At 32.8% G+C, this 268,116-nt stretch overlaps 10 protein-coding genes across 20 annotated transcripts; 6 read left to right on the plus strand and 4 right to left on the minus strand.

Annotated features, from left to right (window-relative positions):
* Window positions 1–245: 245 nt before the first annotated feature.
* On the minus strand, window positions 246–8,323 carry LOC105319191 (uncharacterized). Its single transcript, XM_034455933.2, has 11 exons — window positions 8,190–8,323; window positions 7,835–7,935; window positions 6,443–6,589; window positions 5,503–5,655; window positions 5,166–5,260; window positions 4,752–4,875; window positions 4,405–4,506; window positions 1,627–1,695; window positions 1,053–1,193; window positions 751–826; window positions 246–563 (listed from the first exon to the last, which is right to left on the minus strand). The coding sequence occupies exons 1-11, from the start codon at window positions 8,230–8,232 to the stop codon at window positions 439–441; spliced, it is 1,176 nt and encodes a 391-aa protein (XP_034311824.2). The 5' UTR covers window positions 8,233–8,323; the 3' UTR covers window positions 246–438.
* A 179-nt stretch (window positions 8,324–8,502) lies between these two features.
* Window positions 8,503–9,431, plus strand: LOC105319190 (PRELI domain-containing protein 1, mitochondrial). The gene has a single exon (XM_011416606.4). It carries the CDS (start codon window positions 8,579–8,581, stop codon window positions 9,209–9,211), a length of 633 nt encoding a protein of 210 aa, XP_011414908.2. The 5' UTR covers window positions 8,503–8,578; the 3' UTR covers window positions 9,212–9,431.
* A 2,228-nt stretch (window positions 9,432–11,659) lies between these two features.
* On the plus strand, window positions 11,660–25,032 carry LOC105319192 (peptidylprolyl isomerase domain and WD repeat-containing protein 1). The gene is made up of 17 exons (XM_011416609.4): window positions 11,660–11,806; window positions 13,945–14,047; window positions 15,177–15,280; window positions 15,409–15,504; window positions 15,619–15,706; window positions 16,707–16,812; window positions 18,563–18,706; window positions 19,224–19,298; window positions 19,610–19,690; window positions 20,002–20,095; window positions 20,998–21,051; window positions 22,227–22,470; window positions 22,621–22,687; window positions 23,642–23,724; window positions 23,886–23,998; window positions 24,344–24,495; window positions 24,871–25,032. The coding sequence occupies exons 2-17, from the start codon at window positions 14,010–14,012 to the stop codon at window positions 25,012–25,014; spliced, it is 1,683 nt and encodes a 560-aa protein (XP_011414911.3). The 5' UTR covers window positions 11,660–11,806; window positions 13,945–14,009; the 3' UTR covers window positions 25,015–25,032.
* Window positions 25,033–30,028: 4,996 nt separating this feature from the next.
* Window positions 30,029–68,786, plus strand: LOC105319193 (microtubule-associated serine/threonine-protein kinase 4). 7 transcript variants are annotated; one of them, XM_011416610.4, is made up of 29 exons: window positions 30,029–31,614; window positions 31,817–31,934; window positions 43,073–43,283; window positions 45,029–45,114; window positions 46,048–46,076; window positions 46,702–46,778; window positions 55,397–55,472; window positions 55,897–55,978; window positions 56,178–56,311; window positions 56,860–56,880; window positions 58,706–58,778; window positions 59,423–59,626; window positions 59,918–60,016; window positions 60,395–60,521; window positions 60,755–60,819; window positions 60,928–61,007; window positions 61,181–61,355; window positions 61,534–61,625; window positions 61,817–61,897; window positions 61,987–62,057; window positions 62,173–62,289; window positions 62,467–62,577; window positions 63,054–63,281; window positions 63,865–63,992; window positions 64,222–64,466; window positions 64,655–64,917; window positions 65,131–65,247; window positions 65,737–65,948; window positions 66,436–68,786. In XM_011416610.4, the coding sequence occupies exons 1-29, from the start codon at window positions 30,635–30,637 to the stop codon at window positions 67,408–67,410; spliced, it is 5,277 nt and encodes a 1,758-aa protein (XP_011414912.2). In that variant the 5' UTR covers window positions 30,029–30,634; the 3' UTR covers window positions 67,411–68,786. The 7 variants fall into 7 exon arrangements, with proteins under 7 accessions (XP_011414912.2, XP_065923100.1, XP_011414913.2 ...); XM_066067028.1 differs by having other exon boundaries at window positions 65,770–65,948; XM_011416611.4 differs by lacking the exon at window positions 56,860–56,880 and having other exon boundaries at window positions 30,030–31,614.
* A 1,403-nt stretch (window positions 68,787–70,189) lies between these two features.
* On the minus strand, window positions 70,190–76,937 carry LOC105319194 (cadherin-related family member 2). The gene is made up of 11 exons (XM_066067440.1): window positions 76,818–76,937; window positions 75,930–76,008; window positions 75,687–75,808; window positions 75,118–75,306; window positions 74,112–74,279; window positions 73,746–73,907; window positions 73,209–73,273; window positions 71,884–72,143; window positions 70,906–71,147; window positions 70,723–70,813; window positions 70,190–70,639 (listed from the first exon to the last, which is right to left on the minus strand). The coding sequence occupies exons 3-11, from the start codon at window positions 75,798–75,800 to the stop codon at window positions 70,329–70,331; spliced, it is 1,602 nt and encodes a 533-aa protein (XP_065923512.1). The 5' UTR covers window positions 75,801–75,808; window positions 75,930–76,008; window positions 76,818–76,937; the 3' UTR covers window positions 70,190–70,328.
* A 3,615-nt stretch (window positions 76,938–80,552) lies between these two features.
* On the minus strand, window positions 80,553–90,009 carry LOC136276705 (protocadherin beta-3-like). The gene is made up of 10 exons (XM_066089326.1): window positions 89,942–90,009; window positions 86,793–86,864; window positions 86,612–86,689; window positions 85,087–85,250; window positions 84,289–84,348; window positions 84,107–84,196; window positions 82,302–82,391; window positions 82,179–82,190; window positions 81,877–81,999; window positions 80,553–80,678 (listed from the first exon to the last, which is right to left on the minus strand). Exons 1-10 carry the CDS (start codon window positions 89,949–89,951, stop codon window positions 80,553–80,555), a joined length of 825 nt encoding a protein of 274 aa, XP_065945398.1. The 5' UTR covers window positions 89,952–90,009.
* Window positions 90,010–95,613: 5,604 nt separating this feature from the next.
* On the plus strand, window positions 95,614–136,914 carry LOC117684316 (cadherin-23). 2 transcript variants are annotated; one of them, XM_066067442.1, is made up of 37 exons: window positions 95,614–95,761; window positions 100,584–100,655; window positions 100,752–100,829; window positions 102,438–102,601; window positions 103,337–103,396; window positions 103,486–103,575; window positions 108,177–108,266; window positions 108,376–108,387; window positions 108,563–108,679; window positions 117,976–118,107; window positions 118,239–118,314; window positions 118,606–118,742; window positions 118,836–119,027; window positions 119,404–119,547; window positions 122,097–122,258; window positions 122,425–122,486; window positions 122,737–123,031; window positions 123,218–123,442; window positions 123,568–123,640; window positions 124,024–124,463; window positions 124,579–124,711; window positions 125,705–125,914; window positions 126,121–126,425; window positions 126,585–127,106; window positions 131,257–131,457; window positions 131,699–131,912; window positions 132,078–132,382; window positions 132,639–132,893; window positions 132,992–133,080; window positions 133,216–133,302; window positions 133,857–133,925; window positions 134,168–134,237; window positions 134,379–134,506; window positions 134,858–134,898; window positions 135,006–135,066; window positions 135,780–135,866; window positions 135,993–136,914. In XM_066067442.1, the coding sequence occupies exons 2-37, from the start codon at window positions 100,613–100,615 to the stop codon at window positions 136,246–136,248; spliced, it is 5,625 nt and encodes a 1,874-aa protein (XP_065923514.1). In that variant the 5' UTR covers window positions 95,614–95,761; window positions 100,584–100,612; the 3' UTR covers window positions 136,249–136,914. The 2 variants fall into 2 exon arrangements, with proteins under 2 accessions (XP_065923514.1, XP_065923513.1); XM_066067441.1 differs by having other exon boundaries at window positions 132,075–132,382; window positions 135,993–136,912.
* Window positions 136,915–150,628: 13,714 nt separating this feature from the next.
* Window positions 150,629–178,156, plus strand: LOC105319201 (cadherin-23). Its single transcript, XM_066067443.1, has 36 exons — window positions 150,629–150,716; window positions 151,003–151,067; window positions 153,155–153,232; window positions 153,893–154,050; window positions 154,175–154,234; window positions 154,324–154,413; window positions 154,505–154,594; window positions 154,689–154,700; window positions 155,238–155,354; window positions 156,376–156,501; window positions 156,633–156,708; window positions 157,018–157,154; window positions 157,250–157,441; window positions 157,818–157,961; window positions 160,538–160,699; window positions 160,867–160,928; window positions 161,181–161,475; window positions 161,662–161,886; window positions 162,012–162,084; window positions 162,469–162,908; window positions 163,025–163,157; window positions 165,694–165,903; window positions 166,116–166,423; window positions 166,585–167,106; window positions 169,609–169,809; window positions 169,985–170,201; window positions 170,288–170,592; window positions 171,056–171,310; window positions 172,211–172,299; window positions 172,435–172,521; window positions 172,668–172,736; window positions 172,931–173,000; window positions 173,160–173,293; window positions 176,229–176,263; window positions 176,370–176,406; window positions 176,737–178,156. Exons 2-36 carry the CDS (start codon window positions 151,025–151,027, stop codon window positions 176,864–176,866), a joined length of 5,382 nt encoding a protein of 1,793 aa, XP_065923515.1. The 5' UTR covers window positions 150,629–150,716; window positions 151,003–151,024; the 3' UTR covers window positions 176,867–178,156.
* A 3,806-nt stretch (window positions 178,157–181,962) lies between these two features.
* On the plus strand, window positions 181,963–216,531 carry LOC105323962 (cadherin-23). Of its 4 annotated transcripts, none has more exons than XM_066067448.1 (33): window positions 181,963–182,114; window positions 182,774–182,959; window positions 184,272–184,361; window positions 185,008–185,189; window positions 189,412–189,471; window positions 190,028–190,117; window positions 191,656–191,748; window positions 191,976–191,987; window positions 192,117–192,233; window positions 196,109–196,240; window positions 196,551–196,623; window positions 197,173–197,297; window positions 199,284–199,469; window positions 199,599–199,757; window positions 200,253–200,414; window positions 200,877–200,941; window positions 201,248–201,536; window positions 205,304–205,561; window positions 205,656–205,725; window positions 205,930–206,375; window positions 206,649–206,787; window positions 206,979–207,097; window positions 207,315–207,542; window positions 208,048–208,136; window positions 208,266–208,352; window positions 208,498–208,566; window positions 208,799–208,865; window positions 208,974–209,104; window positions 210,606–210,646; window positions 211,670–211,730; window positions 213,483–213,563; window positions 215,177–215,488; window positions 215,641–216,531. In XM_066067448.1, exons 2-32 carry the CDS (start codon window positions 182,914–182,916, stop codon window positions 215,451–215,453), a joined length of 4,044 nt encoding a protein of 1,347 aa, XP_065923520.1. In that variant the 5' UTR covers window positions 181,963–182,114; window positions 182,774–182,913; the 3' UTR covers window positions 215,454–215,488; window positions 215,641–216,531. The 4 variants fall into 4 exon arrangements, with proteins under 4 accessions (XP_065923520.1, XP_065923519.1, XP_065923516.1 ...); XM_066067447.1 differs by having other exon boundaries at window positions 215,177–215,456; XM_066067444.1 differs by having other exon boundaries at window positions 215,177–216,531.
* On the minus strand, window positions 215,970–225,343 carry LOC105319198 (uncharacterized). The gene is made up of 6 exons (XM_066067449.1): window positions 225,216–225,343; window positions 225,042–225,122; window positions 220,679–220,714; window positions 219,921–220,030; window positions 219,337–219,450; window positions 215,970–217,260 (listed from the first exon to the last, which is right to left on the minus strand). Exons 2-6 carry the CDS (start codon window positions 225,082–225,084, stop codon window positions 217,033–217,035), a joined length of 531 nt encoding a protein of 176 aa, XP_065923521.1. The 5' UTR covers window positions 225,085–225,122; window positions 225,216–225,343; the 3' UTR covers window positions 215,970–217,032.
* Window positions 225,344–268,116: the final 42,773 nt, after the last annotated feature.

A 268,116-nucleotide genomic window follows, 5' to 3' on the forward strand; every position in this document is an offset into this window, starting at 1 on the left:
ATTGCATTTATGCAGTCTAACTATTATGCTCCTTACTAAGCAATTTTTTTTTTCAACCTTTGTTTAACATTTACAAATGATAACCAAAGTATCTAAAACATGGATGGATTAGCCTGGGTTAAACATGCTGCATCTAATAAACTTCAACATCTCATCTCAGTACACTGATCAACTTCAACCACTCATGAATACAAAACTTAACTAAACAGTTTACCAATATGAATTGTTAGAAAATTAAAACAACAGGCTTAAAATAACATTTTATTAATAATAACAATAAAGAACAAATATTGCATGCACTGTGTACATGTCTCACAAACTGTAAAATTCCATGACCAAATCCAGGAAAAATCTTATTGCAGTTATATAACAGTTTAGGCATCCAAAAGCTATGAAATCATGTTCCACAGATCCAGTCAACCATTTGAGACAATCATATCAATGTTCCATTTTGGTTTCACTGTCATTATTTGTGTTACTTTCACTTTCAGAGTCACTGTCAATTTCCAAGTCTTCAACATCATCACCATCTCCCTCAGCATCATCATCTTCATCATCATCACCTGTCAGCAATATCACAATACAATGAATGCAAAACTTACAACTTTTTCTCTTTATAATCATGTATCATGATAAAAAGCACTGAAAAAAATTGTCCAAAATTATCACACATGTTTGGTAACACCATTATATATCTGTCTGATATGTATATTATATAAATTTGAAAACTTCAAATAGTGTATGCCTTACCTGGACCAAGCTCTGCAAGCAGTTCTTCTGTGTGCTTCAATAACCCTTCATCCTCGTATTTTGTTTTCACGTATACCTTTGAATAAAGAATGTAAAATTTGGTTTCAATAAATCCAGTAGAACAAAAATTTCAAATGAAGCAAAAGAGGGAAGAACTTGTATTCAAATTAGTATCATAATTTTTCAATTAAAAACCTCTTGTATTTCAGTAAATTTTCCTGTACCTTTTACAAAAAACTTTTACAATTTAAATATAAATGATCTTCAAAGAAGAAAATCTTTTGTTAAATATTGTAACTTACCTCTTTACATTTCTTGAGATAAAATCTTGCATTTGATTTGTAATCCTCTCCTTGTAGATAATTAGCCCATCCAATCATATACCAAATCTGTGGGTCATCTTCATTTTCATCCAGTAAGCCTTCCAAAACAGTAACTGCAGTCTACAAATATGAATCAACAGGAAATATCTATAAATATGACCACTAAAAATGGTTCTAATATTCTTATAGAGATAAAAGTTCCATGTATGAATGTTGTCAGATACTGTAGGCCCTAAATTCAACAAATTATAAAGTTTATAGCTTTCAAAGTTATAATCATAAGGTGTCTAAAATTCTGAGTTTTCTCGGGTGATTCTAATTTGCTAAATCAAGATGTTGATTTAGATATATGCATGGAGAAGAGAAGTTATCAATAAAAATGTTCAAACAATTTCAAACCCGAATTTATATAATTGAGTTGAATTTGTTAATTTTATTTTTTAATTAAAAAAAAAAGTTAAGTATAAAATGTTTTCTTCTTTCACAGCTCTGACTCCCACAATCAAATATACAAAATTATTAAATGGCACCATTGGGCAAAATGGAATTGTACCTCAAATTCTTCTACTTCTATCAATATTTTGGCTGTTGTTACTCTGGCATCATAGGATAGAGGCACTACCTATTGAAATGCAATAAAAACGATAGATTTTAGCCTCAAACCTGAAAAGTTGACATGAAGTTCAGTTTACACAAACAAGAGGCCCATGGGCCACATCGCTCACCTGAGGAACAACAGGTATGATAAAGTCAGCTTAATGGAGTCATAATACAATCTGGACAATGTACATTAATACATGTAGATCCTGTATAAATAAAATCCATTTTTCCCCCTTGGAACTCGGATAGCCCTGATTGCTGCCAATATTTACAAGAGCAGACTTTAATCACCGCTCCTGCACATATATAGGGACTCAACGTTACGCAGGCAGGGATGACCGCACACTTGCGCCAACAGCTCAACCTAACGCAGGCGCCGCAATCACCACCAATACAAGCAGGTATGACCGCACACTTGTATTAATGCGATACAGGGCAGAAATGACCACACATTCTGTATCGTTGGTTAGAAAAACACGAAGATTAGATAGACCAGGGATGTTAACACCCTCAATCTCTCCGTACCTGTTCAAGTTTAACCCCAAACAGTCGCTCGGTACAAAATATTAGACACTGTTCCTATATATGTGCCGGCCTAAAATAATTCATAGTATCTAAAAATTGGAAATCAAAAATAAACAAACTAATCCAGCCTAACCCAAAACTACTTATGCAAAACAACTTATATACATTGAATATTTATTATTGTATAAAAATAATCATCACAATAATTGGTTAACAGTGGATGCATTAATTAAAATAATCAAGAATCAATAAATCAAGGGCAATAACCCAAAACAGTAATACAAAAAGATTCTAATGAAAAAATAGCTGCCTGCTTCAATTTTATAGTCATATCACATGTTGAGTATTGCAGTTCTCAAAAAGATCCTTTACAATTGTTTATATATGGGATATTTTGCTACATCAAACTCTGAACCTTCTTGTGAGGCCGAAGAATTGTCCTGGAGCCAAAGTCTTAACAATTATAAAGAATCATCTTGCTGATTAGTTTCTGAGAAGAAGATTTTTAAAGATTTACTCTTTATTCCTATGTAAAACTTTAACACCCCCCCCTATGTGGCCTCACCCTACCCCCAGGGGTCATGATTTTCACAACTTTGAATCTACACTACCTGAAGATACTTCCCACAAGTTTCAGCTTTCCTGGCTGATTAGTTTCTGAGAAGAAGATTTTTAAAGATTTACTCTATATATTCCTATGTAAAATTTTAACACCACCCCCCCCCCCCCCAATGTGGCCTCACCCTACCCCTAGGGATCATGATTTTCACAACTTTGAATCTACACTACCTGAGGATGCTTCCACACAAGTTTCAGCTTTCCTGGCTGATTAGTTTCTGAGAAGAAGATTTTTAAAGATTTACTCTATATATTCCTATGTAAAATTTTAACACCACCCCCCCCCCCCAATGTGGCCTCACCCTACCCCTAGGGATCATGATTTTCACAACTTTGAATCTACACTACCTGAGGATGCTTCCACACAAGTTTCAGCTTTCCTGGCTAATTAGTTTCTGAGAAGAAGATTTTTATAGATTTACTCTATATATTCCTATGTAAAACTTCGACACTCCATTGTGGCCCCAACCTAACCCCAGGGATCATGATTTTCACAACTTTGAATCTACACTACCTGAGGATGCTTCCACACAAGTTTCAGCTTTCCTGGCTGATTAGTTTCTGAGAAGAAGATTTTTAAAGATTTACTCTATATATTCCTATGTAAAACTTCGACCCCCCACTGTGGCCCCACCCTACCCCTGGGGGTCATGATTTTCACAACTTTGAATCTAAACTACCTGAGGATGCTTCCACACAAGTTTCAGCTTTCCTGGCTGTTTAGTTTCTGAGAAGAAGATTTTTAAAGATTTACTCTATATATTCCTATGTAAAACTTCGACCCCCCATTGTGGCCCCACCCTACCCCCGGGGGTCATGAATTTCACAACTTTGAATCTACACTACCTGAGGATGCTTCCACACAAGTTTCAGCTTTCCTGGCTTTCTGGTTCTTGAGAAGAAGATTTTTGAAAATTTCTCGAAATTTTTCATTAATTTCTAATTATCTCCCCTTGAAAACGGGTGTGACCCTTAATGTTCACAACTTTGAATCCCCTTTGCCTAAGGATGATTTGTGCCAAGTTTGGTTGAAATTGGCCTAGTAGTTCTTGAGAAGATGTTGAAAATGTGAAAAGTTTACGGACAGACGGACGGTAAGACAGACGGACGGACAGACGGACGGACGGACGGACGACAGACAAAATGTGATCAGAATAGCTCACTTGAGCTTTCAGCTCAGGTGAGCTAAAAATTACAAAATGTACATGTACATGTATATAAACATGCTTACAGAATATGATATGTTTGTCAAGTGTCATCTTAACATACTGATGAATAATTTCTTTTCCTATAGATGCAACACAACAATTTGGGGGGGGGGGGGGGGGGGGGTGAAATTGGCCAAGAAGTTTAAAAGAAGATGCTAATAACTTTTTTCCAAACTTAAGATTATATGACCAACAAACAACTAATGATACATCATAACAAATAAAAAATATATATATATACAAGTTGGTCATCAGGATTACTTAGGTGATGTACATGTAAGTATTAAAAGAATTATTTTCAACATTAGTTTCATACCAAAAACTGATACTAAAATACTCATTTTAGAGCAAATATGCAATTTTTCCTAAGTTTGACTTACCTCCACCGGGTCACTTTCTTCATCTGTAATTTTGTCCTGGTCAACAGCTTGATAATGTGGTAACCATAGTGATGCACTCTTTTTTATCATGGATAAAGCCTCCTAAAAAACTGAACAATTTTGAATATCCAGCACAAATACTATCTAATATTTCTTACCTGGTAGTAAGGAACAACAAATTTTCTTATCATTAGAGATGCCTTAAAAAAACATTCATTCTACAGAGTGACTTAATTTGGAAAATTAAATTTAGTTATAATGAAGCAGATGGTCCACACAATATCATTGAGATAAGATATCTACATTCATCTTGTCCATCAATCAATTATCACACTGTCACACACTACCTGTTTATTTTCCTTAGATAGATAGAAGCTGGCCTTGAGTTGGTAAGCCTCGGGATTTTCCCCATCAGCCTCTATAGCTTTGTTGATGGCGGTCTCACATTCTGATTCAGCATTAGGTTCATCACTACAAAAAATTTTTAATTCTGTTCATATAAAATATTATGTATTCGATTCATGTAACTTAAGCACTATCTAAGAATCATATGCGAAGGCTTTAAAGCATCATTATACTAAAATCAACACTTAAATCATTAACATCTGCATGATTTCTTTGGAAGCATTATTTTTCAACAGTGACTACCGGTACATGAAAAAGACTTTTTCCTTTGCATATGCGTATTTATTCAAAGCATCAACAGCCTATACATGAATGCAAAAAACCCCAGAAAGATGCTGCTTGTATGTTTTACTTACCAGCAGTCTGTCATGTAGATTTCGGCCAGAGAACAGTATGCAGTAGAGATGTCCCTCCCACTGATCTTTTCCTCTCCCCCACAGGCTGCTGCTAACTGTGTCAAGTAAATCATGTCACTACGATCACGTTTATCAGATAATTCTTCCAACTTATTTACAAATTACAATTGTATCTTCATTTACCGGTATTCAATCACAAAATATTCAAACATGTACGTAGCACAGGTACTGACTAGTTTAACTATGATTTTAATAAAGCTCCATTTATTTTCCATTTATGTTTTACAAACACATAGTATAATATTCTCCTTAAATCTAAAATAATGTAATTGTATACCTCTTGAGCACTCTGTGCTTCTCGCTCTTTAACCATCAACTCAATTCCTTTCTGAAAGAACTGAATGGCTTCTGCTCCTTCAAACAGCTGACCAAGATACATATATTTACTGTGTCCAGTGTCAGGATTAACTTCCACAGCTCGACCAAAGCACTACAAACAATCAGTTCTTTAAAATTAATGTACCAATAATGTCGAATCATCCAACTTTCATTCGGGGCAATCTTATTTTACATTTGCCTGAGAAGAACAGGTTCAATGACTAATTTTCGTGATCAAGGCTTTCCAAAAATAACTTCAACACCTTCCGCTATAACAAACCCCATGAAAATTTCTTAAATACGAATATAAGTGAGTTTACAGTACATATACTTTGTATATACACATGTTCATGAAAAGGGCACCATTTGGTTTTGTCCCCTGATTAATTGGATTTATTCAATATGCAAACTATGAATTTATTGAAAACACAACAAACTTCAGAATGATTAGTGAACTAAATGTAGACAGGTTTATTTTTGATTTGCCAAAACTTTTATTTGAAATCCTAATTCCTTTATTTATAGCGATTGTCAAAGTCGTAATACAATCATATCTGCCTCGATGTTGAAGGCGAATCTTAATATGGAGTAAAATAATGTGGCTCCATTTAATGTAAAATTTGTTTTTGTTAACAAATTTTGTATACCATTTTTCCATTGAAATATGGCTTATTTGACCAGGAAAACTAGTGCAATGGCTATTATTATACACATATTACTGGTAAATAAAACCGTTTAATAAAATCGTTTTAAAGCTAATATAGAAGGTAATACAAAATCGGTCAAAGCAGCTTTAATTTTGTTTGAAGTTTATAAAAATGTTAAGTACTAGGGTATAAAAAATGCAAATATAATTTTCAACACGAAAACCTCATTAAATGTAATGAGGGTAACTGGACCTGCTTTGCAGCTTCTGTGTCTCCCAGCTCTAGAAGTAAGCTTCCTGCTGTTTCCAAGGCCCGGATATTGTCAGGCTCCATTTCCAAAGCCCGCTGACAAAATTTCTGAGCCAGTTCATACTGGAAACTATCAATGTATTCATCAACCTGTGTAATACATAAAGATGGTATGCATATATCATTTCACTGTTAGATCAATGTATTCATCAACCTGTGTTATACATAAAGATGGTATGTATATATCATTTCACTGTTGGGATTTTAAATACAGAATTTGGATAAAAAAAAAAAAATTACCCCCCCCCCCCCCCCCAAACATTCCTTTAGAAAAGATTACCTGGGATCCCCAGCATTAAAATAAGTTCTAGCAATGTTGTGCACTATTTTGTAAATTCCTGACCTGTTACAGTAAATAATCTTTTTGGAAGAAATAACTGGGGTTAATTAAAAACGGCAATGCATGTGATTGCAAATCATGTATACCATTATCTTTTCCCGTAGTAAATTCAACAGAAAAGGTATTTCAATGATTAAGGCTAATTTCAATCTGATATCTGATTAAAGTGTGTTTTTTATCACTATTTTTTTTTCATTTACTTTTTCAAGCTTTAATTAATGAGTAGGAAAATTCATAAACTTAAAATAATGCTAACATTATCCCCTACCTCAAAATTGCAAAAAAACAAGAATAAACCCAGTTATTGATTTTAGCATGCATTCAACTGAGAGATTGAAATTTTAACCGTTCAAAAATGGTGAATATAGTATGAATAGATTTCTTTAAAAAAAATCTAATACTTATTCTCCCTTTTTACTAGCTTCAGAACTGTAGCTCAGTGGGAAATTCGGGTTGATGGACTGTGAAGCTACAGATCCATCCATACAAAAAACTGTATTTTAGGAACTAATCAAAGACTACATTCATGCAGTGAACATTTTGATACCAAAAATCCCTGACGCATTTTACTTTAGATTTCATTACTTTATTTGCCTTTCAATATCTTTTAAACACCCTCACCAGCCCAGTAATTAAAATGGTATGGTAAACTGGTAAAATTGGCGACTCTTGATCCTGATGTGAATTTAACATACTTCACTTTCCATTGGGTCAGTTAGTGTGTTTAGGAAAATTAATGTTTGAGGCCAAAAAAAAGATGAACCAGTAGTAAAACATCCTAGGGATTTTTTGGTATAAAACCATTTACAGAGTATATTCCTAAATTAGTTTAATTAGCAAATTCATACTAAACAGTGTGCTATAAATATACATAAATTAGTTTAGCAAGTTCAAAATAAACTGTGTGCAATAAATATACAGGTTTTTGCATGGATGGAACTGTATCTCCACATTCCGTCAACCCGCTTTGCAGTGGAGCTACAGTTTTTACACACCTTGTCCAGTATCTGGTCAGCGCTGTACTGCATCTTTGTCTTTGCAGATGAAGACTTTGCAAGTTCTTTTCTAGCCTCTTGCAAGTTCTTCTTTCTTTCAACTGAAAATGTACAGTTAACAGATCAATGGGTTATAAACAAATTTAACCGTTTAAATACACAAATTTACATCAAACCAAAGTCTTCCAAGCAAATGAACGTGTGTATAAGAGGATATATAGTTCCATGAAATGAAAAAATTGTTAACATAACACAGTCACTCACACGGCTCACATATTTGGTGCTTTGAAATTATCTGAGACTAACGGGGAAATTTTCATAATTGACAAATGTATTGTTTCTCTTTCATTCTTACCAAGTGAGGCACCTAACTTCTTTTTGAAGTTCTTTTTCCCCATGCTGTCAGTAAAAATAAACACGTGTGTGAGTTATCATTCCATGTTCAATGTTACGCAGGCGCTTGAAAATCTCTTTCACTGGAGAGCTTCGAAGGTTCGATCAGTTTACAAAAAATACACGATACTTATTTTTAACTATTAGAAAATAGAACAGTATCGTATTTTGAACCAAGGTAGATTTATATTCACTACAAATTGGTTTTGGTTTTTTCTATGATTAATTTATCATAAATTGGTTAAGATATTACATATTACGTTGAAATCATGTTCAATAATTAGAAATCGAACACGTCCTTTTCGAAGGTCGATTGCGAACCTGGGTGACGGACAGCGTGCTGAGTGGAAGATGAAGTTCTACAGTGATAGTTCTGTGTTGAACTTTTGTTGGGAACAGGTAGCGGTATCATTTTGGCAGCGATATCCGAATCCATTTGCTAAACATGTGTTGTCAGAGGATGTGATTTCGAGGAAAGTGGTCGACCAAGAACTATACTCGAAACGCCTTCTGAGGAAAACCAACAAAATGACAAATTGGGTGAAGAAATTTTCGGGTGGTGAAAGTTTCACGTACATCGTCGAAGAGTCAATTGTCGATCCCATACGAAAACTTATTACGACTTACACTAGAAACATTGCAATGCAACATATCGTATCTGTTGAGGAGAAAGTTGTTTACAAACAAGATCCGGAGAACAAGGATATGGTTGTTTGTGAAAGGAAGGCATGGATTTCTTCTCCTTTACGATTTGGAGCCAGTGGTCCAGTGTGTTCTTTCGTCCATAAGAGATTCAAGAAAAATTCATTGAAAGCAACAGAAGGATTCCGACATGTCTTAGAAAGTATGTTCTCTCGCAATGACCAATCACCATCCATGAATATTCCAGGACAAATGTACATGTCAAAGGAGATGATGACAGAAGGGGCCAAGAAAGCGACAGAATATGCCATGAAAATCAAGCCGCTTATTCCCAAAACATAGCTTCTCATATAAGCAATGATACGAAGCGAACAAGATGGAATCATTCCTTAGTTGTGCATATGTCTTAAATGCCTGGTACTCCTAATTGGTGAATATTTCATCATTATTCCATTGATTGATGTAAAGAAAGCAATATAACTCTTGTGAGCTGAATCATACTGGTGCATTTTTATACATTTCAGAGGCATATGTACATTTCATTAAAACAATGAAATTGTAATTAGTTTTCGCTTTTCATTTTACTAAAGCTGTATGTTTTACTATATGTGAGATCAATCTTCACTTTTGGTCAGTTTGTCTTAAAATGTTTTTTACACATTGGCCGGGGCATGGTCACAATTTTGGTCAAAAATTATTTTTTCAATTTAAGTGTTTACAATTCTTCAGTAAGGCATTTTAAAAAGGCAACCAAAATTTGAGTGTAATTTGTTGAGTTATAAGCGAGTTACAGAGCTTATAATTCTTTGCTATGTAAATAAAGCTTTTGTTTACATTTTGAATGTTGAAGTGAAAATTCTAGTTTTAAACTCAAAGTAAATGTGTTAATCGTTTGGAACTGTCAAATTGTTAATTCATGCTTAAAATGAATAAGAGGATAGACAAATCAGTTTAAAAAAAGATTTTTACTGGTATATTGAACCTATGTAAACAAAAACAGGGCACGAGCCCTGTTTACATGAAGAAGAATTGCGAGCCCTTTATCCTGCCTAAAACTCAACGACTGGCACCCAAATTTCATTTGATCATTAGAACTGCATTCATAAAGCACTGTAAATAATAAAATAAGAAAAATAAAATTTGACAAAAATCGTAACCATGCCCCTTTGAAGTTAAATTATATGTTCTCTTCCAATTTAACTTTCTAATACCACCAACTAACTCAGTTGAAAAGTGTTACAGTAAATCTTTTGGATATGGAAAAAGCACAGATATTAAGAAGGCCTCTCACAGCAATTTTAACAATTCCTTGTGATTGGATTTTTAAGTTTAAAAAAAAAAATCTGATGAAATGGATATACAGCAAATTGTTGATGTGACCCAGTTGTAATTCAAAACTATCAAATTGACCTGCCAAATTCATTTCTCTCTCTCTCTCTCTCTCTCTCTCTCTCTCTCTCTCTCTCTCTCTCTCTCTCTCTCTCTCTCTGTGTTCGTGAGAAAGTCTCTTCAGTTGTCTGTTTGAGTTAAAGTAAATTATTGTTGTTGTTGATCTGGAGGTGTACATGTGGCTCCTGCTTTAGTGAGCCATATTAATAAATTGGAACTATTTAGCAGATGAGGGACTATAGCTCCCAGATTGTCCATCCAAATATTTCAGAATGGGAGCTACATATACAGACACTTCTATAATGTGGTTCTGTCACCTATTTTAAAGAGTTGGTCATTATATACCGGTTTGTTCAGACTATGTAAACAATAATGCTTAATCCGTACAAAATACCGGTGGTAACATATTACATAACATTGCAGAAATTGATCAGAATACATGTGCAAGTATTTATCGTGTAACATTGAATATACATGTATATTTATTATTAATAATTAAGTAATCGAATAAACATTGTCACAGAAATGATTGAACTAAACACCGCTTATGGATGCATGCATTTAAAACAGCTCAAAGGATCTGACAGTGTCTATTCATGTGGTAGAGTCAGTTCCTGTGGTTTCATCAAGTTTATTAAAAAATTTGCATTTCAATGAACATTATTTAAATTTTATGGATCAACTCAACATTGAATAGTTTACCATGATAATTGGTATTCAAAGAAGTTTGATGAAACCATGATAGTATATATGGCTTTCTTACTAGCTGTGGTTTGTTGGTTAATATAGTCTTTGTTATCAGCCTTGGTACTCTCAGTCAGGTGAAAGATATTGTCTGTAAAACTTTGCCCCACAGGTTGGCACTCCTGTAAGACCCTTTCTTAGGAAGGGGAAATGAATGTTGCAGAGTAAGATTTATAGTTTTATCTACATCTTTGCTAGCCAAGGGTTATTAATACACTACATTATTGTATCGGAAATCCTTGGCTAGCAAAGATGCCTCTGCAAAATTTGTATGCCAATGGACCCAGTTTAACCCCAAACAGAGGCAAAATCACTGTGTGACAGTTCTATGCAGATATTTTGATTTAACTGCATGGTGATGTCATATAAATTGTTGTTACCTTACAGTATCATATGAACACAATCAGATTTAAAACATTATAATAACATACACTTGCAAGCCAAAAGTACATGTATGTACATTTTTTATTGTTTTTTCCCCCAATATATTTCACTGAAAACAAGACTTATTTATAAAAGGTTTTCCGTTGTTATTTTTGTCAGATTTTGAAGAAATTTATATTATTGGTTAAAGTAGATTCAATTCGCAATTGTTGACAATCTGAAATAGTTTATTGTCTTGAGAAGTTTATCATTTGAGTTCGAATTAGTTATTGATAGACTTACTTAAAATGGAATAACCGGAAGTTAAACAAATATGTCAACAGAAAGCGGCAAACGTGAACGGTGAAATCGGCGAAGTCGATGATGACGATTGCATTGGACCATTGCCAGAAGAAGCAGTGAAAACAAAGAAAAGGAAAAGTAAGGCGATTGTTTTTTAAATCTTTAATAGTTCAATCAAAGTGCTATTTCAGACATATAATGTAAAAGTAGAGAAAATTCGGATTTGAATAAAATTTTGTAAATAATAAATTATGTGTAAATAATAATCCCTCTTTAGTTCTGGTTCTGCCTTATACAGTCAGTAATCACCATGTTGAAGTTGTGATGAGCATGATACTTAAATTAATTATATATGAAATAGTGAGAGGTCAGGTCCAGTACAATATTGTTTTATTACTGAAGTAGTTGGATCGTGGATATCGGCCTGGGTAGCTCATTGGTAGAGCTCCTGACTTGAGTTGCAGGGGTTACTGGTTCGATTCCTGTCATTTCCCGGTACAGCCGTATATTTTCAATGTATTCATTCCTCCTTTCCTATTACAATACATATGCATAGGTATCTTACATATTCATGAGCAAATACTCAAGATCCTGTGAAATAGAACTTTATTTTATGCTGGTTAGGCATTGCAAAATGTTTGGTGGTTAGACCGCCATCATTATTCAAAATCCATACTAAAGAAAAATACAATTACAATTGCATCCAATGATAACAATGATCATTGAACTGAGCATTTGATGCATATATATGTATATCTGAATTTAAGATATTAAATGGAGTACCGTTCAGAAGTTCGACCTCTAAAATGAGAATAAAACCATTAAACAGTAGCTATACCCATACTGTACCAAGGTTGTTTCTAAGATATGAGGGCGGGGAATTCCCCTGCCTATAATGCCTTATTACCTGGCTTCTCTTGCATTTAAAACACAATCTAGCTATAAGCTTGACCCCCAGACCCCCTTCTACGGGCGCCTGTAAAGTGCGAAACGAAATCGAAACGAAACGAAATCAAACGAAACGAAACGAAACCAATCGAAACGAAACGAAATCAATCGAAACGAAACGAAATCAAACGAAACGAAACCAAAAATCGAAACGAAACGGAATTTAAACAAAACTAATATCAATTTTGACTACATAAAAGTGAAAATAAATTCATTGAAATAAAATTTTGAACCATACAATATAACTACCGGTATGTTTCAGATTGGCGCTGTAAATTTTTAAGCCGATTATCCGAAATTTGCAAAAATTATATAATTATGTAAATAAGTGATGTACATTCCTATACCTTTTAATGTTTCTAATTTGTTTCATTAAATGATTAAAAAGATATTCAGACGTTTTGAGAGAGAGAGAGAGAGAGAGAGAGAGAGAGAGAGATGCCTTAAAACTTATCAGCGACATCACATAGCAAAGTATATACGCAAGTTTGGGAGAGAGAGAAAGAAAGAAAAAGAGAGATAGAGATATGAGGATGATACTAAAGGGCACATTCTAACATCAATTTTCTTTCTGTCGATTTGAAATATTGTAAAAACTAAACGATCGAATACAATGTGATTTAGAGCATACTGGTTGGTTACCAGTTTCTAACATATAATAAGAATTGTTTTAATATGTATAGCATGCATTTGGACGTCGTAATTTGACAAAATTAACTTGCAATATAAAGATGATTATACTGTAAACGTATTCTAAAACTGTCTTTACCCCTTTTACCATAAAATATAACTACCTGTATGTTTCAGATTGGCGCTGTAAATTTTTAAGCCGATTATCCGAAATTTGCAAAAATTATATAATTATGTAAATAAGTGAAATTTCGGATAATCGGCTTAAAAATTTACAGCGCCAATCTGAAACATACAGGTAGTTATATTTTATGGTTCAAAAATTTATTTCAATGAATTTATTTTCACTTTTATGTAGTCAAAATTGATATTAGTTTTGTTTAAATTCCGTTTCGTTTCGTTTCGATTTTTGGTTTCATTTCGTTTCGTTTCGATTGATTTCGTTTCGTTTCGATTGGTTTCGTTTCGTTTCGTTTGATTTCGTTTCGTTTCGTTTCGTTTCGTTTCGATTTCGTTTCGCACTTTACAGGCGCCCCCCTTCTACTTGTTTATTTCTTCCTTCTATTTCAGTTTTTAGAGACAACCCTGCTGTACTTATAACTTTGTAAGGCTTTACAAAGCATTAATTTGTATGAATCTGTGTGAAAGGTCTTGTTTTCATAGAATTTTGTCATAAACAAACATTTTTATCATTACAGTTTTGGAATATGAACAAGTTTACCTCGACAATCTACCTAATGCAGAAGCTTATGAGAAAAGCTACATGCACAGAGATGTTGTTACTCACATAGCTGTCTCAAAGTAAGAGCAATTAATTAATCAATCAAAAAAAAATGTAGCAAGATGCATAAAGAATGTGAATAAAAATCCAAGATCGATCTAGTACCAAGTGTTCATTTTTGTCAAGCTTCATTCAAAGATTTGAATTGTTGATGGAAATTCAATTTCATAATCTTTTCTTGATAATTCATACGACCTTGACTTTATTGCTCCTCCTTATTTTGAGCTCAGTTTAAAGGGAAAAAAAGTTAAAGAAAATATTATCAAATGTCAAAAAAGATATATTTTTAAATAAATCATTATTTCAAAGGGACTTGGACACGATTTGAGATCAAAAATTTTATTTTTTATGTATAAAATGGTTAACTAGTGCATTTTAAATGATTGACCAAAATATTGAATGTTGAAGTCAAGTTACAAGCGAGATACAGAGGTAAGAATTGGTTGTTATGTAAACAAAGCTCGAGTCTTAAAGTTGTTTACAAAAATGTAATGTAGAGAATTACCATTTCGTAGACAAAATGACATGTAAAATACAATTTTAACTACCGGTAATTCAATATCTTCATGAATACTATTTTCAACAAAAGAAAGATACATTTGATTGAAACTTACACCAATTCAACACATTTGTAAAAAATGACATTTTCGAGGTTTGTTTACAAAACAAAGAATTATAAACTCTGTATCTTGCTTATAACTTGATATTTGACTTTCAAATTTTGACATAGCATTGTAAACTTCTATATTTATCAGTATAAACATTGAAAATGGAAAAATAAAATTTGAAAAATTTTAAGTCAAATCGTGTCCAAGTCCCTTTAAGACCTTGGCCTATCTATTGACCTTGACTTCATTATAACAATTTAGCTCAGTTTCATTAAGTGTTCATTACTTAAGTTTTAAAAATTGATAAGAGAAAAAAAAACAACCCAAAAGATATTTCCTTGCCTCTTTATATTCATAATTACTATTAATTACATTATGGATACAAAGTGCAATTTCAATGTTTAACTTAAATTTATACATCATGATATAAAGTGGAAAATTCATGGCATGGACATATTTTAGTATAATATTTGTTTTTATTTTTAGAAATGCAATGAAGAAATGTCATCAAATATTTTTTAAGTTTTTGTTGTTGTTATAGATTTGACTTCATTGTGACTGCAAGTTGTGATGGCCATGTCAAATTCTGGAAGAAAAATGAAGAGGAAGGAATTGAATTTGTCAAACATTTCAGAAGCCATTTGGGTATGTGTATATACCAGTGCATATAAAAGTGATCAATTTTGGATTGTTAATATTTTAAAGTATTAAAGAATTGATAAACACATATTAATAAATGGTTATCAATAAGTTTTATGTTTTGCGTTTGATAGGAAATGTTGAAGATCTAGGAATGAGTGATAATGGAGAGCTATGCTGTACCATATCCGATGACAGATCAGCCAAAATATTTGATGTAGTTAATTTTGGTATGTACAAAACCTGTAAACAAAAATCCCCTTAACTAGAAATACTGACAATTTCATCATGTTTATATACGCGAAGCACTTAATTTAATTGCTTTTTCTCAATGTTTTATTTAGACATGATAAACATGATCAAGCTGACATTTGCACCCCTGGCCTGTGGCTGGCTCTTCAGATCAGGGGACATTATCCAAGCACTTGCAATGTAAGTAGATATATCTTACCTCCTGCTAATTTGTAAGGAGATCATTGGCTAACAGCTGTCACATGGAGACTGTGTATATTCCATACGCAATCAGTACGAAATATTACTTAGTTTGAACATTATGACGTCATTCTTAGAGTATTGTGATGTCAGGTTTTGTTCCCAAATTGAAACTTGTAACTTTGTTATAAAACACTTGATTTTTCATAGTTTAATTAGCTTTATGTCATTTACACAAAGGCAGTCAGTAAGATATAATCATTACATAGTCATGTAGTGACAAGGTATGGGATGGTACCTGGTTAGTAAATTTCATACCTGGCTCGGTGAAATTCACTAACCAGGTATCATTCCGTACTCAGTCACCACATGACTACTCAGTCACCACATGACTATGTAACTGATAATACATGTACATTAGTAGATAGTACATTGCATATTTACCCGGTATAATGTAAACCAACTTTTATTAGAGACGATTTTATTTCGCGATTTATCGGATATGAACTGGTTTGCAACAACTTATTTTTGTAATCAAGATGTAGATTATCTAGAAGTTAAGATACAAGGGTCATCTTAGGACTCATTTGTAGCAATAAATATTCACGATGATGAGGCTCTCGTAAATTTTGTGGAAATTTCCCGCAAACGAAAAATAAGTTGGTGTACAGTAGTTTAATCCATTGTAGCCATTTTACCTGATTAGTCATCAATGGTCATCAGGTAAATGAACATCTTCAAAATGTCTAGGGCTTATTGTAACAAATGTATATTACTCATACATGTGTACTAACCCATGACAAATATAAGGTACATGCATTAGTCTGAGGAACCTATCAATATAAGCCCTGAGATTTTGTAGATAGTAAATCAAATGGGAATGAATTTATGTACATGTATCATGCACACACACAACTCATACCGGTCCCCTACCTTCAATTATTTTCTCTTTCTAATTTCTTTCTTTCTTATCAGAACTTAATTTTCCTTTTTTCAACAGCTCTGAAAAGGAGAATCCCACGATACATATCTTTGATGGAAGAGGGAGCCATGAAAGTATTCACAAAGTAGAGAAGCTCCACTCTAAACCTGTCACACTCATTAAGGTACTTATATACTTGTTATTTTAGTCCTTTTAAATTCATTATTGATTTAGCTTTATCCTACGGTATGATCACCTCAACATAAAAGACATTGTAACAATATTTGTTAATTTCGTGCCATGGTAATAATTTTACCAAAATACAATTTATTATTTATACTTCATACCGATATCAGTTGTTTGCATGTTTCTGTATTCATATTTATCCACAACATGGTTTAATTGTTCCCTAAATTTGTATAGGTGTATAATTATATAAACCATGATCAATTTCTTTGTAATTAGCTCTTTGGATGTAAAACACAAAAAGATGGAAAACATACATATATATATGAAAAGCATTTTATGTATCAGCATATACATGCTGAGGGCATAATAAATGCAAAATTTCTTATCGTGGCTCTCTCCATGGCATTGAATTGGACTTTTCTCCCATTGAGCTCTTAGTTCATCTCACTGCATCCATAAAAGATCACTCGATAAAGAAATCTCAAAAGCATTTCAACCTTGGTGGGTCATTAAATTGTGATATATTGATTTCACATTTCAAAATTTTGTAGTGTATCATGGAGCTGCTGTTTAATATGAAGTGAAATATGCATTTCATACTTTACTTTTAGTTCAGACTGAAAAAAAAAACAAGATACATACAGCTTACTCCACTTATATTGAAATCGCTTATTTTGAAATTCCGCTTATTTTGAAATAGAAATAAATCCACAGTTTTTGCCTCTCATTTTCTTTGCATTGATTTAACGGATATAATGAAATCGGCTATTTTGAAATTTCGCTTATATTGAAGCCACTGATCGGTCCCTATAGGTGATAATTAATTGTTTTTATAACGGTTATATTGAAGTACTCCCTGGCGACTGTCGTCACGGTTGGTGACAGTAATTATGCCAGACTGACCGGTCGATATACAAAGGTGTGAATTGATAAGTTCTCATCATGTGTGTTTTTATACTTCTTTTAAATAGTAAAATTTATTCACTGTTGACTACGTATACGGATGTATTGAGGCTAGACGCGACATGGAAACCCCGCAGAAAAAAAACCAACTTATCTACGGGCACTAAATACGAACTAGTTATGGCTATGGATAAAAGGACAAAGCCTGAATTGGAAATTGCTTAGGATTTTAAGATCATCGCAAGTACACTTACGATGATATACATATACAAGCAGCGTTCAGCAGTATTTGAAGCGTTTTGAGTCTGGTGATTTTTCTCTAAAACGTAAAGGAATGCGATCGGAGATGATGATGAGATTTAAGATAGTAACAAAATGAAATTTACAAAACTTACGGATATAATTTTAATCAAACTTTCAAGGACTAATATTCCATGTAATCTGTTCACTGTAATAGATAAATGATGACCAAATAATTTGTTCGGGTTTGGTTTTCTATGCTTACATCGGGATTGAACTTTCAAAAATGGCAGCTTCATGTCAGTCAATTTCACTTATATTGAAATACGGATATATTGAAATAATTTGCAAGGTCCCCTGAATTTCAATTTATCCGGAGTAGGCTGTATATATTTTCATTTTGTAATACAAATGTACCAGTGGACTGGCATTCATGTCCTGTTGAGATATTTGTCTAAAACAAAATGAATCCCTTTGGAGACAGTACCACTAGTGATAGAGGCAGTACTGCCCTCTTTATCTGATGTTAAATATATCAAGTTGACAGCAGTTCTCAGTGACTACATTACTCAGTCTTGAATCTGTTACGTCTATTGTTACAGTACAACGCTGTGTTTGAAGCTGCTGTTTCTGTGGACATGGGCGGTATGCTGGAGTACTGGACTGGACCAAAGACAGACTTTGCCTTCCCTAAGAAAGTATTATGGGAATATAAGACAGACACAGACCTGTATGAATTTGCAAAGGTGACAACTCTGATTTATTTAAACTGTTTGTTATTCAGATTAGACAAGTTTGTTATTAAATGATGTCTGCCATGCAGTTTTAGAAAATATTAAACAATTAAAAGGAACATTCAAGTTATTAGTTAAAGTTTACTCTCTACAATTTGTTTATTGGCTGATATATATCTGTAATTATTATGGTATATATGATATTTTCCCCTATTAATCCTCTTACCAGTAATTTTAGAGTTTGGCTTGTTATTTAGGCGTATTTTTTTTAAAAAGATATCAAAATACCAAATATAATCATATGTGTTTTATTTTCAACAAACACTTGAAAATTGAAGAAGATTTCAAACAAACATTCTGTTTAAAGGTTAAAAGGAAGAGTGTAGACTGTGTAGTTATTAATTTTTTTTGTAATGATGTACACTTGGAAAATATATTTTTAGATTAAAAAAAAAACATTTCAAAAATGCAAATGCTCAATTGAAAGTTGTAATGTACACAATACATATACCGTATTTTTGTATTTCAGTGTAAGACCATCCCAACAGGACTGTCATTCTCAAAAGATGGTAGACAAATGGCAACAATAGCCAAAGATAGAAAGGTAAAGTTGATGGTTTTTCATATATATGTATTCTGTTACAATAATTTTCATTCATAAATACATAAAAGCTGGATTGTTTTTCTATATCTATTGGTTTTGAATGTTGGACATGATACAAAACTTGTACTATATAAAACTGATCTTTAAAATCAACTAAACTGAATGATGTTATATATCTGTACAACTGTGAATACATTGCTTATTTTGTAATGCTACCAAAAAAACAAGATGTTCAATTGTCCCGTGAGAATATATCCAGTTCACATACATGTATGTACTGTCTGTGTATGAGCAGATTCTCTTCTTTGTAGGTACGAGTGTTTAAGTATTTGACAGGCAAACTGTCCAAGGTTTTAGATGAATCACTTCAACAGTTTACAGAACTTCAACAAGTGAGTGTCAATTAAATGATTGAAAAGTGGAGATATTCCTGTCCTATATCACATGATAGTGGTAAATGAACCATAAAATGGTTTTTCAAAAGTTGAATTGTTTTGGAAATATTGCTGGTACAATGTGCATACGGGTGATTAAAAGTATTGTGAGGGCAACTGAAATAGACTATATAAGTTTATTTTTTCTTTTAAAAGATTTGCTTAGTGTAAAATGTTAGGAATGTACTGTTGTTTGGAGTTGCTTTATTTCACTGATGAGACCCAAGATTGTTGAGATAACATTTGTTTATATATTTCATTCCTTTCAGATGAAGCAACAGCTTCCCAACATGGAGTTTGGTAGAAGATTAGCAGCAGAGAGGGACCTGGAAAAGTCAGATCAGTTCAATCGATGCAATATAAGTAGGTTTTCATTAACTATAGACAGAGACTATGTAGATACATAACAAACCTCAAGTAGTACATGTTCATGTAGATGCACAAGATAAATGTACATATAAAAACTGTAAATTTAATGAATGAAATATGTTTGAAGATATATATAAAGGAGAAAGAGAATTAAAATTTAACAAAGACTATATTTTTATTACTGGTGTATTCTGAACTTCTCAGTAATTGGTAAAGAGATCCTTACTGTAAACCAGTAGTTATGTGTATGTAATGAATATCGGTGAGATTGAGGCTTTGGAGATATATCCATAGGTCATAGGTCATACCCTTGCTGTACAAGTGATGCAAAATTACATGTAGATACATAATGGTAATATAAATAAACTGTATATGACCTGAAAATCTGCTTAATAAAACATATGAAGACATAACAGTAGAAGGATTAAAAAAAACAATTAAGAAATACTATAATGGTGTTCTCTTCAAATGGTTGCATGATTCATACTTTCAGCAACATGTTCAATAACAAATTAATAAGGACATGGATGACACTTTAAACCAAGTGTTATGTGGGTGTGATAAATATCTGTGAGACAGAGACTGTTTAAATGTAGGTCATACCGAAATATACATTATTTATTAACTGTTAATCTGTTTTATATTAAAATAGATTTTGACGTAGAAGGATTATAAAACCAATTTACTGTATAGTACTTCAACTACAAGTATATTCTATTCTGTGCTATTGATTATAAGATTAACACATGTAGTTTTGTCAATAATGACCAAGGACACTTATGGTATACTATATACATGTACTTATACATATCATTGAAATATTGTAATTTTAAAAATCAAATAATGATTTGAAAAAATTTTCAATAAATGATTCAAATAACATTTTCTGATTTCAGTCTTTGATGACAGTGGACATTTTGTTTTGTATGCTACTATGTTAGGAGTAAAAGGTGAGTTTTATTTATATGCTTACTACCTTGTTTTAAAAAGGAATCATGCTCATATATTAAAAAGTTCATGTTACATATATTATTATAATTTAATTCTGGTTGTAACGCGCTTTCTGATTGGCTAAAAAATTATTTTATATCGTATAAAGAATGTTGCCTACGTCATAGTAAGACTAACGTCAAAAACGTATCAATACGCCTGACGTTACGTTTGAATTTTGTACAATATTACGTCATTTTAAAGGTTAAATGATCGTTTTTATCTACAATGAAGTGTAAAAAAATTAAATTATAAGCAATTTATAATTTATATACGCGGTTTATAAAGCGTAAACTGCCCCAAACCATTTTATATCGTATAAAACAAATAAATATTGAATTCATTCCTTAAGTGTTAGTGCAAAGTGCAGTTGTCATGAATATCAGAATTAGACAAGTTTTTGATAAAGATGCATAATGTTAGGGATACGCTTGACACTACTTACAGTAAAGAGTATCTTTTGTAACATCTATATCACATTACTTTACCTTGCTTTGAGTGATAAATCTCTACATGAATTGATTTTTTACACTTCTTTCAGTAATCTCTACAATTGCTTTATTTTATTGCCATACTCTCAGTAACAAATCCCTACCCCATCACATTACCTTATTTTAGTAATAAATCTCTACTCCCATCATTTAACTTTATCTACTTACAGTAATGAATCTCTACACCCATCACTTTACTTTACCCTGCTTTAAGCTATAAATTTCTATACATGTCTTTGATCTCTATCTTCTTTTAGTAATAAATCTCTACACCATTAACTTTAGTTTATCTTACTTTCAGTAATAAAACTCTACACCATTTATATTACTTTCCTCTGTAATTTCAGTAATAAATCTCTACACCAATCGCATTAGTTTATCTTACTTTCAGTAATAAATCTCTTCATCAGTCACTTCACTTTATCTTACTTTCACTAATCTCTACACCAATCACTTTATTTGCTGTACTTTCAGTAATAAATCTCTCACCAATCAATTTATTGGCCGTACTTTCAATAATAAATCTCTCACCAATCAATTTATTGGTCATACTTTCAGTAATAAATTTCTCACCAATCACTTTATTTGCTGTACTTTCATTAATAAGTCTCTACACAAATCACTTTACTTAATCTTACTTTCAGTAATAAATCTCTACACCAATCGCTGTGTGAGGACATTAGGGAAGTCCGAGAATGCTCGCTTCCTCCAAGTGAGTTTGTTCCAGGGAACGGGGAAGAAGCAGAAGGCAGCTGTGGATGTGGAGATGGTGGCCTCAGACAACCCGATCCTACAGAATGTCCTGTTTGATCCCATCCTCTTCTGTACGGCGTTCAAAAAGAATCGCTTCTACATGTTCACTCGAAGGGAACCTGAGGACACAAAAAGGTAGGATCTTTTTACACTGATGTTGTTGTCTTAGCACAACCTTAGAGTAGATTTTCAAGTTCAAAGGTGCATGTGTACAAATGTTGCTGTTTGAGTTGAACAAAATTTAACTTGTATTGATGTACTTATCTCAGTATTTCTTGTAAACAGTGCTGATGCTGAGAGGGATGTCTTTAATGAAAAGCCGTCTAAAGAAGACATTGTTGCAGCAACACAGGTAAAACTTTCATTGTTTATTTTACCGTGACTACTTTGATACATTGCTGTTATATACTGAAGAAGCTGATATGAAAGAAGAATGCCTAGGTATTACAAATCTAGTGTAGAAGTATTTAATAGTATCTCGCCCAAAGGGCTTTATTTTCTGTCTAAGATTCTGAAGATATTTGGAGGTATTCAGCAGAAATATTGATATTTGTTTTTAAACTGGAATCCATTTGTTTTTCTTTTCATTGAATTTAATCCTTAAAAATAGTTTAATTATGAATATAATTTATAATTATGAATAATGTGTGCAAGTTAAAGGACTATATATGATAAGGGCCTAAAATGGCCCCCTAAAATGAACATCATCATTTTACTATCATTCTTTGTTTTCTTAGTACAGATATGTATGTGATGTGTTTACATAATAATCATTTTGGTTCAAGTGCCCACAATTTAGAAATATGACATTGTAAAGACAACTTTTCCTGCCATTTTTGCATTTTTAGCGTAAAACAGCTTGTTTTCAAGCAGTTTTTCCTTCCGAAAACATAGAGCGCATTCTTGAACAAATAAGATATTTTAATCAGAGATGTATCTAGCCAAGACTGATAAGTGACAAAAAAAATTTCTTGTTCAAGCATGCGCTCTATATTTCCCATTCGTTAATAGATAAGAAAAATGTCAATTTTTGGCTGATTTTGATTGAATTATAGAAATGGCGTCACTTCTGACGTCATATACTGCCAGTGAGTGCAAATAAATCAAATAAATAGATGAAAAATATATTTTATATCAACTCTTCTAAAAAATTAGTTAACATTTTTTTGTACCCGAAACACTTAAAAAATGGCGAATTATGGGGGCCAAATTTAACTCTTATCATATATAGTTCTTTCAGTGATGTGCTTGATTTTTCCATATACTTGTACTTTTTAACAAAGCCTTCCATTTCTGCCAATTTTAGGATGCGTCGTACACACGTGTCTCTGAGTCCTGTGTTATCCACACCACCATGGGAGACATCCATCTAAAGCTGTTTGCCAAGGAGTCAGTACATCTCTGTATTCTCTGTATTAATTAGTCTCTTTGATATTGGTGGTTTCAGTTCTCAATGTGATTACATTTCACAGTATTTTAAATAAAATTAGCTCCAGTAATTTAATATTCTAAAAAATATGACCTACTAAATCTCAGTTATGGTATTTTAGGTGTCCAAAAACTGTGGAAAACTTTTGTGTTCATTCTAAGAATGGTTATTACAATTCGCATGTGTTCCATCGTGTGATCAAAGGATTCATGATTCAGACAGGAGACCCACTAGGTATGAACACATCCATATAATCAATTTTGAATAAGCTAAAAGATCCTTTAACTGTTAAAAAAAAAATTAAAACATTCAAATCTGTAGCTAGGGCTATGCATATTTGTTAAATCATCATCTGTATGTAAATTTGCCTGCAGCATAAAAGTCTGGTTATTATTTAAATTTTTTTAAATATTAACTAACGTGCAATGTATTTACTTCTATGATAACACAGTTAAGCATTTGCTATATACATGTAATATAATTTATCTTTACTGCAGTTTTATTTTTACAGGAATCTTACAAATCTAACAACTCTGACATTAGAGTGATAGTGAAAAGTTCTCTGATATTTTATTTCAGGCAATGGAACTGGAGGAGAGTCAATATGGGGTGGAGAATTTGAGGATGAATTCCACCCAAACCTGAGACATGACCGTCCCTACACGGTCAGCATGGCTAACGCCGGGCCCAACACAAACGGCTCTCAGTTCTTTATAATCGTTGCCCCTACAGTAAGTAACTGCCGCAATATTGTCTTTATGAATTTGTCTCTCTGTCCATCTCCTCCAACATCCCAAAGAAGAAAAGCCCACATTTATTCTCTCTCTCTCTCTCTCTCTCAAATTTATATATTAAGTATATATCTGTAAAATAGCATCCATTCATAGATACTTTAAATTTATTTATATTTGTTTACACAAGTTTAGTCTCCTGTATACATGTACATCCTGTTTGAATAATTACAGTTGTTTAAATATAAATTGTAACAGTGTCTTTGACCTTCCTCTGTTCTGAAGGAATGCCATACATGTACGGGTAATTAACTTTAATGTGCGCAATTGTATACATGCTGTATTTAGTCTGTAATTTCTTGCGTTCTATTTCAGCCTTGGCTGGACAATAAACACACTGTGTTTGGTCGCGTCACCAAGGGAATGGAAGTGTGTCAGAGTATCAGCAATGTGAAGGTCAACCCAAAAACAGACAAGCCTTATGACGATGTGCGGATCATTAACATCTCATTGAAATAAAATTACATGTAAAAAATGTCTCCTTGTCAGTTATGGTAATTGGAATGTTTCGCAATGACAAAGAATAGGATGTTTTAGAGCAACAGGACACTATTTATGACGTATTTACCTATCCTTTTGTAGAATCATTTCTGGAATATCAATGATATTCAGAAGGTTTTGTTTCAATAGAATTAACTTCCTGTTTACCATAAATAGCACAGAGAAAGATAATGTAAAAAATAAAGAGGTAAAGACAGATAAATTTCACTGGTATCGTCAACAAAATTACAATTTTTTCCTGTGCGAACTTTTTCATGCAAATTTTTTTTTTATTATTAATTGTTCTATAATACATTTGTATTATATTTAAAAAACCAAGGTCATGATAGAAGTCATGGATAGACATGTATACTGTATGTCTATGGCTGAGTTACCTACCGCATACAGGGCTTTTGGACAAAAGATGGGCATACATAATATGATTTATGGGAAGGGAAATTGATACTACCCGTAATTGAAATCAAATCATGTCTGAAGCAGTACCACGTTTAATGTAACCATATAATGAAAAATGCCATTTGCATTCTCATTAAGTGTTAAAGATGCTTTCAATACGAGTGAGAAGTATGTTTTACAGTTTTTGCATTTGTTGAAATATATTTACATTATCTGAGTATTTCCTTCTCCGATTTTTTAGCAGTGCTATAGATGAAGACAGGGATGAAATCAAAATGAATCAGTTCTACCTAGTTCATCGATTGGTGGAATCCTATAGCAATTAATCTAAATATAAAATCACGGGCTGCACGTAATAATCGTGATATAAGACAACTTCCCTTACATAACGACTTGGCTGTTTCTTTTTTCTAACGTACTGATGTACATAAACAATTTAGTCACTTTTACCTACTTTTAATGAATACTTCGATAACTTATCACAAAAAAAAGATATAGAAATAAACAATTGTTATTTTTTGGTGATTCATGCGGGCTATGAAGGTAGCGATCATTACAGATATATTTTTTAAAACGCGGGCCATGTATTTTTCTGCAAAGTTGCTACCGTCATATCCTGCATGAATCATCAAAGAAAGCATTTTATTGTTTAAAAATAAATCAAACGCTCTGGTTAAGCAAAATACATATAAAAAGTTATGTTGTAGTGTAAAGCCTAACGGACTATTTAATACCTTCATCTGAATTGCTGTCCAAATGCGTATTAAATGGTAATTTCTCCATAAAATGTATTTAAATACACCTCAGTTTCAATTTATTCCCATTTAAAGTTTCTGGTTATATACATCTTAATTTAGTTGACAGATCGACAAACATTTCCGTGCTGTCCTAAAACCCGTTTAATATTCCTCAACTTATAAACATTCTCATAAAGGAATACGTAGATACGAGTTGCTACAATATGTACTGTGGGTTACCACATATTACGAGACACTGTTTTAAAATATAACACTTAACATTTACTTATTGCATGGCAAGCTTGAGGTTAAGTATCGTTTTATGGGCACGCAATTTCATCTTTATATATTTTAAAGCTTATTCATAGCTTCAAACTGGTTTGTTATTTTTACCGATATATCTCATTCTTTGTAATATGAGCACAATGAATATTTCATTAATAAACTCTTGTTTTGCTGTTCCACTGAGGTGAAAACAGCTGTGGGCATTGCTACATTTGTAAAAATACAATGACAGAATACGGTATAATGAACGAAACTGGAACCTTATGAATTAACAAAAGAACCATTTCATTATTAATATTTTTATTTCCATTATTCATATCAAGTGAGTAGACATTCAAAAATATATTGTATCCATTCAGGCATGAAGCATCGTTTTTGAACTCAATGATTAATATATGCACTTTTTGATATGCAAAACTAAGGAAAAACTTTGCTGCGCCAAAAAGTCGGTGGGAGGATGCAGCCCCCCCCCCCCCCCCCCCCCGCTACATGCTTGTAATTATTGCCACTTGTCTCGCAGATACAGCTATAGGTGTCGGCATTTCCAATTTGTAATGTATGATGTACCATTATAAGATATTAGTATTTTTTTTCCTTTAGATAAACGTGATTTTCTTTTCACTGTTTCAATATACACGTGCATAAATTTTATTTTTACACCAGTAGATAAATGTAGTATTGAATAGTCTGATAGCACCATGACTTTAAATATGATTAAGATACCAGTAGGTAAATGGAAGATAATTTTCTCATAACTAAGACGCATGTACCCATTTATTTAATTATATTGCTAACCTTATCTCGTCTTGATGACAACATTTCCACACATTTCAATGGTGATAATATGAAATGATTATCGATAAGAAATTAAAGACTTTTTGGTTCACAGTTTTCCAGTTATTTCATTATCACGTAAAATCATTGGTCAAAAACTAATATTTTACGTCGAGAAAATTGAACGATGTTCACTGTTTATATATTTACATTTTTCCAGTGTCTTTCAAATCGAATTTGTAACGGGCGCCGGCAGTCCAATAAATTTCAAATGACGTATTGTCGGGTGCAAGCGGTCTGCATAAATAAACGAAATAAAGGAAGGATCGATCGAGTCTTCTCGTTATCAGACAAATTTTAACATTTAGAAATTGATGAAATTTTCACACAGTCAAACAGACCATATTACCAAAAGAAAGTATCATTTTAATCAAATTTCACCGTCTTGTTTTTACATCAAGGTCAGGTCAAGGTCACTATCTTTTTCCTCAATTTAAAGGATGACGACAATAAATGTAGTTATCTGTAGTTATGTTTATACAGGACGAAATTTTGATTATATTTTATGCTTCAAATATTGAAATATGTTTTTATTTTACATATTATGAAGATCGGCTTCGTGTAAAGATATCAATGGACAGAAATCTAATATAGTAACCATTTAGTTACGTAAGACAAAAGCTCGTTTTTAGTTGTTTCTTTACACAAATCTATTTTTAGAATGAGAGTTTAAAAAAACGTTAAAAATGGTAATTTGATTGGAAAATCATATTCTACAAATCCTACTTCCAGTTCACATTTAACATGTAGGTTAAAAATACAGCATTAATTTGTTGTTTTAAAAAATGCTAAATAAGCTCATAATTCTACAGTAATTCTGAATTACAAAAACGGATTATATTTACCTACGCCAGTGTTCCGCCAAAAATATAGTTCATGTTAGATTCTAATCTTTGATTACTTTTACTATGTCAAGTTGTATAATACTTGCAGTTAGAAAGGGGGGGGGGTATGATCTTTTAATTAATTTTCTTTCATCTTGATTTAATGAACATTTAATCAAATATACTTGTGATATTTTGACAAATAGAAAATTGATTGAACAATTGGTGAAAATGTTATAAATATAAGTAATAAGGAATAGAATATTATGTAAGTAAAGTAAGTAAATAATTTATTATAGTGACGTGTATATAACATAATTACAAAATTCCTTTTACAAATATATATAGATACACCCGGCCCAACGGACCTATATTATACTGTTACAATGTGAATAAATTTTACATGTTTTAGGAGCTCGAGCAAGATGGCTTTGTCAAGTGTTTCTGTCTTAAATTGTATAATTCATTAATAAAATAAGCGATTTGGCGGGGGTAGTTACATTTTAGGTCAACGAACAGAGTACTATCATTTGTATTATTTTGACCAACAGTTAAACCATATCCAACTACTCTGTGGCGACCTGTTTCGATTCTTAGGGGGAGTACACCACATCTAAACATAGCCAATTTTGATCTGATTGGTTTTGGGAGATCTAGCGTAACGTATTTTTTGACTGTGTAGATGGATTTAAAAAGGATATACATGTATATGTACGAAGTTTTGGTATACTTTGGATATCGTTGTGCCATTCGGTTTAAAGATTTGTACGTAACTTTTCCTCTGCATAGTGTAAATTACAAGGTGTAAAATTGGTGTAAGTACTTTCTGTGTTTAACGATTCCATGGTATGTTTTACTTGGGAGCTCCAGTTAGAACTATTGTTTTGCTCACGGCCCCAAATAAATTAACATCCGCTTGGTGATGCGTTCATTTTCCATGTAAATCAGTCGATTCCAGAGACGCAACATATTCATTTTGTGGCGGCAATTACAGCTCAACCACCCGCTTTCCCCTTGGACTGCTCAGTAGCAACGGAGTAAACTGATGGACACCGAGAAAATATCGGAGGGCTCGATTTTGCACCATTTCAATATGAGGTGATCAAATCGGTCGGACGTGATCAAATCTATCATGTTGCATACGTTTGCGCCCGTCTCTGGATATAGCTTTTCCCTTAAAAAATATGACTTGCAGAGGTTTATATAAACCCCAATCATTTTGTCAACTCATTTTAGCAGTGAGATTACAATCCCACAATACAATTTTGCAGCCCTTATTGCTTTAACAAATTCAACGCAGTGCATGTACTACGTGTGTTGAAATAATGCGTATAAGGGTCTATATAAATACATACTCAGTACAGGACTGTGTGTTGGTAGACCTAAACAGCTAAACTACACCCATTGCGTCACTGAGATAGACACCGAATTTTGGCGATATACTGTTTCACAATGCATTAAAAACGCCGTGTTGTGATGCACTGTCATAAAAAGTAGAATTAGTCACGGGGCTTGAGGCTTCTTAATGAATTTCTACTATATTCTTGCTATAGATACAATAACCAAGATAAGAAAGAATTAACGAAGTTTTCAAAAGGTTTCAATCAAAATCAGTATATCCTTAGTTTATAATCAAAGGGATATTAAACGCAGATCGACGTGTGTGTGTGTGTGTGGGGGGGGGGGGGTCACAATGCACATGCCTGATGCGAGATACAAAATTTATGGCATGCATTTATATAATAAATATCAATGCATTTTTCATAAGTGTATGGCTTTATCACAACCAATAGCACTCCTCAATCGCTGGTGACAGCCTATAATTAATCGTTAAAATGACAGAAAGGCGCTTTGACGACATTGCACGTTCGTACTTTCGCGCGTTAAAAACCGGAAACTGAGTGAAATGCCAATATTTATCGAGCGGATAGAGAACAGGAAGCGACACGGGACGTTACCTCTGTGTGTTACGTTTATTTAGGGTTATTCTCCTCATGAGACACAGGACTAAGAAAATTACGGTGATGGACATTTGTACAGTTTTTGCATACTGATAAGTATGGAAATTTTGAAGCATACCAAATATGATTTGGCCATGTTGAAAGTGTGTCATGGCCGTCAAAACAATCCAATACACGAGGATAATGGATTAGCCGTCTGACTCACCAAGAGGAATCGGAGAGATGGTTGATAACATGTGTAGAGTTTTGTGTGAACTCTATCAGTAAACTTTGGCTTGGCTGAATCTTTTATTTAGTATATAGCAAGAGCGGACGTTTCAGTGAATATTTTGGGGATGTGTAAATCGCATATAGGATGGATTTATACGTGGGTTTCGGTTTGTAAGTGTAGTTATGGTGAACGAGGATGCGTGTTTGAGGTCAGTAACAGGAATTTAAGATAAGTTTACTTAACGTTAGATAAATGTGTTTATTAATAAGTGGTGCTTCTCTTGAAAATGCTGTCAACTGGGTCCCACTTTTCTGAAAACAGACTGTTGCAATGACTTCCAAAAGGTCTTTATTTTTCCTCGAGGGGAAAGGTAAGCGGCCCCTCCAGCCCAAAGGTGGGAAGCCACCCAGCGGGCTGGCGGGGGTGGTCAAGGAAAGGGAGTCCCCAGGAAAATCACCACTTGCTGAAAAACCAAACAGACGGCCAAAGCTGAGAGTAAAAATCATTGATAAATCTGCTGCTGGAGAACAGATGTCCTCTGATGAAGGGGCTTCTTCAGGTTCCAATCGCCATTCCTATAGATCAGAACTCAAAGTGGAGATTTCCAACCCCAAGGAAGAAACTGCTAGTGCAGTCAGTTCGAAAGATTTGAGGGTGGATGTTATAGAACGAAGGAAAAGAACAAGCATTGATTCTCCTGGCAGTGGGAATTCTGATACCTGTGACAGGCGGCCAGTTTTTAGGCTTGGAGGTGACAGTGAATCTGCAGATGAACATAATTCGGACAGCAATGGAAGCCCTTCTACCCTGACAAGACCAACAAGCAAAGGTGATTTTGTGTCACCAGCCATCAATGTATCAGTGGATTCCTCTCACAGACATGACAGAGGGGCTAGAAAACAGAGTCATATGGATGAAACCGAAGACGCATCGTTCTCCTCCTCTGGATTTTCACCATGTAGTACATCAGCAAGTTTTAAAAGTTTTGATGGGAGAAATCGAATTGATGATTTCAGTGATGATAGTGATTGTCCAAGGCTGCGGGAAAGCATTGATCTGAGTGACGATGCAGAGGTTGCAAGTATCACCGTGCCTCTAAATCGTCAACTAAGGGTGGTTACCTCTCTGGAACCAACTTACACACCTCAGCGAAAGAAATCGTCATCACCGGTCAGTTCCGAGGCCCAGACTGGAGGGGAGCTGATTCGGAGACTGTCCCACCATCTGATGTTTGTAGATTATCTCCGCAAAAGGGGGCTGTCTTCTTGTCTGAATCATTTTCCACCTGACATGACCATTGCCAATTTTCGGTATGTTTTTATATGTTAAGTTTAAATAAAATTAAACTCCTCTTTATTTCTTAAGCAACTGCCAGTAATTTTAAAGATAAATAATAGACAAAAATTTGAATGCAAAGATTATTTGTAAATTTTAATCTTAACAATTTAGGAGAACATTTTAATTGCAATAATTTTAAAAATAAGATGTAAAATATAATGTTTATGATTGCAGAAACCTTAACAATGAAGAGTTGAAAGAGACCTACAAGATAGAGAGTTCATCGCTGAGAGAGCGACTGATGCATGCAATAGTTCAAGCTACCAAAGAAGAACTGGAGGCTGAGACAGAGGTAGTCTTAATTAAACAGTATCATTTATGTTTGGTAGGCGTTTTTGTTCACATGTCAATGACATCATCTTTTTCACATTAAGTGGATGTTTTCTGCAGTGTGCAGTTAATGAGCTATTTTTTTGTATGGAAGGTTTGTAGGTCAGATTTATAAGTTAACATGATGACATAGAGATTGACACACCTATATATTGTCATTACTGTGGTCGTTAATGATTTATCAATACCATTAGTGAATATTGAATGATTTGGGTTTCTGGAGTATAAATGAGATTATGACGTACTATAATGAAGGAGGGATTTAGAGAGAGAGAGAGAAACCTTGGCTTAAACCACACAATGACAGAGTGTAAATATTTACCTAGGGCAAAATGTCAGACATCCATGAATGTAAGCAAACTCATTTTTTTTCTTCTGGTGGGTTTTGAGAAGTTTAAATATGTGGCTTCTTTACATATGGATGGAGGTCGGCAGAATAAAACATACGTCTCTGATTATACAGATGAAGGAACTCGCAGTTTCGTCGATTAATCTTATTGACGGCATGAATTGATTTTCCTAAACCTTACAATAGGGCTTTACATGAGTATTACAGTTCTGTGCTAGTATGACAGCATTTTATATGGCAGCTTTATGAGGGGAAAAAAAGAGAGAAGAAATAAACCACAAACATACACACTTTTGAGGCTGCACACTACAGAATTCATGAGGACCTAGCAGACAGATCAATAAAAAATGAATTGCATTTACACTCCCTGGTCTACAGAGGAATGGTTTTATCCTGACCAGTTAAGGAAGTCCATTGTCATATGAGATGAAGGCTTTTCAGATTAATCACTCAACATACTTTGAATGCGATTCGAAGCAAACAGGATTGCTCTGTATTTTTTACAGAGCACTGATTGTCATACCTGTATGAGCTACAAGCTACACATAAATAATCCTGACAGTCTGAAATTTTTTATCTGACCTTGAAGGAATTTTTAATACTCTATACAGGGAAATGTTCGCCCCCATTTTATTTTCGCCCTCCTTGTCAGCTGGCAAATTACTTTCTCATACATATACCGTATATATTATCTTTCTTTTTACACAACTGTCTTGGCCAATTCAAAACTGTTTGCAAGTGAAGAGGAGCTAATTTCAAAATTACACTGGATGAAAATAACCCTGTATACAATACATTTTCTGCTAGGCTTAAATACTTGAATTTTTCTTTGTAGTATTGTACAGTTCTATATTTATTTTTGAAAAACCCGTATGATTTTAGAAGAATTTTCATTTTAAAATTATTGAAGCAGCATGTTTTTCATCTTGGAAACCCGTTTTTTTTCTAAACTGTTATCTCAGATTCATGCGCCCTTCTCCCCTTTTTATCAGTCATTTCATAAAATGTAGCTCAAAAATTAATCATCATCAAAGTCTCTATCTTCCCATAAGATTAGATTCTCTAAATGCAAGAAAACTGTCAGTCGGATCACACAAATTTTACATTGCTGGAATAAACATGATAAAACTGGAAGAAAATTCAATTTAAATCTTGTTTGTAATAAAAGTCAATTCTTTTGTTATTCTTTTACTGTTGTATATTTGTAATTGAATTTGTTCAAATACCTTTAGATTAAAAATAATTAGATAAAGCCAATTGAAGAAAGTGAAAAAAATTAACAGTTTTAGAAAGCGATTTAAAGTTACCTTCTTAAGAATGTAGGATGAAAAAAGTTGTATATATATATATATATACATTTTATTTTGTGTTGAAAAATTTAATTTTGAATTGAATGTTTTTAAAATGCAAAATATCATGATTATAAAAATTGTTGGAAAACAAGCAAGCCCTCCTCAATTATGTCTCTTCAGACAAATTTCTAGTACACAATCAAGGACCCGCTTATGTTTTATTAGCCTCTAAAAAGGAAAATATCATTTGACATTCTTTAAGATGTAATCTAGCTAGGAGTTGTGTTTTTATATAATACATTGTGTTAAGGACAAAACAGTTACAAAGATTATAATACAGCCAACATTACATTCAACTGCTGCAATTTTTGTAGTACAATATGATGTTATTTACAACCTACATACTGAAAAAAGTTAATTTATGGTAATGTGTTGTGCCATAAGAAGTTTAATTTCATAATAACACCAGTTTCGTCTTACTTCTTTTATCCTGACTTAAAATTTACCCCAGAAACATTTGTATTGTCAGAACAAAAGGTGGATGAACATACTATAGCATTGAATCGTGATTTTTTGAAGTATACACTCTCATAACTGCAGCGGTGTGTGCATACAAATTGAGTAACGCGCGTTAGCGCGTTATGAAAATTTGTATGCACACACCGCTGCAGTTATGAGAGTGTATACTTCAAAAAATCATGATTTAATGCTTATATTTACATTTTTTTTAACTTCTTGCCTTGTCTGCAAATGAATCATACCTTAAAATTCCTATCTTATCCTAAGGGTAAGTTAATATTAATGGAAGAGCCACAGTAACAGCCACGAGCGTGAACTTTGATTTTCGCTTGTGACGTTGCAGTTTACAGCGTTCAACGTTTGTGACGTCATAATAAAATTCGTCAATTTGACCTTTGACTACTTGTTGCATTTAGAGGCATTTAAACATCACGGAATTTAATGGAAAAACACAGTAGAATGTAAATATAGCATTTTAGATGTGATTGTCCACTGATCAATCAAAAGTAGTTGATTTTGAGTACCATTTAAAAAAAATATTCTAAAACTATTTTTTCATTAATGGAAGGACAGAGCAGGGTGTATTAATATGAAAATTAAAAGAATAGATAATAAAGTGCATGCATATATTGATCTAAAAACCATGTACGGGATGTAAATCCAAGTGAATGAATAATACATTTGAAAGTTTTATTCCCCTGATGCAAAAACTTAAAAAATAAATGCATAGTAAAAGTTAAATGCTTTTGTTGTCAAAATATTTAAATTTGTGGGTAAACACTGCATATTTAATGAAACAATTTTTTATATATTAAGTTGATTTGATGTATGGAAGTAGTTTAACTCACCGTTTTTTGTTTGCTATTTTAAAGTCAGCAATAATAGATCTATTACTAAATTTCAATCGATTATTTAGGAATTAATTAGCTTAGAAATTGTCATTGATCGTTCTATGTGACAATTTGTTCTTAACAAATAAGTCGGCTTCTATGTCATGCTAGACAAAACATCAAAGTTCTGTTGTAATATACATGGATTGATGTTAAGTCTAACATCTTGTGCTCACCACATGTTGAAAATCTGATTAATTGTTAGAGTACTCCCAACCTGTACAATCTATGTATGCCTTGCGCATTCCCTGGCGATGTTGACTGTAGCATATATATACATATTTGTTTTACGAGTGTTCTCACACTTGCTATTCCGTAGGACTTGTACTTAGAGAATTTAAGTTCTCTTTGAGACTTTGTAATAATTTTCAGTCCAGGCTTAATTTCTTGAATTATCCTTTCAGAGATGAGATTTCAGTCTGGTTTTTATTAGATAGACGAAATATAATGAAAGCACTTAGGGTAGATAACACACAGTGCAAGATTTATTGTACACAATTTCTATCAAAGTTAAGTAATCTTGAATTATGTACTCAATGCATTATGCATAGAACAATTATTGTATGTAGCATAGGTCAATGAGGGACAAGCCTGTTCTATCTAGATTTCAGTGTGACAATGAACTCTTGATCATCCGGACATCCATGCATATTAAGAGTGTCTTTGTTTATGATTTAAACGTAATTCCACGTACACAATACAGCTCAAGAAAGGGGCTGTTTACCAAGTCCAGTGACCTTGACCTCAGTGTCTGTGAATGAATTCAATGAAGATCAGAGAGATAAAGCTTGAATTGCTAGATAAACAAAATTCTCTTGCCCTGAACTCAACAGTTCAGGTTGTCAATGACCTTAGATAACTTAATCAACAGGTGTGATGGAGTGTGCTCAGCCATAGCCCATTGTAATTTGTTAGTGGGCCCATCTTTTTTACTACTTTGCATCCTTGTAAACAGATGGTATTGCATCCAGTAGAGAAGTAAACATAGTTACATACATACATCTTAGGATGACAAGCTTCTCGGCAGTGCAGTGCATGTTCAGCCTTGGTTGCACTTTGATATAAAAAATGAATTCTGCATCAAGTTATGGTTACCCCCTGGCAATAACTTAAAGCATCTACAAGTGAACTCCCACGTACGTCTTGGTTGGTCATGATAAACTGACAGAGTGCATTTTTTAAAAAATTGCCTAAGGGTAATAGGAAACTTAACATAGAAATATGCTTTCTTTTCGATAATCACTTAATTTGGCTTTTGATTGGGTCAGGTTATGAGAGTAATCTGTTAAATATTCTAAGTCTTCTTAGTCATAAACTAGTTTTAAAACTGTACATGTACGTCATCCATTGGGTTTTATATTTAAATGCTTCTTATTTATTCACATGCTGTCTCCAATTTTAGAACTGGCCCATTATTTCCATATGTAGGTGTTTAAGAGTGTCGCTCTGTTTCTATTCTTTTCCATTATCCCAGCTTTGATAGTTCAATTTAAAACTTCTATTGAAGTTCAGGCACCATTTTCTCTTTGCATGATCAGTTGAAATAACCATCCTCCATTTAACTGATAGTTTTTCATCAGTTGTTCAATTCCATTTAACAGTGCATTAAGTGACAGTTCTGGTGAACAAATTTGGATGTGCTTGGTATCGATTCAAGGAGCGAGCATTCTCTAAATACTCTCTTAAAAAGACGCTACTCCACATTAGTATTGGAAATTGGCATCCATGTTGTGGTAAAGCCAGACAGATTATTAATGGATGGAGCATAGGAGGTCACAGGTAACGAATAAATCCTGTCATTACCATCATGCTGGAGTTCTTTAGTGGAGGAATGAACATCAGATTTGTATGCAGCACGCAATAATAAAAAAAAAATGTTGCATGTGTTGTCTTGGCTGCAGTTTGACGCAATTTTTGCCTTTACATTAACCTATTTTTCAAATGATCCATCTTGTGACAATAGCATAGTGTCTCATGAGATTCATCGCTTTAAGAAGGGTAGCCAACCCATTTAACATGTACATATATAGTTACCTACTGTCAACAAGGAAATTTTATTTCCTGGTACAAGTGTAATATTACCTGGACAACACATACTTCTGATGCTTGGTTTTAACTTGCCAGACGTTCTGTTGTTTTTGATCCAGTGATTATTTACCTATCTGCTTGTGCCAGCTGATCTTGGGTGTATTGGATTTTACCTCCGTTTATTGTCCCTCAGGAAGTACACAAGATCTTCAGCAGGTGAAAATATAAAGATAACCAGGCCAGCATAAAAACCATTCTAGAATTGGATATGGAGTATAGTTGATGGGTAGTGGTAGTCTGAACCATGACAAGATTTATGAAGTATGTACAGAGTTAGTACCAGCCATGATAGACAGGGCTTTGATGCTGACATTACACCGAGGAGACTGTCATTCTATCTTGATTTTTGATTCAGCTAATAAGTAACTATACATTGCTCTTCCTCAATTGTTTGACAACTGTGGACTTCTTGCAGGCTGTAGATTGTTTGTATTGTGTGACAATTCTGATTCACTCTGTTTATATAGATCGTTTATTTACTAACCAGTGTTGTATCATATCCCCAGGGAAATCTATATACCATCAGCTGTGACGTCAAGGAGATACACAAAGTGTTGAAAGTACAGAAATCTGCACACCTGGTCATTGGCCAATCTCTGTATATAGAGGGCAAGTGATTGAGTTTATAGCATTTAATGCTTTGTAACTGGACGGTAAAGAAGAGCATGTTGAACTGTTTATGTCCATATAGAGGCAGCCATACTGGACAGGAGAATTTATTGGAGAGAAATCTTAGTGGCTGGGCATATTGTTGTGTCCCAAGAAGATCTGATTCCATCTTTCTGGTTAATCAAAGCAGATCCCACTGATGCCCCCATTTTGGATATTGGAAAACTTTCCGACCTTCAATTTGATTTCGCTAATGGATCATCTACATCAATATTTGGCTGTCTGTTGGAAACTAAATTAAATCAATTAGTTTAAATGGGAACTTTTGTATGCATGTATTAACTCTACTGCATAGACTGAGATTTGGCTGCCATAGTAGGATATTTGTGTTTTTGTCGTGTACACATTGGAGTGGCTGTCGGAGGAAGAGACTTCACATCCTCCTTTTTTTCAAATTTGTTGTTTTTTTTCAAGCTGTTAACAGAAAGGAAATGACTTCAGAGATGTGATTGTGGCTGCACAAATCAATGCTTGTTGGGCTCTATATCTGTACATTTACATGTTCAGTAAGTTAAAATGTTTATTACGAACCAATTAGCACTTGTTCTGAGTCCAGGAATCTTGTGAGATCTGTTTAAGTGAATATTTGTGGTTCTTCGGAAAATATGAGGAAGGCATTTTATTGAGTGTTCAGTGGAGCAGATGGGATGCTTACAGCATATGTTTGAAACAAAACTAATTAAAATTGCCGATGAGGAAAAAATCTTGAATTTTTTACACAACTTGCAAGATATGTGTCTCTTTTTCTTCTATGATGGGAAACAATTGTAGGTAGGCAGATTTCTTACCTACGCCAACAAAAACAAAATGTTTACATATCAGCATCGGTTTATACCTCTTCTGATGAGGCGTGTAAAAAGTCAGTTGGCTACTTCAAGATGCATACAGAAGTAACGCAAAGGATTCTCTGAAAGTGTGTCATAAGGTGCCAGAATTTCATTACTTGTGTGGAGAGCTGCAGGAATTTGAAGACACTGTACTTAAAGGTGTATTGTTCTCTCCTGTAATCATCCTTTGTGAAACTGATCTTTAATATAAAATTTAGCTTTGATACGTTGTTCCTGGGAATGAAAAAGATGCAGCACTCAGTGACTCTTACTGTGACATTTGAAACAGATAATGAAATTCAGAGTCAAAGTGTGAAAACTTATTAGTTTTTATTTTCTGGAGGTTTGCTTATTGTACCTGAACACTTCAGACGTCAATAATCATCTGTGATAACTAAATGTAATACAATCATGGGGTATTTTATGTGGCTTTGGAAATAGGTAGAAGATGAAGCCTGCAATTAGTGATTTACCCCAAAACAGTAAGGAGGGTACACCATCAATGGATGGAAGTCCTTTGTCTGTGTCAAAGGGTGATATTCCTGGGGGTCAGACTGACATAGTGAGGATGAGGAGCGAGGTACCCGGGGTGATCACAAGGAGGCGGGGCTGTGTGCCTCTAAGAGTTCGGATTTATTCATCGTCAGATGTAGAATGTGACCTGAACCCTTCGAGATATGTATGTATAAAATGCTCTCCAGTAATTAGTTGCATTGTTTAACATGTATTCATTTCTGCATCCATTAAAGCATCCACAAACCAGAAATACAAATTTAATAACTATATGTATACAAAATATATATGCATTCATTTATCGTCGTATTTAAGATCGATTTTTGTTCATGTTTAAAATAAAAAGGTGTATGAATTTGAATTGTGACCGATAGATTTTGGATGTGGTTAATACCATGGATATCTCCCAAAATCAGTTTGAAAACCTAAGCAGTGTTTCTAAATGAATTTTTACTTCTTATACAATGTAACTTGAAACCTCACATCTCTATGTCTCTGATGTCTCTATAAAGATTAAAGTTCTTGGTCCCATCTAGCTAAGTGTATTATCCATGTAGTTCAAATTATTTATGAAAATATATTTGATAATGGTCTCTGGTTTCTTTCAACTTTTATGAAATATTGAAGCTTATTGACATATGACTCAGTTGAGCCTATAATCCTCATACTGAGCTTGCTTTTTCTACGTTACCTAATTTATTTGTGTGCTTTTCAATGAGAAGGCAGAAAAACTAGTATACTTTATGATCCCTAGATAATGATATGTAAACGAAGTCATTGTGAAGAAAGTGTGCTGGGGATAGGCTGTAAAGTCCAAACTGAATATGAGACGTTATTGATTTGTAGATTAAAAAACAATGTTTCTCTGCTCTTATTAAATTAAATGTGGATATGGTTACATTCTGAAGGTGGAGAAAATCTTAGCAATGTGTTAATATATTGGAGATAATCTGCGGGTACTTCAACCTGTCCTTGTGTAGATAAATGGTAGAGGAATTTAAGGATAAAAAAATCAATGATCGATAATAAACTGAACTCATAGAGTCAGAAAGAGTAGTTTTGGTCATCTGACATCAATATTCTATTGAAATGATGATTTATGTGAGTAAAGAATCAAAAGAAGTCTTAAATTATTTATTGTATTAGTGTAATAAGTAATGATTGCCTGATAATCAAATTTGGATTAACATACATAACATAATTTACGTTTTGATGGGGAAAGGGGGTGGGGTGGGGGAAGATTTTGGTCAAACATTGAACTTGCTCATTAGTTTGAGCTTTTTTCTCCTTTCTAGTGTGTGTCATCATGAGGTGGTGAAGTTGTATAATGCATTATGGAATGATTATTGTTTATGGTTGTCATAAGTATCTTTAAGTGCAGACGAAAGGCTTTTGAATTTCTGAGCACTGATTTTACCCAAGCTTCAAAAGCACATAGCTCTTGTGACATCTTTTGTAAGAAATGAAAGAGTTCAAGTAACCCTCTCATTACACTCCAAGGCTTTTCTTCTCCTTTTCTACTGTGTCATCTTCCTGAGAGGGGTCTTTAGAAACATCTTATTGTTGAAGGATAATATGGTATTATATAAAGTACAAAGAAACTAAGTCATCCAAGGTCAGAACTGTGATAATATCTCCATAAAGGTACTAGCTCTTCACATACCTGGTATACATGTATCAATAAGTTCAGAGAGAGAGAGAGAGAGAGAGAGTACTCAAAACCTAGAGTAGAGCAATCACCTCCATGATGATGAAGCAAAGGTTTATTTTTGTACATTTATAGATAGGAAATCTTCACAATTTGTTGTAAACATTTCCCTTTTGAAAACAATTATTAAGTGATCACTTATTGAAGAGGGGAAAACACACTCCCTAGTAAGGCCAGAAAGAAAAGTCAATGTACATACAGTGAATGTTCTCACAGGGAAGTAATAATATGGAACTGGATGTATTTGAAATAATTATCACAGATGTTTTAACAAAATATAAACTTTAATTGACAACAATGCAAGCCATGTAGTGAGCAGCTAACTTCATGTGCATGTTCATTGACTGCTGTATCCAGTGAAAACACTATGGTTTTTATCTCTGCTGTCAACATATGGATTAGTCAGCTGATATTAACCTTCAAAACAAAAACAAGAAAACAAGATTTCTATCTCCTTAATGATCACTAGGCATATACTATGTGTATATATGAATGTATGTGCATCTGATGAAAAATGAGTATTTGAGTATGAAGCATTTATTATATGGCAGATTGCAAGATTATACAAATGAAATACATTGGGAAAATCATGATACCATATAAGCCTTCTGAAAATAATGAACAAATTGTGTGCATCTCTCATTCATTTTTATGTGTCAAAGTTATGAGAGAAAGTAATTAAAACTTAATCAGTAACTGTTAGCGACTGTACATGCATTAGATCAGTCTTCATTGACAGTGAGGTGTTCTGTAATCAGTTTGATATGTGTATGGACACTGGCCAGCATCCTCACACCTGACAGAGTCCAGTAAGGACTAAACACAGGTGTAACTGTCCCACCACACACCCTCCTGTATACTCAGGGCTCAGTTCCTGGGGGTCTATTGTAAGTCGGATGTTTACTAGTACTAGTTGGGCTTGTTTACCTGGGGCTTATAATAACTCTCAGTGACTCACAGAGAGCTGACCTTGTGTTATTGAAGGAGGTTTAGGGTGATCTGTCAAATTATGGCAAAGTTATCTACAAGTTTTATCACCAGAGCATAATATGAAACAGAAGCTTGGAAGTGTTTTTCCCTTATCATAAATACATAAAGCCTTACATATTCTTAAAGTTTATTGTCTGTAAAATCAATACAGTATATTTAATGCAACATATTTTTGTATGTTGTTACTCGTGTTAATCATATTACTAAGCATTAGAGCTGGTCATTATTTATAAATAAGTCCTCCTGAGCACATGTTGATCTTGCGTGGATCTCCCATAATATCTCAGCACTCTTAGCTCTATGTCTTTCTGTCAATGTTTAAGATTTTGTGTAAAGACTTGGGAAAGGGCAATAAGCCAATTTGGCAAATATTGATCTGTATCAACATTGTAAACCTGAATATTAAATTCACAAATCCTTGAGTGTGGGATAAAATATTTTCATTTTGAGTGCCATTTCCTTTAGCTGGCCTTGAAAATTGTAATCCCCTTTGTAGGACAGATTTAAAGTTTTGAATTGACTGTAATTTCATGCCGTGGATTCCCAGTCCGCTTAATTTCCTTCTGTCAACTGAGTTGACCTCGAAGTGTCGCGAGGAAGTAGGCTAAATATATAGACTCCAGATTACGTCATTCGTATTATTTGTTAATTTAGATTATTCAAATTCATTATCAGTATATAATTAAAGGAACAAAGCAATTTAGACTATCTACATTATATTAAGATTCTTTGATCTTTCACAATGCGAATAAATTAATTTTAAACCTATTCAATCAAAGTACCGGTATTGATATACATATTCAATATAGTAGACGCCAAGATTCATTGATTAAAATTTGTCAGAATTTTATATGATCCTTTATATGCCTTAGTGTCTAAGCTTTTTCTGATATATATATAAATTTTAATGATTTTTCTTCAGCATCAATTGTTGACTCTTAGTTGGATTAGGGATCTCCAAACTTTGATTTTTTGACTTAAATTATAATCAAAGACATGCATGATTTACCAAAATTTTCTTTAATGAAAATTGTATTAATTTCATCTGCTTTATTTGTCCTCATGCAATTATGCAGAGAGCTGATAAATCAATAACAGTTTTTGCATAATTTATTGAATATTTTACCCCACATCATACATCACTTACTTTTTTAATTTAAATATTTTTACTGAAAAAAAAGAGTTGGATGGCGAAATCATTGATATTGCATTTTATAAGCAATTTTTAAATGTTCTCTCTACTGATTTTTTTCAGTCTGATGGCTGCCTCATATCACCAAGTCCTCTGTCACCAAGTGTTCGTCGGAGCCTGGATGAATTTCCCCTGGGTCGGCCGGGAAGCATCCGACGCCTACAGCGGACCTTGTCAGAAGATTCAAGGCGTCGGAGGGAGAGTCTCCCCAGCACCCCTATCAGTCTCCCTTCCAATATGAACAACATTACCAGTCACTCGGGGCTGGGACACAGTAAGTTATTAAGGTGGCTCACTACACCTTGAAATATTTTCACAAATCAGCAGAAAATTACTTGATTATGATAGATTGCATGATGCATAAGAATTTTATAAGTAAAATGGGGTAGGGGGGATATGCAATTTTTTATAAAAATATGATTTTTGAAAAATTGTATTCAGTAAATATGGACATAAGCCCCAGGCAGATTTGAACTTATGATCTGTGGTTTACAAGCTTCAGATACTTTAACCACTAAGCTATGATGATATACAACCAAAATCGATTGATACAAACAACCTTAACAAAACATTTAACTTGCCATCTTTTGACGTAGTGTCTTAAAAAAGTACAAGTCTTAATAAAGTGGGGTACTGAATGTTGCTGCAACAAGACCAGCGTACATGTACAAAAGAACCAAGTTTGTGTGGTTCCTTGCTTAAAGAATTTAATTGTCCAAAATACAAAGAGCTCAGTCCCTTAATATTTTAAAGTGAACAAGATGGATCAGATTTTGAAATTGATCCATATTGTGAGGTGAATTTTGTAGAACCTTTTGTAGAATGTTAATTTTTTAGGATTAGAAACTGCTGAGTTGAACCGTGAATTGTACAAGTATACCGGTACAGCATGTAATACTGAAGATACAAATGTCTACTGAAAAAATTTTGATTTATAGGTTTTTTTGCTTTTCTGAACTCGCAGTAAATTTTCCATTCATCTTTTCGTAGCATATTACGTCTGACTCCCAGGAAGCTCTCTTTTATAGCGCTTCTTAGCATGATTACAGTTCAGAAACATTCAGTTATGGAGGGATATATACCACCATCATATCACATGAAATATGTAAGATTTAATTACGATTGTATAGCTGCAGTAACCGAAGGTTTCAGCTTTCCAAGTTCTCATTGACGTACAGTCTGTGGTAATACAGGGAGAGGTATTGATTTAGATGGGGAACCTGAGAAGTCGGTGTGAGGACCTTGAGACGATTGATTAGATCTCGTATAAAATATTGTTTATCTGAGTTCTTCATCCAACACCACACTGATGTATTAACAATAAATAATGAAAAAGAAAGGAAATACAATTCTTTTCCCTGCAGTCAGAATCATGAAAATTAGCTCAAACGTACAAAGTTGGCATTGGACGATACCAAATCTATGTTGTATCTTTATTAGTTGATTTATGGTCTTTGCACTCAGCTGTTTTTGTGCATTGATAGCATTGGGTATTTTTTTTTTCTTTACATTATTCTCTTCTCTTTAGTTTTAAATTGATGTGCAAGCAAAACACAGGTTAAAGGCAATTTGATAATGAAAATCTAAACAAAATTGATTGAAACACTGCACTTATTTTGCTCAGTAGAATTTTTGCATATTCATTCAAAATTAGATGCAGTAAATAAAAAATTGACTGCAGGCTGTATTAATTATGGACTTTATATCAATATGACAAACTTTAATTAGATTAACTTAGGGGAGAAAAGCGAAACTGACATCTCACAAATTTTATGTTCTGTTACAATATGCAAGAGTAAGGTTTCTGGCAAAATTTCCACAGGGATATTGAATTTTTGCCCACATCTCTCTGTGGAAGCTAGACCAAAGAGTATGAGGTTTTGTGGAAGAATGCACCAGCATATAATATAACTTTTGGATGAAATAGTTGTGCTTTATGTAGGCTATAGATTTCCTGCATGCTACTGTTTAAGGTTGTGATAAAACTGTCCCTAGAATTCTGATCATTTATATTTGTAGGTGTTGGAGCACTCATTGAACCAAATCTGTTACGAATGAAGAATTCCATTTTAGGACAGTCTGCTCCATCCCTCACCGCAGGATTGGTAAGACTACAAGTTTTCAATTTTGTTTGTGTAAAATACCCTTTCTGATTTTTTGATATCACTATCTTCTTCATCATCATCATGGTATCATTTTCCTCCTCATTGTCCTCATCATCTTTCACCTTCACTTCCCATCATCAGTGCTATTCATGCCGTCGTCGTTGTTGTCGTCATCATCATCATTATCATCATCATCATCATCTATGTAATTACCATCATTAGTGTTATTTTTGCAGTTTAGATTATGAAGAGCTAACTAATGCTAAAGTTGTAGTGGATAGTTTGACTACGTGCCAGCATGGTATCTATTAAATTTGTAGGAATTACCAATTAATGTAGAAGACCTATTTTCTGTATCTTAAATCAACATAAAAATAAGATCTTGCTCCTCTGATCATTTGGGTGGCATGGGGGAGATGTTTTCTAGATGAAACAGGCTACTGTAGGAAGTGTATTATCTGATCATCTTTGGCACACGCTCCTCAGTGAATAGAACTCACCAGACTGACCCCTGCTACTTCCACTAAACACCCTGACCCAGTGAGTAGTGTTAATCATGGAAAGTCTTGAAGCAGTATTTGGTTATTTTTTGCTGGGTTAGGCACTGATCATTCGGCAGGGGGAGTCTGAACACTTCTCGCTTCCTTGAGCTGTTTCACCATTGTCCTTTGAGGTGTCTGGGAGATACCCTGGCACTGCTCCTGTTTATATTTTGATGTGATCAGGGATGTACATATTCAAGGATGTCTTACCAAAATAACTACATATTCCAGCATGTTAGTCCATGGAAGCATTTAACTAGGTCACAGGAAGAGGTACAGAGTCTGATCTCTTATTTAGAACCATGATCTGTGTATAGGAGTGTTTGTGTTAGATTAATATATCTCTTAATTACTGTAATGCAAACTTATCAGTTATGTTTTCATTTTACAGAAGGAGCCAGGATTTGGAAGAAGAGCAAGGTAATATAATTAATTATATTTTATCATAAGTTCAAGTAATTATTGCAAGCTAAAAATTGCCTTCCCTTCTTTTTTTTAATTTCACATTTTATGTATGTATATATTGGAAAAAATTGATCACTTTAACAAAGGTGATTTATTAATAGATTAACTTTTAAAGTCTGAAGCAATTTTAGCCTGGTTATGATGTATTAGTTATAGACTTCTTCTAATGAGGTGTGAGAAGAAGAGACTCCTGTGATGATCTGTAAGATAAGTCTCAGGTGACGCCATTTACCCTCTCCAAATCGATATAGCTATCTCTTAGCTGATAACTTAGTCTGGAATAGCAAGTTTTATGATGGTCACTGAGTATATTTATTTGGCTAATTTAGGAATGGTAAAAGTTGAGCGTTTTAGAAAATCATAAACCTCATTGGTCAATTTCATTTACACTCTTTGTTTTTGGTCCTGTCATGAAATGTCCAGGGAAATGTGAATGGTGTTGCCATTTCCCTGTCTAGACATTTAGGTGTAAGCAAAAACATCAATAGATTATTATTCATTTTTAGAGGTTATGATTGTGATTTAGAAGTACATTATAATACAATATGCAAGTCTGTAGAGTTTTTTTTTAAAATTTCAGTCGAGTTCGTAAATCCATCGTTGGTCCCAATACTTCCCCAGTACTTCCTCAGAGATGTCCATCCCCACAATTACATGGTAAGTCAAACTTAGGAAGTCCGTTATCATATCCATAACCTTAGATACTGCACAATTAGAAACTTACATATGAGTGACCACTGTTGATGCTGGCAAGAAGCTAACACAAAAGTAAGCTTGTTTTCCTGAATTTCAACTTGGAAAGCTTAACTAACTTCCAGGTTAGCCGTGTGTTCAATGTGTCTGCATGGTTAAAAGAACTTGTTTAATGAAAGCTGTTTCTGAAAGGTTGATTCCTTTTTAATGCCGAAGTAATATGGAAGTTATCACTAATTCTGATATGGGTGTTATTCCTAAAGGCTAAAGTTACAATCAAGTTATCACTAATATTGTTACTGGCAAATGTTACTATGTGAAGAATTTCACCCCTCCCTCTCATTTTGTGATAAGAATTAAATGTTGTAAAAGGGAAAATTTGATGAACTGGAATAAAATAACGATCATGAAAAATTATCTCAGTGATGCTATTTATAAAACCATGTTTTATGTTAATAACATTTGTTTGTAAATAGTTCAACATAAATATTCGAAGGAAATAATTGTCAACTACATGTGTTATGCAAATTTTCAGGAACTGGTCTTGGGGTATAAATAAAAAATATATAGCTGTTTGGACATTTTGATGTTTGGAGCTGGCTATCTAATGTCAAATGCTGGGGATAAAGCTGTACTTGGTGTAAAATTGTACAAGAAAAAATATATCCAATGCTCTTCATAGCTTCCTGTGATATCCATAAAGAGAATTGCTCTTTGGAAAGTCGGATACATGTACTTCAGGAAAACAAGATTGTTGTTATGTCATAATACTCAAGTTTTTGCTTTCATTCCATTACTGCTGACACATAGAATTTTGATTAACTGTATCAGTGTCTGAGATTTGACTAGATTGGGTTTGTGAGATTAAGTAGATGAACTACGGTACTCATTTTATGACAACATGTCAGGTAATACAGAATTTGATGTATTGAGACGCATCAGGTGATAGCATTAATTGGCCATTAGTTTCTACAGCCTTGGTTTCCAGGCCTTCTACATCATGAAGTGAAATGCGTAGTTTGCATGTCTTTCTCATCAGTTATTTAATAACCAGGGATTTTAGTATGCTTAGTAATGTCTTAATTTTAGTGGATTAGTTGTAAAAGGCCAAACAAAAAAGGATGGCCAGGTTATATATGGAATTTGTTACAAACAAAAACACGATTTTCTCAAGATATTTCAGATGATCTAAAAATTTTAAAGAATGATGTGAATAGATTCTTCAGAAGTTAACCTTGGTTTTTGGAAAAATATAATAATGTACACAAGATTTTTTCAGATATTTCCTTGTTATTAAAAACAAGATATCTGTAGGCTTTGCTTGTAGTGATAGTAGTGTTTTTAAGACATTGTGCAGGCTCTGAATAACATATCATTTATTTACAGCTGTTCTCAAGCAGGTGCTTGCAGTTCAATTTCAGTGTTTGCCTCCACTGCAGTTAGTGATTAAGTGAAGCAATTAATTTGCTCAACCTCTTTAATGGCTAAAATACAAGAGAAAAAAAAAGCCATCCAAAACTAAAGTAGACTCAATTTTCATGTAGGAAGAGGTTAATTAATTAGATTGGATGTATTTTCACGATGTTTTTTCTTCAGGGCTATAAATTTCCCTTTTTGATGGAGGAAAAGCACTTGTCACAACAGAGTGTAAACTTTGAGGGATAATGGAAAATCGTGTTAATTCTGAATTTCAACTGAAACTAAGTGTTGTTTACTGATAACTTGAATAGCAAATGTGGCCCAATCAATTGTAACTGAGCCCCATCTGTAGACTGTATAAGTTAATTAAGTGTGCAGAGTACTGTTGCATGGCCAGAGGCTTACGGAATCAGTAAGCAGAAGTTGTGCTATATGCTTGTCATCTTTCTATATCAAGTATGAGCACATATTTTAATTTGAAGTACGTCACCAGAAATTATGAATGGAATTAGAAATTCAGAAATGTAGGGTAAAGTGGGTTCACTTTAGACACACGTGTGGCATGTGGTTTTTACAACGAGAGTGACTTTCTGTAAGTGTATTGTGGCTAATGCTGTAGCAGAGTACAAAGAAAGGTTCAGGCATGTTTCAGAAAATGTGAATTATTTCAGGACTATATACATGTTGATTTTAATTCAGGAAAAAAAATCTAACCTCATACAGTGAATTTCCTCAAAAAGGCACATGATATTTCCTCACCATATTGTATGGTCACTGAGATGTCAATTCAACGGTTAAATGACAAGCCATAGCAAACTTCTAAGAAGGAATTGTTTAGTAATAATTATTGTAAGTTACTAACAGGAGAAATGTTTTCAAGACAAATCAAAGACTGCGTGCTCCCTGTAGTCTGATGCGTGTTTCTCTCTATGAACTATAATGTGTTGATGACAAATTTAACAATTCGGTAAGGCTTTATATTTCCCTGAATTTACTCTAGCATTCAGGAAAATTGATGCGATAATTCATCACGTGTCAGTTCATATTGCATGACTGTATCTGTAGCGGTGTTTCTGATTTTGTATTGATCCAGAACTGTTTCCTTTTTTCCCCCTTTTCCCAGACATTGTGTATGTAGTGAACAACTGCCATGGAAACTTTTCGGATTTTTAACTTTGTCAGTGTAGCGCGAGGACTCCTTTGAGAGGGTCTGTGATAAAGGTTGATATATCCTCTCGTAAGTTCACAGCAGGAGTAGTGGAGCAATCGGACATTTTTAAAAAAATATGATATCCAGGGTTAGGCATTCTACATGTATTGGAAGGTAATGTCTGCTGAAAAGCTACCATTATAAATTTATGCTGTTTCCTTTTTGCTAATGACTGAATATCAATGCTGCAAGAATATCCTTGCTACAGCTCACTGCATTATGCAGTCTACATTGATAAATTTGCAGGAAAATGCTATTGTGTTTTGAATTAGAGGAACTTTTTAAAAATTAAAGGAATTTTGTGACATTTGTCGGATAATGTGCAAGGAATCAACTGCTTTTATATCTGTGGAGTTTCTATTGATTGCCTTAGAAAAGTGAAAGCAATTGCTTATGTGTTGGTGACTCCTTGATCAGCACTACATCAGCTTTCTTGTCAAGATTCCAAGCGAGCACAGTTCAATCAAGCAAATGGACTGAAATGTTGACTTATTGTCCTGAGGTCTGAAAGGGTATCAGCCATAGCTTAGTCAAGCAGAGATGGATGATGATGCCTTGTTGTTCAAAAGACACCATATCAAGCCATGGATGTCCAGTTCTGTGGAGAGCTTATCGTTCGAGGAGCTAGAGGAATGTCTCCGACATAGAGGTCGGTCGCGATTCCGAAAACGAAGCATAATTCAAGGTATTCATGGTATGTGCTTTCGTTTGTCCTTATTCTTATTTCTATGCTATTTGTATCTCTTAAAAATGGATCAGATAAATGTATGGGTATCTGATGCAGAAATAAAAATATACTCATGTTTACACAAAGCATATGGTATTTATATCGATTACAGTCGTAATGGAATTCTTTGAAGTGATTTTGAATAATAGATAATGGAATTGGTATGATCGCTCTGTGAGGTGGTTTGTGATTTACAGAATCTGTTTTTCTAGGAGCTGTCTGGTAATATTTTTTTTTATTAAGGAATATATTTTTGCACAAAAATAATACGTACACTTCATCATTAGCATCATGCATATATGTTAAATGAAAGGAATTTATAGAAACTTTGTCAATTTGATTTTTATGTCTTGTCAGCTAAGAAATCATTTGGTTCAACGTCACAGTACTCTTCATTGGATCCCTCAACTAATATGCATAATTATAATGGATTTAAAATTTTTAAATAAAGTTTATAATAAAAAGAATTTAAGGTAAAGAAATAATTTTTTTTATCAGATTTTATATATACCGTGTTCTACCAAATTACCAATATATTTAGTGTCTGGGTACATAGGGTAAAATGAAGGATTGAATAATGTGTAATTTATCTAATTATCTGACATAGCTGTGATGGGGTAAGAATTGAATTGTCAGAGTCAGAGGCTGTTAATTAGTTGGGTGAACAATTGATGGAACAGGGAGACACCCCATTATTAGCCTCCAGCTGTGGGTGGAAATCGAATGGATCTGTCTGAAAAAAAACCTACACAACTAATACACAAAAAGGCTTGTCTGGAGCCTAACATTCTATTAATCTCTATGCTATTAGTAGCTGTCACAATCGTCAATTAATTGTTAGCATGTCACTGCTCATTTGACCATGCTTGGCTGATTAAGCCTTGTTCATGAAAAGGAAATGATATGACTGCACGTGTTTAACAGAGGTCAAAAGAAAACGGACAAAACAATTTAATATAACAGATGAGTGGTGCTGTTTGTTAGTCATTTAAACAATAAACTGCTGTGGTGATGAAGGTATCTTACTAAGTGACATTGCAGAAAAAATACAGAAACGCTGGCATGTTATATTTTTTTTGTTATGATCGCTTCCTTCATAGCCCACGTGAATCATCAAAGAAAACATTTTATTGTTTATATTTACATCTCTCTTTCAACAAATTAATAATGAATTGATCGTAAAGAGTAAATAAAAGTATCTAATTTATTGTATTTTATTAGTAGGTAAGATAAAAAAAAATAGCCTGTCATCTTATATGGGGAATTTTAGTCTGACATCATTATGATTATTTTGTGCAATCCGTGATTTTTCTTAGGTTGCTGTAGATTCCACTGATTGATAAACTGGTTAGAACTGGATTGTGTAGTTTTAAGCCCTGACAGTTTCTTAGAGCTATGAATCACAATCTGTTTTCTTGTAAATAGAGAAGAAAATACTCAGTAGATGTAATATTGCCTGTATATGGGAGTATAAGAGTGTATAAATGTTTAATAGACCTAGATGATAATAGCATACTGTGGTTTCATCAATATTCGTTGAATACCAATTTTCGCGGATTTCATTGTTAAGTTGATCCACGAAAATTAATGTTCATTGAAGTTCAATTTCAACTAACATTTTGTATTGACAGGATCATTGGCCACGAAATTACGTATCCTTGAAACTGTGGTTTCAGAAAATCCACGAAAATTGATACCCACGAAAATTAATGAAACCACAGTACTCCTTTTTTAAAATACAATTTAGTATTTTGTAATAAAACAAAATATATACGGTATATTAATAGTAAAAATAACTAGACTCTTGTTGCAAAAGCAACAAAAAGGTCTTCCGTTTTGATATACATATATCAATTTAACTGTAAGACATTGCTTATCTCACATAGAAAAAATAGTGGATGTGATAATTATTGTGAATGATATATCCAGACGTTACTTCTATGTAAAACAACCGGAATAAAAAAGAAATCAATTTTTGAAGTACTTTCTGTGACGACCGGAAGTAGCGACGAACTAAACAAAACATGTTAACCATTTTTACTATCATAAGTCAATCTTTCGTCAAAGTTTGGTTGTTCGCATCTCTGCCAAATTTGAGATATCTTTGAAACAATGTTTTCTGTCTTGGGACCGGAAACGGACGAACGGAAGTTGTTAAAAAAAGGCTCGTATTTCTCGTACATTTGCTTAGCGTGCATCACTGTTTATGAGGCTAGATAAAACACACAGGAAGGTTAGTTAAACTTGTTAAAAACATGATTTGTTTGAACCCTTACGGTGGGAACCGGAAGTGACAGTTGACAAAATAAAACCCGTAAAACACATTTTCAATTAAATGTCTATCATTCATGAAAGCTTCGTGTCTCAATCACTTACAGAGACAAAAATCTCGCGGGCATCACATTTGGAGAACGAAAAGCTACATAGAGATATTTGAGATATCTCAACGGAAGTAAAATTTATTTGCTAATTTAACATTATATATATGTAATAACTAAGATTATATACTGTTATATTCATTCCATGTCTTATATATAAATTAAGAAAAATTTTTTTTTTGATGTGCTTCCAATGACGACTGGAAGTTACGCCGAACAAAACAAAATAGTGTAAACACATGTACATACATAGGTATATTATCCCACAAAGTTTGATTGTTCAAGTCAATACCGTTTCTGAGATCTCGTCGAAATAAGGTTTTTTGTCTCGGGACAGGAAACGGACAAACGGAAGTGCTCAATGTAAATTGTATTAAATATTATTTGTATACTTGTCCTTTGTACTTTATTGTTCATCGAGCACACTACAAATATCAGAAGAATGATGTTAATTTGATTAACAGCTCGATTTGTTTGAACTCTTTCTGTGTGGACCGGAAGCGACGGAAAACAAAATGATACCAGTTAAACACATCTTCAATTAAATGCCTATCATCCATTGAAAGTTTTATGCTTTGATCACATTTAGTTTCTGAGATCTCGTTTGTACAAAATGTGTTTCAAAAAAGCTACCTGAGATATTTGAGATCTCTCACCAGAAGTAGAATTGTGTTGTTGATATAACATCGCATAGATAACTTATGCATAAAATTTATACTTATATATTTATTTTATGAAAAAGGAATTAAATGCATAAAAGTAGTTATTTTTTATGTGCTTCCGGTGACGACCGGAAGTTACGCCGAGCAAAACAAAATAGTGTGAACACATCTACATAGTGGTCTATCATCCCACTAAGTTTGATCGTTTAAGTCGTTACCGTTTTTGAGATCTCGTTGAAACAAGGTTTTTGGTCTCGGGACAGGAAACGGACGACCGGAAGTGCTCAATGTAAATTGTATTAAATATTTCTTGTATACTTGCCTTTTGTAGATAATTGTTCATTGAGCTAACAACAAATATCAAAGAAAAACAGTTAAACTGATAAACAGCTTGATTTGTTTGAACTCTTCCTGTGTGGACCGGAAGTGACGGAAGAAAAAATGAAACCGGTTAAACACATCTTCAATCAAATGTCTATCATCCATGAAAGTTTTTTGGTTTGATCATTAATAGTTTCCGAGATCTCGTGGGTACAAAATGTATTTCAAAAAAGCTACCTGAGATACTTGAGATATCTCACCGGAAGTAGAATTTTTTTGTTAATATAACATCGCATGCACAACCTAAGTATAGATTTATACTTATATATTTATTCTATGGAAAAGGAATTTAATGCGTAAAAGTTATTATTTTTGAGGTGCTTCCGGTGACGACCGGAAGTTACGACGAACAAAACAAAATAGTTTAAACACATCTACAACTATAGGTCTATTGTCCTACAAAGTTTGGATGCTCAAGTCTTTATCGATTCTGAGATCTCGAGGTGACAAGCTTTTTCAACGCGGGACAGGAAATGGACGACCGGAAATGATTTTTGACAAAATGAAAAAAACGCCTAGAGATATTGTTATTATCTTTCATTCCAGAAAATTTCACAAAAATCTGTCCAGCCATCTCTGAGAAATCTTGTGGACAAAAAAAAGGGGGAAAAAAATAATAAAAAACATTACAATCACTATAAGGTCTTCCGTTGGAAACGGAAGACCTTAATAACAATGCTTAAAAGAAAAGATCAAGACATTTAAAAAAATAAAATCTGACTAAGACATATAAAATCAACAGGAGTAGAACAAAAAGGGACTAGCTTTTGTGGAATTCAAACAGCAATGTCAAATTGCTTCCAGCATTCTGTGTGGCTTTTGTGGTCCAGAGTGAGTCAAATATTATACACTTTATCATCCATGATTATTATTAAATAAAAGCATGACAGAAATACCATTTTGATCAGCTGACCGAAAACTTTTTTGATATTGCTTACAGTTGGTTTTGAGAAATGATTAACTCTGTGAAGCGGTTGCCTTGTTGAAAAAATTGTGTAAAAGCCGTAAATGCATTTCTCTGATTTGAAACATTGGTGATAACTTGCAAAATGAATGATATTGTATAAGGATAAATCGAAAAGTCCTGAAAATGTACTTTTTGTGTTGATGAGGAATCTCTAGAAATGGGCTTTATTGATTGACCATGTGCTAAACGAAGGAAAGGGAACAGCTAGAGAGTGATTAGAAGTAATTTGTGTTGATTGACTAATAGGAATAAAATTGTGTTTTGAGAGAGAGAGGAGAGGGAGAGATCCCTTAAAGATTTTAACCCTACACGTTGAAGTACATGTTGAAGTTTAAGTGAATTTATTTTATATAACAATTTGATTTCCAATAATATTTGTATTGTATATTTCTGTAAAAAAAAAAACTGCGTAAATTGTCAAAAACTTCCATAATCTAAATTTAATTGGCGTTGTTTCGATTAGTCAAATAATGTACTCAAAATATGATAAAACAACGGATTATATGTACAGTAATAAGTGCTTTTCACAAGTTACAATTCCCTAGACATCCATTTTTAACCGATTCAACCAAAAAAATGTGGTGATTCAACTAGGTGACCATGCAGATGCATTGATGTACTTATAAAACAACAGTCAATTTATATACTATATATACATTAATTTATATTGATAGATGTAGTGTAAAATATTTGTATTGCAGTATATGTGTTGAATGGAATGGCATTGAAACTGTAATTATGTTTATTTGAATAAATGCTCATACAGAAAATTTGAATCAATTGAAGATTACAAATTATGTTAATTTTTTTTTCATTTGTTTTTTTTCTGTTTTGACAGGAAGTAGTCCCCATGACAGTCCCAGGAACATGTCACCCAGCCAGCACAGCAACTTCCTGTTCCAAAATGTCAGGAAGTAAGACGCTTAGCTATTACTCTTGTTTGTTAGACTCTCAGGTCCTCTAAGAGAGAATACAGGGTGTAGCCACTAATTAATTGTCTTTTCATAGTTTTATCCAACCTTTAAACACTGTATGAAAGGGGGAAAAAATTGCTGTATTTATTTTATAAGATATATTTCCTTTCCAAATACAATAAAGAAATCAAGCTACAAAGCCTATTAATATCCAATAGAGTAATAGATTAATTTTGGTATGATTCAGTTAAAAATAGTGGCATCTAGCACTTGTATGATGAATACAGTCACATCAGACAGACACACAAACAAAAATATAAAAAATCCAGTTTAGATAATTATATCTTCGTCCTTACCTAATCAAATTCTTTAGAGGAACTGCAGAAAGAGGACTTGATATATTTTATTTTTGTGGTTTTGTCAGGTGTGATGGGAGACGCTGGTCCTTTGCCTCCCTACCTTCCTCAGGATACGGAACAAATACACCTGGCAGCTCCAATGTTTCGGTAGCTGTGTTTTGATAGTCGATTTATTTCCAGTTTCAATCCATTTTAACTAATGACAAGAGTATTGATATTGTAATAAAAAAGCTGTTTTGAAAGTATCAAAGGAATGACAACAACACCTGAAAGCTCTTATGAAACAAGAATGATTGTTATTATTGTTATGAAAATGTTTTCCTAATAAGTTTCATTTTGTTTTCAGTCTCAATACTCATCCCAAGAACGTCTTCACCAGTACCAGCCAGCTCCTGAGGAATGTAGCAGCAACGAAGGAGAAGAAGAGGGACGCAAATCGCCCCTCTCCCCCCTCCTACGACCCAGATCTCGCAGTCTGAGGTGTGTGGGTCTATTAAATGTATCTGTTTATCATCTCTTCTTCATAAACTTTACTGACTGCTATTTTGTTGTTGTGGGGTTTTTAATGATTGCCTGCTAAAATTTTGATAACTTTTTCCGTATTTATGGTCTCAAAAAAATATGCTTCAGTTTTGGAAAATTTTAAGGTTTTTTTAGTGAGGAGAGGGCTCATGCATGGCTATCAATTATCAATAATATCAAGTTAATATCATAAAAGAATCTAAACCTTAGAGAATTTAAAAGGTAAAAAAAAATGAATAAATTTAGAATTTAAAAACAATTAGGATAAGTCTTGAATTTATTTCATAGAAAAACGGTTACAAATTGTTTAAGTCATATGTATATAAAAGTAGGGTAATTCAACAGTGAAACTTGACCACTTGTGAATTATTAAAGGTCCCTGCAAGATATGAAACTTGTGAATGTTTAATGAAAAAAAATGTTACCATATTTATAAGTGTATTTATTCCAGAGTTGTGACTATTTGGTTTACATGACTAATTATTATTTCCTGCTTTAATGAATAGCTTGTCCTGGCTTGCACTTGAGTAAGAGTTTCTTCCATCCTCTTGTTTGATTTTAATTTTGTGTATACTCGGCTGGTATCTAAGTCTTTGTATGTATAGAGCTGTACACTTGGTACATCCATCTAACGCTAAGTGTAAACACCTGTGCTAGAATGCTATAACTGTGTCCATCAAATGATGTCACACTACGTTTTGTGTTGCATTGCAGTCATCTTTCTTCATGCATGTGTGTTTAAGGTCAGGTGTTAATGTTTTGATTTTTTTATGCCAGTGGTAATGCCCAATTGGATAGGCAGGAAAAAATTTAGTTTTATATGACTGTTATATAAAATAGTTCTATTTATGAAAGTGAAATTTAGATCAAAACTAGAAATTAAGCATTTAAATTGCATACAATCTTTTTTCATCTAAATACTATTTTGATATGATGAAGTATTTGATATATATTGAAACACCCTGTTGTATATTTTCAATATTGCTTTATAACAATGATGTCTTGCCATAGGACATGTGGCCTGTTTATGATGTTAACTTCAGCCTCGTTGCTATTTTCATATGGATCGGAGTAACTACAAATGTTCTGTTGTGGTGCAAGATCATTTATTTTATGACCATTTATGTTATTCTGTCCTGTTCAAAACTCTTTCATAGAGTTTATTTCATACACTCTTAGAAATAACCATGGACATGAATCAGTACATTCAAACTGATGATTGCATAAGAAAGTGTTGCAATAGCTATGGTTGTCATACATTATTGAATCTTCAATACATTCTGAGTTGTCTAACCTTCTGGTCAGTCACCAAATGCTACACAGTGACTGTAGACTTTGGTTGGTACAGATGATGCATGTCATTCTACATGTAGTTTATGTGTTAGATGATTATTTATCTTTATTTCTGTGACGGATGTTAGTATTTCTAAAAGAGAATTGTATTAAAACAAGTTACCTGGTCCTCCATTGAAGGATTTATGTTAAATTAAAATGTTATTGCTCTAACTTTTTGGCCTTTGAGACATTCTTGACATAATTTTGTTACTCGATTTTCACACTTAGGAAGCACAAATCAGTTTGCTATATTTGGAAATTAAGCATTTTGTTCTGGATCCCACAGTTTTTGCTTTATCCATCATGTTTGCACTTTGCAAGTTTTATTATATGATGAAGTCTCCCTAAAAATAATCATCAATTTTCTCATATACTATACAAAAAGAATCTTGTGATTATAACACAAGTGTGCACATGCATATAAAATACTTAAACTTGAAATCAATGCTTCTTATAAACTTACCATATGAAACAGATTTTTATACTCTGTACAGCCTTTTTGTGCATGACCTAAAATACATGTATTTATATACTGTATTTATTTGATGTTGATTTTCCAGCTGTTTACAATGTAATCATACTTAGTGTAGTATAAATCTATACAAAAAAAATATACCATATACTATGTAAATACATTACAGTTTTTCATATATATACAAGTATATAGTTACAATATATGCATTTCTTCATACACAAATAAATCTCCGTCATTTCTCATTTTTTAACCTTGTAATGTTATCTTTAAATGTAGTGAAGCTTTTGCTTTTTGAGATTTACTTCAAATAAGATAAATATGTTGTAAATTTAATTGCTGAAATTTAAAAGCATCTTAAAATTCATTTTGCAACAATATATAAATATTTTAATTCAATAATGAACATACTGTAACGTGCTAATAAATGGAGCATTTACTCTCAAATTATACAAGTTATACATGTACCTAGTAATTCTTCATTTTTGAAGTGACATTTTTGCTGTATTAATATATTCATCATTTCTTTTCTGTCTGTTTAACAGCAGTCCCATGATTTCCCCATGTGGTGATGAAATTGTGATGATGAACAGTGTTTATAAAGAGAGATTCCCAAAGGTACGTATACAATAAATGGCCTCAGCAAATGCTTTACAAAATTTTTTTCATACAGGATTTTGGTGTTTTTATTTAAAATCTAAACAATCCTTAATAATGTTCATCCCTCTAATAATTTTTTACCAATTGTATAATGCTGAAGTTTTGTTTTTCAACTTTTCATAAGCCCATTTTTTAAAAGATAAAAAGTGAGGGTCTTACTGTCTTTATATCTTGCCATATTACACATCTTTTAAATCGCAAAAACATTCACAATATAACATTTAATTTGTATATTGTAAATTCCTTATTTAATGCAAGGAATTAATTTCCACCTAAAATCGAGAGAAGCAGCCCTTGCAGATTTTAAAATCTTGCTCTCATTTTTCAGTTTTGAGTTATATGAAATCATAACAAAAAATTGGTGCTCGCTATTATATATTCTCGAGATTTGATGCAAAACAGTGGAATTAAGCACTCGCGTAAAATAAGGAATTTACAGTATGTGAAACCTAATGAGTTTACATGAATTTAATTCATAGAGGTATAGTCTGTCTACACAAACTTTTTGCTTCTGCTATGCTGGTTCTTTGAGGCAGCATCATGTCTTAAACCAGACCACTGTGCTATCATAGTCCTTTATGGCAGCATTATGTCTTTATCAGGCCACAGCACAGATGGAGGAGAAACTGAAGAAATTCATAGAGCAGAACAAGTTGGAGGAGGTGGACTGTGACGCCATCACGCGGTTCCTGCACCACCAGGTGATGGAGCTGGCGCGAGACTGCCTGCAGAAGTCCCAGGACAAACAAATCACCGGCTCCTACTTCTTTGAGCTCTCGGAAAAATTGGAGAAATTGCTGATAGATGTAAGTGATGAATTCTATTCTCTATCTGCAGTGTGTTGATAATCAGGCAAATGGGATGAATTCTATTCTCTCTATATATAAATATAATAATAAAGTTTTTGATTTAGACTTTTATTTAGACTTATTTATCTTTATAATCAGGACTTTGTGGGCTTGCTAGACATGTTGGTTCAGATGTGCTATGCCTACTGGGTTTACCATTCACAGTCTTGACAAGTTCCCTGTCATATTTATGTATGAAATTCATGTTCTTTTTCTTTAAGCAGTAAGTACATTGATATTCAATTTTAGGCACAAGAAAGGGAAGATATTGCATACGAGTTTCTGTATCCCCTCATCAAGAACCTTTACCTAATTATATCCAGGCCATCCAGGCTATTGGAATGTTTGGTGAGAATATATATTACGTTTCTTTTTTTTTTTTTTGTTGGATAATGATACCATTTTCTAAAGTTTAAATGACAAAATCTCGATTCAAAATTTGGGTTTTTCTATTGCACTGTACTTTCTTCTCAGGAGAACTAATCATTCACTATGATTTTTTACAGTCAGATTCAAAATTAGTGCACTCTGTAAAATTAAAATTTTTTTAGCTGAAATTTATTTGAATATATTAATTTATATGCATGCATCAAATTTGAATGTATTCAAGTGATTTCGGAATTGTTTATAACAATTTTCATGCACATTTTTTGCTTAGAGTATTTTATATAAAACATTATTTATTAATATTCCTTCGTAATTAACAATTTAACTTTTTATGTTAAGGAATTTGACCCAGAGAAGTTCTACCAGTTACTGGAAGTGGCCGAAGGTCAGGCAAAGGAACACTTGAAGACAGACATTCCTCGCTACATCATCGGCAAACTAGGCCTGAACAGGGACCCACTGGAAGGTCAGTGTCTCTGTTTTATGGGGTTAAAATACACACTTCTGATATTAAGGGGAATTTGTTGTATTTATTGTCAGAAATGTGAGAAAATAAGACCCTTTGTTATAGGCGAAGTTAGTGAATTGAATGCAAAATCAAGAAATGTGTGTATTTTATGTTTTAAAAAATGATTCAGTGGTTGACAAGAATTTTTAAATATTTGAAAGTGTTTTTTAGATGTATTGTTTATTTTACAGATCTAGCTGATGGGGACACTGCTAGTTCTGAGCTTGATACTTCCATTACTGATGAAATTACACAGGTATAGAACAGAAATATAATGATCAGTTCACTCAGTTTAAAAAAGATTACTTTTTGCCAATCTTGTAATTGAAGTTTTTAGAAGTGTGATGAAATTGTTCTTTTCTAGAAACGACGTGTATACAAGTTTCATACTCCTGTGGAAGATGATTTTGAAATCATAAAGCTGATTAGCAATGGAGCATATGCGTAAGTAATTTACTTTAGTTTCATTTATATATTCCAAACTGTTCACTATCCTGCAAATGATAGAATATTATCAATTTGCTTATTGTGGTTAGCCAAAGGTTGATTAAACTTGTATACTGTATGACCTGAGAATATGTATTGATAAGTAATTTTTTCTGTCCATTTTCTGCCAGTGCTGTTTATCTTGTACGCCATAAAGAATCTCGGCAAAGATTTGCCATGAAGAAGATCTGCAAACAGAACTTGATTCTACGCAATCAGACAGAGCAGGTCTTCACGGAGAGGGACATCCTCAGCTTCACCGAAAATCCATTCGTTGTCAGCATGTACTGCAGCTTTGAAACCAAGGTATGTTGTCATTCACAGTATGGAAAATCAAAAAAATAAGAACAACTCTTCTATTCCTATTATCAAGAATAAGTGCAACATTTTTAAATGCATTATCAAGAGAAGTTTAAGACTAAGGCTGTTTATATTAGCATTGCGTAGTCATTTGACCAATGGATTACTTTTTTTCGCTCTATAGCGACATCTCTGCATGGTGATGGAATATGTGGAAGGAGGGGACTGTGCCACACTTGTTCATAAGGGCGGACCTCTGCCCTTTGATCTTGCCAGGTGAGTCTCAAGGTTTTCTCAATAAATGTACTAACAGAATATATTTTTGCAAGAGAATAAAATTAGTAAGGAAAAGTTTTATAATTGTTGGATGTGAACTACTATGGAAACATACATGTAGTTTCATAAATAAAGATTAAAATTGTACTTGTTAAAAAGATAATGTTTAATGCTCTGTATTTTATTCAAAGGATGTATTTTGCTGAGACGGTGCTTGCTCTGGAATACCTTCACAGCTATGGAGTAGTTCACCGTGATCTCAAACCTGATAAGTAAGTGTCACAGAGGTCACACGACTAATAAAATTTAACTGCATAAGTTTCGGTAAATGAGTTATTTTTAACATTTTTTTTTCTTTTAGTCTTCTCATAACAGCCACTGGCCACATTAAACTCACAGACTTTGGGCTTTCAAAAATTGGACTCATGAGCTGTAAGTACATTGTACAAGCAGCATTTAAATGCAACTTTTGTAGTGGGAGATGTCTAAATATAAATAAAGATGTGTTATTAAATCACAGTTCATTATTTTTTTTTTTTTTACATAGTGACCACCAATCTTTATGAGGGTTCTTTGGAACAGGACTGCACAGAATTCAGTGACAAACAAGTGATTGGCACCCCAGAGTACATTGCTCCAGAAGTTATCCTCAGAAAAGGATATGGTAGGACATTTTTAAAATCATAAATATGTGCAAAATAAACAAGGTTAAAAAATGAGATGACAGTTGCTTAACTTTATGTGTATTTGCACCATCAGATATGTGGATTTATAAAACTTAAAGATAAAAAGTCATATGAAAATGCTATCTCTATTATCAAATGTTCTTTTTTTTCCTCAGGAAAACCTGTGGATTGGTGGTCAATGGGAATTATTTTGTACGAGTTTCTTGTTGGATGTCCACCTTTTTTTGGAAACTCTCCTGAGGAGTTATTTTCACAAGTCATCAATGGTAATTAATAGCATATTTTTTGGCCATGTCTTCTCACCTTTACAAATGCTCACACATCATCCTACATCTTATTTTAAGATTGAGTGTAAGTGAATAAACATGATCAACAGCTTGCATATCTGCTCAAATGTAAGATACAGGTACTGTGGAATCATTTCATTTCATGGGGGCCAATTTTTGTGGATTGTGGGTTTTTTGCTTATTCATAGGAATGTAATTTCTTGGATGCATCGATTTCAGTTTCAGTAGGAAATCTTCATCTTTTATACGGTAATTAGTTTTCATCAAGGATGTAAAATCATGGGTGAGGGCCACCAATGAATACCACAAAAATTGAGCCACCACAAATTCTAATGATTCCACAGCATGCAGTCAATTCTGATATTTAAGAATAAAAACAAAGGTATACCTGGTCTAGGAGCTTATATCATGTTGATCAATAAGAATTTTAAAAATTTTATTCTTCCTTTTCACAGAGGACATTGAGTGGCCTGAGGAAGAGGAGTGGATGGTGCGGGACGATGCCCGCGACCTGATCACCCAGCTCCTCCAGCACAACCCCATCAACAGGCTGGGGACGGGTGGGGCCCAGGAGGTCAAGGACCACATCTTCTTCATGGACCTTGACTGGGCCGGGCTTCTCAGACAGAAGGCAGAGTTCATCCCAGACCTAGAGGGCGACGAGGACACTAGCTACTTTGACAGTAAGTCAACTGTTGATAATAAGTCGACTTTGTTAGTACATGCAAGTTGTTATCTTTAAGAGCTTGAAAGCAGTCTGCTGTTACAGTGATGCAGTCTTTCAGAGAAGATTTCATTGACTGATCTTCAACAAAATATCCATTCATTCAAACCAAATTCAATGTCTATTATTATATTTTTACTGGAATCAACTGAAATAATGAATAGTTTATGATTAATTTGTATTCTTTAATTTTGTTGTTATTTCTTTTATAAAACTATGCTTGGTGTTAATTCAACCCAAATTAAATGTTTGTTAAAAAAACAAGATCATAAGAATTCAGTTCATTACTTGGATTTGTAGTTTATTTATTTGATGGATAACATATTACAGTAAAACTCGCTTATAACAATGTGCCAAGGATGGGCAATTTTGCTTCACTATAAGCATAATTCATTATATCCGTCAAGTTTGCAGCATATTACAACGTAACAGAATAAAAAAAACTTCACTTCAAGCGTCAATTCATTATAAGCATGTTTGCTTTAACCGTGTTTTACTGTACTGTTATAGTACTGTTTGATGAATCTGTTTTTGTGTTGTAGGCAGGTCAGACAAATACAATCATGACATAGAGACGGAGGACACAGAGGATGATGCTGACGACTCTTTGTTCCAGAGTTTTGCCTCCTCCTCTCCCAGGTTCTACTACAAGATTGACGAGATGAATGAGGTAGGTACATGCAGTAGCAGACTAGGGCTTTCTTAAAGTGTACCTAGAGTATTTTTGCTTTGACGTGTTCATCTATTGAACCATTATTGAGTTTATTAGAAGAGACTTGGTAAATTCTTCTTAAGTTTTCTTGAATTCTTTTTGTGTTTGGATATCTTTAAATGTTTTGTCAAATAAGGTTTAAAATCATCTTAGATCTGTTTACCAGAATATTTAATATCCATTACAGATGCGTGACAGAGAAGATAGCAGAAGAAGACATTCCAGTGCTGATGAGATGAGGACCCAGTTACTGCAGAAGCAGGCTTTGGAGAGGAAGGACTCAAACCAGTCGGAGAGTTCTGATACCTCGCTTGAACTACAGCAGCTGATGAAGAAGGATATTAGTGGTGTAGACTCCACAGACACATGTAAGGCAGGAGATAGCAGCAGCTCAAAGTTTGATGAGGAAGTGTTTGCAGCAGCACCTGAGCAGTGAGTATCTAGTGAAATTATGCTGTTACCTTACTTACTACTGTACATGTACATTAAATTTTTGAAAATAATGTAAGAGTAGCAGTCAAGGCTATTATTTGCCTGAAAGACAGATTAGCATTTACAAACTAATTGGGTTTTGTGAGACTCATACTTATCTGGAAAATATCATCTTTCATTTGCTATAGAACACCACCCAGGAAAAGCACACTGGCAATAATGTTTAGTACGCCACCAAAGAGTCAGATTCCCAAAACAAGCACCCCAGAGACCCCCAAACCTACTCACCGTCACCCTACCACCAGCACCCCAGAGAGCTCAGACAACAACACCAGCGACGACTCTCCCAAGATCTCCAAGAGAGAACTTCGACCACCTCCCATCAAGAGTATCATCCCAAAGCTGGCCATTTCCTCTGATGAAGATAAGGACAAGGGTTCAGGGGTCAAAGGTGAGAGCCTTATCTCCTTTGACTTAGAGGGCATATCTTTTCATTTTGTGATGGGGTTTAAATAGGGTATTGTTTTTTTGCATCTTCACAGCACTTTACTTTTCTACTTTGATGTTCCCTATATCAGTGCAACCTTCTTTTGAAAGAATGATGCATGAGAAACTGTGTATTTTTCTTCTAGTTATGTAGCTAATTCGGTTTTTTTGTTTGCAGAATTATCTCCTGTTGATGAAAAGAAAGAGAGAGATATCGAGTCCAGCTCCTTAAGTAGGAAGCTTCTGCAGAAATCGGCCTCAACCACAGCCCTCACTCTGCTTATTCAGCCCACAGGTGAGTGTCATCTATATGTCGGCAAAATTGTTCAAAACGTTTACTTGATGCACTTATTGGTATTTATATCAATGTTAAAAGCATGGCATTTTTTGATTGACGCTTCGTATGATTCTCTTTACATTGAATATGGCTCTGATTATGTTTATATTTATTTATTATAACAGAAATATTTTTATTCCAAAGTCCAGTGTGTCTAAAGCATTAAACTTTAATCTTATGCAGAACCACATATCTTTAATTGCTTTACTGATTTTAGCTAACATTTAATCAAAATACATCATTTTTTATGAGCGTCACCTTTTGTTCACATTTCTTTACTGTATGTTTGAACTTTTTTAAAATTTCATTACATAAAATCACTTTATACTTCAACACATCAGTTAAAACCACACAGTTTTGGTTACTTCACTTTACTTTAATACACCAGTTATAACCACACAGTTTTGGTTGCTTCACTTGAGCCATTTTTCCTCCTCCTTCCAACAGATGAGTTTGTGGCTAAACCTATGTTATCTCCAGGAGGCTCCAGCACTAGTTCTCGGGACGCTTCCCCCTCCAGAGATGTGTCCCCCCTGGCCAAGTCTCTCAACCCGCCCATCATTATCAGAAAGGGCGCCCGTGGATTCGGCTTCACTCTGAAGACTATCCGTGTGTACCAGGGCGAGAGTGACAACTACAATCTACAGCATGTGGTGGTGGTAAGTTGTCATTGAGTTGTGAACCACAGTTCAGTCTCTTGGAATGATTATCAATATGCAAAATTCTTACAAACCATTAAGGCTTTATATTTCAGTTCCATTGAGATTGTTTTACTGGCATTAAGGAGTTGCAATGAATAATTAGCATTTTTTAGCAAGTTTGGGCTTTGTCTGATGTTCTTCATGAACTGTTTGCAGCCCTATTCTTAAGTTAGTCTTTTTAAAAATGGTTTTAATTTCACAGCATGCTTTGGTGGTACATTCCACCACACACTGAATGATAAGCTCAATAGCTATGAAGTAGCATACTATGAATACCTATTGATTAAAAAACATCATTTGATGATAACAAAATTAACTGTGAAAAGGCTTTAAAGGAAATAGTAAATGTGTATGCATACCGTAATTGGGAATCTTTGAAGAGCATGTACTTGTTGCATTTCATGTATGAAGGGGTTTGTAAAAAATTCTGTCCTCCATTTTTCAGGCAGTAGAACAGAATAGTCCAGCGTATGAGAGTGGATTACGCCCAGGCATGTTGATCACCCATATCAATGACGAGCCAGTGCAGAGTCTGCTATACACCAGAGTCATACAGAACATACTGAAAGGAGGAGATGTTGTGAGCATACGTTGTGTGCCAATGGAAAGTACCACCATCAAAAGAGGTGGAAAGCGTAGAGCACATCCAGGAAAAATGGTCCGAAAAACCAACAAGAAGAAGGGGGATGAAAAAATTAGGGAAAAAACTAAAGGGAGATCCATTCTCCGAAGGTTGAGTTCTAAATCTAAGAAAACAGATTGGTCCACTTCTCCCTTGATGGTGACAGGCCGATCTCTTGGCAGTGGAGCATTCAGCAAGTCCTGGACTTGTGGAGACAGTAGCAGTGGGCAGCTAAAGGCAACAAAGTCTTTCCCTGGTGCAATTCCTTGGTCTCCAGATTCCTCGCTCGGCAATTCCTCAAATAGTTCTGCCAATTCCAGCTCCCCCAACTCCCCTGCGAGTAATTCCACATTCGGCAGGCCAAGTTCGTTACACGGGTTACACCATAATAAGCGCACTCACAGCATAAAGTCACCACATCGTCGGAGGTCTGTTCACAATATTCCATTGTCTCCCTTGGCTCGAACCCCCTCCCCCTCACCCATGCCAACTTCTCCAAATCGCAGTCCCAGTCCTCTCGCATTTACGCAAGGTCAAACTTCTTCTGGTCATCAAATTGGAAGCTCCAACATGCCTCAGCAAACTTATCCAGCACAAATGAACTCTTCGCAATCCCCTAACACAAGCATTACAAGAAAGACTTCCTTTTCTCGACCCAAAAGTTGTGAGCCGGGGTCACCCCTTCTGAGAAGAGCCCTCTCTCCTGACCGTCTTCACCCTCACTCGGCCGAGAAAGCCGTTGTTCAGAGGAAGGGGTCTCTACAGGAGAAGAAGAGTCATTTATACGAGTCAGTGTGATGGATAGAGCTCCTCCAGCGGGACATTGTAAATCATTCAATGGCAACTGCTATTTAAACTTGCAGAACATAGTGAAGCAAAAACTACAAATCTGCTCCCCCAACCCTTTAATGTGATATAAAATACCTATATACATGTATATTGTTTTTTGTGTGAGTGCTTGTTAATTACTAGATCTTCCCCCCATTTATTGTTTTTTCATGCGTGACTAGCTTTTTTCTGTGATGATCATTGTAACAAACCTTCCCATGCTCAAAGCTTGTGCTAAACTAGAAAATTTATGTGATATGATAATACTGAAACCATTTGTTGATGTTTGTTTACATATTCATGTGCATGTACATTGAAAAACTTTACGTTGTTTATTCAGATAGCATTTTGAGTAGTGCTAAGGCTGGAAGACTCAATCCAGTTGAAGAATTTACTCAAATTACAAGATTATAAATGCTAGATAGGGGAAGAAAATCCTGTTCATTTTGAGTCAAATTCTGAACTGTGATGTTTTGTTGATTACTAGGTGCTTTCAGAAACCATTCACACATAATTTGTTGACTTGTTAATCTTCAGAGGTAATAGAAAATGTCTTTTTCATTTAGGTCTCTCAAGTTCCCAAGATTAAACACTTTTTACTATAAAAAGATATATTATATTGAATGAAATAATAAGCCTTGGATTAATCTTATCTTAAATTGGTAATAAAAGTTAAGCCTTTTCAACTTGAGAATTTATATTTCATCTCTTCTACACTTTATATTACACTGAAGATTAACAATACTTTGTTTCATAAATGTTGACGTAAATGGCAAAACAACCAATGACATTCACCCCATCATCATGTTTATGTCTCATTTTCATTGTATGGATTTCTATGTAATAGAATATTTCACTTGTACTCTGTAAATAAATGGACATCGCACAAATAGTAACACCAGTGGGAAAAAATTATTCTAACAGACTCGCCTCAAAATTTGACATTATGATGCTTTATGCTGGAGATTGCTTAAATTCCTTCTTTTCTTTTTTTATAAATTAAAATGTTTAAATGTTTGATTCTAACTCTGTGTGAATTTTTTTAAATGTATTTTTAACATCTTGACTGTACAGTAAATCTGAACGTGCTCATTTTTTTCTTGGAATTACTTAATCTTGTCTGTTTGGCTGGAGAAGGTTGTCAAAATTAGGTATGATATATCTACCGAGTCCATTGACACTGTGTGTAGTAGTCGTGCTTCTTCAATGTTTTAAAGTACTTAGTGTGTCGTCCACATTGATCTCATATAAGTGTAAACCCACTGCCTGTACAGATGTACCTTACTGACGTTTGATTGAGAATATATATATTGTCATGTTTGAATAAATGCTATAGTTATATTGTATTGTAATTATTTTGTTATATATTTCATTTTTTGCTACAATTTTCAAACATGTAGTATGTGTTATATATTTATCATTAAAAGTTGGAATTTTTCAAAATTTGCAATTTCATAGATATAATGTTCTGTTGTCCCATTTTCGATATGTTGTTAAAAACATATTTTGAAATAGAGAAAAAAAAACCATTTTTCACTTCTCTTTAGGTTTTATGGGAAACCTTTAGGTATATTTGAATGTGTTATCAAAATATCATTTTAAAATTTCTTAATTGACCACAAGATAAATTCTTAGGAAAGTTAAAAATTGTAAAACGCCTATCTTATTAAAATACAAAAAAAAACAGCAAACAATGAACAGTACTTCTATCGAGAGGAGGCATTAACATTTTGCTTTTCTAAACTTCTAGAACTAAACCGTCGTATCATATCAAAAATACGGATTGTTTTAACAAGAGGTCCACATGCGTTGACTAACATAGACCACAGACCAGCAGCAACCGATTACCCGCGTGAATCAAGTGGTTTTTAAAATATACATGTTTATGTTTACTTTGTGGCCATATTTATCACCCCCCCCCCCCCAAAAAAAAATAAATAAATAAAAAGGCAGAACCCCTGCCCCATGGGCAGTGAATTTCGCAATTCAAGAAGAGGACATTATGGACATGCATACACGATTAACAATACATTTAGTTTACCTCCCAGGACTGAATGTACAGAATAAAATATAAAATTTTATTCATTTTTACTATGTAGCCATTTTGCCTCCGCCCAAGTGTTTTAACCCTTGACACAGGAGCCACGAATTTCACAATTTAGGTATAGGGTTTTATGAATATGATATTATTTATTTAGTTTTTCTTACATTTTTAAGAGAGGTAGAGAAGAATGTTTTAGGTTCAATAGATGAAAACTACTGGCTCCCCTCTACGCTCTGAAATTGAATTTTTTCCCATATGTGCAAGTGTAAACAACAAGATTTTTTTGAAATTTTTGAAAATGGGGTTTTTTTTGTTGTTTTTTTTTGTTTGCATATTTGACCCTATCCATCAGGACTTGGAGATGGTTAGCTGCAGGTCTGTATAGCTCCCTGTCTGAAAAAATTCGGATGGACGACCTGGGAGCTACAGTGCCTCCCATTGTAACAATCTGCTATTTACGGCGCACTAAAAAATATATACTGACCTGCAGCTAGGAGATGGTTAGGTAATAAATTACATTTTAGATTCCTCTTATACTAAATATGCTTTTAAAATGTTAACAATTGACCTTTTAGTTTTCAAAAAGAATTTTAAAATGTAAAATTGGTAACTGACGACGGACGAACACTAATAGCAATTGATCACCAGAGTGACTCAGACCTAAAATGTTACTATACAAGTAATATATAAAGCTTTATACATTTAATCATTTACATTAGGCAACGAAATTCCTCCAACTAAAATAATACTTTCTTCAAATTTCTGCAATATTTTTAATAAACTCAAGTTCTGAAAACAGTACATTGAAGTTTAATGGCCGACTTATGCGCATTTATAAATGTAATTATCCGAATATATTATCCACGCTGCTCTGGTCGACACAGTGGAAGGATACCTCCAGATACTTGTTGACACCACTGCACGGCTCCCCAAACACGCTGCTGTCAGCAAACAGACTACAGCGTCTGTATCCGTTACACGACCACTTAGCATGGTCTGTGGACGAAGGAGCATGACACGTCAGCGACCCGACATGATGCGATGGACAAATCACATCGCTTAGTCTTCCATAAACTGCGGAGAGAATTCGAATGGCTTTTCCTGGTCCACATTGGATGTATCCCTCCTGTCCTTGACACAGTACGAAAGACTGGCCTGTATATACACACATAAAGAATATTTTTTGAATTGTTCCTAAAGAAACGGACACCTCATTTGTATCTAGATATTTTGCTAACCTGAAAAGGTGCTTTGAGAATCTGGATGAACTAATTGGGACGAAGGCGTTGAATTCACACAATTACACGGTGCTGCAAGATGAGTTTGTGTCTGTTTATGAAAGAAATGAAAACGGGAGTATATTCTATATATTCATACACGTATACCAATTAAATGAATTAAATAGTCTTTTATCAATATACCTTAAAGTAAGCTGTGATAGAAGCTGTAGAAGTCAAGCTTGGAGAACCGTGGTCGTAGGCGATGACGGCTAGTTCCAGTTTCCCACCCAAAGCAGACGACAATTGGTCAAAATGTAGTGTGGAGACAACCCGGATTGCTCCAGTGGCATTGTTGATGGCGAAATGTGTGTCCAAATCGTCGGGCCGAGGCAGGATGGCATACGACACGATGCTGTTAGGATTCAGTGGCTCATCATAGTCCACTGCCTGCAAATGTCTTATACAGTATTGATAATAATATCGTAATAGAAACGTGTTTTTTTGTTTTTTTTGTTTTTTTTTTTACAGTTTTAATAGGTTTGTTTATTAGATAGGATATTTTAAAATCTTTGGCTGGCATTAACCGACTAACCGACTTTGAAGCAGAAAATGAATTTGAGGTATATATATACATGAACTTGTATTCTGTTGTGCGACGTGTAATATTCGTGTAGGTTTTTATAGTCTGTCCCAAGATATTTTTGCTGCATATTTTTTTGAATTATTCGATATTTATAAATACCTCCTGATTCAGACGATGTTCATTCAATATAGTATGAAAAAAATTCCCCAAGATTTTCATTTTGAAACGGCCCCTCTAGCTTGTCAGGTTTCAATACACGGCTAAAAATAGAAAGTCTACAGGGGTTTTGCATTGCATCAGCCATAATACAGCCCGGATGATAACATGGAAAATTGTGCGAGGTATTCCGAGTGACTTCCGAATGGAGAAAAGATGCCAAAATTACCATTATAAATACGTAAGAAATCTGTTTTCGTTCCTGTGAATTTTTACGAGTGAAAATTGATAATGGATGAATGAAGTTATCTTTGAACTTTTCCCTTTCATTGATTCCAATTGCACTTCTTTCACAGGTATGTGTATTTTTATTAAAAATCGTCTAAATATGCAGCATAAATTTCTTGGGACAAACTTATAGAGAGACAGCATTCAAAAACTTGCATGCACTGAAATGTTGTCCGATCCTGATATTGATTTTGAATTTTCAGTAATTCCAAACTCATACTTTGAATGCATGAATATGGGAGCATTGTCATTTAGGTCAAAGAGGGTGATATTCACGGGAGCAGACGACACTTTACCCCCTCCATCGCGTGCTTCTACTGTAAAATGATACACACTCTGTCGCTCTCTATCCAAACATCTGGTGGTGTTACATGCGACAAATATTTGTCCATTTTGTGAGGTAATACTAAAGCTGTTTAAAAAAAAAAAACAAAGCCATTTTTTTCATTCAAAGTTCCAAAAATACATGCAAACCTACAAGGTTGGGTCATTTACTTTGAAATGTGATCACATACTTTTAAATACATTGATAATTTTACAATTACTTACAATTACAATTGCATTTATTTTTTCAAATGTAATTGATTACGCTTATTATGATAATTACCTATCAATAACTTTAGTTTTATTTTTCAAGTTCATTTATTTTCTCTCATATAATGTAACATGAGGTGCAGAAGAATTATATATACAAAAGTATAAGAAAAGCAGGATTTACAAAACAGAAACAGTAAAAGTAAACAATGAATTATATATATATATATTTAAAAAATTATGAGAACAAATACACGTTTTATGTACAATAACTTTGGTTCTGAGCAAGATTTTCTCTTTAGTGAATGTTTGTTCGCGTAAATTTGTTTATTCAAAAAGTACAACTTTTGGCAGTACAGCCCACCAGTATGCTTATATAAAATAACAATTACTATAATTCATACAAATGCGATATTTAGACTACCTTAAATAAAAAAATTTTGGGAGTTATTGGTTCATAACTGATCAAAATTAGACCTTTACCTACTGCCGAAGGCAAATAAGATAAAAATAAGATGAGAACTTTTGATTAGTTGACTTTCGATGAGTTTTCGTGTCCGGTACCGGAAGAGAAATAATATTAAAATCAACCACTGCTTTAAAGAATTTTAACAATTGCATACTGATCTCCCAACAGTTTAGCTAAAATGTTGTAAGCATCGTCTAATGATCTGAAGTTTGACAATGGGATTGGATAGGACTTTTACACTTTTTATCTATTATGAAACTTATAATGAATACTTGGCCCAAAAATCTGTATTTTAAACTATCTTTTAATAAAATTTAATTATAATTTGAATATGATGTAATTTAATCCATATTTATAGTCAAAGTGGCACACATACATGCACAACCTCGTTAAAAATACTCTGTGGGTTTTTTTGTTGTCTTTTTATAAAATAAACTAAAGCTACTAAAACATCATAACCATAGACAAACGTACATATCGGAGTTTCCTTTCAACGAATAGCTGATTTCTCCAAATCTTCCAGTGTCACTATCGATAGCCTTTGATTGATAAAGAAAATAAGATGAACGGATTGTCAATTGTAGGAAATTTATACAATGAAACACAAGCATAATATATTTTTCATCTGAGAGCATACATGCAAATTAAGTCGAACCAAGACATTCTGGTTAAATTATAGAAATTCATATGTAATGCGCGATCTTTACTGTATTTCAATCACCTTAATCAATTTCGCGAGACTTGTAATTTACCGAAATATGCGTTCCCTTTAATAGACTGTCTTTAAACTTTAGACCAATGATTCGAGAAAACTATGATTTGCAAAAAAAAAAATGAATAAAAGAAATATAAATGGTGCTTTGACGCAAAAATGATTTATCGCAAACGAAACTATTTAGTCCACAGCATTCAAACATACATGCATTTACAGGCATTTATTCGGGGGTGGGGGGTGGGGGGTGCACGTATTTCGTGTTATTTTTAATATTAATTTTGATTAACACATTTTACCCGTGTATCACCAATTACGGTGCCGGACGCCAGGTTTTCAACAACAGAGAATCGGTAGCTACTGTAGGTAAACTTGGGGTAAGAGATGTTTGTTTCATTGACGTGAACAATCACGTGACAATAGCTGGTCAGACTGGGAACACCTCTGTCTTCAGCTTTAAGCTGCAACACATTACAAAGTGAAATTAAAAAAAAAAAATCTTAAAAAATACATAGACTTGATGTATTTTGAATTTAAATGTTATTATACTTATAACTTAATTCTTTAAAATCTCTACGGAAATTCCAACTAAAAGAGCAAATCTTCATTTTTAGATATAAAGCATTATGAAAAAAGCAGACAAAGAATGTGATAAATGGCCATACCGTTAGATTAATCAAAGTCTGTACTCTATTATCAAATTTGAAACCATTGACGAGTTTCAGATGAACATGTCCAGTTGAATCAGCAACTGAAGGCGAAGCTGTTAATCCAGAAAAACGAGTTACGCCATCTCTTTCATACACTGTTAAGTCGATAATGCCATTTTCTCCCTACAATGCAAAAGACGCAACCGAAATCACTTGAGGTACAGTGTAGTATATAATAAATAATAATAAGAGCTAGGTTTCTGACGAATGTCGTTAATTCTTATCACTTGCATATAGAACCATTTTAACAAGGCCTTGGACTTTCAGTAGAATGTAACTTTTTTTTTTTTGCAAAACAAGTGAAATTACGCTGGTTTCAAGCGAAATATACCCCGACTGCGTAGTCTTAACTCAAAAGCCAAACAAATCGTTTTGATTTCAGAGAGCCATGGCTGAGTGGCTAACAATGAATTTGACAGGCCTACGTCAGAATGCTGTTTGGAACAACTACCCAAAGTCCAAGCTCTTGTTAAAATGGTTCTTAAACTTATGATGCATTGTATTTGTTTTGGTAATGAGATTGGGCCTATTTATACCCGTTAAACTAAAACAACAGAGGAATCTAAGTTGATACAAATAAAGTTGAACGGTAAAGTTTAAATATTTTTCCAAATTGCCATTGTGAAATGTAAAGTTGTGAAATGAATAATTCTTGTTTTATAACATAATTCACTCCAATCTTGTCGGTTTTCCTCCTTATCGAAATGTTGAGCGCATCCACTGAGAGTTGATGCATTTTCTTAATTATGTGCGGGTCGCGTGTTTGAATTAACATTCTCGTCATTCTGGCAATGATAATACTGAATAGTCTATATTTTCACATCAGTTAAATGCGAGCAGACTGTATTTATCAGTGGATAAATACAAATCTTAAAACAATTCGCATCAGGATTTTTATTCCTTAATAGCATTTGGCTTAAATTGACCATTGTCTTTGATTTTCTTTTCCTCTGTATTGTACCTGATCATGATCTTCAACCATCAAACCTCCCGGGATAGAAATGAGAGTGTCCGTCACGTCTTCTTGTATAAAGGCATTGACGTCAGATCTGGTGAATGTCGGGGGGTTGTCATTTACATCTACCACGACTAGAATCATGTAAGTTGTAGACTCGGTAAGGTTGCTTGGATTGGATGTCACCTCAGATGCCTAAAATCACATTTATGTAAAAGGTGGACTCTTTTTTTCTGTAAGAATTGCCCCTATTTGTGTATCCAGTCTCATTTTCATTAGTAATTATTGAACAATTTTGAAATTTTCCATATGATTTTTCATAATTTGTTTTGGTGTAGACAAAAATATATACAATATAATGCTATCTCTACGCGTAAAAATATACAAATCACTTTGATTCCCTTTTCAGAAGAATCAACGTTATATTGTATTGAAGCATAGAGGGTTTGTTGATAAGTAACGATATAAACTCGGAGTAACTCTCGGAAACCATTCATATTAGGAAGAAATATATGCTCTTCAGTGCACTAGAAACTTCGAGATTGTGAGGGAGAGATGTAAAACATTGAACACACTTTTATTGTTACGTTGCACCATCCATTGTGTCTTAGATTAAAATGGTCGTCTCTGTCAAGTATTGCTGATGTATACACATCTCCCGTTGTTCCGTTTATCATCAGAAATGGCATACAATCTCCTTCAGATATTGATAGATAAAACAAAAGATTAAATGGTGGCAATGTAGATTCCAAGTGGTACACAAACACAAATTCGTTTTTTACTCTTCATCCTAATTCATTATGATAAATTATGCTCACCCGCTATTAAACTGTAAGTAATATTGTTTTGGATCGAAATATCGCCATCCACTGCTAATACTCTGTAGAGCCATGTTCCCTAGTAAAGTTCGTTTTGATAATTAGAAACAAAAGGGTTATGTGCCGAAATGTTCACCCGAGTCCAAGAACATAGATTTGATTAATTAACCGAGAATTGCTATTAACTGAAAAAAAAATACCAACTTAATTTGCTTAGAAATTTAAAATTTCTAAGCAAATTAAGTTGGTGTTTTTTTTTTTTTATAGTTTCCCGTAATTTTTCTACAGAGTTCTTCTCCAGGAAATTAGTAAACTCTTAAAAAGCCCATAATTATCTAGCCCTCTTACGTCTAAATTTTAGAACAATAATTTCTTTAAATAATTTCACAAGTTATATGAAATTCGTTGATGGTCATGTATGGCTTTATTTAAAATTAAGGGGTGATTTTGGACCGTCAGTGATCAATTTGAATTTTTTAAGCCAAAGAATCCATATCAAGTTTGAATATAACTACATGTACCATTTACTAGCATTTCACATGCTATTTATAAAAAATTATGAAGAAATAAACTAAAATTAAAATGTTTAAAAATGCCTAAACTTCTAAACGTTTTATCATTGCAAATATACAAGTAAATAATTATACACTCAACATTTTTTCCTCACATTTCTTGTACAGATCAGACTTGAATTTTTAATTTTTAGTTTTTGCAGTATTCAACCTAACTCAAAAGAATAATTGACGCGTTTCAATTAACACGAAAATATGTGCAGTTTCTTTTTTATCAAAATCTCTTTAAATTTGATTTGTTACATCTATATAACAAAAAATTGCTATTAAAGTTAACGAAAAAGATAAAATAATTATATGATTAAGACCAGTGTACCAATGGTTGATTCTCCAATACATATGAAATATGAGGCAAGCCCAGGAAAAATGGTGGCGTATCGGAGACGTCCTTTACAGTGATCAACAGCTCTGCCGTGCTACTTAGTGAAGGATCACCAAGATCCTAGAAATATACCGTTTTATGACATTAAATAATAAAATAAAAATAAATAAAGAAAAAATCGTTCGGGATTAAAATATAGAAAGGTAATGCGGTAAGAGACATATAACTGTTAATTATATTCAGATGCAAACCAAACATTAGTATTAGTAATAATAATAAATGTATTCTTGCAACTGTCATGTTGTAAATTTTTAATTTACTGGGAGTGTGTACGGTATATTGAACCAATGTGAACAAAACATGACACGAGTTTTGTTTACCATTTATATAAGAATTAGGAGCTCTATATCTTGCTTTTAACTCTACAACTGACACTCTATTTGACTGATGGTAGAAATGAATTACTAAACCATTTTAAACAATAAAAGTTGATAAATCGAATTTGACCAAAATCGTGATCATGCCCTTTAAATACATTTCGTGTAGTGTGGTTTGTTAATTATTTATTTGTGACACGATGGCGGTGTTTTTCTTTGAAGTTTACCATTTTGTATTAGCAACACAGTATAAGGCTAATGGGGACGAAGCTATTTGCTGTACTGTATTAGCTGATAAAACGTTCTGTATTAGCCAACTGTTCTGTAACAATCTAAAAATCAATGCAACAATCAGTACAACAGATTTAATTCTAATGTCAATTTTAACAAAATCAATATGCAAATAATATTCAAAACTACTAAAATGCACGTAGCAAGAAAAGGAGTATGGTTCCTTCTCAATAAAAATTTCCCAAGAAAATACGTTTTTACATTCAGGAACACAGCACAAATTCCACTGACAGTTGTTTAGATCCAAACGAAAATGAAAACTGTTTTTCCGGGCAAGACGTTTTTGCGTCGTCATCTTCAGAATTATCCGATTTTACCGAAGATACGCCATTTTTCACATTCAAGGCCCATTCTGTATTATATTTTGTGTTTCGGTTTTCCTGACCTTCAATAAGATTTCTTCATTCCTTATCGTTTACGACTGGTCCAAATATAGAGACTGTGTTTTCTTTCACTTTGCTCTTATGAACATCAAAGTCCATAAATAGTCATAATATCCCCGCAATCAAAGTCGATTGAACAGTTATCTGCAGCGCCCGCATTCGAATCTGCGCAAAAACGAAGAATTTGAAACACTTCAAATACGTGATGCTCTGTCTCTATATCTCATCTACCTCGTCCGTTAGGAAATCAAGAGAGCTCATGTCCATCTTACCCTTGCTGTGGTAAAATCTAAACTGATACAGTCTCACGTACGAAAGCCGAATAGGGCCACATTAAAAAATATTTTTATCTCGTAATAACGAGTAAATTATCTCGTTATTACGAGAAAAGATCTCGTAATTACGAGAAAAGATCTCGTTATTACGAGTTATTTATCTCGTTATTACGAGAAAAGATCTTGTTATTACGAGTTAATTTTCTCGTTATTACGAGAAAAGATCTCGTTATTACGAGATAATTTTCTCGTTATTACGAGAAAAGATCTCGTTATTACGAGTTAATTTTCTCGTTATTACGAGAAAACATCTCGTTATTACGAGTTAATTTTCTCATTATTACGAGTTAATTTTCTCGTTATTACGAGATAATTTTCTCGTTTTTACGAGAAAAGATCTATATAAAGTGGTGCGTTTCTGAAAAGAATTTGACTGGCTCACCCTTTTAGTCTATCTTTTTCATTACAGGAACGTTGATTCAATTTTGATTGATATTTAAGAATAACAACGATCATTATTCATTAATTTCTACATATCAAAATGATTGGATTTGACATTTTATCTTATATGAATAAAAGGAAAGATCTTCATGTAATTTTACTATTCAACTTATATATATTATAATCCCACTCCGAAGTAAATACCAGGTAGTCCTATAGTCGTAAAAACACAAATCTATTAGTTACAGATAACTTTAATGACTATATAGTTTTAGTCATGGATAAGGATATACAGGATTTACCCGAATTTGTGTTTTATATGTTCATACACAACCTTCATGTACATTGAAAATAATTGATTAAATATATTAACATTCTGGAGTCTGAAAACAAATTACACGTATCCTTTTTAATTATTGATATATAGTTCAATGAATTTATTAATCAATCTGCTTTGCTACTTCTTCTGAAATTTCTTTAAAACTGCTTAGTCCGATTTAATATCTATTTATGCGTACGCTTTTAAACGATGATTATGCTAAGTATGTGTATATTAATAGACATTGCAGTAGTTCATACACTTTACATAAAAAGAATAGAATAATGAAACACGCCATTTTAAATAGATCTTTTCTCGTAATAACGAGATCTTTTCTCGTAATTACGAGAAAATTATTTCGTAATAACGAGATAATTAACTCGTTATAACGAGATAATTAACTCGTATTAACGAGATAATTAACTCGTAATAACGAGATCTTTTCTCGTAATTACGAGATCTTTTCTCGTTATAACGAGATAATTTACTCGTTATAACGAGATAATTAACTCGTAATAACGAGATTTTTTCTCGTAATTACGAGAAAAAAATATTTTTTTAAGTGGCCCTATTCGTCTTTCGTACTCACGCGATCTGCGGAAATTGTGTAATAATCATTTAATTCATATACACTTATTGACCCGGGAATGCACCTGTTTTTTTCCATATAGGAAGAAGTGAAATTTACATGACACTGCTATTCAGTTAGAAGTGTCAGATGCTCAATCGTGTCAGAAATATTTAGAGATCGAGACAGGTTCTCTATGTTTGATACTTGGTGGTGGACGAGTGCGTAGATTCTTGCCAATGTAATATCTTTATTAATATTTAATGATTTTACAATTTTGTTATCTTTTTGTTGAACTTTACAATATCTTACAAAATTTTCAGTTGAAAGTAAAAAAACCATATCGAATTCCTTTGCTTTTGCAAATGTTATTATTAAAATGGTGATACAATCTACGCTTCATACATATTAAAAATCAAAGTCTGCATTTTTGTTCTGATATTTTGATGTTGATACAATTATGAAAACATTTTTATAAAGTTTCAATGGTCATATGAGACGATAATCAATATTTTCAAAATGGATAAAGTACTCTGTTTACCCAAAAAAATACCACAATCACGAAATCAACAACTTCCTATTATAGAATGTGAGTTTTTTTGTAGTTGGTTTTTAATTATTTAAAAATATCGTTCTGCGCGTAAAGATCAATGTTCCTCTCCGTACTCCTAAAATGAATATTCTTCTAAAATGAGCACGCTTGCAGATCGAAGTGATTGAGAAATCTTATGCCTTTTCTCTACGTCTACCACTTCTTATCTTCTAATATCTACTTCAATATTCTGTTTCTTCTTGTCCTGTTCTTATTTGCCTTCCATCTTTTTATAGAAACACATTTGCGTGCTTGATTTTGGTTTTCAAAATGGGGTTTAATACTAGAATCTTTGATTTAATTTTGATGAATGGTAAAACTGTTGATTTTTTTATCCTTATGAGGACTTTTTCTATAATCATTTTGAAAAAAAAATAAAAATCTTGTTTATGGACGATTCTCACGCATCACGAGCAATTAATGTACGTGTAACGGTTTTTCAAGTTACAAATAAAATAATCAGTTTATAATTCATGAGTTCGCTTAGGTTTCCTTCCTAAGAATCAAGTAAGAATCAATAAATGCAACGAAGACTTCAACTGCCAAGAGAACACGCAGTAATAATAAGATTTTCCTAGGGTCTACCTTGGCTATTTGATTGTAGAACAACTAACAAGAATCAAAATACAAAATTAACCTATAATCAACTATCCGTAGACTATGGATTTAAACAAACAATTCTGTTTGCTACCACAGTCAACGACAGCCACCTATCAAATCACTATAGAAATATAATACCCGGTCAGCTGAAAGTCACCAAGACACTTATTAAGTCACAAAGACACTATGAAGTCACCAAGACACAAGCTACAGAAACAAGGTTAAGAACTGAGTGGTCTAGCTAACAATTCTGTTGCTTTCCGACACAGCTCAAATCCCTGTTATGTAGAACTCTAACCGAAGAGATTCACCAGAAGACCGTTCGAGTCGTTCACCGGCAGAAGACTGACTAAGAATGATAGGGTGGCTGTATATATACCCTGCAAGTTCTCATTGATTGGTCTAATCATGCATCATTTCTATTGGGTATACTGATTATCACTGATTGGTCAAAAATGGAGGCAAATGATTGGTTAAACACAGGATACATTTCAATCAGGAAGTAAAACCATTACATACGCATGACATAATTCTGACGTACGTTTACTGTGCGTATAATCTTTGTGTTGATGGTGAGCACATGCGACTTGTAGTCAACATACATATATCACAAGGGACAAGTGGGATCTCTTGATGTCGTTCGTGCTATTGAAATCGTACGGACATCTTACGGGTTCCTTTAGTTAAGTTCAAGTGCAGCGAACTTTTTCAGATCTCGCAAGGAAACCGTTGTGGTAGTTGTGCATGCCCAACAGCCACCTTGCTTATTTATGGGAAGCGTACGTCGTAAGATGCACGTTCGTGTCTCGCAAGATTTAAAATCCGCCCGTAAACAACCCGTCGAAGCACTTACGACCAGTTGTGACTAAGGCTTAAGGAATACTGATTCATTCTTTGAGTATTATTAGGGGAATAGATATGGTCGGGGGTGGTCAAATCCAATACAGCCCGAAGGACTTTGACCGAAATTGTCAGCTCATGATATTAAAAAAAAATGATTTTTTAATAAATTATATTTATGTAATTTTAAACAATTGTACTGTTAATTATTGAAGATTGACATATCTATGTGATTTTCATTTATGTTTTTAAATTATGCAAAACCCGCTTGTGCCCCAACAATACGTCATTTGAATTTATTAGACTGTATAGTACAAAATCGAATCCTTATCACACAAAGCACTGGAAAATTTCCTATCTTACTCACGGTTGCTATTACATGTATCTTATACTGGTAGAAAGTTAACTTCTCGTAATCGAGGGATTGTAACAATTTTATTTTTCCATGTGATTTATCCATGCCAAACGTATTACTATAGAGCCCAGAAGCCTGAAATATTCAATCAATAAATTATTTTCAAACATTACAATTTGTGCTGCAAAAAAATCCCATAACACTTTATCTTGGACTTTTACATACAGTATATATGTTTTTCCATAAAAGTGTTGCATTAGCTATATCAAAATATAATGATAATAAATGATGTTTTATGATATTTATTTAGTTACCTGACCAGCAGGCTGTAAAGAAAAATAATAATAATAATATTTATTTGTAAAAGCAAATATATACCGTACATACCAATAATGTAGTTGTTAAAACAAATTTCAGCACTTTAATTACGATATCACCTTTAAGGTGTAGGTCACCAGTCCTCCAAGTCCGTTATCAGGATCCGTGGCGGAAACATTGGCACCGATGTCATTTGATATAGTGTGATTCTGGTAAATCAAGTTACATTGTATATACAAATATACATTCATACAATAGAGAGGATGAGATTTCAAACGTGTACGGGTATGTGTACGTGTATTAGGGGAATCACCTAAATTCTTCGTGTACTAAGTCATCGGTTTTTGTGACGACATGGTTTCTACACGTTCTCTAAAATTATAAAGTGTCGTCAACACGTAAGAATGAACGTGTAGCTTTTTACAACTAAAAAAAATCTTATTGATGAGTGAATATATTCTTGTGATACATTATACAGATTTTTAAACTTTATTTGTATAAAAATTGATTAGAAATTTACCATTTATGTGGAATTAATTAACTAAATTCGTGTCAAAAAACTGCGTCGATTTACGTAAAAGGTTTTTATCTCATGCGTATGGTGTATACTTTCAGTATGATAAAGCTTTGCTTTATCAAACGGCTGACTTCGGATCGAACTATTTTTGACACAGCCCCACGCTTCAACGCGTCAGTGACCTAATTTCTAAGATTTGCGAGTTTGTCAACATAACTATATCAACAACTAAAAAATTGATATAAAATTGATTTTGTCAACGATTTAAATTACAGACATGAAGGAAAACACATAACCATGACGCAAAGGCGTCTGAACTGGGGGCTATAGGGGTATAGGTATAGCTAAGCCCCCTCCCCCCACTTTATTGACTTATTCATAACCGTAACCAAAGAATTTTGTTTTTGCTTTTCAAGATTTTTGATAAGTTTAGCCCCCCCCCAAACCCACCCTTCAATTTGCCTTCGACGCTACTGTGTAGTTTATAAAAATGCAAATCACGTTAGCTATCGAGGAGTTTATCCTGACAACGCGATGAAAACAGAACGCTTTGGTTGTGTTTAGATACAATAACTTACCGAAGTATTGTTTCTTAACACTTTTAATTTTCCACCACCAGCACGCTTACTAAATAGAAAGCAATATTTTCATTTTCAAAACATTAGGATAGTGTTTGTTTTATAAAACATCAACATTGAACAACTGTTCCTCGTTCGAGTCAATTCAGTCTAGCCTAGCATTCGAAACGTTGTGTATATCAACACACTTGATTATTCAAGTATTCTGATCAGTATTTCCAATTAATCATGTGATTAAGCTTTAAGAATAATTATTTAGAGGTTAAATAAATTAAATAATTAAAAAATTATTTCAAGGTTTATCACAGCGAAACTTTACATTTAAACAGTTAGATTTTTCTCCGTTATGACGTACTAAATTGTATTGCGCAAGGTCACAAAACAGCATAACACAATCTTGCATCATCTTTTTATTCTTTAAAAAATATAAACTCGGGTCAATTAAGGACTTCTCAAAAGCATCATAATATAAATCAAACTGTATGAGATATATAGAACATCTATATTTGTGTGATTGTATATTTGCTCTATCCAACTCGTTGAAATGGTTTTATTCGCTCGGCAAACCTCACGAATATATATACACCATTTCAACTCGTTTGATAAAGCAAATATAAAATTACACAATATAGATCTATATACTTGTACCCTACAAGTTAAGAAATATCAACTGATAACTTTCAAAAACGTGTACGTGTACATATAGTTTTAACACGCGCAAGATTACCCGTACACGTTTTAAACACCAACCTCTCTAATATCTCATTCTAAGAAAGGCATTAAATGTGAATATACTATCACATTAGTCAGCACAATATAATAGTTTTACCTCCAGAAGTTCTATCCTGTATGCAATTTGACTAAATTTAGGTGGTTCGTCATTGATGTCCAATACAAACAGACTCACTGACAATTGAGACTGGAATTAAGAGTTTAAGATACGTAAACATAATAAATAAATATATTTCGCTTCTTAAATGTTTCATTTTTAATTGTACATGTACCACTTACTGAGGGAAGACTTTGATCATTGCTTACAGCTGAAAAATTTAATGTAAAGCTCGACTTTGTCTGTAAAAAATAAGGATAAGCTAAGATTAGGAGCACATAAGTGTAGGTGCAAAACTTTTTAAATATAATATCCTTAATTAAAATTATAGATCAAATAAAAGGAAACTTAAATATCGTCCTCCAATTACTCAATTACTAATTTAATTGCATAAAGTATACATTTTGAGGATATTCCATTGAATTTTAAGATAGGGTACCTGTTATTTAAACCAATGATTTACTTTTAAATACTTCAAACCGCTGATCATGTTAAATGAGAATTGCCTTTAATTCCTTTAGCAAGGAAAATGTATGATGGTTAAAACAGTACGGAATATCCTACTCCATCTATAATGTTAAGTGTATTTCAATTTATAACTAAATGTTAGGACAAAAGTTCTTCGGCGTGAGCATCTGCGTTGTTTTGTTTGGTGTTTGTTTTGTTTCTGTTTGTTTTGTTTTCTAAGCTAAATAGGCATGCGCAAAATCAATTCTTATTTCAATGATTGTACTATAAACAAATCAACATTTTGATGCAAATTTCTGGGACAAAATTTTCTTTTTATTCTAGGTTTTTGTAAAGAATAACGTTTACTCAAGGTTATAATCTTCAAAAAATATTTTAAATAAGTTTTAAACCTGAAGTCAATTTTTTTTATAAAAAAACCCCAGAGGAAACAAATGTTATAACCATCTCTTAGTATTCTGAATTGACATACTCTAACAAATGTAGATATATATTGGTAAAAACTGCCAAACCTCTCTGTCAAGTGCCTTTTTCAGGAAAACTTTCATAGTAACAGTGGCTGTGTTGTTTGTTCCTATTATTTTCACAATATCATTTGTAAGCCCAGTCGGTATAACTTCTACATTTCCACCATTTAATTCTTTTGCAGTAATTGTAAAGAGTGCTTTATTAAGACCTAGTGAAGAAAAATATTATCAATTTGTGTAAACTATTACATGTATTTGTTGTACTGTTTCGTTAGGGTGAGGAAAGAGAAGTTAAACTTTAAGAAGTTATTCCATTCGGACAAAAGACCACCAATGCATGACATAAGATGTCTCTAATGTATTTTCGACCGTCTGTATTTCTTCATAGATAGATACAGGATACCTGGGCTACTTATAGCCCCAGTCACAACGAAACGCATGTCCTTCTAAAATCGTAAGATGCACTTGCGTGTCTTTCAAGATTTTCATTAAAATCCGCCCGTGGAGCACCGGTAGAAGCATGTACGACCAGTTGTGGCTTTAGGATTTAACAAGTTTTAAGGCTACGATGAGCCACGGGAGTCACGACTGACAAAACCCGTCGCACAGGCATGATAACAAAATACGTTCTGTCCGCTGTGACTGACGCTAATGATGGTATGTTATGTTAATGAGATATCAATGAGAACGAAAGAACATCATATTATCAGGAAATCACTGTTTAAAAAGGCAATGGATCCCATACTTTAAGTATGTCAACGGTCAACAATAAATTTTTATAAAATTATAATTATAAAATAAAATTATAAAATTTACGGTGAATTTCATTCTGCTCTTTGACCAGTTCATTTCATAATAGAAACGGAATAGAAAGGGTGGATCTTAATAATACAGTAGACGATACCTATATAAGGATGTTAGATCCGACACGATTTGTTACATACATCACTTAACAACCTTTACTGGCCCAATACTACCAGTTAAGAGAAACCTTAACGATTAGATATAACAAACGTTATAAATCTAACGTACATACAGTATTTTTGCATACATGAAGGAAAACAGCATATACAGTCATTTCAAACACGCTTACTAAAATATATGTCACGTGTCATGTAATAAGAAACAAGGATCAGTATGAAAGGTTAAGTGAATAATCACCAGGTTAACAACATCAGTGTATAATAGGGATGACCAATGGGTAAGTTTAATTTCCAGAGGTTAATGTTACTATGTTTCTCTTCAATATTTTATCTAAATAAAAGGGTATAATGAGGAGATTCTATAAGGGTACATTAAAGGTTAAATAAAGGCAACATAAAACAGAAATAGGAATATTCATGTTTTTTTTTTCCATTTTACTGGAAGGGTTTGCATGTATAACACATAATTCTTACAAAGTCAACAATATTTGAGCACAAACTCATTTACTTAAGTCTTATGAAGTGAAAAACAAATGCAGAAAAATATGTTGATGGAAGGCATAAATAAACGATACATTAATATTTGTTTGATATCATGACACACTTTACAACACGTTTTGCTACCATCATCAAAATCATGTTCTTACCTGAAGGTCCTTCCTCAACTTGTACAAATTGTTTGTCTGCGGATATACTCGGAGGCAACTTAGATGCAAGACTAGTATCTTAATGATTAAAAGAAAAAATAGTGTGGAAAAATAACTGAGAAAAGTATAAAAACTACATTTCTATAGATTTAAGGAAGCGTAAAAAAGTGTCCATACTCACAGATAAGCATGAAGAAACTTAATGCTAGTGTGTTGGTAATCATATTGTATCCACAAACGATCAAGTGATAGCCTAAAGAAAAATCAAAACACAGAAAGTACTGACGGGAGTTGATTTATTCCGAAGTAAATAAAAAACATTAGAAAAAAATGACCTGACAATATGAAGAATCTATGTTGGATATCTTTCATCATAAGACATGGAAGAGAGAAAGCAGTGAAGGTATATTTCTTTTTTTTTTTCATAGCAAACCAAGTTTTGGTTCAAGAATTTAGAAATGGATATTTAACTACTATACAGATAGTGTGTCTCGTGCCTAAAGATTAAATATCTTCAATGTAATATGGAACAACGTACTAAAAATATTTTTACCCAAACAAGAGAAGAGCAAATAAAAAATATAATATGTACGCCAACATATAATCGATAGCTCTAAATTTAATATGTGATTTTATTATAAACAAGAAACAGCATTGACACAATATTTAGCATGGACATGTACATATTTTTATTTATGAGAGAGAAGAAGGAGGGTCTTTTTGTTTATATGCGTATTATTTCACTCAATGTGTTCTGCCTTTCTCACTCTCACTAAAAAAAAAACAAATCACACCATCATGAATTATCATACATTTGTATATATGTGCTTCCATGTATATTGTATATAAAAAAATGTAGAGATTCCAAAAAGAAATGTAGGATGTAAGAATGCTGTGAAAGTCATGAACAAAAATATAAATTAAATAAAAATATATACCCTACAAACTAGAATTGTGTGATATTGTGTAGAGTTGTACGTGTATATTCAGGTAAAATCCTTTAACAAAGACCTTTACAAAAAGGCGTCGTTCTCCTCCATATGCGTTTTTATGCACATTAAGAAATTGTTTTCAAGAGATTGGTCCAACAGTATCATATAACCACGAATTCCAAATCAGTAATTTAGGAAAACTTTAAAATACCGTACCGTTGCAACAGGCAGTAAGTCAGATTTACATACAAGATAATATGGATAAAGATATTAAATAAATATGAAAACAGAAAATAAGCTGAAGGAGAAAATTCAAATCTATTTATTCATTTAGTGTATAATGAACCCCGCGAAATTCTGAAACCGGATTCTAATTATCGCTGCAAATTATTGAACGCTCCAATCCCCAAGATGAAAATTTCAACCCATCCAAAATATTATGGCTGCAAACTATTGACCCTCCTCCTACTTTTCAAATTATATTGGATAGGAAGTTAAAATGTTATTGCCACAATATATTGATACCCCTCATGATTTCATTTTTCAATTAGAGAGGGGATTTAAGATATAATGGCAATGGAACATTAAACCTTCTCCTATCGACAATTTCCATTGAAGAGGGGATTCAAAATATAATGGCCACGAAATATTAACACCACCACCGCCTTTTAACAGACAGAATAGCTTACAAACATTATAAATTAGAATGAACTCAACATATATAGACAAATGTACAACAAGAACCGAATATTACCGACTAGGAATATGGATATATAAACATTTTTAGAACAATGAGAATTCAATAAGATATGCAAATAGAGAATCCGACAAAAGCCATGACACCTTAATTTTTATGACGATTATATTTCTAAACATAATATGAAAATACTATCTTATGAAAAGCATGGTGTATGTAATATTTCTTCTTTCTCTCTCTCTTTCTCTCTTTTTTGAATAGCAATGTTCGAAGCATTAGACAGGAAGCTTTAAAAGAAATTATTGTTTATTTCAAAATATAATTAACGACATTTAATTGTACAATTGTGATGAAAAAAATAAGACATTACACAATTTTAATTCTAAACAACAAGCTTGCTAATTGCTTTCCAACTACTTGCTTCACTATTTCTTTTCAACGGTAATGATTTTGTGATTATGTACAAACACCGATTTACTTCCGGTTTGTCTAAGGGAGACTTGATTAAAACTCAACTCCCAAAAAGCATTCTAAAGTCATTTATAAATGTTTCTACATGTAAATAAATCAAAATCAGAATGATTTTGATGCTTTATCATACATAATACATTAAGTATCTTTCATCTTGATTGCGTAATAATGTACATAGTATAAAATCATTGCTGCTTTGTAGGTCAAAACAAATAATTAGCTACCCAAAAATACAATATTCATCGTGTTAAATTAAAAACTGTCAACCCATGAGTTTTTTTTTACACATTTTATTCCATATTTTTTTTGGAATAAAGTGGGTTAAAAAGTCAAATTTGTACATTTGTATGCCTCCCACTTAAGTCGTTAATTGTATTGAGACTACAAAACTCAGTACAGTACTTGGCCGGAAAGACTAAAAATATTGTTTTAATGATTGTCACTTTATTTCTGTAGACTACAGCATGGTGGCCGGTGCAATTTAAAAAAGATATTCTCTTAGAAAGACCTTTTGATTTACTTTCCCCCATCACGTTTATAATGAGTCAATTGATCTTATACAGCATATGAAAACTTCTAGAAATAAAAATGTTTAGCGTTGTATAACATAACAAACGGTTAGTCAGCAAAAAAGGAGGAGAGCAAAAAAGTGGTTTGTAATTTGTGAAAAAGCATAATTAAAAATTGAATGATTTTTGGTATAACTTGACTATAGTTTGCCCATTTTCCCATGTCGCATTTGGAAACTTGATGGTCCCCTTTTTCTGTTTAAAAATGAGTGGCTTATCCGTCTGTTATCGGTTTTTGACTCTGCAACTAAATAAGCAGTTCGGAGTAAGTCATTCCTTCTGCATATTGTTTGTAACAGGAACGGATCTCAGTTAGATAATACATACATTCATCGCAGAAGGCCACTTATAAATTCTTTAACAAAACTGTCAACGTATAAAATAAGTCCCGATCAATATAATCAATATTCTATAAGGACTATTTTCATATGCACTGCTAAACCTTATGCTTGTATGTTTAGTAGGTATATTCTTAAATAAGTATATTCATATACACTTTAACTCAATTGTTGAAAAATCAAATTTCGATAGATGAAGTAGAGGTTAAATGAAGTATATTTACTGTTATTTTATCTTTAGTTCAAGATATACCGGTAGTTGGATTGCATCGTTACTGTGCTTTATAATTAAACTACCAGCTTAAGTAAAAAAAAAAACCCACCACACTTCATCAATTTTTTCTGTGTGCAATCATTTTTGTTTAACTCCTCTCACGTTCTAATCTGAAATAAAAGATATGCTTGATTTACAGAATAGGGCGGATAAGTTTGTACATTATATAGTGCAAACATTCAAATCAGATAAGAAAACATAGGTAGACTTGATTTTATCATGCTTAAGGTTCACATTGAATGGCAAACTACAAAACGTAATACCTTACTACAGGAAACATTTCCACGATAATGTTTTTTTATCAAATGTATACAACAAGATTTGGGTAGAAACGGGTGTATTTGAGCTTCGTAATGAACAGATTTAACATATTTTTTTCAGAGGGGGTATCCAGCACAGGAAATGAAAATATTGAATTTGCTTTATAATATTATATGGTATTTCTAATATGTTTAATATTCTTAACGATAAAAAGGGATCTGTCATTTATAGTAAGTCGAAAAGGAGGCTCACTTGTATAGTATTATTGTTGTACCCGGCTCATTCTCTATTTAATTTACTTCACGGTTATATAATTTCAGGATAACTTAACACACATCGGACAGTCGCGTGCTTTAAATGAGTGCAAAAAATGGCCGCCGAAACATCTTTTTTCTGTAAGATAGATATCAAAAAAAGGAAATAAAGCCTATTTTCTATGATAAGCAGAATTAAAATTCATCTGATAATTCTCTGACTTTTTTCAGGTTTCGTTGATTTTATATTTTCAGTTTTTGCCCTATTGTAAACAATTATCGTCTTCAAACCAACATGGCACCGACTAGATGAAAAATTATGGGTAGGTAGAAACGGGTCGTCATACAGATGTAAAATGTTTGATTTTTTTCATGAATAAAACTGGAAGGATGATCGGAATAAACAGCAAAAATTGTTGGGCAAAATTTTGAAATACTTAAGAACGGAGGTATGCTGAAATCGTAACTCGAAGTGAAAGCTGTCGAAAAAAGGACATCGCAAAATAACTTAATACCAGTTAACAGTCCCCAGAAATAACAGAAAGACATTTTTTAGGAATCTTAAATCGATTTATTGCAAGAACGGAGTCTAATGTGTTGAATAAAACCATAAGTTGACTGTTTCTCACCAGTAATTGTTCGTCACTTGTTCGTACATATCGCCGATAGTTTGTTTAAAAATACTAAACACGCATTCTATATCCAATTAAACAGAGCAGGAAAAAGTGTCAACTCTTTTTATTTGGGGGGGGGGGGGGGGCACACACAACGTTCAGATATCAATATAATCAAAAACATAGGAAAGTATTTATTAGAAGGGTACAAATGTCCAAAAATGTCCAAAATTGAAATCCTCCTGAATTTTCCGTGAGGTAGGAAGAGATATTGTTGAAATTTTGAGTACCTTTATATTGAATACGGAGCCTGTAAATTGCTTAACGAAGAAACTTCAAAGATTTTTTATACCCAATGATTACGTTCAAAGGGCCATAATGTCTGCTTAGTCATTTTTACTCTGTCGTTAGAAATAGCTGGTCCAAAAGATTCAGGTGATGACGAGACCTGAGTAAACGTCGGCCATTTTGTGAACTCATTTATGGCAAACTACTGTATATTTACATTTATTTAATTATTCAGACCAGAAATCAAAACAATAAATATGTTCATGTACAAATGATGACAGAATACAAACATGGCCTATATGATAGTGTAATCAACACAAAATCTACTGTGCTGATGGATGAAAACAGTTTTATGTTTAATAAACATTTCCCTGAACGCATACTTACAGCTCTACTGCTAGTTTATGTAAAGTGCAATGTTAAAAGTAAACATTAACGGAAAACGTTAAAAGTAAACGATTGAAACGAACACAAATTGTCTATAAACGATGACGATTTCTCCGCTTGACTTGCCTCTGAGAGTATTTTAAACACCATCACCAGCCCCATAAAGGGAAGTGGTGCAGTTTGATTATAATGGCATGTGAAAAAGACGACTCTCGATCCCGATGTGAATTTAACCTACTTCTTTTTCCGAGGTCGGTAGCGTGTTCCGGAGAAAGTCTTGAGACAAGTAAAAATACGATATCAGTAGTAAATTGCAGTAAAAATTTAATGGTAATAGGTGGTATTTTAGCTCCTAGTTCGTCCATCACAAGTTTTCTGACCGGGAGCTACAGACATTCTTTTCGCCACTTTAGTGCGGCACAAAGAATGACTTATGGTTCTTCATTTCCATGTGTCCACTTCTATCACTAAATGTTTTCCAATTAGTATGGTATCAAAACTTTTAAAAAGTTAAGATACTGAATTTCTACAGTTCAAAGTTAGAGACTAATAAATATATAAAATATAATAAAACAAAAATACCTTTATGCACCCGTATTATGAATAAGGGGATGTAGTGAAAGTCACAAAACCACCATGCACTCATGCGTATACACACTTGTAAATAGTCATTTCTGTTATCGTAATTCATTGTGTATAATAAACACTAAAAAAATTATTTTTTTGTTTTTTTTTTAAATCTAAAATGAATAAATAAGCGAGGTATTCGAGATTGTCGTGTTCGACATACCTGTTTTTTTATAATCACTTATACAGTAAAAATGGCCGGGACCACAGATGTACCTCTAGATATCTGTGGTATTCTAGATATCGGTGTTCGAGATACCGAAGTTTAACTGTATTTTGTATATTTTGAATCTGTTAATAAATCAACTTTTAGCCTGAAACATATATATTTTCTACGAGTATGGTTCATATAGAGAAACTTTACTAGAGCCCCGCTCTGCAGGCACCCTAAAGTGATCATTCTGTCCGTACATCTGTCCGTCTTTCTGTCAATCCATCCTTTTGTCCGTCTGTTTGAAGCATATCTTCTTTCCCCTTGGTCCAATCTGGCTCTTAATTACTTTACTCACAGAGTGCCAACCTGTTTCAACCTGGCTCAAACTTTACTCACAGAATGTCTATTGGTCAAAGAACGTGCAGGTACCTTAAATGATGTTTGTAGTTCAAGTGTCAAGGTCATATCAGATCACACAAAAATCCCTTTTCCAAGAACATTATAATTGAGAGAGAGAGAGAGAGAGAGAGAGAGAGAGAGAGAGAGAGAGAGAGAGAGAGAGAGAGAGAGAGAGAGAGAGAGAGAGCTATAGTGTAAGTTATTCAAAGGGGTCCATTTTTCCAAATTTGTACGAATTACTACGAACTACGAATTTAGAAAACTAAAAAAAACCCACCCCAGTTTATTAGTGCAAAAAATAGCTAAAAGTAACTCGATAAACTACTGTGAAATTACACTATTATTAATTATTGTTTATACTGTGTGGGAACGATGTATTCAATTTTTTCAGGTGCTGATTTTTCACTGATTTTCTCATTTTTCATACACGACATTCATGAAAAAATGAATTTCAATTACATGATGTATTTATTAGAAAACCACCGTGTATTATCGTATCGTATGACCTCTAAGCAGTTGTTAAAGAGATCGTGTCACTTATTTGGATGGAAAAAAATTATCCTTATTTTATTGTTTATAATGCTTCAAATGTATATATAATGCTTAATCAAAGTTGGAAATCGGACGGATGTAGAGTTATTTGTGCTATAAAACTGGTATTTTCTGTAAAAAACTTGAAATGTAAAAAATTGCCCTTTTAATAGTAATCTCTCTGTATCTCGATTGTAGTTCGTCGTCAAACACTCAACTTTTTAATCGACCACTAGGAATACTATGCATTGAATGCTTTTTTTTGGATGTCGTCTGTCCTGTAACATACCACGCTGTGCAAACAAATTGTATACCGCGAGTTAGCGCAGTTTGATAATATGTCTGCACCGATTGGTGTGTTATAGGACCGACGTCATCCACAAATAACATTCAGTGCTTATATTTTATTCATACTGATGTCTGTGTCTATGTAATATATGTGTATCATCGCTGTAAAGCCATTATATACACTCTTAATCAGGGATAAGAAACAAATATGGAACAACCACATTAACACATATTTAGTTTGCTTCTTCCCTGACAAAAATTTAGTGCCAGCATTTTGTTTTGCTTGTACAATTTAGAATATTTAGACCATTGTCCCTACAATGTAGGAAACGTGGAAAGAGAGAAAATAATTTTGTTGGAATTAAAATTTGAATTTTGTTTAAAATCGATAAAGAAAAAATGTTTAAAAATAAATATTAAATTTTTATCTGTGAATAACATATTTAATATCCAGATATTAGTATTGCATTTTTTAACCGACAAATATCAATGAAGAAACAAGATCAAATATCTTGCATTTTAACTAGAGGTTAGAAATTATTTATAAATATTTTTATGATGGTAAAATGTTTTCTATATAGAGAAGAACATTAACTGCAAAAAAAATAAAATTAGACGTCAAAGGGTTAGCTTTAAGATAAGGAATCGAGGACTGGATTATAAGACAGACATCTTGTTGATTATACACGAATAACAATGTTGTGTATCAGTCAAACTTATTTGAACATTAGTTATAAAGTAGACTGTATTTTATATTAAAAAAATAATATCGTATATATTTTGTTTTTAACTATTTTACCAAATATATCAAAACTACAAATTACAATGTTGCTAATGTATGTTTTGTTTGATACTAGTAAGTTATCATTTTTGTGAGTAAGCGTCAATGAATTTCGTAATTTAAAGTTTTTATAATGAAAACAAAAATAACGAAAGAATAGCATTTCATGCATATTAATTACAAACTTATTCCGTATAATTTTTTCGATTTTCGATTGTAAAATGTATACTTTATAAGTGTATAAATTTTGACCCAAAATCTGTAAATAAAGTGAACCAATTAACAAGTTATCGTAGAATGATTTGAATGTCTAAACTTACCTGTGTCTTTCTGATTTACTTTAATGTGTAATATAGATGCACCTATTTATTTCAAAGATAAACTTGCCAAATATACGCCAGCATATCGGAAAGATAAACAAAGGACCCAGGTGACTGATAGCAAAAATTCTCAAAGAAGCATCGTCACCTGAGTGTCACGTTAAATATAAATAGCCATTTATTTAGTGCTAACTTACCTGTATTTTTTAAAAACCAAATTCTAATATTGGACCAAGAAAAAACCCCAAATAACAACTGTATTTTTTTAATTTAATAAACGGGAGTTAAAATATCAAAGTTGCCGTGAATTCGAGCATTTACTCTTTTGTTTTCTATTAACCATTTTTCAAATGAGCATATTTTTAAAAGAAAATATAAATAACTAACATTCAAATAAAAAAAACCTACCTAGATATAAGTTTTTAAAACAAATTTTCTGTCTTCCATAAGATAAAGAATATCGTACAAAAATCTTTAAATCTAATTCTAAATAAGGAAATTGGTCGATTTTGCTACTTAAGGTTCTTACTATTCAATCGCTTTACACAATCTTACATTTTAAAACATTGGCTGGGTAGCGAACGATAGATTCATATTACAGCTTGATATGTTATCAAGGGTGGTTACCGGGTAGGAAGGTTTCATTCTCTCTAGTTTTCGGAAAAGATTTAATAAGAATTGTTAATCTTTCTACAAGGACAATACGTGAAGTCTGATAACAATTTCATTGATATTAGATAAAAGGCCATCTTATTACCTGTGGTTAAATTCTTTTCTAAATTGATTTTATTTCAGGAGTCAACAGTGTCCCTTGGGGAATTTATGTTATCAGTCACGTGAGTTCGGTATCAATGTTATCGATTGGTTTACGTCCAAACGGGAAGTGCATGGCAGCGTTGGAAATAATTAAGAAAAGATACTAGACAAATTATGGAATACAATTAGAAATATAACGAACAACATAGGTGAGTTTAAGTGTTTAAAGAATAAGTTTGTTTCATTACAACGGCGAATTGCTATAATAGTTATATACATGTATACCATCGGTTTAATGGCGGGCAATGTAAATTTATCAAAAGGTAAACATTGTTGGCATACTATGACAGATCCCTTGTCATCGTTAAGAACATTGAATATATTAGAAATATAAAATATAATAGAGCAAATTCAATTATGTCATTGCCTATGCCGGATATCCTCTCTGAATAAAAATGTTAAATCCGTTCATTATAAAGCTCAAATACACCCGTTTAAACCCAAATCTTGTTGTATACGTTTGATAAAAACATTATTGCAGAAGTTTTTCCTGTGTAAGGTATTACGTTTTGTAGTTTGCCATTCAATGTGAACCTTAATCATGATAAAACCAAGTCTACCTATGTTTCCTTATCTGAATTGAATGTTTGCATTATATAATGTACACACCTCCCCATTCTTTAAACCAAGCATATCTTTTATTGAAGATTAGGACGTTAGAGGAGTTAGACAGAAATTATCGCACACAGAAAAAATTGATCAAGTGTGTGAAGGTTTTTTTTACTAACCTGATTAAATTTTATGTTTGAAAAGAGTAGTTTTATGTTATAAAGAACAGTGACGATGCATTCCAACTACCTGTGTATCTTGAACTAAAAATACAGTCAATATACTTCATTTAACCTGTAATTCATCTATACGAATTTGAATTTTCAACAAGTTAGCTTTGATATAAATATACTTATTCAAGAATATACCTATTAAACATACATACATGTCATTTAGGAATGCACTTGATTTACCAACAACTGCTTTTCGTAGAAACGTCTATAACAGACCATACAACCAACTGGAATACGTTAACAATCCGCGTTGAAATAATGAGAAAAAAATTGATTAAAATTGATTGGAAAAACATGACTTATTCTGATAAAATGAAGGTACTTAAATACTGAATTACTAAATCAGGGTTGCTAGTAATTGAATATTTTTTTCATGCGAGCTAAAATCTCAAACGATTATGACCAAAGCTTTTGTCAGTATTTTGTATTCATAATAAAATCTTCATATGCATATGAAAATTGTCCTTCTAGAATATTGATTACATTGATTGGGACTTATTTCTACGTTGACAGTTTTGATAAAGAAATGATATGTGGCCTCGTGCAATCTATGTATTATCTAACTGAGTCCCGTTTCTCTTGTGAAAACGCTATGTAGAAGTAATGATTTACTCCGAAACTGCTCCTTAAGGTCAAGATCTAGTAAATGAAAGGTGCCTACAGGTTTATGAAATTCAAGATATAAACTCTTTTAATGATGCTTCATAACAATATCTTTGTTTCTTAGGGTGTACCGGGGCTTAATTTTTTGGTAAGCACAATGAAAAATCATGTTTTAAACAATCATTTTCTATGAAATATGAAGGATAAAAGTAACAAATATCAGAGTTTTGTCCATTTTTGACTAATGAAATATATCTAGAATGCCTACAGTCTCTCCAAAAACGGCATTAAACAAGCTCTTGACCTCCCCTTTAAAATGTTGTCAAATAGAATATAGGTACCGGGATTACTTTTCCCCTGGTTAAATATTGAATGTCAAAATATTGTTTTATTTTCTACATAATTCCTTTAAAGATGTAAAATACGGGAAAAAATTCATCAAATCAATTATGACGTCATAATGGTTCTAGAACCAAAAAGACAATCTGAAATCATTTACTAGATCTTGACCTTAATGCACAGTCAATAAGAGACGAATGAGCCACACATTCTTAAACAGATAAAGGGGAACCACAAAGCTTCCAATTGCGAGAGAGAAAAATGGGCAAACTATAGTCAAGTTATACCAAAATCAATTCATTTTAAGTTATGCTTTTCCCCAAATTACAAACCACAAGTGTTGCACCCTTCCCTTTTGCTTACTAACGTTTGTACAAATGTAATGTTACAAAACGCTAATCATTGATATTTCTAGAAGTTTTCATATAGTATATAAGATCTATTGAATCATTATAAACGTAATGGAGGAAGTAGATCGACAGGATAGTATTTTTATATTATGTATAGAGATATAATAGTCATAAAATATAGTTTTCATGGCTTTTGTTGGAATATCGTTTTGCATATCTTATTCAATTATCATTGCTCTAAATATATTAATATACCCATATTCCTAGTCGGTAATACTTGGTTCTTAAGTACATTTGTCTATCTACAAGTGTTGAGTGTATTCTTATTTATAATGTTTGTAAGCTGTTATGTCTGTCAAAGGCGGTGGGGGTGTTAATATTTTGCAGCTAAAATATTTTGAATCCCCTTTTTAATAGGAATTGTCAATAGACGGAGGTTTAATGTTTCATTGCCATACTATCTTAAACTTCCTCTCCAATTGAAAATGAAAATTTTGTGACAATAACATTTAACACCCTCTCCAACATGAATTGAGAAGTAAAAGGGGGTCAATAGTTTGCAGGCATAATATTTTGAATGGGTTGAAATTTTCATTTGTGGGTGGGGGTGGGTGGGATTGGAGCGTTTAGTAATTTGCGGCGATATTAAGAATCCGGGTTCAGAATTTCGCAAGGTTTATAATACACTAAATGAATAAATAAATTGAATTTTCTCCTTCAGATTATTTTCTGTTTCCATATTTATTGAATGTCTTTATCCATAGAACCTTGTATGTAAATCTGAATTACTGCCTGTTGCAACTGTATGGTAACTGAAAGTTTTCCTAAATCACTATATGAGAGCGTTAGAGCAATCTCTTTGAAAAAAATTTCTTAATGCACATAAAAAAGCATATGGAGGAAAATGACGCCTTTTTGCAAAGGTCTTTGTTGCAAATTAAAGGATTTTACCTGGATATACATGTACAACTCTACACAATATCACAAAATTCTAGGTTGTAGTTTGTAGTTTCATGACTTTCACAGCTATCTTACAACTCCATTTCCTTTGGAATCTCTACATTTTTAACATATAATATACATGGAAGCATACATATATAATAATTCACGATGGTGTGATTTTTTTAGTGAAAAGGACAGAACACATTGAATGAAAAAATATGTATATAAACACAAAGACCCTCCTTCTTCTCTCTCAAAAATAAAAATACGTATATTACTCGCTAAATATTATGTCCATGCTGTTGCTTATGTATAATAAAAACCACATATTGGAAAATCTTTAAATTTAGAGCTATCAATTATAATTAAGTTGGTGTGCATGTTATTTTTTTATTCGCTTTTCTTCTTTTGTTTAGGCGTAAATATTTTAGTAAGTTGTTCCTTGATACATTGGAGGCATTTAATCCCTAGCGACGAGACACATTATCTGTAAAGTAGTTTAATATCTATTTTCGAATTCTTGAACAAAAACTCGGTTTGCTATGAAAAGGATACCTTCATTGCTTTTTCTACGTTATGTCTAATGATGAAAGAAATCGAAATCCAACATGGATTCCTCATGTTGTCAGGTCATTTTTTCTAATGTTTTTATTTACTTCTGAATAAATCAACTACCGTCAGTACAACTTTTTGGAATCATCATTTTTAAAAATGCTGAAACTTCCTGTTTTTTACGGAAATGTATTTTCAGCTTTTAACAGATGTAAAAAACAAAAAAATGTGAATACGCTAAATAGGGACGAATTCTTGAGTCAATTTATATGGAATAATAACCTTTTCCAGTATGAAAATAGACCACTATGTTGTGAAAATTGGATAAAAAGTGGAATTTTGAATGTAAAAGATATTTTTGATGAAAATGGAGATGTTTATGATATGATGTACTTTGCACAAAAACTGGTTAGAAAAAACAATATCTTATGTGAATATATCATGCTTAGAAAAGCATTTAAAGTTTATTAGGAAAAATTTGACTGCAGCTATTCAAAATACGTCAAAATCAAACCTTGTGTATCTTGTTTATTTCGAAACAATACCGTAAATTCAGTTAACAGTGTTAAAAGTAATTTTCATTATGCATTGCATATTGATAAAAAGTTTCAAAAACCAATATATGAATATAGATGGAGATAAGTTTTTAAAAATGTGTATGTTGCAAAAATCAAAGAAATGTATGAAAAAAGAATCTCAGAATTTAATTACAAACTCCTTCATGGTATATTAAACAATAATGTATGTGTCAGTAAATGAAACAAAACTGTCTCTTCATTGTGCGAAGTGTGCAATGTTAACGAGGATATAAAACATCTTTTGTATGATTGCAAAATTGTCAAACATATCTGGGAGAGAATAAGCATTTACTTAAAATTTGACGTCACATGGAAAATTGTTGTACTATGCTTGTACAATGTTATTAGCGAGAAAACTTCTTTTTTGAATAACTTTTTGTCTTTCATTACTTTTACAATATATAAATTTAAAATGAAATGTAGAATTCAGAGAGAAAGAATGTGTGAGCAAGATCTAAGTCACAAGCTTAAAATACTCTTTTCCTCCAGAATGTAATTATCACCAGTATTGGTAGAAATAAAAACGATTTTTATAAAAATGTTGTAAACTTTCTATGATTTCAAAACAGTATATAAAGGACCATATTTATTATATATGTTTTATGATATGTGATACAGTATGACGATGTATGTTCATGATGAATACTTATTATTATAATTATTACATAGTAGTAATATGAACAATAGTATTTTTGTTCATGTATGTAAAACTATGCTTATTACACATAAGATATATTTATACGATATGAGTATCAAACTATGTATGTTTTATGAAAAAAGAAAAAAAACTACCGTCAATACTTTCTGTGTTTTGATTTTCTTTAGGCTATCACTTGATCGTTTGTGGATACAATATGATTACCAACACACTAGCATTAAGTTTCTTCATGCTTATCTGTGAGTATCGACATTTTTTACGCTCCCGTAAATCTATAAAAATGTTATACTTTTCTCAATTTTTTTTCCACACTATTTTTTCTTTTGATCATTAAGATACCAGTCTTGCATCTAAGTTGCCTCCGAGTATTACCGCAGACAAACAATTTGTACAAGTTGAGGAAGGACCTTCAGGTAAGAACATGAATTTGATGATGGTAGCATAAAGTGTGTTAAAGTGTGTCATGATATCAAACAAATATTAATGTATCGTTTATTTATGCTTTCCATCAACATATTTTTCTGCATTTGTTTTTCACTTCATAAGACTTAAGTAAATGAGTTTGTGCTCAAATATTGTTGACTTTGTAAGAAATATGTGAGATAAACCCAAACCCTTCCAGTAAAATGAAGAAAACCCCATGAATATTCCTATTTCTGTTTTATGTTGCCTTCATTTAACCTTTAATGTACCCTTATAGAATCTCCTCATTATACCCTTTTATTTAGATAAAATATTAAAGCTCAAATATTGTTGACTTTGTAAGAAATATGTGAGATAAACCTAAAGCCTTCCATTAAAATGAAAAAAAAAACCCATGAATATTCCTATTTCTGTTTTATGTTGCCTTTATTTAACCTTTAATGTACCCTTATAGAATCTCCTCATTATACCCTTTTATTTAGATAAAATATTGAAGAGAAACATAATAACATTAACCTCTGTAGGGTGAACATACCCATTGGTCATCCCTATTATACACTGGTGTTGTTAACCTGGTGATTATTCGCTCAACGTTTCATACTGATCCTTGTTTTTTTTTATTACATCACGTGACATATATTTTAGTAAGGGTGTTTGAAATGACTGCATATGCTGTTATCCTTCATATATGCAAAAACACTATTTGTACGTTAGATTTATAACGTTTGTTATATCTGATCGTTAAGATTTCCCTTAACTGGTAGTATTGGGCCAGTAAAGGTTGTTACGTGATGTATGTAACAAATCGTGTCAGATCTAACTTCTTTATATAGGTATCGTCTACTGTATTAAGATTCACCCTTTCTATTCAGTTTTTATTATGAAATGAACTGGTCAAAGAGCAGAATGAAATTCATCGAAACAAAGTCTAAAAATAATTGATACAGATATGATCAATTTACGCTAATCAGACAGTCTCAAATTTATTTGCTTACGTTTGAACATTTTTAAAATAATAGTAATTTTATAAAAAATTATTGTTGACCGTTGACATACTTAAAGTATGGGATCCATTGCCTTTTTAAACAGTGATTTCCTGATAATATGATGTTCTTTCGTTCTCATTAATATCTCATTAACATAACATACCATCATTAGCGTCAGTCACAGCGGACAGAACGAATTTTGTTATCATGCCTGTGCGACGGGTTTCGCAAGTTGTGACTACCGTGGCTCATCGTAGCCTTAAAATCTTGTTAAATCCTAAAGTCACAACTGGGCGTACATGCTTCTACCGGTGCTCCACGGGCGGATTTTAATTAAAATCTTAAAAGACACGCAAGTACATCTTACGATTTTAGAAGGCCATGCGCTTCGTTGTGACTGGGGCTATAAGTAGCCCAGGTATCCTGTATCTGTCTATAAAGAGATACAGACGGTCGAAAATACATTAGAGACATCTTATGTCATGCATTGGTGGTCTTTTGTCCGATTGGAATAACTTCTTAAAGTTTAACTCCTCTTTCTTCACCCTAACGAAACAGTACAACAAATACATGTAATGGTTTTCACAAATTGATAATATTTTTCTTCATTAGGTCTTAATGAGACACTCTTTACAATTACCGCAAAAGAATTAAATGGTGGAAATGTAGAAGTTATACCGACTGGGCTTACAAATGATATTGTGAAAATAAACGGAACAAACAACACAGCCACTGTTACTGTGAAAGTTTTCCTGAAAAAGGCACTTGACAGAGAGGTTTGGCAGTTTTTACCAATATATATCTACATTTGTTAGAGTATGTTAATTCAGAGTACTAAGAGTTGGTCATAACATTTGTTTCCTGTGTTATTTTTTTTTTAAAGCTGACTTCAGGTTTTAAACTTTGTTAAACTATTTTTTGAACATTATAACCGTAAGTAAACGTTATCCTTTACAAAAACCCAGAACAAAATGTAAATCTTTTCCCCAGAAATGTGCATCAAAATTTTAATCTGTTTATTGTACAATCATTGAAATAAGAATTTCACTTGATGATTTTTCGCATGCGTATTTAGATGCGATTAGAAAAGCAAAACAAACACAAACACCAAACAATACAGCATAGATGCTCACGCCGAAGAACTTTTGTCCTAACATTTAGTTATAAAATGAACATTAGATAGAGTAGGATACTCCGTATTGTTTTAACCATCATACATTTTCCTTGCTAAAGGAATTAAAGGCAAAACTCACATAACATGATCAGCGGTTCGAAGCATTTTAAAGTCAATCATTGGTTTAAAAAACAGGTACCCTATCTTATAATGGAATTTAATGTCCGTAAAATGTATACTTAATGCAATTAAATTACAATGTAGTAAATGGAGGACGATATTTAAGTTTCCTTTAATTTAATCTATAATTTAGATAAATGATATTATATTTAACAAGTTTTGCATACACACACTTAAGTGCTCTTAATTTTAACTTACCCTTTAATATTTTTTACAGACAAAGTCGAGCTTTACATTAAAGTTTTCAGCTATAAGCAATGATCAAAGTCTTCCCTCAGTAAGTGTTACATGTACAATTAGAAATGAAAACATTTAAGAAGCGAAATGTATTTATTATGTTTACGTATATTAAACTCTTAATTCCAGTCTCAATTGTCAGTGAGTCTGTTTGTATTGGACATCAATGACGAACCTCCTAAATTTAGTCAAATTGCATACAGGAAAGAACTTCTGGAGGTAAAACTATTATATTGTGCTGACTTATGCGATAGTATATTCACATTAAATGCATTTCTTAAATGAGATATTAGATAATTTGATGTTTAAAACGTGTACGGGTACCCGTGCGTGTGTTAAAACTATACGTAGACGTACACGTTTTTGAAATTTATCAGATGATATTTCTTAACTTATAGGAAACATGTAGCTAGAGGATATCTATATTGTGTGATTTTATACTTGGTTTATCAAACGAGCTGGAATGGTGTATCTATCTATCTATCTATCTATCTATCTATCTATCTATCTATCTATCTATCTATCTATCTATCTATCTATCTATCTATCTATCGTATATATATATATATATATATATATATATATATATATATATATATATATATATATATATATATATATATATATATATATATATATATATATATATATATATATATTCGCGAGGCTTGCAAAGCAAATATAACCATTTCAACAAGTTGTAAAGCAAATATAAAATCACCCAATTATACGTGTTCTATTTATCTCATACAGTTTGATCTATATTATGACTCTTTTGAGAAGTCCCTTATTGACCCGAATTGATTTCACAGGATGAATGACCATCTTTAAGTCCTCCTTAAAGATAGCTTAAAGGTGTTTAAAGGTAGCTTAAAGACGATCTTTAAGCCACATTTAAGCTACCTTTAAGCTATAATTATTGCTTAAAGGTGGCTTAAAGAAAGCGTAAAGATGGCTTAAAGGCAGCTTAAAGACTATCTTTAAGCCACCTTTAAGCCACCTTTAAGGACAACTTATAGGTCCTTAATGTCCAAACTTCTTTAAGCCACCTTTAAGCCACCTTTAAGCTACCTTTAAGCCATTAAAAAAAATTAATTCAATATTGTGCTTAATTTCCAACAAAATGTATTAACTTTATGAAAGAAAAGGTATTAACACGGTTTTTGTTCTAGAAAGAAAAATGGGGGAAAAAAACACAAAAAAACCCCGGCCACGTCGAGAATTGAACCCGGGACCCTTAGTTTACTAGCATCACCACACATCCTCTGGGTCACGGCAACTTACATATATATCGGCGTTTTTATATCCTATATATCAGTGGATATTGAATCACTGTATTGAATGTGTTTACTTGAAAAGATTTTGATAAACCATTCAGTTTGTAACAATCAATTATATCTAATTTATAAATTACATGCATGCATGTATTTAGAATGAAATACGGAACTTGGTCTTCAGTGAACAAAAATATATTATACCTAAATGGAAACCGTTAGGTTCACTATAGTAGGCTTTCTTAGTTAATAAATTTAAACCGAGTAGATATACGTTCATCTAATTTATAGCTATAAAAATGTAAGAAAGAAAATGAAATCATTTCTTTTATTAAATGCATTGATACTATTAGGGTATTTGTTTAATTTCCCGCAATTTTCCGGTTTTCATGATCGCGGCGCCGTTCCAATATGTTTAAATATTTACATGTAATTGTATGTACATGTACATGATTTTTAAACTATCAATTCTATAACAAACAAAATTACCAATTACCGGTGATGTATTTACTGCATGTGGCAATTGCAAATGACTTGTACATACAATTGTATGATGTGCCAGGCCGGGTATATTTGACATATTTACCCTTATACATATATTTAAATAATCAACCCCTATTTATGATCACCGGTACATTAATTAATTAGCCTCAAGATTTTACTCTTACATACATGTATGTATCGTTAATTTGTAGACGTAACATCTTTGAAACCCAGAGCTAGGAAATAATACTTTGAAAATGAATTACAAATGTAAATTAACTTTTATTCACTAGACTTATCGTATACTCGTACATACTAAGATTCAACGCCTTTAGAAACCCTGACGTGCACCTGGGCACACGACACACCTGTTGTGTATATCTTGTATATTCTGTGTTAGTTCCAGGGGTTTTCTTAAGTTGGACAAACAATAGACTTAAATTAGATATACACAAACATGCACCTGGGCACACGACACAACTGCTGTGTATATCTTGTATATTCTGTGTTAGTTCCAGGGGTTTTCTTAAGTTGGACAAACAAAAGACTCTAATTAGATATACACAAACGAACAATACTATGTCTAGACAAACACAGCAGTAATATCCTGCCCGATATAACAAAGGCAGTTGAGAGTCTTTTCATCTTTAACATGTATCTAGCAGATCTAGAGTTAGAAATAATGAAAATTGAAAAAAAAATACAAACCTTCAACCGATTAACAAATTAAATCATGCATTTTTGGTTCATTATCTTTATTTTGTTTAATAACCGGATGAACTGAGAGAGAGAAAGAGAGAGAGAGAGAGAGAGAGAGAGAGAGAGAGAGAGAGAGAGAGAGATTTTTTTCACCGATTAATTTATAATAGGAAACAAACATACTTTATTTAGTTTTATGCACATATTAAGATACAGAGACTGCGCTCATACCTACAATAATTTTGAAACCCCCAAAAAATTATAAAGAATTTTATAACGGCAATCTGTGTCCATCAGAGCGGTGCTGATGATAGCGATCTGTGTTTAATGGAGCGACGATTAAAACCGCCTGGAACACCCGCCCCCCCCCCTCCTTGGAAATTATATTATCACTCGGATGACCCCCTCCCATCTCTATAAAAGAGCTTTTGCATTTAATATATGTTTTTATTGTTCAGCTTGATCAATATTGACTTAAAGGCCACTTAAAGACAGTGTAAAGGCAGTGTAAAGAGAGCGTAAATGCCACTTAAAGATGCTTAAAGGTGGCTTAAAGGTGGCTTAAAGGTAGCTTAAAGAAGTTTGGACATTAAGGACCTATAAGCACTTGCTTAAAGGTGACTTAAAGGCGGCTTAAAGGTTGTATAGCCTTTAAGCTCCTTTAAGTCACCTTTAAGCCACCTTTAAGGACTTGCTTAAAGATGGTTTTTCGCCCTGTGTTTTTTTAAAGAATGAAAACAATGATGCAACATTATGTTATGTGGTTTTTGTGACCTTGCGCAATATATATAAATAGTGCCTGTTTGGGAGGGTAACAGTCAAAATTGACACATAAGAAAACTCGCGAAGCGGAGGTTGACAATGGTATTTGAGGGGTGTCAATTTAAACTGTTATCCTCCCAAGCAGGCTCTATTTAATTTATCATACTGAATGTCTTAATTTAAATTTTTTTTTACTGCTTTTATATAAAAATATGTGAATTCTTCGGCGAACAGTACGCGCATAATTTACGCGCATGTAACAATTCATTGTGTTACACGTTGCCAAGTGTGTTGCTAACGCTGAGGGTAATAACGAATTATCAACTGCGTCTAAACCAATCAGATTTTAGTATTTAGCATAAAAGTACAAAATACAATTTAGTACGTCATTACGGAGATAAATCTTACTGTTTAAATGCAAAGTTTCGCTGAAATAAACCTTGAAATATTTTTTTAGCTCTGAATAATTTTTCTTAGAGCTTATGCACTTGATTAAGTGGAAATGCCGATCAGAAGACTTGAATAATCAAGTTTGTTGATATACACACAGTTTCGAATGCTAGACTTGATTGAATTGACTCGAACGAGAAACAGTTGTTCAATGTTGATGTTTTATAAAACAAACACTATCCTAATGATTTGAAAATGAAAATTTGCATTCTATTAAATTAGCTTACTGGTGGTGGAAAATTAAAAGTGTTAAGTAACATTATTCGGTAAGTTTTTGTATCTTAACACAACCAAACGTTCTGTTTCCATCGCGTTGTCAGGATAAACTCCACGATAGCTTACTTGATTTTCAGTTTTATAAACTACACAGTGGCGTCGGAAGGAAGTTGAAAGTGGGGGGGGGGGGGGCTAAACTTATCAAAAATCTTGAAAAGCAAAAAAAGGTCTTTGGTTTCGGTTATGTATAAGTTTGCAGAAAAAGTGGGAGGGGGCCTTAGTTATAGCTATACCCCTATTGCACCCGGTTCAGACGCCTTTGCTACACAGTTATGTGTTTTCCTTCATATTTGTAATTTAAATCTTTAACAAAATCAATTTTATATTAATATTTATATTTGATATTAGATATAGTTATGTTCAAAAACTAGTAAATCTTCGAAAATAGGTCACTGAAGCATTGAAGCGTGGGGCTGTGTCAAAAATAGTTCGGACCGGAAGTATTTGATAAAGCATCGGCCGTTTGATACAGCAAAGCTTTATCACACGGAAAGTACATGTATACACCACACGCATGAGATAAAAACCGTGTACGTAAATCGACGCAGTTTTGTGACATGAAATTATTTAATTTATTCCACATAAATGGTAAATTTCTTATCAATTTTCATACGAATGAAGTTTTAAAAATCTATATAATGTATAACAAGAATATATTCACTCATCAATAAGATTTATCTATTCTTACGTGAAGACGGCACTTTACAATTTTAGAAAACGTATAGAAACCATGTCGTCACAAAACCGATGACATAGTACACGAAGAGTTTAGATGATTCCCCTAATACACGTACACGTACCCGTACACGTTTGAAACATCATCCTCTCTATTGTATGAATGTATACTTGTATATACAATGTAACTTGATTTACCAGAATCACAATTTATCAAATGACATCGGTGCCAATGTTTCCGCCACGGATCCTGATAACGGACTTGGAGGACTGGTGACCTACACCTTACAGGTGATATTGTAATTAAAGTGCTGAAATTTGTTTTAACAACCAAATTATTGGTATGTACGGTATATATTTGCTTTTATAAATTAATATTTTTATTTTTTTTCTTCTTCAGCCTGCTGGTCAGGTAACTAAATAAATATCATAAAACATCATTATATATCATTATATTTTGATATAGCTAATGCAACACTATTATGGGAAAACATATACATTGTATATAAAAGTCCAAGATAAAGTGTTATGGTTTGTGCAGCACCAATTGCAATGCTTGAAAATAATTTATTGATTGAATATTTCAGGCTTCTGGACTCTATAATAAAACATTTGACATAGATCCATCAAATGGAAAAATAAAATTGTTACAACACCTTGATTACGAGACGTTAACTTTCTACCAGTACAAGATAATAGCCACCGTAAGTAAGATATTTGATAGATTAAAAGACCCTTTTTTCGTTACAAAAAGGAATAACCAAATTTTCTATTTAATAAGTTTTGTCTATAATTAATTTTTTTTCCATGGAAACCGGAGATCGGTCTGTGAATTCATGCTTTTAATGTTACTTAAAGTATCTTAGTCATGATTTTATTAATAATTCCTGACGAAGTATTGTAATATATCACGGTGCTTTTAATCGTATTGTGATGCATGATAACTTTCCATGAACATGTTTGAATTGTAATTATTGTGCAAAATATATTTGAATTAAGTTTGTCTTGATTATTTAAGAACAGAAAAATCGATTCTCCGTTAAATGAATACGATCGTGAAAGGTATTGATACAACAACCCGTGACATTTAGACACGTGGATTTAAAGATGTTTACTGTATATTATTAACGCTGTACCGACAGAATATCCGCATCCGCATCCACCTCCACCCCCCCTCCAAAAAATAATGAAATTAAAACAAAAAGACTGAACAAAAACTTTATTAATGTCAAAATGAAAATTATCTTGTTCGAGGACTAAATTGAAAACCCGCTTCCCTTTCTTCGAATCATTTGTTCGTGTGAAGATTTGTGTCATGTAAAAATGTATTTATATAGGATTCACGTTATATGGTAGACATTTCCGAATAAGATTTAACTGCCTCTGTTATAATTTGAAAAGAACATACCTACGTTTTGTTGACAAAAGTAAAATGGTATATTTCTGCACGGTCTTTGGCCTAGACATCCTTCAGACCCGGTTTGCCCCTAAAACATTTTGAAATATTATAATTGATAGCTTTTGTTCAAAGGAATAAACTAAGAATTTTGTTAGAGGTACTCAGGACCTGGGGTTAAAATTTTGTAATAAAAAAAAACCGACAAAATTTTTAAAACTGATTTCTATCCTGTGTTTTATTATAACATCGAAAAGAGTAAGTTCTGGATAGCTCAGTAGGAGAAACCACTCGCTATGTCACACATGATGTTTTTGTGCATTGGTTAAATTACATCTGTGGGAAGATATTTTTTTAAATTAACGGCATTTTTAAACACCTTTTTAATATTTTGTTTTTATACATGATTGTGTTTTTTGTATTTTACTCCGATATTCGTTATGTTATGCTCGTCTGCTCTTCAAATTGAAGACATTTATGAAAAAAATATGTACTGAACTGAAAGCAATCATCCGTAACTATATCTGAGTGTAAACACGCTTTCATTGACGACAAGAATCATTCACTCTGTGTTAATGGAGACAGGTGCCACGTAAAAAAAATAATGCCGAGAAAAAACTATTGCAGTAGCCTTTTAAGAACATCTGTAAGAATAAAACATTTGAGTGAGAAGTACTGCAATGTAGATGCAGTTCGTTATTTGCATAGAGCGAAAGCATTAGTGACATTTCACCCACATAAAGGACCACATAAATATAGGAACTTGTTTGTCAATCGTCGTAAATTAAATAAGTTCAAATTAAAAATAATCTCAAAAACATTGCTTCTAATTAAAGCAAATGAATGTGTCCTTCTTTTTCATACGGATCTGTTTAATAAATTTTGAGTTATCAGAGAAAACTTAAGCACATTGACATATTAACATTCACAATCATGTCTATTGGGAATAATCATGTCTATGTTATATCAGTTACTATAGTAAAAAAATGGTGTGGGCGGGTGGGTAAATTTAACAATAAAGAATTAAAATAAACAGATTTCAAACTGGATATGCAATTTCTCGTCTGCCTTACTCCGTCGATGAAAAGGAAAAACAAGTATTCCTTTTAAAGGAATGATCGGCAATAATGATATATTGATAGCTAGAAGCAATCAACATTATCAGTTCGATGTAAAATAATTAAATCAAAGGCCTGAAGGCCTGAGCGGCGCATCGCATTGAAGGTAGCTAAAACATCACTACAAGTTGTTAAATATCGCCATTCTACATGGGGAAGGTTGGGTAGCAAGGGACAGTTTCGGATAAAGTACCCGGTCAATATTTTTGTAAAAATTGAGAGTTGCTGTACTTGAAGGCTTATGAGTGTTGCTAAAATTCATGTAATGATTTTTAATGATCATCATTAGTTAGAGGGGTGTCTCTTGTTGAAATTGATACGCAATATGTAGGCCCCTTATGTTAGGTACATGAGAATCAAAAGTAAAATGCGAAACCTGCGGCTATGACTGTTGTGTTGACTTTACACAGTGAAATTGCAAGTTACAGACAGGAGATAAAATAACACGATAAGTAGGTGGATGGGACATTGTAAACTATACACCGGTATGTTTCTGACTGTGATAGTGCAACATGCACGCAGTACAGAAGGTCAACCCTCTGCCGGGAATTAGCTGGAGGAGGTCTAAAAAGCTGAAAAATCATGAAAAATTAGCAAAATATGAAAGGGTTAAAATCTCATGAAAACCAGTATGTAGAGAATTTTACGGGTGTTGACTAGTAATTTTCTTCAGAAATTAATGAGTGAATTTAAGGTATTTGTGCTAAATGGGAACAGAGGATATTCTAGTTACAGAGTTCCGAAGACATGCATCCCTTGGCTACAATGAATTGTATCAAAAACTGTCCCCTGCCACCTTGCGCGCTTTTTTACTCATTCAGTTGGACATCGTCTTATTTGTTTTATCAAGTGATGAAATACGAAATCTGTTCCTAGCTATAGGAAGACAGCCACTTACTCTCATTTAATACAAATATTTTATATACGAAATGATTACATTTTACCTCCGGTATTCGAACAATTAACGTCGCCGCTTTTTAATTGAAGTACGAACTGTTATGCAAATTATCTCATCGGTTGACTGGTCCTCTATCCCTATCGTACGTACATCGCATTGCAGGCATTGCCAGTCTATCTCATTTGCGTATTAACTTTTGTTTGTACTTTCATTGATGTTAATGTTTTTACAATGTGTAAAGGAGATACCTGTTGTAATGAGTTAAGGATATTTGAGTTCTATGACCCCGCTTATATATAAGCCGAGAGAAGTGAGCTGACAGCAACGAGGCTACATCGCTGATAGCGATGAACCTCAAAAAGTACTGTATTTTTACAAACTATAGAATATTTTGAATCTGTACACCATAATTTCATCATTATAAACCGTCAACAAATTTAATTTCGAAATAAATTTGGGGAAAGCCGTTCGTAAACCCCTTGTCTAGTTTTATATTTTTAACGTGATTATTAAATGTTAATGTATCGTCTTCTTCTTCAGAATACTGAGTAGGGCTCTTCAAAGAGCATTAACATGTATAGAAAGAATGATTTGTATTAAAATGATTTAATGCGACTGAAAAACACTAAAGGTGGTATGGGACATCTGTCGATATTAATGTGGATTAAAGTACTATATAATTGAAAAACTTTCACTGGTTTAAAATTTTCAAATTTTACAATACTTAACCAAAAATAGCTTTTAAAAATATTTGAAAAGGTAAAAATTGTAAAAACCCCCAGCGGGATTCGAACTCATGACTTACAGGTTCGTAGTAAACCCTCTAACCCACTGCGCTACAGAGTTAGGTGACCATTCTAGGAAAGAAACTACTTATATAATTACACTTTATTTTACTGTTTATTTCGATAAACAATACGTCACAACATGGAAGTGTCCCATACCACCTTAAATGCCATCATAACGTGCTATTGAGGTCGCATTATAACGTAACCTTGTTTATAAATCAAGCCGTCTTCCTAGCTTCTATCATGCAACATCAATAGGTCGAGGTCAGTTCTAGCTGCAGGACTGTAGTTCCCGGTCTGAAAAAATTCGGATGGACGACTTGGGAGCTACAGTGCCTACCATAGGAAAAATCTGCAATTCATGGCGCACAAAAAATTGCGCTAGTTTTGGACTTATTAACCTTATTTTCACACAAATTCTGTAAAAAGAATTAGTACAATCAATTTCTTCAGCCAATTTACTACTGATATCGTCACTTAACTTGCCTCAGACTTTCTCTTAAAAATGATAACCGACCTTGGAAAATGAGGTATGTTAATTTTTCCCATTTTTAAATGTAAACAAACTTGCACCACTTTAATTTACAGGGCTGCTGATGGTGTTTAAAAGAATATCAGAGGCAAGTGAAGTGACAATATCTGTAGTAAAATGTCCGAGGAATATTTTGGGATCAAATATTTGTACAGAATATGATCGTAAATGAGATTAATCGGTCCAAAACTAGCGCATTTTTTGTGCGCAATAAATTGCATTTTTTTTACTATGGGAGGCACTGTAGATCCCAGGTCGTCCATCCGAATTTTTTCAGACCGGGAGCTACAGTCCTGCAGCTAGGTCAGTTCATGGAGTATCTTCTTATGATTGAGGTCAGTTCATCAAGGTCAACTGCATTACTGAATTAATCTTTCGATCGAAATCTTACGCGTGAGACAAAATGTGCATTCTTGATTTAAAAGGTCGAACTGTATTTTATGTATGTTTGCATCTCTCTAGGTAAATGAATTTAAATAAAACTGAGTAAAATGTTATATAACTACTAAACCAAACTTCAAGTTTTTGTAAGAACTACTTATGCAAGCGGAATGTGTGCGCACGTGGAGGCATTTGCCGGATGCCTCATATGGACACAATAGTGATCGGCCGAAGCCGATCACAAAAAGTGCAGTGGGGTTGGCTAATTGACAAGGTAGCTACTGGGGTATGCTAATCACCCCAAAAAACCCAAACAATGGTCTTTCTAATAAAGCGATTTAATTTTTTAACAATTAAATCGAATTATCATGTTCAAAACTAAATGAGATATAAGGAAAATAAAAACTCGCTTTTAACGTCATTTTGGACACGACTTGTGATAATTTTTAAAATTATCGTATTATCATCCTATACAGGAATGAAGTAAAATGAGACATTCCTTATAAAGGATATTGCGTGAATGTTTTCAATTAAAAAAAAAAGAAAATTGACGATTAAACGACGTTTGAAATCGCGTCAAGCGAGACTTTCGATAGTTGCTAATATGTCCAAGGCTGTATATAAAAGCATAACAAGTACATATATCTGATTATAGGTAGTAAACTGAAAAAAATACAGATGATGAGGTTAAATAAAATGCACATTACTCATACTACTCGGACAACGACTGTGAAACGTTTATTCCAATCACTACACTTTATTATAACTTGAACCCAAGAGTTAACTGTGTATGACCTAAAATCAAGATGTGGAATGGAAAGTGATATGCTTTTTGTTGAGACAGAACCCCAATTCCCACCGTCTAGAATCAAACATAAGGTACAATCATAACATGACTGGTGTAACATGGGAGTTGTTGAAGCAGTGAAAGTAGGTCATCGATTCAAATCGATTGTGACAACCAAAATTATCGCACAGAAGACAGTGGTTATTGATAAACTACCTCTAGTAACATGGGAGTTGAGATATCTTTGAAAAACTCAAACACTTCAACAATGTTCAGGTGGGGTAGGCACCACGTATTATTTTCAGGGTATTTTATTCAAAATTTTGAATGAAATCACATAATTTTAAGTTTTTTCGTTCAAAATCATTCCATGTGAATAGAAAATCTACATTAATAAAAGAAAACCACCTCACTTGTATGAAATGAGGAGTATTTGATCGAAAACCCGATGTGGCGCAGGGGCCTGTTGATCTTGTGGCGAAGGGGGGTGCGGGTGCTGTGACTTTATTTCGTAAACATGTAAGCCAATTTTTCAAACAAAACTGACATTTTGCTATAGCGTTGTACATGTGGTATAAAGTTTATATCTATTGAACGTATCTTTAGTCCCGTTTTTTTGTTTAAATTTCACCCTTTTTTTGTATTCTTTATTTTTTCTTAAATTCATTTTAATACAAGAGGCCCATGGACCACATCGCTCACCTGAGGAACAATAGGTATGATAAAATCAGCTTAATGGAGTCATTATACAAACTATCTGGACAATGTACAATAGAATATGTAGATCATGTATAAATAAAATCCATTTCCCCCCAGGATATTCTTATGTTTATAATCATTAGTCCCTTTTCTAACAGGATGATTTTATGGTCATATCACATGTTGAGTATTGCAGTTCTCAAAAAAGATCCTTAACAATTGATTATATATAGGATATAAATCTACATCAAACTCTGAACCTTCTTGTGAGGCTTAAGAATTGTCATAGACTTAACAATTATAAAAAATCATCTGGCTTATTAGTTTCTGAGAAGAAGATTTTTAAAGATTTACTCTATATATTTCTATGTAAAATTTTGACCCCCCTCCCATTGTGGCCCCACCCTATTTCCGGGGGTATGATTTTCACAATTTTCAATTTACAGTACCTGAGGATGCTATCACACAAGTTTTAGCTTTCTTGGCTGATTAGTTTCTGAGAAGAAAATTTTCAAAGATTTACTCTATATATTCCTATGTAAAACGTTGACCCCCCCCCCCCCTGTGGCCCTCCCTTCCCTCGAGGGTCATGATTTTCACAACTTATAATCTACACTACCTGAGGATGCTTCCACACAATTTTCAGCTTTCCTGACTTTTTGGTTCTTGAGAAGAATATTTTTGAAAATTACTCTAAATATTTGATTACTTTCTAATTATCTCCCCTTGAAAAAAGTTTGACCCTTAATTATTACAACTTTGATTCCCCTTTGCATAAGGATGATTTGTGCCAAGTTAAGTTGATATTGGCTCAGTAGTTCTTGAGAAGATGTTGAAAATGTGAAAAGTTTACAGACGGGCAGACGGACGGACAGACGGACGAGAGACAAAATTTGATCAGAAAAGCTCACTCGAGCTTTCAGATCTGGTGAGCTAATAAAAACAATGATATATGTAAATTTATATTTAATAAAAATCAATTCTCATATTTATTAGAGAAAGTATTACCCTAGCTGCTCTGTGTAAAAAATATTGAAAAAGATTTTTTTAATGGAAACATTGGAAAATTAAATATAAACTGCATGCATGATATTAATAAAAAGGATTACCTTTGAACATTGTATTTTAAAAAAAAATTGCCATGAAAGTAAATGTATAACATACATGTATATGTATGGATAGTAATCTAGATTTCGTGAGTGCTCTTATATTGAATTTCATGGATATCCCGAGAACGATCCAAACATTACTGACCCTGTTTTTTTTAACGAGGATCAAAAATGAAATACTTTAATTGAGAACGAAAAATTCAAAATAATATTAAAAAAAATTAGAAAATGTAAAACTGGAAAAATAGCATGATTTGTTCATGAGACGGAAACAAAAACAGCGTGTTTCCTCTATGGACGGAAAACGTGTTTTCGACAAAGGTAAATTTAAGGATGAATTCAACAATCCTTGTGTTTATCGATGTGAAAAACAACAAAACTTAGACAGAAACTTCTTTAGTGCATGTAGCACATATGTACAAGTGTCATGGAGTTACAATTTGGTCACTTGTTATTTAAAAGACAAAACTTTACATTTAATACACAGTGTTCTTTTTTGATATTTCTAAAATTGGGTAAAAAACGAAACAGTATAAAGAGACAGCAGATTTGTTTTAATTCGGTCGATGCAGGTTTCAAAAGACTTGGTAAAATGGTGTCGTGAATAGACAAACAATCCTCGTAATTTTCCATATGCCTCCTCCCCCTCTAGTGTGCCTAAATGTGCCCCTGTAACGATGTTATTATCAATTTATTTCCAGAAGTTTAGTGATATTTATTTTTTAAATTTAACCTATAATCTTGTTCGCAAGATAGTCCGGAAAGGATAAAGCAAATACGGACGTTACGCAAGATGTTTGTAAAAACTGTCATTATACCTCAATATGATAATTCTATATAATGCGACATCTGATTAGTTAAAGACAATCATGTCCCAGGGTAATACAACTTCATATTTCCCTGTCATCATCATTTTACTATCATATCCCATCCCATCCCCTTCATTGCATGCTTTTGAAAAATCTCGATGATGAGCATACAATGTTATTATATGATTAATGTAATTAAGTGATTTACTCTATTAAAATGAAATCCTTTTTATATCAGAAAATTGCCATAGAAAGAAACCACTAAACATTAACTACGTTTCTGCTTTACTAGAATTTAAAAAAAAAAATGAAAGTTTAGAAATCTATGTATTCTAAGTTATCACCTGTCGTTCGGTATAATAATCAGTTTATTCAAGATTGTGAGAGATGTATGAAGATCTATTCCCCCAGAATAATCATTTGTTTTAGGATTTGCCCTCGGGAAATATGATTTTTAAGGGGGGAATGAATCTTCATATTTCCCTTTATTATACAACAAATGTATATAGTATCGCCAAAATACTATTAAAAATTAAGATCGTAACGTAACGCTGTTGTGACAGATTTTTTTTTCAAAGCGTTTTGAGAAAAAACATTTTATTATATTTTCTTACACCGAAAATAGTTATAGTAGATATTCTTTGATGAAGAAAAAATTCTAAGTGGTTGACATATACATATGGATTTTTGTTTGACAATTTCTAATTTAAAAAAAGCCCCCCCCCCCCTTTCTTTGCCACAAGATCATCAGCCCCTACGCAACATCGGGTTTTCTATCAAATACTCTTCAATTCATACATGTGAGATGGTTTTCTTTTATAAATGTAGATGTTTATATTCATATTGAATGATTTTGGGCGAAAAAAACATTGAAGTTCTGCGGTAGGATTCGAAATTTCGAATAAAATACCCTGAAATTAATACGTGGCGCTCACCCCACCTGCAGCTTTTCCAAAGATATCTCAACTTCCATGTTACTAGGGGTAGTTTATCAATAATTATCTTTAAATACTCGATGACCTTCTTTCACCGCTTCTAAATCACAGTCCCAGTGTTACACCAATCGCAGCCCCTCTATGTGTGATTCTACACGGTGTTATCTATCTATCTATCTATCTATCTATCTATCTATCTATCTATCTATCTATCTATCTATCTATCTATCTATCTATCTATCTATCTATCTACCTACTTATCTATCTATCTATCTATCTATCTATCTATCTATCTATCTATCTATCCATCCATCCATCCATCCACCCACCCACCCACCCACCCACCCACCCACCCACCCATCCATCCATCCATCCATCCATCCATCCATCCATCCATCCATCCATCCATCCATCCATCCATCCATCCATCCATCTATCTATCTATCTATCTATCTATCTATCTATCTATCTATCTATCTATCTATCTATCTATCTATCTATCTATCTATCTATCTATCTATCTATCTATCTATCATCTATCTATCTAGGATGGCGGAGATCCTAAAACTAAACTAAACAGTACGGCAGACCTTCTCATAATGGTGAAGGACGTCCAAGATACACCGCCAATATTTCAGCGACTGCCGTTCATGACAACCATTTCAGAAACCACGCCAATAGTACGTATGTCGTATTTTTTCAAAAACGCCACATTCATTCAACATTGCAAGATATCTGACCTTCCAGTTACATATGGTTTTATTGATTATGTTGATTAATATAATTATGTTTACCTATTACTTTTGCTTAGGGGACAAGCATTTATAAGATTTTTGCTACCGATGGAGATACTGGTATCCCAGATAACATTACCTACAGCTTAACAGGTAAGATATTACCCTTCATTTACAATATAGAATTCATTAACTTATCGTGTTGTACAAATGTGTGTATATGCGCGTGTTTGTTTTTCTGTATAAACGAAAAATCATTCATTCACCCAGCTTTTTGAATAATTAATTTTAAAACGGAGAGAGAGAGAGAGAGAGACAGACAGACAGACAGTCAGACAGACAAACAGAGTGGGGGTAGAGGAGTATAGGGAGTAGGGAAGGAAAAGGAGATTAATAGAAGTTTATTCCTGACATAGCTCCTGAAACAATTATAACACATTTTAGATCAATCAAATGAGACAGCATGTGACAACTTTCTACAGATCAATAGCATCACTGGTGTGATAAGTATCAAACAACTAATGGACAGAGATGGCGGAACAATTAAACGTCTTAACGGAATCTGTATTGTAAACGTTACTGTAGGTATATTATTTTGGACTTTCGTCGGTTTGATTTTGTGACAAAAAATCATTCGATTGATTTAAAGAACATCTATCTGAAAATACTTTCAGGCATCGGAAATTACAAATGCAACTGCCAACAAAAACAGTCAAACAACGAAGCCATTCACAATCACTGTACAAGATGAGAATGATAATCGACCAAAGTTCAGCAAAAAACAATATGAAGGTTCCGTAAAAGAAAACATGAGAGATATCACAATATCGATTCCTGGAAACATACAGGTTTTTGACATAGACCAGGTACTTCAAGAAAGAATACTTTTATTTGATTAGGGATATTGAATGGTTGAGCAAACATAGACAATCAAATAAATAAATAAATCAATAAGTTAAAATATATAAAGATACATAAATTATATATTGATGAATAGGTAGATATTTATACATAAATTGTATTATATATGTTATGATATTTTGTTGTGTTTGAAAATGTTAAGTCATCCCTCTAATAAAATCTTTCACAGGTATTCTGTATGAAAATACGCATATTACAAACAAAAGTATGAGATTGTCACAAAATTTACGTTGCTCAAACAATAGATTAATAGTACCAGAAAATGAAAATAGATGAAAAGATTTAACTTTAAATCTTATGATATCCTACGATTATTAACAGAATGGATATAACAATATAAAGCTGACGGTACTCAATAGGACAGACGTTGTACCCTCACCAGATTCTGTAATCTACAATGGAACTGTTCTTCTTCGTCTTACTAATCCACTAGATTATGAAAATGAGAAAAATATTACTTTCTTGGTAGGTATTTTACTATTTTTTCTTTAATAATACAATAATGTATTGTTTAAAAAAACCCTGTAATACTGAATCATAGATTGCTTATTTGATATCAGAGATTCAAATTTATTGCAAACAAGGAAATGTTAAGTTCATCCTTACAGTGATGTACGTGTGAATACAAATTGACTTACATGATTTTCAACGAATGATCTACTTGCATTTCAATGTAATATCTAAAATGATAAATCAAAGAAAAAAACAGAAAATCAGATTTACTAATGTGATGTGTAAAAAATATAAATACTTTTTAATGTAGATATAATATAGATATAGATATAGTGTCTGATCATTTGTTACTTCATTTTTTAAGCGGATGCTTGGTTGAAGCGCATCCTATGATAAACCAAAGTATTAAGAGTACAGAAATCTGGGCTTGTTTGATCATACATTTTACACCCCAAAAAATTAAGCTAAAAATAATGTTTGCTATTTCAAAACAAACAAACGTTTACTGATTTTTGATTAAGAGCTGGGCAATGAAACGATAAAAATAACAGAGTCAATAGTTTGAACAAAAATGTAGAGAAAATTAATATGTTTGCAGCATGCAAGGACATCGTCCTCTGGTTCTGTATGAAGTAAAAATAAGTTTGTAATAAAAGTAAGGTAATTTTAGCTTTAGTAAAATGGGCACACAATGACCAGCCTACCGTTTTAGCTCACCTGAGCAAAAGACTCAAGTGAACTTTTCTGATTAAATTATCCGTTGCCTATCGTCGTCGTCCTTTTTGGTGTAAACATTTTGCATTTCTTATCGTCGACTTAATTTTCCATTATAACTGAGCCAATTTCCACTTAACTTGGCATAAAGCATTTCCAGGTCAAGGGGATTCAGTTTGTTCAAAAGCCATGCCTACCTAAAAGGGGAGATACTTAATCATTAATGAAAATGTAGTGACATTTAAAAATACAATACAATATTTCGAAACTCCCTCATGTAGTGTAAATATTAGGTTTTTTTTAATTACACAATGATACCCGGGTTAAGAGAAGCTGCAATGCTACGATTGTTACATTGTAAAGATATTATACTTGCTCTTTTAAAAAAAAAGTTCGGGTACATTCTTGTTGCCCTGTTCCGTCTGTCCGTCTGTCTGTCAGTCAGTCACGTTTTACTCTTTCAAACTGCTTTTACATCTTATAAACCAGCTCTTGGAGTTTGATTGGGGGTGTCATGTTGATTTGTAAAAAGGTTTAACAATTCTCTGGTAGTCCTGGTGGTCAAATAAGTAATACAAAAATGACGGTTTTTTTTCACAAAAAAACCTACTCCCTCGAACTCCAATTACATTTTTAACAATAGACAAATCATCTCTTAGAATATGTTTTTGGTATCTGTAATGTTGTAAATTTTGATTTACTGGGTGGCTGTAAATACACAATTTACTACAATAAATTTTGTATAACACCTACCCTGTAAATTAAAAATTTACAACATGACATATACAATGTACCTTAGATGAACAATAAGGTTTTGGAAATTTTGGTTTTGTCCTGGCGTCATTTGGTGGCTTAAAAATGACATTTTATTCACAAAAAATCTCGTTTCCTAACGTCAACATTTTTTGAAGTAGGAAATGATCTTCTAGAATATGATTGGGGGTAACATTTTTGAAGAGTGATCAGGTTTTAGAATTTTTTTTATCACGGGGATCGGTGGGCAACCAAAAAAGTATGATTCCCAGAACTCCTCTTACAATTTTTGGAGTAGCTACGGTATCTCTTAGATTTGGCTAGTGGTTGTTCTATAAATAAATGTGCAATAAGGTTTCAAAAATTTAAATTTCATCCCGGGAGTCAAATAATAGCAAATAATTGACGTTTATCACACAAACAATTTCAGAACTCCTTTTATGATTTAATGATTAGACACATCATATCTTGTGATATGATAGGGGCTGTCTGATAGATGTGCAATAAGGTTTTAATTATTTAAATTTCATTCGGGGAGTCAAATAATAGCACGGAATTCATGTTTATCACTTACAAAAACCCTAGATACCAGAGTTCTTAAGATTTAATGAATAGACACGTCACATCTTGAGATTTAATTATGGCTGGCCTATAAATGTGCAATAATGTTTTGAAAAATAAAATTTAATACTGGTAGTCAAATAGTAGCGGAAAATTAACATTTATCCCATGCAAGGATCTGTAGCCGGTAACCGCCAAGGAGAAATAATTTTGTTTTTAATAATCATATAAACCATACTTTCTATGACATGAAATGTTCAGATTATAATTTAACTTAAAATTCTCATGTAAATGAAGGTTCAATCCCAAATTGTACATAAAGGGCCGCTCATGTGTATTATGGGATGGAATCTCATCCTTTATGAAAATTATGATTTTTAAGAATACCAGAAATTGCATGTAGCCTTCACTTTTACCAAACACTTGGTGTGGGTATTACTGTCTAAAGACAGCATTTGGTTTGATTTACAAAAGATGGATAACTGCAAACGTTTATGTGAATAAAATACATGTAATTGTTATTCATTGTTTAGATTAAAGCAGAGGACACCAATAATTCCAGCTTTGTCAACAATTCTACAGTCATCGTAAAAATAAACGATACCAACGACAATGATCCTGTTTTCCAAAGCAGAGACAATGACCTCTTCTTGCCAGAAAACAGTTGTTTTAACACAACAGTTGGAAAGATAACGGTAAAAAATCAACTATATTGAATTAATAATGACCAGAAATTTACCAGTTATCTATGTTACCTGTGTACAAATGCGAACTATCATAGAACTGAAAATTAATTATTTTATGCCAAAAAAAAGATTGGATACTCTTTACTAAAACTTAACTTTTCTGCACAATTTGTAGGCGACTGATATAGACTCTGGAAATTATGGAAAAATAGAATATCGTCTAGATAGGAATACCAGGTAGGGAGGAGAGTATCATGTGGCACAAAGTCGTCATTATATGAAGCATGATGTAAAAAAATACATAAAAGACATGATTGCTATATTAATTATAGGTTTATTTTAATTTGGTATGGAGTATATGAAAAACGTATTATCCACTGTGTCTCAACTTGAATAATTATTTCAAAACTCTTAAGAACTCTTTTATTTCTAATTTCTAAAACAAAATTTAGAAGCATAATATACTCAAGGTACCTATTTGTTTCAGTTTTAAAATTGAAGCCACCACTGGTCGTGTTTATGTCTCATGTAAAAACAGCTGCGCAAGGGGATGCAATAACTCTCTCTGTGACAACAGTTGTCTGGACAGGGAGAAGAAGGACAGGTACTACTTGACAGTTTCGGCGATTGATGGAGGAGGGAGAAGAACCTCCCTTCCAATAACCATATACTTGAACGATACAAATGACAATAGGCCAAAGTTTCGTTATAATTCCTATCAAATAGGACTTCTAGAAAACAGAAAGACATTTTCGGATGGAAAAGAGGACTTAGAAATACAGGTAAATAAATATATGTATATTGCAACTTACAGACTACAAAATGTGGAATTCGCAATATATATTGCAATTTACATTGTAATTCCAGTATTGAAAGCAATGCTTGTGAATATAGACAATACTCTTATCATCTATGTTTTATAAACTTGGATCTGATTTTCAATTATTCATTTTTATCGACATGAAAAGGCGGACGATGTAGACCTCTCAGAAAACAAAACGATCAGTTACAAATTACTTCAGAACTCTCCTCATTTTCACATCAACGAGTCAACCGGAAAAATAACAATTACTGAAGAAGTAGATTATGAAAACTTAACTGAGGCCAACGGCTATATCAACCTGACAATCATAGCCTCTGACCATGGGAAACCGCAACAAAGTTCGTCCGTTCAGTTAACGATTCAAGTCAAGGTATATTTGTCAAAATTCGTTTTTTAAATTAACGTATATAATACATTAAGATCATTAGAAATATGAATGTTCCAAATAATATTAATATTCTTGGGTTTCTAAAAACCATGCTGTGTAATTTGTAGGATTTAAACGACAATAAACCAGAATTTAGAGGGAAAACATACAACGCCAGTGTATGTGAGAATGCTGCTAGTGGTAAGAGACATCTTATCTTAAAATTCATTACTGTGCTGATTTTTAATCAAATGATGAAATGATGAAGATATACTTTGCCCTGTTGTCAGGTTTGTTGCATTTAAACACTACCGCAAACGCATTAAAACATTATAGAAGATTGGAGAACAAATACACGTTGGTTATACGATAATAAGAAAACAATAGTGATATCAAACTTTAAAGTTTTTAAAGTTTGATTGTTCAAGGATACACTAAGTTTTCAGGTTTGATTTGACAGCAAAGTGTAGAAAATGATAATTTTTTTTGATATTTTGTATTCTTACAAATATATCATTTTGGATGTAAATTATCTTATAAAATTTAATGTCCAAATTTAACACATTACATTATTTTGATTTCAGGTACCAATGTTACAGTTGTCTCTGCAACAGATGCAGATAAAACAGCTCCGAATAATAAATATTCCTACTTTATTGAAAAGGGTGGGTCAGATCAATTCACTTTAAATGGCAAGACAGGAGAAATAAGCGTTCAAGTGGGAGCAAACCTTGACAGGGAAATCAAATCTAAATACACTCTAACAGTAATTGCAATAGACAAAGGGGATCCTCAGAATACTGGAACAACTACTGTGTTTATTAGTTTGACCGATGAAAATGATACTCCTCCTCGTTGGTTGAACTTACCCAACACAACTATCGTAAAGGAAAATACTACAGAACCCGCTATATTCAAATCTATAGGAGATGACTCCGACATCAACCATACTTTAGTCTACTCAATTAGGATAAAAGAAGCATTAGATAGCAATGGCAACCTTGTAAATCTCTCTTTGATTAAGGTAGGATGCATGGGTTTTTTTGTTTTTGTTTTGCCTAAATATTTGAATTCCAGTAGAATGAAAGAAAAAAAGAAATATTGGTAATTATCTAAATTTTTTTTTACTGATTCTGCAGGGAAAGATCTCTATTAACAGTACCACGGGGGTTGTGTCTGTGAATAATTTAGATGCAGAAGTGGCAGTGACAATAAGGCTTACAGTTACTGTCAACGACACTTCAACAACAAAAAATGACCCAAATGCCACAAGTATGTTGAAAATGTTTTGATTTAAAACGATGAAGGGTACTGAAAACTTTTTATGCAATAAAATAAACAAATACCTATCATTACTATAACTGACAGTTAAATTAAATGGATATAAACTGTAACATAAAGTTTTATTCACCTCCACACCAAAACGTTTGTCGTTGAAAGATTGATTTTCTAATCCTGATTCAACGTTCTCAACAAATTTAATTATTAACACACTTCTTCACAAGTATGAATATACTTATTTATTTAGCAACGACGAGCATTTCTATGTGCATTTTAAGATATTTCTGTTTGTGTTGAATCATTTATCAACAGAATTTAAGAGCCCATATAGTAGGCTTTTAAGCGAAACATCAGACAATGCTCCTAGTTTATATATATATATATATATATATATATATATATATATATATATATATATATATATATATATATATATATATATATATATATATATATATATAACTGCTATATATACAAATCTAATTAATCATTAAAATAATCCGATTTTAAAATTTGTACTCATTCGGACGTCTAAAAACAAGCAGGCGTTAATACATGTATTATGTATATGTTAATACATATATATTATGAAGAATATACAGATTACAATTACAGTATTTAAATTTTTAAAGATTCAAATTCAAAATAAAGATGACCAATGTACATGAACAAATCCTGCAAGTGAAAAAACTCGGTTTTTAAATGTTTTAATATACCCGCTAGATATTTGTTTTAAACTAAACATTTATTTTAATCAAGAAAGTTGTTGTAATTCCACTTTATTTTGATATTTTAAAAATCATCTTGTATTCAGTTATCATGGATTTGATTAATGCAAAATGCATTAATTTTCATCTTCAAAGACAAACCTAACACATGTTAATTTACTTTTATGCAGATAATTGATGTAACAATGTTATCAATGATGTTTTTTACTATTAAAATATATAATCTTATTGACATATTTTATGTTTCAAATTTCAGGCGAACTTATAATACAGATCACAGACGAGAACGATAATCCACCAGTTTTTAAAAATGCAACATTTACAACTGAGATATTGGAGAATGCTCGTGACAACACTACTCTACTACCCATAGCAGCGTCCGACATTGACGTCAGTAAAAAATATACAAACATTACCTACTACATTGATGACAAACAATGTCCATTCTCAATAAATCCAAGTACAGGTACCATTTAAAACAAAATATTCAACTATTAGAAGGGCTTTATTATTTGAAAAAAAAAAACAAAATTGTTTTAAATTCTTTTAATAACATGTTTTAGCAATCCTAACAATGGTAAACTTCGAGATGATGAGATACGATCATATTTAAAGATTACTTTTTACATTTACCAACACTTTGGTTTTTAATATATTATGTTTATATCCTAGGTTACGTCACAAAGACAGGAAAACTTGATCGTGAGACGAAACCATTTTGGATAATAACAATTCGAGCATCAGATTCCAAATATAACGCTACAGCTGAACTTAATGTTACTGTCTTAGACTTTAATGACAATACGCCGTTTTTTCTTAATGAATCATACATATTTAATGTGACTGAACAAAAATATAGTCAAACACAAATTGGACAGTTATATGCAATGGATCTTGATGCCGGTCCAAACCAGAACATTACTTACAAGATCACAGGAGGCAATGCTGGATCATATTTTCATATCTCGGATGCAAAGGTAAGTAACTTTTATAATCATGATCTTTTGACGGTTAAAAAATAACTTGTGAAAAAAATATAAATATTCCAAAAATATCAACGATGATTATTCTAAAGCAATATTAGTTATTAAAGTGACAAACAATACGTTCATGTATGTTTCATATTTATATTTCAGGGTAGCCTGTTTATAAACGGTAATATTGATAGAGAAACTATGCCAAAATTTGAGCTAGTGGTTACAATAAATGACAACCCAATAGAGAAAGCAGATACAAAACTAAATTCAACACACGTGGTCGTGAATATTCTTGACGTTAATGATAACGCACCAGTTTTTACTTTAAATTCTAAACAACGAATTAGAGTAAAGGAAACCACAATATTAGGAACCGTGGTCAAAACAGTATCAGCGACAGACAAAGACTTTGGCAGCAATGGTACTGTTTATTACAGCATCGGCAGCAACGGGAATGTGTCTTATGGGTTGTTTGTAATAAATAATGACACAGGCGCAATATCTGTGAATGAAAGTATTAAAGACATGGTTGGTATCTACACATTGGAAGTCCTGGCTAATGACAATGGGTCTCCGCGCATGAACTCCTCTTTGTTGTTAGATATATTTATATTGGACGAAAACATTCACAGACCAGAAATCACAATGTTACCAAAGGATAGAATAGTCAGCGTTTATGAGGTATTTTTTCCCAATACCGTGGAATCATTAATTTTCGTGGGGGCTAATTTTCGTGGATTGCTTAAATTTTACAGCTTCGTGGGGACGTAATTTCGTGTATTCTTTTAAACCTACAGAGGAAATATGACTTTATTACTCTAATTTATTAATTCGTGGAGGATGTTGATTCGTTAATGAGAGGTACCCACGAATTCCACGATAATTGAGCCACCACGAAATCTAATGATTCCACAGTATATAATATGTTCAGATTAAGAATGACATGCTTTTTAGAGTATGCTGTCTCATGAGTTAATGTAAAATATGATAGAAATATATTTGACAATATTATATGTTCAATCTTTTGTCGCATGGTTTGTTGATCAATTGTTATTGTACGTGAATTAAAAAACAGATAACACACATTAACTCATACAATTTCTGTACAGTTTTAATTAGTAATGTGATCACTTAAAGTGAACATTTCTTTTAAAAATCTAAAAACAAATTGAGTGCTGTCCATAAAACGTAAACGATCTATCTTACGTTTTTATACCAAAGGTTTAACATAGAAATATATAGGAAAATGTTTAAAAGTCTTCTCAAGAACCACTGCACCAGAAAAATCATTATTTACACAAAAGCTTGTATATATAGTGAAGATTCTAAATTATGAAAATCTTGACCCATAGACCAAGCAAGGGCCGAAGGCGGGGTTTAAACTGAACAAGGATATAAAAAATAAAAAAAATAAAAACCTTCTTAAGAACCACTGCACCAGAAATACCATTTTTTGCACAAAAGTTTGTATATATAGTGAAGATTCTATATTATAAAAATCTTGACCCATAAACCAAACCTAGGGCCGAAGGCGGGGTTTAAAGATGATCAAGGAGATAAAAAGAAAAAAAATCTTCTTCTCGAGAGCTACTGCACCAGAAATGCCAATATTTACACAAAAGCTTGTATATATAGTGAAGATTCTAAATTGTAAAAATCAACCGGGGCCCCAGGTGGGGTTTAAAATTTAACATAGAAATGTATTGGAAAAATATTTAAAATCTTCTTATAAAGAACCAAAATACAACAGTTTGGGATATTACGAGGCATGCATCTTTGAGAAATGTAAATTATAAATTGTTAAAATCGAGGCTCCCGGACTTAAACTTGGGAACCAAGAGTTCTTCAAAGTTAAACATAAAAATATATAAGAAACATGTTTAAAACTTGTCTCCAGAACTACAATGTAACAGTTTGTGATCCTACAATAATGAAAATTCTAAATTGTAAAAGCCTTGACCCCTGATCAACACTAAGGCCCCAGAAAGGGTTCAAAGTTTTACATGAAAGGATATTGGGAAATGGTTTTTATTTTAAATTCTTCTCAAGAACTACAATGCTACAGTTTGTGAGATTAAATACACGCATCTTCAAATTAGATACTACAGTGTGATAGTTGTGACCCCCGGACTAATAGTGGGTCTCCTGATGGAGTTCAACTAAGTATTAAATAGGGAATACATATAGGGGAAATGTTTAAAAATCTTCCTCTCAAGAACTACAGTGCAACTGTGTGGAATAACTATGAAAGAATATTTGCCTATAGTAGATTTCAAATGGTAAAATCATTACCCCAGACTCATATTTGGGTCCAAAGAGGGATTCAAAATTGAACATAGAAGTTTATAAGAAAAATGTTTAAAAATCTTCTTCTCAAGAACTACAATGCTTCTATTTGTTTGATTACTATTCAAGCCTCCTTAAATAATGTAGATTATAGATTAACAAAGCTGTGACCACCGGACAAAAATGGGGCCTCAAAGGGGTCAAAGTTTATCATAGAAGTATATAAAGAAACATATTTAAAAATCTTCCTCGAGAACTACAATGCTACAGTTTGTGTGATTACTATGCATGCATCTTTGGATAACGAAAATTCAATATTTTTAAAACTGTGATCCCCGGACGAATCATATGACCCTAAAAGGGGTTCAAAGTTTAACATTAAAGTATAAAGGGACATGTTTAATCATATTACTGGAGTACTGGCGGGAGTTGATTTTATCGATTATTATTTATCTTAAAATCAACAATATGTTTTTTTGCTTGGCAGGTAGTTTATAATCTGTATTTGAATTAAGCACATTTTTATATTATGAATTCTCCGACTTTCCCGACAAAAATTTCGAGAAAACCTCTTATGAATCATGTAGTGTAATATTTTAAAATAGAATTGATTTCATCAAACTATGTATCGGTATTCGAAATATTTCAAAAGTTGAATGGATCCAACCAATAATGAACTCTAGTCTCGTGCAACCAGATGCTCAGCTGTCTCCATTAATCTCCGACAAGTAAGAGATACCGGGTCATGTTATACCTTGATGATGCGACCTCTAAATATGGATTGACTTTCTGCTTGTCGGAGATGTACGAAGACAGCCGATGGTTGAACGAGACTATATTGAACTCTGGCGTAGGAATACCCACGACTGCAAAACACTTCTAAATTGTTCGTACTATTTAAAATCTGACTATTTCCAAGGTATTTATAAATAAGTTTTCTTGTTTAAAAAATGCTTTAGCGTACATTACATCGAATTTATGGATTATTTTCAAGAATTAAATCTTGTCAGCGGTGATGATTTGTGCTTAGGTTCAAACACTGTTTCATTTTCGGTTTGCCAGAGTAACTGCATAAGACAGTTAATTAAAATCAACTCCAAAAAATCTTCTTCTCGAAATCTACATTGTTTCAATTTGTCAGATTACTACGTAAGCATTCTCAAATAGTGTAGATTCTAAATTATAAAAGCTGTTACCCTTGATCTAATACTGGTAGCCCAGAATGGCTCCAGAGTTTTGCATAGAAATATAGAGGGAAAATGTTTAAAATTTTCTTCTCACGAAACATAATACTTCAATTTGTGATATTATTATGGGAGCTTCCTTAAATACATGTAATATAAATTCTAGATTAATAATCCTGTGACCATCGGTCTAATACTGGGGCCCCAAGTGGGGTTCAAAGTTTAACATGGAAATATACAGGAAACATGTTTAAAAATTTTCCTTTCGAGAACTACAATGTACAGTTTGTGAGATTACTATGCAAGGATCCTCAAATAGTGTAGTGAGGTGTAAATTGTTAAAGCCAACCATAAACCACAAACCACGGACCAATACTTGGGTCCCAGAAAGGGGTTCAAAGTTTCAAGTAGAAATTGCATATGATACAACATAGAATTGTACAAGGAATGTTGTTTAGGTGAGCAATATCGCCCTTATGCCTCTTGATCTTTTATTTATGAATTCTGTAAAGGAGCAAACGTTAGTCCATCGAAAATGTCAGACGTTTTTCTAATAATATTCATACGTTATTTTGTTGAAGCTTAAGGACTTTGTTTACTCAGGGTTTGAGTCATTGACCTACTTTTTTGAAAGTGAAAAATAGCACTATCATGAAAGGTCTTTAACACATTTAGATGTTTTTTTCATTATCATCAGTGGATTCTTTTTCCCATTCTGAGTAATCGTATACCTTAATGGGTCAAAACATGTTATTGTCAGTTACAGAAATATTCATACTTTTGCTAATCAAATGTAGGCCCCTTCTTCTCCCTAGCATAATCTTCACTTAAAAACCTAGCCGGGTTTAGATTTACCGTATAGACGGAGAAATGCCCAAAGCCCATTTTGCATAATATATAACCTGGTTCACAATCGACCTGCTCTAAATCGTCAAATCTCATCAATCAGAATATTATGTTAAGCCATATTCACATTCGTGTCTTAATCTATAGTGAAGTTTTTTTATACTATAGAAACAATAATATATAAATAACATATGCTGCTGTTGATTTTGTCAATTTTTATGTAAAGAAACTAATGAGTTCATAGTAAATGTGTAATATTTAACCTATTTTATTGATTATGCTTTGTTGAAAAATATTAAACGAAAGAGAGAGAGAGAGAGAGAGAGAGAGAGAGAGAGAGAGAGAGAGAGAGAGAGAGAGAGAGAGAGAGATTTTAGATAAATAATTGACATGTATAAAATATTCTATTGATCATGAAACACTGGATTTTTAAATGACATCATTTACTAATCATAAAATAACCGATCATCTTGTTAACTATTACTGAGTGTACATATACACATAATTTTTTGCAGTGTGCCAAAAAAGGTACGATAGTAACAACAATAAATGCAACTGATGAAGATAAGGACTACAACAATCAACTAATTAAGTATGAATTTCTCTATTCAAATTCGTCAACTGGACAACGCTTTCAATCCTTTAGCATTGACAAAAAAACTGGATTCATTACGCTCATTGGAAGTTTAGATCGTGAAGAGAAACCATCATTCAAGGTATTTTATTAAATAACCAGAATATATTTTCATTTTTATAAAAATCACTGCATGTAAAACTATTGTTTTATGTGTTTTGAACACTTTAAAGATGAATCTGAATGAAAATTTACAGTTAGATATGATTGATTTTTGATGTTATTTCATGGCTGAAAAAAGTTAATTGTGCTGTATGTTCCAATTGATTAAAGTATTTTAACATACATGTACCGCAGATTTAAATTTAATGTATTATATATAGATTAATGTCAGATGCACAGACCACGGAGAACCGCCTTTATTTACAACCTCACCTGATATAATTATCCAAGTCATAGATGTCAATGACAATCCTCCTGAATTTCTTACAAATGTAACAAAAGTGAACATAAAAGAAAATCAGACAAATATAATTGTCACAGAGGTGTCAGCTATTGACAAAGATTCTATGGCAGTTATCCAATACGCCATCAAAGGTAATTTTAGATTAGGGTATTTTCGTCTTAGAATATTATATGATAAAATAATAGACTTTTCCATAGTTGAATGTCTTTTTAAATGAGGTATTAAGATGTTTTCTACACACTTGGTTCTATGTTAGATATCTATTGCACACTGATTTTTTTTTTCTTATTTAGAAGGCAAGTTTTCGAATTTCTTCAAAATTAATGATTCCTCCGGTGAAATAGCAATAGATCAACCTTTGGATAGGGAAAATATGGCAAATGATGAAATATATCTGATGATCGAAGCAACTGACGTCACTAAACCCAATATTTTGTCTGAATGCGATAATATAAAATTGCAAAACAATACGACAGTACAGATGGAAGTTGTTATAACAGTACAGGATATAAATGACAATCCTCCAATTTTCAAGAACTCTCAATTTTCGAAAGGAATTCTGCGAAACACAAAGTTTGAAACGGTTGTCATTGATTTGACGGTAAGATTTGCATATCAAAATATAGAATATTCATGCTGTGTATGTACATATTTATGTAGAGACACAACTCTGAAAATTGACAGAATTAAAAACAAAACTGTAAATACCGAAATGATTGTTTGGCTAAATTTTTCTAATTTCTATTGAAAAATTAACTGTACACAATAAATACCTTTTTCAATATGAAATGCAACTACAGAAAAGAAAACGAGATTTGCATTGATGCAATGCTAAGATTATTCTCAATTTACTACAGGAAGTTGTGATAGACAATGACAGCTCTACAGAGAATCGTAAACACAAATTCTTTGCTACAAACATTTCATATACAGGAACATTGAAACTAGAGCTTAAAGACAAAACCTTCAAAACAAATTGTGGCGAGGCTTTTTGCGTCAACGCAAATGGTACAGTAGTGACAAATTTTGTGATATCTGACACAATGAAAGGAGTGGCAAAACTGCAACTTGTTGCAAATGACTCTGCAGGAAGCACAACAGCCTCATTAAAGGTAAAAAGAAACCTTTATGACATTATCGTTTAAAGCACAGGTTGAAATAAAACTACCAATATCAACTTATTTTAAAAGTATAATTTGCGTATTTTTAGATATATGTGATCGGAGATTCACAGGTTGTAGCAATGCATATCATTAAAACAAAACCACAAGTTGATGAAATAAAATTCGACGTACTTAGGTAAGACCTACATCAATAGTAACATTCGATCTAGTCAACAATTCAAAATTACAATATACCTCAAACAAATGTTTCTTACAGTAATTCTGTAGAGTTTTGTATGTCGTTAACACTGATATGATGACTATTTTACAGCATGTATTCAAAGATTCTTGGATATGATTGCGTATTTGATGAAATGGAAACTTACATGAAGGAAAATGGAGAACCTGACCCATTCACGTATGGAAATAATTACCTTTAAAGTGTTACTATATATTTTGTAAATCGTGTGCATATCTTATCCAGTCTTAAGAAATCATAAAATTAAAAACAAATCCATTGAATTAATTTTATTTAATTTATTGTCCCTTTGTATTAATACGTTGTTGTTATAAGAAATTAGAACAAACATGAATTAAAGCCCATTGATATAAAAAAAAAAATAAAAAAAAGATTAGTAGTGAACAAATTTTCACGTAGTTACAAAATATAATGGACAATTGATTTTAAGGTTTAATTACAGCTAATATAATTGAAATACGAATAATCTGAAAAATCCCCTCAATCTTTCACCAATGAGTACTAATTGAAAGTACAAAGTTATATAAATCACTTGGGCTGTCCCTCATATGCTAGAGTCGAATTATATGCACTTATAATGCAAACTAATAAACATCATTCTTAGTTAAATGGATAAAAAATTTAATTCACCATGAAACCTATGGCAGATTAAATCTATGCAATTTTTCTACCGTTTCTATATTTATGTTATTTCTTTTTAATTTTTTTTTTAGAACATTACTTAAATTTCATGTGGTGAACAGAAAAACTGACGAAGTTCTAGAGGCCACCAATGTAGTGACGTATGCAGTATCTATGCTTTTAATTTTAATTTTCGTGACAACAACATTTATTCTTACAATTGCTATGAATGTTTCGTTTATACCTGTGTAAAGCTGCAACTACTTACAATGAAGTTCTGAAAAGTGATCTTTTAGATTTTTAATTACACGCAATCTTATATTTAAGTCTGTAATACTTGTCATGCTGCGTATATTTTTAAATTGTAGAAACGTTGAATAAATTTTTTTATAATCTGTTTCAGAAAAATTGACAGATTAAAAGGCGATGCTCTAGCGGAGGCAAGGAACAAATACTCAATTCAATCTATAAGTGTAAGTTGGGCTCGCAAACATTGAGGATTATTTACTAATTCAAGAAAAAATCAAACGGATAAAACTCTCATACCAAATAAGTGAACTTTCTCTAAGCCATTTCTTTTGAATCGTATCAATAATAAAACAATTTATTCACAGGATTTGCAGTCTCAAAGAAATGTCCAATCATTCAAAATAAAAGAAACGTATATTTTGATTGCTGTCATATCTCTGATGTCATTGGTTTTGTGCATTGTTATTTACTTTTACATTAAGAGTACTCAAAGGTAAGCAAGTAGGATGTCTCATGTCACTAAAGAATACAATTTATTGAAAGTCAAATTAATTCATAGTTTAAATATGATTTGATATTTAACTGACACATACCTTACCATTGCTTTTTTTGATTTAAAAAAAAAAACCAGGAAGGCGGCAGCTATTAGCACAGTTAGAACATTTTATTATAATTCTAAAATTAAAGAAAATATCTCTTTGTTTTCGTGTTGAATAATTTAAATCAAAACAAAATTAGGCTTATCTCTGTTTCTATATTAAAAAAAAGATAAATTAATATGAAAAAAAAACTTTTTCTTTGTTTTCTGTTACTATTAAGGTTTACAACAAATCTTCTTTTTCAGATACAAGACGAAACTAAAAGCAGCCAATGTGCCAACAGTGGGTATGCAGACTTACATTGAAATATATCTTCATTCATTGCCCACCATAACCATTCCATAATTGCAGTTTGAGTACGGAATTTAACTAACGATTGTTCCATATTTTCAGATTCCAAAAAAGAGAATAAACAAAGTCTTTATCTACCGGGTAGTAACGTATATTCAAACACGTAAGTTTTCATATGTACATTAGACTTAAATATTCGGGATAATTGCGCTATTGGTCGGATGAGTATGCGAGTACATTCCTTGTTAACAAATTATCAGAAAATGACATATATTGCAAAAATTATGTATTACTACACGTTTTAAAAATAAAAGATATACTTAAAAAGAAATGACGATGTTATTCATCTCAACCTAGTTTCTGAAGTTCACGCTCCTACTGTACATACGTCTCTAAGATGACTTTTTACATGTCTATAAAGCAAACTGATCAAGGCACAGACACAAGTTTGCCTACTAATTTGCAACAGTGTTGAAAAAATCAATAAGCCGTTTATTCAATATAGTTTGTCCTCCATGGTTTGCCTCTCAATATTTCTACTACTCTGAAACAATACTATAATGTTATTAAGCATATCTGTTTACCTGTTGACATTTATCATTTTAAACAACTATTTATAATTAACATTTTATCATAACCGAGAAATTAAGAGTACATACATCAATGCAAACAATGTTGAAATGCAATAACAAAATAACCCACGCACAATATACTAGCACCAGTAGTTTTATATTTTTTGAATATGATTTACAATTTTCATTATGGTAAAGTTATGGTTCTAAACCAAAACGTTTATATGTGAACTTATAGAACAGTATCAAATTTTGTTAAAAATATAGCTTGAGTATAATTGATTTTCAAATTTCATTGATAAAGGAAAAATCCATTAATGAATAAAGACGAAGAACTTAAGAGAAGTATGGAAAACTTAGACAAAATGGATAACGGAAGCATATGTGGAAGGTAATTTAACAGAAATAAAAAAAATATAAAGTTTAGATACTTAAGATAGATTTGATGTGATTTTTTTAACAAAATATTTTCCATGAAAACAGATTCTAATTCTATGACAAATACTATGTTATATAGCGATGATTCAATGGACCCAAGCGATTTTGAATATGCAAAACACAACATGGCTTTTGATAGCCGTTTGGAAGATAAGGAAGTCGTAATGGATATGTTCGAAGAAGACGGACCTATGGCCGAGAATGACAATCCCCTCGCGCTGGCCCTCAGTCAACACGAACGACAGAAGAATGCCAGGAACTCTTCGAAAGGCAGAATATCGGAAATGAGCGAACAAAACCCCCAGTATGAAAATTTAGAAACAACTGAAGTGTAATAAAACTGCACAAATATGCATAAATTAAGTGCATGTGACAGAGGGAAAATGGATTGTTATTTTACACAAGGACGAACAAATTAATAAAGAATATAATAATTTTATTTTCCCAATTAATTTTTGCATTTTCAAGTTAATAAAATTAGTGCCTTAATATTTTGTCACTTTTTACATGAATTATCGATTTTTTTTCTTGTATCTGTTAGTTCTTTTTGTTAATATTACTTTGTTGCTTTTTTCTTATTAATGAATGTTAGAATGCATGCATGCAAGAATGTTGTCATTATATTCGAGTATATCGAACTCATAATGAACAGAAGTGTTTACATGATCACTATATTATTGGCTAATTATATAATTGTAATACTCTGTCTTTTAAATGTAAAGAAATGTGTATGGAAATTCTGATATAAAGGAATTAAATGGAATTGTAAACATAGGACTATGTGCGGATTTTGTGCATTTTTGCCCCCATAATCAACATTTTATAAAGAGCTTTAAAAATAAGGCGAAAGATAGTTAAAAGCATATTGAAAATAAAGTTGTAAAAGGTTATCACTACAGTGACGTCATAATGTAGAAATGACGTCATAAAGATTGCCTTATTTTGATAAATTGATGAAAAATATTGGTGTTTTCCGATGGTTTTTCGACTGGGAAACGTCGAACGCAGGCTTGCTGAAGTACCAGTTTTTAGTATAATGTGTATAACTTTCTGAAGAAAAGTATATGTTAAAATCTTACTTTAGCAGAACTGCGTTCTATACTTCTTTATGCAGAATATAAAGCAAAAATGAGAATATTTTCATTGTTTGCAAATTTGCGGGAATTTGGTCATTTTTAAAAGTGACGTCATTGATAACAGCAAATAAGCAATGACAACTAAAATCAAGATAAAGGAAGGAGTCTTCTCGCTATCAAACATACTTCTTATAATAGGAAATTTATGAAATTTTGACAGAGTCAAACGGATCATATTACCAAATGATTCTATCAGTTGAATCACATTTGACCTTTTTGTTTTAGCATAAAGGTCAGGTCAAGGTCACTACCTTTTTTCCTCAACGTAAAGGATGATAAAAATAAGTGTAGCTCTTTGTAGTTCTGTAGACTTTTGTATAAGATTTGAAGATTCTATTTTTCGATGAAATGATAGAATATCAGATTTTCTATTAACATATACTACTAAATTAGAATAAATATTTATACTAAAATTGATATTGCTTAGCCCTCTAATTTTCTGAAATTTTGAAGAAATTTTGATTATTTTTTTATGCTTCCAATAATAAAATATTTCTCATTTTTATGTTTTATGAGGACTTTATATACTAATATAAAATGACAGAAAAGCTAATATATTGACTATTTAATAAGAGAGAAAAACTGATTTCAGTGATTTTTTTTCTCACAAAAATCAGTGTAAAGAATGGGCACTTTGAAAAGCTTATAAAAATGTAATTTGATAGGCAAATCATATTTTAAAAACACATTCTGAAAAACAAGTATCATATTATTAGTTCACATTGGTAAAAAAAATCCAACATTAATGTTATTGTTTTTAAAATGCTGAATCAGACTCATTATTCTGCAGCAACTCTGAATTGCGAAACATGTGATATTTTCCTACGCCAATATAACGCCAAAAATATTAGATTCTAAACATTGATGAGTTTTTCTATGCCAAGTTGTATGATAGTAAATAAGAAAGTAAAATATACTATTTTATTTCGTTTCATCTTGATTTAATGAACAATTAATCAAATTTACGTCTGACAAGTCGAAAATTAGAAAAGACGCCTTCCTTAAAATGATAGGCATCCTCTGTACAATGATTTTTTAAGATTTGGTTTTTATAAGATACTATTTTAAAATTGGTTGAAATCGGGGGCAGATATTTGAACGTACCGCAAATAGTATATTATAATGAATTTATAGAAAGTTAAACTTTTAATATCCAACAAACTAAACTTTCACTTTTATCCAACCTGATTTATTCCACGTTACCTTAAGATTGCTTAATAATCGTGATTTTTTTTAAACTATGAATATGAATAATATGATAATATGAATCTTATTTAGGAGAAAAGCTCGGTATAAAGATGAAGAAATATATCCCGAATGTAAAGTAAAAGATAGTTGATTTTTTCTTTCTTTTTTTTTTTAATAGTAAATGGCAAAAAATCCTTCAAAAGCTTACGGTAGAAGTTTTTTTTGCTTATTAACAGTATATGTAAATCTTCATGTTTTATTAAAATTATTTATACTTTGTAAATTTGGGGAAAAAATAGTTATCAAAGAGTTTTGTTTTGAACGACAAAAAGAGTTAATTTGAAGAAAATTATGTGGTAATTGTTGCGTGCTAAAAATGTTTTTGATTTGCATACTTTTACAGTGTATTCATATCATAATTATCATTTACTGAGGCCATATAAAATTATTTCTGTGCCATGGTAACTTAAAGAACAAATTAAAGTTGGATAATTTTTATTCGAATTATGATTCACGGGCTTTGATTTTAAAATCTAGATTCTAACGTTAGATCTGACACAATGAGAAGAACATGACATACATGTAGTTACTTATTATTAAAAAATTGTTTTTTAATGCCTGGACATTAATAAATATTTCTAAAGGTTTTCACCCTCATTTAATGTGATAATATCCCAAATTCTGATAACAAATACAAAGTCTTTTAAACACAAAAATTTTATTGTGCTTTTATTTCATTGGGCTGGATTAAACGACACTCTAATTATTTAAAAGAAAAAAATTAGAAATGTTTGCATCTATAAAAAGACTTTAATTAAAATCTGGCATTTTGAGTGTAAAAATGATCAGAAAACATCTGTTAAAAATATAAGTTCATATATGAAAAGAACAGCACTGGGATATGAACTTGAGGGTTAATTGATCAAATCCTGTGAAGCACTAAGGGCGTTTCAGAAGGTTTTATCACGTTCCAACCAAAATCATATCCTTTCAAACTTTTTAACATTGCTCTTTATGACTTATATTTACGTTTTGAGAATGGCAAATTGTTCAAAATTATTAATATTACGGTGATTTTTATGTTTACAATATTGTAACCCTCAAGCGAAAAGTGCATGCGGTTATCATTGTGACATCATACATGTAAAAGGATTTACACAGAATTGATCGTTTTCGTTATTCTATAGCCTCATGAAAGGAGGCATTTTTGTAAATGTATTATTTAAGCATTGAATCATTATATTTTGAAAGATATTGTCTCATAACTGCAGCGGTATGTGCATATAGATTGAGTTACGCGCGCTAGCGCATTATGATAATTTGCACACACCGCTGCAGTTATGAGACTATATCTTTCAAACAATAATGATTTGATGCTTATATTTATATTTTTTTACATCTTGCCTTGTCTGCAAATGTGATTTATAGGTCAAAATTTCTGTTTTATCCTAAGGGTAAGTTCAAATTAATGGAAGAGCCACTGTAACAGCCACAACCGTGAACTTTGATTCTCGCTTGTGACGTTTCATTTTACAGCGTTCAACGTTAGTGACGTCATAATAAAACTAGTAATTCTAACCTTTGAGTACCCTGTGTGTGTTACGGCATTATAACTGCAGTGTCTTTTCACACACTTTACATGCAAAAAATATTTGGAATGTAAATATTTAAGCTTTGAATCATTATTTTTTGAAAGATATAGTCTCATAACTGCAACGATGTGTGCATACAAATTGAGAAACACGCGCTAGCGCGTTATGAAAATTTGTATGCACACACCGCTGCAGTTATGAGACTATATCTTTAAAAAAATCATGATTCAATGCTTATATTTACATTTTATTAACTTCTTGCCTTGTCTGCAAATGTGATTTATAGGTCAAAATTTCTGTTTTATCCTAAGGGTAAGTTCAAATTAATGGAAGAGCCACTGTAACAGCCACAAACGTGAACTTTGATTCTCGCTTGTGACGTTTCATTTTACAGCGTTCAACGTTAGTGACGTCATAATAAAACTAGTAATTCTAACCTTTGAGTACCCTGTGTGTGTTACGGTATTATATCTGCAGTGTCTTTTCACACACTTTACATGCAAAATATATTTGGAATGTAAATATTGTCGTAATAGACGATGAAATTACCTGACAAATCCCTCCAGATATAGGCTAAGTTACAGGATATGTAGCAGCACAAGTCTGGCAAGATGGAGGGCAGGGGAGATAATTGCATTAGTCGTTCACGGAAGAGTCGGGCTGTGGTACCACACTCCTCCCCTTCTTGTAGAGCCGATGATATCGGCGAATCCAATAACTATAAATTAGAAAAATCCACACCTCCCAAAAATTATGTCCAGTAATGCTTTAGATTAGACATTTGAATGCTTAACTTCTGCAGTACTCGGTGTGAAATAAATGAAGTTCTGTGAGAGATAGAACCCCTACACAGTAAAAAGAAATCAATTTCAATAGTACTGGAGCAGTATGTGGTGTAAGGAACGAAGAGAGAACCCCCCCCCCCCCAAAAAAAATAAAAAAAAAATTGTAAAGTCTTTATAACTGGATGGCCCAGATCACAACACCAAAAATATTGCTGTTATATATACTTTCCCTAAGCACATATGAAAACGCAACGAAAAAAGGTATATACAGAGTTTATCAGTATTGTAGACCATCTACAGGATGAAGGGTTTAGGGGCATCCGTATATGTCCATGGCATTGGCGTTAGCCACCTTCAGGAGGAGTGAGGGTGGAGTGTTCCTGATGAAGGCAACTTGTTTGGCCAGGGACAACACATTCCATGGATGGTTGAGGCGACATCTAGGAGCAGGGGGCAAATACGGAACTTCAGTCTCCAAAAGAAGCCGCTCTGGTGGTATTAGCGCTACCGTCCTTGGGTCTTGGATTGACTTCATTGTTACTCCAAATTTGGTATGTGGCAGCTTCTTCTGCCACTGACGCAACTCTTGGGCCTCGCCAGTGAAACAGTGGAGATGGAAAACATGATCCGACCTGTCCATCATCTGGATGGTGGGGAGCGTCTGTGCGGCTGCCTCTTCGGAACCGTCATCTCGACAATGCAAGATCACTGGCTTGCCCAAACTCCTTGCAATCTGGAGGGCCTCAGACAGGAAATCTAGCTGTTTCCACAGTCGAGTGTGCCGACATTCGTGAGGATCACCACAGGGACTGCAGTGGCACTTTTTAGTCAGGTCTACCCCAGCCTCTCCAATTGCACACCATTGTGGTAAGCTAGCAAGCATGCCAAGCTTGTCCAATATTTCGTACGGTGCATCACACACCACGTGAAGATGAAGCCCAAAGGAAACCTTTAGGTAACTTGAGGATCCTATTTGTCTATCCCATTTGCACCAATCCTGAGGAAATACGTAATTGGCCACCACCAGCTCCAGGTGCCCTCTGCCTTGTAGGTCTCTCTGAAGATCGTCCCAGTTGGTGTAGCCTGAACGCCCAAGCACTTTGTCTAGGTGAAAGTGGCTATCTACCAGCATGGCGGGTTCCTCATATCGCAATGGTTTGTCTATTGTCATTCCACTGGTCAGCAAGCGGCACTGATGGCTCTGGAAAGCCACTTGGCGTTCTACTGTCTGGGCTCTCAACACGGTGGAAATAACTTGCCAGTGGAGCACGCATGCAATATGGTTCATTGGGGAGACGCTGAACTGTGCAGGCCTGGTAGTGCTATAATGGGCAGAGTAGAACCTCATTAGTTGTAATTCTGCAACTGTGAACTCTCCTGAATCACCACTATGGTAGACGGACAACATATGAAGCAGCTCATCCAAGTCCTCGGCCCCAAACCACTCTCTCAACAAATGTAGGGATCCGTTAAACAGCTGGCACCATTCATGCAAGCTGTCATCATCAAAAGAACGCTGTTCTCCCGTGTGGGACATTGTATGTTTAACGGTCAGGCTTAGGACTGATCCTTCAAGCTGTCTGCATTTCCAACAGGAGAGGCTACCAATCCAGAACCACGGCAAGTGGCTACGCAACACGTGGCGCCACCTGTGTTACAGATCGTACAGTGGTACTTCCCGGTGTGTGTTGAATGTGTGTCAAAGCATGAAACCCTAGACACTGACTGGGGATTGGGTCCCTTCACATCAGGGACCACTGGTGGTCTAACCGCAGTACTAGAGTCATTTATAAAGCTCATAGCTGTGGTATTGCCCCTTCCAAGGGTATAAGATTCTAGCAACTCCGAGTTTAGGCGTACAGGAGAGACAACATATTCACCTGTTAAGTGGTTTTCTAATTGAACAGGTACTTTAACTATGGTGTTTGGCTGAATACATTGTATCTGGACATAAGAGTTAGGGTGCTGTTTTAGATCCGATATCAGCTTTAATGGAAATGTGTTGTTCTCCAGCGAAATGGTGCACTCCTTAATGTTGACAATTCCATGGTACGCTGCCAGAAAGACGAGTCCTAGTATCATTTCATCATCTTTTGGAACAGCGCAGCAGTCCCAGGAGACATGAAGATTGCCAACTGCAAAACCACCTCCTTTCATCAACCTGCCATGCATTATCTGGGATCCTATTCCTTTTAACTTGATGAGCTCGTTCGTGGCTAGCTGGTTATATGGGATTAAGCTCTCGTTGATAAGTGTTATCGTTGCAGTTGTATCTATAATAAGCGCCTATAGACTTCCCCCCTTCCATGGTGATATCCAGCTTAATACTTCTTCCTGAAGTACGTCGTATAGTAATAACATGATCAGTTAGGCCACTCTTATCAAAGGTCAAGTGTTGGCCTAATAGCCTGATCCCTTCTTGTTTAAATCCCCTGCTGGTTGGCCTTTAGCTTCGTTGGAACTCTTGCTACGGGTAGGGTAAAGGTAGCGCTGTCCTCTGGCTGCTGATCTACTGAGACTTTGATTTTTCTCAAAGGGAAGGCCTCTTGGTACTAGTGAGCTGCGTCGAACTTGATTCCCGCTGAGTGATTGTTGGACACTAGATGTCAACTTCTCAACTAGGGAGGTAAGTTGGCTGACATGCTCATCCAATGAACAATTGTTTTTATCCTTCTCATTAGACAGCTTGGATTCAGCCCTACAAGGAGAACAATCACGTGTTGGGGACCCCTCCCTGCTAGGAATAGAGACTTGGCGTTGAAAAAAGGCAGTTGCTCCGCTAGCTCCTCTAGTTCCATATAGAGCACGGTAATTGGCAATAGCATTTTTTACATATTTAACTGCTTTTTGCATAGTTGTTGGTTCTCTGTCCATGGCCATCATGGCGGCCTCCTTATCTCGACAGCCAAGTAGAAAAGTTTCTGTTGCAATTTCCTCAATCATGTTTCCTTCACAACTTTCATAGCCATCCAGTACTAAAAAGTAGACGCGCTGTGCAAACTCCTCAACGTTTTCATTTTCCAGCTGCTTAGTGAAGGGTAACTGACGACGAGCAAGAATTGGCACTTCCTTCCTGCTGAATCTCTGCTTGAGGTGCCGTTTAAGGTCTTTGTAGTCGCCATTTTTATTTACTCTCCGGGCGTACTCTAAAGCTACATCTCCTAAACAATCCAGCAGACGAAAAGCTTTCTTGTTTGCAGACCATCCTCTGTGCGCTGCAACTCGCTCAAACTGGTATATGAAAGATTCCCAATTTGGGCTGTCACTACCTTTGAATACCGGCATCGTTTGTATCTGCGGACTTTTACTTCTTGACCTGCTTCTCGAGGTACGGGTCCAATTAGATGAAGCATTATCCGATGATGACGAACTGGTAGAGCGCGATCTGCGTCGCTTGGTTTTCTTTGTCGTTCTACCCCGGCTTGGTTCCCTGGGAGTCTGAGACCCCACAGCACTAGGTTTGTCCTGTGAAGTTTGAGACTCGGAAATAGGTTCTGATGACTGTTTGTCAGATGCTGGTTTTCACTGCTCACAAATCTTTTAGAATTGGCATTGGGCACTTGAGTGCATTTCGAATTTGATTGTATTGGAGAAATGGTTTGGAAATCAGCATTTTCCAGCACCCTATTGATGGGTGTACCTGTTTTAGGCTTTGCTACCTTGAATGGATCAGAGATGAAGCCTGACGAGGGAATTACCGATATCTGACTGTCTTTGATCAGCTTCTGGTCTGTACCTTTGTCCGAAACCTCTTTTGTTGCTTGGTTTTCGCTCTGTGAAAGGGTCAGTGTATTGTCCAGGCTTTCCTCTGCATCCTCAAGTTCAATGTTTAATGCGGTAGGTGTTTTGTACACAGATTTATCCACCTCCGATTTTAGGAGAACTTTTGCCCTCAGAAACTTTACTTCATCATTTAGACGCTTGATGTTTTTGTTCATCTCCATGAAGATTGAGTTAAGCTCTGTGGTGGACAGTGTATTGCTTGTCAACTGCAAAGGTGGATTCGGCGAAGAATCCGCCTTGAGCTTCTTTATACACACAATACCCGCTTTGCTCCATGCTACCCATTTAGATGGCTCAGTCTGGGTGACGTCAGCCACATCATAGAAATTAAAATCCTCTTTCCTTTCTCTAAGCTGAAGGATGCTATTGGCTTTAGCTTGTCCTTTGCCATCCAAGGATTTCAGGTCAGCCTCAGAGGCATCCCAGAGGTTGATCGTATTTGCAGCCATAAATGGTATTTGAAATATTTTATTTATGGAAATATGTATGTTTGCAGTAGAAGAATAAGTGAGTGAAAGCAGAGCCAGTGGCCCCAATACCTAAAAAAATATGGGGCTATGGTTTGTAAGATTAATAGAAAAAAAATTGGAAGAAAGCCACAAAATTCCTTTAAATTTCAGTATATCATTCTATAATAGAAGTTGTTTCAGTTCCGAAATGCGTAAACTATAATGGCACGAACTGCGCACCCTACTTACAAAAATGAGGGAAACTGGGTCACATGACTAATTTTAGCACAAAAAAAATCGGTCTAAATATCAAACGTTCTGCATTGATTTCAAGAAACTTTACGGTTTTGGTTATAAATGTCACAAAAATAACTATCAATAAATTTAAGAATCAATACTTATCAATATTGACCCCGAATTGAAAATCAACAAACTGGCAACACGGGTTCGTGAGGCTGTCTGATTTAACGGGAAATTAAGTTGTTTTGAAGTTGGTAACTTGGAAAACGAGGTCAGCTACCGGCGACGCCAATGTTGTAATGGACGATGAAATTACCAGACAAATCCCTCCAGATATAGGCTAAGTTACAAGATATGTAGCAGCACACGTCTGGCAAGATGGAGGTCAGGGGAGAGAATTGCAGTCGGGCTGTGGTACCACAATATTAACGTGTAAGCGCACATGAAAACATACACGCATGCTACAGAAAACTCGCTTTTCGCGAAAGACTAAAGAAGTTATTGGTTTTGATAACTAATAGTTGTATCCAATTTACGTATGATTCACATCAATATATCGTCCAAAAACGATTATTATCATTATTATCGAGGTTTACGATTTTCCACAAAAATTGATACTACTATGTTACGTTTCTCATACTATTTATTTCACCATAATTAATCCCTTAATTATGAATGGAATTTTCCGTTTTTACCTGATTACATGTACAACAAAGAACACACGGTGGGTGTGACCGGTCACCAGAGGATGCTCAAAGTTGGATATTTTTAATATTCAACCGCCCATCGGTTGGATATTCAAAATATCCAACAGTGCATAAAACAAATAAAAATGACAAAATGTTGAAACGTGTATTTCCAACATAAATCCAACATACACAGAATCCTGTCATCCATAAATATAAATCCGATAAGCCACGAATGAAATTTCAGCAGAAATATCTCCTTTTCTTAATTTTGATAGATTTGGGATCACATATAAATCACTCCCATAAACACTTGTAGACTTCCTCTTTGAACCTTGAACCATATCACTCCTTTTCCTTAGTTTGAACAATTTAATGAATATTGTCGTACTACGACTTTATAAGACTCCTATCAAAATTTTTAACGAATAATCGTCTGTTGATTTTCATCAAATTTCTGATTTGTCCTTTCTCCTTGCAAGTCTAAAATATCATTCAAATGGTATCCGCGTCTTTCCCGGTAGTGTAGACCTCTAAATACATTTAATGCACTTTGCGTTAAAAAATTCATCATCTAAATTTAAGTCTGCTCAGTACAGCGGAATGGTTTACTTAAACATGCGCACCTGTTCATTCGTCCATGAATAAAGGGTGTGTTTGGTTAGGCTATTATGTATGGTACTATTTGAATCATAAATGAGCTAGATCCTTTTGTGTTACAGCACAGTTGGATATATGAATGGGTCAATGCTTCTTTGAGGTTCAATGGGGGAATTTTTTTAAGTAAGATAAATAACTCGATAGTGTTGAATAGTTAAGAGAAAACATCCCCTCCTCGGGCCTTCGGCCCTCGGAGGGAATGTTTTCTCTAAACTATTCAACACTATCTCGTTATTTATCCATTACATAAACCCCAGTGGCAGTAGAGGAGCGATCGAAACTAATATGGCGACCAAATGCTTTTATGAATTCATGTCAGCTTTAATTATTAACAATATCTAGGGATGTCAACGAGTACTCGACTATCGCTCTGTCACACCAATCATCGACTAAAATTTTCTTTGTCGATTACTCGTAACAAAGTGAATATATTTTAAAAATATGACTTATTTTTTCTCAACCCGGCAGTTTCTGTTCTACGAATGTAGATATCAGTTTTCTTTGCTAGACATGTTTGATTCGTAAGTTACGCTCTTTTCTATCGATGTCCCTTGTGCATTTTTGAAGCGGCTAACACTTGATTTCTTTGGATTTACATAGGCAGACATTTATAAGAGAATAATTTATGTCAGTTTTTTGTCAGTCAATTATTAACAACAACTAGGGATGTCAACGAGTACTCGACTATCGCTCTGTCACACCAATCATCGACTAAAATTTTCTTTGTCGATTACTCGTAACAAAGTGAATATATTTTTAAAAGATGACTTATTTTTTCTCAACCCGGCAGTTTCTGTTCTACGAATGTAGATATCAGTTTTCTTTGCTAGACATGTTTGATCCGTAAGTATGTAAGCGTTACAATGAAAAAAGGAAAAGCTAGGACATTTTCTAACGGATATTTAGATAAAATACTTTTCAATTCATTTTAAATCAAATACATTTGGTATATGTTATCATAAGTTTTTAATGTTTTTAGTTGATGATAAGATGTATGTGCCAATAAAATTATTTGATTTTAAAAGGACTCAAGGTTTCTAATACTACTAGTTCATCGAGTACTCGACTATCGCTCGACTAAAGCCTCCGATTAATCGACTAAGCCAACCGAGTAAAATTGACATCCCTATCAATAACCATACGGATATCAATATATACATTAGTTGTCCATAGTGATTTGGTAGTGAAAGACATACATGTATTCCTTTCCAAACATCTGTCTGCAAATCTTCCACTGCAATTGTCTACTATAACTTTTTAAAATTAAAATACTAAAATTAGTTTAATTCCAAACATATCTCTTACCATACCTCCAACGCAAGTCTTCTACTGCCAAAGATTTACATTTGTGCAGTAAGCTTCAATTTAGAAGATTGAAATTTAGTTATATCTTCATCATACATTTACAGTTTACGTTAAAATATCATATCTGCTTACCTATATCACCCGTAATTAACGTATACTATTGTGCGGCAGATGACATGACAAAAATGTATATTGCCAATAGCTGGGACACTATACATGTACAATTTAAATTTCACGTTTTCTGTACAAAACAGCGGAAGAACGAAAATAACGATTTCGTGATTTCATTCTTTATCTCATCTCTCTCGTAAGAAGTGTTTAATCAAGGAGTTTCAGAGAAGAATGTTTCAAACAAACTATTTCCTTGTATTTTTTTAAAGTGAAAAGGTCAACGTCTGAGTAAACTATGTGCAAAATATGAAGTAAATTGACTGGATAGTTATCTATTAATTTTGGTCGTATGTCAGAAGCATCCCCGACATTTTATACAGGATTTTATATATATATATATATATATATATATATATATATATATATATATATATATATATATATATATATATATATATATATATATATATATATATATATATGAAAAAGGGGGTTTTCTTTTTTAATTTGATATTTAAAAAAATTACAAACATTCGATTTTCTTTTAATTTTCAGCGATGGAAGAAACATGTTTTAGTTAACTTTTTGCCAAATTAAAACCAAAGTAATAGTTTTTATGCAATTATAAAGTCGATTTTGAAGAAATGGCGAAATGATTAAAATACTTTTGAACATTATTCTAACGATTCATTTCACTAAAAATAGTTTTCATGATTAGTATTTTTTAAAATAAAAACGATATATAAAAACATGTATCCTCGAACAGTTTACTTAGCATTTGTGTTTTGCGACAGTAATGTGCGTTACCCTGCTCAGAAATATTTAAACCCTTGACTGACATTAAACGTTGGATAACTATTTCGTACCACGACAGAATGTTATCAATCCGAAACAAAATGGTGTTTTAAACGGGTTTCAGACATGTTTGTACGATTTTTCGAATCACCTTAAGTAAAATCACCTTGCGTTCGATGATTTACGGAATCTGGACACACTGCGATAAATTACGAGATGATGGAGGAGGAATAAAATAAATTCAAATTTTGGTGAATCGAAAGAGTTGTAGTGATTCAAATTAGGAAAACATATACACTGTTCATATTTGATAATCAACATGATCATAATTATAATGACCTTTTTATCGATTTTGTTTCATAAATAATTATGTAAAAAGAGATTAAAAAATAATATAATATGTTCTTAATTCTGAAATGTACGTGCTCGTTTTGTGATTTTATGATAATTTGTAATATGATTGATTTTTTCTCTAGCCATGTGATTAGTCGAAATCCTGCATTGGAGTATCATTTTATTTTAAAATTATTTACATTCATGAGCTAATATTTCGAGCTGATTATATCTTTTGATTTTTTGTCCATCGGACTAAAAATAGATTGGGATTTTCCAAAATGCTACGATTAGTTAACACTATTCCTGCAAATAAAATTGTGCGTTTCTCAAAGTGTTGGCAATGACTTCAAACTAATACAGGCAATGAGTTTTTCTGCTCAATTCGTATATTTCTGAATGAATTTGTCACTAAATTTAATAATGAAATTTTTTTTTGCTTTCGATTAATGTTATGATTTAGGTAACCATTAAGCACATATTTAACATCGCCATCCGGTCTCGGTTTCGGTGAAAAATGTACATCGCGGGTAGCGAAATCATCGTATACATGTAGGTATAGTCAACAAATACGTTTTCCATAGACGGTAATGTTAACATTAGGGTTCATGGCTCGGGCTATAATTTTCGTTCAGCAACGAAGAACCTCTTGAATGAAAGCTCATCAAATTCTCTCTCGCCTGTAATAATCTAGTGATGTGAAGTCAGCAAAATGCGTCTGCATTTAAAAACTCTGAAAATGAAAGTAAAAGTATGGAATTTCACAGTTTTTGAAAGGGTGTACATCAAACAAATTCAATTCTTTCCTTCAAATGATAATCAAATTTTGACACTTGCTTTTAAAATTGCATACCTCTTTTCTGACACATGTCAAGCATTGACTAATTTAAAGTGTCCCAATAGATGTATAAGCACTCTGCAAGTATAGGTATTATTTTGCATAAGGGCACTACTTTGTTGTCCTACCGATTCAAAAAATAGTTAGAGGGATATACTTTCTCACCGTATTAATTTTAAAAATTAACAATGAAACTTATTCATGTATTTTATTTGATATGAAAAGGTAACGTTTAGGTACACGTTAAGAAAGTTGTTCAGGAGTTCATCTTTTCAGATACGCCAAAAGTATTGTTTATGTTTGAAACTTGATTTGCTCTTAACATTTGAAAAATATTCAATGACAGGTGTATAGAATTTATCTTGTTCAATGATTTTAATAGACACTGACAGAAATAAAATTAAATAACATTGTTCTCTTATTGTTGATGACAATCTAAACATTTTTTAAAGCATTAAAAAGGTATTTCATGTGATTTTTTTTATTCATTATAAATATTAAAAAATTAAACCTCCAAGTAATTATCGAGAAATTTATCTTCAAATTCCTAGAATACTTGGCCCCACAAGATAAGGAAATTTAGATAAGGGAAAACAAATTAAACATCAACTAATTCAACAATAGAATACTTGTTCAAACAAATTGACAATTTGAGTGCTTTTCGGAATAAAGGTTTATTCATGTAGTGTCAAAAGGACTGTTAGAAGATACCTACTGATATGCAAACACTTTAGATTGCCTATAATAAAAGAACTATGATAAAAGTCAAGTTTGATAAAAACAGTTTACTATCTAGATTTGAGGTATTGAGACACACTTAGAAGGACAAACTAGTAGATTGTATATTCAAAGTTTTATCATTTATGTAAAGTTAGGCCTTTGTTACAATCCAACAACATTTGGTAAGCAGAATTAAATGACAATTTAAAGACAACAATTTTGTTTCTGTTTTCGAATGCTTAACTCTATAGTTACGAGTTTAGATGTTTAAATGTTAATAACGTTAATATGCTAAGTGTAATTGTGTTTTATAATTTTAAAATCCACAGCTTTGCCATTTTTTCAATAATATATCTGTTATCATAAAAAGGATTGGTGTGTAATATTTCTTTCAATATTCTCAAGAAAACATCAACGGGTTAACGGGGGTAAGCTCATTTCAACACCAATCCCCAACTTTTTTTTCAGGCCTTTTGATGAAAGCTACAAGATGATTTCAGGAATACAGACGTGCTGTTTACTAATGCTCATATGTAAGTACTCTATAGAATATTCTACACTTTACAAAAGGTGTGTCCTTTGGCAGCCAGTTTTGGGGGAAAACCCATTGATTTTTCAAAGTAGCCTTTGTAGTTTAAAGGTTTGTAACTTTTTCATTAGATATTAAAATATACTTTCATTTCTACTTTGATTATCCCAAGATGGCGTAACTCACACGTTAAAGGAATAAATTAAATTCAAAGAGATTTTACACAAGACGCCAACATATTTGGTTGCAAAAAAGGAGAACGATAGGTTTTTCCTTTCTTGGTTGGCCTACAAGGGAAATAATGTTTGCCAAGTGTGGATTGGTCTTTTACTTTTGCTCTGTAAACATTAAATTACTTGAGATTTTCAATTTTCAAAACGTAATGAGTGCTGAATGGTGGTCTTCTTCCCATCTTAAGGCTAAAATTACCTCCGTATGAAGAAGAGCTCTGTATAAAGATATAGGTTAATGTTTATCTTTAAAGCTAAACTATCGATATATTTCTAATAAATATTAGTTACATGTATTATCCCAAATCATCACATCTAAAAGTTAAAACAGATCCGATAGTTAATTTGTTGACCATTTTAACATCAGTTTTTTTATATATGAGAAATGAAGAGTACCAAATCAGATTCAGACTACTTTACTATGTGCTGATATTTCGTTGTGCGAATTTAATTTAAGTTTAAAATGTAAATTACACATTTTTATTTGTGATAGATTATGTCTTAAATCCACATAATCGCGTTCACTTAATTTGATAATAAAATACTAGGACTGTCTTTTTAAAGAAACAGTTTGTTTGCAGAAGAAGGTATTCAAAACATTGTAACGTGATTGGTAATCTTATTTATTATGACTGTAAAAATCTGTGAAAATGACATACAAGTTTTCTATCTAATATAAAATTTGTATTTGAGATCATAACATTTTGTTCTACACCTACCATTAGGATTTCATATGCCTAATGTCTTTTTCATTCGTTTTAGATGATGCAGTATCTTATCATCGTTAATCTCTTATCCATCCCTGTACTTGTTTATCAGTCTTGCCTGTACTTGTTTATCAGTCTTGCCCTTACGTGCCCAGCGCATTGTATAAACCATTTTCAAATAGCGGAAAAACACAAGCAAATTAATCTTATATTAAACTATTGAACTTAGAACTTTAGTGACACTCAAATTAGACGATAAGTAATCGTTTAGCATCATATATTGAGTTTTTCTAAACTTTAAGGCCCTATTTATTTCAGATTTGTTTAAGGATTGTTTAAGTTTTTACAATTTATTCTTAATATTTATGTGTGGTTTTAATATTACTGAGGGTCATATAGGTGTCACTACAAAAGTGGCTATGATTTTGTCTTACTTTGTCCTTAAAAGTCAATGTTTTATAGTTTAGATTGAGAATGATCAATAAAATCAGTATCTTTTGTTGATGATTCAATTAACAGTATACATGTATGACATTACAAAACACCAAACAAATGTTTTCTACTTAAGCTTTTTTTATCTTATTTTAAGCACCACTTTATTATCATTGTCTTATCACTTTGTTTCATCATTTGTTTAGTACCACATTGTTTATGATATTCTTTTGTCACTTTGTTTCGGCATTTGTTTAGTGCCACGTTTTTATAATATGTTTTATCCCTTTGTTTCGGTATTTGTTTAGCAGCACGCTATTTATGACAGTGTTTAATCTCTTTGTTGAGTTAATCGTTGTTTATGATATTCGTTTATCACTTTTCTCCGTATCTCTTTAGTGCCAGATTTTTATAATATTTTTTATCCCTTTGTTTCGGTATTTATTTAGTTACACGCTATTTATAATAGTGTATAACCCCTATGTTGGGTTATTTTTGTATTATCACATTGTTTGTGGTAATGTCTAACCCCTTTGTTTCGTTAATTGTTTAGTACCACATTGTTTATAATATTGTCTTGTCACTTTCTTGCCTTATTTGTGTAGTACAACGTTGTTGATAATATTGTCTTATTAATTTGCTTCGTTATTGTTTAGTTCCATGTTGTTTAAAAAATTGTATAATCACTTTGTTGTGTTACTTTTTATGTCTACTTTTTACAGGCAACAGTCTTTCTTCATTGACGTTACCAAATATAAAACCTGACAAAAATATTACAGAAATCGATGAAGGGAATTCAAGTAAGTGCATTTTCATTTATTGATGTAAATCTAGGCATGATCAGATCTGTTGTTTTGTTTTGAAATATGCCTTTTTAAACCAATTATAGTTCTTTAAATTCATATCGGAGAGTTGTATTGTATTTTATTTACACAACAGTGTTTAAAAAGACATGATTTACATTTTTAAAGATCCTTTTTAATAAGAACATCTTGCAAACATTGTAGTCATTTTCATTCATATCGCTGTATTCAAACAAGTATCGTTATACGTTTGTTTTCTTGATTGATCTTCATACTTTTAGCAACAATGGGCTAACGTCAGTTTTTTAAAATATAAAGTATGGTTCCCTTTTAATGCATACATGTATCATAATACTGTAGACATAGTTACTTTTGGCATGGTTTTTTGCCTTTAGCCTTTCTACACTTGCAAACGGTTTCATCTCATTTTGAACACTGATACAGTTGTGTCATAGATGCTACTTCTGATTTCCACAGTAAATTGCAAATTACATCGAATTGCCTAGATTTAAATCTACTTGTTACAATAACCACTTGCGCTTACATCCGTGCAAAAGAGAATTATTAATTTAAAAATTGTTATAACTTGTTTATTAGTCGCTGTAAAAAAATAATAATGTTCATTTCAGTTCAGTTTCACTCTATTTTTTCCCATAGCTATGAAAATATTTACAATCAGTGCCTCAGAAGAAAATGGTGGAACTGTTCAAATAGTCGCAGCCTGCCAAACCAATGATATTGTAAATTTAAATTCAACAATGATCGGAAGCAACACCACTGTAGATGTTTACCTAAAAGAACCACTTGATAGAGAGGTTGAATTTTTAATGAACAACAAAGGAAATTTAATATTGAATACCCCCTAATAATTCAATGTTTGATTTTTTTATTATAAACCTGCAAATTGTTTTTATACGTTATTCGACTGTTTTCTTTTAGACACAGTCGAACTACACACTGAGATTTAGAGCAATAAGCAATTTCACAAGTCTTCGGTCGGTAAGTTACAATATTTCCTAAACAAAAGACCATTTCACTAAAATTATTCCCCATATTTGATTTATCGATCGTTTATACCGCAATTACAGAGTGAAGTCGAGGTGAGTCTAATTGTACTGGACATCAACGACACACCTCCTAAATTCAGTCAACTGACCTATATATTAGAGCTTGAAGAGGTACGTTAATAACTAATAACACAAAAAGATAATTAAAAAACAATGAATTTTTTGTTGGAAATATAAAGAGGTATTTATTGATTTCTACCAGGATACGCCATTTTCCAGTATTCTCAATGCGAGTATATGCGCCGATGATCCTGATAGTGGACAGGGAGGATTAGTGAACTATAGCTTACAGGTTATATATGATTGGCAATATAAACAAACGTATGGATTACTTAAAGAAAGTATATAGCCCCACAAAACAATAAATTCTTTTTATTCTTCTTCAGGCTGCTGGTCAGGTACTATTTTTTATTTCTAAAGATAAATTTGAATAATAAAAGAAAAAGTGAAAAAAATAAAGTTATAATGTGAATATGTACATTAATATATAATCTATTTTCTCTATTGATTATAGAACTTAATTTATCGCTGGCTTAACACAATTTGTTGATGAATATAAAATTATATCCAATTTCATTTTTGTTTTTTAAAGCTCTAAGCAAAGCTCAGCGCTTTATTGTCGTTAGACTTCTACTTCCGGTGCATCGAATAACCGCATTCTATGAGCAGAAGTATAAATCATTTAAACTGGTTAGGGAACCAGTTTTAGGGGTTAATGCAAATAACTGCACGGGCTATAGTGCGTATACAGAAGCTAAACTGTTATATTCATATATCTGTTATATACATACAGAAGCTGGGTTAGCGCTTTTCAGTACTATCAGTACTTTGATTTTTTATTGTAGGCAAACTTTAACTGATAAGAACCAACCAACTATCAGCAAATCTCTTTTGATGTGAATGTCATGAGAATTAATTGAAAAAACTTTTTTAAGGATTCCAGATTTTATAATAACACCTTTGAAATCGATCAAAGAAATGGAAGTATACAACTGTTACAGCCTCTTGATTACGAGAAACGGACTTTCTACCAATATAGGATAATTGCAACTGTAAGTTAATGAAATGATGGTGAATACGGAAATGTTGATAATGTTGTGTTCTTTGCCACATAAACCTCTTTTCTCGTTTGACGTTTAACAGCGCCAGTCAGTGCAATGGAGTTATTTAATTTTCTATTATGTTTAATTCTATGTATGTAAATATGTCAACAAACGTTATTAGAATAAAAACTCTACAGATGATTTTACGATTCTCAAGTTAACTCGTTGGTGTTCAAACGTGTAATGCTTTTATATTTATTTTTTCAAATGTAAATATGTGAACAACGTAACAAAACGATTAAATATGATAAAAGCATTACAGATTTTACCATCAAAGAATCTACTTTAAAATTATCATTCACGAGAGAAAATGAATCATGAAAACATACCATCTGTGGAGTTTTCATTCTAATGACATTTAATGCCAGTATTAAACTTATGTAAAACATTGATTTGGATAAATTCCAAACAGAAGATTGCAAAATGTTATAAAACCCTGAACAAATTTAATTTATATTTTATAGAAAATTCTTGCTGTATTGCACTTTGCACACCCCTGCTTAATCAGATACGTCTGATCAACAGACTTTATAAACCTTAACACCTTAACATAAATTAACTTATATGTAGAACAACACAAGGAGATTCCGAAAAAATAGAATCGAATTAAAATAAAGAATGTATACTACATGTATCATATAAGCACGTTACGACCTGAAGCTATAAAACCGATTTGATTTTAGTTTCGATATGCATTTGATGATTTTAAACAAACGATGTACAGCTTTTTTTTTAAGTTTAAGAAAATTGTGATTGCATTTTATGCCAGAAGCAGTTATAGCTAGAGTTGTTGAGTGATAAAAGCAAAAGTTCGAAAAAATTTGAAAATTTCATACTCATTTCAACATTACAACAACCTGTAACACAAACTAAAATGATCAACAAAATCTGTTTAATAAGCTTTATCTATCTATCTATCTATCTATCTATCTATCTATCTATCTATCTATCTATCTATCTATCTATCTAGGATGGCGGAGATCCTAAATTAAACAGTACGGCAGACCTTCTCATTATGGTGAAGGACGTCCAAGATACACCGCCCATATTTCAGCGACTGCCGTTCATGACAACCATTTCAGAAACCACGCCAATAGTACGTATGTCGTATTTGTTCAAAAACGTTACATTCATTCAACATTGCAAGATATCTGACTTTCCAGTTACATATGGTTTTATTGATTATGTTGATTAATATAATTATGTTTACCTATTACTTTTGCTTAGTGGACAAGCATTTATAAGATTTTTGCTACCGATGGAGATACTGGTATCCCAGATAACATTACCTACAGCTTAACATGTAAGATATTACCCTTCATTTACAATATAGAGTTCATTAACTTAACGTTATGTACAAATGTGTGTATATGCGCGTGTTTGTTTTTCTATATAAACGAAAAATCATTCATTCACCCAGCTTTTTGAATAATTTTAAAGCGGAGAGAGAGAGAGAGAGAGAGAGAGAGAGAGAGAGAAAGAGAGACACAGACAGACAGACAGACAGACAGACAGAGTGGGGGTAGAGGAGTATAGGGAGTAGGGAAGGAAAAGGAGATTAATAGAAGTTTATTCCTGACATAGCTCCTGAAACAATTATAACACATTTTAGATCAATCAAATGAGACAGCATGTGACAACTTTCTACGGATCAATAGCATCACTGGTGTGATAAGTATCAAACAACTAATGGACAGAGATGGCGGAACAATTAAACGTCTTAACGGAATCTGTATTGTAAATGTTACTGTAGGTATATTATTTTGGACTTTCATCGGTTTGACTTTGTTAAAAAAAAAATCATTCGATTGATTTAAAGAACATATATCTGGAAATACTTTCAGGCATCGGAAATTACAAATGCAACTGCCAACAAAAACAGTCAAACAACGAAGCCATTCACAATTACTGTACAAGATGAGAATGATAATCGACCAAAGTTCAGCAAAAAACAATATGAAGGTTCCGTGAAAGAAAACATGAGAGATATCACAATATCGATTCCTGGAAACATACAGGTTTTTGACATAGACCAGGTACTGCTAGAAAGAATACTTTTATTTGGTTAGGAATATTGAATGGTTGAGCAAACATAGACAATTAAATAAATATATAAATCAATAAATTAAAATATATAAAGATACATAAATCATATATTGATGAATAGATAGATATGTTTACATATATTGTATTATATATGTTACGATATTTTGTTGTGTTTGAAAATGTTAAGTCATCCCTCTAATAAAATCTTTCACAGGTATTCTGTATGAAAATACGCATTTTACAAACAAAAGTTTGAGATTGTCACAAAATTTACGTTGCTCAAACAATAGATTACTAATACCAGAAAATGAAAATAGATGACAAGATTTAACTTTTAATCTTATGATATCCTACGATTATTAACAGAATGGATATAACAATATAAAGCTGACGGTACTAAATAGGACAGACGTTGTACCCTCACCAGATTCTGTAATCTACAATGGAACAGTTCTTCTTCGTCTTACTAGTCCACTAGATTATGAAAATGAGAAAAATATTACGTTCTTGGTAGGTATTTTACTATTTTTTCTTTAATAATACAATAATGTATTGTTTAAAAAAAACCTGTAATACTGAATCATAGATTGCTTATTTGATATCAGAGATTCAAATTTATTGCAAACAAGGAAATGTTAAGTTCATCCTTACAGTGATATACGTGTGAATACAAATTGACTTACATGATTTTCAACGAATGATCTACTTGCATTTCAATGTAATATCTAACATGATATATCAAAGAAAAAAACAGAAAATCAGATTTACTAATGTGTTGTGTAAAAAATATAAATATTTTTTAATGTAGATATAATATGGATATAGATATAGTGTCTGATCATTTGTTACTTCATTTTTTAAGCGGATGCTTGGTTGAAGCACTTCCTATGATAAACCAAAGTATTGAGAGTACAGAAATCTGGGCCTGTTTGATCATAAATTTTATACAAAACAAAAAAAATTAAGCTAAAAATAATGTTTGCTATTTCAAAACAAACAAACGTTTACTGATTTTTTATTAAGAGCTGGGCAATGAAACGATAAAAATAACCGGATCAATAGTTTGAACAAAAATTTAGAGAAAATTAATATGTTTGCGGCATGCAAGGACATCGTCCTCTGGATCTGATTGAAGTAAAAAAAAGTTTGTAATAAAATTAAGGTAATTTTAGCTTTAGTAAAATGGGCACACAATGACCAGCCTACCGTTTTAGCTCACCTGAGCAAAAGGCTCAAGTGAACTTTTCTGATTAAATTATCCGTTGCCCATCGTCGTCGTCCTTTTTGGTGTAAACATTTTGCATTTTTTATCGTCTACTTAATTTTCCATTATAACTTAGCCAATCTCCACTTAACTTGGCATAAAGCATTTCCAGGTCAAGGGGATTCAGTTTGTTCAAAAGCCATGCCTACCTAAAAGGGGAGATACTTAATCATTAATGAATATGTAGTGACATTTAAAAATGATATTCTCCTTAACTACCATACAATATTTCGAAACTCCCTCATGTAGTGTAAATTTTAGTTTTTTTTAATTACACAATGATACCCGGGTTATGAGAAGCTGCAATGCTACGATTGTTTCATTGTATAGATATTATACTTGCTCTTTTAAAAAAAAGTTCGGGTACATTCTTGTTGCCCTGTTCCGTCTGTCCGTCTGTCTGTCAATCAGTCACGTTTTACTCTTTCAAACTGCTTTAACATCTTATAAACCAGCTCCTTGAGTTTGATTGGGGGTGTCATGTTGTTTTGTAAAAAGGTTTAACAATTCTCTGGTAGTCCTGGTGGTCAAATAAGTAATACAAAAATGACGGTTTTTTTTTCACAAAAAAACCTCCTCCCTCGAACTCCAATTACATTTTTAACAATAGACAAATCATCTCTTAGAATATGTTTTTTGGTTTCGGTATCTGTCATGTTGTAAATTTTGATTTACTGGGTGGCTGTAAATACAAAATTTACTACAGTAAATTTTGTATAACACCTACCCTGTAAATTAAAAATTTACAACATGACATATACAATGTACCTTAGATGCACAATAAGGTTTTGGAAATTTTGGTTTTGTCCTGGGGTCATTTGGTGGCTTAAAAATGACATTTTATTCATAAAAAATCTGGTTTCCAAACGTCAACATTTTTTGAAGTAGAAAATGATCTTCTAGAATATGATTGGGGGTAACATTTTTGAAGAGTGATCAGGTTTCAGAATTTTTTTTTATCACGGGGATCGGTGGGCAATCAAAAAGTATGATTCGCAGAACTCCTCTTACAATTTTTGGAGTAGCTACGGTATCTTTTGGATTTGGCTAGGTGTTGTTTTATAAATAAATGTGCAATAAGGTTTCAAAAATTTAAATTTCATCCCGGAAGTCAAATAATAGCAAATAATTGACGTTTATCACAAAACAATTTCAGAACTCTTTTTATGATTTAATGATTAGACACATCATATCTTGTGATATGATAGGGGCTGTCTGATAGATGTGCAATAAGGTTTTAATTATCTAAATTTCATTCGGGGAGTCAAATAATAGCACGGAATTCATGTTTATCACTTACGAAAACCCTAGATACCAGAGTTCTTAAGATTTAATGAATAGACACGTCACATCTTGAGATTTAATTATGGCTGGCCTATAGATGTGCAATAATGTTTTGAAAAATTAAATTTAATACTGGTAGCCAAATAGTAGCGGAAAATTAACATTTATCCCGTGCAAAGATTTGTAGCCGGTAACAGCCAAGGAGAAATAATTTTGTTTTTAATAATCATATAGACCATACTTTCTATGACATGAAATGTTCAGATTATAATTTAACTTAAAATTCACATGTAAATGAAGGTTCAATCCCAAATTGTACATAAAGGGCCGCTTATGTGTATTATGGGATGGAATCTCATCCTATATGAAAATCATGATTTTTAAAAATTACCGGAAATTGCATTTAGCCTTCACTTTTACCAAACACTTGGTGTGGGTATCACTGTCTAAAGACAGCATTTGGTTTGATTTACAAAAGATGGATAAATGCAAACGTTTATGTGAATAAAATACATTGTAATTGTTATTCATTGTTTAGATTAAAGCAGAGGACACCAATAATCCCAGCTTTGTCAGCAATTCTACAGTCATCGTAAAAATAAACGATACCAACGACAATGATCCTGTTTTCCAAAGCAGAGACAATGACCTCTTCTTGCCAGAAAACAGTTGTTTTAACACAACAGTTGGAAAGATAAAGGTAAAAATCAACTATATTGAATTAATAATGACCAGAAATTTACCAGTTATCTATGTTACCTGTGTACAAATGCTAACCATCATAGAACTGAAAATTACTTAATTTACGCCAAAAAAAAAAGATTGGATACTCTTTACTAAGACTTAACTTTTCTGCACAATTTGTAGGCGACTGATATAGACTCTGGAAATTATGGAAAAATAGAATATCGTCTGGATAGGAATAGCAGGTAGGGAGGAGAGTATCATGTGACACAAAGTCGTCATTATATGAAGCATGACGTAAAAAATACATAAAAGACAAAATGATTGCTATATTAATTATAGGTTTATTTTAATTTGGTATGGAATATATGAAAAACGTATTATCCACTGTGTCTCAACTTGAATAATTATTTCAAAACTCTTAAGAACTCTTATATTTCTAATTTTTAAAACAAAATTTAGAAGCATAATATACTCAAGGTACCTATTTGTTTCAGTTTTAAAATTGAAGCCACGACTGGTCGTGTTTATGTCTCATGTAAAAACAGCTGCGCAAGGGGATGCAATAACTCTCTCTGTGACAACAGTTGTCTGGACAGGGAGAAGAAGGACAGGTACTACTTGACAGTTTCGGCGATTGATGGAGGAGGGAGAAGAACCTCCCTTCCAATCACCATATACTTGAACGATACAAATGACAATAGGCCAAAGTTTCGTTATAATTCCTATCAAATAGGACTTCTAGAAAACAGAAAGACATTTTCGGATGGAAAAGAGGACTTAGAAATACAGGTAAATAAATATATGTATATTGCAACTTACATACTACAAAATGAGGAATTCGCAATATATATTGCAATTTACATTGTAATTCCTGTATTGAAAGCAATGCTTGTGAATATAGACAATACTCTTATCATATATGTTTTATGAACTTGGATCTGATTTTCAATTATTTATTTTTATCGACATGAAAAGGCGGACGATGTAGACCTCTCAGAAAACAAAACGATCAGTTACAAATTACTTCAGAACTCTCCTCATTTTCACATCAACGAGTCAACCGGAAAAATAACAATTACTAAAGAAGTAGATTATGAAAACTTAACTGAGGCCAACGGCTATATCAACCTGACAATCATAGCCTCTGACCATGGGAAACCGCAACAAAGTTCGTCCGTTCAGTTAACGATTCAAGTCAAGGTATATTTGTCGAAATTCGTTTTTTAAATTAACGTATATAATACATTAAGATCATTAGAAATATGAATGTTCCAAATAATATTGATATTCTTGGGTTTCTAAAAACCATGCTGTGTAATTTGTAGGATTTAAACGACAATAGACCAGAATTTAGAGGGAAAACATACAACGCCAGTGTATGTGAGAATGCTGCTAGTGGTAAGAGACATCTAACTTAAAATTCATTACTGTGCTGATTTTTAATCAAATGATGAAATGATGAAGATATTCTGTTGCCCTGTTGTCAGGTTTGTTGCATTTCAACACTAACGCAAACGAATTAAAACATTATAGAAGATTGGTGAACAAATACACGTTGGTTATACGATAATAAGAAAACAATAGTGATATCAAACTTTAAAGTTTTTAAAGTTTGATTGTTTAAGGATATACTAAGTTTTCAGGTTTGATTTGACAGCAAAGTGTAGAAAATGATAATTTTTTTTGATATTTTGTATTCTTACAAATATATCATTTTGGATGTAAATTATCTTATAAAATATAATGTCCAAATTTAACACATTACATTTTTTTTGATTTCAGGTACCAATGTTACAGTTGTCTCTGCAACAGATGCCGATAAAACAGCTCTGAATAATAAATATTCCTACTTTATTGAAAAGGGTGGGTCAGATCAATTCACTTTAAATGGCAAGACAGGAGAAATAAGCGTTCAAGTGGGAGCAAACCTTGACAGGGAAATCAAATCTAAATACACTCTAACAGTAATTGCAATAGACAAAGGGGATCCTCAGAATACTGGAACAACTACAGTGTTTATTAGTTTGACCGATGAAAATGATACTCCTCCTCGTTGGTTGAACTTACCCAACACAACTACCGTAAAGGAAAATACTACAGAACCCGCTATATTCAAATGTATAGGAGATGACTCCGACATCAACCATACTTTAGTCTACTCAATTAGGATAAAAGAAGCATTAGATAGCAATGGCAATCTTGTAAATCTCTCTTTGATTGAGGTAGGATGCATGGGTTTTTTTTGTTTTTGTTTTGCCTTAATATTTGAATTCCAGTAGAATGAAAGAAAAAAAGAAATATTGGTAATTATCTAAATTTTTTTTTACTGATTCTGCAGGGAAAGATCTCTATTAACAGTACCACGGGGGTTGTGTCTGTGAATAATTTAGATGCAGAAGTGGCAGTGACAATAAGGCTTACAGTTACTGTCAACGACACTTCAACAACAAAAAATGACCCAAATGCCACAAGTATGTTGAAAATGTTTTGATTTAAAACGATGAAGGGTTCTGGAAACTGTTTATGCAATAGAATAAACAAATACTTATCATTACTATAATCGACAGTTAAATTAAATGGATATAAACTATAACATAAAATTTTATTCACCTCCACACCCGAACGTTTGTCGTTGAACGATTGATTTTCTAATCCTGATTCAATGTTCTCAACAAAATAAATCATTAACACACTTCTTAACAAGTATGAATATACTTACTTCATTAGCAACGATGAGTATTTCTATGTACATTTTAATATATTTCTGTTTGTGTTGAATCATTTATCAACAGAATTTAAGAGACCACATAGTAGGCTTTTAAGCAAAACATCAGACAATGCTCCTAGTTTATATATATATATATATATATATATATATATATATATATATATATATATATATATATATATATATATATATATATATATATATATATATATATAACACTAGTATTTATTAATAAATAAATATACTATCACAATTCAAGTGGATCACGGCATGCACAAAAGTATTAAGGTATAATATGCTAAAATGGTAGCTAACAAGATGCGTGCATCATATAAGCAGATAGCAGCATCAACTTGAATGATCTATCAGTCATTCAACTGCTGTATATATAAATCTAAATATTAATGAATCAGTAAAATAATCTTGTTTTAAAAGTTTTACTCATTTCGACGTCTAAAAAACAAGCAGGCGTTAATGCATGTATTGTTATGAAAAGATGCAGATTACAAATACAATATTTAGATTTTTAAAGATTCAAATTCAAAATAAAGATGACCAATGTACATGAACAAATCCTGTAAGTGAAAAAAAACCAGTTTTAAAATGAAACAAATGAAATACCCTAATTGGTTTTAGTAGAATAATTATAAATTCTCTTTTTGGAAATACAGGTGCGACTGGATATTTCATTAAAAAATTCTAAGTTATGGAATTTTAAACTGTCAACGAATCTTTCAAGGTTTTATAAATGATGGAGTATGATGTTGAAGCAGCTATACAATTTGGCTTTCTAGCAAAAACAAACTTTAAAAAATACTTAATTTTAAAGTCGTGCGTATTGCCTGTTTATATCATAATAAAGATATACTAGACTTTTCCCACCAAAAGAACCACAGAATAAAAAAAAACATAATTTTTTTTTTTTATCAAAAATGCCTTTTAATGCAACTTCTTGTGTATTATGTCACAATGGAAAACACGTCAAAGTTTTTTAAAGCAACGTCAAAGTTACAGTCAAACGTCGCCTACTTGACGTTTTCAAGAGTTCTTCAATGTATAATATGTCGTGTTAGAGAGAATGTATGCGCTCTGTACATATTTCCTTTGTGATAAAAAAATCCCCACCAAAACATCGGAGGTTGTATCAGGTTTTTTAATAATCAATTAAAAATTACATTTTACATCATAATCTTCGATCGTGTTTATTAAAATAAACCTGATAAAAACATTAACTATATTGTTAAAACGAACAGCAAGATTAGCTATTGCACAAATTATTATGCAAACAATATTTGGTTTTTTTAAATACTGTTTTATATCCAGAATGTATGCATGTACAATAAAGGTTACCAATCGTGTTCACCCAATAATCCTTGGTAAAAGTAATAAGCTACAGATAAAAGATGCAAACTTCACTATCAATTTAAGCACCTCACTATTTTGTGATTTTTTTTTAAATTGTAAAATGAATATAAATGTATTACGAAAAACATTCTTCAAATCAATTTATTATATTATCAAAGACAACAGTATTTTTAAATTTTCATTGGCTAAAGGTACATCCCATGACATTCGTCCATTTCTGATAACTACGCTAAAACGCGGCCGCAGAATATAATATTGCAGTACACAATGGCAGCATATTGTAGAAACAAAATACCAAATGACATTTCAAAAAGATATACAGAAAATAATATTTAAGAAAATTTTTAATATCACTTTATGCATGTACGTTGATATAACTTGACATGAGTCCACGTTATAACAATTTGACTTGCAATAAAGTTGATAATTGTAAAATATTATGTTTCAGTGTAAAATACATTGTTCTATACGATGCTCTTTCTATTTGGTCTTTATGCAGTATACATTTACTTATTACAGCCAGCAAAAACAATTTATTACTTATCCTACTGCAGATTTTTGAAAATTAAACAAACAACTAAGAACGCGTTAAAAATGCAAAATTAAATGCATAATTAAAATTTAAAATGTAAGATCCTGTATGTTTTAATATACCCGCTAGATAATTGTTTTAATTTAAACATTTATTTCAGTCAAGAAAGTTGTTGTAATTCCCCTTTATTTTGATAAAAACATCTTGTATTCAGTTATCATGGATTTGATTAATGCAAATTGCATTTATTTTCATCTTAAAAGACAAACCTAACACATGTTAATTTACTTTTATGCAGATAATTGATGTAACAATGTTATCAATGATGTTTTTCACCATTAAAATACATAATTTTATTGACATTTTATGTTTCAAATTTCAGGCGAACTTATAATAAAGATCACAGACGAGAACGATAATCCACCAGTTTTTCAAAATGCATTATATACATCTGTTATTTTGGAGAATGCTCCTAACAACACATTTCTAGTATCCGTGACAGCTACCGACATTGACATCAGCAAAAAATATACAACGATTAGATACTACATAGATGACAAACAATGTCCATTCTCAATAAATCCAAGGACAGGTACTTTAAAAAAGAAAATATTCAACAATTACACAGTCTATGTCATTTAGGAAAAAACCCCATAATAGCTATCTGTGCTAAATTGTTTCAATTATTTGTTTGAGCAATGTTAACAATGGTAAACCTCCAAATAATGAAACACGATCATATTAAAAGATTACATTTTACATTTTCCAACACGTTGTTTTCTATATATTATGTTTATGTCACAGGTGGTGTCATTAAGACACGAAAACTTGATTGGGAGACGAAACCATTTTGGATAATAACAATTCGAGCATCAGATGACTCCAAATATAACGCTACAGCTGAACTTAATGTCACTGTCTTAGACTTTAATGACAATACGCCGTTTTTTCTTAATGAATCATACCTATTTAGTGTGACGGAACAAAATTACAGTCAAACACAAATTGGACAGTTATATGCAAAGGATCTTGATGCCGGTCCCAACCAGAAAATTACTTACAAGATCACAAGAGGCAATGCTGAATCATATTTTCATATTTCAGATGTAAATGTGAGTAACGTTTATAATCATGATCTTTTGACTGTTAAAGAAATAACTTGTGAATAAAATATGAATATTTCAAAAATATCAACGATGATTATTTTTGAAGCAATATTAATACTTAAAGTGGCAAACAATAAGTTCATGTATGTTTCATATTTATATTTCAGGGAAGCCTATTTATAAACGGTAATATTGATAGAGAAACTATGCCAAAATATGAGCTAGTGGTTACAATAAATGACAACCCAATAGAGAAAGCAGATACAAAACTAAATTCAGCACACGTGATCGTGAATATTCTAGACGTTAATGATAACGCACCAGTTTTTACTTCTAATTCTAAACAACAAATTAGAGTGAAGGAAACCACAAATTTAGGAACCGTGGTCGGAACAGTATCAGCGACAGACAAAGACTTTGGCAATAATGGTACTGTGTATTACATAATTGGAAGTAACGGGAATGTGTCTAATGGGTTATTTGTTATAGATAATGACACAGGTGTAATACATGTGGATGGAAGTATAAAAAACAAGGTTGGTATATACACATTGGAAGTCCTGGCTATTGACAAGGGGTCTCCGCCCATGATCTCATCTGTGTTGTTAGATATTTTCATCTTAGACGAAAACATTCACAGACCAGAATTCACGGTGTTACCAAAGAATGGAATCATCAGTATTAATAAGGTATGAATTCCAAAAAAGAAAGAAAAACTGGAGGACAATATGCATACAAAGACATTAAGTTCTTAAACCATTTTATTTTGAGTGGAATTGCAAGGGAAAAGGATTAACAATATTTTTAAACATATTTCTAAATAGCAAGCACCTTAAAATCGAATCGCGTTTACTAATCAAAGTACTGAAGAACTAACGGGAGTTGATTTTGTCGATGTTTGTTTATCTAAAATCAATGATATGATATTTTGCATGACAAGTACATGTAGCTTCTAATTTTTTTTTGAATTACGCACATTTTTATAATATGAACTTTTGGACTTTTTCGACTAGAATGTTGAGAACCCCCATATGAATCATGTTTAATAATATGTAGAGTAAAATTAATTCAATCAAACTATGTATCAGTAATACAAAATGTTTCTCAAACATTGTATGGATCCAAGCAATATTGAACACTAGTCTCGTTCAACCAAACGCTCGGCTGACACCGTAAATCTCCGACAAGCATTTACGGAGACAGCCGAGCGTCCAGTTGAACGAGACTATATTGAACTCTGGCGTAGGAATACATACGACTACAAAAAATATTTAAATTGTTCGTACCATTTAAAATCTGACCATTTTCAAGGTATTTATAAATAAGTTTCCTTGAAAAACAATGCTTAAGCATACATTACATCGATCGAATTCATCAATCATTTTCAAGAACTAAGTCTTGTCAGGAGCAATGATTTGTGCTGAGGTCCAAACACTTTCACTTTGTGTTTGTCTGAGTAACCGCATAGGAGAGTTGATTAAAATCAACTCCCAAAAAGGGGGTTTATTTCAATCTTGAAGTTTCTGAAAAACAGATGAAGGTTTATAACATAGAAAAGTTTCAAAACTCATATTATAATTTTAATTTAAGTGGTAGCGCTTTTTGGCCACAAACATTAATCGTCATATGAATTATCAACATGATGATTGTGTTTGTGTTCGTGATCAGTTATCGGAAAAAAAATTTTAGGCAAGGATGTTATTTCGATTTATATTGCAATTTTTTGAGATTTGACAAAATTAAAATCACCAAAGGACTTCTTGTAGTATTTGTTGACAAGGATGTACTTTTGAAATTTATTTTATCAAACATTTCTCAAAATATGTGATCGTGATAAAAGGAACAAAATTGTTTCATGCATAGCCAGTTATAGATACAAATGAATATTTACTCATAGTCAACAAGAAAATGAATTTAAATAAAAATATAATTATAATACTGTACATAAGAAATTAATTGTAAACACCATTTTACCTGTGTAATTAACCCCAGTGGCAAGGATTTTATATTGGGTTATTAAGTAGACATAACACATTATCAACTCGGGTTCAGATGGTGATCAAATTAATGACCTCTTTGTTATTTATACTACATTAAAATTAATTGTTACTAACATTTTATTAGTAAGATATACTTTTATAATGCACATATTATTAAGTGTTTGTATCCAGAAGCAGACATCAACAGCCTTGTGATGGCAGCGTATGATTTTTACTCATGTAGATATCTCTCTAAATGTTGAAAATAAACTTTATAATGAATGGAAAACGTATCACCAAATTATGTCCTGATAAAATTAATGGTATACACTGTACGCCCATATCCACCAAAAACAATTGTGGCATGCTCTCCCCCTTCCCCAATAATAACTTTGGCTATTATGGAAAGCCAAAAACTTTTTTTTCTGAATGCGTTATACGTTAAATGTAAATGTAAATGAAAAAGTACTAAGTTTTAATTCTGTAATTAATCTTCGAACATTTCTATGATTTCTGGGTTTTTCGGTATATTGTGTTATTATAATCCATTCAAATCAACTCTGGTATTTGCACTTACGTCATTCGTTATTTGTATTTCTAAATTTTCTAAATTCTTGTAATTGTTTTGACCATGCTCGGTTGCATGAAATATTTTCTTCTTTTCTTTTTTACTTTTTCTCATTGTTTGCTTTACCTAAAAAAGCAATCGTGAAAAGATTCTCTATCTAGGGATGGGATAAACTCTACCGGTTATGGATTATCTTAGGTACATGTTTACATAATGCCTTGGTTCTATAGTCTAATTCCCGTAAGATTGGACATACTTGTAGTGTGCGCCCCCTGTCGTCTTAATTGTCGTCATTACATTAAAGGTCACCTTTGACGCAAATACAATATTAAACTTGCATCGAATGGTTTGTGAATCAATATTTTACCGATAGCCAAGAAATCTTACAAATGATAATTAATAAATGGTTATATACATGTACAATGTCCGATGAATCAAAAATAAATAAAAGTCAACATTTTGTAATTTAAATTTAACGAACAACGCATTTAGAGATCACAAATACATAATTTTATAGATTGAGTATTAAAACCTTTTGCTTTACATAGGCTATTGCTAATATTTTGTATTGATAATATATTTTTTTTCTTTGATGTTTATTAATATTAGGCTATAATATATAGTAATTGAGGACTTTTTTGTAGTGTGTGAAAAAAGGAACAACTTTGACAAAAATTCAGGCAACAGACAAAGACAAGGATTTTAATAATCAACTTGTTAATTATGAGTTCTTTTATTCAAATGCATCAACTGGACAGCGATTTGAGTTATTTCATATTGATAACATAACCGGAGAAATCAAACTCATAAGAGATCTAAGTTATGGAATTAAACAATTTTTCAAGGTATGTTATTGTGAATTATGAATACATTTTAATTAGTTTATAAATTTCACCTTTGACATACTAAATGTCTATTAAACTATATATAGTTTGACTGTTTTAAAACCTTTTTATTAATACACCATTTAAAGAGCAAATTATACCTGTTTTAAAGTTTATTGTTGTATATTAATTACAGATATACGTAATATGCACAGACAGTGGGTTTCCCCCTTTATCTAGCATAACGCCAGAACTAACAATCCAGATCACAGATGTCATTGATAATCCTCCTGAGTTTCTTACGAATATTACGAAAGTTGGCGTTAAGGAAAATCAGAATGGAACCATTCTCCTCACAACGGTTTCTGCTGTTGAAAAAGATTCAACGGCAGTGATCGAGTTTAAAATAAAAGGTAACATTAATTAGATTTTGAAAGTCAAAAAAACAGTTTCTTTAATAGCACAATACTTAAACACTTTAACACCTCATATTTTTCAGATGGTAATTATTCAAGTTTCTTTGGAATTAATAGCAGCTCTGGGGAAATATCAACAACAAAGCCTTTGGATCGAGAAATCATGAACGAGATTACTTTGGTTGTAGAAGCAACTGATGTCAGTAAACCTGAGATAATATCAGATCAGTGCAATAACACACATGTGCAAAATAATGCAAATTCGCTAATGAAAGTTATTGTCACTGTGCAGGATCTCAACGACAATCCTCCAATTTTCAGAGATACAGAGATTTCTAAATTTATTATGCATAACACAGTGATAAATACAATTGTGATGGATCTTTCGGTGAGATATTTATGCTTTATTTTATAGAATTTGAACATTTCAGAGGATATATAACTTATAAATCATTTTATTAAATGTGCACGGAAAATATGTTAGTTTAGATATCGTATTATAACAAAAGCAAATAAAATGAGAATACTGTTCTATAATTCCATGGTTTTATTCTCGATTATAATTCTGTTTAATTAATATTTATCACATAAAGCAAGTAATTAGAACAATACCATTTAAATGGTCAGAATATATGTATTCCAATCAAATGACTTGTAGAAAGATGTTTTTGTCACTAAGATATAGTTATTCTTTATTAGTGGACCGAAAGTTAATAGAAAAAAATCTTTATTCTTTATTCTCAGAGAGTTTAACTTGAATTGACAATTAATGATTGAAAAAATATTATGAATGTAATAAAAAAAAGACACTATTAAATCTTTGGTAAGGATTCCATACCTTGTTTTAACAGGAAATCGTTGTGGACAAAGACAGCTCCATTGAAAACCGTAAACACAACTTTTATGCAACAAACATATCTTATACTGGAGCATTGAAAAATGAACTCAAAGACAAAATCATCAAAGCCAACTGCGGTCAGTTGTTCTGCGTTCATCCTAATGGTACAGTTGTGACCAATTTTGTATTCTCTAAAAAAATGAAAGGACAAGCGAAACTTCAAGTAGCTGCAAATGACTCTGCAGGAAATACAACAGCCTTATTAAAGGTAATTTATGCTTTCCAATTTAAACGGACTCACAATTTAAACTAGGAGTGGTGCCATTTATGTTGAGGGAAACGAATGGCCATCGTGTTTAATATGTGGACCAAAATGTACGCAGATTGCTTACACAATTACAGAAAATGCTTATGTCGATTGCTTAGAACTGTACAGCTGCAGACTTAAATTGAAGATTTGTTGAGAAAAAGAAAAGGGTACTTCATTCTTATCAGTTGACAGAGCTTTTATTTTCAAAACATGAACAAATCTTGTCTATACTTAGAACTCCCGTGTCTTTGTCGTTTCATTTTCAACGTAAAAATATATGTCAATTCGTAAAAACATGTTTGGAATGAAACAGATATGTTTATACCATCATTGTTTGGGTTTTTTAACAGTTCTATATGTATAAATTCTTTCAAGAATCGAGGTTGGGGTCAAAAAATTAATTGATCTAAATATAAAATATCCATATATTTTTCAATGAAAAAATAACTTCAATGGTCCTCCATAGACTACACAGACAAATATATCTCGTGCAAACTGATAGTTTCTGAGATCCATTTAACAATAAGATATCCTACTTTGAGCCAAAGCTACCACTGTTAATGAACAAATTTAAACGTTTTTCACAACAAATGGTTTTAGAAAAGACACCAATGCAAATTTTAGATATTTCGTGTTTCAGATCTTTAAATGTTTAATTTAAGTCTGCAGTTTTTAGTGAATAAAAATGCATTGTTATATTCTTATATATGTTATCTACATACAAAACAACAAAACCAAACCCTCATACTACTTGCTTTTTATCTTTTGACAACAGTTTTGTTCAGTGTTTTGCCAGTTTAAGAAATGTTTATCCCCTTTTTATCCCCTTCAATGTTTCTCTCTTTACTAACTTTGCAGTTTTATATCTACGATTATTTGCACGTTGTGGCAATGCACATCATTAAGAAGGCATCAGAGGTTGATGGAATAAAACTTGAAATTTTAAGGTAAACAGAACTCGATTCTAAAATGAATTTACTGTAAATGAAATTCATGGGAATGTTACTTTTATAACCTAGGTTTGCTTATGAATTAATCCATATTCTTTTAGAAGCTGATACATGTATTCTATTTATTGACAGCATCTTTTCAAATATAACTGGATATGATTGCATATTTCACAAAATGGATATCTATAAAGGAATAAATGGGGAATCTGACCCGTTCACGTAGGTTATTCATTGCTATTGAAATGTTCTAATGAGTGTAAATGGTGTAAACTTTACAATAGCCGAGAAAGTAATGAAGATTAATTGAAAGATTTGGTTTCATTCAAAATATCATTAAATTAAATCCTTATTTGTATTTCCTTTAGGACATTAGTTAAATTTTATGTTGTGGACCGAAAAACCGACGAGGTTTTGGAAGCAAGCGATGTGGTGACGTATGTATTTTGTGTTATATGTAAAAGCGTAAACATTAGAAATTTTGAAATAAGTACAACCCTCCCAAAAAAGGAGAACCTAGTTAAATTAAAATTGACAAGCGTAATTGGCAATTACTTGTTTTTAGTTTACCGCAGCCTGTCCACCAAATTATTAATATAATATTAAACTTTACATTTTGTACTTTTTTCAGACAATTTGACGATGTGAACAATGATTCTCTAGCAAGAGTCAGGAACAGATACTCAATCCGATCTTTAAGTGTGAGATATCGTTTTCAGCACTTTTAGTACAAATGCTTACTAGCAATGAAGAAATTGCATTCAGATGAAGAAATTGCGTTCAGGTTATTTTTATACTGGTTTAGTCTTATATATATGTATTGGTGTATTAATATATGTATCACAACTTTCTTTTTTCAGGATTTGCAATATCAAAATGAAAGTATTGACAAACCATCCACAGATAAGATGGTTTATATCCTGATCGCTGTCATAGCTCTGATGATTGTATTTCTGGGCATATTTACTTTCTTATATATACGAAATACACTAAGGTATGTGAAGTCACTAATAAAGGAAATGTTTCTTACCAATACCATTAAGTACTAACACTTAAGTTTAAAATTAATATTAAAATTATTCTTCCAAAAACAACTTTATTCAAATAGAAATAACCGGTTGAATAAAGCAATTGATAGAGAGAGTCACAAAATATTATCGTAGCATATTTTGCTTAATTGTCATTAAAATCATTCAAAAATTTCCAAAAATAGTTTAGAATAGATATTTCCTTTGAAACGCCCCTTAAATTTTTTGCTCTTCATACACAGGTAAAAATAAAAAGTATACGTTAGATTTGCGTTGCAAGCAACATGATATTTCTCGGATGATAACTTTTCAATATTTTTTAGCGATGTTTTAGCGACTTTAAAATAATCAAAGTACTGAGAGTACTGAAAGACGGGGTCTTTAAAATTGTCCTGTATTTCATCGAATATGCTTCCAAAATTTATGAGTTTGAATTAATTGTTAAAATCTATGTTAATTCGGCTTTTTGCAATTGTCTGATACTTTGTCTAAATTTTACTCAATCCCGGCCTTCATAATTGTAGAACATTGACACAACGGTATATTATGTAAACTAAGACCCCAAGTAATTTTTTTTAAAAAATTACTACTAACCGGGAAAATCAAACAACAATATCAAAGTAGATAATTTTAATCATTATATTTATTCAATTTTGTGATCCAAGGGAAAATCCACAAGTCGGACGGTATCCGTAATAAAAGTTTTATGAAAACGCCGAAAACTCTAAAACTGTTGAATTACCAAACATAGTGAACATTTGTATACCGATAACAAACACAGGCACCTGTCGTTAGAAATATTGTTTTTACAATAAGATTCCAAGAACTTTGACACTAAAAAGATTTGTCACGGTCGCCATTTTGATTTTTAAGACCGACTTATCTGACATGATTTCGTTCATTTGCGACTCATGCAAAATTAATTGGTAAAAATAAATCCGTTCGCCAGTTACTACTTTTTGTGTAAACTAGTGCATCACCTACACGAATACAACCGTTCCTTTTATTAAAAATCATACTCCGAAAATCAGAGACATAAATAAAAGAGATTGTCAACTCCGCCATTAGCGTGTAAATATTACGGGACCAACCTTACTTTGAGAACTACAAGTGCAACAGCAATCTTGTATAAGTCATTAAATTTGAACCTGATAGTGAACATGAACATGAACCTGTAAATATTTTAAGCATATTTTATTTATGAAATACATGTATTTACAAAAACTCTTTATTTAGTTTATAAATTACTTTTTAAAAACTTATCAACTTTTCACAAAGTAAATAAATGGTAATGCATTACTTTACTCATGTAATGGTAATGTAATGCATTACTTCAAGAAAATTAAGTAATGGTAATGGTATTTAATGCTATAATTCATGAAGAAATGGTAATGTAATGCATTATTTTACAATGTAATTCACCCCAAGCCTGATTCCAACGAAGCCAGAAAACATGAACATTAACATTTAACTTGGTTCTTCAATCGATAAGATTGAATATATTATATGATGAATAAGTCTTCCAAAATGTATAATCTATTATAGATTTTGCTTACAATGCATTGTTTAAAATTTAAATTCAGTTTAATCAACTAAAGAGCCAACGAACGAGAAGGCAAATTCAGACTTGTTTTTATTTTCTTTATACAAAATTCCTTTACAGCAGTCATACTGCAAGTAGACTGGAAACACCTATATTTAATTTGTAAAACATCTGTGTATAATCCGTCCCGATTTTAACTTCGGCTTGCCTATGAAGTTTGTTCGTATTCAGGTGAAAGATTGTCAAAATAAAATTCACAACTTTTCAAAAATGACACATTGCGTTTGGGAACTTTGATTTCGATTCCACCATCAACCTCTTCTATTGATTAATGAGCTCGTACACCAACTGAATCGTCAATGGCCTGTACAGTTAGTTACGTAACTCATTCCACATTTGAAACCGAGCAAGAATATTTTGAACAATAAAACAATTTGTTTATTTTCGAAATAGAATTTTGTTTATACACAGAGGACTTGAAAAGATTTAATGCGTGTTTTTATGATACATATTTACTGAAATGCATTAAAACTTGCTGCACTATTTTCTTACGCGTAGACTCAATTCATGTGTTCTACGCGTGCCATCCAGTTTGAGACTTCGCCTGACAGTAAACCAATAGACGGGGTCACGTGACCCCTTCTAAAAACAATTTCAAAATTTCTATTAAGAACCACATTAGAAATCAGCTTTCGTTTCCGTTAGTATTTGTTTGTAAAAATATAAAATGAATCAGAAATAGATGGCTGATTTTATCCTTTCTATTGATTTCAATTGTATATCTGTGAAAAATATACGCTTTTTTACTTTAAAATCGTCAAATGTGACGGGAAACGATAACCTGGGACTGAATGTAGTTACATGAAGAGAAGATAACAATTTGTTAGCTTAGTAATTTAAAAAAAAAGAATTCGTTTTGTACAAAATCTTTTGAAAAAAGTGAACAAACAATAACATATACAGTTTTATTTGTTGTATTTTGTCATAACTAAAGACCAAGATGTATTGAATGGAAAAGCCTACATCTTTTTTTTTTCTGTTGTAGGCGACAGCTTATTTTTCTTTGGCAATAATGAAAAATGTATGATATTTCATTTGTTTACAATAATATATTGATTTGATATGATAGTTTTTGAAGCCAACAGAACTTAGCGGAATTGTAATGTAATATTTTTAAATTAAAAGCACACTGGGTTCAATATAAAACATGACCGTACTATTAAAAAAGTTAGGGTTTAAGGGCATATGTTGAAAGAAACATAAAATCATGACATAATCTTTCACAAAAAATTCATCAATAACAACACCTAGCCTTTTTCAAAAAACACAAATTTAAAAAAGAAATCTTAAATTTGTAGGTACAAGATGGAGGTAAATCCAGAGTCTACAGTGGGTATGCATATTAAATAGATTTTTATTGAGAATATCATTTCATATGAGTTTTCATTCTGTATATTTCATTTATGATTATCTTTAATGCTATTTAATGTCAATTTTAGATCGTGAAGAAGACAAGAACAAATCTTCATGTCCAGGGTAATGTTGTTCATTTAGGCGAACTACCTTCTTTTTAAAAGTGCTTTGCACTGACATTGATTTTTAACAAACTTTTGATTAAGCTGTTTACTTCGTTTTAATTTTCATATTTCACATTTGAGATCCTAAGAAACTCTTCATATGTCCATTTATTACTTGATGAATTCATTCCACAATATCTCATCCTGACTATGACAAACAAATTTGAAGAAAAAACCCCCACCAATTATCCTAATATTGTTATTTACAGGGAAATGTTTAGTCTTTTAAATTTGATATTGCAGGCAAGCAAATGAAAGTAAACATTTTTTCTTCTTTTTTAAAGTACAGAAAGGTCGTCGATGAACACAGACGAGGAAGAAACAGAAGTGATTATAGATTTGAAACATGTTTAGTAAAGATGGTTAATTCTGGCCAAACAGGGTCTTTGCAAGAAAGAAAAATGGTAGAAAATTTGTGACTGTACAATATGTTGAGGAAAAATTCCTATGGCTGCCTCTGCTGATTGATTTTGAAATTCATTTGATTCTTCTTTGGTTGTTTATTCAGAAACCTTTGAGATAAATTTTTGGTAGGATTTTACTAGAAAATAGGTATCCTCTTTTACGATAACATATTTATAGCTGTGAATCAGGGAAATGGGGGATTATAACAAAAACGTACGTAGATTAATCATACACATACATGTACATTCTCCCGAAATGTGATGAAATTAACGCTATCAATATAAAATATCAAGATGATCGACGGTATTCTCATAGGGAGAAAAAATAATTCTTTAAGTTTGATAATGGCAAAAATCTCTAATATTAATTTAATGCAAATTTATCATGTTTTTATAAAAACTACAACAAAGAACGATGTTTCGATATTTCATGTACGAATTATGATCTTGAGTGTAGTAAAAAATTTAATTACTTAGCTCTGCATTTGAAACAGAACTGCATTTAATATATCGACTGTGAATTTAGAGTTTAAAAATGCTATGTAATGGAAAGAAGGAGGCATAACAAACAAAGACACCGTATCGCATTAACTCAAATAACGATTCTGAAACTCTTTTTTTACTGCCAGCCTTTTATTACTTGATTACCTCCCTTCCCAATCCCAATGAGTCACAGCTAAAATATTGAGATTGTGAAGTCAACTTTTTTTTTATCTATTTATTAATTTTTTTCTACACTAGGAAGTTTTCACAATGAATCCTATTGGAGTAGGCTGTTTGTTCTTATAAAAGATGTATGTTTTAATATGATTTGCATAACTTATTGTGTATTTAAGCATTTTGAATGAAGAAAATAGTACATCTACTTCAATTAATTGTTAAGTTCATTTAAGTACAGACTACATGTATGTGAGAATAAACTTGCCGTTTCAAATTGTGAATTTGGGAGCCCGTAATTAAACCTAAATGTAGGAACTATCCAGGTTATTTAATCTTGTCTCTACTTACAGCAACAAACTGTGAGACTTTGTCATAACTCCATTAATATAATTAAAAATGAGCTCTGAAGTCTTGTAATCGTTGCATATATTGTTATATATTGTTATATGCTTATATCGTCTGATGTGTAATTACTCTCTCTCTCTCTCTCTCTCTCTCTCTCTCTCTCTCTCTCACTCACTCTCTCTCTCTGTTGATCAATATATTATACGATAACAAATGCTGTTAAATGAATATCTGAATTAAAGTGATTTTGATAGCAAACTAAATGAATATATCAATGTGTTGGATCTATTTTTAATTAAACAGGATATAGTTTGTCATTTACTTTCTTATAATTAGATGATATGCATTTTGCAAATGAATTGCAAACGTTTATAATATTCTATGGTGTATCGTAAGTATTATTATTGTGGTGATTCAATTAGTGATGTAGTGATAAAATAATGCATTTTATATTTTTGGTCACTAGTTTGTTTGTTTTGTTTTTTTTGCTTAAAATAAAACAAATAATATAATATTAATGATATAATATTAACTGAAATTTACCACTGAATACTTTCTTAATTTGCGTTGATTTTTTTTCAATGTAGATCATTTTTTATGCTATTTTTCGTTAAATCAAAATGTATACTTTTACATGTATACAAACGAATTTCGTAAACATGTAAATATTGACAGTTATATGTAATAAACACATACACAACATTTTTGTTACCCAGTATTTAAACTTTATCTATGATACACAATATTGGTTGCTCAACCTAAAGATTTATAATTCTAATATAGGTGACATAAAAGTAGTCTTCGATTTAATTTTTTTTTACAGTAAATAACAAATAACAAAAAGATGCCACAATAAAGCTAATCCCTTAAAGATATTCCCAATATAACTGTATTATACGAAATTTCCTATTTTCTCCAGGCTACCTTAGCATGTTAATGGTCGTATAAACCCAATTCCTTTAGAAGATCGACTGGACATTCCTGAGGTACCATCCTCACTCCCTATGAAGGCCCAAATATGGGATACAGGGTGCTAGTCATCACCTTGAAAGATTTTCCCAATATAACTGTATTATACGAAATTTCCTATTTTCTCCAGGCTAGCTAAGCCTGTTAATGGTAGTGTTAACCTAATTCCTTTTGAGGGTCGACTGGACATGATCAGAGCCCCATCCCCTCCAATTATGAAGGCTCAAATATGGGATACAGGGTGCTAGCCAACCCCTTAAAGATATTCCCATTATACAATATAATTGTATTATACAAAATTTCCTATTTTCATTAGGCTAGCTAAGCCTGTTAATGGTCGTGTAAATATAGTTCCTTTTGAGGGCCAACTGGACATTCCTGGGGACCCATTACCTCCAGATATGAGGGCATAAATAAGGGATGATACAGGGTAGCCTGTTAATGGTCGTGTAAACACGATTGCTTTTGAGGGTCGATGGGACATTTCCGGGGCCAATCCTCGCCAAATATGAAGGCCCAAATGTGGGATACAGTGCGTTAGCCAGACGTCTGTCGACCCTTGAATACTATTCTCAATGGAACAAAATATAATAGTATTTATACCTTCTCGCCAGGCTAGCTAATTATGTCAATGTTTAGGTCAGGTCAGCAGGTAATAGTTTTTACTTTATAACTGTTTCTTTTGATTGAAAAGAGGAGTTAAAATATGGAATTTTGAATGTAAGTTTATTAGCATGTTTATGGCTATTGGAAAAGTAAATAGCGAAAAGCAAATTGAACTCCAAGTCGAAATGCCTTTTTATCAACGTTTCCATAAAACGATTAAACATGGTTCCCAGGCGTGGATAATCTTTAACAATTGACCATAAACAAACTTGGTGACTATATACAATCATAAAAAATGACGTCTGAGCCCACCCACCATTTAGCTTCCTCTTTTCAAAAAGCGCGTTATTTGCTGCATGTAATTGTTTTGAATGCATAGTTTTGCTACAAACAATATAAAATGAAACTTTTAAAAGATTATATTTATTCACATTTTTTTTGGATAAATTCAGAAACACGGTATAATTATTTAAGAATTTTATCAGACTATTAAATATGACAAATTTGTAACAGAAATGTTCGCTCTAACCGATCAATCTAATTAAGGACGACATATTCATAATCTACATTGACCATGCGCCTAGAAGTTACAGAAGAAGATATAATAATTTTTTGGGGAACCCTAAATGATCCTTGAGAATGCTATATGAGTAAAAATTTAATTTCCTGCAGATCATTTTCGTAAGATTAGGCCAAGTTTGCATGAATGAGAAAAAAAGAATGTATTTGGGAACTTTTAACATCCACTCTGCATATTTTTTTCTTTATTTTTTTCCAGTATTTTATACAAACAACCTGCATATTAACAACAGCTTTGCAGTTTGGGTTCTCTCCGGGTACTCCGGCTTCTTCCCACACCAATGACCCCCTCGCGCTAACATCCGTGCCAACGAGAGATATTAATATAAGTTGTAGAACTTGTTTATCAATCGTTGTAAAATAAATAAAAGTTCAGTTCAGTTCAGTTTATATGTCAGTAATGAAAAGTTGTATGTCCATTAGATATATTGCGTTTTTGGAACGTTGAAATCAAAACAAAAAACTCAAACATTTTATTCAGATTATAGTGTTGTCTCTAGATGTAACCATATATAATCTCCCAGCACACAGTGGTTTCTGGAGAGATTAAGGCGATTTTTTAATGATCATTATTAATGCGATACACTTTAGAGGATTTTTAATTAATAGTTTTTTTTTCTCATTTTTTTCTTGTAAAAAAAATAAATGCTAAACATGTGGCACAAGTAAATACATAAGTCTCTTTCAGTGCAAAAAATATCTTACACAAATCAAGATTTGCCGAAAACAACGATCAAGCTTGATGTTTAATAAAATATTTAAGAAAAGGCGAAGCTTTGAGAAGTCTTTTTTTTACAATTAATTCTCGGATCGATATTATTAACAAGGAGACCGTAATACTATATATTTATTGCATACAAACAATGAATATGTCGATTTATAAACATTTATCTACATTTTTCTATCCATTACAACATATAACCATCAGCTATCCGCCATACTAATAAAAAACCCAGCGAATTCTACGCCGGGCTTTCAAATCCGGCGAGATCGGGGTACGCCAGCGAATCTTACCCGGTCAAATGAAGCAACTAACCGGATCACCAAGGCTCAATCGGCGAATTCGGCGTACGCCGATTTCGCAGATGAAGTCCTACTCTTGTTATTTTAAAAAAATCAGCGGATCAGATACACGTATTAGCATGTAAGAGCTTGGGGCCCTGGACTGTGTTGAACCCCCTTTACTCCAAATGATTTTTATTTCCAAGAACTTATCTAGGATTATGCATATTAAAAACTTATAAGCCATGAATTGGTTTTTGGAATGTTGGTTAGATCATAAAATTATACTGTGGTATTTCCAGGCTCCGATATTTTGTTTATTTTAATGTGACAACCGCACTGACTTCATGTGAAGTCAGCCAACCTACCTCACGTCTAGATATAAAGTTCCGTGTTAAACTTCTGAAAATAAACTTAAAGACTGATCATGGTCAGAAGTGGATCCGAGATTTTTTTGACATAGCGTTTCTCTTAGAGAAACATCCTCTATATATTTACGTAACTTTATCTGGGAGCGGAAGAGGAAGCAAAAGGGAGTAATTCAGTTGTAGTTAGAAATTCCGTTCCTCACCCTCCCTCTTTAGATTCACGTATTCAATGGCGGCAAACATGGTCAACAGATACACTACACTGTCTGTTTTCTTACCTGAAAACATGTCTGTGCATTAACTAACAACAACGCTAAAGTTTTATCTTTGTTTATTTAACGAACAATTGAAATTCACCTGGCTTTTTTTATTTGAAACATTTTATTCAGGTAATGTGATGTCTGTCATAGAAAAAAAAGAAAATATTCTATATTCAGTTTAGATAATATTACAAAAACTACTGCACTGTTAGTATTTCTAACAGGCATTCTTACAATAATTATTTTTATGAAAAAATCCTAAGCAGTATTATATATGTGTGTGAATGAGAGAGAGAGAGAGAGAGAGAGAGAGAGAGTCTTATCAATCACGTGACTTTTAAAATCAATACCTCAATAGATTTTTGATATGTTCGCAACAGGAAGTGCAGATTACGAATCCACTGGTCATCACACAAATATGTACAAGTAGGTACTGTCTGATGAAAAGTTTTGAAAAACGATATAGCGACAAAGGTAAGAAATAATAACCTATTTACCATGCTGTCCATTTTTTCTAGGTATTTCCGCTTTTCATTTGATTCATGTGTTCAGTGCGGTGCGATATGAAAGATAAGACCTTTATTTACGTTCATGCACGCTGTTTACAAAGTTGGCTTTATTTGAATTGAATTACGAATTGTTATATCGATTTCCATATTAAGAGGTTTTGCTGTTTACGTGTCCGTATACTCAGGTTTTGTTACATACCTGACAGATCATGATTCTCTCGTAATGCTTTAAATGGAAAAAAAGTTTTAGATTACTTCATGGTTTTATCGAATTTTCTGATCAATCACGGGTAATTCGATAAACTTCAGACATGTTACCACTGTATGCCATCCATTTTATCACAAAATTTAATGGTTGGCAAGAATGTAAATACAATACTCTGTTAAGAAATAAAGAAAATTACCTTCTATCATTTCTTTAAATGGGTTTAGCTGGGAAAGTTTTATTGCTTTATTGTTTCAAACTACATCATGTGTTCGATTATACTGATACTGTGCAAAATATTATATTTTACCTGTAAGTACTTATGTGTAGCTATCGATGTGCAATAAAACTACAAAAATTTCTTCCTTAGCAATGATATTGCATTATCTTTTATGCATGTATTCCACCTGTGGTTTTAGGTAATAAATCACTGCACAGGAACAGACATTTACGATATCAAAAGCGGCGAGTGTCGGAATTTATTTTTGAAAAAGTCATTGGTGATCGGCGGGTGGTGTCTTGAATCACTGAAAACGATAGACGACGTCTGTGGACCAGGATGACGCACATTTATCTCTTTTGTATTGCAAGTGTGATCATCTCTTGTAAGTTTCGTTTAAATTAGTTCAATTTTGCTCGATTTAAAAGTCAAATTAATCTTCCATTGACATTCTTTTTCATGTTGTTATGTTAAGTGACAAATTGTATAACTAATCGAGATTAGGTCAAAATCGTCAAGACGTCATGCTTGTTTCAAAAGTTCTTTATTTCAATCAGTTTCAGAATTGGTATATCACAGCCATATACATGTGAAAATAAAACCAATTTTATAATTTATTCTTCAGGTGGTCATAACCTGTCATTTAAAACAGTCTCAAATAGAAGGCACAAGGCTTTTTTTCTTTTTTTTTAAGATTTAAATTGTTTTATTTCTAGTTTGAGTCAGAACACTTCTAAAAGAAGCACTAATACAATAAATAATTGAAATATTTTACAAAGGTAGAATCACAACTTTCACATATATTTTAACAAATGCTTCTCAAAAATTAGCGAGTGAATTTCTTCGAAATGCTTAATTTACAATTTCTGTATACACGTTATATAGTGATAAGGAGGTGTTAATTAGTTGCAATGAGTTGTTCAATTGTCAAATGAAGTTACATCTTTTATTCTTACAATATTTATTGCTTGAATCATAAAATAAGCGAGGTAAAGCTTTATAAGTGGCAAGTCAACGTCCAACGATTTTTACGCCTTGTCGTGTTAGATCGAATTGAAGCATTAAATGGCTAACATTTTTATAAATATTTAAAAAATAATCATTGAAACTCCATAAACATACCCAAAATACATTTTATCGATCGCTTATATGCAGATGTCAATCATTAAACCCTGTAGCCCTAACAAATATTTCTTTCTCAATAATTGTCCTAATATAGTAGGTAAACCATCAAAATTTCACTAGAATATGTTTTCCTCGATCTGCTCACAATCAAATAAACCCAATGGTTAATCAAAATACTTTCTACATTTAATAAGGAAATAGTTTACTAAGAGACATGTTAGAGACACACAAAACAAATAGAAGGCTTTTTACATAGATTGTACGGTACGGCTCATTTCATTTTTTCAATTTCTTTATACTTTCAGTTTGCTGAGAACTTGTTTAACAAGCTGTATTAAAAGAAAAACAAGTCAATAAAATACGTTTTTGATGGAACTTGCAAGATTTGAAATGACAATAATATGCTTGATATGAATTTTTTTTCTCATACGAAATGTCAGTATTAAATCAAACACGGCCATAAGAGGAGGGTTTTTAATAATTCGTAACTACATGAACAAAATATAAATTTACAGTAACACGACAGTAACCTTTACTATAAACCTGTTTGTTATCAAAGCTGTGTGTTGTAGGTGTATCCTCCCAATATGAAGACCAGTTTCCTCCCATATTTTCAGAAACAACACCTAACACACCAAATGTTCCAGAAAGAAATTACACAGGTACGTCACACTTAACATCCCAACAAAACAAATTTCCCATTTGAAGAAAAACCTTGTTATAAAATGATTATATTTACATCTACCAAGTATGGTTCTCTCTTTTTCTTACGGAAACTTATAGTCAATTCATAGCTCTATAGAAACAGCCAGACTGAAATCTACACGCCCCGTTTATCGATTGGTAAACCTACACTGACCTCAGAAAAATCACGGACGGTATGAAATAATCATGATGACGAGACGATTTGGCTGTTTCTGTTATCTAACATACTTATGTACATTAATAGTAATTTAGTGAAGTTTACTTACTTTTTACAATCAAATTATTAATTAGTTAAAAGAAAAATGTAAATATAAACAACAAATTGCTTTCTTTGATGATTCATGCGGGTTATGAAGTTAGCGATCATTGCAGAAATTTTTTTACATATCCCGCTAACGCGGGTTATGTAATTTTTTCTGCAATGTTGCTACCCTCATATCACGTATCAATTACCAAATAGAACATTTAATTGTTTAAATAAATTACTACAAGTAACATAATGTTGCTGTTAAATATATTATTAACAAGCTATAATTAAATGTTCAAACAAAAAACTAGCTTGCGTTGGATATGAATAACTATGAAGTATGCTGCGTTTTCCAGATAACCCCAAATATGTGTTTTCGATTGGTGCTTGGGTTGTGAGCCCTCGCCTCAATGTAAGCATCCATACCGTCCAGTCTGCGGAAACTAGTAGCATGATATCAAGGAACTGTACTCCCATTCAGAATAATTATAGTAATGTCACATGTGATGTCTACTTGAAGGCTTTTGTGGATAGAGAGGTATGTCTTTTGTTATTTGCTTGATTGCTTGAGATAAATCTATATAACAGGAATATTTCTACTATGGAAACGTTCATTAACAGCTAATGAACCTGTATTTGCAAACAGGCTTGATACGCTGATGATTTTTAGACGGGGTCACGTGACCCCGTCTAATAGTTTACTGTTAGATGGAGACTCAAACCGGATGGCACGCTTAGACCACATCAATTGAATCTACGCGAAGAAAAATAGTGCAGAAATTGCTATGAGCGTTCTGTACACAGATTTGATATATATGAATCAATATTTGAAAAATAGTTAAATAATATTCTTTTCATGATTCAAAGATTAGTTTAACAGTTCTTTCAAACAAAAACGAATAAGACGATTGATGTTTATTCTTACTCTGTTTACATCCTGCCTTTGTACGGAATGACCCGATGATGTACGAATGCATTCGGAGTATTCGTTGACTCATAAGAAATTTTACCTATGAAAGTTTATTCAATGAGTTTTTCTTCATTAAATTTGATTCGTGTTGAATGTAATATTCTAAATTTTTTAACACAAAAAAAACGGAACAAAATAACAATTGACGAGTAGTTTCAAGCCTAGGAATATATGACAAGGAGTAAAACTACTTCCAGATAGCACGGGTAAAATTTATAGTAACATTGATAAATTTGACCCCGTCTTTCAGTCCTTTCAGTACTTTGATTAAAATTAAATTGAAACACACAGAATGAATATCCAGGAAATAGTGTAACATGGATATCTTGTCATTTCGTATACCAAACTGAGTACAATTTATATTTACTACTTGTCTACTACAACATGATGAGGGGATCGGATGTTTTAATGCTCACAAGATGCATACATATTCGTATACTTAATTTGTCTAAATATTTCCTCTATTTTTAGCTCACCTGAGCTGAAAGCTCGAGTGAGCTATTCTGATCACATTTTGTCTGTCGTCCGTCTGTCTGTCCGTCTGTCTGTAAACTTTTCACATTTTCAACATCTTCTCAAGAACCACTGGGCCAAATTCAACCAAACTTGGCACAAAGCATCCTTAGCCTAAGGGGATTCAAAGTTGTGAAAATATGGACAACGCCCTTTTGCAAAGGGAGGTAATTAGGAATTTATGAAAATTTTCGAGAATTTTTCAAAAATCTTTTTCTCATGAACCATTAGACCTGAAAAGCTGAAACTTGTGTGGAAGCATCCTCATGTAGTGTAGATTCAAAGTTATGAAAATCATAACCCCAGGGAGTAGGATGGGGCCACAATGGGGGGTTGAAGTTTAACATAGGAATATAGAGAGTAAATCTTTAAAATTCTTCTTCTCAGAAACTAATCGGCCAGGAAAGCTGACACTTGTGTGGAAGCATCCTCAGGTAGAGTAGATTTAAAGTTGTGAAAATCATGACCCCCGGGGGAAGGGTGGGGCCACAATGGGGGGGGGGGGGTCAATGTTTTACATAGGAATATAGAGAGTAAATCTTTAAAAATCTTCTCAAAAAGTAATCAGCCAGGAAAGCTGACACTTGTGTGGAAGCATCCTCAGGTAGTGTAGATTCAAAGATGTGAAAATCATGACCCCCGGGGGTAGGGTGGGGCCACAATGGGGGGTTGAAGTTTAACATACGAATATATAGAGTAAATCATTTAAAATCTTCTTCTCAGAAACTAATCAGCAAGGAAAGCTGAAACTTGTGTGAAAGCATCCTCAGATAGTGTAGATTCAAAGTTGTGAAAATCATGACCCCCGGGGTAGGATGGGGCCACAATGGGGGGGGGGTGAAAGTTTTACATAGGAATATATCAAGTAAAGTTTTACAGAGAAATACATGTATATAGAGTAAATCTTTAAAATTCTTCTTCTCAAAAACTAATCGGCCAGGAAAGCTGACACTTATGTGAAAGCATCCTGAGGTAGTGTAGATTCAAAGATAAGAAAATCATGACCCCCAGGGGTAGGGTGGGGCCACCATGGGGGGTAATTTTTTTTACATAGGAATATAAAGAGAAAATCTTTAAATATCTTCTCCTCATCAACCATAAGACCAGGAAAACTGACACTTGCGTGGAAGCATCCTCAGGTAGTGTAGATTTAAAGTTGTGAAAATCATAACCCCAGGGGGTAGGATGGGGCCACAATGGGGGGTCGAAGTTTAACAAATGAATATATAGAGTAAATCTTTAAAAATCTTCTTCTCAGAAACTAATCGGCCAGAAAAGCTGACACTTGTGTGGAAGCATCTTCAGGTAGTGTAGATTCAAAGTTGTGAAAATCATGACCCCCGGGGGTAGGGTGGGGCCACAATGGGGGGTTGAAGTTTAACATACGAATATATAGAGTAAATCATTAAAAATCTTCTTCTCAGAAACTAATCAGCAAGGAAAGCTGAAACTTGTGTGAAAGCATCCTCAGGTAGTGTAGATTCAAAGTTAAGAAAATCATGACCCCGGGGGTAGGGTGGGGCCACAATGGGGGGGGGGGTTGAAAGTTTTACATAGGAATATATAGAGTTAATCTTTAGAAATCTTCTTCTCAAAAAGTAATCGGCCAGGAAAGTTGACACTTGTGTTATAGCATCCTGAGGTATTGTAAATTTAAATGTGTGAAAATCATGACCCCCAGGGGTAGGTCGGGCCCACATGGGGGGTTGAAGTTTAACATACGAATATATAGAGGAAATCTTTAAAAATCTTCTACTCAGAAACTACTCATTCAAGAAAGCTGAGACTTATGTGAAAGCATTCTCAGGTAGTGTAGATTCACAGTTGTTAAAATCATGACCCCCAGGGGTAGGATGGGACCACAATGGGGGGGGGGGTCAAAGTTTTACATAGGAATATATAGAGTAAATCTTTAAAAATCTTCTTCTCAGAAACTAATCAGCCTGGAAAACTGACACTGGTGTGGAAGCATCCTCTGGTAGTTTAGATGCAAAGTTGGGAAAATCATGAACCCCGGGGGTAGGGTGGGGCCACAATGGGGGGGGGGGGTCAAAGTTTTACAAAGGAATATATAGAGTAAATCTTTAAAAATCTTCTCAGAAACTAATCAGCCAGATGATTCTTTATAATTGTTAAGACTTTGGCTCCAGGACAATTCTTCGGCCTCACAATAAGGTTCAGAGTGTGATGTGGCTTTATATCCCATATATAAACAATTGTTAATGATCTTTTTGAGAACTGCAATACTCAACATGTGATATGACTATAAAATCATCCTGTTAGAAAAGGGACTAATGATGATTATAATCATAATAATATCCAGGGGGAAAATGGATTTTATATATACAGGATCTACATGTATTATTGTACATTGTCAAGATTGTTTGTATTATGACTCCATTAAGCTGATTTTATCATACCTATTGTTCCACAGGTGAGCGATGTGGCCCATGGGCCTCTTGTTACACGATCCAGTTCTAGTCATTTTAGAATGGACATACATGCGTTTGAATATAAAATACAATGCATTGCTTCATATAGGCTATGAAGAATGCGTTTAAGCAATAAATATCTATTTTTGGATATCGTCGGTCCTATTGCACACCAGAACGTGCATACTTAGTTTTACAATAATATATCTATTAAAAACGGTTACTGACGTTTACTTGTGCTCATACGCCGTCAACAGAATTTACATGCGTTATGGAGAATTGATCGTCACAGATTTCCATTGCAAATATGATCTACACTTGATGTCAATATTTGTTGATAACCTATACGATAAACTGCATATTTTTGTTGCGGCTTCCTTTAATTGGTAATGATTTGGGACTAGCAACGAAGCATTAACCAAAGCATAGTTTGCATTTTTCTATTTGAATTCAACGCATTTTGTGAATCGAATTTGACCGCAAATTATACGATTTTGTTCCTCTAAAACGAATTTGATAATATTCTTTTGTAACATTCAAAACACGTCTTTGAAACAAATAAACTTATATTTAGTTTATTCCATGATTAAACGATTTATCATATATAAACTATTTAAGGTTGTTATTTTTAATTTTTGAATCAAAGTTTTATTTATTGTTTCTTGCATAAATTATTGATGTACACCGTTAAGTCTAAGTATTGTTAAAACAGTAAAAACAAAGACAGTAGAGAGCGTCATGTAAGAAAATCTAAGTGCAAAGTAAAAAAAAATATACGAACTATAAAAATCAGGCATCTTGCTGAGGGTTCAAATGTGACATTAATTTAATTATTTTCATTATAGAGAACACAGAGCTTGGAATTCAAGTTTTTTGCAAATAGCAGTAACACAAATGCTCAAATTGTAAGTATTATGAATAAAAAAAAACGCAAGCATTTTGGGTAATTTTTAACAAGTATATAACCATGTTCCGTACACTTTTTTCTTCAGGCGTATTCTACTATTAAGGTTACAGTTACGTATCAAAAAGATTTGAATTTGTATTTATGCTATACTATAAAGTTTGTAAAAGATTACAATAACTCTTCCGAATGATAACCTTCAAAGTCAAATGGAAACTTACACTTAGATAATGTGTTTGTATTAATTAATGAAATTTAATTTAGGAAAATTATAAATTTACAGTATCAGCATTCTAAGCCTAAATTCGCTACTTTGCATCTTTCATTGCAATACTCATATGATGATTGTTGTATGAATCTTTCTGAAAAAAAAATTGGTTTATAACTGAGAAAGGTCGTGCATCTATTATTCATTCGCTGTATGTTAACTTATATATCTTGAAATGGGACAAATTGACTTTTGATACCCTCTCAACACTTTTTCATCAGTTACGTGAATAGCATATCTATGTTTTGTTTTTGGATGTATTGGAGTGTTTTTCTTTTTTCTTGTATAGAAATACAAATCTGTGACACTGATTCTTGATGACGTTAACGATGAGAGTCCAGTTTTCGAATCTCCCTCTTATCAAATTCTTCTTCCTGAGGTACGAAATAGCTGAGGATGCTTTAAAATGAAAAACAGATAATTATAATAACGATTTAAATTTGAACAATTGAATAAAAATAAAACGTAATATTCGTACGAGGTATAGCGCATTTAGTATACGATTTGACCTTAACTGCAGCAATAATGAAAACATCAGACATTTTCACTGTCAAACAACACTAAATACTAACGTGAAATAAGCAAGTCAATACATTATAAACAAACAGAATATGAATATAGAAAAAAAATGTACAAATATAAGAACACGAAAGAAATGCTTCACGACAGTTCCGAGTTTCAGGTGTTGAATTGGTTGTAAGGGTTTATATACCTGTGTGACCGTGCTTACATGAATTTAGGACCGGTGTAAAATAAGTATTGATCATGTAAATTACACAAATATAATGATGTACCTGGTTAAAATGGTCTTATTTATCTTGAACAACATCAGCATTTTAAGAAATCTTTATTATGTCTTACGAGATTATATCGGATTTTTGGGAATATGCAAACAATTTAAGATATTTGACTACGGTATTTGAACATCAAAAACTGGTTTAAATCATTTCTACATGTGTTGTAGTAAAGCTGTACATTATATTCATTTTGGTTTGAGGTCGTATAAAACACCTGTCGATATTGATGTCGATAAAGTTACACTAAAATTAAAATACTTTTACTTTTTCAGAATCTTTTAATTGTATGGTATTTGACCAAAGATAAATTCAAACAGTTTTTGGAAAGAAAAAAAATTATGAAATGCCAAGCGGGATTCAAAGTCATGACCTACAGATTCGTAACTTCACCTTTAGGGGTGAACAATTATAAAAAACTGTACTTAATTTTATTGTTTATTTCATTGGGGAGTACGCAACAATATGGAGGTGTCCCATACCACCTTAACGTGGTCTTTGTTCTGACAATTGAACGAATACGTGTACGTAATTGTTGAGTTTTCTAAAAATAGTAGTGTTTACATTTCGCTTATATATTGCAAAGCTTTGGATTTCGTTGTATGCGTAGTCGAGTTGTACGCACGTGTTTTTATGATTTTGTACATGGTCACTGGTGTAAAAAGATGTATTGCTTTTGTTTCACTTAAATCATGATATAGTTCAAAATACTTGCAATTTAGTCTGAGGGTTTTTTCAATTCTTTAAGTGAGCAAATCAAGTATAAATCAATCTTTTCAATTACACGACATTCATTTACGTTAAGATGCTTTTCAGTTTGCTAGAGGTAATCACAGTTTAGAATATCAAATGAATATTCTATTCGCTTAGTGATCGATGTATATTTCCTGAATTTATAACAATTCACTGGTTACAGATACATTATTTTTAAATCAGTACTGAAAAGTCAGACATTCTTTTGCGAACGGCACATATACATGTATCTATTGTTTAAAAAAACCATACTTTTCGTGCGCATGTGTAGGCGAAATATGAATAGGGCGCTATACCTCTTTATCATTTTCGATCATCATGACTCTCTTAAAACTGAAATGATATTGTCTATTTCTGTTTCTTTCAATAGAACTTTAGAGTAAATAGTACAGTGACCAATGTAAATATCAAAGCTACAGATCCCGACACTGGAACAGCGGGACAGGTGTTTTACTCGATAATGGTAAGATAAAACAGACACTCAGGGGCAACATCGCTGACCTGGTTATATGAGCAACAGCAGCCACCAGACCTATGAACGCTTTATCTACAGAAATACAAAATATCTTGATAATTAAATTAAGAAAGCCAGGTTTAAAAAGATTTCAAATCTAATTCACGCATTTCTGTGCTAAATATTTGTTACGTCAATAAGCCACTATCTTAAGCAACTTGTTTATTTTTTTACAGTCTTCAGGTCAGGTAAGTTTTACAAAAAGAAAGCACAATTCACTTTTTTTATTTTTCATTACCTGTGTTTAATTTTGATTTTCACGATTATTATTTATATAAATTTCATATTCAGTCAAGTTATTCTGTGTGTTGTTTTAGGCTTCAAATCTTTATAATGGGTATTTTGACATCAGCGCAAGTAACGGAGATTTAGTTTTGAAGAAGGAATTGGACTACGAAACGTTAACGTTTCTGCAATACACCATCATAGCAACGGTATTGTTTTCAGTTTTATGTCGAAAAAGTTTGTGTCGAAGTCTTGCTGTAAAAAAGCATATATTATATTAAGTATAGACAATTATAACACTTACTTATACACATTTTGTTCAATTTATTTTGATAAGGTGTTTTTGTAATAAAAAAAATTGTTACATTTTGATTAGAGAGAGAGAGAGAGAGAGAGAGAGAGAGAGAGAGAGAGAGAGAGAGATACCAAAACGTCATTGATAAGGTTACAAACAACGTAATTTTGCATAACTGTATGAAGAGCCGACATGGCTGAAAGCGTGAACAGTAAACAATTTATTTAATTTGGACTTTCGCATTGTTTTATTTCTTTAAATATTCTCTGCCGCGCTAAAGCTTTATATATATATATATATATATATATATATATATATATATATATATATATATATATATATATATATATATCTTTTCGAATTCTTGCTGTAAAAAAGCATATATTATATTAAGTATAGACAATATTACAACTTACCAATACAAATTTTGTTCATAATTTAAATCAATTTATTTTTATTAGGTAAGTGTTTTTGTAATAAAAAAATTGTTAAATTTTGATGAGAGAGAGAGAGAGAGAGAGAGAGAGAGATTTATTCATGCATAAATTTCTTCATCATGAAATAGAGAAATGTTTTAAAACCAAACCGTCATTGATCATTGACAACGTTACAAACAACGTTTATATATATATAGAGGATATCTATATTGTGTGATTTTATATTTGCTTTATCCAACGAGTTGAAATGGTGTATATATTCGCGAGGCTTGCCGAGCGAATATAACCATTTCAACGAGTTGGATAAAGCAAATATAAAATCACACAATTATAGATGTTCTATTTATCTCATACAATTTGATTTATATTATGAAGCTTTTGAGACAGTCCCTTGTGTGACACAAATTGGTTTTTTTTTTTCAAAGATTAAAAACGATGATGCAACGTTGTGTTATGCGGCTATTGTGACCTTGCGCAATACAATTTAGTACGTCATTCCTGAGATAAATCTTACTGTTTTAATGTAAAGTTTCACTGAAATAAACCTTAAAATAATTTTTTAGCTCTAGATAATTTTTCTAAGAGCTCATTTACTTGATTAAATGGAAATTCCGATTAGAAGAGTTGAATAATCAAGCTTGTTGACATACACAAAGTTGCGAATGCTCGTTAGTTTGAATTGACTCGAACGAGGAACAGTTGTTGATGCATGATGTTTAATGAAACAAACACTAGGCTAGCCTTATGATTCGAAATTGAAAATAGTGAATAAGGATGCTTACTGGTGGTGGAATCAAAGTCTCATGAAACATTATTTCGGTAAGTTCTTGTATATAAACACAACCAGAGCGCTCTGTTTTTATCGCGTCGTCATGATGAACTCCTTGATAGTTAACGTAATTTGTTTTATAAACTTCACAAAGCAAATTGAAAGTTTGAAGTGGGCTAAATTTATCAAAAATCTTGACAAACAAGAAAAAAGGGTCTTGTGGTTACGGTTATGAAAAACTTTGCAAAAAAGGTGGGGAGGGGGGGGGGCTAACCCCCCCCCCTCACAATAGCCCCCGGTTCCGACGCCTGTGCTACGCAGTTATGTGTTTTCCTTCATATTTGTAATTTAAATCTTTGACAAAATCAATTTTATATTAATTTTTGTAGTAGATATAGTTATGTTGAAAGTACTAGCAAATCTTCGAAAATAGGTTACTAAAGCGTTGAAACGAGGGGCTGTGTCAAAAGTAGTTCCGACCGGAAGTATTTGATATAGCATCACCCGTGTGATATAGCAAAGGTTTATCACACGGGTAATATACACCACACGTATGAGATAAATATATATATATATATATATATATATATATATATATATATATATATATATATATATATATATATATACAGACCCTGAAACGTACTACTACACCAAAAAAGCGTGCGACTTTCGTGCGAGAAACGTTTCGTGTAAACCGTTTAGCGTTTCGTGTAAACCGTTTAGCGTTTCGGGCAAAGCGTGCAGCGTTTCGGGCAAAGCGTGTAAATCGTTCCGAGCAAAGCGTGCGAGAATCGTGTGAAACGTTCATCAGATTTCATTCGGAACTCTCTGACAATTTAATTGTTTCAAAATAACGCCCATGTTTTACATTACTTTCAACTGTTTGTGATTAGCACAATTCTCTATGTAGGTATTCTTATGAAAAAAAAAATCTTTAAGAAATGATATATTTATCTTTTTACAAAATTTAACTCATTTTTAACAAACAAAAGAAAGGTACTCGTATTAAAAGAAGACTAGTTACTGAGACTATTTGGCTGTGTACAACCTGCTCACAATGACCTCGGACATCGGGTAAGACCTGCTTCTGGCTGAATCGAACCTGTCAATCAAACTCTGTGTATTCGTTTTCATTGGATGGTCACGCGTCTCTTTTTTTGTCAATGGCCAATAGAAATTTAATGACTTCAAGGTAGTCAGAATCAGTATTCGATAATGCACACAATTTAAATAATAGATTATTTAACATTTATTTGAACAAAATTAAATGTAAACATAGAAAGAAAAAATATACTGTTCATTTCTATAAAATGCGGGAATCCCGATTAAAAATATTTCCACAAATATCTTAATTATTTAAACATTTATAACGGAAAATAACAAATCTTAGAAGTAATTAACACACCGGAATTTGCCTAAAATGTACACATACAATTAGTTCTTATGAGGATCTATATGCATGGTACTTAATTAAAAAAGATTATGATAGATACCCTCTACGCCGTTATGCGGGGCGCCGGTTATGTATACGAATATTGAGTCAAAAATTTAAATCATTTTTCTTTTTTTTCTTTCCGAAATCCAAAATAGTAATGACAACATTCTTTACTGTTTAATCGATTGATTTTTTTGGTGACATTTGTGACATTAATTACGCGAAAGATACGACATAATAAATAAATAAATCGGTTGTTTTATAGCATTTTTTCTAACTTATGTGACAAATTTAATTTTACATAACTTTCAAAATTATTAATGTAAATAATCACAGGTATATTAAGTTTACTGTTAGTATTTTTACATCGTATTCTCTGAAACGAATAAAAATACTAATGTGAGAAGAAAAGACAAATCTTGTCGAAGACTGAAAAACCGATTTCAGTTTGTAATCATACAGATATTTTTTGGGATTGAATATTAAGTTACCGTAACTTTTTTTCTGGATTTTTTTATTATTTACGGCACTAATAAGAATCATGATTATTTCTTTTGATCAATAAATATATTTATAGAAGTAGTATTTTTTGCTAATTCTGTGAACAAATATTTATTTGCTTTGAATATTAATACCAAATTAATAAAATTAACCAATTTAATACTTATGTACATATATGTTTCTAATATCAGTATTTCTATTACTTCGTGTTTTCTTTCATTTAATTCTTACTAACAGAGTCAGGGTAAAAATCCGAGAAGTCCCGATGGAAACGAAAATCGATCAGGATAAAAGCGTGTCCAAAGCGTGTGAAAAGCGAGCAAATCGTTTCGTGCGAGAATCGTTTCGTGTAAATCGTTTAGCGTTTCGGGCAAAGCGTGCAGCGTTTCGTGTAAATCGTTTAGCGTTTCGGGCAAAGCGTGCAGCGTTTCGTGTAAACCGTTCAGCGTTTCGTGTGAACCGTTTAGCGAGCGTGTAGCGATCGTGCAGCGAGCGTGTGGTGTAGTAGTATGTTTCAGGGTCTGTATATATATATATATATATATATATATATATATATATATATATATATATATATAAATATAAATATATATATATATATATATATATATATATATATATATATATATATATATACCAATCAGGATGGTGGTCATGATAACCCGACACACAATAGTACGGCAGAGTTACTGGTGAAGGTTGAAGATGTACAAGACAAACCACCAGTTTTTCTCGGACTTCCATATGTAAAGAATTTCCCAGAAAACGTTAGTGGGGTAGGTGGAGAACTTTACATTATGATGAAATAAATCAATGTTAAGAAATATACTTATTTGATATTTTCTATTAAAAAAACCCAATTATTTTATGTTTCATAATTATGCATTATATTCCAGTAAAATAGGAGATATTTACACACTTGAAATAATTCTTTATCCTACTTAATTATAAGTGAAACAAATGTTGTTGACTTGTGAAATGACAATATGATTATCGTTGATAACATTGAAATTATAAAAAAATATTTTGGACACAAAAAGTATGACAAGAATGACTTAAATATTGTAACAAATATTTTTTAAAAAGGTAATCCTCCATGTACAGGCAATAGACGGGGACCTTGGTATTCCGAGAAAGGTTGTTTATGGGAACCTTAGTGGTAAACAAATTAAAACAGTGTTTCAATCAACAAAGTGATATTTTAATATTTATTGAATAAGATGATTTATTGTTGAAATTTCTACATGCTGAAAAATGGTCCTTTTCAGGTGTCACTATAGTATTAAATTTTACTATGTATTTAAAAATTACGCATTTTTAAATACAAATTTAGAATTTCTGGAAAAAATCCCTTGACATCTTTTTAAACAACGCTTCATTTACAATTTTCTAGCAACATATACACACTTGCATCCTGCAAAATGCGAGACTTGTTTGCCTCTAAGTTACACATGTGCTTGCAATTGAAAATCGAGCCCGGGTCTTTTCACCGCCTCCGAAAACAACACGCATCAAAATTTCAAATGACCTCGCATTATTACAAAACTGGAACACTAAGACCTCATACAAATTGTTTTACGTCTCATAAAATCAGATCCTCTCGCGTGCGGAGACGCCCCAAGTTTAAAGAAGAATTCGGGAATTATTTTGCCTTATCTATGTTTTGACACTTGTACACGGAGTTTTAAAAATATATATATATTTTCAGGCTCATGTGCTCAGTATCTAATCATAAATGAAACAGGATTTATCAGCACCGCACCAGGAATGAATTTAAATAGAGAAAGCGAAGAAATTTCAAAAGTTCGAGGAGTTTGTTTTATTAAAATAGAAGTAAGCTTCATATTTGTTATCATTAATTTGTTATCAAAGTTTCATACGTCCCTGACAAGTTTTGTTATATAATGTTTTTACTTTAAATAAATTTGTCTTCATCAATAATTATCATATATAAACGTATCAAACGTTTCTTCCCCACTAGATCATACTTTCTCAAAGGACTTACATGTATTCCCAAAATCCGAGAAATAATTCGGTATAATCGAAAGTTAACGTCATGGCGTTTAAATGATTTCGCGTCTGTCCATTATGCTTAGATCTAAAGACAAAACACAAACATGTACACATCATTAATTCGAAGTTCAACTAATTGATCAAGACTAGATATTAGCACGAGTGTAGACGGGGTTTCACCTTTTATCATTTATTTCTACGATTTGGAAGCATTTCCATGTCCTTTCTATTGCATATTATACGTACTCTACAAGATTGAGGTGTGGAGTATCTGCTAGCTGCATTGTAAAATTAGTGTGTGAAAGGCATTATCTAGCATCAGACCTATTTTATGGTTACTTTAAATTTCAATGTACGAAATTGCCACAGGCTGAAGAGCGAAGTTTTGATATATCATATTAGTTAGGTTTTGATAAAAAAGAGCATGCGTATTTTCTTGTGTAATTCTAGCTCAAACCATTATTCTCATCTACATGTACGTAAAAATGATCATTGTGCAATTACGCATGTAACTATATAAATATATATTTCCATTCAGAACTTTACATCATATCAAGGGTTTGCGTTGGTATGGAAATTATAAGATGAGATTTTGCTAAAACTAAGCGATATTGTACGTGAATGTGCCTTGCAGACAGTAGCAGCTACATATAATATCCTTGCATGCAGTGTCCCTAGTATGTAATACAAAAAAACGTCTATTTGTTCCAAAAAGTGTGCTCTTCCGATACATTCACTATTTGGGTTCTAATTCCAAATTTAGGTAATCAAAATGTAGTAGTCCTGTTGTCATGTTGCGACTATGGCTCGGACCTCCAAAACGATAGAGGATCAGGTTCCATGGAGGAGTGGGCATCCTCTGCTGACCTGTCACACCCGCCATGTGCTCTTTGTCGTAATGGGGGAAAAAACGAAAAAGTCCGAAGACAATTAAGTGATTAATTATGGTCTTACAATTAGTATGAAAGGTTTAAATCAAAATGTTTTGTGAAAAAAAACCCAGACCTTTTTTGAACCTCGACCTAATTAGATCACGTTTGTGGGCATCTACTAGTATTCTCAAGTACTCAATTTGTTACTTTTATTTTAGTGAGTCATTTTAGCTCACGTGAGCTGAACTTTTCTGATATCGTTTTGTTTGCTTCTGTCTCTCTGTGCCTATCTTTCCGTTCGTTCGTAAACATTTCACATTTCTAACTATTTAGCATTTGACCCATTATTTCAAATGAGACAGAGCGTTATCTGATTAGGAGAGTTTAGTTTTTTTAAGTTAAGGGCTCATGCTCTCTTTCAAGCGTGATGATGATAATTATTGAAAAAAAAATGTGTTTTTCCCCTTAAAACTTCAAAAACCATTGGACCAGAGAAGCTTAAAAAATGTAAAAGCGTCCTTAGTTAGTATTAATTCAAATTTGCTCAAACCATGATTATAGGGTAAAAGATTGCAGTCTACAATGGGAAGGAGCTGTTATACAAATGTATAACATAGGAAATTATAGTTAAACCTAAAAAAAAGTTGCGTAGGAATTCAAAGTTTGATAAAGGTTCATATGAACAATTCATAAGATCGTTTTTCAACTGCTTAATACCTTATAAGACTATAAAATTATGTGTTAAAAAGGAGAATCAATGTTTAATATAAGAATATCTCGAGACAAATTTAAGCAAGTTGGCAAATTCATTAATATTGTCTTAAACAACTGAATGTATTTTCTAAGCAAAGTTGGGCGATTGATTTGGTTGCCAGTATATCTTTAGTACTATTAGACATATTTGTCATTCATAACGATTTTATTTAATACTAAGGCATACGAAGAGGGAACGGAAAAAACAAACTTAACGTGCTCTACCACGAGTTTTGCCTTGACTGTTGACGACATCAACGATAATGCGCCGAACTTTACCAAGCCCAACTATACAGGCAGTGTCGATGAAAATGCCAAAATTTCTATTTCTTTCGATAAAAGTATTGAGGTTAAAGATATTGATCAGGTAGGATGTTTACATGATCCGTAATGATTCTACGGTTTTTTGTCTTTAAGCATAACACGTTTATAATTTTGTTGTATCTTTTTCTTTTCACTCTTTGAATTCATAGTTTTGTCATTTTTTAAATAATAGAACAATCATAATAATATTAATTTGACCGTCCACTACCCGAATATGACAATCTACAGTGGGATCGATGTTTCACCATCGACAATTACGGGAAAAGGGATTGTTTTGCTCCGTGTAACCAAACCCTTTGACTACGAAGAACAAAAATTTGTGGACCTGGTGGTAAGTTCGTTCTTTTACTAACATCTCCAGGGGAATGTTTACAACACCTTATGGTCAAATAAAAGAAATATCAGAAGATGAATCCTAGAAACAAATGAAAAATATTTATCATATTGCATTAGAGAAATTCTTGTCTCATTATACTTATCTTTTGTTAAAACATTTACGACTATAATAGTACATCTATACATTTACATTATAAATAAATAAATATTTAAATCTACATAGCAAATAAGGACGATGCTTGTAAGTTGTATCGATAAAAAGTAAAACAAAATTCCTCAATCATCTGAGAAATCTATTTTTTCACGAAATAAAATCAGTCATGTATAGCTAGGTATAAATTTAAAGTATCATTTTTTCATTCTTTATTTACGATTTATTTTCTAACACTCTATGCAAATATTGTCTAACTTAACTTTAAATTTATATGTTGATAAACTATATTAAAAAAAAAACCATTGAGTACATTTTTAATATTAATTTTTCTTTCAGTTGAAAGCAGTGGATGGCCAGGACAGTTCTTTAAGCTCCACTTGTAGCATACATATTGAAATACATGATGCCAATGACAATGATCCACAATTTAATTTCAAAGAGTATAATTTCAATGTATCCGAAAATAGTTGCAAGGGCACCATTGTTGGTATCGTCAACGTAGGTATTATTTGACATAAATTAAAACAATAATGCAAATGTAAAATTAAGGTACACATATTTTTGCAAATTACATAAATATATAATAAATGATTTGTTAAAAGATACGAAAATGATAATTTTGTTTGCTTCAGCAAATAATCAAGTCTAATCTTTAGCTGGTCATTTTATAATCCTGCTGCATGTTGTACTTTTAATGCAAAGGGGCATAACCTGTCCTTTTTTTAAAGTCTCACATGTCTTTTAACGCAGGGTGCCAATATTTTATGTATTTTATCTATACGAAATTTTACTTGTTATATTGGCACTTGAAACTTAAATAAACAATTACTAAGTATTTTTTTAACTTCTTGAATATACATATAAATTAATTGGTTAATTAGTTTTGGTGAGAATTCGTTAATGTCACAACGTTGTTGTATCCACATGATGAAACCAGTACTTTTCATTATTAAATCGTAGGCATCTGACATGGACTCTGGTCATTTTGGAAATGTATCTTATCAAATAAGTGGAACCAACACCAGGTATGTATCTGAATGATTAAGTGCATCGGTCAATGGGTTCAATATATCACTGGCACATATATCTTTTTAAAATCTGTGTTTATGCAAGTATTAAAAAACGACAAATGAGCTTTATAGAATATGGCTCTAGTTTAACGCTGTAATAACCCAAAATACGTTTAAAATTAAAGCAGACTTTTGAAAGAAAGTCAATAAATGTTACAGTTTGCTACTTAAATTGAATATTAAATATCACTTTATTGTGTTTATCTTTTGCGACCTATGTTGTAAAATAACAACTACGAAATCCTCTTAAACATCTTATAGGTTTGCGATAAACACAACCAGTGGAGAGATATTTGTAGCTACTGACAAGGGATGTAACTGTACCAAAACGGAGTGTGATGACAGCGATTTAAATTGGGAGAAAAATCCCGTATTCTTTTTAACAGCTGTAGCCCAAGATGGAGGAGGTAGTCGTTCACCTGTGTCAGTTGAGATTCATCTTCTGGACATCAACGATAATGCTCCACAATTTATATATTCTAAATATGAAACTAGCATCAAGGAAAACAGCACAACTTTTTCTTCAGGAGATCAGCAGATTTTTGTTCAGGTTTACATTTTTAGCTCACCTGAGCTGAAAGCTCAAGTGAGCTATTCTGATCACTTTTTGTCCGTCGTCCGTCCGTCCGTCCGTCCGTCCGTCCGTCCGTCCGTCTGTCTGTCCGTCTGTAAACTTTTTACATTTTGAACTTCTTCTCTAAAACCGCTTATCCAATTTCAACCAAATTTGGCACAAAGCATCCTTATGGGAGGGCGAATATAAATTGCAGAAATAAAAGTCCGATCTGTATTCAAAGCGGAGAAAACCTTGAAACTGTAGAAAAAGGGGGGTGCATTTTTAAAAATCTTCTTCTCAAGAACTACTGATTCCAATTCAACGTAGTTTAGCATAAATTATCCTTATGGGAAGGAAAATATAAATTGCAAAAATTAAGGTCTAATTCTGTTTCAAATCTGAGTTATTACGAAAATAATAATAAAGGAAAGGCGTGTTTCAATCAGTTTAATAGCCTCGGATTCGGCATCCGGTAAAATGGGTAGACAAGACTTGGCCTGGGCAAAACAAAAGATAAGCAGTTATTAATCTGCCAATCTCATTAAAATTTCAGGATATTTGATGGACCAGTATATTTGTATTTGCTGTAAATATTGCTGCAAAATAATGCGTATTTGGAATTGACGATTGCCGATCTGCCCCGGCTTTTATTTTGCCACGGCCCGGTTTTGCTTACCCATTTTACCAAGACTCGTATTCCATACTTCTAAAACGAGGTTTTTTGTTTAAAGCAGCCATGACATTATACGAAAAAGGGTCGATCTGACTATGATGAATTTGCTTGTTGTGCAACAGTTCGCGTATGAAGGGAAATTTTTGAAACATGAAAAATATATTGGTGCCGATTTTGTGAAGTAAATTGAGGCTAAATATTTCAATGCGTTGACAGTTTTCACACATGACGTTGATGTTAGCTTGTTCTGATTTTCGTTCCGTTTTCATTATTTATGCTTTGTAACCTGGAAACTGTCGTCTGTATTTCGTGCTTTTTACGTATCAAATCAAACAGAGACTTCGGTAAATCAAACAGTTACGTTAACTGTTTACCTGCGCAAATTAAGCAAAATCTGATGTAGGAGTACTGAAATACAATTCATTCTATCGGTAATTCGGCATTATTTTTTGCGTAATGGTAGATTAATGCAATAGGTTTTTGTTGAGATGCTCGGCATTTTCTCTAGTTTATTCAGTTTAAATAGAGTTTGATATCGCTTACGGAAAAATGTAGGTATATACATGTATATATATGATTCATTTCGAAAAATTAAATTGTGTTCTTTATTTGTTATACATGTAGTGCATGTTTCTGGTGTTTAATTGTTAACAATTTCTATTTACTAACCATTTTTGAGTGTTTGCTTCGAATTATAAGCAAGATACAGAGATTTGCTAACAATTCTATGTTTGTACACAGATCTTAAAAGCTAAAGATTAAATCAAAGTACTGATAGTACTGAAAAGCGCTAACCCAGCTTCTGTATGTATATAACAGATATATGTATATAGCATTTCAGCCTCTGTATACGCACTATATTTCCTCATCACTGCATGACAGTCCCTGCAATGATGTATGTAAGCCCCGTACATTAATTTCACAATAACCCATAAATTAGATTCACAATAGCCCGTGCAGTTATGTGCATAAACCCCTGAAACTGGTTCCCTAACCAGTTTAAATGATGTATACTTTTGCTTATAGGGGGCGGTTATTCGATGCACCGGAAGTTGAAGTCTAACGACAATAAAGGGCTGAGCTATGCTTAGCGCTTTAAAAAGTAAAAAAAATTGTCAATATTTATTACGAAAATTTTCAAAATCTGTTCTTCCAGAAACCAACTTATTGAATTGTAAACTTAACCTTTTTAGCTCACCTGAGAATGGGGCCACAATGGGGGGTCGAAGTTTAACAAATGAATATATAGAGTAAATCTTTAGAAATCCTCTTCTCAGTAACTAATCGGCCAGGAAAGCTGAAACTTGTGTGGAAGCATCCTCAGGTAGTGTAGATTCAAAGATGTGAAAATCATGACCCCTGGGGATTGGGTGGGGCCACAATGGAGGGTCGAAGTTTAACATATGAATATAAAAAGTAAATCTTTAAAAATCTTCTTCTCAGAAACTAATTGGCCAGGAAAGCTGACACTTGTGTGGATGCATCCTTATGTAGTGAAGATTCAAATTTGTGAAAATCATGACCCCCGGGGGTAGGTTTGGGCCACAATGGGAGATCGACGTTTTACATAGGAATATACACAGTTAATCTTTTAAAATCTTCTTCTCAGAAACTAATCAGCCAGGAAAGCTGACACTTGTGTGAATGCATCCTCAGGTAGTGTAAATTCAAAGTTGTAAAAATCATGACCCCTGGGGGTAGGGTTGGGCCACAATGGGGGATCGAAGTTTAACATAGGAATATATACAGTAAATCTTTAAAAATCTTCTTCTCAGTAACTAATTCGAAGGCAAAGCTGGAACTTGTGTGGAAGCATCCTCAGGTAGTGAAGATTCAAAGTTGTGAAAATCATGACCCCTGGGGATAGGTTGGGGCCACAATGGGGGATTGAAGTTAAACATATGATTATATACAGTAAATCTTTAAAAATCTTCTTCTCAGAAACTAATTAGCCAGGAAAGCTAAAACTTGTGTGGAAGCATCCTCAGTTAGTGTAGATTCAAAGTTGTAAAAATCATGACCCCTGGGGGTAGGGTTGGGCCACAATGGGGGATCGAAGTTTAACATAGGAATATATACAGTAAATCTTTAAAAATCTTCTTCTCAGTAACTAATTCGAAGGCAAAGCTGGAACTTGTGTGGAAGCATCCTCAGGTAGTGAAGATTCAAAGTTGTGAAAATCATGACCCCTGGGGATAGGTTGGGGCCACAATGGGGGATTGAAGTTAAACATATGATTATATACAGTAAATCTTTAAAAATCTTCTTCTCAGAAACTAATTAGCCAGGAAAGCTAAAACTTGTGTGGAAGCATCCTCAGTTAGTGTAGATTCAAATTTGTGAAAAGCATGACCCCTGGGGGTAGGTTTGGGCCACAATGGGAGGTCGATGTTTTACATAGGAATAAACAGAGTCATCTTTAAAAATCTTCTTCTCAGAAACTAATCAGCCAGGAAAGCTGGAACTTGTGTGAAAGCATCCTCAGGTAGTGTAGATTCAAAGTTGTGAAAATAATGATCCCCAGGGGTAGGGTGGGGCCACAATGGGGGGGGGGGGGTCAAAGTTTAACAAAGGAATTTATAGGGTAAATCTTTAAAAATCTTCTCAGAAACTAATCAGCCAGATGATTCTTTATAATTGTTAAGACTTTGGCCCCAGGACAATTCTTTGGCCTCACGAGAAGGTTGAGAGTTTACTGTACGTTTATATCCCATATATAAACTATTGTTAGGGATCTTTTTGAGAACTGCAATACTCAACACATGATATGACTATTATAAAATCATCCTGTTAGAAAAGGGACTAATGATTATAAACATAAGAATATCCAGGGGAAAATGGATTTTATTTATACAGGATTTACATGAATTATTGTATATTGTCCAGATAGTTTGTATTATGACTCCATTGAGCTGATTTTATCATACCTATTGTTCCTCAGGTGAGCGATGTGGCCCATGGGCCTCTTGTTACATTTGCGATAATTTTTGAAAGTACAAATCATCTACAAACCCTTTATTAAAAATCTCTTTTAGTTTTTTTTTTTGGAAAAGATTTTTGATTACAAACTCATTTTGTATAATTTAAGGCAACGGATCGGGACGAGATCAATTCACCAAACAGTAATATATCTTACTGCATTGTGGATGACAATGATACCTGCATAAATCACATCCATTTTCATATAAATCAGTCCGGAGCTGTCTCGTGCATTAAAGAATTAGATTATGAAGAGTTATCCGTATCATCCAGAGGCAAAGCAGGAGAGCTTAGATTGAGAATAAAAGCATGTGATCATGGAAATTCACCTTTATGCTCAACAGTCACCCTGACAACATTTGTGCAGGTAAAAGAGAAAAACAATGTACGAAATCTTTTTTGTAATTTTGGCAAAATTTCTTTCTAAATGCCTTACGTCATAAATTTTCATCTTACAACAGGATGAAAACGACAACAATCCAACATTTAACCAAACACACAAGGGCTCTGTTAAAGAGAATTCTGGAATCGGTACCAGTGTTATATATATATATATATATATATATATATATATATATATATATATATATATATATATATATATATATATATATATATATATACACCTTTGGATTAGTAACGATATATATATATATATACCTTTGGATTAGTAACGAATTTTCATTGGCTTTCTCCTCTAAAAAATCTTTACAGAATGTGTATTTGTTTCTGTAGGAACATCGGTTTTAACAGTATCCGCTTACGATGCTGACGGAACCGCTCCAAACAATGAAATATCGTACTTCATTTTTTCCGGAGGATCGGATCAATTTAGCATGGACGGCTCTTCTGGGGTGATATCAGTTCAGCATGGTGCGATGTTGGATACAGAAATAGTTCCGAAATACGATATCACTGTCATTGCCATAGATAGAGGAAATCCACAAAGGACCGGGACAACAAATGTTACCATTGATGTTCTTGACGTTAATGATACGCCTCCGAGGTATTTGAATCTCCCCAATAAAATAGAGGTTCAAGAAAATGAAACTGAAAAAGTTGTATTCAACGTGTCTTGTATTGACAATGATACTGATTCAGAATTGGAGTACATTATTCAGGTTGCAGAGGTGTGTTATATCGACAGGAAGGCAAACGATTCAGAACTAGTTAATTTCAAGGTAAGCCTTTGAAAAGAAATTATTTTGTTTGACTAAGATGGAGAAACATCAGTACTTACATTGAGTTAATATGGAAAATTATGAAATCTTTTGAATCAAGAAAACCTTCATGCTTCAATAATAAGTTTTAAATGAATTTTATTGCATAATTTTATATAGGCATTGAATTGTTTATCGGCTATCAATTCCACAATTCCGAAATGAGACAATTGGTTGAGGCGTAAAGGTCATTCGTTTTATAGAAGGTTATTGCACATTCGTCTTTTCTTTTAGAACTACTTTGTTATTGATAAATCAACTGGAGTTATATCAAGCTCTCCAAAGGTTGATGCTGAGACTGTGAAAAGAGTTGTCTTAAACGTGACTGTCGTTGACATTAAAACAGCGTCTACGTACGAGAATTCAACCATGGGTATGATCTCTCTTTTTTTCTTCGCCTTCCTCACTGTTACAGAGTTATTTTCGAGTGCGTCATTTGAGAAAAGCACTTACGTTTAATTTATTATGAGAATTTTTTAAAACAAAACCCTTAATCATGCTATTTAAATTGTAATCAACATTGACATTTTCTCATTGCCAAATTATTTTTCCAAAACAATTCAGCACAACTTACACTGAGCATAACAGACAAGAATGATAATCCGCCTATCTTTCTGCAAAAATCATTGTCTGCTGGAATTTTAAGAGACTCTGGTATTCGCACTGTGGTCTTTGATTTAAAAGTGAGTATTTATCGTGAATATGTCTTTAAATTTAAAACTATGTAAAAGCATGAAAAATGTCAACATTGTCTAAAAACAAAAATGTTAAAACATCTATTTTGATAAATATACGCAATACATGAAAATAGTTTCACAAAATTTAATGTTAATCAAGAAATGTGAAAATTGTTTATTGTTGTGTGGCAACCCTTTGTAGGATAAACTTTTTTGTTATTAGGAAAAAGTCAGTGATGCTGATTCAAGTGTCGAGAACAGGATACATACGTTCTACTATAATGTATACAAAGATCTTGATAACAATAAAGTAGGATCGGGATGCAGTCATTCATTTTGTGTGACGATAAATGGTACCGTGTATTCCAATGTACTGTTTACGGGAAGGGGTTACGCCAAGATCAATATAACAGTGAATGATACAGCAGGAACCGATTACACAATATTGGACGTAAGAAAAAAATTGTTTATCATTGTTAAATTTAAAAAAAAACATTTACTGAGTAATTTTACTTACAAAACTAATCAATATTTTAAAAAAATGATACTTTATGTAGATGTCAGAGATTTAATTTTAAGGTACTTTTGTTTCGAATTTATTATTAAAAAAATTCAAATTTCTTATAATGCAGTCTTGTGTTTTAAACAAATCTTTTGGGACTTCTGTATACATCTAACAAATCAGTAAATCATAAACTCGTTAATTTTCATATCTGAACTAATTAGTTCATAAGTTTGTTAATAATCTATCAGTTATAAGCATTTGTTTTTGTTCTTGTTTTTTTTTAAATCATCACAAAAAATAGCATATTATTTGTTTGTGTAGCTATTATTGCAATATTCTATTTTATATTAATATTCAGATATTGATATGCTACCCGTAAGGTGTAAACTTATTTTTTTCTTATATTGTTTATTCGGGACGTTTATTTTTATGATGAACAATTTGCTTTCAGATCTACGTTATAGACGAATCCCAACAGCTCTCAATGCATTTTCTAATGCAAACAAATGCGGTTTATCAAGTAAAAGATACAGTACTGAAGTAGGATTATCATTTGATTAAATAATATTGTCAAACACTTATGGTTATAATAACGTTATGTATGTGTTTACCTTTACATTATATTTAGATTATACGTGTGCTAACTTTCAAACTATACTTTTATTGCAGGAAACTGTCGCAAGTCTTAGGCTATAAATGTGTGTTTGATAAAATCGAGCAGTTTATGGATAATAACAACAATCTCAAGGAACACGAGTAAGCAAAGTCCCGATTCATGAAATATTGTACTGTAAAGACAATTTTCAAATTTATTGATTCAAAAACATTCCAGAAAGAATATTCAATATATATTGTTTTTTAGGCTGAATAATATAACTTATTGCTTTGATTAACGTCACAGGTCTTTGTTGACATTCCACGTTTTAGACGAACCAACGAATACAGTGTTGGAAGCCGCAAGTGTTGAAAGGTTGATTCTTTTCTTTTCCCTTTACATTTCATATTTTAATGAATAAGCAAAGACATTATTACATATTTTAATGTTATCTGAGCACAAATCTAAAACAATTAACACTTTCTAAATATATTGAAACATTACTAGCGACCATTGAAATTACAAATAATAAAACCATTAATGAAATTCTATATCAATTAAAAAGATTATTGATGAAAATCATTTTCAACCTGCAAAATGACATTAGCCTTTTAGATAAAAGAGGTGACAGTTTGAAGGGCTTACGTGACGAGTTTGCGGTTCAAGCAATTGGAGTAAGCTTTGTATTTATTTATTTATTTACATTCATTTGTTTAATAATGAATCTAGTTATTGATGTTTAGTTATTTTACAGAAATGTCATTGCATTGTTTTCCTTACAGGCATTAACAATAAAGGACCCGATAACAAATGAGAACAAAATCAAAGAGACATACATCCTGGTGGCAGTTATCGTTCTTCTTGCGCTAATTCTCGGCATCATTATTTACTTCTATATAGTGTCTAACACACGGTTGGTATATATTCTCATTATTTTGATTCCCTAGCATTAAACACTAAAGATGATTGCCTGTTTTCAAAGAATCCTTACTCTAGTCCATTTCTAGTCTATATCTAAATTTTGCGCATCTCTTTGTTTTATGAACCAATGAATGAAATAATGATTGATTCTGTGACGTCATTTAACAAAACAATTTATTTTAAAAAGACATCAATAGATGTGATTATATTCTGATTTTTTAAAATATTGACATTTACTTATACTGCAAAATTATAAATAAATTAATTTTTGCTCTCTGTTTTTGTTTACTTTGAAATAAAAAAAAAAGCGAAGTTCTGAACATATGAAATAGGGAATATGTTTTATGCAAACAAAGAAAATAAAAGGTTAAATATAATGTAAAACATTTTGACCAATGACAACTTCATCACAAAATGCAGTTTATCTATTGGATTGTCCGTAGTCTGTCCATCCGTCTGTCTGTAAACTTTTTACAAGTTTTAATTCTTCTCTAGAATCACTGAGCCGAATTAAACCAGATTGGTAAAATGAATCCTTATAGGAAGGGAATTCCTGTTTATAAAAAAAAAAACTACGAACACCTTTCCATAAGGGAGATTGTCATAAAACAGTGCATATGGTGTGAGCCTTAAAAATGCATGGTCTCAAGAACCACTGCCCCAGAAATTACAATATTTACACAAAAGCTTGTATATAAAGTGAAGAATCTAAATTTGAAAAAGTCATGACCACTGGACAAAAACTAGGGACCAAAGAGGAGTTCAAAATTTAACAGAATGGGTTTCAAAGTTTCACATAGGAGTGTATTGGGGAAATGTTTTAAAATCTTATTTTCAAGAATTACAATGCTGCAATTGTGTTACTTTGCATGCATTTTCAGATAGAGTCTAAATCGTGACCCCCTGCACTAGTACTCGGCCCCAGGAGGGGTTCAAAGTTTAACACAGTTTATAGAAAAAAAATTCTTCTTAAGAGCTACATTAAGACTACTATGCTAGAAATCTTTAGAATATGTAGATTCTTAATTGTTAAAACCATGCCTTCTGCACCAATACTGGTCACCCTGGTCGAAGTATATAGAAAAGATTATTAAAAAATCATCAAAATACAATACTACGTTTAGTTATTTGACTATGTATAAGCATCCTCACATCTTCATATCTTTATATTAAGATCACAGTGACCTTCCTTAACTTTTTATAATTATGTAAAGTTCGATTTACAATTTTCTAATTTTTGACACATAGAGGCCCAGGATAATAAGAATGACCAGTTAATGCATCTTAGATCTTAAGATATGATGTCCAAAATGGAAGGCTTCTTTTTATGTATTGTTGAATGAATTGTAAAATCTAAGAAAGTATGAAAATTTATCAACATTTTTAAAGAATTTCATATTAAAACATTTCAAAATGATAGAAGAACTATTGTTCAGGTGCGCGAAGTGGCCCATGTATCTCTTGTTACTCTGTGTCATTAATTTTTTTTTCAGATTTAAGAGAAAACTAAAAGCTGCTACTATACCAACAGCGGGTAATGTGCTATTTTTTTTTTATTTTTTTTTACAGATATGCACTTATTTATTTTCTTTTATTTAAAGTTAATCATATGGAAAAATTGTATACATTTTACTTATTTGCATAGCGGCCATATTGTTATCACAATGGTGATTTTCAGTACATATAAAATATATATAAAGGAATTACAAAAATTACTAATTTAAAAAATTAGTATTTCTCCGCATTTGGTTTTGTTATTGACTACATCCGTGATCAGAATGCACTTGTTTTGTCTAAATGAGATGTTAAGATGGCGGTTTCTTTTGAATTTGAAAAATCAAAGCGGGGCGTTGTAGGAAAATAGTGTGTTTTAGTGATGAAAGACCTCATGAAGAGGTTTTGGAATTATTTTCAAAATACTTGCCATTCATAGGTAAAGTTGTTCCTCAAATATTTACAAAGTTTATATTGCAAACTAATTATATATTGCAGAAACCTTGACTCAAATTAAAAACAAGTCTTATCGGTTTCTTTTTACTTTCAATTAAGCATTTTTTTCAGTAAGCTATCAAACTTGCAACTAGGCATTTAGGCTTTATATTGAATCATAATTGCATATTTCGACAATAATTATCTTTATAAATTGAATGATATTTTTCAGGTTATAATTCTTTTTAGTTCTAAGCTGATTTTTTCAACTATTATTTTGTTTATTTATTTACTCATTTTGGCCGGTAAAGTCCTATTTTTAGATAATATTATGGTTGAATAGGGAGGCATTTAAAGTGAATTGGAAGTATGAATCACTGAATGTGTTGACAAAAAAACATACACAGATAATCTATGCATTGCCTTAACACGTGTTCTTTTTCAAAAAATTAAAGTTTTGAGGTAACCACACCAATTTCATACATAAAAGGTATGTAATTTTCATTTGTTAGGGAGACAACTATAATACATGAATATTAATGAGAACAGTGTCACATGGAATTTAGCTCATGAATAAAGTGTACGTGATTTCTCCATTTGTATTAATTAGATATTTCTCTGTTTGCAGAAAAGAACAAAGATAACCTTGGACAACCATATCTTCCGGGAAGCAATATATTTTCTTCAACGTAGGTTTTTAACGAATTCAGTGAACAAATATTTCTCTTGAAATCCCAATTTTATATAGTGATGAAACATAATGACATTTAAATTTGATAAAATTTTTGTTTTAAAGATTTAAGACAAGTCCTCTATCAATTAATATATCTATATACATTATTTTATCTCAATTTTGACTATTTCTTTTCTTCTCTCTCTCTCTCTCTCTCTCTCTCTCTCTCCTCTCTCTCTTTCGCTTTTATTTTCCGGATATATATTTATTACAAGAAACGATGATGAAAATTCGACATTCGCGATTTTTTGTCCTCGCTATTTAATGAAAACGGTTGATTCGGGGAATGAAGTACTCGCGTAAAATAAGGAATTTACAGTTTCTATCTTTGTAATGGTTATAAGCCAAAAACTGTTTATTCTGTCAGATATTGTACAGTCCGAAGACCGAAAAAACAGAACGTTATATTCACCTGTATGTGACTTCAGAGGACAATATAACGTTTGATAATCTCTACATTGGACTAAAATAGATTATCCAATGAAATATCGTGCTTCTCAGTTTGTTCGGCTAAGGCTTTAAACTAATATCACTCATTGCGAGCGTCTGGATATTGTATTTCTCAGGTAGCCAAATCATTATATTGACCTTAAAAACAGCCATATTTTTTTTATTATTACATACGAACTTGTCTTTTGGGCATATGATAGAAAAAAGTTTGTTTTCAGACTGGCTAATTTCACGCACGTTCCCACTATCACATTGAAATTTTTGACGGTTAAAAAGATTTTGATCAACACAACTAATTTTCAAACTTAATTATTCTTTATTATCGTATCAGATGCACTGTATCGTTTTGAAGTGCAGCACAATGCATTTAATTGTGTACCCCTAATCATGTCAATCTGTATCAATGTTGGTGAAAGGAAAGACCGCGCTGGGTGGCATTCAACTTCAATGTGTCAGTGATCGTATCGTAGCTCAAATAGTGATGATTTTCCATCCGGGTCGTGAAAAGAAGCGCCATTATTATCATACCTCATCGCAAAAGAGTACATTAGTTAGCGATGAACGTATAGTTACGTATACGAACGTATATGTATTTACACGTAGACAAGCATACCAAATCGGGGACTCGTGTCGTGATGTTCGGATCAGATCGAGATCAAATCGGGAAGTCTCTCTTATCTAAACGTATTTTTTGTATCGAAACGGACAATGAGATCATGAAAGATCCCGTCAAATGAAATATGTCTTTTGTGACTGAAGAGTATCAAAGCTTAACAGATCGCATAAGGACGTACCGACTTGCATCACCTCGTATATAATACTAAAATAATGAAACATTCCAGGATTAGATACAATTTGTAGATTGTAGTGTTCATAACGGATTGCACAACAGTGGGAACTTAGCATAAATGAAGAAAGATTTTTATTCATAATCCGATTCACATTATATTTTATGGATTCGGTTAGTTTTTAATTAAGAATTGATTGAAATAATTTTGAATTTTCAAGGATATTTTGCTTTCTTTAATTTGTTTACAATGTATTAATTAATTTCTATGACGCTTTCCCCTTTTAATTTGTGGGGTTTTATCCATGACTTAACATATTCATGAGTATATACATACAAACCGTTTCATTTATGTAAGGCAAAATGAAAAAATGTTATTTATTGCGAATTATTCTAATACATGCATTTCATTAAAATTCTTGAATTTCTAAGCAAAAACAAGTTATGTACATAATTTTTATTTTTTTCCAGTAAAAACCCCTTGGTAGATAAAGATGATGAGGTCAAGCGTAGAATAAATGACCTGGTGGATCGTGCAAGTCTAGCCGGAAGGTAAACCCAATTGTTTTGGGTTTTTGTTTTTGATTTGTCTTTTAATGATGTAGTTTAAACATTTCATAATTCATGAATGGTTTTGTCTCTTGGTAAACAAAATGTAACATTTTTATAATTACCTGTCTTTTTGCGTTTTTGCTTTGAACTAAGATTATGATTTCCAAGTAGAAAACTAAAAAGATATATTGTAATGAATATCTTTTAGCGGTGTAGAAGTACAGCACTGCCTCAAAAGTATTCGCGGAAAAACAAAATGGCGGACTTTGTAAACAAACCCTGCTTCAAAGTTTAGGACTAAAATAAAAACGAAAAATGATAAACAGACTTACTTTAATACTTTGTCAAGCAACCTTTGGATCGAATCACTACCATTATTCTCCTTGGAAGTGAATTACATAAGTTTTGGACATATCGGGGTTGATAAGACGTCCACAGTTCGTTAATGGCGTTAAAAAATTCATCAGGGGTCCTTATGTTTCGGGCAGTATTTTGAAGCTCTCTTTTAATACGAAGCCATATATTCTCTATAACATTTAGATCTGGGGACTGGGCAGGCCAAGTCAAACAATTAATAGTATTGTCACGCTTGTATTCTTCGATAATTCTTGCTCGATGCACAGGTGCATTGTTGTCCTGAAATCTATACATTCCATCAGAGAAATGACGAGCTAAAACCAGCCAAAGGTTGTTTTCAAGAATTTCCTGATATTTAACGGCATTTATAGTTCCAACACCATGCCACGATATGCAACCCCATATCATTACTGTCACACGCTTCTGAAATGAAGGACACATGCATTCCGGACGGTAAGCTTCATTTGCTGAACGCCACACATACACGCGATTATTCTGTCCTATTACAACCCGTGATTCATCACTAAATATCACTTGCTTCCATTCATTCTGAACTGACCAATTCCACCTTGCCAGACACCACGAAAGTCGCTTTCTTCTGTTCACCTCCCTGACTACCATTTTCTTCCTAATAACTCGCCAAAAAACCTTATTTTTGTGCAATATTCTTTGGACAGTCTTGTGATGGACATTAACTGCACATCCTGTGTTAAAATAATGTGTTATGTCCCGTAATGATCTTCCACAATTTCCTTTAACAAAGAGCAAAAGTCTACTCTCCGCTCTTTTGGTAACTTTCGGAGGTCTCCCGGAACGGGGTAAATTTTCCACAATTCCCGTCGTGGAAAACTTTTGCCATATAGATCTAATTGTTGACTCAGATATATTCAACAATCTCTCAATTTCACAGTTTCTGTGTCCTTCCCGTTTTAAATCTACAACTACTTGTTTAAGCTCAGTACTAATTTCGTTTGACTTACGCGCCATGTTGGAAAACACTGTTTGATAAAAATAGCAGACGACAACAATGATACGTCATATGGTCTGGGGTTAACCCACGTGATACGTTTGCGGGAGATAACTCTAAATTAGTAAACAAGCGAAAAGTTTAGACGTGATTCATTTAATATACGTTGATTTTTTTTTAAAGTCCGCCATTTTGTTTTTCCGCGAATACTTTTGAGGCAGTGCTGTATATTAATATTGTTTCACAAATGTTGTATTAATACTATTTGATAACCATCTGTCCTATACAGTGAAAACTCCTTAGACTATAATGAAGTTGAGTATGCCAAACGTAACCGTGACAACGACAATCCAGTTGAAGAAAAGGAAGTGACCATGGATATGTATGGGGATGATGACGTTATCCAAAATGACTCTGACGATGACCTTATGCTCCTAAAGCAAGCAGTAAAGCAACATGAAAAAACAGCGCCGGTACCCCACGACATGGACTGTAACGATCGGTTCGATGTAATGAATGGAAAAGTCAATGAAAGCTACGAAATAGTGGAATCCACAGATGTCTAAAATGTACTTCATCAGATTTTGCTGTTGAAAACGACGTTGAGTTGATTTCTTTTCAACTTTTTTAATTTGAAATTAGTTTATGTTAAAAACAACATTATTTTTTTTTATTATTTAGTACTTTCACAGTGATGAATTTGTCTAAATTATCAGATATTGCATAGAAAATATCACATTATATATTATACAGGTTCCTTTGACGTGAAAACGGGAAGAACCTTTCCAAAGTAACACAGACAGAATTATAATTTCTTTTAAATTCATTGCTTAGTTACGAGATTTAATTATTGTAAATGGAAGCATGCATGCATATTTTAAAGTGGGAATTTTTTACCATACATCTTTGCTTGGTTCAACTCTGTAGCATATTTCATGGTCGCAAAATAAACATCCTTCTTTCAAACAGTCTTTCATATATTTACGTGATTTAAAATCATATTGTACAATTTGATTTAAACACTTCACACTCAAATATGTTTAAGTTTATTTTTAGTTCAGCTTGAAAATAAAAACAAGATACATTTTTTTTAATTTTATGTAACAACGCTGTATTATATATTAAACAAAACAATCAAGTTCTTTTTAGTCACACATTATTTCCTTTTACTTTTTTGTTTTAGTGATTTTCATAAACCAACATCTAAATAGTATGTTCCATGATATGACACTAACTTTGATTTAACTTCCAATATAAGATGAAGACAAAACTTATCTAATAAAAAGCATAAAACAACAGAGATACAGTTTGTCAATACAATTGTATATCGTGCATAAATCAGCATATATCGTTGCAAACGTTTAAATATATAAAAACATACAAACATTAATTCGATTCCGTCATATATGTTTTCAGTGCAATAATTAGGCTGACACTTCATAAAACTATTCAGGAATCTTTTGAAAGACATTCTTACAAAATTTGTCATTTTCATTGTTGTCAGGTCAACAACGTAAATATGTCCTATTAAGTTTAATAAAACTCCTCATTGATATATCAAGGAATATTGTGATTGCAGTATAGGTCACTAATTGCTCCATTCTTATCTTTTACACTATTTCTAATCAAATATTTTTCGTGAAATGTTGCCAAAAAATGTTGCCAAAAATATAAGCTACATACAAATCTTTCTTCTTTTTATTAAATAAATTTTGATTTTGTTTCAGAAAATTACGCGCTGATATTGGTTTCGAAAACGATTCCTTGAGGAATTAAACGATGGTTTACCCCAGCCCAACGAAAAACGAAACAACTTGGACATTAAATCGAAATATGAAAAGAATATAACATTGTTAAAAGTATATAAATTAGTTGCATGCACTTGGTACTTCACCAATATAAAAATAGAAATAAGAATTGATTTCAAGTAAAAACATTTTTTGATATTAATACTGAATTGGTTGACATTAATTTTTAGACATTACTTTCATTAATTTTTATTATCAGCCAAATAAAGCAATAAAATAAATACATGTTTAAATTTCACATCATGTGTAATTTAAATAAAACCCTCTTTGAAACATAAAAAGGTAGGAAAGATAACAGTAGGGGGGGGGGGGTAAATTATATCATCGATTCTATATTTCAAAATCTGTTGAGACACAGAATGAAGAAAGATATAACAATCGCAGTTTTGTATGACAAAGGTGGCGCGTTTGATTGTGACTTAAAGTCATTCGTATCCCCATTGCAATCATCTGTGGTGCAGCATTTTTTTTTTTCGTCGCCGGTAGTTTGGATGGTAGTGGCGCATGCTGAAGTGTCACATCCAGCTTCTTCCTTGGTGTAAGTGGTGTTAGCTGTTTGTTTTACCTAAAACAGATACAATGCTGGGATGTTTATTAAGTTACACTTCTCGCAGGGACATCATTGTTTGTCCTCTGTGAACGTAACTTGATGTAGTTCAATAGGTCTGAGGTTAACATACACTCAACAAAAGTTTCATCCAGTATAATGTATTTACTATACAAAAAAAGCTTATTTATTTGTCTTGTCGATTTCAACTTAGCTTGCAAATATTTAAAGACGATGTATTGACATTCCGATCCGAGACCTTGACCTTCGCTCAATTTGACAAACACGTCCAGTCTGGTTGAATTTCAGTGTTTTTGTCAACCATGTTAAGCATGCACAGAAAAATACCAAATATTAGTGTGACGTTTCGTCACGGGTACTGTAAATTCCTAATTAAACGCGAGGAATTAATATCCGCGTAAAATCGCGAGAAGCATCCTTCGCGGATTTTAAAATCTCGCCATTATTTTCTGAGAGTTGAAAACTATAAGAAATAAGGAGAAAAGTTCAACGTTCGCGATTTTATATTCTCGCGATTTGGTAGAAACCAGCGGGATCGCGGAATTAAGTATTCGCGTAATATAAGGAATTTACAGTAATTGATTTCAATCGAGGTTGTCTTATTTTATCTCTGCTATTGATGAGATGACATATCAATTACGAAATGTTGAAAAATTCTCTTTTTCTATTTTGTAATTTACAAATTATTTATCAGGGTGAACACTTAGAAGTTTTGTTGAGTGTAGAGTATAATCTAGAGATATGTTTAAGGTAAAATAGGATATGAATGAACAATACGTTCACAGGCCTTGAAGGTCATCTGAGTACCATAGCCATTAGATTGACATATCTGAGAGTCTCATGCTTGTATTTTAAACTTCTTTTTAAAGTCTAAATCCTAATCTGAGACTCCTCTGACTGTTACCCCCGCTTTTATCATAAGATGTTTAAAAACATTCATTCCGGAATTATCTATACCCAAGATCCAGTGGCCAAAAGTTGTAAACTTTTGGTAGTAAGAGAGCTACAGGTCCTCAATGGCCCTTAATAGTCAATCTTTATAATGTTCACAGTTTCATTGATAATAATAATGCACACAAAATGCATACAGCTGATTTCTACAAGCATACAATGTACATGTTATTAAAGCAGATTTCCTAAAAAAGACATTTAATTCAATATTGCCAAATGATAATATACTATGTAGTTTCAGGAGGACGTTACAGTTGTTGGTAAATGACACACAGCAGTTATCTTAAGTAAAAATGCATGTTTACTATATGGCATGGCTATATATACTCATTTCCCCAAAAAAGCTCCATGGCATGAGGATTGAATTTCACTTAAACAATGCATGACTATCTCCCACGACTGTGATAGTACAAAAAACTATCATCAAATCTTGGCCCACCCTAGGGTTTGAACCCTTGCCCCAGGGCCCTGAATTTTATAATTTAGGCAGACAAATCTGCGGACATCATAACGATGCATTACATTTTTACTAAAATGTATGGGTGAAGAAAAGAATACTTTTTAAAGATTTAATAAGTCTTAATATCTAGCTAAATTAAACCCAATCATAGAGGCTGAATCCCTGACCTGAGAGCCATGGAATTTACAATTATGGCTGAGGGCTTCATGGACATTAAAACCATGCATTAGTTTTTCCTCATACGTTATGAAGTTGAATATTAGATTTTTTTTCAAATTGGCCTTTTGCATGTTTCACCCCTTCCCTATGAAAATTACGTTCCTATTATCCTAGAGATGCTTCACACCAAAAAATGGCAGCAATTGTCTTTGAAGTCTAAAAGAAATTTTAAATGTAAAATGGTTAACGCACGACGCATGTCGCAGAACGCACAACGCCGGACGTAGACGAATTGCAATACATGTAGGTTACCTGAGTGATTCAGGTACCTAAAAATAAAGTCCCAGAAAAATAATGTATTTCTTGTTTTCATTCATGGAAAATCACTTTAAATCTGTAATACAGTGTCTGTGGCGCTAAGAAATAATTACAGTTGGTAAACATGTTTGATCTGTAAAACAAGTGACTGTATGCAATGCTTTGGTAGGGTTTCAAACACTTACAAAGCAGTTTCCGGCGGTAGTACATTTTTCCGTGTTGACTGAAGTATTAGAAATAGCTGCTTGTAAACAACCTTTTACTTCACAGGAATGTGAATGACAACTTATATTCCTTGCCTGTAGAGGAAAAAACACATTAACGTAAAGCAATAAACTAAACAATCTGATATAATTTAACAATGATTTTAAGTTTAAACCTTTATTGTAATACAAAATACATCTGAAGAAATGTTAAAAAAATATTTTAACATTGAATTTGATAATATGATGTTTGGTGTAGTTCTATATCTCGATCATGTTTATTACTTGTAGATATCTGTCATGGGTTATCTGTCACTTTATCCTCTTTAAAACAAATGAGCAACAACATCGTTTGTATATACCTCCAAGTCATTTTCTAAACTAACTAATTCAACCCTGTAGCGATGTTATCTTCGGTAGGTATATACATGAAATACTTGTGAGATTTTCTGGCGTATTCATTAATTGTTAGAGATATCATATAGAGGTAGTTTTACTCTGAAATAGATATATAGATTGAATTTTCATCATGGATTTTATACTTTTGATTTATTATAAATACTCACAGCTGTCGTAGCTGCAGCTGCTGCCGCTGTGGTTGATTGTTCTGCCGTAGATGACGCTGCCGTAGACGCCGCTGCCGTCGTCGAAGCTTCAGATGTTGCAGCCTCCGTGGCTAAAGACACAAAATCGTCACAAGTAAAGTATATGATAAATTGCTTTGAGTTAAAAGTTTTGTTTGTTAAAATCCTAATCGGTTTAATCACTAGGAATATATCTTCATTTTGTTAAGTTCGTAAAAAAGATCGTGGACCCCTCTCTCCATTGGGGTGGATGGCAAACAAGAAAAAACCTACACACCCGCTCTCTCCACCATGTGGAAAAAAAATTAATCTGCGCGAAAAAGTAAAAACTAGAGAATGATTCTGGATCTATCTTTAAAATTCTGTGTTTACAGCTGATTAATGATAATAAAAGTTTTCTTCTAATACTGGGTGCTTTATCGTACAATTCAAAAGGATAATTTTGGCGGTTTCCATATATAGTTTTTAAAACTTTACGTGAATTTAAAGAGTTTACTATTTGTATCTGTATATCATGGTGTTTAAATTTGTTCTGACTTGCATGTGTCTATTCTAATAAAACTAACCTCGTAAGTTTCCTTTTAAAATCTTAATGGACAAATGTATTCCAATTAACTAATTAAGGTATATTATATTTTTTATACATTCCAATCTAGAGAAATTTGAATTGACGAGTGAACAGTTTTAAAATGGACCAATACTTCTTAACATAATCATAATGATTGGTAAAAAATACTTACTTGTACTTGATGTAAGTTGAACAGGAGTAAAGGTAGCTGCAAAAACAGCAAAGAAATTTGTTGAATTTTGAGCGTCATATCAATTCAAATGAAAAAAAAATGGTGATATAGCAAACAGACATTGACTTCTTTAAAAAAGAAATACAATATCATTTCAGAAAACAAGAGGCCCAGGGGCCACATCGCTCACCTGAGCAACAATTGCCTTAATTCTGATCAAATTAGCATTACAGTATCAAAATATCTTGACAACTGAGTACAGTAGATCTTGCTAAAAAAAAATTGAAAATCTGCCAATTTTTATCAACCTCTTATTTTTTGGTAAATACCAAGCCCCTTTTGTTGTTGTACCTGTAAGAAGATTTTTCTCTATTCCTATATACCCCCTCCCATTTCATGGCCCCATTTTTCTCTAGGGAATCATGGTTTCATCAGACTTAAATCTGAATAACCTTTGCTTTCACACTAAGTACTGAGTTTTGAACCGAACACTTTCCTAGAATAGTTTTAAAGATTTTCTCTTTATATTCCTATGTAAAAATTCAAACCGCCATCACGGTCCCGCCCTACCACTAGGGACTGTGATTTTGCAAACTTGAATTTACACTACCCGAGGATGCCTATACACAAGTTTAAACCCTTTCTGGCCAAAAATTCTTTGAAAAGAAGATTTTTAAAGATTTTCTCTATATATTCCTAAGTAAAAATTCATCCCCCATTGTGGCCTCACCCTACCCCTGGACTATTATTTAAACAAACTTGAGTCTATATGATCTGGGGATGCTTCCACTCAAATTTGGGCTTTCCTGGCCTAATAGTTTTAAGAAGACTTTTAAAGATTTTCTCTATCTAAAAAAATTCATCCCCCATTGTGACCCCGCCCTACCCCCAGGGACCATGATTTGAACAAACTTGAATCTACACTTCCTAAGGATGGTTACATGCCAATTTGAGATTTCTTGGCCAAATATTTTTAAGAAGAAGATTTTTAAAAGATTTCCTCTATATATTCCTATATTAAACTTGATCCCCCAATTGTGGCCCCACCCTACCCCCGGGGACCATGATTTGAACAAACTTGAATCTATACTATCTGAGGATGCTTCCACTCAAATTTGAGCTTTTCTGGCCTAATAGTTTTTGAGAAGATTTTTAAAGATTTTCTCAACATATTCCTATGTAAAACTTGATCCCCCAATTGTGGCCCCACCCTACCCATGGGAACTATGATTTGAACAAACTTGAATCTACACTAGCTGAGGATGCTTCCATTTTAATTTGAGCTTTCCTGGCCTAATAGTTTTTGAGAAGAATATTTTTAAAGATTTTCTCTATATATTCTTATGTAAAACATGATCCCCCTATTGTGGCCCCACCCTACCCCCGGGAACCATGATTTGAACAAACTTGAATCTACACTACCTGAGGATGCGTCCATTTCAATTTGAGCTTTTCTGGCCTAATAGTTTTTGAGAAGAAGACTTTGGCTCAGGTGAGCTAAAAAAATGTTAAGTTTACAATACAATAAGTTGTTAAAGTTGGTTTTTGGAAGAAGAGACTTTGAAAATTTTCGTAATAAATATTGACAATTTTTTTTACTTTTTTAATCTTTAGTTTTTAAGATCTGTGTACAAACATAGAATTGTAAGCAAATCTCTGTATCTTGCTTATAATTCGAAGCTTAACACTCAAATATGGTTAGTAAATAGAAATTGTAAACGATTAAAACACAAGAAACATACACTATAACAAATAAAGAACACAAGTTATTTTTTCGAAATGAATCATATATATACATGTACATGTATATACCTACATATTTCCGACAGCGATATCAAACTCTATTAAAACTGAATAAACTCGAGAAAATGCCGAGCATCTCAACAAAACCTATTGCATTAATCTACCATTACGCAAAATATAATGCCGAATTACCGATAGAATGAATTGTATTTCAGTACTTTTTTGATACATCAGATTTTGCTTAATTTGCGCAGGTAAACAGTTAACTGTTTGATTTACCGAAGTCTCTGTTTGATTTGATACGTAAAAATCACGAAACACAGACCATAGTTCCCAGGTTACAAAGCATAAATAATGAAAACGAAACGAAAATCAGAACAAGCTAACACCAACGTCATGTGTGAAAACTGTCAACGCATTGAAATATTTAGCCTCAATTTACTTCACAAAATCGGCACCAATATATTTTGCATGTTTCAAAAATTTCCCTTCATTCGCGAACTGTTGCACAACAACAATTCATCATTGTCAGATCGACCCTTTTTCGTATAATGCCATGGCTGCTTTAAACAAAGAACCTCGTTTTAGATGTATGGAATACGAGTCTTGGTAAAATGGGTTCGCAAACCCGGGCCGTGGCAAAATAAAAGCCGGGGCAGATCGGCAATCGTCAATTCCAAATACGCATTATTTTGCAGCAATATTTACAGCAAATACAAATATACTGGTCCATCAAATATCCTGAAATTTTAATGAGATTGGCAGATTAATAACTGCCAATCTTTTGTTTTGCCCAGGCCAAGTCTTGTCTACCCATTTTACCGGATGCCGAATCCGAAGGTATTAAACTGATTAGAACACACCTTTCCTTTATTATTATTTTCGTAATAACTCAGATTTGAAACAGAATTAGACCTTAATTTTTGCAATTTATATTTTCCTTCCCATAAGGACAATTTATGCTAAACTACGTTGAATTGGAATCAGCAGTTCTTGAGAAGAAGATTTTTTAAAATGCACCCCCCTTTTTCTACAGTTTCAAGGTTTTCTCCGCTTTGAATACAGATCGGACTTTTATTTCTGCAATTTATATTCGCCCTCCCATAAGGATGCTTTGTGCCAAATTTGGTTGAAATTGGATAAGCGGTTTTAGAGAAGAAGTTCAAAATGTAAAAAGTTTACAGACGGACAGACAGACGGACAGACGGACGGACAGACGGACGGACGGACGGACGGACGACGGACAAAAAGTGATCAGAATAGCTCACTTGAGCTTTCAGCTCAGGTGAGCTAAAAAACGTACTAGAATAATTTAACTATAGAAATGATATTGAAGATAGGAATTCTTCAATTAAACCTCGATAGTATTACATGTATGATTTTTCAAGTGATTTATAGGAAAAAAGAATAAAAAGATAAAGGGTTATCGAACTTGGCTGATTACGAATTATAATTCATTTTCCGACTAAATCCTATACGACACTCACACACACACCAAAATGATGAGAAAAATACTAAAAAGTTACCGCTATATGAAAAACCTACTGTTTTCTAAAAGATGAAATGAAAAGGCATCATGATATGAACTAAATATTTATTGTCTAATCTAACAGAATTTTTTTTCATGATATGAGGAATAAAAAGACATGCTACAATCATAAATCTTAAAACCGTTGTTAGATCTCATATTATTCTGTAATTGTCCTATTAATTTGTGGTTTACTTAAATAATTAATCTTTGACATTTTAAAATGATACTTGTTATATTTTTACATCCAATTTCTTTATATTAAATTTCTTCCTATTTGATGTGATTTCCCTTCAAACAGCTTAGCTGTTCGATGAATCATTGTGACTGCTGCGTGATAAAAGGATGTCTGGACCGCAGGCAGGGATCTACCTGGCTTTTATTGATTTTGTAACAACGTGACGATAAGTGAGTTGGGTGTAACGTCGAGTTGTTGTTTAGGTGAGTGCGGTGATTCAGACCATGAATAAGAAGACGTCATTATTTCCCTTGCTTGTTTTTCCTTCATAAGTATATTTATCTTTCTTAAAAACTCTGATATCGTTTTTTCTGTTGTAATAATGATAATTATCCCATATCAATGTAAGCAACATTTTAAATAGCACACAGTGACAAAATTTGAAGGCAATCTTCATAGTAAAGAATAACTAAATGATGAAAATGCAAGATTAAAATCCTTAAAACCTATCTTTACGTTGTACATAAATGTAAATTTCACATCCATTTGGTGTTCGTTATAGTTATTTTCTCTCTCTTAAAACTGTAATAGTTTATTTCCAAGATAATGATAAAGTTTCATATTGAACACTTTTTTATATATTTTAAACATGATAAGTTTCCTGTAACCATCTAAATGGACAGATGCATTCAACTTAACTAAGATATGATTTTATACATTCCAATCTAGAGACAGTGGTTTAAAACGACGACTGAAAAGTTTAAGAATGGACCAATACTTTTGAACATAATCAATGATTAAAAAATACTTTGAGATGTTTTAATGTTCACGAACATTAGCATAGGTAGCCTACGTTTGATATTTTGTTTGATAAAGTACACCAACTTATGCATACATAACAGAAATATACTAACCTGCTAACAGGCAGATGGCGATTGCGTAGTTAGTCACGGCCATGTTGGTTTGATAGCTTCTAAAACGACACAGGGCGACAGCTGCAATAAGACAAAAAATATTTGCAATAAATACTCAATTTTCTTTCCAACATCGGGAAAATAAATCGAGTGTGTCACCTAACAGACAGTTACCCTTCAATAAGTCAATTATCCTCTCAATGTGTGCAATCTTTTGTTTTAAAGGGGTGTTTTCCCCAAAAAATTTATGATGCAAAGTTGTTTGCTTGATTGGGTGAACGGGAAGTACACGTATGTTAAAATACAATCGCGTCACATGCAGTTTAATTATCAACAGAGAAATGCCCTGCTTATCAGAAACGAGTATCTAAGGTAACTCGTTGTCCCTCGGTGAGTATTTTTACAATCATATATTTGTGTGAAATCAGAAGATTTACACAAAAAAAATATAAGTGTCCTTTGATTTTTAATGGATATTACTGTCAGAAATAAAAAGGACTTGTTCCATCAACTTGCCGTACATTTCTTTTGTTTTATTTTTGATTCTTTAGATAACGTTATCTCTCGTGTAAGAGTGTCTATCACCAAACCATGTTTTTAGTTTTTAATGCATAATTGCATTTCAATAAATACAAAAGAAAAAAACCCCCAAAAACTCAGCGATGAGATATATCAAAAACTATGAACACTACTGATGCTACTCAGGCGAGCACCATTATATTTTGCGTATCAAAAGAAATTCAGTATTATTATTTTTCTACATTGTAAATTAATCACCATCAATTCTAAATTCCTTTAAATTAAGTAAATTCAAATGCACAGTTGGATAAATAAAATAACTGAAGTTTTGTTTAACCCGATATTAATACAATGAACTTTATTAAGCACTCCACAGTATGGACGAACATATGCATAATAATATTCGTTTCAAAAGAATGTCCATCTACAATGAAATCTAGAAGTATTAAACTGTATAAAATCCTGCAAAAAATGAATCTCAATTGTGATTAAAAATGAGCTTCATCCATATACAAGAAATGTAACTGATCGCTTTTGTAGCTAAACCTTGGCTGCCTTCCAGCGAAAATCGAAAGTTGCAACCGTATGATTAAATGAGACCTTGTCACGGTCGGAACTTGAATATAATTCACCATTCCCCTCTGGTACCTCTGAGTATGAGGACGATATAGTATATTATCGTAAGATAGGTTTATCTTGAACGTTAACGTCGTACATGTATATATTTGTTAAAGGAGTGCCATTTGATTTGACCACTGGTACCAGTATTCACTGAGCCGTAGGAGTTACAGTGTGGAAAACGTGGCTGATTATTAGGTCAATGGCGTTCATGTCTCGTCTCTATCGATCATGTTGTAGCAATATCTGAAATAAGATGTCGTTTATGACCACTTCTAGGTACGTCTGGGATTTTGACGCTTTTTCCCCTGATTAGCGAAGTAATTGATTAATTGAGAGGAATACACTGGTCTGATTTATTATTTATTGCAGTCTGTTTGACTGACCATCATCCCTGCTTTGTTTGGAACGGGTACAGGCATATTAGTTTACGATATTGTTCTGGCGTTTCTGCTTCGGGTGAGAATCAGGGAAAATTTCTTGAACAGGAACACAAACCTGCCACAATTCTTTTGGTTTTCTGGGAAATAATGAAATACACGAATAATCATCAGTGTAGTCAACCTTTTCTTAAATAACAGACCATTTTTGTATGTTAAGTTTTAATTCATCATTACATGTGGTATATTAATATTTATTTGAATTGTTTCATGTGATTATGTTTTTTTTAAATAAAAACTACAATCATGGATAAGATTGTTTCACGTATGAATGCTAGATGTCGAATCATATTTTGTTTTTCAATAACAATTCACGCCGGAAAGAAAAAAATTAATACGTCGTCCAAAAAAAACCAAACAATTAAATGAGTTTGGTCACATAAGAAACCGTTTATAAGTTAAATTTTAGAGTAGTGAAACTGCTTTTACATATTTGTGTATTTCACCAAGTTTGACAATGGAAACAGCTGCTATAATCAATTGGAAAATCGATTAGTTTTGTGAGCCAGAGTACGTATGATATGCAAATAAAGTAAGGAGCATTGTTAGAGCGGTAACAATTGCAGGCAACCTAATCAACACTCTGCATGTCAAACTGTAGCAGTCGTATTTCCCAGTATTGCTGTAAAAAGTAATATATCATCAGTTTTGGGCAGGTACAGATTGTGTATTATTAATTCATACGCTAAATGTAGGCATGTTCTAGGCATGAGAACGATAGATTGAGAGAGAGAGAGAGAGAGAGAGAGAGAGAGAGAGAGAGAGAGAGAGAGAGAGAGAGAGAGAAGAGGGAAAGAAAGAAAGGTTTTAACTTTAAATCATATTTATGTTTTAAAATTAATACAGAACGGAAAATGTACAATAATGTAATGATTATTCGCATTTTGAAGGTCTTTTCATCACATTTGAATTCATTCAAATGTAGGGCTAAGCATAAAGAAACAATGTGGAATATACAAGTAATGTTCTACATGTTTGTTTAATTCGGCATCTATACTACTATATTAAAATAATGGACTCGAATTTTTTAGCTTTAATATCGAGAAATCGGAAGAGTGTTGTCTTTTGGTTTATACATTTTAAACATCATTGGTACTTGAAGATTACCAATTTGTTTTTATTTTTTCTCAGTCAAGCTTCGCTAATTAATAATCAACGATAATTCCTTTCAAAAATCCGGAAATCATCTGGAATTTTTGGATTTAACAACCTTGCGCATGCGCATTACTATCAAGCTAAATCACGAGAGGATCTTTAGTTTATGTTTCCACAATATCACATTTGCATAAATAAACTCAGAAACGATATTACAAATACGTGTAAATTTCCACTGAAAATTTGTCATATATTCTGTTCAACAAAGGAAATGCAGGAGATAATTCTAACTCAGTGCATTTGATATGAAAAATCCCCGAGAGTTTCGAATGTCAACATGGTGTGTAAATTCGAAGCGAGTAAAAACGTTGGTGAAAAAGTGTTGAATTCTTCATTAAACTTTTAGATGAAAGATATTTACAGCCTCAAAATGGTTCGTTATAAATAATTTAACTATTATTTTTAATGCAGCTTTATTAATTTTCTCAAAAATCGTTTCGGAGCGATTGTGCAGTTTTTTGCTGCATTACAGGTATATTGAAGGCATTTTAACTGTGGCGACCTTTCCCGAGACACGGTTAGATTATTCTAACTAATCAGAGTGTAGTGAAATTAATAACATTATTGTAGGCTTAAAGTTTGGTTATGTGTTACATTAAAAGTTTAAAATCGAAGATTTCTAAACTTTTGTTATATATTGTTATAGATAAGTTTAGAATTCTTCGATTTTAAACTTTTAATGTAACATATGTAAATGTCATCAATACGGTGTGTTGATGCATCTATTTCGTAAATGTCCGATATGATACCGGTAATATGCAATGTCAACCCGTGCACGCACGGGTCAAAGTCTAGTACATAATAAAATTACTGATGTTACTGAAATGTAAATCAAATGAGGAAGATTATATGTTAAATGTTCGTGCTGTCAGTCCTGGCTAAATTTCAGAAAAACTTTAGAATAAATTTATTCATTGCGCTGTTTTGAGTTCACCATTTTAAGCTATTTGTATAGCTTGCAATTAATAACATCCAACACAATTTGACGTAATTAACCTACCGCTCGCATAGTTTAATAAAATTGGTCTCACGTTGAAAGGTATGTATGAAATAGCTTGCTCTATTGACTGCCTTTTTTTATGGAATCCAATGAGGTCGTGTTTTGTTGGGTTTTTTATGCATATCATTTTTCAAGATAAACAGGCTTTGCTTTGTTTTGGTTTTATTTTGCACTTTGAGAAATTTAATTTTGATTTGATTTTAGTTTGTTTATTGATGAATTTCAATAATATTGACTTTGTTTTAGATTGTCCAATTTTTTCCGATTAGTGGTCCATTGATTTTTTCCATTCCTTGAGATTACATTTTTTGTTTCTTTCATTTTTGGAAAATCTTATCTTGTTTTTAAATACATTCTTTTTTAAAGAATACAGGATATACGACTCGACGGTCCTTTTTGAATGGAGTGCTAATTTACCGGCATAGCATGACAGACACTTTTTTTTCTTTTTTCTCTTAATTCAGTTCATTTTTACTTTGCTGGTTTTGTCGACCTAATACGAATGGATCGTAGAGGGACTGAACGAAGCTCTGGAAGCATCCAGTATTATATGTACGGAGTTTAAAGGGACAATCTTCTAAATAGCTACTTTTTGTCCTTTAAAAGAAATATAAAATGAAAAAACACCCCGACCCCTCCTGAAACACTGCTTTCTTTTTATTTTGACAAAATTGCTAGAATGCATAGAAAATATCGATAGTTTTGACGGTCCTATAAAAACCTGACTAAAAGTTGTTCTTAAAAAGTAAAAAATAAAAAATGCTACTTTTTTGTTTTCTATTGATCTATTGATCTATTGTTTTCGTTCGCACGTTTTATTCTATTGTTGTTTAGTTTTGTTTATTCAACCATTCATTCATTTAATGACGTGCGCTTAAAAATGAAAAATCGGATCTCATATTTTTATTCCGATTTCATCACATCATGTTGCTGAAAATAAAAATAATTTTAAAAAACCTGGCACTGACGTGTGAATTTGCCGGATATCAGATTGAATAAGGATTAATTAGCAAACCTGTTTGTAACGTGAAACAGCATAAAAACATTTTATTTAAACAGGTTTGTCAATTGATCTTCGCATTTTGAAAACATAATTGCCGAATTTGTTCTCATGACCCTAAGAAAACACATTTAGCAGTTAAAAAAATGCATGTTCATATTTCAGTAATCCTGTAACAAAAAGGAAGTGTTTTTTACCGATTTTTTTTTTCTTCAAAATTTTGACAAAGCTCAGAATTGGATAGAAATCTCTATTTTTACCGAATTTATTTCTCTAAATCTCCATATTAGATAATCTTGTAACTTAAGTAAAATCAGTTAAAGATTTTTAAATGAAAATTGAACCTTGAGGGTTCTGTTGATGTTTGATATGCAACGATGAGTCAGGAAAAGAATGGCGCGAAGTAAAGTGATAGGAAAAATAGAACTGTGTTTGCCAATTGGTAGGGGTTAGACCAAAGGATAGAAGGAACTCAAAAGCAATTCAGAAATAGTAAATAATACGGCTATTTCTTGTAAGTGCTGGTCTCTTATTTTCTTGGCTTAAATTGTTTTCCACATATTTGTGTTTTGGGATTGTTGTATTGAACGTGTTGTGGCATTGAATGATTATGTAAGTAGTCTAAGCATTGTCAATAGTTTTAATGAAGCTAGAGTGTCAACAAATAAACCATCAGATATACCTACAATTTCAAAATATGATTAATATAGATATAAACTATCGTTTTGAAAATAAAAAAATCCGAATATTAAATCTTTAATCTAATTTGAGTAGTTTCCAATATTGGTATGTTTAGCCCTTTCTCTACAGGAAATCAAAACAGTCTTTAAATGACCAAGACCATCGAACCCACTGAATATTGTTGTACTGTTATTGTATTTTATGATGTTTTTGTTGATGTTGTTGTGTTGTTGTGTTGTTGTTGTGTTGTCTTTTGTTTGTTGATTTGTCTGTTGTATTGATGTTGGTGTATTTATGTGTTTTCGTGGCGTTTTTGAATTGCTGGCGATTAAATTTTGCTGTTTTTTTTTTCATTAATTATTTGTTGCTTTGTTGTTTTTTACTTTAATCAAATGTGTACGTTGTTGATTGTCAAACAGCTACAGTTATTGTCCCTATTTTGGTCTTTTTGTGATCTATTTGTACTCTAAGTTTGCTGTTAAATCCGTGTTAAGTTTCAGTAACTGTAGTATCGTTCATAAATCATAGTTGTAACTGTGATGATGTTTTATTGAGTTCTCATGTTCTGACAGTAATTGAGAAGTTTATTTTAACGTTGATGTAACTGATCGTTTTCGGCATCATTTTTTAAACAAACTAAATCAATAAGCATATTATTCTTTAAGGTTTTAAGATGATATTCACCTTTGTCGATACAAAATAATGTAATGATCGTGCAAATGCGAACAGCTTAAAAGCTCCATAACCCTATCTCTTAAAAACACCCGACAAAAACCTTAACAAACATTAAAAAAAAATTAAATTAAAAACACCATTTAGGAGCTTTATGGTCAGCAAATCACCTCTCAGATCTACCTTGGTTTTTTAAAAATGGGTTACGTTTTATACAATCATTTAGTAAAGTAAAATTCCATATATTTTACTTTTAAAATTTGAAGAGTTGTGTATAAAATATTGGGAAATATTTCAATTATTTATACATAACTTTTTTTCAAAGTTAATCAATATAGTCTAAAACTAGCCCCGACCAGCCAGCCACTTAAATAATGGAAAACTGTGAAAACAATTGTTATAATAACATGGTGCATGGGTAGATGCAAATTGTGATTGGTATTGGCTATACACAGGTATCTGATCTCATGCCTGGGTAATATCTAAGTCGATGGTTGGGCGAACAAATTTTCCTCGTATCGTCGGATGAAGAAACATGATCACCCGACACTGGTATCGGACGACGCAAAGCTGTCACATCAATTTCTAGGAACACCGATATCTTCAAAAGTAGTCGGAGTATCCTCGCTCGATCATCGAACGTTGAGCCACAGTTTGATTTAGACGATAGTCGATTACATTAACGATTTCGCAATCGCTGAATATTCACATATAACCACGTGGGCATTGCTTCAATTTACAGATAAAGAAAGTCTTTAGCATACCATCGTCCGCCTGGCCGTCACTCATGAACCGATCGCGATAGATAATAAATGTTAACGTAATCCGTATACGATCAGTCGTCCATCAGCCGATTGTCAAAATCGTCCGATAGACCCGTCGACCCTCGGTCGATTTCGGTCGTCAATCGGTGTATGCCGGTCGACATTTAAAACAAATCCAAATGTCGACGGACCAACGACAGACCTAACAAACTGTCTGCCGAAGTTTGGTTGCTCCACGAACTATTCGACGACTGTTTAAATTTAAGAAATCGGCCACCAACGCAGAAAAAAATTATAACTTGGCCTAACATACACACATTGGTTGGCCGACGAAAACAGGGGTCGATATCGGCCAAGACAACGTCTGATGAACTGTCGACCGAATAAACCCATTTTTGCCTAGCTTAAAATCTGTCGGCCGGTGGTCGTTTTTGGAAATGTGACTGAGGTTTTAGTAAGGGCGACGCCAACAGTCTTAGTTATTATAAAATTTAAAGACTGCCCAAAACAAAACTAATATTTTTCCGTTTTGCCAGAAGTTTTTTTTTTTAATGAACTTCATGCAGTCTTCACCGGCAGAGAAATACATTGCATCATCTAAAGGAAAATACTATATTGATTTTACATTTATCCACGTCAAATATAGAACATTTATGGACCAATTTGGTGATAAATGACTTCATTATCACCTATGACAAAAATCTCATTTTTATATCAATATTCACTGCAAGCCACAACGATTGATTCGAATTCCAAATAATCTTTATGCTTAATTTGATATAGCCCCTCTCACATGGAACACAAGTAAAACTGATAATTGTTTGCCGTTGCTTGGCGATATTTTTTATTTCAATTTCTATATAAAACTACCTGATAGCAAGTGTTTCGCCTCTCTGCTATGGTAGAAGATTAGAGGATGTTTTCCCCGTATTTAACTGTTTACCGCCAAAAATGGTGGCGAAGTCTGACTTGCATAGTAAGATTTTTTAAATTGTACATTTTACAACCATCATTCTGCTTTATTTTCAAGGTTGCTCCTTAGAATCACGTTGTGAAAAATCTGCGTTTTTAAAAGTATATTTGTGTCAAGTTTGGCTGCAAATTATCATTAGACTAAAAGCAATTTATTTAAAATCAGTTAAATACATTGTCCTTTAATAGAAAACATAGTTAACTTTAAAAACGGACCCCGAAAAGTTTTTTTTTTTTTGTTTTTTTTTTTTTTTGCTTTTTCTTTCCAATTTTTTTTCTAATTAATACATTTTTTGTACAGTTTAACAACTAAAATATAACCCTTATATAGTTAAAAGTTTAAACTGTGAGAAATTAAGAGTTTCAGAAAATATTTAAAAGAAAAAAAACCTTGATTCATTACCTGAGAGTCGAACTTGTGAGATACAGCGGCACCTGGGCTCTTCTGCGGAGTTCTAGCTGTTCAGGTGTTTGATTATCATCCCAGTGGTAGCTAGGAAACACTAAACAACAAAGCTTCCTCAAGTCTCCCATTGGATAAACGCTCGTCGCAAGCCTCTGCATGCTAACTTCAGCATTCCCCCGGACAACCACGTCTAGGTATTTATCCTACAATCTACGCTACCATAATACACATTAAAACAATAGTTGTAAAATTACTAATTTCTATTTATGGCAACACATGCATCGAACCAATCTCATATTATGAAAGACCCGCATCTTAACATTGCGACACATACTTATGCACATGTACCGATCGCCAAAAAAAAAAATTAAGTATAGGGATATACGATCTAAATTGCGAAGGCCGTGCTTTTTGCATATTGGATTAAAAATAACAGACACTCCCTGCCATTCATAAGATAATGGGATTGGAAACAATCAGACATGCTCATCTGCACACTGACTTGCTACCTAAACTTTTTCTAGACCTCATCGCCATGTGCATTTATGCGGAAACCATAAAAAAGACAAGCCACAACTACGCATATCAATATCACGGTTGTTAGAGTATTAGAGGAAACATCATTTACGTGTACATGTACCTGAGTAACACATAGCAGAGAGAGAGAGAGAGAGAGAGAGAGAGAGAGAGAGAGGAGAGAGAGAGAGAGAGAATTTTTGCATTTAAATGCCATACATACAACCAAATAGACACCACACGTAGAGACTTTCCCGAAAAAAAACTATCATGCACGGTATGGTATTCAATACAAAACGATACAAAAATACTTCGTTGACTTTTGTCATCGTAATATGAGCACCAATTAAAGATTGTTTAAAAGCACGTCAATGACAACTTAATTTTTAAAAATTTAAGGGAAAAAGTACGAATTTTACACTGACATTGAGAATACTGTAGTTATAATTCATCAGATTGTGAAAAAAGAAAACAAGATATTTATTTCTGTTATCAGCGTTAGAGGACAAAAAATTGCAAATAGTATAGCAATTTATCTTCAATCCCACATTAAACTCTATATTAATGATACTTTTTTTGCAGTATTCATTATCTAATATATATGAATTACAACTTTTTGTTCATTTCAAGATTATTAGAGTAAAAAAAATGAATTTAAATCTAAATTAATTACTCGTTTTACATTTCTCTCATTGTAAGACTCGGCCCTTTGGTACTCTAGCTCAGATTCAATTGAGATTTGGAGGGAGTAAATGCAGATAAATAAATTACATATATTTACAGAACAACAATCTAATTCTTTTTGAAAAGTCATGTAATATTGTAAATTTTGATATAATTGTGTGGCTGTCGATACAGAATTATCTAATTTGATATTATTTATTTCCAGTCGCCCTGTAAATACAAAAATTACAATATGACATCAATAAATCCTTTATTTAATCTAAATTACAGATTAAACCAATCAAGGACTAATTTTTTCCCACTTGGCATGCTTTATGTTAATAAACAACCTAATTTTACATGACTCTTTTAATAAAAATAAAAAAGTGTTTCTACAGTTATATGTACCTTGTCTATCAAGATCACACACCAATCTTTGTGTATTTAGCCAGCATGCGTTGTTTATGGAAATAAACTGCGTTTTATATCATTATGGATGTAACATAAGGTCGACTCTTAGTATCCTGTAACAGCAAATGGACACTTTAAAAATAACAATTTAAAAAACAAAACACTCGTGTGTGATAATGTTGAAATCAATATTGAAGCAGCAGCAAACAAATTGTGTAGAATTTTGGCATATAACACCTCTAAAATCAGTCTCTCCTCAGGCAGAATTTTTAATACATAAAAAATTATTAGCTTTAAGAGGGATGAAAGCTCGAGGTCAATATAAAAATATATCAATCTCCTTCGAAGAAGAGCTTTGTACAAAGATATAGAGGGTAATATTTAGATTTCTGAATATCAGGAATTGCTATTTATACTTACCAATACTTTTTGGTTAAAAAACAAATAGAAAATATTTAGGAAGATCTATTTGTTCTGTTGGGGTTTTTTTTTGTGACCATCCAAGAGCCTCCCTAAATAAGATATAAGCGCAACACTTTTTCTTGAAACCTTTAAATCGATTCCAATAACTTATTGTTTCCATCCGCCAAAACACTATGACAAATAGTTTATTCAGGAATCCATCAAGTGCTAAATATCATGTCATCCCTTTGAATATAGTTTTTTACTTTACGCGTATTCCTCTCGGTTATTTTAACAAAACTATTGTGTACATCCTCGTTTGTGTGACCTTGGAAACTATTGCATAATTTATTCGCAAACGTAATAAAACAAACAATATAAACTGCTGGAAACCATGATTACTGCATCGATGTAACTGACTGTACATTTAAAATTTATGCGGCAACTTTAAATACCGACAGACCATTAGAATAAGGCCTAAAATCAAATGGTCATAAACAAATAAATGATGATACTGCAATGTTGAATTAATGCCATATTTAGTTTTCTGCATAAAAATCATGAGTTTCTTTTTGTGAGGTTTTTAGGATGAATAAATTAGTTTTTATTATCGCTGTTATTCAGACAATAACGACAGAAAGCGCTGAAAATTACTATGTTTTTAAATTTACATTGTTGAGAAATGAATTTAGAAAGAACTAGTAAGTTCATGTACATGTATGATGCTATTTATTTTTTTCATTTTTTTTTTCGTTCTCATTACGAGTCATTTTACCCGCTGAATTTGCACATCTTCTTATTCAAACTCATTGTTATAATAATTGAATCATTTACAAACATTTTAAGAGTTCATGAATGATTTCAATATTGCTGTTGTCTACTTTTGAACAGTTTGCAATTGCTTCGTAAACATCTCAGTTGTGGTTTTGAGCCAAGTCTATATATCATCATTCTATGGTGTACGCGTACGTTAAAACAATATCTGAACAAGTCACGCTCAGTCATAAGGTTTGTGATTGGAAGAATTTTACGATATAATTAATATCTTTAAGACCATCAAGATCAAGTTTTATGTTAGCATAAGCAGTGGGTTTTCATCACACTAAGTAAGGAAACAAAAGCGATGGGATGTTAGCACGCAATATTACGCCTTGTCTTGGATTTAAAGTTATCTTTGTATAAACAAATTATATTCTCTCTCTCTCTCTCTCTCTCTCTCTCTCTCTCTTTGTATTTTTCTCTCTTTTCAAAGAAGAATGCTATAATCTCCTTTACTTTTGACTAACAGGTGCTTGTCAGATGATATCTAAATAAATAGTAACGGCATAGTTTCATGCCGCGTAGAAACATAGACATAGAAATAATAAAGTCAGCCATCAAGATGGCATTGTTGTTCCATGTAAAAAAGATTGGTTTAAAAGATTTTTATCTAAATAAATAGTATCGGCATAGTTTCATGCCTCGTAGAACATAGACATTAAATGGAAATGATAAAAAAGGCGGTCATCAAGATGGCATCAAATTGTTGCTCCATGTAAAAAAGATTGGTTTAAAAGATTTTTTTTAACGTCTGTTTATTTTTCCATGAAAACTAAAGACCTTCAACCAAACAAAATAAAACTAGCGTCAATTAAAGTACCGAGTACAGACGGGAGGTGATTTTGTTGATCATTATTCATTTTAAAATCAACGATACGCGACATCGCTTGACAAGTAGTTTCTCAGTTGTATTCGAATAATAACGCACATTTGAGCTATTGGGATTTTCCGACAAAATTTCCAAGCTGCAGTTGGAAAACCCTAAATGAATCATGTTGTGTAATACCTAAAGATAGAATGAATGCTACCAAACTCCACAATGCATTATGTATCAGTAATCGAAATACTTCTGGAAAATTGTATCCCAGCAACATTGAACCCTTCCGTAGGAATATAATATAAAAGACTATTAAACTATCTAAATTGTTCGTACCATTTAAAATCTCACTATTTTAAATAAGTTTCCATGTAAAATGATGCTTCTGAATACATTTCATCGAATTTATCGATTATTTTCAAGTATTAAGTATTTTCAGCGATGATGATGCATTCTGGACTACTAGTATATCGAGCTACATATAGCGGGTACAATTTATTATACCATAAATACAGTAATATGATTACAGAAGGAATATGCTAATAATGACAAAGTATCCATTGCAAAGCAAATAAAATTAGTACATGTCATACCCAAACAGAAGTACGGAAGCGTATTAGTGCCACATATACACTTCACAATTTTTTTTTATTTTGCACTTTAATCTGTAAATTTTACACTTTAAAGTGTAAAATTTACACTCTTTTCTGTAAAATTTGATCTTTAATCTGTAAAATTTACACTTCAAACTGTTAAATTCACACTTTATAGTTTAGGGTAAAACAAACACTTTTATCTGTAAAATTCATACTTTAAAAGGTAAAATTCACATTTTAATCTGTAAAATTCACACTGTAAAGTGTTAAATTCAGACATTTATCTGTAAAATTCACACTTTTAAATTTACAATTTAAAGTGTGAATTTTACAGATTAATGTGCAAAATTTACGATGAAAGTGTGAATTTTACACTTAAAAGTATGAATTTTACACAATAAAGAGTAAATTTTACACAATAAAATTTAAATTTAACAGTTTAAAGTGTTAATTTTACAGATCAATGTGTGAAATTAACTGATTAAAGTGCAAATTTTACAGATTTCTAAAGAAGTATATCATAATTTCTGTTTATTGGTAGGCTTAAACGTTTAAAGGCTTTATACCCAGGTTAAAAAGTAATTATAACAGCATTATCTATGACACATTAGTCTTTTATGGTATGTATTGACAAACCTCTCTCGACTCTAGAAAAAAAAGTAACCACAGCGGCCCTTATATATGCAAAAAGGAGAGTTATTCATTTAGTAACATATTTACTTTTATATAGCTTATACATTTAATTTTATTTTGGGAAAAAAATTTCCATTTAAATCGTGACCACTTTTGTCATTTACCTAATATCGCAAACAATCTCAATTAGGGAGTGGTCACCATACCAGTACAACAGGATCCGATTATTTAGATTGATTGCTGATATCAGAAGACACATTTACAAATTAACCACTTGAATATATAGAAGATAGTTAAAACACAAATTAAAAAGTTGCGTTGGGTTTATAAGAATGCCTTCGAACTAGGTAAACAGATGTGATGTTATTTGTATGTACAATTACATCTCCTTAATATGGGCAATCTAATTATGATCAAAATCTTCATATCTACAGAGAAAACTAAAAGCCATTCCGGATCATATGTTTATTATCCAAGTATTGTGCAAAACAGATTTGGTGGTAATATATATTGATCACGGATAAACAGACAAACAAGAGATTCAATTGAAATGACACAAGTAATTGGATCGAACTTGATAAATTCAAGGTTTGAGCTAAATTTTCAAAATTTTCTTTATGTCATTGTTTATGTTAATAATGCTCTATTAAGGTATTTCTTATAATCAACCAAAAATTGAGAGTCTGTCTTTGAGTAGGCGAGATCAGATATCGCAGATCCTATCTTCTGCACTTCAGATCAACGGTAATAGCTAATAAGTATTGCAGACAGACAGACTCACAGAAGGGCAAACAGGATAAAAAATATCATCTTCCCAATCTGTCATCGTTTGACTCCAGCAGCAAGGCAATTATACCAGTTATTCAATAGTTTGAGGACTTAAAAATTTAGAATTCGAACTGCAGTTTGTAAATCCATCAGATAAGTAACACGTAACCTCTTTATATATACCAAACCTGTTAAGAATTCTATATATATTTAATTCAAATAAACCATCTTCTTGATTGAAAGAGGGAAAATGTCTATGTGGGGAATCGTCACGAATGTGTTTCGGCTTACGGCTATTGTTGTAAACGTGAGATATTTTAAAATTCTCTTTAGCATTCCATACCGTCCTTATCAATTTTAATTTGTTGCAATGCTTTTAATGAGTTTTCCTAATAAGAATCATGAATAATTCATTGCTGATTAAATGGTCGCTCGACTCTAAAAAGCTGAACATCATCTCATACACAGAATGAAAATTAAATAGATTACAAGATAGTTGATGTCGGTTTGTCAAGATAAAATCGAATTAGATCTTTAAAAGATATTATGGTGGAAAAAAAGGCTAATGCCACAAACCTTATACACAAAAGAAATAACAATTGAATTGTACTGGAAGCGCATCCTGCAATTTGCATGGTGAGTAAAAGTTTTATAAAATTTTAAATCGCTATCCAGCAGAGATATTTCAATATCGTTAAGCCAATGATTAACCTGATTTATATGAACAATATGCAATTTCCTTCAAACGCTTAGATGGTTATAATCTGTCACAATGTGTTATTCGGTATATTTTCTTTATTTGTTTGATTATATTTAATACTAGGGTGAAAACGATATCGATCTCTTTTTTTTTAGAATAAAAAACAATTCCATTTTACCTTTTTGAAATCACCCCCTCTATCTCGTCAGGTTGTCAAATTTAGCTAAAACAAGAGGCCCATGGGCCACATCGCTCACCTGAACAGCAGTTCCTTGTAACATTACATTTCGTAGCATATGCTTTTTCTATTTTAAACATTGAACCCCTTTCTGGGGACCCAGTAATGGTCCGAGGTTTATGGTTGGCTTGAACAACATAAATAGTAACATAGGAATGAAAATGTGTAGCACTGCGGTGGGACCGCACGAACACAACCTGAAAAACTGAACGTAGAAGAGTTCCACTTCAAGAGGAATAACTCTCAGACTGTACAGAACATTAAGAAAGATAACTCTTGGTTCCACTACATTAGAGTTTACACAATTTGAGGATCCTTGCATAGTAATCTCACAAACTGTAGCATTATAGTTCTCGAGAAGAACTTTTTAAAAACATTTTCAATATATCTTTCTATGTTAAACTTTGAACCCCTTTTGGGGCCACAGTATTAGTCCAGTGCTAAAGTTTTAATCATTTGGAATCTACATTATTTAAGGATGCTTGCATAGTTATCTCACAAGCTGTAGCATTATAGTTCCCTAGAAAAAGATTTTTCAACATTTTCCCTCTATATTTCTATGCTAAACTTTGAACACCTCTTGGGGCCCCAGTATTAGATTGAGGTCACGGCTTTTATAATTTCGAATCTACACTATTTGAGGGTGCTTACGTAGTTATCTGACAAATTGATGCATTGTAGTTCTCGAAAAGAAGATTTTTAAACATTTTCCATATATACCGGTACTTCTACATTTAACTTTAAACCCATCTTGGGTCCCTAGTATTAGTCCAGGGGTCACTATTTTAAAACTGTATGGTTGTATGCATGATAGTAATCTCACAAATTGAAGCATTGTAGTTCTCGAGAAGAAGATTTTTTAACATGTTACCTTTATATTTCTATAATAAACTTTGACCCCATCTTGGGGCCCCATTATTGGTCCGGGGGTCACGATTTTACGAATTAGGAATCTACATAAGCGAAGGATGCATGCATAGATATTCCACTAACTAAAACATTGTAGTTCTTGAGAAGAAAATTTTTAAACTTTTCCTTTGTTTTTTAAAATGTTTAAATTTTGAACCCCTCTTGGTGCCCATCAATTGTCCGGGAGTTACAATTTTTTGAATCTACATTATTTAAGGATGTACATGTATGCATAGTAATATCCCAAACAGTTGCACGATGGTTCTTGAGAAGATTTTAAAACATTTTCCTATATATGTTAAAATCTAAACCCCTCCTGGGGCCCCACTCTTGCTCGGGGGTCACGATTTTTACAATCTTCACTATATATACAACCTTTTGTGTATGTATTGGCATTTTTGGTGAAGTGGTTCTTGAGAAGAAAATTTTTAAACATTTTTCATATGTAGTTCTATGTTAAATTTTGATCCCCACCTGGGGCCCCAGTTTTGGTCCGAGGGTCACGATTTTTACAATTTAGAATCTTCACTATATATACAAGCTTTTGTGTAAATATTGGCATTTCTGGTGCAGTGGTTCTTGAGAAGAAGATTTTTTAAACATTTTCCTATGTATTTCTATGTTAAACTTTGAACCCCGCCTGGGGCCCAAGTTTTGGTCCGAGGGTCACGATTTTTACAATTTAGAATCTTCACTTTGTATACAAGCTTTTGTGTAAATATTGGCATTCCTGGTGCAGTGGTTCTTGAAAAGAAGATTTTTTAAACATTTTCCTATGTATTTCTATGTTAAACTTTGAACCCCGCCTGGGGCCCCAGTTTTGGTCTGAGGGTCCCGATTTTTACAATTTAGAATCTTCACTATGTATACAAGCTTTTGTGTAAATATTGGCATTTCTGGTGCAGTGGTTCTTGAGAAGAAGATTTTTTAAACATTTTCCTGTGTATTTCTATATATGTTAAACTTTGAACCCCGCCTGGGGCCCCAGTTTTGGTCCGAGGGTCACGATTTTTACAATTTAGAATCTTCACTATATATACAAGCTTTTGTGTAAATATTGGCATTTCTGGTGCAGTGGTTCTTGAGAAGAAGATTTTTTAAACATTTTCCTATGTATTTCTATATATGTAAAACTTTGAACCCCGCCTGGGGCCCCAGTTTTGGTCCGAGGGTCACGATTTTTACAATTTAGAATCTTCACTATATATACAAGCTTTTGTGTAAATATTGGCATTTCTGGTGCAGTGGTTCTTGAGAAGAAGATTTTTTAAACATTTTCCTATGTATTTCTATGTTAAACTTTGAACCCCGCCTGGGGCCCCAGTTTTGGTCCGAGGGTCACGAGTTTTACAATTTAGAATCTTCACTATATATACAAGCTTTTGTGTAAATATTGGCATTTCTGGTGCAGTGGTTCTTGAGAAGAAGATTTTTAAAGACATGCACCCTATACTCACTGTTTCGCAATTATCTCCCTTTTGAAAAGGGCTGTGCCCTTTATTTTAACAATTTATAATCCCCTTTCCATATGGATGCTTTGTACCAAATTTGGTTAAATTTGGCCCAGTGGTTTTTGAGAAGAAGTTGAAAATGTGAAAATTTTACAGACGGACGGACAGACAGACAGACGGACGGACGGACGGACGGACGACGGACAACGGGTGATCAGAAAAGCTCACTTGAACCTTCGGTTCAGGTGAGCTAAAAAATAGTCTTTAGGTGAATTTGCGATGCCAATGATATGAAATTATCTGGAAGATAACATTGAAAAATTTTGCTAAGGGTTTTGAGAACTTCCAGTTGGAAAAGAATATCCGATTTTTGCTTTATAAATATCCGTGAAATCTGTTTTCGTCTTTAATTTAGTAATTTCTTCAGGTAAACATAGATGATATAGTTGGTATTAACAAGCTCAAGTGTTCGGGTTTTTTGTAATTTTGAATTGAAAACCATACACAGATGTATAATTAACCAAAATACCAATAAATCACATCAGAATGACAGTGAATCAGATACACTTGTAGTAGTTAATGCCGTTATTTGTCAAACTAAGCCCTAAAAAGATCTACATTTTCCCATGGTACATGTATATATTAAAATGCAGAGTAAAGGCAATGTACCCTTGACCGTTTTATTTTAATTATTAAAATGTGTCGACCATTAACCATTCACCGACATCCGTTGACGCCTGAATATCAGTCTGTATCGATTTGTTTTGCTTAAAAAAAAGACAACTTTGATAACAACAAGATATGGTTATATAGTGTAACTCTAACTTGATATAATTGGTTATTTAAGAACACTTCAAGTCAGAACAAGGCCTAATTTTGGTGACATTTGATATGTCTCTTGCACTCTGTTTTTTTTTAAATAATTGCGCATTTATATCGCGTAAGGCATATAAGACACCGGGGGATTTAAACGTGCCTCCGTTTCGTGTTTCAACTCATCTCTGCTCTTAATTTAAGCAGATATAATAAATTCAGAAGCTATTCTACTATAAGGGACACTAAATAAACTCCAATCGATAGGTATTACGAGTCATATCCGTTATTTTCGTCTTTAATTTTTTCAAAATGTGATGTCTATTTATCTACATGCGTACTTATTTGGGTCGGATAGGAACAATGCAAAAACCCAACAAAGAGTTGAGAAAAAAAAGCTCTGTCTAACAACGCTATGTCGCGTTAAAGGGGCATGGTCACGATTTTGGTCAAAAATTATTTTTCCGGTTTTAATTTTTACAATGTTTCAGTAAGGCATTTTTAATAGGCAACCAAAATTTGAGTGTTATTTGTTGAGTTATATGCAAATTACAGAGCTTGAAATTCGTCGCTATGTAAACAAAGCGTTTGTTTACATTTTGAACGTTGAAGTAAAAATTTCAGTTTTAAACCTAGAACGGATGTGTTAAACGTTAGGAAATGCTTATCTATGCTTAAAATAGATAAAAAGGTTTTTTACTGGTTTATTGAACCTATGTAAAAAAGAAAACAGGGCACGAGCCTTGTTTACATGACAGAGAATTGCGAGCCCCGTATCTTGCTTATAACTCTACGAATGACTCTCAAATTTTATTTTATCATTAGAAGTGCATTTCTAAAGCATTGTAAATAATAAAAACATAACTAGACACGATCTCGTTGCGAGCAACGAGGAGGTCTTCCGTCTGATTTTAGAATGTGAGATATATGCTCGATCTTGAATTTGCTATTTGCGCTGAACCAAATTTTGAAGGCTGCATTTTGTAAAGTACATCATTTTGAGCATCTTTTCTTCTACACTGCATTTCAAAATATTTCTCCTTTCTGAGATATTGGTGGTCAAAGTTTATGGACTCTTGACCCCTAAAAAATCCTTATTCCATAACACATGACTAAATCATTACATTACTTGGATACAGAACTGTAAGATAAACATATTTACTTCTATAGCCTTTAATTAAATTTCCCTCAGTAAAGAGCTACAGATGAAAATTTTTAGAGCCCTTTAGTTCCCCAATTTTAGGGGCCAGCCCCTTTTTTATATCAAATAAAAGGTCATTTAAATATCAACACATTTTGTTCAACACCTGTTTAGAAATTCGTTACCGTTCTTGAGATATATGGGAAAGAACGTTTACGGGGCTGATCCCTTAACTCCTTATAGGGGCCGTTTAACGAAATTTTGAAAATTGCATATTATTTAGTACATCATTCTGAGTATCTTTTCTTCTTTACTGCATTTCAAAATATTTCTCCTTTCTGAGATATTGGTGATCGAAATAATATAATTTTGGCCCCTAAATACCCTTAATTACGTAACACATGATAAAATCATTACATTGCTTGGATACAGAACTGCAAGATTAACATATTTGCTTCTATAACCGTTCACAAAATATCCCTCAATAAAGGGCTACAGATAAAAGACTTTAGAGCCCTTTGGTCTCCTAATTTTTTGGGCCAGTCCGTTTTTCTTGATATCAAATAAAAGGTCATTTAAATCTCAACACAATTTGTTTGCTAATGTCGCACCTTGGCCTTGTATGTTAGAACTTATCTCTTGCAGGCATGTACAGATCTTGGCGAGATGCTGGCTCGTCCTCCTTAGTTCAGTTAAAATTTCGTCTCTGCTTTCTTCCTGTCTAACCTCTTGTCCTCTCTCGCCTTCACTTTCGCTACTGCTCTCCTCATCGCTGCTGCTACTGGTGTTACTGTCCTCGCTATCGCTACTTTCTCTCCTCTTCCTTTTTGCTGACTGAACCTTCTTAGTAGGTGCTCTTTGGGTTACTTCGCTCTCTAATTCCTTTTCCACTTCTGGTGTTGCTTTCTCCGTTCTAGATGTTACCGTCCTCTCTATTTCAACTTGCTGGTCTTTCAGTTGGTCCACCTGAGGAGCCTGTGGCTCCACCACACTTGAGACGGAGGTCCCAGCATCACCCTCAAGATAAGGGTCGAGAAAACTGAAGTCTTCATCAAGCAGATCGCCAAAAGTGAAGCTCTTGGGAGCCAAAGCGGCTTCTAGTAACTCCGCTGCAGGGGCTGGTGCTGGTGCGGCTATCTTTGGGGTTGGGTCTGGAGACAGAAGGGGCCTTGCTCCAGTCGAGCCAGTCCGGCTTGCAGTACCCTTCAACCAGTGTTGTCTGGACTCCTCCCTGCTGAGGCGAATGAAGTGGACCCCCTCAGTTAGATGGACTGGGTTTGAGTTAGCCCTCAAAAAATTTTCAAGGGGCACTCCACTCTTCTCTAGGGTCTTTGCCGCCTCCACATGGTTTGTGTATCCCTTCACATGTGATGTCAGCTTATCCTTCTCTGCAGTCAGAAAGTAGCATAAAGAACAATAATATGGTACTTGGTCCAAGGGAACGTGGTACCTATAAAGATGAGCAATGACTTGCCGTCGCTCTCCAATATATTTCATCATTGGTTCCTCGCAGTCGAGGCACTGGTAGGCTCCCCCCTCTTTAAGGCTTGGACCTCTGCTTCAGTCATTTTCTAAAAGGAATATGAAGGATATCATAAACAAATATGTTAATCCGGAAAAAAACAGAATGACGTAAAGTACGACAACAGAAATAATTTGTTTAATAAGGCTTCAATTTATCATGGTGCACAACTTTATAGGTGCCATTCGCTGATTTCTGTATTTTGAAGGTAACATCTGACAATTTTTGTACAATGGTACATGGACCCCAGTACAACTTTCCCAATTTCCCATCTTTGTGGCCCTCATTTAGAAACCAAACTTTATCGCCCTCTTTGTACTGATATATTGAAGTCTTTAAATTGTAGAAGTCTCGCTGTCTCCGATGAGAACTCTGTAAATTTTTCCGTGCTATACAGTGAGATGCTTGCAGCTTGTCTCTGAGATTTTCGACATATGTTCCATATTCTGTAACTGTTTGATCACTATTCCAAGTTATGGATCCAAATATTATTTCTGAAGGAACCCGAACCTCTCTCCCCAGCATAAGGAGATTAGGCGTTAGACCAGTAGACTCGTGCACACTAGATCTGTATGCTGCTCCTAAACAACCTAGGTAAAGTTCCCATTCTGTTTTGTCATCTTTAATATAACTTTTGATCATTTTAATAAGAGTCCTATTAAATCGGCCAGTCTTTCCATTACACTGAGGATGCCTTGGTGTCGTCCTTGTCTTTTTAATTTCTAGTAATTTACACAACTCCTGAAAAATTTGACTTTCATAATTACGACCTTGATCAGACAAAATAGTTAGAGGACAACCAAAATGACCAATAATTCCGTTTAAAAGAACTCTTGCTGTAGTTGCAGCGGTCAAATCTGATATAGGATATATTTCAACCCAGTTGGTAAAGTGATCAGTAGCTGTGAGAATATATTTGTTTCCTCTTGGTGTTTCCGACAAAGGCCCAAGGATGTCAGTAGAGAGTCTTTCTAAAAGTGACCCTACAGTCATGTTTTCCATCTTTGCCCTAGCAGCACGATAGGGTCTTCTGTTTCTTTCACAAATTTTACAACCTGATACATAGGCACTAATGTCCTCCCTCATTTCAAAACAAAAGAAATTTTTAACAACCTTTTCCTTTGTTTTCTTTCTACCAAGGTGACCGCTTAAAAGATTGTCATGAGACAGGTTTATTACCTCTTTTCTCAATATCTTGGGAGTAACTAATTGTAAGTAAGAACCAGAATTGTCCTACTTATGAAAATTCTTGACCAATAAACCATCTCGTAATTTTAAGGTATCAAAAATATGCCAGTAGTATCTGACAGCTGGTGATTGCATTACAATTTCTGACTTATCAGGCCTTGTCTGGTTCTTCACCAAGTCATATACGAGACCTATCTCTGGGTCGTTGAGTTGCTCTTTCTGTATTTGACTCCTACTATGCTTTGTCAAAAACATAGAATAACCTCCCTTTTCTGTACATGTTTGTTGTCTAGTATTTACAACTCTTGTTTGTTGCCTTTGTTGTTGAGATTCAAAATTGCATGTCTCTAAATTATTACTGGGGGTACAGAGATGGGGATCTTGTTCTCTACTGGATTCCTGCAAGAAAGAGCTACACATTTCAAAAGACCTTTTTTGACATTTATTGCAGGGTCCGCATTTCAAATACTCGGAGTTGTCTGTTTCAGGACAAGTACAATCCGCAGGGTTTTCACATCTGCTCATAGAATCCGCATTCCCATGCTTGTGACCTGGGCGATATTCCACTGAAAAATTAAAGTAAGAGAGAATTTCTAACCAGCGAGCAATGCACCCTTTTGGCTCTTTTAATTTGAATAACCAAACAAGTGCTTGATGGTCAGTCCGCACTGTTAATCTACGTCCAAGTAAATATTGTCTAAAATACTCTACAAAGTAACGTAGAGCAAGTAACTCTTTGTCCGTAATACAATAATTCTTTTCTGACTTGTTTAATGCTCTACTCCCATATGCGATAATTTTTTCAGTGCCATTTTGTATTTGTGACAGGACACCTCCGATAGCCATATCACTCGCATCTGTATCTAAAATGTAGTCACCTTCATCCAAAGGATAAGCTAATATGTCAGGGCTAGAAAAACATTCCTTTAACTTTGTAAATACCCTTTCACATTCATCAGACCAAATAAATTGTCTCCCCTTTTTAGTTAGATCTACTAAAGGCCTAACTAACTTTGCAAAATTCTTTATGAACTTCCTATAATAACTACCCATCACGAGTAGTTGTCTAACTTCTGTAACTGTGGTTGGGCGAGGCCACTGTAAAATCTTTGTAATATTGTCTGGATTTGGAAGAATTCCTTCAGAAGAGACGACATGACCTAAAAAAATTACTTTTTTCTGAAATAGATTACACTTCTCTGGTTTTAACTTCATTCCAGAATCATGTATTCTGTGTAAAACCCCTTCAACTCTTTGCAGGTGTTCCTGAAAGGAAGAACCAAATACTACGATGTCATTAAGATAAATGATACGGGTCTGCCAATTTAGGCCTTGTAGAATTAGCTCCATGAGTCTCTGAAATGTAGCGCATGCTGTACTGAGACCCATGGGCATGGTAGTAAATTCATACAGTCCATATTTTGTAATGAAAGCTGTCTTGGGAATATCTTCTTCCTTTACAGGGACCTGGTGGTAACCTGAAGTTAAATCAAAAATTGAAAAATAAATAGATCCACGGACAGTGTCTAAACAGTCCTGCACTCTAGGGAGAGGAAAATCATCCTGTCTTGTTACAATATTCAAGCGCCTGTAATCGATACAACAACGAGTTTTACCATGTTTTTCTTAACTAGAACTATAGGACTTGCCCATGGGGAACTTGATTTCCTAACTATTACCTGTGTCTCCATCTGTTGAACGACTTTGCGTTCCTCATCAGCAGAGCCAGTGGGACACGCCTTGGAGGCTGTTTGATGGGTCTTGAATCACCTGTGTCTATCTCGTGCTGTACTAAAGTTGTCAACCCTAGATCTGCATCATTCTTTGAAAATGTTGGTTGGTACCTACAAAGAAGATCTGAAATTTTCTGGCTCTCATCTGAAGTCATCTCTTGAACTGCCATGTAATACAAATCTAATAAATAATCAGGAACATTTGTGGTCTGAGAGGAGTTACTTCCCTGAAAAGTATTTGATTCCTTTATTTTTGAGTAGTTATCCCCCTTTTGTTAGCAGTTATCCAAATGTATTCGCCTAACTGCTTAATTACTCTGCTCACAGTCCTCTGAAAAAATAATCTTAATATCTTGGGGGTTTACCAATTCAGCCTTTCCTAACAAGTCATCTTGCTTTAAACAAACATCCATCTTAAAAGGATTCATAACTCTAATCTTGGTAGAGACTTGATCTTTGAGGTATATTACACATGAGGCCATCATCAATGAAAACCTGTTGTTAAAATCCCCTGATGGTTCGACACAAAATACATTGTTGGTCAAATCTTGGTCATCTTCATACCTGTCAATGAAAACATCAATTAATTTTTCACAATATGCAGGAATAACAAAGTTGTCAGCTGCCATAACTTTCCTTATTTTCTCTGTTGTCTTTTGAACTTCAATATTCTTTCCCCTGAAAGTAATGAAATTTTCATGTAATTTGATATCTACAGGTCTATTTTCCTCTTTTATTAAAATACATGTATCTAAACCCAAAAGAGCATCATCCTCTATTTCGGACACAAAGATTTCTTCTTTGAAATTTTCTTGACCCAGCTGAATTTCAAAAATGGCTTTCCCTAATTCCTTCAATGGTTCTCCATTAGCCCCTATCAAACAATTAGATTTTTCTAATTTAGGTCTTGATTCTTTTGGAATTCTCTTAAAAACATGTTTGGATATAATTGATCGAGTAGCTCCAGTATCTGTGGTCCACTTGATTTTCACACCTTGCACTGAACCACTTATATATATTCCTTGACATCCATTAATTTGTCTCAGGATGTTCTCGGAACAGATGGCACCTTTCTGTGCACTGTTATCAATGAAGGTCTTTTCCGAACACCAGCTCTTGGATTCATCTGCAGGCTTCACAGAGTCAAGCGTCCCACTTGAACTCAAAAGTAAGTTACCATTGCAGTCTAACTGACTGCTATCTAAAGAAATCGTATCAGACTCTAAACAGTCTACCTGATTACTTATTCGTCTCTTGTTAAATGGTTCCACCACACTGTCAACCTGACTGCATCCAAGACTTGCATTACCAGGCACCGCCCCACAGCCTACCCGACTGTGTCCAAGACTCGCAGAACCAGGTACCACCCCACAGTCCACCTGACTGCATCCAAGACTTGCATTACTTGGTTCCATCCCAATCGGCTCCACACTGAGCATCTGTTGCCTGTCAGTGGGTATCTCTCCACTGACCTCCGCAACATTAATGTTGCTTGCCTTGCAGGTATTCCTAAGAAAGTTATTGTCTTCTTTGATACTAAAATCCCCCTCCTGTTCCCATTGGTTAAAACTGATATTGGAGTTTTCCCCCTTTGAATTAAAAATTTGTTGGATAGGGCCATTTTCAAAATTCATCTGGGTCCTCCCTCGGCCGGTAGAGCTGACCCTCTTTAGTTTAACTGTGGCTTGAATTCATTTGCATGCGCATTTAGCTGCCATTCTATTTTGACTTTCTTTTGAGTTTTCTAACTCTTGCAGCTATTGGCATAATGACCTGGTTCACCGCATTTGTAGCAGATCAATGGTTTTCTTTGTGAATTAAAATTTTCTGGCTTTCTCTGCCATGAATCCTTTAGATCTCTATTACTGGTCTGAGACCATCCTCTGGTGGCATCTGTTCTATCATCCGTTGAGGTGTCTGCAGTCTGCGCCTTCACTTGTCTAGTAGGTTTCCTTTTATCTCTAAACTGCTGTTCCTCTTCTGCACGGGGATATCTTGTAGCCTCTTCAAACTGTATGACATATTCTGCAGCCTCTTCAAGTATGAGGGTCTCTGTTAAGCTCTACATGAACTCTTGCTTTTTCGCTTGTCAGGCCTAGCAGAAATCTTGATACTAAATCCTCTTGTTTTGTCAGAGTGTCTCTTTTTGGGTATGCCTTGCTGTAAAGTCTCTTTAATTCTGCAGCATATTCCTGTGCATGTTCACCATTCTTTTGGTTTCTTCTTCGAAATTTAGTTTGGTAGGTCCTGCTTGATTCTATAATGCCAAATCTGCTTTGTAATTCCTTTACTAGTCTCTTATAATTTGACAGGACTTCTGGTCTCAATTATTCATAAACAAATTCTCCAGCAGGTCCTTGTAACCTCGGTAATAGTTGAGCTAGTTTATCCTCCTCTGTCCAGTTATTGAGCTTGGCTACAGCCTCAAATCTGTTTATATATGCCTTCCATTTATCGTCTGATTCTCCTCGGAATGCTGGTAATTTGACGGAATTAGTTCTACTCCTGGAGTGAAAAATGCTCCTTGTAGATACTGAGCTGCCACTTGTCTTAGTTAACTCTTCATCTGAGTCGGATTCACTGTCTATTTTGCTGTCTGTCGCAGGTAATCTCCTCCTCCTCTGCTTAACTCCAGTTCTCCTGCTCTGCTGAGTCTGATTTTCACTCACCTTGTTATCTTTGTTTTGGTTCATCTCTTGCACGGTGGTCCTGAAAATCTTACCTATAGCCACTGTCATTTTGTTGAGAGCACCATTGATCAAGACTGTTAAGCATGTAAGTATTGTTCTGATCTACATGTATAGGTTCACATTCTTTATCTGACAAATCTTCCTCAGTCTGAGTCTGGGGAAGAATCCTACTTTGAGCCTTAGTTGACTGAGTTTTATTCTTGGTATAAGATCTGTATTTTTTATTTACACTTGTAGCCGTAATAGGTGATGCACCTGAGCCTGAGCAAGTATCAGCTGTTTTTGGTATTTGAACAAGAACCTTGGGAGAAAATACTCCCTGTGTAGTATCTAAATGCTCTGATTCTGAACCACTAATGAACTGCTCATCACAAGCAGTGATAATTTCTTCGTCACTGGTGTCTCCACAGTGTTGTTCATTTGACTTTTCTCTAATACTTCTATTTATAATTCTCTCTTTTCTTTCAGTGTCATCCATTCTGTGCATTTGTTCTGATTGAACTGCTGCCTGATGTCTTGTAAAATGTTGTTTTAATTCAAATAACGAGTTCGAATCTCTGGATCGACTCCTCAAAAATGTGGATCCCACTTCTGTCACCAAAAATTTTATGTAGCGAGATAGCAATCAATGACTATCTCATTCGAACATCAATTTCAGCAATTGACGAACAAAACACAGAATTTAAGTTTCATAAATTTATTGAGTCTGCATAGCAAATCAAAATGAACAACAATAGGGTAACAAAATAAATCCAGGCCTTTTAACCACCTTTAAATAACTTGATCTAAATATGACCCCTTAATTATAAATAACCAGATCTCAAAATAATCAAGATATGTGGTTATGTAGTGAAACAGAGATAAATGAAATTTAAAATAATTAGTTTAAGATCGAATCCTGAAATAATCAGAATATGTGATCCTAAATAAATTTTCCAAAGTGTTAAAAATTACAATTTCACTAATTAAAATTCATCCAATTAATAAAACTACGTAGGCTCAATTAATTATCCTTTATAGCAAAAATAAATATTTACCAAAATTTAAGAATAAGCCAAAAGAGACTTAACCCGAAAATGAAAAAGATCAGACTGGCGATTTACGGAAAAATCGCCTCTTATATACACCCGTTAGAAATCGTATAGACCCTTACGGAGTATTACGGAAAAATTGGGAAAAAGTATACGGAAAATAGTTCCAATAAAATAATTAACTTTATAATAAATATTTCATCATAAAATAACATAACTTTCATTCACAAAATAATAATCAATTAATTAATTACCTTATAACTAGCCATTTCCACTGCCGGTAAAATATAGGCGGGCGTATATATCTCAACGGCGGATCAAGAAAAAAACAACCCGGAAGTAAAGGGACGTATCCCACAATTCCATATTCATAAACAAAAATGTAAACAGAAAGAAGAAGACAGGCCGGGATGACGATAAAGAAACAAGAAAATGCATCTTATAACGGGCGAAATATGCCATAACAAGTATGTACCGCAATAATATTACAATATAGATTAAATATCGTAACTCTTTAGTAAACAATCAAATAGTACACATGTACGTTCGTATGGAAAAGTAAAAATTGTACAAGTTCACAACACGTGTTTCAGTTACATGTACAAAAAGGAAATGCACGGTACCTAGAACATATTTAAAATTATGGATAATTCAATGATGCTTTAAAAGCATTAATAAGTTACAACACATAGATAAGATATAGACTATGTATTTAAAATTCGATCTCGTAATAATGGGATCATTTCAAAAGAGGATAACAAAAATGGAAATATTACAGAAAGGTCTTACAAATATAAACTTCTTTGCTTTACATGCGTTTTCAAAATATTTTTCAGAAAAGAGATAAACTAAGAAAACCATGAAAAATTAAGACTTTTTTTTTAGTCTCAATTTTCGGGACCAGGCGAGCTTTAACGCCGTTTGGAGCATGACAAATATGAATGCCAAATAGCACATCTACAATCTCTTGTCTACAATCCCTGAAAGTTTGAACTTAATATCTTTTACCGTTTAGGAGGAGATCCCTGGAAAAGCCGACCCTCTGAAAATCGCTAAAAAGTCATTATCTCAAGAACGGAAGTGACGTCATCAAAATAAAAAAATCTGTATTTAGTTCAAATAAATATCTATCGGATCTGAAAGTTTCATGAAAATCGAATGAGCCATCTCCGAGAAATCGCCTGCACAAAAATGAGTAAGAAATAAACCCAAGAATAACTAGACGATCTCGTTGCGAGCAGAGGAAAAGAAATTGCCTTTGATATTCATTAACAAAACATATCAGGAAATGTGGAGGGGGGATCTAAAGTGCGATGGGTGAAGGATTATATACCCCTTTGGATCTTGAATTTGAAGGGGCAGCCCCTTTTTCTTGATGTCAAAAGAAAGCTCATGTCATGTCAAACACATTTTGTTCAACAAGTGTTTAGAAATTATATACCGTTCTCGAGATATCTGGAAAAGATCATTTTAGAGGCTGACCCTATAACTCCTTTTAGGGACCGGTAAACAAAATAAATGATGGTGACATATTGTTAAGCACATTATTTATAGCATGTTTTCTTCAATTTTACTTTTCAAAATCTGTCTCCATTTTGAGATATTGAAGATTGAAATTTCTGACTGCTGGCCCCTTAAAATCCCTAATTACGTAACAAAGGACTAAACAATTGTCATTTATAGGGTTGTAATGTTTCGATGAACATAATTATTTCTATGTATAACAAAATATTTCACAATTAAAAGTTATTATTAAAAGATATCTAGCCCCTTAAAATTCCAAATTACGTAACATATGAAAAACTTTTATCATAAAGGGATACATAACTGAAAGATTAACATGTTTGCTTCTTAACATATTACAAAATATTTCTCAGTATAGTGCTATGGATGAAAAACTGCAGAGCCCTTTTGGCCCCTAAATTGAGGGGCCAGCCCCTTTTTCTTGATGTCAAATAAAAGGTCTTTTGGTATCAAACACATTTGTTCAACAAGTGTTTAGAAATTCGTTACCGTTCTTGAGCTATCTGGAAAAGAATGTTTTAGGAGCCGATCCTTTATCTCTTTATTGGAGCCACGGAACGAAATTTTGATGGTTGAATAAATGTTTAGATAAGATTCTAAGCATCTTTTATTCTATATTGCTTTTCAAAATATTTGTCCTTTTTGTGATATATGTGACCGATATTTTGGACTTCTGGTCCCTTAAAATCTCTAATTACGTAACGCATGACATTTTTTTACAATGTATGGTTGAATAACTGTAATATAAACATGTTTGCTTCTTAAACATATTACAAAATATTTCTTAGTAAAGTGCTATGTAAGAAAGACTTTAGAGACCTTTTGACCCCAAATTTGAGTGGTCAGCCCCTTTTTCTTGATATCAAATAAAAGGTCATTTAAATATCAACACATTTTATTCAACAAGTGTTTAGAAATTCGTTACCGTTCTTGAGATATATGGGAAAGAACGTTTTAAGGGCCGATCCCTTATCTCCTTTGAGGGGCAGTTTAACGAAATTTTGAAGATTGAATATTATTTAGTACATCATTTTGAGCATCTTTTCTTCCTTTCTGCATTTTAAAATATTTTTCCTTTCTGTGGTATGGGTGATCAAAATTCTGGAGTTTTGGCCCCTAAAAACCCCTAATTACGTAACACATGATAAAATCATTACATTGATTGGATACATAACTGGAAGATAAACATATTTGTTTCTATAACCTTTCACAAAATATCCCTCAATAAAGGGCTACAGATGGAAGACTTTAGAGCCCTTTGGTCCCCTAATTTGAGGAGCCAGCCCCTTTTCTTGATATTAAATGAAAGGTCTTGTAAATATAAACTTTTTTTACATTACATGACAAATATTAATGCCAAATAGCATATCTACAATCTCTTGTCTACAAACCCTGAAAGTTTGAACTCAATATCTTTCACCGTTTAGGAGGAGATCCCTGGACAAGCCGACCCTCTGAAAATCGCTAAAACGTCATTTTCTCAAAACGGAAATGATGTCATCAAAATAAAAAAAATTATATTAAATTCGGATGAATATCTATCGGATCTGAAAGTTTCATGAAAATCGGCTGAGCCATTTCCGAAAAATCGCCTGCACAGATTTTGTAAGAAAAAAAATAATAAAATGGAAAAAGAAACCGAACGAAAACAATAAGGTCTTCCGTTAGAAAACGGAAGACCTTAATAATAGGGAAAAAGAAACAAAGCAATAACAATAAGGTCTTCCGTTGGAAACGGAAGACCTTAAAAATAGAATTTGACCAAAATTGTGACCATGCCCCTTTAAAACAGCCTTCCACAGTATGTCATCTATACAGTTGTACAGCTTAACACTACACCAAATGTACCATAACACACATCCTTCCATAAATTGGCTTCGAACTCGCATGATCTTGTTGTAATAACGTTAACGCAATTGTTTTTGGTAAGAATAACAGTGTGAAGTTTTGTAAGCGCTTTATTACAACGCACTTTGAAAAATTACGCACTTTAAAAAATATTTTCAAAGTGCGTTAATTTTGGGACCAAGTCAATGCACTTTGAATTTTTTTTTTCAAAGTGCATTGATACCGTCGATATTAACGCACTTTGAAAAAAAAATTTCAGGATTTTGTTGAAATAATATATGATTTTAGATACAATTAATAATTGATTTAAACTTGTGTAGCTTAATGGGACATATTTTAGAAAGAACCTACTGCATTCTCAGATAACTTAAAACACAGTTTCTCGATTAAATTTTTTTCCCTCTTTTCTCATAAGCTTATGTAGTTTGATAATTTACATAAAGAACAAGTCGGGAGATTTGAATTATCCAAATATGTTAACCCCCACTCCAACCCGATTTTTAAGACGGTAATTTAAATAAATCCGTTTTGACAAATCATCATATTATCAACAAATTAGGAGTTTAATTCCAGAAATTGTGATTTATACATATTTTTTCAAAGTGCGTTTAGTGTCTCGACACTAAAACATGTTGATGTATACCCTCATACATGTAACACACTTTAAAATTTTATTTTTTTCAAAATGGATTAACTTGGTTCAAAATTTAATGCACTTTTAAATAATTTTTTAAAGTGCGTTGCCAAAGTGCTTCGCTGAAAATTCCGCGACCCTGCTGGACCTATTAGTTGTTAATAATAAAGACGTTATTGAATTATCAGGTGTTGAATATAATATTCTTCCGACCAATATAAAATACGATTGCCCAATCTTTTGTGTACTAAAACTACCGACATCTCATACAAGAACATATAAGAGGAAAATTTGGTCCTTTTCAAACACTGATTTCCAAGATTATCAATTCCTTTTAAAGAATCAAAACTGGGGTAGTCTGCACGGTAATGATATTGACCAAACTTGCGACAGTATTACAAACTGCATTATTAACTCAGCCAAAAAAACAATTCCAAATAAGATTATAAACTCACGCCTAAATGATCCACCATGGGTGCATTATAATATTAGGAAATCTATTAGAGCTAGAAAACATCTTCATTTTATTACTAAACAACAAATTCTCCCTATGACTGGACAAAATATCGAAAAATAAGAAATGTATGTATAAATAAAATAAGGAATGCAAAACAAACATATACCGATAAAATTTTGAACGTATTAAAAACAGGTAACTTAAGCTCTAAACAATTTTGGACGATATTAAGAATCAAAGTACTGAGAGTACTGAAAGACGGGGTCTTGAAAGTTTGAATTTGTAATTGTCCTGGATTTCCTCGATTATGCTTCCAAAATTTATGAGTTTGAATTAATTCTTACAATCTATGTTTATTCGGCTTTTTTGCAATTTTCTGATACTTTGTCTAAATTTTACTCAACCCGGCCTTCATAATCGTAGAAAATTGACACAACGGTATATTATGTAAAATAAGACCCCAAGGAAAATTTTTAAAAAATTACTACTAACCGGGAAAATCAAACAACTATATCAAAGTAGATAATTTTAATCATTAGATTTATTCAATTTTGTGATCCAAGGGAAAATCCACAAGTCAAACGGTATCCGTAATAAAACATTTACACAAAAAGGTGGAAACTTAGTCGGGACTAAATTTGGACTTAAATCTACGCCTGCTAATGGGTAGGCGTAAGTCCTTAGTCTGTGCACTAAAATTGCGAGTGTTTTGTTTTCAAGGAAAAATAAACAGAGAATTTTATTTTTTGGTTTGTTATATTTGTTATTAAGGAAAAAATTCACATTTATTTAAATATTTGTACATGTACGTATAACTTTGAAAATACATATTGTTTATAACTGTTTCTATTTCTAAATAAATTAAGATTAAATCAATTTGATAAATAATGGGCTCACCTTGACTAGACTATTATTAATTGTATGTAATATACATTACTACTCGTTAATAAATTCGCCCGCTGACAACGAGGGTGAAATGATTTAAAATTAAACAGGGCGAATTTTTCCCTTTTTATGGTGTATATTACTTTCACCCCCCCCCCCCCTGCGAAAAAAAAAACAAAACAAAACAATCGATCGATTTAACCAAAAACAGGAAAAGTAGTTGGGGAGACCCCGGCCTCAAATGTTGATTATTCCTGTCTTGTAAATTGTTGACTATTAATATCTTTCAAAACTATTATCATTTGAATCGCAGAAAATCAAGAATCGTTTCCATGTCATTGTCTACATTCTTTCAATATTGGAACAGAGGATGGAACTTTTCTTCCTTCTGTAGACATGGACAAGGTTCATGTAATGTTAGTTATACAGTAGATATTTTCGATTTCAGTTGGTTGCTGTTTATAACCCATGGTCGACGTCATATTATTTTCTATAAATAATATAGTGATATGGTAAAAAAGAATCAAGCCTTATCTCAGCATCAGAAAGTGTCTAAATATATCTATATGAAGCATACTTATCATTCTGCAGATGTATGCGGGCATATTTACTGTACCCTTTCCCTGTATTCTACAAATATTTGAAGTTTACACGAACATTGGATTTAATTTCTATGTATTGTTGTGTTCAATAAATATGTACGATTGTGCCTCAACATCATCTACATGTACAATGTATTGAATTGTCACATAATATTTGGTTTCTGAAACCTCTTATGCCTTTTTCATATCAACTTTTTTCTCTAAAATTTCATTCTGTTAGGAAGTGTGCAGGCATTTGTTCTACTTTCATAAATATACACTGTTATGAACGGCTTGAACTATACACAGTGGTACAGAATAACGTACGTACTTTCGGGTATATGTACTATATATATGAATTGGAAAATTGATCCACCACATATAATCATAGCCTCAAAGCAAAAGAAAATCCGATATGCGCATGCTTAGTACTCATTGGAGATGTCTAAGGTCTTCGACATTTAAACCCTAACGTACGCCTCTTTCAGAAACGCAACTTAGACCTGACTAAATATTGGCGTAACTTCCTTAGTCGGACTAACTTAGGCCCAGATTTACGCCTTTTTGAGAAACGGGCCCCAGTATATAACCCGTCCCGATTTTAACTTCGGCTTGCGCATGAAGTTTGGTAATATTAAAGTGAAAGATTGTCAAAATAAAATTCACAACTATTCAAAAATGGCACATTGCGTTTGGGAACTTTAATTTCGATTCCACCATCAACCTCTTCTATTGATTAATGAGATCGTACACCAACTGAATCGTCAACGGCGCTGTTCATTCACTAACGTAACTCATTCCACATTTGAACCCGAGCAAGAATATTTTGATCAATAAAACTATTTGTTTATTTTCTAAATAGAATTTGGTTTATACATAGAGGACTTAAAAAGATTTAATGCGTGTTTTTGTTATTCATATTTACTGAAATGCATGAAAACTTTCTGCACTATTTTCTTACGCGTAGACTCAATTCATGTGTTCTACGCGTGCCTTCCGGTTTGAGACTTCGGCTGACAGTAAACCAATAGACGGGGTCACGTGACTCCGTCTAAATATCATCGGTTCAAAAAATTCAAGTACTTATCCTCCATTTAAAAGTGAGGAACGCAGCTTGCAATAAGTGACAATAAAATTAAAGCAGATTTAGTTAACAATTACTTCTGTTCACAATCAGTAGTTAACGACGAAAATATTGAGTTGCCAAACTACGATAGTTTTAGTGATACATGTACCAGCAAGCAAGGCTACCGGGCCAGATTGTATCAACCCAAAATTACTAAAACAAACTTCGCCAGCTATTGCTGAACCACTAAGCAAGTTTTTCAATTTATCGCTTCGTAAGTCTACAGTTCCAGCCCAATGGAAAACTGCAAACGTTATTCCTGTATTCAAAAAAGGCGCCAGCAATATCGTTAGCAATTATAGGCCGATATCGTTATTAAGTGTTCTTGGGAAATGTACGGAAAAGTGTATTTTCAAATACTTACACAACTTCATCCCACCATCGATATTTTTACACCGCACCAAACTGGCTTTAGACCAAATGATTTTGCAGTCAATCAGTTATTAAGTATGAATAGTGATTTTTACAAAGCAGTCGATCAGGGTAAAGAAGTTAGAGTTGTATTTGTCGATATAAGCAAGGCTTTTGACAAAGTATGGCACATTGGTCTACTGTACAAGCTTGACAAAGTTGGAGTTCGAGGAGAATTACTCGAATGGTTTAGAAATTACTTACATGATAGAAAACAGTATGTCGTAATCAATCAGCAAATCAAACAGTGGCTATATTAAGGCTGGGGTACCCAATGGTAGCATACTTGGTCCCTTACTTTTCCTTATATATATAAATGACTTGGTCACCAATATTAAATGTATGGTCAAATTGTTTTCTGACGATACATCACTTTATATTGTTGTTGATAATGCTGATACTTCAGCATGTTTAGTAAATACAGACCCTGAAAAAATACATAAATAGTCAAAACAGTGGCTTGTGTCTTTTAACCCAACAAAAACGGAATGTCTAACCATATCTAATAAAGTCAAGAAACCCTTTCATCCCTCACTAATATTTAATAATGTTTACCTGAATGAAGTAGAAACCCATAAACACCTAGGAGTTATTCTTAGTATTAATTTGTCTTGGAATTTACATTTAGATGAATCATTTAAAAAAGCCTATTCGCGCCATGGTGTGTTGCGAAGACTCAAGTATATTCTTAATATTCTTGATAGAAAATCTTTGCAAAAACTGTATTTTTTATTTGTAAGACCAGTCTTAGAATATGCAGACATTTTATTGGACAAAATACCAGAATACTTGGTCAATAAGATTGAAAGTATGCAATTGGAAGCAGCCAGAATAGTTACGGGAGAGAATAGACTGGCATCTAGACATATGCTATATAAAGAAACAGGATGGGGACCATTATTCAACTTCACAAAATATTTCACAAATGGCTCCTAATTACTTATCTACTATCATCCAATCATTAAAAAAACTCAAGGACATGACTACAACACAAGAACAACGAACCCACTGCGAGAATTCAATACAAGAACTAAGCTTTATTTTAATTCATTTTTCCGGCTACAATAAGACAATGGAATGCTTTACCCAAAAATGCACAATCAATTCCTTCATTACATTGCTTTAAGACATACTTACATACCAGTTGAATTAAAATCCCAAATTATCTTTATTTAGGTACCAGAATAGGCCAAACTCTTCACTCTCAACTAAGACTAGAATGTAGTGGTCTTAATCTTCATTTGTTTCAAAGAAAGTTAATCAACTCGCCTCTGTGTATATGCGGCGAAGTTAAAAGTACTGACCATTTTTATTACACTGTAATACATATTCCAGAGTTAGGATCAATATAATCCTGACACTTCCATATTTTCTCAATGTTGAATTATTGTCATAAGGTAACGCCAATTTATCTGAAAGTGAAAACAACAATATTATCTACCTTGTCCAGAAATTTCTTGTTGAAAGTAAAAGGTTCTGAGTACACCTGTTGATTTACTTTAAGTTGCACGTATGAAGCACGCGTACGACCGTATGTGGTCGAAATTAGATACAATAGTACAAGATTTGTTAACACGACGGAGAGTTGTCCAAAGATACATTTACGTGATTGGTTATCCCGTCAGTGAATTGAGCAAAAGCTTAACGCTAAGTTAAATGAGCATGTTTTCATTAAAAAAAAATTTTTTAATGAATTTAAAATGCTTACCTTAAGTATTTTCAATGGTCAGTTAAAAGTTAAACGTTAATTTTGTTAAGTTAAAAGTGTAATAAAGAGCTGATATATCTTTGTTGTACAAACAATTAATTTTTTTCACCCTTATTCAAGGAAATATGCAATTTTAAAATATACATATATAGGTCGTTTAAAGAATAAATTCATACCAAATGTTTGAAATGGCGATGAAGCAACAGGAAGATGAAAATATGTACGGATAACTTTGCTACACGTGATTACTCTCTTACTGTGGAATCATTAGATTTCGTGGTGGCTCAATTTTCGTGGAATTCGTGGGTACCTCTCATCAACGAATTAACATTCTCCACGAATTAATAAATTCGGGTAATAAAGTCATATTTTCTCTGTAGGTTTGAGAGAATACACGAAATTATGTCCCCACGAAGCTGTAAAATTTAAGCAATCCACGAAAATTGGCCCCCATGCACGAAAATTAATGATTCCACAGTATTTATTATATTGATACATTTACATAAGTTATTAATAACAGCTGATTTTTACATGAATATACACAGGATGAATCTCTGCCATTCAGTCAATTGAAAGGTGACTGAAAGGTAACTGAAATGTGACTTAATGGCATATGTGTGCCATTCAGTCACCTTTCCAGACCATTCAGTTATCATTCAGTTGACTGAATGGCAGAGATTCATCCTGTGATAGTTTTTAAAAAATTGAAATAATTTGGTTGTCTAAAAAGCATTGATGGTAAATAGGTTTTCCTATACTAGAAATCTTTCAAATCTGGACATATCATAATTAATCTATAGTAATATTCATAGACAATATCATTTTTGCATAAATTACAAAATCGTTGATTTCCAGGTACATTGTTCCGTCTGCCTGTCTCAACAGGAACTTTATGATTGCTTCTTCTAAATCTAAGTAATGTAGTGATAGTATTCATAGAAATGCCAGAGTTGATGTAATACAATTAGAGCCCCGTTTTTGTTGGAATTGATCAATCAAACTTCGCGTAATGTCATTTAAAATCCATTTTTCATTTTCTATGAATAAGATTAGGTTCATTTTTTTTCACGGACTTTGTTATCTATAGTTTGTTTAATTCTTGATAAATTTAATATTATATTTTGATAAATTCGTTCGACTTGGTTGAATTCCATTTTCTAATTTTTACTGTCAGATCGTCATTACATGATATAACTTTAGCATATTCTTTAATTAACGACATTTTACAACTTACACGACATGTTAATGGCCTGTGGATATCAGAGTACAAACAAGTAAATTCTAATATACCTCAAAATGTTAAACGAACTTAAAAAAAAATCTGCATTACAAATTAAATAGTCAACAGCACTTGCTCTTGTAGTGATGCACTTCCCACTATCTGCATCTCCGTGAACTCTTCTATACATTATATATAAGCTATTTGTTTTATAAAGATTCAACAGCTGTTTTCCCCAAAAAAGTTTTTATCACAACTTTTCTATCAATATTAATGTTAAAAGTATTCAACTTGTAAACATCAGTTAGGATATCACACTCTGTATCAATCTGTACTTCAAAATTTGACAAAGCATATCATAAAAAGAATCTTTCTTGTCAGATACCCTGGCGTTAAAATCGCCTTTTAAACACAGATAATCAAACTGAGTTATTAATTAAGTACTCAAGTTCTATTTCATTAAATGCTACTGATGAAGTATAATTTAAACATTGAGATGGGATGAATACAAAACCAAATAAAACACCATTCTCACAATCAAGCATTTCACACATTACCATAAACCAGAAAACATATTTACATTCTGTTTCTATTGGCATAATTAAATAAGTTTTTTAGGCATTGACGACGATACTATCCAACTGGATTCGCGCAAATACCTGTATACGTAAATGTCAAGTTCGATGATGTCCAGGTCGTCTGTTTTTGTTTCGGTGAAACACATTAGATCGTAACGGTTCACTAGTTCAATAAACTGTGGATAGTTGAGACGTCTGTTGGTACCACAAACGTTTATAGATAATAGTTTGAGAATATTTTCAGTATATTGTAGATTAATACCATCAGAAGTATCAGTCTAACAATAGTTAAGAGAGTCGGTGTCATAGAAATTATGCTGATCATCAATCGCGTTTTCATCACACCCTCAACGGTTTCCCTATCTCCTTTGTTCTCCGCCTCCTCGACCTCCGCCCCTGGATCTTTGTGTGAACGTCGGTGCCGCTTTTGATAATCGTCTCGAATAAGCACTCGATTAATAATTGATTACGTAGTGGAATTTGTGGAATCGAGTATTATTCGATTAACTCATTTTTGTACTGTAATCGATTGTCTTCAATTATTTTCCCCTAAAATATGAATGATGCCTCTTCTAAACATAGTGTATAATCTCTTCCAGTTGATTTGGATTTAAAGCTAAAAAGGGATTTTCTTTAAAAATTGATACACAAATATGAAACTTTCTTTTTCAATCTTAAGATAACATTTTATATTTTTTACTGCTAATTTAAATTCAAATGTCAAATTATAGTTGATATAGAGAGATCAGTCTTTTAGATTAAGGAAACGAGGTTATCCTTTGTTGGAACAAGTTTAGGTAAAATCTTGACCTTGCACCTTTATCCATCATGATTGGTCTGTTGTTATTGATTTCTTAAAAATTAGAGAGATAGATCTTGATAGCTAAAATATTGCCAATATGTAACACAAAAATCATGTTACCTTGCTTAATGATTTGGATGAATTGTTATTAGAGCTTGTAACTGTTTTAATTTGAATATAAACTGGTGCTATAGTTTATTTGTAATATAAGATTAGGGTGGTCACAGCTCATTAACTACATTGTGGATTCCTTAACTAACCAGGACAAACACAGATAGTGACACCTACAAACCCCTTTGTCTGTCTCTGGCTAAATATACACAAAATACATGTACATGTATACACACCTTTACTAAGTAATCTCTCTCTCTCTCTCCCCCCCCTCTCTCTCTCTCTCTCTCTCTCTCTCTCTCAAAAATGGTCAATAAATAGGTAGATCTAGTGGTTTTTCTAAGACACATTAGGTTAAATGATTAACAAAATTGCAAAGCGGAGTGAACACATACTGAACAACTGATTATCTGATTATGTACTCATGTTAACCAATATCTATATTTTAGGTGAAAGTGGAAAATCAAACTACATGATTACAATCAGTTTTATTTTATTGATGATATTATAAACAACACTTGAAGAGTTTTTTTTCTCTATTAATATGTGCATCACAAAATATTTTTGTGAAGAGTAATCGAAAAAGTAATAATTACAATTACACTGAGTTTTTAAGTTGTAATCGATTAAATTACCATGATTACAAGTAATCCAAAATCTCTTCGATTACAGATTACTGTCGATTACTTGAAAAAGAGTAATCATTACAATTGATTACGATTACTCGATTACGATTACCCCATGCCTAGTCTCGATTCGGTGGGCCCAAAATGTGTCGGCGGATCTAATCGTGGGTTGTTTGTGTCATCGGCGGGTGGGGTGTAAATATATCGCCATCAATGTAGAGTTTGTCGAATATGAGTTGGGTCCGCTTCTGCTGTCTTTCTGCCGATTTATAGTAAGGATAAAATATTTTTTCTTCTCATTAAATCACGGAAATTGTTCATTTATTTCATAATTTCTGTCTCGTTCTCCTTTAAATTTCGAAAACGCCAATTTCCGCACCAGTTCTCGTTCCTTAAATTGTACAAACTTCGCAATGATAGGTCACCCTGCGCTCCTCTCTATGAACTCGATGGAATTCTACGGTTTGCCTGATGTCTGATTCGTATGCGATGAACCCTTCAAACTTGTCTTCACAATTTTCATTACCTGTTTCGGCGATCCCATGACAAATTGAGTTGTCCCTCATACTCCTGGACTGTAGATCGACATTCTGTACATTCAGATCTTTCATTTCACAACTTACTTTTTGCAATACGGCAGACAGATTAGCGTTTGTTGTTTCAAGAGTCTGCATGCTCTGTAGTTTCCTTTTTAATTTCTGAATTATTTTCTTCACTCCTATCTTATTTTTTACTGGTGAATTTGACACTTTTTTCTAGCTTATGTACAGTTTTTTTTTCAGTTCATTTACATCATTGGTAACAGCTGTCATCTTGTTCTCAAATGAGTTGGTATTGGATTTTTAATAATTGTCAAGATTATTAATTTTTGGAACATTTGGTCTATTATTTTAGTAAGATTGTCGATTTTTATTCCTATTGACTGCCCGTATGCGCTATGAATCCAACGGACTGAACTATAGACGGGTTTTGGGATGGAAAACCAACAGGGGAAATATTACAGTTCATTGCATGCATTGGATTCATTGTTGTGATCGAGCTAATCGGTGTCGAAAAGAAAACTTTTAAATCTCTCGCCTTTTCGGTGAAAATGCTATCGTTACTGTTACCATCACACTGAGAAATACTCATTACACTGACTTTGTTATGATTTCCAACGTCATTACTTAAATTTGCGTTTTTCTTCCTTTTTCTCCTTTGTCTGTCTGTTTGTTTGTTTGTTTTTTTGTTTTTGTTGTTGCCTTTTCCTTGACTTGTAGGATTCATAGAAACACATAATTGTTTTAACCAGTTGAAATAAAACTGATTTCACGCAGAAAAACAGAAAAAAACATTACAAAGGCCTAAATTTTCGGGAACATACACTCTCGCACATGAGCATCAAGATCTAGATACTATTGAATTCGCGATGATTATAATTACAACTCTGGCGTTGTTCAGTCAGATTTATTCATGTAGCTTCAAAGAATAATATTTCAAACACGCTGAAGAGTAGAAACCATTTTTTTTGTGTGTTAACATTAAAATTTTAAGACATAAAATGTGGTCATTTTATCTATTGTATTTATTAAAATCAAATGGTGGTTGCCGTGTTCGATAAAAATGCGAGTAATTTTTTTTTTTGCCACATACGGGACATACAATGTATCCGCTAAGTGAATATAGTCGTCTACGAAGTGTGTCTATATTAGGATACGACTAGTGTCACGACAGTGTTAGGGGTATTTAAAGGTTCTTCTCACGTTAGGGAATAATCCCTCTTTTCTGCAACACCTCCTTTTAAATATGAAACTCTTCAAAAAATATTCTAAAACCTAATTTTAGGTAACCATATCCTCAAGATTTAAGGTGCATTACCTACCGTCTTGTTATGCTAGGCTTTTGTGCATTAGATATAACAAATTCAGCAAATAGTTATAATAAAAAGTGAAAAGTAGTTTACTGGTACCTAATTTTAGATAAAGATTTTATGAGGTTTTAAGATACACCATCTAAAAAAAACTTAAATCAAAAGTTAAAGATTTGACTTCACATAAAAATAACACAGCAAATGTAGGCCACTTTGAGCTTGATATAAAATGATGCTTGCTTATAGTAATATCACAGATACATCTGTAGTAGTCGTTGTTGTCATTTATATGAAGCACTTGCTGAAGAATATACCAATTACTTATATTGAGGTTTTGTCACGAATATTTGATTTCCTTCATAAACGACTTATGTTATAATATGTGAATTATTCTTTAAATTATAGTCCACAAATTCATCAGGCTTCGATCTACAGGTTTGGAAGAGATTAATTTTGTTTAGACAATAAATAAAGACTTCGTATGATGTAAAATGAAGATATGGTTTATTAAATATCCAAATATCTATGAATAAGATACCAATAAATCAAAAAGGGAATGAGTACAACACGAGGGGGAAATCTATTACTAGACTTTAACTACTGGATTGAATGATCAAATTAAATTGTGGGGAAAGTTTTAAAAATATCTTTTATATACCGTTAATATGCTATCGATATGCAAATTATAACGCACTTTAATCGCGATCGGGTATTTATAGAAATATGTAGCTTTTTCTAAAAATCTATCAGTAATTCAATGCTATAGCAATATTGGTGGCGAATCATGAATTATTCAGAGTGTCCTGTTTTTATCTGGTTCTACCTTTAAATGAGGAAAATAAGTAAATTAATATTCCCGATGGCGACATTTTCGCTCATATCACAAGAGAGTATCATGTCCCTGGTAATGTATTCCTACATTACATCTCAGAGATGTTGTGTATCAAACCTTGGTACGTGGACTTAAATAAATAGTTAAAGCGGGTCTATAGAAATACTGTACAATTGAAGTCTATTCGTTGTTTGTATACCCATCGAGTAATCCATATATGTATAGAAAAATCTAATTAGTATGTTGTAGATATTGAAAAGTCTATTTTGGTAGTGTTTCCACAAATAGTGTCTTTTAAAAAAACATACCAGGAAGAGAGTTCAGTTAGGTGTATATGATATTTCATACGTTACAGTTACAATTACTGTTTCAGTCCCAGGTCGGCCATTTATGCATCTTTGATGGACTTTGTGTTAGTCAGAAATTTCTTTCTTCATCTACGAACTGTCTCATAAGATACCTTATCAGACCCACAAAATTCCCCAAATTAAGTAAAAAATCTGCATTTCCAAATGAATGAGGCTTTTTCAATGTTCTCAAACTGTTTTTCAAACTTTTCCAACAGTGGTCAATAACTGGCTCTAATGAAGTTACTATAAATTCAAAACTATGAGGA

The sequence above is a fragment of the Magallana gigas genome, chromosome 7 (assembly GCF_963853765.1).
Source record: "Magallana gigas chromosome 7, xbMagGiga1.1, whole genome shotgun sequence".
NCBI lineage: Eukaryota > Metazoa > Mollusca > Bivalvia > Ostreida > Ostreidae > Magallana > Magallana gigas.

What these genes read in the sequence shown, in the direction of transcription:
- LOC105319192 (XM_011416609.4), top strand. Translation starts at nt 14,010, where the DNA reads ATGCACAGAGATGTTGTTACTCACATAGCTGTCTCAAA. An exon ending in ACCTGTATGAATTTGCAAAG is followed by an intron (nt 18,707 to 19,223) that starts GTGACAACTCTG and finishes TTTGTATTTCAG; the next exon opens with TGTAAGACCATCCCAACAGG. An exon ending in TACTATGTTAGGAGTAAAAG is followed by an intron (nt 21,052 to 22,226) that starts GTGAGTTTTATT and finishes TCTTACTTTCAG; the next exon opens with TAATAAATCTCTACACCAAT.
- LOC105319201 (XM_066067443.1), top strand. Translation starts at nt 151,025, where the DNA reads ATGATTTCAGGAATACAGACGTGCTGTTTACTAATGCTCATAT. An exon ending in AAGAGGACTTAGAAATACAG is followed by an intron (nt 161,476 to 161,661) that starts GTAAATAAATAT and finishes CGACATGAAAAG; the next exon opens with GCGGACGATGTAGACCTCTC. An exon ending in GGGGAATCTGACCCGTTCAC is followed by an intron (nt 172,522 to 172,667) that starts GTAGGTTATTCA and finishes TATTTCCTTTAG; the next exon opens with GACATTAGTTAAATTTTATG.
- LOC105319191 (XM_034455933.2), bottom strand. Translation starts at nt 8,232, where the DNA reads ATGGGGAAAAAGAACTTCAAAAAGAAGTTAGGTGCCTCACTTG. An exon ending in GAAGTTAGGTGCCTCACTTG is followed by an intron (nt 7,936 to 8,189) that starts GTAAGAATGAAA and finishes GTACATTTTCAG; the next exon opens with TTGAAAGAAAGAAGAACTTG. An exon ending in AAGAAAGTGACCCGGTGGAG is followed by an intron (nt 1,696 to 4,404) that starts GTAAGTCAAACT and finishes GCATTTCAATAG; the next exon opens with GTAGTGCCTCTATCCTATGA.
- LOC105323962 (XM_066067444.1), top strand. Translation starts at nt 182,914, where the DNA reads ATGACGCACATTTATCTCTTTTGTATTGCAAGTGTGATCATCTCTT. An exon ending in ATAAGTGGAACCAACACCAG is followed by an intron (nt 200,942 to 201,247) that starts GTATGTATCTGA and finishes AACATCTTATAG; the next exon opens with GTTTGCGATAAACACAACCA. An exon ending in ATCAGCAGATTTTTGTTCAG is followed by an intron (nt 201,537 to 205,303) that starts GTTTACATTTTT and finishes GTATAATTTAAG; the next exon opens with GCAACGGATCGGGACGAGAT.
- LOC117684316 (XM_066067441.1), top strand. Translation starts at nt 100,613, where the DNA reads ATGATTACCAACACACTAGCATTAAGTTTCTTCATGCTTATCT. An exon ending in ATAAAATTCGACGTACTTAG is followed by an intron (nt 133,081 to 133,215) that starts GTAAGACCTACA and finishes ACTATTTTACAG; the next exon opens with CATGTATTCAAAGATTCTTG. An exon ending in AGTAACGTATATTCAAACAC is followed by an intron (nt 135,067 to 135,779) that starts GTAAGTTTTCAT and finishes TCATTGATAAAG; the next exon opens with GAAAAATCCATTAATGAATA.
- LOC136276705 (XM_066089326.1), bottom strand. An exon ending in AAAAGGCACTTGACAGAGAG is followed by an intron (nt 84,349 to 85,086) that starts GTTTGGCAGTTT and finishes TATTTTTTACAG; the next exon opens with ACAAAGTCGAGCTTTACATT. An exon ending in AGATACATGTAATAGCAACC is followed by an intron (nt 80,679 to 81,876) that starts GTGAGTAAGATA and finishes GATTCTTGTTAG; the next exon opens with TTGTTCTACAATCAAATAGC.
- LOC105319194 (XM_066067440.1), bottom strand. Translation starts at nt 75,800, where the DNA reads ATGCCATTTCTGATGATAAACGGAACAACGGGAGATGTGTATACATCA. An exon ending in GGTGCAACGTAACAATAAAA is followed by an intron (nt 75,307 to 75,686) that starts GTGTGTTCAATG and finishes ATGTGATTTTAG; the next exon opens with GCATCTGAGGTGACATCCAA. An exon ending in TTCTCAAAGCACCTTTTCAG is followed by an intron (nt 70,640 to 70,722) that starts GTTAGCAAAATA and finishes GTGTATATACAG; the next exon opens with GCCAGTCTTTCGTACTGTGT.
- LOC105319198 (XM_066067449.1), bottom strand. Translation starts at nt 225,084, where the DNA reads ATGGCCGTGACTAACTACGCAATCGCCATCTGCCTGTTAGCAG. An exon ending in CGCCATCTGCCTGTTAGCAG is followed by an intron (nt 220,715 to 225,041) that starts GTTAGTATATTT and finishes CTGTTTTTGCAG; the next exon opens with CTACCTTTACTCCTGTTCAA. An exon ending in TCAACTTACATCAAGTACAA is followed by an intron (nt 220,031 to 220,678) that starts GTAAGTATTTTT and finishes TTGTGTCTTTAG; the next exon opens with CCACGGAGGCTGCAACATCT.
- LOC105319193 (XM_011416610.4), top strand. Translation starts at nt 30,635, where the DNA reads ATGACTTCCAAAAGGTCTTTATTTTTCCTCGAGGGGAAAGGTAAGCGG. An exon ending in ATAAAGAGAGATTCCCAAAG is followed by an intron (nt 58,779 to 59,422) that starts GTACGTATACAA and finishes TGTCTTTATCAG; the next exon opens with GCCACAGCACAGATGGAGGA. An exon ending in ATTTTCACAAGTCATCAATG is followed by an intron (nt 62,578 to 63,053) that starts GTAATTAATAGC and finishes TCCTTTTCACAG; the next exon opens with AGGACATTGAGTGGCCTGAG.
- LOC105319190 (XM_011416606.4), top strand. Translation starts at nt 8,579, where the DNA reads ATGAAGTTCTACAGTGATAGTTCTGTGTTGAACTTTTGTTGGGAACAG.